The sequence below is a fragment of the Tamandua tetradactyla genome, chromosome 7, assembly GCF_023851605.1.
Source record: "Tamandua tetradactyla isolate mTamTet1 chromosome 7, mTamTet1.pri, whole genome shotgun sequence".
In the NCBI taxonomy this organism is placed as follows: domain Eukaryota; kingdom Metazoa; phylum Chordata; class Mammalia; order Pilosa; family Myrmecophagidae; genus Tamandua; species Tamandua tetradactyla.
In genome coordinates, this window is record NC_135333.1 from 152,652,623 (window position 1) to 152,940,980 (window position 288,358).

At 36.1% G+C, this 288,358-nt stretch overlaps 2 long non-coding RNA genes and 1 pseudogene across 6 annotated transcripts; 1 reads left to right on the forward strand and 2 right to left on the reverse strand.

The window, feature by feature from the left end:
* Positions 1-2,348: 2,348 nt before the first annotated feature.
* On the reverse strand, positions 2,349-2,923 carry LOC143690710 (BCL2/adenovirus E1B 19 kDa protein-interacting protein 3 pseudogene; annotated as a pseudogene).
* A 1,591-nt stretch (positions 2,924-4,514) lies between these two features.
* LOC143690252 (uncharacterized) lies at positions 4,515-215,836 on the reverse strand. Of its 5 annotated transcripts, XR_013179079.1 has the most exons (6): positions 215,733-215,836; positions 137,257-137,375; positions 49,052-49,370; positions 35,979-36,169; positions 5,499-5,626; positions 4,515-4,585 (listed from the first exon to the last, which is right to left on the reverse strand). It is a non-coding gene; the product is annotated as an uncharacterized LOC143690252 (long non-coding RNA). The 5 variants fall into 5 exon arrangements; XR_013179078.1 differs by lacking the exon at positions 35,979-36,169 and having other exon boundaries at positions 4,516-4,585; XR_013179080.1 differs by lacking the exons at positions 4,515-4,585; positions 5,499-5,626 and adding an exon at positions 22,616-22,728.
* Positions 215,837-231,170: 15,334 nt separating this feature from the next.
* LOC143690248 (uncharacterized) lies at positions 231,171-261,688 on the forward strand. Its single transcript, XR_013179060.1, has 4 exons — positions 231,171-231,265; positions 248,969-249,038; positions 253,721-253,815; positions 261,219-261,688. It is a non-coding gene; the product is annotated as an uncharacterized LOC143690248 (long non-coding RNA).
* The last annotated feature ends 26,670 nt before the right edge of the window (positions 261,689-288,358 follow it).

Here is a 288,358-nt window from a genome sequence, read left to right on the forward strand (position 1 = left end):
GTAGTGGACATAAATGAGATAATTAAGCCTAGTGTCTACCACGTTGTGAGTGCTAAATTAGCTAAGCATTGCATTGGAGCTTCTCTCATGTAGTGTAAGATAATGGATATTCTCCACTGCCTCTCTTTTTTTCTCCTAGTATCTGGAATAGGTAGTGCCTGATCGGGTCAATAGTTCCCCCTGGGCTGAGCAGCTGTGCCTAAGGGTAACTGGCACCCAATGGAGCTTGCTTTGATTGCCACTGGTCTTGAGGTCATACCAAAGAAATAATAGTGGTGCCCAGTGGCGGTGGCAGTGCACGGTGAAAACAGCACAATCTGAAGTATTTACAGTAATGAGAGAGGAAAGCTGGGTGTAGAAATTTCCTGGATCTGTTTGAGAGATCATATTAGCCACCTCTTGCAGTCTGCATTAATTTCACGTGGAAAGCATAGGCCTGAAGGAACTGAATGTCCTGGCTTTCCTATAGAAGAAGGCAGACAATGAACAGAGCTTATTATTGATAGCGAATCCCCATTCTGAACTTTGGGCTTGTATGTCTTGGGGCAAATGTTACTTAAGTCATTGATGCATCATTGGTCATTATGCACTTCCAAAAAAATTATCTTTCCAATTAAACTTCAAAAACAGTTATCCCAAAAGGGAAAGTTAGGTAAATTGAAGAAATTCAGTACTAAAGAGAGCAAGTCTGAAAATAGAGACTTAGTTTTATAAACATTGAAGCATTACAAGTTTGCACTCATATAATTACGATGCACAGAGACCTTCTATTCAGTAATATTGAACCATGAAAGGTTTTATTGACTTAAAGCCAAAGGTTCTTCACCTTTACTGAACTCAGCTAAAGCAGAAAAGCACTATATCGCTAGAGTTATTATTTCAAGTACAATTATTTCTCCTAGGTGACCGTCTCTGGGAGAGACATAACGAAAGTAAATTTATTCTAAAAGCACCCTTCCTAAATGTAAACCTTGGCAGAAGAAATACATATCAGTGGTAAAATGTAGCATGGTTTTCTGGTGATTTAATTGTTTTTTATTGTTGGGTTGTACACTTGGGTTATCTTTGTCATACATGTATTCATTTAAGTCTTTATATATTGGCATTCTACAGATACATTTATCAATATAATCTAGAATGACAAAATAATTAGGGGCATTATTATTAACAAAAATAAATTTAACCCAGAGAAATCATATATATTTTTTTTTTTTTTTTTTTTTTTTTTTTTTAAGGAAAGACAGAGAGAAGGAAGGAAGGATAGAAGGAAGGAAGGAAGGAAGAAAGGGAAACATTTTTAAACATTTTCTTGTTTTATTGTATTCTGTTTCTCCGTTTTTTGTTACATGGGCTGGGGCCGGGAATCGAACCGAGGTCCTCCGGCATAGCAGGCAAGCACTTTGCCCGCTGAGCCACCGCGGCCCGCCCAGAAATCATATATTTTTTTGAAACTAAGATTTTAGCAGAATACTTTTAAGGTGAATGCTGGTTATGAGCATTTAAATTTTGACCAGTAGTAATACATTACGTGTCATGATTATCACCTCCAGGCAAGGGCTTGCCACTTAAAAGGTATTTTTATTTTTAGCTTTTGGCAAAGATTTATTTTGTTTCTACTTCCAGTCTTTTAAGAGCACACAGAATTTCAGGTTAAATTCAGCACTCTACACTGATGAAGAGCAAAGCAGGAGCAGGTGCTTTCCACAGCAAAGGGATCGCCAGAGGTGACTTTACAGCTGGAGGCTGAAGTCCCTGCACTGCAGAAGCAAACGCTGCACTTTAACTGTATCACAGTTGGTGTTTGTGCCTCGGTTTTCTATTTCTTACTTAAAGAGCAATTACCACAGTGAAGTACAGCCCCGTTCATTTATATTGAGCTCGTAAGTGTTTTCTACAATAGTGTGAGAATATAAGGGCACAGAATTCATTTTGGAAAAGTCCCTTAATGTAATAACATCATTTTAATATTAGCATTAGTTCTTTTGAAATATAAAATGCCTAACTGAAGTAAGTTTACAGATGATTTTTTTGTATAATTGCTACATATATCATGACCCAAGTTATTTTATACGTAGATATTTGTCATTTCCAAAGAAAAGGGACTCTCCAATATCAGTCACATCAGTGTTAAAATTCTTTCTGATCTGCTTACTATCTGTCAATCTCAGAGGTATGCTCACAGGTTAGCATGGGTGTAGTGTCTATCCTTTCATTTCACTAAATTAGGTATACAACATTTACACAACAAGTAAACACCCGTCCTGCAGTCACCCAAGGGTTAAGACCTCTGTCCAGTTAGCTGGTTGCAAGCTCAGATATAAATCCCCACTGTGTGAACAAAGTCTTCATCAAAATGTGTCGGTGGAGATGGTCAGGCACCTTGTGATACAGATCCCAACCCAATGGCCAGCAGAGAGGGAAGGAAATCTTGAAGCATTTTGCTGAGAAAATGCCCCCTTTCTTTATCACACTTGTGTTTCTCTTATAGAGAATGGCTGCATGCCTTGGATGTTTAAAGAGGTAAATTTCTTGGGGGAAGGGGGGAATATTTTATGACTGACTAGACCAATCCCATATCCAAGCTGAAATTTTCTTCAAGATGCTTTGAACTTCTTTCCTTCTCTCAATATAAATCTTTCTCAGACTGAGAGCTGTTTTGTCTCCCAATGCAATGGGTGTCTGCTTCAGAAGCTCCATGAGCAACTTGGGGTATCTGTGGGTGAGGTGGGCTCACACACTGAGAGCTCTTGCAGCTGCTCTGGCCAGATCCTTGCTGGGCATCCAGAAGTATTATTTTTCTTGGCACCATTGTACGCACTAAGACTAGAACTCTGCCCCCGTTCCCATTGTTACCAAAGTGCAGCTCCATCCCCAAGCCCCGTAGGTTCTCCTCCTGCAGCCCAGGGTCCCCACTCTGCCACATGGCTCGGAAGGAGGCTGCGGCACTAGTGCCTCCCCTCCCAGAGCTGGGAGAGAGCTGGGAGGCAGGAGACAGCATGTCAGCCCAACCCTGCTGAACAAGTCACCAATTGTAGTAATTTTAATTTTAATCTCAAAATAATCTTTAAGAAAATTATGAATGCAATTTTACAGGTAAAAAACCTAGAGACTCAGAGAAATGAAATAACTTCCCTAATTTCACTTGGTACTAGAGCGAACATTTATATCTACGCCTACATTTTCATTTGTAAATATGTAATTTTACTTTTCATTATTTACAGTTAATGTAAATAAACCTGGTCTTTTCTATTGTAAATGCTTTATTTTTATTTTCAGCATATTTACTTTTTTTGGGCAAACTAACTTTAGCTTGTGGTCCAAATGGGAACTGACGTCTTCTCGGTGGCACTGCCTCCATGGCCCCAAGATTGGATTGAGAAGTGGCCATTGACCCAAGTGCAGCCAGCCATAGCCCTTCCCTAGGCGATTTCAAACTATTGGTGGAAAAACCGTGTCTTCAGCTCTGTCACCGATGTGTGAAGATAGATTTGAGAACAGGTGATGGCCAGGCCCCGACAGGCAAGATATTTCTTGTCAGTAAGAGAGAATTAAGCTAATATGCAAAAAAATGCCGAGATGAGAATGAAAGAGAAGCTCCTGACAGTTCCATTCCTGGTAGTCTACTCATTTGTTCTGGACCCTGCCTTTTCTACAACCCTATATTCTTGACATCACAACCAAATCATGATATACAGATATCATTTTACTTTGGCATATGGTACTATGAAAAAATTTAAAATATCTAATTGTTTCAAATTCTCCTCAATTTTTCCAGCATTGTTTAAGGAAGGCTGATCTTCATGAAAAATGATTTGTAGTATTCCCTTTGTCATCTGTTTAGTTTGTATATAAACTTAAGACTTAAGATTTAGGACATTTTTAAATCTAGTTTATGCCAAAAAAGGAAGATAAGTGATAAAGGGTCATCTCACAGCAAAGGATGAATCACATCATTCTCTTCCCCTGGAGAGTAATTATAATGGAAATAGCCTCTACACAAGGTGTATAGGGATGTTAAAATATTAAATCTGGAAGAAAATATCAGGATCAAGTATTAGATATTTAGAGAAGTTGATTCATGGAGATAAATACAAGCTTACGTACTATGTGTAGATCTCAGACTTTGAAAATTTGAGCAAAACATATCTTGTTTGCTGACCCTGGGTTTAACTGTATTTTTCAAAGACAGTCTGCTAACATTTTGTTTGATCTTCTTTGATAGAAGAAACTCTGATTGGCTTAATGTTGCCAGTAGATTTGCTTCTCTTTTGTATTTTTTCCAAATGGTTAAATCCAATTTTTTATAAAATATAAAATCAATATTTAAACATTACCATATAATCTGTCATTTCACAAGAGTATTGGTGCTTTTGAGCATAGATAAATTACTTGCATTGGACAGTATTCCTTTTTTTACATGGGCAGGCACTGGGAATTGAACCTGGGTCTCTGGGATGGCAGGTGAGAATTCTGCCACTGAGCCACTGTCACACCGCCCTGCACAGTATTTTTTTATTACATGATTATCTACTTAGTTGATAAAATCCTTTCTGTGAGCCAAATACTTCTTTCCTCTCCAATTTCCCTGTAATAAAAATGATCATATTGATTCATTAGTGTCCTTTTCGGGATTTAGTTAAGAACATCTGAAAGAAGTTGACAGGGTCAACATTCATTTACATGGTTATACAGATACTTTTGAAGCTATTGTTTCAGATTGGTAAGAAAATTAAATGATTAGAAATAACATGTTAGAACCTTGGTTAATTTAGATGTGAAGGGCAAATCATATATGACAAAGAATCTCATTTTATAACCTGATGTTCTTTTCTCGAACATTTATATCATCCTCATTGTTTTATAGCCATATGTAAAAGGCATAAAAAAAAAGCTCTATGTAGGTGTCTCGTCATCTTCCCTAGTAAATTTTATAATTTCAGAGTTCAGAATTTGTCCCTCTAAAAATCTCTTATTCATCCATTTGAGATTTATTCATCCATGCTTGCATTTATTCCTTTCTTTGAGAGAAATTTATTAGGTTCCTTAATGCATCAACTATGGTGCTAGGCTTTGAGTCAATGTGTCGCATTTCACATTTGAATAAAATAACAATTTTGCTGTATGGTGCTAAGGTAAATTTAAAAAAAAACATACTATGGAACTTTTAAATCATCCTAATCTTTTTAGCATTTAGATGATAAATAACTCAGGCAAAATCCATTATCACAGAAACTTTTTCCTGCCTTAAAAATATAAAACCTCAAATTGTTTCAGCATGGAAACATTTTTGTGAAATCTAAGGTTGAGGGCAGGTAGAAAAGTCCTATAGGAAGACATGGAGTCAGTCCATTTAAAATTGAACATATCATTAACTTAAAATTAATTGTCCTTGCCAATAAATGTTCTAAATGTCTTTAGCAAGACATCATTTTGTGGGTCTTTATACATGATATGTACAAAAGATTCTGGATCTGAATAGGCAGAAAATGGCACTTAACAGTTCTCCAGTCCACAGGGTTACTTGTGTCAGCCAAATGCAAGTTGAGGTTGACCAGAAGTTTTGGGAACTCAGAATTATGATCACATGGACTTGGGTTGTACCAGATGTCCAGGTATGCAAAGGGTTCTAATTAAAAAAAAAAAGATAATGAAATGATTATTAGCACATGTACCTCAAAGACCCTCCTAACTTTTAAAGTTTTTAAGGTTAACCTTTATTGGATGATCAAATGCTAAAGGAAATCATGTTAACAGCAAAGTGATGCAGTTTTACCTAAATATGGTAAATCAACATTTTAACAATTGTTCTTGATTTTTATACTAAATCATAATAATAGTTTATAAATGGAGTCATTTACTTGTCTAAATGGCAAAGTCCATCAACCAGCGTAGATGGAGAATAGCTTCCTGTGGTATTTAGTTTTCATGGTTCAACTTCCATATCAATATAACAAATTGAACTGACTCTGTTGACAGGTTAAGAAGAATGATGGCTTTGGGGAATGTCAGATTTGTTTTGGAACAGAATACCCTTGTGGATTTTCTCTGCCTTAAGGGGCTTTAGTGAACCAGAATAAAAATCCTAAGAACCAAAATATAGACTAGGCAACCAAATTCACTAAATTAAAACACAACCAAATACATTGACATATATTGAGATGTAAAAAGTTACTGATGTATTATTGTATTAGATTGATAATGGAAAACTGGACACACAATGTTTTTCATTTGTTTAAAATATTTGTAGGGAAAATGTGGATTTAGCTGTGTCTGTTATTCACCCATTTTCTTTCAACATAAATATCTTAGTAAATCTTTCCCTTTGTTTAAAGTATAATTCAACTGAATATTTAAATTTTAAAGAATGGTTTCAGTAAATATTCCTGAAAAACTTATGTGTGGTACACAATGTTAAATTTTGTGGGAGATATATAGGCTTCTTAAGTCTGGCCTTTGCCTTAAGGGAACTCGATTTCCCTGGTAAATTAACTAACATCATTTAGTCTTTCTGAAAATATACTGATTTATGTCTGGGATGCACTAATTATTCATGGCAGCTCTTGAGTATCCATGACTTTTGCGCCCACTAATTGAGTTGTCTGCTTACTAAAGTCAGTTATGTGTGCTCCAAAATTAATTATATTTACTTTAGTAATAAGGTAATGAAATTTAGCGTTATATTGTGCTAGCAGTTCCCGAGACTATTCCCAGGTCCAGTGACTTATTAGGGCTCACCCAATAGTTTTATTCCTCATTAAGATTTATTATTGGGAAAACCTACAAAGGAAAACAAAACAATTAAAGGAAAAAGTCCTCACTGATGTTTAGAGAAAACCAGGCACAAATTTCCAGGAGTCTCTTCCCAGTGGAGCCACACAGGATGCACTTAATACTTCCAGCATCTGGTTGTGACAATATATATGAAGTGTTATCTATCAGAGAAGCTTTCCTGAAACTAGGATTCTGGGCTTTTATTGGCGGTCAGTCATGGTACCGTCTGCCTAGTATACAAAATTTCTAGACTCCAAGCAAGAAAGCAGGCAATCAGCATAAACCATATTTTTGTACAAACATTTTAGGCACAGCGAACTTTCATCATTAGGTATAATTTTATATCAGTGTAGGAAACTGTTTACTAGTTAAGTTCCCTGGCACCAGGCAAAGGACAACCATGCCAAAAGGTGCTTTTAGGGACAGCAATTCTCAGGCCTGCTGTATGAACTCCTTTCTGAACTTAATGAAATGTGAGTACCTTGCCCACCTCCCTCTCCACCCCAAAAAAAGAGAAAGGGAGAGGAAGTTGTTGCTTCTATGAAAACTAAGTTTAATATTTTTGGAGGGACTTGAAAAAGGCAAGTTTTTTTTTAATTTTTATTTTTTAAATTGCATGTGAGGGGGTGCAAGGGTAGTTAAATAGTAGAAGTCTCACCAGCCATGCAGAAGATACTGGTTTGATAGTCAGTTCATGCACTTCCCAAAAAACAAACAAGCCAAACAAAAAAATTCGAAAGAAAATTCAACAAATGGTGCTACAATAACAGGATATTCACATGGAAAAATAATGAAATGTGACCCTACCGCACAGCATACAAAAAAAATTGCACTTGAATTAAATGTGTATGAGACTATTATCCAACTTTCATACTTATGAGAATCATTTCAGGATTTTGTTAAAGTGTGGATTCAGATCAAATGTGCTTTGGTTTTAGAGCCTGTGATTCTGTATTTCTCATTAGAACTGTATGATGACGCTAGTCCATGGACTTTATTTTGAGTAGCAAGGTGCTAAAGGGCTGGAAAAGATAGAAAGATTCAAAATTCAAGGAGTCTACCCTCAGATTTATATAGACATTTCTTTAAGTTGTTGCTCCGTATTAAGGAATCAAAATTAAGTTAAGTAGGTGAGACAATATGAATGTGGTTTAGGAGGGACTATCAACAGAATTCTAATCAACAGACCCTCAGGCAAAGAAAAGGTCTTGGTCTTTCAGTAAAATATTCCTGAATAAAGGTATAACTACATATTTTAAGTTAATATGAATGTCACATGTTTAATGTTTCTTTATTTTAATGGAACTTTTCCAATTATCTAAACAATTATTGACCAGCTAGGTTGAATAGCAGGGTTTCTGAGGAATAATAGAAGTAATGTCTCATGGAGAGAACAAAAGGATATAGATTTGAGGTTGAAGAAATTACTTCGATTGGAAATGGTCCTTTGTAAAAGAGATGGCATTTGAACCTTGGAGGCCTTGAAAGATGAATAGATTTTGATAAGCAGTACCAGAGGTAATGGAAAATGATGATAGGATCGTTTCCTAGAGCTTTAGGATTTATGGAAGAATGCATTTGGGTTACGTTCTGGAAAGTAGATTGATTGGTTCCAGATTATAGAGCTTTGACTTACAGAGTAAAAACATGCATTAATTACAGAAATAATGGACTCACTATCCTCCTCCACTTCCCTGTTCAAAATCCTTCAATGGCTTCCCAAAACCCATTCAAAGAAATCCCCAACCCTGAAAATGTTCTCTAGTGAATGCCCTATCCGATCTGAATGTAGAATTTCATTCTTGCCATTCTCCTCCTTATTCCATTTTAGCACTCTGGTCTTTTCTGTATCCTTATGTCAAGCATATCGTTACTTCAAGACTTTTACATCTGCTCTTATCTCTGTCTGGAAAGGTCTCCCCTACCCCTAGATATTCTCTTGGCATTCTCCTTCTGTTCAGTTTCATCTTTGCTCAAGTATCCCGAGCTCAAAGAGGCCTTCCTGGACAACCCTATCTGAAGTACCATCATTCTCTATCTTTTTACTCTACTTTAATACTCGGCATAGCATCTACCCTAACTTGCATTTTCCTTTATATTTATCTGTGCAATTGCTTATTGTCTGCAATTATTACACAAATGTAAGTTGAGTTCATTATAGTATCCCCAGGGCCTAGAGGAGTAAATGCCACATAGCAAATACTAGATGAATAAACAAAGTATCATAACTTATTATGCATTGATTTTCTAAATGGCTGAGCTGATTTAATGTAATATGATAAGAAAATCTATGAGGTGGATGGGGTTTGTGATTTCAGGTTTCTTCCCTGAGTTAGGACAATTCTTGACACCCAGCAGGTGTTCAATAAATATTAGGTGAATGAACAGGTATCCTAATTCATTATGCATTGAATTTTTCCTATTTCTATGTCATAGTTAATTTCATGCAATAAAATAAGAATATTGATGAAATGGATGTTACTAATGATATAAGCCTGGATCCTATTAGATGATAGTTGGTTTGGGGAACGAATGACTGTATAGCTACTCCTCCTCAATAATGAAATGTTCATAATAAAATGCTAAGATTATATATGGTACAATGACAAAAGAGGCAAGCTATGAATGATGTGGGCTCAAGACATAAACAGGGCCTTTCATTTTCCCTAAGTAAAAATACCACACACAACCAGTCAGGGCTGGTTTCTTAGGCATCTGACCTGGGCAACTGCACAGGGTGCTGCCCAAAGAAGAACCCAGCTTGGTTTAATGACTTTTAGTTGCCTTCTGGAAATTCTTAACTTTGTCCTTGAACTTGTGTTCTGTAAGAGAGGACTGATGGGACAATAGACATGCATGTGAGCAGAGGCGATATCCACAGTCTTCTCTTCTACCACTGTTCCTCGTTACCCCATTAGGTGTTCACGATGCCCCATGAGCACAGAATTCTGGTGGACACAAAATGCATGGGAATTCAGTAAAACTCAATGCAAGTACAGGGTAAGCCTGTTAAGTTTATGATGGAAGGGAGGGTTATGACAGCCGGGAAAGACCATGCTTTCTGTCACAATCAGATCTTACATCAAATGCAGACAAAAGGTAATGGTATTCTAAGAAAATGAGCAACTGAGGAACCCTAATTAACCCCTCTTTCTTGTATTGTTTCCCTGCATTAGCCAATCCTTTATACTGAAGAAGAGGATATAAGAAGGGAAGGGAAAGTTAGGGCAGTTTATAGTTCCTTTTCATTGCAGTCTTCCTTATGCATCAGTTAGCTGGAGGTAGAGTGTTAGAATCTGCAGGTTTTAAGATGTCAAATAAAAACAGTGGAGTTAAAAAAAAAAAAGAATACAAAGACAATTGAGCTTGTCTTGTACAATGTATCCATACACATATGAAGCATAATATATGAATTATATAAGTTTGGTTCTGTGTGCAAGCTAAATGCTCTTATATTTGTTATGTGAAATTTACATTTTATAATATAATGATAAACAGTAAAATTTATGCAATTTTAATTTTTATTTACTTAGAATAACAAATAGAGAATAACAAAAAACCATGTGAAGTTGAGAGAGCGACTGTGGAAGAAAGGAAAAGAGCTTTATATTTTAGTATACATTTAACGACTTTTTTTTTTTTTAAACAAGGGGCTCTGCATTTTCATTTTGCACTGGGTCCTGCAAATTACTTAGCTGGCCTGCCAATAAGTTTACAAATAAAGAGATAAACATACCTAAGCATATGTGAAAGGGATGAAAGGGGAAATAGGATGGCCAGGCCTACCCTTAGGCCAGACCCTGCTTGTTTACATATTTGGAGGGTAGGATGGTTGCACATATTTGCTTATATATTTAGGATTTACAAAATATGTTTATGTGTTTAAAACATTTAAAAACCCAGATATATATGCCCAGCAGTTTTTACTTCAGAGAGAAGAAAGCTGTGTGGTTGAGCAATAATTTTCTTCTTTTCCTTATTCACTCACCTCTCCTCCTTCCTCTTTTGGGAGTAGTAAAAGGAGTGATTCTTTGAGATTTTATTGCAGTCTTTAGAAATTTTATAGTGATGATTACTTATAGTATTGGAAAGCTAAACTTTTGTAATTTGCTATTGACAGTGAAATTCTATCTAAAGGAGCGTACCAATGATGACAGTGGGTAGATTATACAAGACAGAAGATAATTCTCTTTTTCTCTTTTTCTATTCTCTTCAATATGATTATTGGCTTGTTTCAGGGATTTCTAGGTAACAATAGTTACTTCAAGAAATTGCTGTACTATTCAATAGCTTTCTATCTATAGCGACTACCCAGAGTTTAGTCAATTATGTCCTTCTTTGTTCATCATGTCTCCATTGTTTAACATTTAAGCTAGTTTCTATTTGTTTTGACACATTCTATTTCCTGTACTTAGAAAGGGTGGAAATAAATATTTACAACTTGGAACAACCTTTAAATCCTATCAGTTAAGGAAATAACCTAGAGCACTGTCATTTCTATTACATTTAGAAATAGGAGTAAAGTATTCATTTTTTCTGTTCAAATTTAGTGATTCCTTGACGCAATTATCCATTTTTCCCTCTCAAAATAAGGTAATTATTATAGGAACTGATTAACTTTTGCAGTATTGCATCCTCTAAAATTCCTCTTGCCGTTTCTCACACACATATTGGGGTGGTCCTCAGTAATTGTGCACTTACTGAAACCTTCAAATACTGTTTTATCTCAATATGTTCCTCTTTGTGTTGATGGTATTGGATCCTAGCTCCCCTGTCTAAGAGTGTTTGCCTCTGCACTTATAGGTTCTCTTTATAACAATGTCAATGTGTTTCTTTTTTTCACAAAGAAATACTGAGTTTGTTTATGCTTTTATGTATTATTAAGACTTTGCTTTTCCTGGAAATCATTGGCTTCATAAAAAAGCACTTATTAATAGATAGTGGCCAGGTAGGGGAGAGTAGGAGAAACATCGACTCATTCAATTTGCACACTCTGTACTTAGTGTGCTATTTTATACAGTAGGATCTCAATAAATGTTTGTGGAATACATGACATGACAGCATTTTAATCTAAATTTCCCCAGAATATATATTCACAGTCATAATTCACTTGTCACTGGTTTGCTATATTTACTTGCATGTTGCTGGATTTCCAGCTCTCTGTTTTGTGTGTCATTGTATGTGTGGGTGACTCATATAAATATATAGACTGTTGTGCTATTGTTCCTTTCTATAAAACTATTTGAGATGGCAGTCATACACTATTGGTATGCTATGGGTGCCATCAACATGCACACAGTCTTGTGTAGGGCATTAGCTTTCCTAAACTAAACCTTAGGCTGCCAAACCAGTATCAGGTTCCCTTCAGTAAAAACTATCCAGGTGCTATACTGTTTTCTATGCAGAAAACATAGAAGCTATGCACTTTTCTCCAAATCTGTGGCACTGTCACCATTAATGCATATATTCAGTTAACAAATATGCATTGAGTATCTTCTATGTGCCAAGCACTGTTCAAGGTACTGAAGAAGAAACACTGAACAAACTAGCAAAGGTCCCTATGATCATGTCATTTATTTCTAAGTGAGAGGAAAGATAATAAATAGATGGTAAATATATAATTTTAGAAAGTGATATAGTACAGCCTGTGCCCCATAACTCAAATTCCTCATTCAATCTAAGCTCCAAGTTTCTTTCATATTTATGGTTTCTGAAATCAGGATATATATTACATTGATATATAAGTTTAACATAATGTATCCTTTTATATTGTTTTCTGTGAAAACTTGTTAATGATGGTACGTGCTTGAGTGTGTTTGTGATGAAGGATGGCTCCTTTCAATGAAGGAAATTCAGCCTTACCTCCGAAAGATATCTATTTTAAGTTCTCCTTGCTCCATCTCTCATAGAACATTAAAAACCAATTCATCTGATTGATCTGTCCACCAACTATCTTTCTCTAAGAAACTATATTCAGATATTTCCCATGAAGGCCTTCTCCATCATTTTTCATCAGCTCATGCAATATATGCTTGATGGGTCTGTATGACCTTCGTTAGATATACTCAGACATGCCTCCAACTTAACCAAAGCCTTCACCTAGACTCTAGCTATAACATTTATAGCTGGAAATTATCTAGTTCAGTTCTCTCCTTTTACAAATAAGAAAATTGAAACCCTCACAGGTTAAGTGAGATGTTCAGTCACCAGAGCCCATGGGTTCCTAATTCAGAATTTATTTATTTATTTAGATGCAAGACATTGAAATAAGCCTTAAAAAGATATATTGGGTATGACATGGGGAGTTGATGCTTAATTGGTACATACTTTATGTTTAGGATGATGGGAATTTTTGGTAATGGATGGTGCTAATGGTAACACAATGCTGTAAGTGTCATTAATACCATCAAATCACATACCTGAAAGTAGTTAGAATGGGAAATTTTATGTTACAGAATGTTACAACAATAAAATTTTTTAAAAGATAGTTTAGATGCCTCCTCAGTAGGGCTACAGGATATATGGGTAATATAAGAAGCTGTCTAACCCTTGAAAATCAGTCTCATGGACAATTGAATATGAAACATTAGAATTTACAATCATCCCCAAACACTTTGTTCCAGAAGGAGGTATTGGAGTTATGCCATTTCTGTTTAAAAAGACACTTAAAACTTCCAATAGCTAATTATACCTAGATTGGATCCTATTAAACAGAAAGTATAAATAATGAGTCATCTATTAATGTAGGCTTCATGCTTGATGATAAAGACAATAATTAACAGTCATATAAAATCTCACTCTTCCTCTGAGGTTCATTTTCAGCTAATCAGTGATAAAGGTAAGAAAATTCTCCACTTATGGAAAGGTCAAGAGTGACATTTATTTTTTTCTCCCCTAATGGGCTATGTATACCAAGGCATCAATGGGAAACGATGGTGAGAAATTTTAGTCAGATAATTTTTTTTTTGAGAGTGCCATGAGAGACAAGTTTCATGGAAGAATTAGGCCTTCATGAGTTATGTTTTTGAGGCCTTGAATAAGAATAATGACATGTTGTTATAAAAGGTGGAAGGATGACATACTCAGTATTGAGAGTTTTGAGGAATGCTTCACTTTTATGTCTTGATTTTAGAATGAGGAGTTTTGTTAAATAGCACCCCTAAATTACATCACATGGAAATATATATGCCATAAGCAAATATTTAATAGGAAGCCTTGGAAAAGAGAACTGTTTCTAGACCATCTTTTCTCAATTTAGAATTCTTCCTAATACTATCTTGAAGAGAATGTAACATGTGAAGAGAACAGAACCTGATCAAATGAGCTTGGGGGAAATTCAATACTTCTTCCCTAAAGTTTAATGTACATATTATCATGTTAAAATATTTTCGAATACCACTAAAGAACACCATTTAATTTTGGTTTTATCTATGAATTTCTTCTTTTTTTTTTGGAGCATAGAATACTTTATTTCTATATTCTTATCATCTTTTAAAACACTGTAAGAAAGAGACAAGAAGATAATTAAGGCATGCTGTGTAGAAAATGCCTAAATGTAAAGTGGTGTTGTTGTGAATGAAAAGTGTAAGAAAGAGGTTATTTAAACAATTACTGAAGATAAAGATGGAAAAAGAGAAAGTTCAAGAAGAAGAATATTCAGTGGTATTCTTCTGAGATCAGCTGGCTTTGGTTGCATAACATCACCTCAAACCTTAATGACTTAAAACAGTAAACATGATTTTTTTGTGTCTGTGGCATTCACTGCTGGCTCACTCATGTGGTAATGGGTTGATTTTGCTCCATGTGTCTCTCATACATTGTCCTATTGGGACCAGCAACTATGCTTAGCATGTTCTCATGGCAATGGCAGAGGTATAAGAGGGCAAGTGGAAATATCTAAGGCCTCCTGAGGTCTGGGTTTGGAACTACAAAACTTTTCTTCTGGATCATTTTATTGGCCAAAGCACATCACCTATAGACCCAGAATCAAATCAGATGAAGGACATTTTTCTTCACATCTTGTCTAATTGTCTACTTCCCATCCCACCTTCAAGTTGAAACCAAAGGAAGTGTGTTAGTTCTGTCCCACCACCCGCAGACACATCAACTGCAGGATTTTTACAAAGCTGTTCGTTTACCTCCTAATAACAATCAAGAGTGCCTCTTTCCGATAGCGATTATGGGCTTTAGTTATGCTACCTAAATCCAATGTCTAAGGAAGCTTAAGGCTGCCTAAGAAATCATCTGAAACACATGTTCACAGTTTAATAGTGACACACACAATGTGTTTGATGAACTGCAGATATATTCCAGGTATATATATATATATATATATATATACATACACAGACGCAGACATGCACATACAGTGTGAACACTGGTAGACAAAACCTTTGGCCACTTCAATGTAACAGATTTCCTATCTCTTTATTCTCTGAATCTCCTTTCTAAGTGCAAGCCTTTCCTGGTGGGCTGTATTTTCTGATACCCTGTACTCTAAGAAGGAGTTAGTAGCCATGATGTGAAACCTGAAAATATCACTAAAGAGATATACAAGTCTTGTGAACACCACGGCCATCTCCAATATGTTCACTAGCACATAAAGATCAGAGTCATGATCCTAAGAAACCACAGGCCACATGAGGAATGTTCAGGTATAAGCCACAGCTTTCCAGCAAGTAAATTCAGGAATGCAAAAAGGAGACCATCAGAGCCCCTAGGATCTATTCAATACTTGTCCATTTAAACACACAGCTTTTTCAAATATCCAGCCATAGGGTTCAATTGAATGTCCCTGGCTTTGGATTCACCAAATTTCTCTCCTGCTTGTTTTACTGTTCCTAAATTATGTTGTTCCGACTTGTTTCTATCCTAGTATTGTTATTCTTTTGCCGATTGCCTGGTCCCTACCTGCTGAGGTTTTGTATGTCCCCTTTATGTGTTTTGGCTGATCCTCAAAACTAATATGGTAACAATTTAGATTGAAATGTATGTGCACCATAGAGAGGTTGAGCAAATAAAGAATTGGGTAGTTGTCTAGGGTAATACAGGTCAAGGGACGAGAGATCATGAGGAGTATGGTGATCAGATTCCTTCATCTGAAGAACTGGTAAAGATATAAGTCAGGAGACAGTACTTAAGGGAAAAATCAGAGTCTGAGAACTCAGGAGTTCATAATGAAGCTGAGATTTAACATGCAGTAACATGGGAGATGGACTGTCCTGCATTGAAGTGTTGAAGGTGACTGGGACAAAAAACTCTCCTTTTCTTCGATTATCAAAGAATAGAGAAAGCTGTACAGAGGTTTTAATAATCACGGTAGGCTTCTTAAATTTTGAGATGTTTTTTCTTCAAGCATTCAGAAGGTAATTTCATGCTTAAAAGCTGCCCCATTAAGGAAGCTATTATCTTACCTTCTCAATGCCCTAATCACCCATAAATTGAATTAAAAGCACTGGTTGCCAGATTTTCTTTTGGATTAATCATAATTATCCAGCAAATAGTTTTCAAAAACCATTAGGTTGCAAAAATAGTATTTGGTTTGTACAGTTTGCTTGAATCCCATCCATATTTATCAGTCAGCCTTATCCCCTGCTGACCCCTTTTGTATTTTAGAGCAACTTTGTATAATTAGATGTTCTAAGCAAGAACATCTTATAGCATCCAATGTGCCCATGTCCATGTGACACCACAATTATTTGAAAAGTATAAAAAATTAATCCAACTCCTATTTGAACTTTAAGATTTTAAACAATCAATTTTTTTTATTGTTCTAATCAATTGCTTTAGGTGTGGGATTCTCTAGAAATAATTTCTACAAAGCAAAAGATAAAGTAGGATATTTCTCTTGCTGGGTTGATTTAATGCTTTTTTCATGGGGAAATACAAATTTGTACAATGCATTTGGGACTTTTTTTTCTTCCTGAAGAACAAATTCAGGAAAAGTAAACATGTTTCCCAGACATTTTCTAAAAGTTAGCATTAAAACTTTAGAGAGTCTCATGGAAAATGTATATTCTACAAGATAGATTCATTATTTATTGAATAGAGGAATGTCATTTTGAAAAATAGCACTGTAATTGAGCCATTAAGCTTTTTAATATCTGGGTATATTTAAGAAGTAACATTAAGGTTGTTTCTAATTTTTCATCCCCTACATTTAATAGAACTTTAAAATTAAAAAAAAGTCCCATTAAGGTATTTCATTTTAACTTCGCAACCCTAAAATCTGCATATTATTTTCATTCCTATATTATAGGTGAATGAACTATTTAGATGTAGCAAAATAACCCTGCAAGTCACATGGTAAATTAGCTATAGTAGGGCATAAAATGGTTTATTTCATGAAATGCTGCTTTTCCTGAAAATCTTCTGTGTGCCAAATACTTGAACTGCAAAAATAAGTACCATGATAAGCTAAAGATAAGTACTCCACTCCACTCTTTTTTCATAGGTTAAAGGAATTGTCTCTCTTTTTGGATTGGTCAGTCCAGGACAATAATGCAACATAAGCATAATTCATGATGCTAATTTCCAGGAAGGGCTAGCCACCTGGGCACTCTTCTCTGCATAATGATCTGCTCAGCTCCCACCATTCTGACATCAGGCTGCTGTAGGACTCTTAACAGGCACTAACTAGCAAGGGTGAGATGCTCTCTTACACATGAGCAGAACTTTATCCCTTAATTTTTCTGCTGTTACATAACTGGATAGTCTGGGTTTCCATAGGTAAACGGCTCATAACATAGTATGTTCACTTCAAACAAGATTTATTATACATGGATGCATGGATGGAGTCTGCTTTTTAAAATGCCATTATCCACCATAACCACACCAAGGTAGTTTGGTTACTATACATGAATGGAAGGGCAAGTATATCCCATCATTAACTTATAAATTCAATAAACATATATTACGTGGTCACTATGTGCCAAAAGATTAGGCACTAGGATTCACTGGTGAATATAAAGAAATTGCTGACTGCAAGAAGAAAGGGAGAGTGTACGTGTGCGTAAGTGACAATAATCCAATAAACAGTACATGATACTGTGGAGAAAATGAAACAGAAAAGGAGGATAGGGACAGCTGAGATGGTGGTGAGTTAAGTGCACTCAAAAAGGACCTCTCTGAGAAAGTGGCATTTAAATATCTCCCTGAAGGAAAGGAAGGGGTAAGCCGTGTAGATATCTAAGGGAAAAGCCTTCTAGGAAAAAGACTGAGTACAAAGGCTATTCGTCAGGATTAGGATAGGAAAGTTCAAGAACAGCAAGGAGTGCAGTGTGAGTAAAGCAGAGTGCTGGGAACAAGAGCAAGAGTACGGGGCCAGTGAGGCAGAAGGCACCCAGATCACAGATGACCTCTTACGCCATTAGGACTTGGGACTTCTCTGAATATACTGATGGCTTACATCAGAGAAATTACATGACATACTTGAAAAAGATAACTTTGCTCCTTTTTTGAGAATAGTTCGTAGGGGAACAGGACTAGAATTAGGAAGGTCAGTAAGGAAAATATTGCAGGAAGTAATACTGGACTAGAGCTAGGTAGTAACACTTGAGGTAGAGAGAAGTGGTTGAAATCTGGATGTGTTTTGAAAGTAGAGCTAACAAGAATTGCTAATGAAATATATATAGGAAAGAAGAGAAAGAGAAAAAATGACTCCAATTTTGATCTGAGCAACTGGAAGAATGGATTTACTATTTACAAGATAGGGAAGATTATGGGAAGAAGTTTTGGATTAAAATCAAGGGATCTGATTTAAACAGCTTGTTACTGAAGGTGAGGGATATTGGGCTATAGATGTAGACTTAGGAGTTAGGGTATAGATGATATAAAATCATGAGACAAAATGGAATCCTACACAGAGCAAGAAAAAACAAGGAAAAGAAGCAACCGAAAAAATACAACTAAGGGCACTCCAAAATTAAGTTTGAGAAGTTAAGGAAAATCCAGCAGAGTAGCTTAAGTTCTGACCAATGAAATAAGAGTTGTGCCAAGAGTTAATGATGACATGGGGGATTAAATAAGGAAAGTGTTATGAGGAGAGTCTGATCAACTCTGTCAAATGCTGCTGATAAAATAAATATTATGATGACCATAAAAGCATTCATAGGGATTGGCAACAATGGATATAATTGCCAAGGTTGTCAACTTTTCACTGAAATATCAAAAATGAAAGTAAAGTCTGCTTGGATGCAAGAGAGAATGGGATGAGAAGGATAACAGATTTTCAACATTTTATATATATATGTATGTGCTAAAAGAGGAGCAGCAATATTGGACATCAGTTGAAAGAGGACATGAACAACATAGGAATGTTTGTTTTGTTTGAGATGGGAAATATTTCAGAATGTTTGTGACTGAATGGGACCATTCCAGAGGGAGGAATATATGACTAAGAAGGAGTGAAGAAGGGTAGACTGCAGGAAGATCTGGAGGTATAATCTAGCATCATGGTCTGTCATGGACACTCAGATGTTTGGAGGAATTGTATTCTTTTCAGGAGACATAATGGAAATGATGGCATGTGGGAAAGTGTCACATAGTAATCAGGAGCAATGCAATACCCTGCAGATTATATTCAATGTTTTGAATAGATCACAATGAGATCCTGGGGTGAGATATTTGCAACAGTTAAGTATGTAGCAGCAGCATTCAGCTGTAATTTTCCTTCTGGACTTTCCTAGTGACATAAGAGTTGTTTTCTGTCCATGTCAAATCTTCATGAGTAAACATAGCTAGTGCTCCATTGCATTAAGACACTTTGACCAGAGTGTTTTCCAAACTTCTCTATTTTGGGGGATAGACCATCTTTCTACTCAGTGCTTCATACCCACCACTCTTCACAAATAAAGTACTTTTCTGAGGGCAGTTGATGATTGGGAAAATCAAAATAGATAAATATGGAATGAGTTATTACCGAGTAATACTAGAAAATGAGGATTTTTATATATGGGGACTTTCTCCTCAGAATTGCTCTTCATTGAGCATTACCTTGAAGACTGTATAACCTCAGAATCCTCAGATTCACATTTCCTCTGTGTTGGTTTAGAGGTAGAGCCGTAGCTGGTAATCAAGGACGGCCATGCTCAGTGATGGCACTGCTCAAGTAAGATTCTCCTTGATGCATAAATTTAGGATTATCTGAAATAACACCATTCACCCACTTCAGAACTAACTGAAAAGAAGAGTGAAGAGCGCAGGGAGAGAGGACAGGAGAATGGGGGAGGAGAGGGGAGGAAGAAAAGGAAGGGAAACAAAACAAAACTTGTACTCCAGGGAGCTTGTGGTAGGAAATCAAAGGGAACAGATATGTATACATGTTGAGACTTGAATATTTATAGCAAAAGAGAAACTCTTTTTCCCTGGTCATGTCTTCTTTACAATGAGCTGCTGATTGATGAACCTCTGGTGAAAGATACTGACAGAGGTTAAATGCTTTAGGTCAGAGAGAGTGATCTTATTCAGAAGGAGCAAGATGCTGGCTCAGGGAGATTAGGTAGTAATTGTAAGCTTCCCCATCTGAAAATATTTTAGACTGGACAGCCTATTGGCTTGTGATTACATGCAGCTGGGCTGTTCCATATGGCTAGATTTTACAGGAGTAAGGAAGAGACAGGTTGTACTTACAACAAAACTCTGAAGTCCAAGAGAGGAAATTTTTGTCCATACTTGAGGAGAGGAGAACATGGACCTTGTTCAAGAAAGGTAGAGCAAGCAGTAGAGAATGGCAAGGAGGGCATGGAAGTTAGGGACATTTGGAAATGGATGCTATCTGCATTGTATAGAGAACAGAGGCTGAGTTTGCTCAACGTTAAATAACTGGTGATTGAGCTGCCTTAGGATCCAAACCTATGAACTTGACTGCTGTTTTCAGCATTGAAATCCAGGAGTATAGTGATATCATTATGAGAAACAGGAAAATGAGTAACTTACTATATGTGGGGAGGGAAGAGGAGAGGATGACAAAGGGGGCTGAGGTTGATTGTTTTTGTTCTTGCCAGAGTGATGCATGCATTTTTAAAGATCATTACTACCTAATCTTACAAACAAGATTACTGTGAATATGCATTTGCAAGTATTCTTTATGCATAAAATAGGAAGCAATCCTTCCAAATAAGCTTTAAACACCAAACCTAAAAATTCTTCAAATAAAAACATCCATCCATATTTATTTCTCCAAATATAAACTAGTGGCCTGCCACAGTTGACATCTGTAGAAAATCACCATGAAGAAACATTTCTTCCTCAGTGTGATTTAGTGGTATTTGCTGCTTTTCAGAACACAATGGGGAAAGATGTTTTTCCACATAGGCTTATTTTCACTTTTTCCATGATGCCTGTTTTTCTAGTAGATTGTTTTGTTCTATACCTAACCATTGTTCTTTTTGTTCATGTTTTTTTTTCCTGAATCAAAAATATTGCTTTTCTGAAATATTATTTTCAAATCCAAAATTCAGCTCCCTTGTGCCTTCAGGATACCTTTTAAAAGTATGGCTCCTGTGAGATTGTCAGTGGCTGCTTACTTGGCTGTCTAGTTCTTTATCTTCTGACTCACTGAAATGGACAGGAAGACCTGTCCATTTCATAGGAATAGGTTTGGGAAATTTAAAGGGGGAAATAAAAGCCAAACAGCACAAAAACATTTGGAAAAGTTCGAGTGGCTAATTAGAATAGCCTGAGTGAACTATTGCGATTATAAGGCCTACATTTCTCTTAGGAAAATTTCTGTGCCACTGCATAGAATGAGAAAATAACAGAACCACCTGGTTTAAAATAATTTTAAACAATTATATTCAAAATATTCATTTAGTCCTGTATATTGTTTTTTAACAGTACCATATCTATTCTGTCATTTTAAGAATATACCAAAACTGTTGCGGTGACAAAATTTCTAATTGTGCACAAAAATACTAAGCGATCATTTACATTTCCTCACTCCCCCTAGTTCTATGCATTTCTTCTTGAAGTTCTTGTCTGTTTTCTAACATTTTATGACATCTATCATACTTGTAATGAATTCTTCAGAGCTCCCATACTTGTGATTATTTGTTCAGTGCTTCCTTAGAGAAGTTAGTATTTATTCTAGTTCACCACATCTACAATTGTCTGAAATTTAAGTAGGTATTCTGAATATGTAATGAATGAATGGATGAATAAGCCATTGCTTGAGATTGTATACATAAGCACAGTAGCTCTGAGTAAAGATAAATATAAGAAATTCTCTGAATCATTCAAGCTGTGGGCTTGAAATGTATAATTGTGCTCTTCATTGTGTTTATAGCTTAGCAGAAATGAAGTTTCACCCAGAATTTCCTTGTGTTTATTTTATGATACAAAGTCTTACTAAATCTTTTGAAAGATATATTTTTTAAAATTTGATTTTTGACCAATATTTTATAATTTTATGAAGATAGTATATGAAGTTGAACTTGTGATTTTAAAATTTGAAGCCACATTTCTGGAAATGGGTCTTTAATTTGTCAAAATTCTACCGTGTCTGCTTCTGGTTCTTTCTGCTCAGGAAATTATTAGTTATGGAAAGTATTAAATTTTATCGACATATTCTTATGATTTTATTACAGCCAGAAAACACTGTCTTTAAGAGTTTAAAGATCTCTCATCAACAGGGAAACAAGTCTTTTTGTGTCGGTGAGAAGCTGAGTTTTATTCGGTTGCACATGTAAGGAACTGGAGGAAACATTTTCCAAGACCAGTTCAGAGTGAGAAGAGTGATTTTGGCTTTTATAACCCCAAACAGACAAAGAAATGGTCAGGATTCAGAAGAAAGCAGAACTTAAAAAAAACAAAACAAAACAAAAAAAACAGCAGAGGAAATGCTTTTTGGTCAGAATATCCTGTTATCTTAGAAGTCCTTTCCTCACTCAAGCTTTGATCTTATTTTTCAGGGGGAGAAAGGTGTTGATATCAAACCATATGGTGTTTCTTGGAAGGTCTCTAGAAACAGAGAGTAAAAAGAAATTTGAAATTAGGTCAACAGTAAGCTATTTCAACAAGGGCTTTTAAGCTTAAAATAACTCAAGGCTGCTTGAGTAAAATGATAGTAAGCATTATTCTAGCTATTGAAGACTATACTAGGCATCTACTAGCTAAGGGACCATATTGAGTATTTTTCCTACCTATCTAGCAAACAATTTGTTCATGATAGGGTTGTAATTTATTTGTGTGTCAGATGGTGTGGGGTCCATGGCAGAGTTCTCCCTGCAGCATGAAGGGTTGGGTTCACCTACAGTCCCATGCAGGGCAGACCTGGATACCTGACACTCCCAAGAGGTTGGTCTCTCTCTTTCTTTTACCAACCTGCACTTTAGCATCTGTAGACATAGAAGACAATATGTTGTTCCCTGAATGTGTGAAGAGGAGCAAGAAGTTAATGAAAAGATTAACTCAAATGGGGAATGGAGGTATTCTGCTTTAAACACACCACCATGACTTTTTTCAAATGGGTGATGTTTTAATAAACAACCAATAACTGAGAGTCCATAACCAAATTGACTTGCATCCTGATGATTGTTGTGCTGTGTCCTAACCATCCTCATTGCTGTCTGCTTTTTGTAGTAAAAATGTGAATTTCTGGGTTCTGGACTTTGGGTTTGTCAAGAAGTGACTGCTGCTGCTTTTTATAATTTGGGTTTCCCATCCACTCCAATTAAAATGTTCCTTTATGCATTTGTTCCATATAAATTACTGTTAGAGAACAGTTCCATTACAGAAAAAGTATCAGTAAACATTTTAAAATTGTGTAGCTATATGGAATATGATTTCTTACTTTTTAAAAATTATGTGCATATAATATATTTACAATATTCAAAAAGTACTTGGAGATACAGACTGAAATATTTCTCAATGTAATGTTGACACTGACTTGTACAATCATATTGGGTGTGTATATTTGTACAGTGAAATTTCCGCATGTGGATTTTGATGAATCACATGCCTACGAAAGGGAAAAAAAAACATAAACCAGTATGCCTAATAAGCACAACTATGATCCAGTAGAGACACAATTATTTCTGATTTCCACCATCCCTGTAAACTTTATCCCATGCACTAATTTTCCCTTCTCCTGGATGAAACCCCCAGTAAATTCATAAATTTTCTGCTCACACCTTAGTCCTTTCAAGTTGCATATAATGTCAACTCAGAAATCAGAATGTTTGGTCCCTGTAATTAAACTCATAACTGTCATGCATTTTATCTTTTCTTCTTCTACTCTTGCTCACTTCCACTTGTGAGCACCTATTTGACACTGGAAATTTACCAGGGAAATGTAGCAAGGGATGGACACTGAGGTTGAATTATCCTCCTCCCCTCCCTTAACTGCTATTTTGCACTCCAAAGGTAGAGGTGGTGTTGTTCAGGGTCTAGGAAAACAGAATCCTTAATTTGGTGTGGTCAGGAAATAAATTGTCTCCTGCACTCTGGCCTGGAAGACAGGCACACTCTGAGCTCTTCCCAGGTTTTCTCCTGGTCCCTCCCTTCTGGCTATAATACATAACTATTGAGAGAGGTCCCTAGATAAAACTGCTTGAGCCCCTAAGCATCTACTACCATAACTCTACTCTCTTATTTGGCTGTCTGCTGGACCCTCCAAGCAGCAGGACCCATCTTGGGCAGAACCCAAGATGTCCACTAGCATGTTTCACTTGTGGTATGGCATTCACTATTGCATTCCTTGGTCCACGGGTGCATCTGATCCATCCACAGTAGAGATCTCCTGCCTTCATCATTTAAGCAGAAATTCTGAGCCCATTCCTAACAGACAGGAGTCAGACTCCCATCCATAGACTCATTTAGAATTTTGAATTTGAGCCAGGCACTAGTCCCTTTCAGCAAACATGTTTCATAAGCAGATCTCTGAAAGTAAGTGGGTTAAACCTTCTTATTCCTTGTTACTAAGCTTGAAGTTACAAGTAAGGTTTCTTAGAAGGGCAACAGTTCTTCCAAATAAATCTCTTCACTTATCCTCCCTTCTCTCTGCCTTGAATCTCTATTAATATCATTCATCTGGGCCAGGAAACTAAGAACATGGAAAAGGTTCCCTTTGTAAATTTCACTTGGGTTGGGTAGGGAGATTCTTACTCATACCCATTATTGGATTCTCAGGATCCAGGAACATTCTAACATCTTGTTATGAAAATTATTTGTATGAAGACTGAGGTACTAGATAAACTGTATAAAACTGCTGATATTTGATCACTTTTGAAGTACACAAATGGCAACCTAATCCAATTTTATGTTTCTTTTAAATACACTATTGTATAATTTACTAAATAGCATGGGGCCACCCACTCCTTTTCTGAAGGCTTTGGGCCTAAATATGTCTCAGAATTCATAAGATTTTTAGGTTGATTTCGATTATTCATGTAATTTAGTGCATTTTTCTATATATCACATTTTCCTCCATTTATCTGTATTATGAGCTCTCTGACATATTGGATTTGGTTATGGAAAAAATCTATTTATAATGAAAACTGTGATGTATAACAGAATTTGCATTATGAAGAATTTCAGTCATCTGGAGAGACTTCTAGGCAATACGTGACAATAGTTAGAGGATACATCATATTCTGTCCAGGTGTCTAAATAATGAAAGAATGTGATTACATCATAAGAGCACCAAAATAAGTTTATTTCAGCTCAGACTGTCTTTAAAAACTCCAAGTTGTAAACATACTATTTCATGACATCTTCACCACAAATAAACTTAATGTTAAATTTTAGAATTTTAAAATTAAAAGTGAAATGAAGCAAACAGGAATATTTTAGAGTTCAGCTGGTTCCTTGCTGTTAAGAATTTGTGCTGGTTTGAATCTGTGATGGACCCCAGAAAAAACATGTCTTTTAATTCTCACTCAATATTGCTGGCTGGGAGCTTTTTGATTGTTCCCATGAGATGTGGCCCACCCATTGTGGGTATTAACTTTTTTTTTTTTTTTTTTTTTTTGAAGGAAGGAAGGATAGAAGGAAGGAAGAGAGGAAGAAAGGGAAACATCTTTTAAACATTTTCTTGTTTTATTGTATTTTGTTTCTCCGTTTTCGTTACATGGGCTGGGGCCGGGAATCGAACCGAGGTCCTCCGGCATAGCAGGCAAGCACTTTGCCCGCTGAGCCACCACGGCCCGCCCTTAACTTTTGATTAAAGAGAGATGTGACTCTACCCATTCCAAGGGGATCCTGACTGGAATCCTTTAAAAGAGGAAACATTTTGGAGAGAGTCCCTTTTTAGAGCCTCGAAAATGAGGACAGCCAGAGACCTTTGGAGATAAAGAAGGAAAATGCCCCCTTGGGGGAACTCCATGAAACAAGAAGCCTGGAGAGAAAGCTAGCTGATGTCGCCATGTTCACCAATGTGACTTTCCAGTTGAGAGAGAAACCCTGAACTTCATCGGCCTTTCTTGAGTGAAGGTAACCTCTTGTTGGTGGCTTAAATTGAATATTTTTATGGACTTGCTTTAATTTGGACATTTCCACGGCCTTAGAATGGTAAACTAGCAACTTATTAAATTCCCCCTATTTTAAAAAGCTATTCCATTTCTGGTATATTGCATTCTGGCAGCTAGCAAACTAGAACAGGATTCGATCATTACACTGAAGTCAAATTGGTTAATCCTTCCAGCTTCTACACATAGATTTTCCTCTGCTTTCTTATTTTTTTTAATACTTGTTCAGCCTTTCTCAAATTTTAGTGTGCAGGAGAATTACTTTATAGGAGTATACACAGAAATTATATATATTATATGGCATAGGTGATATAGGCAACCATTCAGGGTAATTTTTTTACATACATGAGCTTTTCAGTTAAGGATTTACCTTTACTGGTTGACTCTTACTTTTGACTGACAGTAGAGGTCACAGTAACAGAGCTTTGAAATCCAGTGTAATCTAGGATTGGTTAATGTAGAATTGAGCAACAATTCATTTTTGCTAAATGTACATACGATACTACTATTCATAGGCATATTAAACTCTCTTCTTTAGGTGTGCTCTAAGCAAGAGTCATCTGTTGTGCTGTAGCTCATTACACTTGGCATTGTAGGATTGCACTTGCCCTACTTTATTCTGTGTGATTTTTGTAAACAGGAACTGTATAAACTACGTGAACTGCTTAATACGGGAGCAAGTGCGGTATGGACCGATGAACACTGTCCTAAGGCATATTTAGAAAGTCAATGCCATGGGCCCGTCACTATTAGAAGTGTGATCTTAGGTAAATCACTTGAGTTTTCTGTGTCTTTGGAAATGGAGCTAATAAAGATCAATAATGGGGTGCAAGTGTAATTCAGTGGTAGAATTCTCACCTGCTATGCAGGAGACTCAGGTTTGATTCCCAGCCCTTGCACTTCCCCAAACAAGCAAGCAAACAAACTAAACAAAAACAAACAAAAATTCAACAAATAGTACAATAGTAGGATACTTACATGAAAAAAGAATGAAATGTGACCCACCATACAGCATGCAAAAAAAAAAAAGATCAAAAGCTGTCATTTAGAAATGTATGGTGTTTTGTTGTCTAAGGGTACATTCATTGAATATCATTTGCCAAAAAATTCCATAAATAACTTGGATATAATTATTCACATTAAAGTGGTTAAAAACCTTTAGGTTCAAAGAGATGATATCACCTGCCCAAAGCCACAGAGCTGGTGTGGAGCATCCTCACAATAAATTCTATAGATGCATCTTGAATTTAGATTTTAGACTTCAAATCTGGTTGGGTTTTTTTCTCACTATCTTAGTGTTTCCAAACTTCAGTCATTTGCATTGCACATTGCAATTCTTTTGGCTGGCTGTGTTCCACATATTATCTTCAGTCCTTAATATATTTTAATTGAAACTTTGTACCCTTAATACATTTATATAAAGTGAAATTATATATCTTTATTACAAATGGATAATCAGTAACACCTACCATAAATGGGAAGTGTCTTTAAAACATATACACACATGTACCAAAATAAAAGCAAAGCCATTGAATTCTAACTTGACATTTCCTCATTAGCTAAGTTTCTGAGCCTCAACTCTGCTCCTTCTTTGTTAGAAAGAGAGATTAGCAAGCCATAGAGAGGAGGTAAAGACAAGCTGGCAAGAAACAGAGAACTTTTCTTAATGTAATTCAAAGCACTGAAATAGGACAATTTTCTCACTGTGTGATTCAATGTTATTTCAGGTCATGCCTGCATACCACCTGAATTCAATTTGTGTGTCACAAGTGGGTATTTGTCCCAGTTGTACTCCACTTCACCTAGCATTACCACCTATGCCTTAAGGTTATAGTGAGTTTCAGAAAACGCATATGAAAGCACTTCAACAATATTAGCAGTAATTGCCACTGTGTCAGTACTCTTGCTAAGTAATTTACATATTTTGTGGTATAATATCTACAATCTTTTTATATAGGTATTAGTTTCCCCATTCTACCAATGGGGAAACTAAAGCTTATGGAAATTAATTTAGATAATTAGAAAATGGCCATGCTAGAATTTAATGCTGTGTATAGGATTCACATTTAACATTGAAATTGAAACAAATTCAAAAATATTGTGCTACTTCAATTTTATTTTTTGGCCACTCCTGCATTAGTAGTGCTATAAGAATGCTTTTAGTCCTTTCTAATTTTGTTCTATAATTTATGCCAACATATTTCCTTTTTTTTTTTTTTAATTTTTATTTTTTTTTACATGGGCAGGGAATCAAACCCGGGTCCTCTGGCATGGCAGGCAAGCGTTCTTGCCGCTGAGCCACCATGGCCCGCCCCCAACATATTTCCTTTACAAATTTTTTTTTTTTGCATATATGCAGTGATATGTTAAGTGAGGAACGGAGGACTTAAGTGGAAAAAAGGATCTTTTGAAGACTGAATGGTGAGAAAAGGCACCCAAAAGATCCTGTCCTAATTTGCTAGCTGCCGGAATGCAATATACCAGAAGCAGAATGGCTTTTAAAGGGGGGAATTTAATAAGTTGCTAGTTTACAGTTCTAAGGCCAAGAAAATGTCCCAATTACAAGTCTCTAGAAATGTCCAATCAAAGGCATCCAGGGAATGATACCTTGATTCAAGAAGGCCAATGAAGTTCAAGGTCTCTCACAAGTGATAAGGCACATGGCGAACACAGAGTTTCTCTCTCACCTGGAAAGGCACATGGTGAACACAGTCAGGGTTCCTCTCTCAGCTGGAAGGGCACATGGAGAACATGGCATCATCTGCTAGCTTCTTCTCCTGGCTTCTGGTTTCATGAAGCTCCCTGGGAGATATTTTCCTTCTGTATCGCCAAGGGCCACTGGCTGGTAGACTCTGCTTCTCGTGGCTATGTCATTCTGCTCTGCTCTCTCTGAATCTCTCTCATTCTCTAAAATTTTTCCTCTTTTATAGGACTCCAGAAACTTATCAAGATCCACCCAAATGGGTGGAGACATATTGTCACCTAATCCACTTTAACAACCACTCTTGATTAAATTAGATCTCCAGGGAGATGATCTGATTGCAGTTTCAAACATACAATACTGAATAGGAATTATTCTGCCTTTACGAAATGGGATTTAGATTAAAATATGGCTTTTCTAGGGGACATACATCCTTCAAACCAGCACAGAGCCAAAGGGATTTACTGGCCAGTAGAGGAAAATTCAACAAGGGAAAGGAGAAGCTGGGGAAGGAGAGAAAGAAAATAAAAGAAGGTTTATAATGGCAGATTTTTCTTTGAAATTTTGTTCTTTAACACCCGTGCATGTGCACACACACACACACACACACACACACAAATGCTCAAATCAAAAAGGGGCAGAGACAGATACATTTTTACTAACTATACGCAGCCATGAAATAGCAATTAAATCAAGAAACAAACCTTCAGTAGCAACCTGAAAATTCCCTCCTGCCCTCTTCCAGTTCATATTTCCCAAGGATAACTCCTGTGCTGACTTATAACATCATAGGCTTGTTTGGTTGGTTTTAAAATTTCATAACCAGAATCATGCATAAGGTACTTTTTATGGACTTTTCTTCCACTCATTTTATTTGATATATAAATTTTATGGCATATAGTGTTCATCCATTTCTAATTGCAATGAGCTTAGGTGAACCACAAATTTAGAGGGATTGCAGTCCTTACAGGACGACCCTCATTTCTGATATTAAAAATTTGAAGGTCTCCCGGGCCCTCCTTATTTACTGATAGCAATTGCAGGCTTCCCCCAAACTACTCTCATTTTCAGTGATTCACTAGAAGTTCTCATAAAACTCACTCAAAGCCACTATATTCATCTTTATGATTTCTTATGGAGAAAAGATATAGGTTAAAATCAACTAAAGGAAGAAGTGCATAGAGCAGAGTCTGAGGAAGTACCAAATGCAATAAGGATGTGTTTCTTTCCTGGCATCAATGCATGATAATATACACAGAGTATGTATGTACCTAGGCATTAATGTTGAGAGCTTTTATTGGGGCCCCGTTACATGTGCATGCTTGATTGATTGCCCATGTGATTGATCTCAGCCTCCAGACTGATATCTGTCACCCAGAGCCCATACCTTATCTCATGTTGTTGGTCTTCCTGGTATGGCCAATGACCATCCTACATCACAGTGTTAGGCCATTCAGTGGGATGCAAAGTTCCCAGGCAAACAAAGTCACTTCTAGCAGGCATGATATTCTAAGGATTTAATAATTACCTTCAAGAAGATAGACCTCTTTTTGGGTATGGTTAAATTTTTCACTACATACTGGGTAACTTCCAGTTTTGCCTACAACCAAGGCTATTGCTGTGAATGTTCTTAACATATCTTTTGGGAATGTGTGTATACATTTCTCTTTGAGTAACAAGTGATGGATTTATAGAGTTCAGTGTGAAAAATTTTTGTTGATTTTCCTTCTATTCTGCTACATTGATTCATCTTTTTAAACTGCAACCTGATTAACTTTTGTGGAAAGAGTCATCATCGATATGCAGTCTTTTTCGTTGAATAAATAAAGTTTTCCTACTCCAGAAAATGGTGTCCTTGGAAGTTGCTCTTACTAGAATTTTCCTCTCATTTCTCTAGGAAAAATAAAGGGGCCTATGGCTTAAGCTTGTTCAATCAAATTCTCATTCTTGAGCAAAGTGATTTAAACAGAAGAAATTGTTGGCATTAAATCCTAGTTGTAGTAGCGATTTGGAAAGACTGGTGAGCTTTGCAGTTGTTTACTTCTGGTGAGTTTAAGGCCTGGTTCTTGGCCTCGCCCTTGGTTTTGTGATTTTTTTCTATCCCCTTCCAAAATATTCCCTTTGTACTTAAAATATCCATATAGCTTTCTGTTGCTTTCAACCAGAAAATATATATCATATGAAAGTATATAGCATACAAGTAGCAATTTTTCTCTTGCTATGCTACAAATAATTTTTTTGCTGTACTCTGATTAATATGGATTTAAAAATAACTCGATACTACACATAGATGAGGACTGTCATATAAAGCCTGTACTTATGTATGGTTTTTGAATGGAGTGGAAATTCTTCCTATACATGAAGTCTGGGAAAAAATGGTCAAGGGTATGTACTACTTCATTAGCCACATGGGACAGGTAGACATTTGAAGGGAGTGATTTGGTGATAGGGGACATTTTCTCTTCCATAGTTTATGTTTGATGAAATATAAATGTTATTTTGTACTTCAGATTAAGTGACTTAAGTCATAGTCTTCACAATTTCACTTTATCAGGAGTAATAAAGAGAAGAGCTAAATAAGTATCATTTGCCAGCGTGCGAAGAATTTCTGTTAACAATTGAATCATATGTTGAATTTTTTATATCATTTTCTCACCTGGAAAACGCTAATAATCATTAACCCTGGAACTAAAGGATTAGTATTCTAAATTCTACTCTTCTTCTTCTGAGTCTCATGACCATGATATTTCTGGGCTGGGATATTGTATTTTAAATTTTGGCCATTGTTAATAAGTATGTTAAATTCTTTATATTTCTTAAGCAGCTTTTGAAAGCACACTCAGAAAATATTGAGGCATTATTTGTGATTTCAATGGAAGAGTTCATGTCCTTTCTTATATGCTTGGCATACAGACTGGTAGATTGCTTTCATTTATTTTATTTATTTTCAGTTAATGGCAAAGGCCATCGCTTCTTGGACATATGTCTCTTTCCTTAACATGACTGTCCATTTCTGGGTTCTTTTTTCATGCTAAGAATCAGCCTCATTTCTTCATTCTTTGGCTACTGTGAGTGAGAGGAGAGATTGGTTCAGTTGGAATCCAGAATCAAGTTCTCTGATTCTAAATTCCAGGTTTTATTTTTTTTGGAAATCCAAACTATATTTAAGCTCACTAAAAGTAGTCAAATGCAACTGGCAGTGTGTACCATGCAAAAGAGTTCTTATTAAGTGCAAAGTAAGGCGCCTGGTTTGTCTTTCAATAATCATGTGTTTGGAAGATATCTAGAGCAATCTGGAATTGCTTGGAAAATTTTTAATTTTCCAATTTTTTAAAGGACTTTTTTTTTAAAGTACTTTGCTTTGACTGTGTCATCAAGTGAATTCGTATTTTACATTTAAAAAATTGTGCTGCTCCTTAATTCTATATCTTGTTCAAGCTTCTATATGTGGGAAGTAATCGTGCATAATTCTTTGATGTTTTACTCAAAATGTCTAATGCCCCAACCTCTTATCATAAATTGTTCTTTTGAGTTCATGTTTTTTTCTTTATTAGAGAAGTTGGGGGTTTATAGAACAATTGTGCATAAAATACTTTTCCTACATACCACCCTATTATCAACACTGTGCATTTACTAGTGTAGAATATCTGTTATAATTGATAATAGCACATTTTATAATTGTACTGTTACCTATAGCCCATGATTTAATGTAGGATTCATTGTTTGTATAGAGTAGTTCCATGGATTTTTAAAAATTATTTTGTTACCATATATACAGTCTGTTCCCCCTTTTAATCATATTCAGATATATATTTCAGTGCTGTTAATTGCATTCACAATACTGTGCTGTCATCTACACTATCCATAACCAAAATATTTCCACCATTCCAAATAGGAAGCCTGTACATGATAAGCCTTAACTTTTCATTCCCTATTCCCATCCCATCCCTAGGTACCTTATATTTTAGTATCTGACCTTTGAGTTGTTCCTAAACCTAGTGTGTTCTTATTTCCTTAGGTAATTTAGACAAGCTTATTCCCCATCTGTGCTGCTATTCTACTATAAAAGCACATCAGTGATTCATTAAGTTTAATAGCACACCACCACCACTGATTTATATTTAGTTAGCCTGTTAATCAGCATGACCTCCAGGACTTCAGTTTTGTGTTGGGAGACTTACAGTGGAGTGCTCTCAATTATTTGCTTAAATGTCATATTTCTTATTCATTCAGTTTAATTTCTGCTGCCTTTTTGTATCTTGTTTTTAATTCAGTTAAGTTACAAAATGCTGGCAATTTCCATCCTATAATTTAACACTTATGAAGGTACTAAAAAGTTTAGTATAAGATCTATGGTGGATTTTAGACTTAATCTTTCATTCTTCATGATTATACCATCTTTTTGTGACCTTCAAATTTATAAATATGTAAACAAGATTATAAATTTGGAGCCAGGCATCAGTGGGCAGTATGTAGATTAAAGTGATTATGCTAAAGTAAGGTTACTTTTTAAAAATTATTAAGCAACGTACTCATTAAACATGAAAAAAGTTGAAACTATAACATATTTATTTCCTATTTATTGCCCCTCTTCTAACAGAATGTTTCCAATCAAGCCAATAAAATAGAATTGTTGAGCTTCAGGAGTAACAATAGACTTTTATTTCAGAAGATTGCATTTTTAATTTAGTAAATACACTACAGTTATTTTACTTGTTCCTTTTCTCGCTCCAATTTTAAAGTAAACAATATAGTACAAAATAATGTTCCTTCCACATTTTTGCATGACCTTGTTAGTTTTTGAGAATAACTGTCCTTATAAAATATTTTTGAAAACCTAAATAAAACCACTTTTTTTACAAAAATCTCTTGATTTAATCATGTAAATTATTCACTGTTTCATAAAGAACATTTATTTTAGAAACTCAAGAAAATAAAGTTGAAGAAAATTACAATAAATATGTGTTGATATGAATTTGAATTTAGTTATGTTATCTCTGACTAATCCCCCAAAGAGCATAGTAGAAAAGTAATCTAAAAAGTATGACATATAAACCTACAAGAATAAATATGTAAACCTGAAATTGCAAATAGTTAGGAATGGGTCAGAATCAGATAATTTTGAACAGAAATGTGGTTTTATTTGCAAAGTGTAACAGAGAGATAAAGGCACTAGATTTAAGAAATTGAATGACGTGGCAAATATCAGGTAGCATTGTTAGACCATCAGGTAAGTGGTGGGGGATAGAGGAAAATAGACAAGTTCTGGCAGGTACCTAAATAAAGGTGGACATAACCCTGCAGTCTAGTAAGGTAAGCATATTTCAAAGTCTGAGAATCAGATTCAGAAGGAATAGCATTACTGTGATGGTTAGGCTCATGTGTCAACTTGGCCAGGTGGTGGTGCCTGGTTGTCTAATTGGGAAAGTGCTGGACTATCTGTTGCTGTGAGGACAGTTCATGGACTTAAATCATGATTACACCAGCTGCATCCACAGCTGGTTGTGATCAGCTAAGGGGAGTACCTTCTGCCATGAGTAAAATTTAATCTAATCACAGGAAGGCTTTTGAGGAAGGTTCAGCAGAGACAATCACCCTTCCTGTTTCAGCCAGCCGGCCTCTCCTGAGAGTTCACTGAGGACCTGCATTGGAGCTGCTAGCTCATGACCTGCCCTATAGATCTTGGGCTCTACATCCCCACAGTTACATGAGATATTTTCATAAATTTTATATTTACAGATATCTCCTGCTTATTCTGTTTTTCTAGAGAATCCTAGCCAATACAATTACCAAACAGATTTGGCAAGGAGTGATAACAGAGCTCTTGATTTCTTTACTTTTAAACCTTGGCTCCAAGTATGCTCACAGAGTAATTTATGCTGAGAAAGGAGTCAGTTTCCCTAGGAAATTTTATCTTTTATTAAATCAGACACAAAGAAGTTAGGAAAGACTTTCTGAAAACTATGTATATATATTAACTAACATTATTTTTACTGCAAGTTGGAGACCAGGTACTATAAAAGTTCTTTATATGGATTATTTCTCTTAATCCTTAAATATTTTATGGGTATTGTCTCACACAGTTGAAGAAATACACAGAGAAGTTAACTTACTTGTTCAAGGTCACACAACTAGTAAGGAGTGGACCTCAGAGAATCTAAGTACAGATTTACAGTGATAAAACTATTGTGGAACAGGGGCTGGTAGAAATCTTCAGGTGAATGTGATTCAATTTGAGTAGAATTCATCTTTGAAAATCATGCCTAAGTAGTGTGGACTAAAGTAACTATATGGAACTCCTCTATTTGAATTTCACAGTTAATGGAAACAACAAGCACAACTTGGAGCTATTGTGGGTTCAGTTCCACACCGCTGCAATAAAGTGAATATTGCAATCAAGTCAGCCACAGGATTTTTTTTGTTTCCTAGTGCATATCAATTATACCATATTGTAGTCTATTAAGTGCACAATGACATCATGTCTAAAAAGAAATGTACATCCTTAATTAAAAAAAAAATTATCGTTAAAAATGCTAACCATCATGTAAGCCTTCAGTGAGTCATCTTTTTGCTGGTGGAGGGGTTTGTCTTGATGTTGATGGCCACTGAAGATCAGAACAGTGGTTGCTGAAGGTTGGGGTGGCTTTGGCATTTTCTTAGAATGAATCAACAATGGAGTTTGCTGCATTAATTATCTTTGCCTTTCATAAAAGATTCTCTGTAGTATGCAATGTTGTTTGATAGAACTTTACCCACAGCAGTTCTTTCAAAATTGGAGTCAATTCTCTCAAATTTTGCTGCTGCTTTATCAACTAAATGTATGTACTATCCCAAATTATTTGTTGCCATTTCAACAATGTTCACAGTACCTTTAGCAGGTGTAGATTCCAGCTCCAGAAACTTTTTTCCTTTACTCATTGTTTCAGTTTGCTGAAGCTGTTGAAATGCAATAAACTAGAAATGGGCTTGCTTTTTAACAATGGGGATTTACTAACTCACAATTTGCAGGTTTTAGGCCACTTTAGGCGTCAATAGGATAATACCTGGACTCTGAAGGTAGGCTGCTGGCATCTGGGACACCTCTGTCACATAGGAAGGCACAGGACAGACACCTGCTGGTTCTTCACTACTGGGTTTCATTGCTTTCAGTTTCTGGTTCTAGTGGCTTCCTCTGTACATCCCCTCTTAGCTTCTCTCAGTATTTTTCTGTCTTTTATCTTCTTATAAAGGACTCCTGTAAAAGGATTAAGACCCACCTTAACTGGTGTAGGTCGCATCTCAATTGTAATAACCTAACCAAATGGTCCAACCCACAATATGTCTACCACCATAGGAGTGGGTATACATAACACGGTCTATTCTGGGGTACATATCTGCTTCAAACCACCATACTCATCCATAAGAAGCAGTGCCTCATCCATTGAGATTTTATCATGAGATTGCAACAAGTCAGTCACATCGTCAGGCTCTTCTTGCCATTCTAGTTATCTTGCTACTTTCTCCCATGCGGACTTGCACATGAAAGTCATCCACGAGGTTTGGAATCAACTTTCCCAAAACTCCTGTTGATACTGAGATTTTGACCTCCTCCCATGAATCATGAAGACTCTTAATGGTATCTAGAATGGGGGAGCCTCTCCAGTAGGCTTTCAATTTATTTTGCCCAGTTTTACCAGAGGAGTCACTATTCATGGCAGCCATAGCTTTACAAAATGTGTTTCTTCAATAAGACTTAAAAGTTGAAATGTCTCCTTGATTTCTGGGTTTCAGAATGGATGTTGTGTTAGCAGGCATGAATAAACATTCATTTCATTACACATCTCCACTACAGCTGTTAGATGATCAGGTGCATTGTCAATGAGCAGCAATATTTTTAAAGGAATCCTTTTTATTTTTGAGCAATAAATCTCAAAAATGGGCTTAAAATATTCAGTAAACCATGTTGTGTATAGGTAAATTGTTATCCACACTTTGTTGTTCCATTTATATAGCTCAGGCAGAGTACATTTAGGGTAATTCTTAAGGGCCATAAGATTTCCTGAATGGTAAAAGAGCACTGGCTTCAACTGAGGCACCACCTACATTAGCCCAAAATAAGAGCCATGTTTTTCTTTGAAGCTTTGAAATCAGGCATTGATTTTTCCTCTCTAGGTATGAAAGTCCTACGTGACATCTTCTTTCAATAGAAGGCTGTTTCAGCTATATTGAAAATTTGTTGTTTAGTGTAGCCAACTTCGTGAATTATCTTAGCTAGATTTTCTGGATAACCTACTTCATCTCCACTTTGATGTTATGGAATGCAAAACCTCAAGAACCAACCTCTGCTCTCATCAAACTTTTCTTCTATAGCTTTCTTCACTTCTCTCAGCTTTTGAGTTAAAGTGAGAGATGTATGGCTCTGCCTTTCACTTCAACACTTAGAGGCCATTGTAGGGTTATTAGTCTAATCTCAATATCATCCTGAACAGGGAATAGGGAGACCCAAGGAGAAGGAGAAAGGTGGGGAGCAGTCAGAACCTATACAACATTTGTCGATTGAACTTGCTGTCTTATATGAGCGTGGTTTATGGCACCCCTCCCAAACAATTGCAATAATAACATCAAAGATCGCTGATCTCAGATCACCCCACAGATATTATAATAAAACATCTGAAATATTGTGAAAATAACCAAAATGTAACACAGAGACATGAAGTTACACAAACTGTTGGGAAAATTACTCTGATTAACATGCTCAATACGGGGTTGCTGCAAACCTTCAATTTGTAAAGAAGGCAGTATCTGTGCTGTGCAATAAAACAAGATATGCCTGTGTAGAAAGACAGGAGGTAAAAGTAACATTTCTGTAATTTTAAGACCTTGATTTAGTCAATAACTTAGTGCAAAATAATTCTTGGAAATGATTTAGTTTCTCCTTGCTGATCTTTATAGTTACTCCTTTGGATATAATTTTTATGCAAGCATAGTCTTAGAAACTAATTCATTTAAAAAATCTTTGCTATAACTCTTTTTTATTATTTATTGATATCCTACCATTTTTATTAGAGAAGTTATGGGTTTACAGAAAAAAAAATCATGTATAAAATACAGGATTCCCATACAGCACACTAACACCAACATCTTGCATTAGTGTGGAACACTTCTTACCATTTACTTTTAGCTATAGACCATTGCTTAAAGTAGGAGCCACTCTTTATGTATTGTAGTTTCCATGGATTTAAAAAAAGATTGTTACCATATATGCAATATAACATTCCCCCTTTTAATCACATTCAGATATTTATTTTAGTCCTGTTACGTTCACAATGTTGTACTACCAACATCACCATCCATTCTTGTGCTAAAATGCACTGTTGGCATAGGGAAATATTAAATCATTGATGAATCTTTAAAAAGTTACTGGAGTTTGATGAAAATAATATGGTATTTCACTTATTTCATCTTTGTGTACGTGTATATGGGTGTATAAATGATTCATTTTGCAAAAAAATGGCAAATTCATTGCTTAGATTGAAAACAGGTTTGTATGAGTACTTTCCTTTGATACTAAACAAAATAGCTTAGTTTTAATGCAGATTTTAAAGACACACACTCAATTTATATGTGCACCCACTGTAATTTCCTACAAGGAATGCATTTTAATCAAAATATTTTTAAATATTTAGGAATTATAACAAGTTCTTGGCATAGGTTCATTCTTGTGGCTTAAGGCATATTTTTAGACAAAAGCATATCTGATTCTTTTATATTTCTCTCCTAGCAATCGTATAGTTGGATATAGTTTTTCAAAGAAGCAAATCTTAGCATGGCTAATTTGTACCTTGTGATGTCTTATGAATTCAGCGAATTGTTAGATGGTCTCTGGACTCTTTCGTAACTGTAATCCAGTATGTATACATACATAAAAACACCCACATTTATAATACACACTTTATATACGTGTTTATGTATATATACTAAGTCTTTTCTTTCTGACATCAGTGATGCAGGATGTTGTCTCACTCACCTTAGAACTTGAATCCTAAGTAGAAAACCTGGGGAGAGCTGGTGGGAAAATATTGGTGTAGAAGCCTGGGTTCATGATTTATGAATATTTTAATGTCTTTTCTGACCTTAATTTGATTGTTTAATCTCTTATTGCTTCAACTATTTGGCATGCTGTTTAGTGTTAAGGGGCTATTTGAATCACAGAATTTTAAAGGTGGAAGGAATGGAGGGGTTCTTAGAATCCCCCTATTTTCCAGAGGAGAAATTTATAATCTGCATGGATCAAGGCTTGCTCAAGATGTAACTAGCAAAGGACAGGTTCTGAACTCAAGTTCAAATCCTCTTACTTTAAACCCTGCTCTTTCCAAGTTGTGGGTTTGGAGATGGAGTCTGAGTTTGAGGAAGTTCAGCGGGGAGAGAAAGAGAGCATTTTGACACGCTGTTAGGAAGAAAGCAAAATAAAATGCAGTGTTACCTGAAGTTTAGTAAAGAAAAGAGTGAATGAAATATGGATAACTTTAAAAGAACATCATACAAGGCAACTAACACATCAATCCATAGGGTTTATTTTGAGCAAGTTGGTGACATTTAGAGAGAACTGAGGGTTTCAGCTGTTTTCAGTAGGTGGTCAGCTTGACATTTCTGTATAATGTCTCTTTGGGCTAAAAAAAAAATTGTATTTCTGCTGGTTCCATTTTCATTTTATATTTTCTGTTCATTTAAAGTAACAATTTAGTAACTCACAGTATATGGCAAATCCTGGACGTCAAGTGTTTACACATACTATAATTTAGCCTGAAATTTTGTATAACAGATGGGAGAAGTGTGAATAATTTCACTGGAATTCTCCAGCTTTATTATTTTTTTTTGAAATTTTTCATTTAGCAACATTCAAATATTCAGTTTACGCCCAATAAAACAAGTTATATTTTAAAATAAGACCTACAATTATCAAAACAGATTCATGTGGCTTGGCAACTAGCAAATAACATGGACATCTGTTGGTGAGAGAGGAAATTACCAAAATAAGTTGAATCATAGTGAATGTTGATATAATTTGGTAACTGATATTTTAAACTACAAATTTGTATCACCTAACATCAGCTGGATCCTTGTAATCATGTCCTGTTTACAGTATGTGATATCTGATATCACCTGCAGATCTGTTTCAGTGATTCTCCAACTTTCTCAACCTTCAAAATACAGACCCACTTCTCAATCCAACCCTATCTTTTGCAAAAGTTACCTAGTTTCCTATATATATATATATATATATATATATATATATATATATATATATGAAATTCATATATGTATGAATAGTGTTGTGCTGGTTTGAATCTGTGTTGGACCCCAGAGAAATCATGTCCTTTAATGCTCATTCAGTATTGCTGGTTGGGAGCTTTTTGATTATCCATGGAGATGTGACCCGCCCAGTGGTGGACGGTAGCTTTTGATTAGATGGTTTCCATGGAGATATGTCTCCACCCATTCAAGGTGGGGTTGCTTACTGAAGCCCTTTAAAAGACAACAATTTTGGAAAAAGCTGCAGAGCCACAAGAGCCCACACAGTCAAAGACCTTTGGAGATGTAGAAGGAAAAATGCCCCTGGGGGAATTTTATGAAACAAGAGGTCTGGAGAGAAAGTTAGCAGACATCGGCATGTTTGCCACATGCCTTTTCAGCTGAGAGAGAACCCGGAATGTCATTGACCTTCTTGAACCAAGGTATCTTTTCCTAGATGTCTCAGACATTTCTATAGAGTAGCTTTACTTTTGGAATTTTCATAGCCTTAGAACAGTACATGTGCAGCTCAATAAATCCCCCCTTGTTAAAAGCCGTTCTGTTTCTGGTATGTTGCATTCCGGCAGCTTGCAATCTAGAACAATTGTCATAGTCCAGTAGCTCCCTCGCTTGTCTTATTTCTCCCTCTGTTCTTGTTCTAGTTTACTAGCTGCCAGAATGCAATATACCAAAACTAGAATGGCTTTTAACAAGGGGGGATTTATTGAGTTGCATGTTTACAGTTCTAAGGCCATGAAAGTGTCCCAATTAAAGCAAGTCTATAAAAATATACAAATTAAGGTACCAACAAGAGGTTACCTTCACTCAAGAAAGTCGATGAAGTTCAGTGTTTCTCTCTCGAGTGGAAAGGTACATGGTGAATATGGTGATGTCTGCTACCTTTCCCTCCAGGCTTCTTGTTTCATGAATCTTTCTCACAGGCATATTCTTTCTTCATCTCCAAAGGTCTCTGGCTGCGTGGATTCTCTCCTTTTCATGGCTCTGCTCCTCTCTCCAAAAGGCTTCCTCTTTTAAAGGATTCCAGTAAGCTAATTCCACCTGGAATGGGTAGAATTACATCTTCATCTAATCAAAAAATGAATACCCACAATTGGGTGTATAACATCTCCTGAAGATAATCTTATCAAAAGATTCCAACCTATAGCACTGAATAGGGATTAAAAGAAATGGCTGCCTCCACATGATGGATTAAGATTAAAACATGGCTTTTCCAGGGCACATGATCCTTTCACACCAGCACAATACTTTAATTCTTCTAAATTCCTTCCCACCTATAAGGAAGTATTCCTACTTCTTGCATATATAACTGGGCATATATCTTTGGTCTTGATTACATTGCTCCTCCCAGGATCTTTCACATCAGATGTCTTGTCTTTCAAAGTGAATTGGATTGGTCCTTGGCCCCTGACCATTTGGGGGATGGAAAAGATAGTGGGACTAGTTCTGCTTATTCCCATCTAAGTCCAGGTACTTATAGAGCTTTCACCTTCCCTTCACCTTCAGGAGTCCCATCTGCTTCTCAGGGCCTTATCCTTTTTGGAAAGTTCTGTATCTTGGGAGACTGGAAAATTCCTCATAATTATGATGGTAATTTCTCCTGCTGATGTTTGGCAGGCATCTGTAGAGGGCATCTTGACCTTACTAATCAGCAATGAGGACCGCTTATGTACCTTCTCAGTATTGGCAATTATACATTTGTGTCTTGGCTATGGAGAGAGGATGGTATAGGACATGGGAGCTAACACTTCACTTGCATAGGCAATATTTCAGTATCCATAGCTAGAACACTAACAAGAATACTGGATAATATTCTCTTATTGAATATCTCTTAAAACTACATTTATGCATAAACTAATTACTATACTCCTTCCAGGCTTTGAGTTTTGATCGTTGGTCCTTCTGTTTTTCCTTCTTGACAAACTGCTCTTATGTATCAACATTTTTGTTGTTGTTATTACATGGTTATCAATGAAATGGGCTCAACAAACCTATCTAGAAGGCAAAACTGAATGCTTTCTTTTCCTTCATTTTCATTCCAGTTAAGATTGCCAATATTCTTGATATGTGTTTGCTCTGGATTAAAGGTCAGGAGGACCTATAATTATGGTAGAACTAGAGCTCCTCCCAAACTTCAGTGGGCTGTTCTTGTTAGGAATGAAAACATCAGTGACATTTCCCAGCTTCTTCCAAGAGCAAATACTATCTACATCAAGACCTATATGAGGGAGACATTGCTTGTGCTTAGCATGGACATAAGCAAGGTCATGAATATTTGTGATTAAATAGGGGAAGTCATGCACAAGCTTTCGTGAACCAGAAAAGCATGTTGATCTAATTAAAAATATTTTGTATCTAAAATTGCACCTCTATTCTTTCTATTGAATTCATCAGCTTTTCACCCTCCAAACTTTTCTTCTGAAATGCTCCCAAGAACAACTACCATCACCACCACAATAACAACAAAGACAAATACTTTTTCATCTTAGCCAGCAAAGACATCAACCTATTTCCTTTCTTTCATATATTCCAAACATCTTGAAAAGAGAAGCCTATTAGTTACAGACTTCAGTTCTCTTTTAATCTTTGGCATGTATCTAGCAAACTCTCTATTTTCACCATAGAAATTTTAAGCCAACACCAATCTGAAAATGTGCATGAATCTTCTCTGAATTTTTCTACCATTATTCCTACCAGCAATCAACCCTATCCACATCTATTCATGCTAAAATATTTCCTGTGCAAGTGAGTCGTTTCTTTCTACTCAAGCTTCATTTCTTCACTTATCCTCCAGCTTCCATGACCAATACACTCCCCTTTCCATTGCCAAGATACACCTGTATCCATTGATTCCTTTTTTTTCCCCTATGTCTTCCATCTCTCTGGCTCTTTAGCTTTTCATATAATTAGATGATTGTTCTTACAAGAACAATTTCACTCAATCCATGATTTTTCTCTAGCTGTTACCTTAGTGTTTTCTCATTTGCAGTCAATTTTTAAAATTCATTCTTTCTGTAAATATTTGAGTTTCTACTGTGTGGCAAACACTGTTTAAGCATCATGGATACACAATGAACAAAATAGAAAATCTGCTTCTTCAAGTTGCTGATATTCTTACAGGAGAAAATAGACAATGTATTGAACATATGTCAAAGGGTAATAAGTACCACACAGGAAAATAAAAGCAGAGAAAGAGATTAAGTTCTGCTCTGGGGTCATTTAAATGGAGCTCTCAGGAAATTACTCCTCTAGAGTCCTCCTGAGTGATATGTCCGTTGAGTCTAGGTCTCTACACCCACTCACTCCTTGGCTCAATGCATCCTTCAGTTCTAATAAAACCACCCCTCATCCAAGTCACCAACAAATTCCTGTTAGTAACTCCTTCTTTACTTAATCACACTAAAACATCTGAAACTGAAACCACTTACACCTTCACTCTCTGTTTCCCTTGGATTCTGTTCCGCCTTTATCCCTGATATTTGTCTATCAGGTTTCTTTTACTGTCTGTTGTTTGGCTTGAGTTCTCAATGGTACTGTTTCCCGGTCAGTCTGTCTAGGGGTTTACATTCACTTTCAAAGTTTTAATGATCACATCCTAAGTGGGAAATCCTAAATCTAAATTATGAACCAATACTTATTAGTTTAAAAAAGTTGAATAATAAGAAATCATAAGGAACTCACACAAAAGCCCATATGTATTGGTAAACTTTATTTTCTCCCTACTGGAACAACCCCGTTGCTAACTGAAGCATTCAGCAATAATATTTTTAATTTTGCACTTATGTTTTTATATTTTCTAGTTTGAAAGAGCCCACATTAACTCTGGAAATCAGTCTAACTTATTGCAGTACTATTTTATATCAAATGTTTTTGAATTGTTCTAGGACACACCATGGAACTTTGTCTTTGACTAAGGCCTTTCTGAATTATTAAAGTTTCAGTGATTTCTTCAAGGCACCATTTTAGAATGTCTCTTGAATTTGGGCTGCATTATAACCTCTTTCTTTTTGCAAAATGTTAAATATCTTGTTAGGTTATAGGAGTTTTCTAACTTGTGGAACTACTTAAAGGAATCTCATTAACATCTTTTATTCAGGCATTGGAATATGAAAATTGAGTTACATATCTTTACTTATATAAAAGAAAAAAAAATTACTGTTCTTCCTGTTGAGTAAGTGTTAAGTATTTTCCAGGGAATAAGTAAAGCAGACATATTTCTGATTTCTGTGTTATCCAGGGTCCCAATTAAGTATGATTTTAACAATATCAAAACTACTATGTTAATTCTTTCACTAGGTGAAAATAGTGAAATTAATGGAAGTACCCATTAATAGATGTGAACTGACCCATCTTAATATGAGTGTAATTTGAGGCCTTAATTCTTATATATATAAGAATGAGTAAGAATGTAAAATAAGGAGATAAAAGAATGTGAGTTAATACTTGGCTTTGAAAAGCCTACCAATTTGCCCAAAGTTCCATCTTCAAATTTCTCCATTTTCTTCCCTGAAAAAAATTACAGTACTTTGGCAACTATTTCAAGAAGGAGTGACTGATGTGCAAAAAGAAGTCGATAAGAAGGTGATATAGAACATTTAATCTGTAGACCAGACTTGATTCTTTGTTAAATTTCCTGGAGGGGAAAGATAATGTACTCAAGGTCATATGTGTCATCATAGTTATGTAAGGAATTAAGGTAAGGCGTAAACTACAAAAAAGACAACAATTTTCTCAATAGAATTACCCATTACAATGTACGTTCATCAAACTACGAGGGGCGGTAAGAATTAAAATGTTTAAGAATTTTTTATTTCTCAGCATTTACATTTCTAGCAACATTTAACTTAGTTTAACAGTCTATATGTTTTAAAACCAGGTGGGCCATGGTGGCTCAGCAGATAGAGTTCTTTCCTGCCATGCTGGAGACCCAAGTACAGTTTCCGGTGCCTGCCCATGCAAAAAAAAAAAAAGTCTATATGTTTTAAAATCATTTTTAGAAGGAACAAACTAAACCATAAAACTATGTTGGATTTTGGAGGAATTAGAGAGGTAAAATAAAAAGAACGAAATTAAAACACTGGCTTCCTAGTGGTACTCTTAGGGGAGATAGCATTCATCTGTCAAGGAGTAGACAAAAATATTTGAAGGCAGGACTTGAGTGAAACGTACTTTCAAACAGAGTTGGTAAACAGAATACAATGTTTGCAAGTACATATTTGAAGCTATGGTATTTTTTTTTTAATGGGAAGCATTCAAACTTCCTTTTAAAATAAACTATTGAAACCAAACAACAACAACAAAAAAGGATTTTAAAAGTAAAATCCAGCTATTGTTTCATAGCTTAGAAATGTACTAATCAAACTGAGGAAAGAAATAGGTTTTCAAATTTCAATAATGACCTATGATGCTGTATTATGATTTCCACAAACTAAGTGAGGATACCAGGAAGTGCCCAAAACTTGGACTGCATAATTTGGTCTTCAACTACTTAAATGCTTGCAGGTCCTGTGTCCTATCAATGATCATTTTAATATTATTTTTCTATAAAAACTACAAAATAATTTTCACATAAAGTGAGTAATTTTATGTGCCAAGTATTTAGGATTTTACATGTAAACCTCATATTCTCAGGCTTTTATCCCATGTCAAAGCTGAGCACTTCTAACCCTCAATCTCTTCTCCTATTTCTCTGCCATCCTATCCCCTGCCCATCTCTTTGTCTCTCCTTTAACATAACTACAGGTTTTTCAATCTGTCATCCGATAATTTGAGAAATTATTTAGAACTTAATCCCATTAATTGAAGTTTCTGATCCCTTTTTCAAGAATTAAGCATTCATTTATATTTTAGTTCAGGATTTGCAACTTTCACAACACATTAAAAATCAACTGGGGAGATTTATAAATGTTCAATACTCAGGCAGCACCCCAGGCCAGTTATATCAGAATCTCAGATGGTAGAACCAAAGCATCATTTTTTTGTTGTTGTTGCTGGGTGTTTTTGTTGCTGTTGTTAAGAGTGAATCTTAATGTGCAGCTGGATTTGAGAACAAATGATTTAGCAGAAAGAGCTATGTTTTTGATGACATTTTGGTGTAAATAGAGAATGGTTCCCTGAAAGAGAGGAAGGAAGGGGAAGAGAAAGTACTGAGGAGGAAAGAAGTGTGCAGAGTACAGCAGCTAGCAATGTCCAAGAAAGGACCTCTCCTTTGTAATGGCTAGTGGAGAAAATAAGGGCAGAAATGTGAATCCAAGGCTCTGTCACTTTACCTGTTGCATGAGCTCAGAGAAGCCATTTAAAACTGCAATCTCAGGATCTTCATTTGAAATATTGGCATAATAAGCACATTATGGTTTATTTTGAAAATTAGAGGTAATTTATTACCAACTGGTGATAAAAATTGGCACTTATTATTGCTGTTATTAATTATAAAGGTTTATATAACACATGGTAATTGCTGCTAGGGACTTATATTGTTAATTGCATACAATTGTATAATACTCTTTAATGGCAAAACCCTCTGAGCTCTGGAGAACTAGGCAATTTCTGCCTGGTTCATTACCATAATCACAGATCCTAACAAGAGCCTAATATAGATGAGAACTTAAAAATACCATTGAATTGGTGAGTAAATGAATGTATCATATAGCTTAAGCTTGTTGGTTCAAAATAGAAGGGTGACACCAGGTTATATATTTCTTTTATATAACTGCAATCCTTTTTCCTTTACTTGATTTATGGCAAATTAATCCTGGTAATAGTTTACCATGTGTGAGGTACTGTTATAAGAGTTTTACAAACTTAGTACTTAATTCCATGAATTATAGATATTCCCATTTTACAGATAAAAAAGTAGAAATATAGAAAAGCTAACACACGTGTCTAAGACACATAGCTAGGTATCTGTTGAGTTGGTATTTGAATTTCTCCATCGCTATATTTATAATCAGTTTTAGATAAGTCAGTTTTTAGGACTAGCTCTCTTAATCATTAAGATTGCAGTTGCCATCATAATTTCACCCTTGCACAAGCAGTCATTGCCTGATCTACTTAAAGTGCTGGAACCAATTGTTAATTTCTTATCTCCAAGTTATAAAGAAGATTCATCCTCTCGGTTTCTTGGGGTATACATAACCTTGGGGAGACAATAATTGCATTGCACAAAGATATATTTATTTTGCTTGGTAAAACAAATTTTACTTTGAAAAATAGATGTTATTAATTTTTACTTGGCTTAGACAAAAACATGGATGTAAATCAATAGAGCTGTCATTTCTGCTTTGTGCAGATATTCTGCTGCTGGAAGCGATGATAAATTTAGATTTCTGTTCTCTTCAGTATTATGTCACAGTTTACTACAGAGCCAACAATCATATTTAAGAGTCCTTACTTTGGAAACACTAGGTTTTACTCATTTAAAAATGGTCATTTCTTCTAAGGTATTTACTGTATAAGAGCTCACATAGTTTAACTTTCTCCTAAAAAGTAGTGATGGGAACGTATATGTCATAGCTTATGCAATTTAGTTTCCTTTAAAACTCTTTGGACAATAAAAATGAGATAATAAGATTTCTCTGTACAATCAAAGAAATATAAAAAAAAGAAAACACCAGATATTATTTCTAAAGTTTAATTCATAATGAGAAATGTCTCTTCCAATTCTGAACTTACTTTCTGCTAGATATGTAAAAAGACAGATTGCCTTTAAAAATGTAAGTATTCTTTCTCCATTACTATATTTATAATCAATTTTAACTGAGTTATAAGTCTTCTCTCTCATCTTGGTTCGTTTTGGGTTGTATGTTTACAGGCATTTAAGAGTAATATAGGATTGAAAAACGTTTTCATGTGGCTGGGCAAGACACAGTTGGATTTTCAGGGAATGTTAATGAAATGAACGATTGCCCATTTCTAATAATTTAAATAGAGTTGGTGCCCAAGATGGATGGGAGATGGTTTTGGTCATGAACTAGTGGCCTATGTAAGAAGTAATATAGCCAATCTCTCTCCTTACAATAGCAGATGTTTCTCTGCTAATGTTCAAATAAACAATTCCCTTGGAAACATCTGTCAGAGAAACATGTCTATAATTGAAATGAACATTGGGTATATTAGAGTGTGCCAATAAAGAAACCTGACTCATATACTGAAAAAAAAAAAAACCCAATATTTTTTGAAAAATACTTTGAGTTATAACTGCAATTATAAAACTTGGTTAACAGTATTTACTGTGAATTGTCATATGTAGTGTACTGCACCACATGTTGTGTGCAGCCAGCTACTTTTTTCTCAAGATATTTAATTTGAACTGATGACTTTATCTATTTATGGATTCCATTCTAACAATGTGGCTAGATTCTTCTTTGGCATATGTTTTCATTTAACCCAACAAACTAAAATAGTATCTATGAAGAATACATAGAAGAGGTATTTAGTATTACAGAAAGTAAAATTAAAATGAATAATCCCTTTGTGAACTTATAACATGGAGCTTCATCTCCACAGAGGCCCAAACTAGAAGAAATAAAGTTAATTTACAAAACGCATGGATGTGTACTTTAGAAGTGGAAATGTCATTGGATAAGATTAAGAAGAAAAAGAACTTGGGATCCCTCAACCAGTTCAATGTGTTGATCTCATTTTCCTAACAGCAAAACATACATTCATATTTACCAAGAGTAATTTAATAGGAATACACTTTAAAATATAATGTTCTATCTTGCCATATAAATTCCACAGCCTTATAAGATGCAGTTTTAAACTTGGCCTTTTGCACGTTCACCCACTTTTCTAAAATACCCACCCATTAGCAAGATTCAGCACTTACTTCTCTGCTGCTGTCCTTGTTCATATCACAATTTGTCATCTCTCATCCAAGCAAAATATGACAGAGACTGCTGTGTCTTCACTATTTACTCCTGGGTATGCAAATTTACAGTATTTCCTAGCCTCTTTACAGTTTTGTGCAATGGAATGTGGGCAAGAGTGACTAACGTTATGTCTGTCCAAGGTCACGCCTCCAGAAATCTTGACCTCTCTTTGTCCTTATTCACCTGCTGAACAGAGATGCTGGACAAGGTCAGTGCCACAAAATGTGAACAGCCTCTTTCTTGAATCATATGTGAAGGGCTTGTCAACTGGAACATCTGCATTGGAATAAAGAACATACTTTTTATTTGTACGAAGCTGCTCAGATTTTCAGATTTGTTACTGTAGCAGCTTGCATTACCCACTGTGTTTCAGACACACCGGTAATAAATTTACACATTATCACCTAATCTTCATCCATGTAATTCAATGTCATTTTAAATTCTAAAGTCTCAAAACAAAGTTTTAATATTCTCTACCCTTGAGTTCTCTTTTACAACATTCCAGTTGTAAAGAACATCTAGAATTGAGTTGCCCAAAAAAGAAAATATATATTAACTTTCTAATATAGCATTTGGTTAGACTGGAAATAGGGGCATTTCAACATCTGATCATAGGAGAATTAACTCTTCTATAGGCATTTGTTACATTCAGTTGTTAGCAGATTTGACTTGGCAGCAAAATCAAATTCCTTATTATACTGAGCCATATTACCATGATAATATATCTTGCATTAGAACTTGGAAAGGCAGATAGCTAAGAAATAGCAAGTCTATATTGCACCACAACACAATCGAAAGTCTTTGGGGCTGTTGTATTAGTGCATCATCACCAAAATGCATGAGAATAATTTAATAGGATCTTCATGGGAACTATCCTCACACTCATTTCCTGAGTTCATGGCAGCAATACCATTGGGAATAAGAGATCTAAGAAAAGCCTCTAATCACACAGAAGTGTATCAGTCATGCCATCTCTGCAAATGTAGACGATGTAATTCTTTATTCTGTCGTGAAAATAATCAAAGGAATAGCTTGAGATATGCTTATTGCAAAGGACTTGTAAGTGTCTACCACTGTAGCAGGGCTGGTGGCTGGCAGTAGGGCTGGTAGAATGCCAAATTCCAGACATGGCGTGATTAAACCCAGTGTCTAATCATTTGGTTATAGTAAATTCACAAGGCAGGCTGATTACCGCATGCCCTGTCTTCATGGTGGTACATGTGTTATACATTTCCTATGAAATTACTAGTGTGAATTTGTAACTAAAATATAGTGTTTACAAAAGAATTTTTCCCTTACATTTTTTTTAAAGCTGATTTGTGTATTCCACCAGTGTTGTAAATAAAAGCCACGATGTTAATTGGTATTCTCACTATTTTACTATGAGACATTTGCTTTCCTGTTTAACTATATTTTTTTCTGGGTTTTGCCTTGTATTTGCTGTAAGATTTTATATATGAGATGCAAAAGTCAGCTGCTTAAAATTAGAATGTTCAAATCACATAAGAGAAATATTCATTAATTTTTCTGAAATACAAATACCCACATATTAACAAGTCTACAAAAATAGAATGCATGGCTTTGGGCTATAACAGAAGAAATATTTAAAGTTACAAGTTATTTTAACATTTTGGGTGAAAAAGATATATAGAAACATTTTAAGAAAATACATCAAATCAAGCCATGCTATTTGTTTCTGCTTACCATATTAATGGCAATAGAACACATTTATTAAACTCTCTTGACTATGCATAATTCATTAAATAAATCATTAAAGGTTGCCTATAGATCTATTGCTATAGTGCTTTTTATTATGAATACTACTACATTTGCTATAAATATTCCTTCTGCCCATTCCTATATAAGAAAAAAAAAACATCTAAAATGTAACTACTATTTTTCCTTTAAGACATTTTTCTTTCTCTATTTTGCCTTTGTATTAAAATGTCAACTCTGATTAGATGAACATCAGTGAAGACTTTTGTAGCTCAATGGAATGTAACCATTGAAAGAAAATGTGGGGTTCGATTGAACTGGTAATCTACCAAAACAGCCAGATACTTAAACATTTGTGAACAGAGTCTGTTTTAAACTGTCAACAAATAATATTGGATGCTCACTCTAAATCCTGACATTGGAAAGACGTAAGTTTCTACATAAACATTTTTTTTTTCATAATATGACCGTTCAGTACCTCCCCCTCATTTGCAAACCTGTCCCTTCCCCTCACTCATATGAATTGTCTTGAAAATTCTTCCACCTTTATGGATTCCTTCTGGCTTTTCCCCCAATCTTGCATTTCCTCCCTCAGCCCCAGCCTGATACATCAACTCTTTACTAGTATCTCTACCTGAAAGGAAACACTTAACATGCCAAAACTGAACTCTTGTTATCTCCCACCAAGCCTGCCCCTCTCCCACTGATCACATCTCAATAAGAGATGCTGTCAGGTACTCAGTTTTTCAGCCCCGCTTAGAAGTCATTGGTCATGTCCTTGCTGTATTGTAGTTTACATCTAATCCATTAGAAATTTCTATAAGCTGCAACTTTAAAATATTTCTCAAATCTGACCATTCCTTTTACCTCCTCTGCTGTTACTCTAGTCCAAATTTTATCTTCTCTTGTTTGGACCTAAGATTCCTAAATGGTCTGACCTGTTTCTACCCTTGATCCATGATTAGCCTCGTCACCCAGTAGCACAGAAGATCATGTCAGTCTTCCCAATGAAAATTTTCCTGTGGGTTCACATGATATGTAGAATAAAATCTGACATCTTGCACTTGTCTTCAGGACCCACTTTGCCTTCCCTTCTGAATCCTTCTTACTCTTCTCCCCTTCTGCTAACCTGCTGTAGCCACAGTAGCCTTCTTGCTGTCCTTTGAAATGTTCAACCTCACTCCATCCCAGAATATTTACATGTTTCTGTTCTGTCTGAACAGAATATGTTATTCCAAATTGGGAGCTTCCTCTCAAACTTCATCCTTCTGTTTAAATATTACTCCCTTCTAATAGTTGTTTCTGTTCATCTTATCACACACCTCTAGCCATCACCTAATCCTTTACAAAGATTGTCTTTTCTTAATTGCTCTCAGAGCAATAATAAAATGCCCACTCTTCATTGTCTGTCTTCACTACTTATCTTTGCTACTAAAACGAAAGTCTAAGGAGGCAGACTGTCTGACTTGCCGGCTGCATATATTCATCATCTAGAAAAAGTTTCAATAAATATTTGCAGAATAAGTCAAACTATAAGCCTATCTTCATTATAACTAGTTGACAGTGATCGTTTTTTTCTTATCCTGATTAGAGTACAAGCCCATCTACACCCCTAAATGCTTTGAATAAACATCAGGAAAGGAACTATAATAAACAGCTCTAGGTTTTTTCAATTTCCCTTTTAATTGACCATGTTGACCTTTTACCTCATTCCTCTGACTCTGCTATTAACTAGCTTTTCTACATGGGAGAATTACTCTGCTGAGCATCATCTATAGCAGTGATTCTTATACATTAACGTGCATCAGAATCACCTGGAGCCTTATTAAAAAAAATGCTTGGACCCCTTCCCAGAGTTCTGATTGCATAGGTCTGGGGGGTACTGCAGAATCTGTGTTCTCCCCTACTCACCATGTGTTGCTGATGCAGCTAGTCTGGAGAGTACAGTTTGAGAAAACCATATAAATGGAATGTCTGGATCATTTTCATCTGTTCCTATCACAACTTTTCAGAAAGGTGAAAGTTTTCTATAGACCTAGGCAAGGTGTGGGGTCTGGAGCCTGACCAACTGTGAATTTCCATTCAGAACCAAGTACTTATCAGATGAAGTGTCCTGATGTCACACTTCATATCAGGACACATTTTCAGGACACTGCTTCAAACTAAAATTTGACAAAATGATAAAGAGGACATGATGAAAGAGATGGAAACAGAGATAAAGAGAGAGAGGAAGAGAAGTAGAGAAACAGGAGGAGGTGGAGGAGGGTGGCCGAATTTGGAACAATGAAGAAGCTGAAAGAATAGGCAATACCTGAAGGAATCAGCTGACGCTGACACAGCGAGCTGGTGTTCACAGATTTTTAAAATGTCATTTATGAATTCAGATTAGAAAGGATTATTTATGGGTGTGAGAAAGCCATTTCAAAACTAACACAAAGCAGAAATCATCCATCTCCATTAGACATCTGTGTAGATGCCTATAAGTTTCATTCTTTGTGTTTGTTCATTTCTGTGTGTTCTCTGGGCATTATTACAAAAGCACAAAAATAAATCTGTTTTGGTAAAAAATATTTTAAGTAGAAAAATACCTAACCAGGTCTTTGTTTCCTTTTGGCTATGATTCCCAATAGTCTTGTTCTTTGTAAATGATCATAGGCAGTCTGTTGTCAACAGCCTCATATTGTTTCATCTCTCTGCCCTACCCTTATCAATCTAAACTCAAGAATCTCCAATTCTTTATCATACTTCCTCATTTAGGCCTCAAAACCCAACCATCAAAACTAACGCATATACATTAATGGGAATAGAGAAACTCCTCAAATCCCAGGGGTTAAAAATAATAACCAAAGGCTGGCATGTATTTAATGCTTTCTAGGTATTTGTTACAGTTGTCTTTTATATGTTAAATTGAATTGATTTCTTAGCTTTTTTGAAATAATGCCCCTTCCCCTCAGCTTAATAGATATATTGGCTTTATTATATGTATATTGAAGAATGAGAGTATAAATTCTTTAGGCAATAAATGGAATGCCTGGGTATAATTCTGAGTCTGAGAAGGTGTTTGGCATTCTTCAGACAGCACTGCATAGGTACTTGTCTGCTCTTTATTGCCTGCCTTGTTTATCAATTCTATTTTTATCCTACAATCTAATTCATATGAAACATTGAATTAAGAAGAGATTATTTAAGAACATAATTATTGTTTTGCTAATGTAAAATTTAAATTTAAATGATTTAATTTTAGAAATTTGGGATATATGTCTCTGTGTATATAAAGAACGGCATGTCTGTTTACAGAAATTCCTGTGTTTAATGAAATTTATATAGAACAAAAAGAATGACTTTTAATATTAGACTTCTATGGTATGGCAATAAAGTCAGTTTTAGTATAAGCCATTTCAAATGACTCCTGGTTTCCATCAAATGTTATTGATTTTCTTGATGAACATGTTTTAAACTTTGCATGAAGTTTTTCCAAACAAAGCCATTTGAACTCCACAGCCTGCCTCTCATATGTCAAAAGTTCTTTATAGCTATATATAGTGTAACAGGTTTATTGGAAAGTATGAGCTTTGTGGAGTACAAACTTGAAGATTTATTTTCTCTAACCAGTGCCCCCAACTGTGCCATGTCAAATCTTCTTTGCCTGCTGGGTAGTAGATCTCTTAATGACATCTTGGGCAAATTCCATAACTTCTCTCTAGTTTAAGATATTACAAAGTCTAGTCTGGTTTACAGTTCATCTCAGATCTTCTCTTTACCACAGTGTAGGCCTGGTTGGGGCCAGGGGACTTGGAGTGGGGAAAAAGTGTGGTCTGGTTTCTAATTTCTCCACTATCACTGGGAATCAATTAGGAAGATTAAGCATGTCTCTCTGGGGGCATCTCTCCTACTTATTATTACTGTTCCTCTTACTGTCAGCTGTCATACTGTTCTGGATAATGCTGAGAGATCATTAATGCCCAGGGAGACAATGGCTACCTTGTGATTTTCTAAGGAAACATGAGTAAGTTCTTTAGAGGTTCGCTTGGGAACATCCCCACTGTAAAGTTTCCTAAATCATTATTTTTTTATATTTAGCATGTATGCAGCTCTTACTCTGTGCTAGGCGCTGTTTCATGTGTTTTACACATACTAAATTATTTAGTTATCTAAAAATCATATGAGATAGGTACTTCTGTTATTTAGATGGTGTGGTGGTTTGAAGCTATACATATCTCAGAAAAACATGTTCTTAAATCTAATCCGTTCCTGTGGGTGTCCATCCATTGGAAATAGGACCTTTTGATGAGAGTACTTCAGTTAAGGTGTGGCCCACCTCAGTCAGGATGGGTTTTAATCTTCTTACTGGCATCCTTTATAAACAGGATGAATACAGAGAGAAGTCACGGAAGCAAGAAGCTGAAATCAACAAAGCAGAGAAGAGAAGGGAAAGACCAGCAGATGCTGCCATATGCCTTGACACGTTACAGAGGAATCCAAGATCCATAAGTAAGCAGCTGACATGGGATTTAAACCCGGATAGTCTGTCGCCAGTATCTATGCTCTTAATTACAATTTAGGTTGCTCTGATATGGCTGTTTCTAGCTTGAGGGGCCAGTTACCCATGGTCTTGAGTCATCAATAAAATAGCAATTTTTGAATAAGACTGGAGGAAATCTCTTAAGGAGAACCCAGTTGAAGAAAACAATAACATTAAAGAAAATCTAAGTCCTAAGGGAAGACAACTGAAGAGGACCAGAAGAGTTAGCATCTGGAACACAGACAGACATGGGCATACCTGCACAGGACAATAATTAGAGTGTCCATTCAAACGTAAATGGCTACAAGGTTTCAAAGAAGAGGCTAAATACTTGCCTGGGGGAATGTTGACAAAAGATACTGCCTCGGTTTGCCTGACCCTCAGCAAAACAAAAACCTTCGACTTTTTAAGAAGCCCTGCCTCCACAGAAGGCTGTTTGTCAACATTATTGTCATTGAAGAGTAAGTCTAGATAGTGTTTCCCTGAGATTCAAGTAGCTTATTCAAGAATTATTTCTAACTACATATAATAATGCCCCTGGGAAAAGTCTTAGAAATTCATTTTTCTCCTTCTCATTACATGTTGAGTGATATTTTAATGTTCTTTATATATTGGCATCCTGAAGAACAAATTGACTGCTTGGCCTGAGCCTCAGTTGAACCCTGAAGTCACTGGTGTCAAAGACTGGGGAGTTTTAAATGGAAATGAACAGCTGCAAAATGTTGAAACATGTCCAGCAGATTAAGAATAAGGAAATTAGATTCTGTAATTACAAGGTCATTCTAGTTTTGCAAGAAGGAATTAGGGTCATTCATTTCCCAGCTGCAAAGCGTGCATTGTTCAAATTTCCCATTTGAATATTTGATTTAGAATTTTTCACGGTGTATGATGTGAGACTTGAGAAACGAGTACTCAGTTTTCCCAACAACACAACAACACTGCTAGAATGCACCATCTTTCTGTACTGATTTGAGATTCAAACCTTACCATATATTAAAGTAACATAATTATCAATAATCATTCTATTCCCATGGCTTATCTGCATATTAATATACTATCTTGTTTAATTGTGGAATATTTATAGTATATTTTAATATCAAGAGAGCTATTCTCCCCCATTGCCTTTTTTTTTTAATTTTTTTATTAATCAAAATAAAGAAAAGAAATTAACACAACATTTAGAAATCATTCCATTCTACAAATGCACTCAGTAATTCTTAGTATCATCACATAGATGTATGATCATCATTTCTTAGTACATTTGCATCGATTTAGGAAAAGAACTAGCAAAACAGCAGAAAAAGATATAGAATGTTAATATAGAGAAGAGAATTAAAATAATAATACTAATAATATATATATATATATAAAGGAAAAAGAAAAAAAAACAAAAACAAAAGATACAAACACACAAACACACAAACAAAAAACCATATTTCAGGTGCAGCTTCATTCAGTGTTCCAACCTACTTACATTACACTTAGGTATTATTGTGCTGTCCATTTTTGAGTTTTTGTATCTAGTCCTGTTGCACAGTCTGTATCCCTTCAGCTCCAATTACCCATTATCTTACCCTGTTTCTAACTCCTGCTGGTCTCTGTTACCAATGATATATTCCAAGCTGATTCTCGAATGTCGGTTCACATCAGTGGGACCTTACAGTATTTGTCCTTTAGTTTTGGGCTAGACTCACTCAGCATAATGTTCTCTAGGTCCATCCATGTTATTACATGCTTCATAAGTTTAGTCTGTCTTAAAGCTGCATAATATTCCATCGTAGGTATACGCCACAGTTTGTTTAGCCACTCCTCTGTTGATGAACATTTTGGCTGTTTCCATCTCTTTGCAATTGTAGATAATGCTGCTATAAACACTGGTGTGCAAATGTCCGTCTGTGTCTTTGCCCTTAAGTCCTTTGAGTAGATACCTAGCAGTGGTATTGCTGGGTTGTAATCCATTCTGCCATTCTATGTCTTTTGATTGGGAAATTCAGTCCATTAACTTTTAGTATTATTACTGTTTGGATAATATTTTCCTCTACCATTTTGGCTTTTGTATTATATATATCATATCTGATTTTCCTTCTTTCTACACTTTACTCCATACCTCTCTCTTCTGTCTTTTCGTATCTGACTCTAGTGCTCCCTTTAGTATTTCTTGCAGAGTTGGTCTCTTGGTCACAAATTCTCTCAGTGACTTTTTGTCTATAAATGTTTTAATTTCTCCTTCATTTTTGAAGGACAATTTTGCTGGATATAGGAGTCTTGGTTGGCAGTTTTTCTCTTTTAGTAATTTAAATATATCATCCCACTGTCTTCTAGCTTCCATGGTTTCTGCTGAGAAATTTACACATAGTCTTATTGGGTTTCCCTTGTATGTGACAGATTGTTTTTCTCTTGCTGCTTTCAAGATCCTCTCTTTCTCTTTGACCTCTGACATTCTAACTAGTAAGTGTCTTGGAGAACGCCTATTTGGGTCTATTCTCTTTGGGGTGCGCTGCACTTCTTGGATCTGCAAATTTAGGTCTTTCATAAGAGTTGGGAAATTTTCAGTGATAATTTCTTCCATTAGTTTTTCTCCTCCTTTTCCCTTCTCTTCTCCTTCTGGGACACCCACAACACGTATATTTGTGCGCTTCATATTGTCATTCAGTTCCCTGATCCCCTGCTCAAGTTTTTCCATTCTTTTCCCTATAGTTTCTGTTTCTTTTTGGAATTCAGATGTTCCATCCTCCAGTTCACTAATTGTAGCTTCTGTCTCTTTAGATCTACCATTGTAGGTATCCATTGTTTTTTCCATTTTTTCTTCTTTGTCCTTCACTCCCATAAGTTCTGTGATTTGTTTTTTCAGATTTTCTATTTCTTCTTTTTGTTCAGCCCATGTCTTCTTCATGTCCTCCCTCAATTTATTGATTTGGTTTTTGAAGAGTTTTTCTATTTCTGTTCGTATATTCAGCATTAGTTGTCTCAGCTCCTGTATCTCATTTGAACTATTGGTTTGTTCCTTTGACTGGGCCATATCTTCAATTTTCCGAGCGTCATCCATTATTTTCTGCTGGTATCTGGGCATTTGATCAGATTTCCCTGGGTGTGGGACCCAGCTGGTTGAAAGCTTTTTCTGTGAAATCTCTGGGCTCTGTTTTTCTTTTCCTGCCCAGTAGGTGGCGCTCGTCTGTCTGCACGACAGTCGGCCCGGGAAACCGCGCGTGGAGGCGGGGGTCGCTGGCCGCCGCGGCTTGGGAGAGTGCCGGTCCTAATTGCCCAGCTGGCCCGAAACGCCAAGCGTGACGGGAGGGCCCCGCTATCCAACGTTCCCAGTCAGACCGGGGAGCCACTGCGTGGAGGGGACCCCAGTCGCCAGCCGCCCCGGCCGGGAAAACATGCGCCCCTCGGGTATCTCACCGCAGCAGATTCTCCCTGCCCATTCAGCTGTTCCAGAATGGGGTACGCTGTCTTTTTGGTCTCTGTAGTGACTCTGGGAGCTGTTTCGTATTGTTTCTGTTTCTTTAGTTGCTTTTCTGGAGGAGGAACTAAGACCCGCGCGTCTTACTAAGCCGCCATCTTCTCCGGAAGTCACCAGGGAGTCCGCAGACGCTTCCCTACAGCCTCGGACCGCCAATACCTCCGGGTTACACAGCACAACTCCATGGTAACCGCTTTCGCCACCACGTCCCGGCTGTCCCCATTGCCTTTTTAAAAAGAATTTTCCTATTAATTTTGCTTCTTTTTCCATAGGAGTTTTAGAATCATCTTGTCTAATACAAAAATAGTTTTAGTATTTTTAACTGCCATTGCATTACATTTTAAATTATGGACATTTTGAAGTTTCTAGTAAGAAACCTTAGTCATTCTTGGTTAAGTTTATTTCCAGGTACTGTACCTTTTGGGTGTATGTGTGTGTGTACATTCTTGTAAATGGGATCTTTTCTTTCATTACATTTTTTTTGGATGGGCAGGTCTGGACATCCAACCTGGTTCTTTGGCATGGCAGACGAAAATTCTGTCACTGAGCTACCATTGTACCACCCTCCATTATGTGTTTTTAATGGTTACTGCTGGTGGTAGTAAACTGAATTACCTGATATGTTTACTGATTTTGACCTACAAAAATAACCCTTCAATGTGGTTCAAACTGTTTTATTTGAAGCTGTTTATTTATCCATATTAATGTTTTACCCTGTAGTATGCTGACATTTTACTTCTTATAGAATAATTTTGTTTGATTCTCTTCTGTTTTATAGATAATCACATCATCTCAACTAGCGAGGTCCCCCTCCTTCTAAATTTTACACCGCTGTGTTTGGTATCAAATTATATTGGCTAATAGCTCAAGTTTAGTGTTAAATACTCAGTGATGACTGAGGGATACCTTATCTTGCCCCTTCACTTTCTTAGGAATATTTTTTTAGTGCTTTGTGGTTAAATCTTCTGAGCTGAGATAAATATATTTTATCATGTTTAAGAAGTATCAATTCCTATGTTAATGAGTATTTTTATATGGAGAAAGAATATTCCACTAATATCTATGGATTTTATCACATGGCATTTCTCTTAGGCCTATTAATGCAAATTATATTAATAGCATGTCTAATTAATACTACTTATACTTCTAGAACATCTCTTGAAAACTTTATATGACCCTTGTAATGATCTGCTGAATTCTGTTTGCAAATATTTTACATTGGATTTTCTCATCATTACTTATAAATGACACTGATCTGTAGCATTTAATGCAGTAATTGACAGGTTTTAGTAGAGGTGTTATGCTTGCTTTGAAAAATAGAACTTGAGCTTTTTGTTATTTTATCCATTCTCTAGAAGAGTTTTGTACTCTTGAAATGACCTATTTGTAAAAGATTTAATAAAGTTATATTGTAAAGCCATCTAGGTCTAACACTTTTGGGAGGACACCTCATTTTGGCAACATTAATTTGTCTGTGAATTTGGCTTACTTAGGAGTTTATTGTGAAGGGGGACAACTTTCATTTTTTGAAAACTGTACATTTTATCCACATTTTCAAATATATCTAGATTATTATTGAGCCAAGTCGTATTATGAGTCTTTGAGATTCTTTAACTTTTATCATTTATTCAATAGTTTTAAAATTTTGTGTTATTTTTTCTTTTTCTGTTTTTCATGACCAACATGGTTTGCAGTTGGATGATATGATTATTTTGCATCTGAACTTTTAATTTCATTGATTATACTTTATCAGCATTATAATTTCTGCTTTTATCATTATTTCCTATGTTTTACTTTGAGTTAACTTTTGGTATATATTTTAACATTTTGAATCAGTCAGTTCATTATTTGCTTTATTTTTCTTTTATCTTGACATACAATTTATAGCTCTGAAGTATAGTTTGAATATTACCTTAGCTGTGATCTTCAAGTTTGCATGGGTAATGTTTCCATTTTAACTGCTTTTTTTTTTTAACCTCATCAAACATTTTGGTTCGATTTTCTTCTTTGGTTCAAGATTATTTAAGGAAAGACTTATTAGTTTCTATTTGGTAGGCCCTCTTGGTCTTGCTACTTCAATTTTTATTTTTTTGCATGGGCAGGCACCGGAAATTGAACCTGGGTCTCCACATGGCAGGTGAGAATTCTGCCACTGAGCCACTGTTGCACTGCCCTGTTTTACTATTTTTTTGCAAAAATATTCTCTTCCTTGAATCAAATGCTGGCATCTGTACAATATTTATATTTTGGAATTTGTGGAGCCTTTACTTCGTGGTGGAAATTTTGGTAGTGTTTGTATGAACAAACAGTTTTCTTTTCCCATGTAGAGTCCAATATATTTCAAAGAGACCTATGCCATTCATTATGATTGCTAAATCTTCTATCTTTATGTTTGATTATCATTTCAATTAATTTTTGTCCATTTAACTATTTGAACTAAAGAGATGAATTACATTTCCTCACACTAGGGTTTTTCTAATATTCTTTTACTTCTAAAGTTTTGCTTTATAAATATTGATTTCATCATATTTTTGTTCATAGATATTCCAAACTGTTATAGCTTCATTGTTAATAACACTCTTGAGCATCATAATTTCTGATCGTTTTCAATGCCCTCTTATTAATTCTACCTTGCTTTATAACTCCCTATTTCCTTTCATTAGTTTGTCTTAAATCACATTGTGAAATTTTGTACTTTTTAAAATCTCTCTGGAGAATGCCATCAACATGGCAATTTAAGACATCCCCTGAAAAACCTGCCCCAGAGAGTCAGTGAAAATAAGGGAAAATCTTGTTTAGCACTCTAGAGGAAGGTAAAGACTGGAGAAGGATTCCACAAATGCTGAATTGAAGAGAGAGAAATATATCAGGTAGGAAAATTCCATTCTGTACAGGGCAGTTCTTTCCTCTCCCTCACTTGGTCCCATGAAGCTTGGTAAGTGGGCAGAGGCCACGGCCAGGATCCCTCTCACCTCCCACCAGGGACAGAGATTATAAAAACAGTCACAGCAGGAAGTTAGATTCCCAAGCACATCCAGTCACAGACACCCAAGTCCAGAGAACCCCAGGATAGAACACAAGTCTCTGAGGAGAACTGGATATGAAATGGCCCCAAGAAGAAGCTTCCAAAATGAAGGATAAAAGTGGTAAAACCTACTTCTCTCCCAAAAGTAGTATGTAGCCAAGAAGAAACAGTCTGAACTACCTGTTTGGGGCTCCAGGGAAGGAAGTGTTGTTACAACACCCAGGGAAGTATGGGACAAAATACTGAGAAGTCATAGTCAGAGACTCTAATTCCCTCTGTGGCTCCTGGTGCTTGTTCCCCCATACTGAAGGGAAGCAGCAGCCGATGGCCTGACCCTTGCCTGGGGAGCAGTTGTGACTGGAATGGCTTCAAGATCACTCTGCCTCAAGAACAGAGGGGTCACAGCCCAACCATGCTGACCAGAAAAATGAGCACCCAGGGTCCCTGCAGTTTTAGCCCCTCCTGGTCAGAAATCTCTATGTACCTCTTTTCAACAGCTTCAGAGGTGATCTACAGAAGAACAGCTAGCCCGAACTGCCATCTGCTGAGCAGGCTAAAAAGTACAACAGAAAAAAATCCAGGGTCCATTGGATCTGGTTATGCCCTCTGCAGAGATACCCAGCCCTGTTTTGGCTGGGAAATACAAATCCACTTAATACAAATCCGAGTAAGTTTTTTCCATTTAATACAAATCCAAGCAACGGAATCCTAGACAAGAGAGTGAAACCCGCCTTCACAATAAACCCATCAAGGTACTCAGATCACAAGCTATCAGCAAAAAGTCACAAGGCATGCTAAAATACAGAAAGATTTGATCCAATCAAAGGAACAAAAGTCAGAGGAGACACAAAATGCAACAATTAATGAAAAATTTTCAAACAAATCTCCTAAACAAATTCAATGAGATTGCTAAAGAGATAAAGGATGTTAAGGTGACACCATGTGAGAAGCGATTTTTTTTTAATGAATACATAGAAAAATAACAGATCTTCTGGAAATGAAAGACACTATGGATAAAATTAAAAGTATACTGGAGGGCCGAGCAAAGGTGGCTCAGTGGAGAGTTCTTGCCTGCCATGCCAGAGACCCAGGTTTGATTCCCAGTTGCCTGACCATGTTAAAAAAAAAAAAAAAAAAAAAAAAGGTAGTATATGAGAGACACACAGCAGTAGATTGGAGAGGCAGAAGAAAGGATCAGCAAGCTAGAAAACAGGGCAACTGAATTCATACAGATGAAAGAACCAGTGGAGGGAAAAAATAAAGGGAGAAATTTGAGTAAGGTCTCCAGGAAATGATTGAAAACAGGAAGCATGTAAACATACATATCATGAGCATCACAGAAGGAGAAGAGAAGGGAAAAGGGCCAGGAAGAATATCTGAGGAAATAGTGGCCAAAATGTCCCAAACCTTATAAAAGACATAAATACGCAAATCAAAGAAATCCAACAAACTCCAAACAAAATGAATCCAAATAGACACATACTAATCAGACTGCCAAGTGCCAAAAAGAAAGAGAATCTTGAAAGCAGCAAGCAAAAAAAAGCGATTATAAAACTAAGTGCTGATTTCATATCAGGAACCATGATGTGAGATAGCATTGGTATGATAAGTTAAAGATACTGAAAAAGAAAGATTGCCAGTCAAGAATTCTTCATCAAGCAAAGCTGTCCTTCAGATATTAGGAGGAGTTTAAAATATTCACCAATAAACAGAAGATGAGAGAATTCAATTACAAGAGAAACACTACAAGAAACACCAAACAGAGTTCTACCAGCCGAAAAGGAAAGACAGGAGAGAGTGTCTTGGAAAGGAGTATAGAAATGAGGATTATCAGTAAGGGTAACTAAAAGGATAAAACAAGAGAAAAATAACAGATCTGACAACTAAAAGTCAAAGGATAAAAATGTTGAAGGATGTACTGTTTTTACTATAATAGCATTGAATGTTAATGGATTAAACAAATAGGACCCATCTATATGCTATTTACAAGAGACACATTTTAGACCCAAAGATAAAATATATTGAAAATGAATGGATGGAAAAAGATACTCCATACAAACAGTAACCAAAATAACAAAGCTGGAGTAGCTATTCTAATATCAATCAAAATATACTTTATATGAAAAAAAATTTATGAGATGAATTGTTAATAAAAGGGGCATTTCATCAAGAAGAAATAACAACCATAAATATCTATGCACCTAACCATGTTATTCCACAATACATGAGGCAAACACTGGCAACACCAAAGAGAATAATAGACATCTCTACAATAATAGGGTAGACTTCAACACACTACTTTCTTCAATAGATAAAACATCTAAATGTAATGCAATGTCAGTTAAAAATACTAAAAATATTTTGTATTAGGCAAGATAATTCTAAAGATCCTATGGAAAAAGAAGCAAAATAAGTAGGAAAATACTTTTAAAAAAGGCAATGGGGGAGAATAGCTCTCTTGATATTAAAATATACTATAAATATTCCATAATTAAACAAGATAGTATATTAATATGCAGATAAGCCATGGGAATAGAATGATGATTGATAATTATGTTACTTTAATATATGGTAAGGTTTGAGTCTCCAGTCAATACAGAAAAGATGGTCCATTCTATCAGTGTTGTTGTGTTGTTGGGAAAACTGAGTACTTGTCTCTAAAGTCTCACATCATACACCGTGAAAAATTCTAAATCAAATATTCAAATGGGAAATTTGAACAATGCATGCTTTGCAGCTGGGAAATGAATGACCCTAATTCCTTCTTGAAAACCAGAATGACTTTGTAATTACAGAATCTAATATTCTTATTCTTAATATGCTGTACATGTTTCAACATTTGGAGATACTATAGTGCCATGTACCAACATAAACTTTGATTGGCAAATCCCAAGGAGTGGGGGTCCAGCTCTGAAAAGATGTTCTGCCTTTTTTTTTTTTTTTTTTTATTTCTAAAGTTCTCATTCGATAGAACTGCAAGCACACTTAGGTTCCAGCACTGCCTCAGGCAAGGATGGAACTAAGACATATGTGAGAGTCAAAGTAGTCAGGTGAAAGGGGTTAATTCAATAAGTCAAAGGGGGGGAAGGGAACCACATAATCATCTCAATTGGTACAGAAAAGACATTTGACAAAATTCAACATATTTTCCTGATGAAAACACTTCAAAGGATAGGAATAAAAGGGGACTTCCTCAACATGATAAAGGGAATATATGAAAAACCCACAGCTGACATCATCCTCAGTGGGGAAAGATTAAAAACTTTCCCTCCAAGATCTGGGGAGAAAAATACAAGGATGCCCACTGTAACTATTGTTATTCAACATTGTGCTGGAAGTTCTATCCAGAGCAATTAGACAAGAATAAAAGGCATGCAAATTGGAAAGGAAGAAGTAAAACTCTCATTATTTGTAGATGACATGATACTATATTTCAAAAATCCAGAAATCTAAGCAAAGCTACTTAAAGCTAATAAATGAATACAACAAAGTAGCAGGGTACAAGATCAACACCCAAAAACCAGTACTGTTTCTATACACTAGGGATGAGTAATCTGAGGAGGAAATCAAGAAAAACATTCCATTTACAATAACAACCAAAATAATCAAATATATAGGAATAAATTTAACTAAGGATACAGAAGACCTATACACAGAAAACTATAAGAAATTGCTAAAATAAATCATGGAAGACCTAAGTAAAGGGAAGGGCATATTATGTTCATGGATTGGAAGACTAAATATAGTTAAGACATCAATTCTTAAATATAGTTAAGATGTCAATTCTACCAAAACTGAATTGCAATGCAATACCAACTAAAATTGCAACAATTTACTTTGCAGAAATAGAAAAACCAATAACAAAATTTATCTGGAATAGCAGGGTGCCCCAAATAGCTAAAAATACCTTAAGAAGGAGAAATGAAATTGGAGATCTCACACTACCTGACTTTAAAGCATATTATGAAGCTACAGTGTTCAAAACAGCCTAATACTGGCATAAAGATAGATATACTGACCAATGGGATCAAATTGAGTGTTCAGAAATAGACTTTCTCATCTATGGAAATTAATCTTTGATAAAGCAGTCAAGCCAACCCACCTGGAACAAAGCAACCTCTTCAATAAATGGTGCTTGGAGACTGGGATATCCATATGCAAAAGAATGAAAGAGAATCCATATCTCACACCCATACAAAAGTAAATAAAAATGGATCAAAGACCTAAATATTGGAGCTAAGACCATAAAACTTTTAGAAGATAATAGAAGGAAATATCTTATAAATCTTATAATAGGAGGTGGTTTCCCAGACCTTACACCCAAAGCATTAGCATTGAAAAAAGCAGATATGTGATCTCCTCAAATTTAAACACATTTGTGCATCAAAGACCTTTGTCAGCAAAATAAAAAGACAGCCTACATATGCAATGGTAGGCAATATTTAGAAACCACATATCAGATAAGGGTTTAGTATCCAGAATATATAAAGATTCTGGGACTCAACAATAAAAAGACAAACAACCCAATTTAAAAATGGGCAAGAGACATGAGCAGACACTTTTCAGAAGAGGAAACTCAAATGGCTCAATTACATATAAAAGATGTCCAACTTCACTGGTTATTAGGGAAATGCAAATCAAAACTGCAATAAGATATCATCTTACCCATGAGATTGCCCATTACACCAAAAAAAAAAAAGAAAAGAAAAGAAACAGAAAACAAGTGCTAGAGTGGAGAAAGAGGCACACTTATCCAGTGTTGGTGGGAATGTAAAATGGTACAACTGCTCTGGAAGGCAGTTTGGCAGTTCCCCAGGAAACTAAGTATAGAATTGCTTTATGATCCAGCAATCCCATTACTAAGTACATATTTAGAGCCCAGAAGGCAAGGACATAAACAGACATTTGCACACTGATGTTTATAGCAGCATTATTTATGATTGCCAAGAGGTGGAAATAACCCCCAATGTCCATCAATGGATAAGTGGCTAAACAAGCTGTGGTATATACATACAGTGTAATATTATGCAACTTTAAGACAGAATAAAGCTATGAAGCATGTAACAACATGGATGGGCCTTGAGGACATTATGCTGAAACAAAATGGCTTTTGTTTAGCCAGAAACAAAAGGACAAATACTGTATGGTCTCACTAATATGAATTAACATTGATGAGTGAACTTAGAGAGATAAAGTTAAGAACAGATTATTAGAAGATAGAAATAGGGTAGGTAGAGATTGGACATTTGGTGCTGAAGGAATACAGTTTGTGCAACAGGACTGATTGTAAAAATTCAGAAATGGATAGCACAATACTACCTGATGGTAGCACAGTAATATAAGTACACTGAGTATAGCTGAATGCGAGTATGGTTGAGGGAAGAAAGCTGAAGGCATGTATGAAACCAGAAGAAAAAAATAGAGGATAAAGACTGAGATGGTATATCTTAGGAATGCCTAGAGTGGACAATGATGGTGACTAAATGTACAAATATAAAAAGGTTTTTGCCTGAGGGAGAACAAATGAACGTCAACATCGCAAGTTGTTGAAAATAGTTGGTATACAGGAAAAAGTACAATCAAAGCAAGCTAGGGTCTATAGTCAACAGTAACACTGTGATATACTTCCACTAGAGGTAGCAAAGGTATTATGTCAAAACTAACTGTCAACAAATGGGGGTATGGGGTAGGGGAATGCAAAAAAGGAAATGTCTTCATATAAACCATGGTGGTGAAGGCATAGCCATTTACTTAGGTTACATTGTAAGATGTGCAAATCAAACTGTTTAAAAATGAACAGAAAGAAACAAGTACTAGGGAAAATGTGGAGAGAGGGCTGTACCTATTTACTCTTGGTAGGGAAGCTGAGAGAGGCAGCCCCTCTCGAGGACAGTGTGGTGGTTTTCCCTAGGGGTCTGGTTGCCAAATGATCCTGCTCTATGTACCTGGAGGAATGTATGGCAGGGACACAGATGGACATTTGCACACTGGCATTTATGGTGGTCATGTTCACAGTTCACAATGGATGGAGGTGGCTTAAGGGTACAACTAAAGAATGGAAGGGGGAACTGTGTGCATACATACGATGGACTACTGTGCAGCCACAAGAATAAATGAAGTTGTGAGGCATGTAACTAGGTGAATGAACCTTAAGGACTGTGTGTTAAATGAAATGGCAGAAACAAAAAGACAAATATTATTATGCCTTGCTCTTATTGACTAACTATAGTAGACAAACTCATAGAATTGAAGTCAAGAGCATGGGTTACCCTATTGTAAAGTCCTAGATTGCAGGCTCTTACACATCATATCTAGTCCAGAGTTGTAACTGATATTTCTAAATTCTGAGAAACTGAACCATTTGTATATGACCTGGTTGTTCCCAGAAACTTTGGGTATTTTTGTGACACCTGAGACTCAGAAATAGAGCTCTGAAGCTATGAAAGTCACCATTACCCTGTACAACAACTGTTAAAAATGTTGAAAAAGTGATCAGATTTCAACTAGAGATATGAATGAAGTTATCTAGATAGGACTAAGGTAACTCAGAATACAGGGTGAAAAATGATATGGTTCATATTTTAAAACTTCAACTTCTGTGTGAGATTAAAGAGAGATGTTTTATTTGCTGCAAAAATTTATATTTTGGGTAGCACATTACCTAATTTAACTTGTATGGTCAGTTTAGTTGAACACCATATCTACATGGACTCTTGAATAAGGCATGAGATCTTGTTGGTTTTTACAGGTTAGAACAATGCCCCAGTATATCCCAGAGTAATTTGAGCAGAGAGTAAAATGTATTTGCAAAATCCCCTTGGGGGACTGGGAGAAAGGAAGAAATATTCAACCTCTCCATTTGAGGAATTCCTGACATTCTCATAATCTGTGGGGACAACCAATTCAACTAAGCCCTTAATATCGGGGTGCACCCCATGAATTTATTCCTGCAAAAGTAAACCTGAGCCTACTATAACTGTGCCTAAGAGTCACCCCCAGAAAACCTCTTTTGTTGCTCAGATGTGCCCTCTCTCTCTGTATGCCAACTCGGCATTTGAGCTCACTCTCTTCCCCTCCCCCCATGTGGGACATGATTTCCAAGGGTGTAAATCTCCTGGACACATGGGCTAGAACTCCCAGGATGAGCCAGGACCCAGCATATGGAATTGAGAAAGACTATTTGACCAAAAGGGGGAAGAGAGAAATGAGACAAAATAAAGTTTCAAAAGCTTTGAGATTTCAAACAGAGTCAAGAGGTTATCCTGGAGGTTATTTTTATTCATTATAACCCCTTTTTCATTTCAGGTGTATTAGAGTAGCTGAGGAAATACCTGAAACTGCTGAACTGTATTCCATTAGCCTTGATTTTTGAAGATGATTGTATAATGATATAGCTTTTACAATATGACGATGTGATTGTGAAAAACCTTGTATCCGAAATTCCTTTTATCCAGGGTATGGACAGATGAGTAAAAATAATAAGGATAATAAATAAATAAATAATGGGGAGGGGGTTAAAGGATAAAAAATTGTGTAGATTGAAATACTGGTAGTCAAAGAGAGGGAGGAGTAAGGAATATGGGATATATGAGCATTTTTTATTTTCTTTTTTTATTTCTTTTTCTGGAGTTATACAAATATTCTAAAAATGATCATGGTGATGAATACACAACTATGTGATGATATTGTGAGCCACTGATTGTACATCATGTATGGACTATATGTGTGTGAAGAGTTCTCAATAAAAATACTTTTTAAACAAAGAAACCAATAACCAGTAAGGAGATTGAATCAGTCCTCAAAAATCTCACAAGAAAGAAAAGCCAAGGGCAAGATGGCTTCACAAGTGAATTTTACCAATCATTCCAAGAAGAATTAATACCAGTCCTGCTCAAACTCTTCCAAAAAATTGAAGAGGAAGAAACACTAACGAATTTTATGAAGCCAACACCACTGTAATATCAAAGCCTGATAAAGAAAGATACTACAAGTAAAGGAAACTATACTCCCATCTCTCTAATGAATTTTGATGCAAAAATCCTGAACAAAATACTTGCAAATTAAATCCAACAGCACAATAAAAGAATTACACACCATAACCACGTGGGCTTTATTCCAGTTATGTAAGGGTGGGTCAACACAAGAAAATCAATTAATATAACATACCACTTTAACAAATCAAAAGGAAAACCACATGATCATCTCAATTGTTGCACAAAAGTTATTTCACAAGATCCAGCATCCTTTCTTGGTAAACAACTGCAAAAAGTCAGAATTGAAGGAAATTCCCTCAACATGATAAAGGGAATATATGAAAAGCCCACTGATGGCATCCTACTTAATGATGAGAAAATGCAAACTTTCCCCCTAAGATAAGGAACAAAACAAAGATGTCTACTGTCACCTCTGTTATCCAACATTATTCTAGAAGTTCTTGTGGGAGCAATTAAGTAAGGAACTGAAATAAAAGGCATTCAGGGCAGTGGCTCAGTGGTTCAGAAGCAGATTTGTCACCTGCCGTGGCAGAAACCTGGGTTAGATTCTGGTTGCCTGTCCATGTTACCAAAAAATAGCATTCAAATTGGAAAGTAAGAAGCAAGACTTCCCCAATTTACAGCTGATATGATTCTATATATTGAAAATTCCACAACAAATCTGCTAAAGCTAAATTAATTCAGCAACATTGCAGGAAAGAAATCAATACTCCCAAATCAGTAATGTTTCTATACACAATAGCAACTACAAGAAAGAAATGTCTAAGAATAAATTTAAGCAAGAATGTAAAGGAACTGAACACAAAAAACTACCAAGCATTGCTAAAAGAAACCAAAGAAGACCTAAATAAATGGAAAGCCATTCCATGTTCATGGTCTGGGAAGCTAAATGTCATTAAGATGTCAATTCTACCCAAATTGATCTACAGATTCAATGAAATACCAATAAAAATAACAATCTGTTTTGTAGAAATAGAAAAGCCAATTATCAAATTTATTGGGAAGGGAAAAGGGCCAGGAATAGCTAAAAACTTAATGAAAAAGAGGAGTGAAGTGGGAGGATTCACACTTTCTGACTTTTATAAAGTGTATTATATAACCACAGTGGTCAAAACAGCATGTTACTGGCATAAAGATGGACACATTGATCAATGTAATCAAATTGAGTTCAGAAATAGACCCTCAGGTCTGTAGTCAATTGATTTTTTGACAAGGCTTTTAAGTCCACTCAATTGGGACAGAATAGTCTCTTCAATAAATGCTATTGGGAGAGCTGGGTATCCATATTCAAGAGTGAAAGAGGATCTCTACCTCACACCTTATGCCAAACTTAACTGAAAATGGATCAAACACTAAATATAAGAGCCAGTATCATAAAACTCCTAGAAGAAAATCTAGTGAAACAGCACAAGATCTAGTGACAGGCCAGACCTTCACCAAAGTACAAGCAATGAAAGTAAAAATAGATAAATCTGACCTCCTCAAAATTGAAACTGTGTTTCAAATGACTTTATTAAAAGGGTGGGAAGGCAGCCAACTCAATGGAGAAAAATATTTAGAAACCACATATCTGATCAGGATTTTATGTCTAGAATATACGAAGAAATCTAATAACTCAAAAAGACAACCCAATTAAGAAATGGACAAAAAAACATAGATAGACACTTTTCCAAAGAGGAAATACAAATGGCTCAAAAACATGAAAAATACTCATCTTCACTAGTAGGAAAATGCAAATCAAAATAAGATAGTATTTCACACCTACTAGAAGGGCCTTTATTAAACAGGAAACTACAAGTGTTATAGAGGGGATGTGGAGAGATAGGAACACTTATTCACTGCTGGTAGATTGTAAAATGCTCTAGCTGCTGTGGAAGATGGTTGGGCAGTTCCTCAGAAGGCTAAATACTGAGTTGCCTTTCCATCTGGCATCAGGCTGCTGGAATATGCCCAGGAGAACTGAAAGCAGGGCTGCAAACAGACACTTGCACACTAATGTTCATAGTGGCATTATTCACAATTGCCAAAAGATGGAAACAATCGAAATGCCCATCAAGTGATAAATGGATAAACAAAATGTGGTATACACAAACAGTAGGATATTATTTAGCAGTAGGATGGTATGACATCCTGAAGCATGAGACAACTCAGATGAATCTTAAAGACATTATGTTGAGTGAATTAAGCCAGCCACAAAAGGACAGATATTGTATGATCTCACCAATATGAACTAATTATATGTAAACTCATGGACATATAGTCTAGAATATAGGTTACTGGGAGATAGAATGAGGCTAGAAAATAGGGAGTGGTTGCTTAATATGTGCAGAAATTTTAACTAGGTTGAATTGAAGTGTTTGGAACTGGATAGAGGTGGTGGTAGCATGTTATTGTGAATGTAATTAAGGCATCAAAATATGTGTGTGATTATGTTTGAAAGTAGAGGTTTATGGTAGAGCACATCACTAGAAGGAAAGCTAGAGTATAAAACAGGACTGTATAACACAGTGAATCCTGTGATGGACAATGACTGTCATTAACAGACAAATATAAGACATTCTTTCATGAATGAGAACAAATGTATGGCACTATTACAAGGAATCATACTTGGAAAAAAAATGCACTTATCCAACTGTGGACTATTGTGAGAAATACTTACTATTCTTTCATGAAAAGTAAGAGAGACCACACCAATATTACAGGTCAGTAATAAGTAGGGGGAATTTGAAGTACAGGATGTTTTAGGTTTTATTTTTTATTGTTATTTTTTGAGTAATGAAAATGTTTTAAAATTGTATACTTTGGATGGATTGTATAGTATGTGAATACACCTCAATGAAATTGTATTAAAAAAAGACATGATCAAATCTTGTGAATGTGAATTTATCAGTGAATAGGGTCTTTAAAGATGTTAAGATGAGGCCAAACTGGGTTATAGCTGGGCCCTCATCTGCTATTTCTAGTGTCTTTATAAAAAGTAGGAAAAGTAGGACACTGAGACAGACAGAGAGAGAGATGGCTAAGTGATGGAAACAGACATTTCATTATGCTACAGAATTGCTGGCAAGCTACCACCACCAGAACCCTACAGGTTTCAGAGGAAGCATGGCCCTTCAGACACTTTGATTTTGGATACTAACCTTCAGAACAGAGACACTCAATTGTGCTTTAAGCCAAAAAAAATAAAAAATAAAAAAATTCTCTGAATCATTTTGCTCTATATGTTTTCTTGGTACAATTCAGAGTTAGATGGTGCTTTTTATCCTAGCTGGAATCTCTTTCACATTTTAAAGACTTCAAATGAGCTCTTATATATTTTTGGTAAGACTTACATTTTGTCCAACCTTTACATTTTGTTTTGTTTTTCATATGGGTTTTAAGAAATATAATTTCTATATTTGGGTATTTGAAAAATAAAAAAGTATACGATTTTTTTTACCTTGAATTTTAGTTTAAGATTCATAAAAAGATTGGCAGGAAACTTAAGAGGAAGTCTGCCATTCATTTATCCATGGATATTTATTTACTTATTAAATAGGTGGTCAATCTTTGTGTTAGCATACAGCTCATTTTCTCTCAGCAGGAGACTGACGTTATACAAATGAATAAGTAAATCGCAGAATGTGTGGACAATATGTAGTATGGAACAAATATAGAGTAGAATACGAGGAAATCATGAAGTCTAAATGGGGTAAATATTTCAGTTTTATACAGAGGAATCAGGGTAGAACTTTTGAAAAGGTGATATTTGAGCAAGTATTTGAACGAGTTGAGGGCATTAGCTGTATGAACATAAGGCAAAAAGTACCCCAGCTAGGGGAAATCCAGTAGAATCAATTACTGATACTTCAGAAAGAGGAAAAGCATGGCTAAAAATACAAATAGGATGGCAAACTTTCTCTCCTGCCCTCCCTTGGTAACTTCTAAATAGATGGGACTTTGAGTAAATGCATCTAGTTTTGTTTGTTTTTAAAGATAAATAAGAAAATACATTATCTGAGGATTGGTTGAACAGATATATGGGAGTTAGTAAAACTCTGAAGAATAGTTGTGGGAAAAGAAAAGGGAGTCACCTAGGCATGAATAAGACTTGTGCCAAGCAAGGCGCCCAGAAGGGAATAGAGGTCAGTAATTTTTATCAGCACAATTAAGCAGTTTACTATATAATACTCTTTGCACAAGACATGAATGAGAACAGTCTGATATTTGTTCAGTGCACATCACATTCTTCACAAGACACATTCAAATCTTAATCTGTATTCATGTGGGTATGGACCCATTCATAAGTAAGACCAGTTGAAGCTGTTATTAGCAGGGTAAGTCTTATTCTGTATGATTGGGGGCCTTAGAAAGAAGAAACTTGTAAATAAAGAGAACCACTGTTAGAAGCTAGATGCCAGATGAAGCCAGAGAGGAGAGAAGGAGAGGGAGAGAGGGAGAGAGGGAGAGAGGGAGAGAGGGAGAGAGGGAGAGAGGGAGAGAGGGAGAGAGGGAGAGAGAGAGAGAGAGAGAGAGAGAGAGAGAGGGAGGGAGGGAGGGAGGGAGGGAGGGAGAGAGGGGGGGAGGGGGAGGGGGAGGGGGAGGGGGAGAGAGTGTGTCAGGAAGAGGTGGACCTATGGGGAAGAGGAGGCCCAAGAATGCCATTTGGTGGGAAGAAAAGTAAGGTGCAGTCTGGTAAACCATCTGTCTAGCTTCAAACAGATCCTCAAGTATCCCCTAGTCGAGGTTCTGGCCTCAGTTTGGTGGGGAATTACTGACAAAACAAGTGCAAAAGGAGGTTTTTCAACATAAACCTAAGAAAATCCAAAACTTTAAATGACTGAGGGAAATCAACTTTCAAAATATCCCTATCAAGATAATCAAATGCCTTGAAGCCAACAGAAAATCACAAGACATGTGAATATGCAAGCAGGTATGGCTCAGCCAAATCACCAAATCAAAACACTGGAGGAGACACAGCCTTTGGAACAACTAATCAAAGAACATCATACAACTCTCCTAATTAAACCCAGTTGGTTGGCTAATGACATAAAGGATATCAAGAATACACTGGAAAAGCTTGAAGAAGAATTTGAAAGAATAAGTTGTAAAATAGCAGAGATCACAGAGATGAAAGATACTGTAGACCAAATCAAAAATATACTAGAAACACACAACAACAGACTTGAAGAGGCAGAAGAAAAATAAGTGAACTAGAGGACAGGACAATTGAATTCAAATGCACAAAAGAACAAATGTCAGAAAAGATGGAAAAATTTGAATTGGATCTCAGGGAAATTATGGACAAAACGAAGTGTACAAATATAAGAATCTTTGATGTCCCAGAAAGAAAAGACACGAGTGAAGAGCTAGGAGGACTAGTTGAGGAGATAATGGGGGAAAACTTCCCAGTCCTTATAAAAGACGTGAATATGAAAATCAAAGAAACCCAACAAACCTCAAATAGAAAAAAATCCAAATAGGTCTACTCCAAGACACATGTCAATCAATCTGTCAGATGTTAAAGAGAAGCAGAAAGTCCTGGAAGCGGCAAGAGAATAACAACTCGCCCCATACAACAGAAACACATAAGATTGAGTTTGAGCTACTCAACAGGCACCATGGAGGTGAGAAGGCAGTGGTATGATATATTTAAGATCCTGAAAGAGAAAGATATTTCCAACCAAGAATTCTTTACCCAGCCAAGTTGTCCTTCAAAAGTGAGGGAAAGATTAAAATTTTTGCAAAGGCTGAGAGAATTTGTCAATGAGAAACTGTCCCTACAAGAAATACTAAAGGAAATTCTGTTGACTGGAAAAAAAAAAAGGACAGGAGAGGGATGTCTTAAGGAGGGCACAGAATTGATAAGTATCAGTAAGGTTAGCCTAAGGGATAAAAAGAGAAAGAAGGAAATAATATATAGATTTGACAAATAAAAAAAAAGAGGAAAAGATGGTGGATTCAAGAAATGTCTTTACAGTAATAACTTTTAATGTTAATGGTCTAAACTCACCAATTAAAAGATACAGATTGGAAGAATGGATTAGGAAATATGATCTACCCATATGTTGCTTACAAAAGACTCATCTTTGACCCAAGGATGCAAATAGATTGAAAGTGAAAGGATGGAGAAAAAGCTGTTCCATGTAAGCTCTAATCCAAAGAAAGCAGGAGTAGCTGTACTAATGTGAGACAAAATAGACTTTTTAATGTAAAGGCATCATAAGTGACAAGGGAGGACGCTATCTATTTAAAAAAGGGACAGTTCTCCAAGAAGAAATAAGTTATATAAATGTTTATGTTCCCAGTTGAGAAGCTCCCCAGTTTATGAGGGAAGATCATGGCCTTGACAACATCCTGGTTTTGGACTTTTAGGCTTAAAACCATGAGCCAAATTCTTGTTGCTTAAGCCAACACACTGTATGATATTCGTCAGGGTATTCCTGGGAAAATAAGAGAATGTACCAGCCATTTTGTACACTGCCTTATGATATTATTTCAGGCACTGGTGTGCAAATTACTACTGTTAAGCATGAGGAAATTTAGGCATTTAGGCTCAAAGAAGAAAAGCTATCTGATGTCAAATAGTAGTAAACATCTGTACCATTGTTAGACCACAGTAATTTCTTTTTTGTTTTTTCTTTTGTTGTTAGACCATAGTATTTTTCTCAAGAATAAAAACAAAATATAAATATACCATCTGATCTTAGTGATAGGTTATTAAAGTACAAATGCCAGAGAACCATGTTGATGAACAAACAGTGGAAAAAATTGATGATGATGTACAGGTTAGGCTCAGAGGAAATTGCCAACTGGTGTGATAGGAAAAATGTGGAAGATCATGATGAGAAGGCAAGGCAAGTTACTTTTTACCCCAACAAAACTTTGGTTCTTTCTATTTGCGTTTTAATTTTTATTATTGGTGAACAAGACAAACTTTTTTGAAATGAAACAAAGTATTCATAAATATTTCAGTTATTTAATGTAAATATTATTCAGTCATTTTTTCAATTTTAGTATGAAAATGTTATAGTTATGTGAAGCATATTTATGTGTAGTTATTTTTACATACTTTATTCATATTTTTTCACTTAGTTACTGGATTAATGTGAAAATCTAGGAGACTTCTATTTGCACCTATTTTGTAAAGCTTTTACAACATTTGCAGAGAAATGCCTTCAAAATTATTTATAACAAACATTATCTCTGCACTGCTTTCTCATGTATTTCTATGTTGTAAATGAAATTATGGATAGCTTGCCATGGCTATAAAACACTCTGAATGACACTTTTAAAGTTATGTCAAACACAAGTGATATGATTGCATAGAATTCAATGTTGTAGGAGTTCAGTATTTTCCAGTAGGAGTATGATAATACATTAATCATTCACTCTTCTGCTGAAAACAATTTTGATTGAGAACACAAATCAGTTGTCATTTGGTACACAATATTAATGAATTTTTATAGCACCCTTGATTTTTTTAAATATAATTATCAATAGCCATACATGCCATTTTATGTGGTAGTGTTGTTTCGGTTTTCACAGCAAAACCTTTATTCTTTGTATTCCCGTACAGTTCCATATTCCATAGAGATGCTTTACCAACTAATATGCTATGTAAGGTTGATAAAGATGAGTTTTTAAAATTCATTCACAAGGAAACTGAACAACTGACCTAAGGCCTCAAGTTAAGAAAGGCAAGAAAATGTATGACATTTTAAAATTTCCTTTAGGTTTGGTTTTTCTCTGTGATTAGTAATGAAATAGATTAATGGATTCAATTCTATTACTGATTAAATGGATTTGACTTGATCTTTAAGAGGAAAATCACAATAGCAGTCAGCTTCAGATTGAAGCTTTAAAATAAAAATGAAGGACTATCTCAGGGACAAGAGGAACTAGATATTGATATAGGAGTCTTATTTAAATTCACCTGGATCATCTGATTAAATCCAACTTTAGGATCCTCTGTATGTCAGTGATAAACTGGCATGCACAAAGTAGGTACTGTTAAATCATGGAAAGACCTCATGTGTAAACCAATTCTGTTTTTCTATTCTTCAAATATCTTGAATACCTATTGTGCGTCAAGCTCTATTAGTTGTTATGTATTATGATAGGCTCAGAAAAAAAAGCAGTAAATGGTTTGACCAATTTTTGAAGTAAACTAACAGTATCTCAGTCAGAATCATGCATTCATTTATTTGAGTATTTACTAAGGATGAGACACTTTGCTAATCACTAGTGATATGTAAGGAATTCAAGACACAGTAAATGCCATTACGGAAACTTAAAATAGTAGTAAGAAAAATAAGGCAAATAAAATAAAGAAGAATAAGGCACATATCTGAATATTCAATATAATCAAGAATTATACTAGTCTAGTGCTATAGGTAGCAGTGTCATAGTAATTTCTAGAAAGGAAGAGACCATCTCTGACTAGAAAAGCTTCAATGAAGGGGAAGCTCCTGAGCTGAACCTAGAAGGTGTTTGGATTTGAAAGATGCAAAGTTGGAGAAAAGAACTTGAAGAGGGATCACTGTGGATAAAACCACAGAGGCAGAAAACACATGTGAGTAGGGTATTAAATTCATCTTCTGTTGAGTTTTTCTTAACATTTCTCTAGCAGTGGCAAGTACTGGGAAATATGTTGACATTTAAACCATGAGGTTTAGCATGGCACTCCCATGGCTCAGTCTCTGAAGCAAAAAGGAGGTATTTCTATATGCAGTAGACCCAGGGAAGAGATGATAAAGAAAGAGAAAACATGGTCTCAAATCGTCCACTTTTGAATTTCTATAATTGTATGATGAAGACAATGTTTTGGAAAGACAGTACTTTCAGTTGCAAGAACTGTCAGTTTAAGAATGAAACATTATGTTTCTTTTTCCTTTTTCCCTGCAACTATCAGAGCTTATTAAAATTTGAGCCAAGAATTGATATCGTTGAATAGGAAAGTAAGGCTAGATTAATTAGCATAGGGGACAAGAAATCACAAAAGGATGTGACTAGACCCTCTAGAAGCAGTCGCCTCTGATAAGTGCTCAGGCCCATGCCCTTTGAGCTGGCCACAAACAGTGGATTTCATGAAGCAATCCCCTTGATGAGAAGAAACTTTTGCTCAGCTCCTCACAGCATAATTTAGGAGTTGGCAATCCTTATGGGAAACCACTGCCCAAAATTTTATCAGGGATTAGAGTAGCAATGGCTAGGAAGAGTCTTAGTTGATGGGCATGACAGATACTTCTCAAATCCATTAACTCCCCAGAACAGTGTGGGAAAATAACCAAGATTCCTCAGCACCCAACTCCCCAGTGAAGATTCAAAATTGTTGAAAGAACAAAGGTACCAGATGATAGCTTATATTTGGAAGAAAGAGGATGCATATTATATAGTTCTGACAACTAAAACCTGGCATGAGGCAATGTCTTTTCTGGGCCAGAAAAGACAATGAGAGCAAAATGGTCCAAACTCAGTGCAGACCAGAGAAGCCAGAAGGTAACAGGAGGACCAGATACTCCTAACTCCACACCTCACCTTAGGATAGATATGACCCTGAGAGAAATTAAGATAGAAAATCACACTAGGATTGGTGTGTGTATATACCTGTATGGCAATGGTGTTGGGGTGTGTGTGTGTGTGTGTGTGTATGTGTATGAAGTCCTAAGAGATTTAACTTTTTATAATAGAGCTAAATTAATTACCATGAATTAGTAGAATTAAGTATTGTTGACAGTCATAGAATCGGTCTCTCAAGAACAAAGGTAGTTGCAGTCATAAACAAAGTTACATTTTTACACATCTAATTTTGTGCCCTATTTGGTGTCTACTACCAAAGGGTTGACATGTAAGGTATAATAAATGATCATTTGCCCAAGGTCTTATATTTAAACCCCACGTGACCACTGATTAGTAGTCATAGTTATGAAATATCTTTCTGTCAGGTATTATGCTGGATACTTTCATATTAATCTGTTCCTATAATTTTTTTTTTTTTTTTTTACATGGGCAGGCACCGGGAACCGAACCCAGGTCCTCTGGCATCGCAGGCAAGCATTCCTGCCTGCTGAGCCACCATCCCCGCCCTGCTCCTATAATCTTCATGCAGATTTATGCTTGTCAGATGAGAGAATTAAAATTCAGTAAGGTTTAATAATTTGTCACAGATAATAGAGTTGGGATCAGAACTTCCGTTCTTCAGAGAACTGTTTTATCCTAGTGAGGGTATGTTCCATATTGCCCAAACTAAGTGCTGGTTACCATGTATGAAAACAGCTACAGTTGGAAGTGAGTTATTTCATTTTGAGTTTCTTCCTCTGTGTTCTCCACTGTTTTTCAATTATTTTGATATTCTATATGTATATATTTATCTTAGCTCTTTTTCTGCTTGTGCTTGGCCTTCCTCTGTTTGCCTATGAATTGATCTAAAGGATTTTGTTCAAAGACAGTGGAAAGTTATGGTGACCTCTGCTTATGGATTTCCCACCAATATTTTCCTCATTCAACTGCATAAACAAGGAGTTTCTCCTTGATAAAAATTACAACATGTGTAGTTGCTTATAACAATTTACAGAAGCAATTTATATAATATATATATATATTATATATATATAACCCATATCCAAATTCAAAAGAACATATTGTTCATCCCTGAAACTGAATCTGGTCCTGCCCATTAAAAAGAAACAGCAGGTTGTCAATCCATTTAGGCTGTTGGGGTCTTGTTTACTACTACTGATGTCAAAATTTAGCTAATTCAGGGAAAAGGTCCCAAGTTTGTGGTGAGTCAATCAGAATCAAAGATAATTCTGAGTTAGAACTAATGAATATGATTAATACTGAAAATCACATGATTTGCTCAGAGACATCAGTTAAATATTAAAATATATCACTCTTTCAGTATTAACACGTAAATCTGTATACTTCAAAAACTGGAAGAAAAATAATTTAATGGACATATTACATATCTAGAAATGTATGCAGACAGAAAACTCTATTTCGATTCTTAGAAAATTATCTGGTCTTTGTTTTGAGGGCTAAAGATCTGCGAGGCCTCTGTGATAGGCGAGTGGCCAAGTAGCAGGCATTGTCCAAGGCAGCAGGTGGGTCAGATTTGAGAAGGGAGAAGTAGGTCAGCCACACTCAGTACATGAAACAAGTGATAAGGAATCAAGTTGATTAGAAAGCTCAAGAGCTCAAAGGAAAAGTGAAAGGAACACACCAGGACTTAGCCATGTGCACATGCTAAGTAGTGTGAATCCACTCTTGAGGGATTCTGATTTTGAGGCATAGGTCCATGTCAATCAGATTATAGACAGGCTTGAGTTTGAAAAAAAATCTGAAAAATAATTTTCAAAAGGCTATATTTGACCTCAATTTTTATACTTGTAACTCACTTCTCTTTAAAATTACTTATTTGTCCATCTTAGCTTTGAGGATCACACTTGCATTTCTCTTTTTCCCAAATTACTAATGTTTAGGAACTTCATTTTTTCCCCTTTGCATTTTGCTTGAATGACAAAATAAATAATGTAGGAATTCAGAAGCAACTATTATAGCTTACAGAGGTAAGTTATAGACAGTTGGCCTTATTCCTTTATGCCCAACAGTCTGAAGCTACTTGAGTCAGTAAGTAAAAGCATGAACATTAATCACTTTATTTTGTTTGTTTGGAGAGTAAATTTTCTAAAATGGCCACTTTTACAAGTGATGAAAACAATTTATTGAATAAGTAATTCTTAGATTCTTAAGAATTTATCCTACTTTGCAAAATGACATTCAGAAAAGTTGATTAATTAGGGAATACTTTCTCAACTGCTGCAACAGTTGAGATTATGTAAAAAAACACAAACCAATGTCTTGTTTACTCTAAATATTCTTAATTCAGTAAGCATGCTGATATTTTTCATTTCCACAAAATACTCATTATTTGGGTTATTCATGGTATGTTTAAGTAACCATTTAAATATTTCATAATTTTTTCCTAAATTTTAATAAGCACAGCTGGAAAATTTAATAAGATGTCATTTAAAAGTAGGAACTAGATTTTTGTTATGGAAATATATTTCAAATTTATGTATTTACTCTGTTAAAGTGAGTTTTCTGATGATATTCAAATTCCTATAAAATATAATTTGCATCTTTCAAAAGGACTGTTCAATTAATAGTATTTACAATTCCTTTTTCTATAAAATGGCATACAATGGTAAGTTTTTCCATATAGCCACCACAAAAAGATACTTTTACTTAATTTATTATGATGCATGAAGACATTTTTTTTCAGTGTCCAAACTCCCCCTTGTTTCATATTGGCACTTTCAGATCTCAGATACAGTATAATTAAATGTGTTCCTAGTATATCCTTTTACTTCATTGTTCATTATCTTTTCAGCAGCTGTAGGTATTGGAGTAATAGTTAGACTATTGAGGTTATAAGAAGAAATATTAGAAGGCCATTGGTTCCAAGAAGTTTAGAGTATAGTGTAGTGGACTATCATTATTGCTCTGTGAACAACTGACTCATATTTTAAAACCTTAACTTATGTGTGAGACTAAAGCAAAAAATGTTTATTTGGTACAAAACTTACATTTTGAAAAAAAAAACACTAATCAGTGTCACACTACCCCTTTATTAATGGCTAATATTTATTGATTATTAAATACTTTACATATTTTAACTCCTTCATTCCTTATAATGATTTAATAGAGTGAGCCATTTTATTGTCATCCCATTCTACAGATGATAGAAATGAAACATAGAGAAACTAAAGTAATCAGTTTAAGGACACACAACTAATAAGGATCAAAGCCAGTATTTGAACCTAGGTAGTCTACCTCTACTCTATGTTGTTATCCCCATCACACAAGAAAGAAAGATGCTGTGGCGCACAAACAAACTTCATGTTGGTCAGATGTGGCTTTAAGAAAATCCTCCAAGAAGAAGGTATTTCATTTTGAAGAATGGAGATGAGGACAAGTTCTCCAGGCAGTAGAAATGGCCTGCATGAGACTATGAGTACATCTGATACAAGAAGTCTTGTGGGGTTGGTTAGGAGTGTCCATGTGGCCCAAAAATGGCAAGAACTGGAGCTAGAGTTTTAGAGAAGATGTCAGGACATGATGGATCTCAGGTGCCAAAACTTCAACTTTATCCTAGATGCTACAGGATTCCATTGAAATGTTTTAAGGATTTTAAGCAAGACAGCAATATGATCAGTCTTGTCTTTTAGTAAGACCATACTAGCAGCTGACTGGAAGATGACTTGAAGAGTTAGGAGACAATTGAAGTAAAATAGGCAAGAGTTGATGAGAACCTAAACTGAAATATAAATTGATGGTGGGAAGGAAAAGGAAAGGGTGAAGAATGTTTACTTTAGTATTTAAAAGGCTATCACTTAATAAGTATTTTCCATATGCTAGGCATTTTACATATATAATCTCACTTAATCCTCAAGCAGTTCTGCAAGAGAGATTTCATTATTGATATTTTATAATGAAGCAATAAGGATTTAAGGAAGGTATGTAGCTTACCCAAAGTTATACAGCTAGTCAGTGGTAGATTTGGGATTCAAATCCATGGCTTATATTCTTTCTACTCTGTAATGTTTCTTGTCATGAGAAACTTTAGAATAACAAGTTTGCAAATTTCAAAGCAAATTGCAGTCTTCTACTTGTAGTAGAACGCCAAGTTAGAAGGGTGGGCTAATTTAGTAGAAAGAAAGGGCCAATGATGTTCAAGTTTTCTCTCTCAGCTGGGAGGGCACTTGGTGACGTCTGCTAGCTTTCTCTCCTTTCATAAAGGCTTCCCTGGGGGCATTTTCCTTCTGCTCCAAAGATCTCTGACATCGTTGGTTCTGGTGGCTCTAAACTTTTTCCCAAATGGTTCCCTCTTAAAAGGCTCCAGTAAGCAATCCCACCTTGAATGGATGGATACACATCTCCATGGAAACCATCTAATCAAAAGTTGCCACCCACAATTGGATGGGTTACATCTCCATGGAAATAAAAAAAAATTCCCACCCAACAATATAGAATGAGGATTAAATGACATGGCTTTCTGGTGTACATAATAGCTTCAAACTGACACAGTAAGTATCCAATTAACTCATTGAATCCTTGTAACAATCCATTATAATCCTTACACTAAGCATGTGATGAATGAATGGATGAGAACATTATTACTTTAGTGTACAAATCATACCGTTTCCCTCCTTTCAAGGGTAAATACCTGTTTTATAGTGTAGTCAGTCCCTTTATGTTCAAACTTCCCAATAACTTGTAGAAATTGCAATGCCTTAGGATTGCAGCGTCCAAATATGTTAGTCAGTCACACGTGGCTATGTAAATTATATAACTATACATTGATTTTAGTAGAATAAAATTTCAAATGCAGGTCCTCATTAGCACTAGACCACTTTTCAAATGACCACTAGCCATATGTGGCTAATAGCTACCATATTTAACAGGATAGAAACAGAATATTTCCATCAAGAAAGTCATACTGGATAGTATTCTTTAAGGAACTGTCAAGAAGACTTCTTCATCTGTTGAAATTTTAAAATTCCTACAGATGCACTTAATTCAAAGTGGCAATGGATTAGATTTACAAATCAAAACAGTACCTTTCTTAAACTCTTGAGCATACTATTTTTTAAAGCTAAAAAGCAAAAAGTTCATGTTTTACAAAGTCTCCCTCTTCTTTTTGGGTAGAATTTTTATTTTACTGTATTATTTTAAAAGTTAAGTCAGTAGCAGCTAAGTAAGTACTAGAAAGTAGGCAGAGGAAATAGATCTGAGTGGGAGGATAAGTTAATGTACAAGGGACTTGTAAAAGACCATTCAGGAGGGGAAAAAAACAACAAAGCAAAGAGAAATGACATTGGAATAATAATAAGGACAGTAACTCCAACCCCAGACAATTTGAAATAAAATATGTTCAGCGTACTGGACTAGATACATGACTTTTTATAAAGCATATTTAGACCTGGACCATGGTTCTTTGATGCCCTGCCTTAGGTTTTTGAATTGCCAGGCTAGCTTCAAAGGAATGGCCTAAACTTGCTCTCACTCTCTCTTTATTAATTTAAGTTTTCCAATATGGTTTTTATAAGCAAAAATGCCTTCCTTTGTTCTGCCAGAAATTTTAGAAATAATAAACACAACTAGACATTGCCCTCAAAACTGAGACAGAAATAAAATAAACTCATTTTTAGCTGAGTTTTTTTTCTCCCAGTCAGGATGAGAAGAGATTTTTTTAAAAGAGTATAAAAGGGATAAAAGGCACTTACGCAGAATCTCCAGAAAGAGCCCAATTATATCCCAGATACGCTGTTTCATTCGAGCTTTACTGTTTTAAAAATTCATGTGATCTAGACAGTGTTGACAATTTTCAGAAGAACCTTTGACATGCTTCCTAATTAAAATTATACTATAACCCATACTCTAATGACAACAGTGGACTTTTGATCCCTCCAGATAAGCGCATTTGAATTATAATCAAAGTTAGTACCTTCAATTTAGCAAGACAATTTGACTGTCACTACAACCGGGCTTCCTTCCAATTCTGGCAAATGTAGTCCTTGGATAAAGAGGGAACGTGCAAAGGACGTGAAGTGCCAAAAGTGAAGCATAACGCATCTTGCTGGAGATCCCTGTTTATTTATGGAAAATAAAATTCTAAATTTATAGAAACATAGCTATATTCTGGAATCAATTGAAAGGCCACATGTATTTTTACAAAACCTGTACTGGAAAAACATTAAATGCTTGGTGTGGGCCTTAAGTTAACCTGACTGTTGTTTGACATCTTAATGAGAAAATGTGAGAAGCTGCCGTTAAGCGACCAAGTTTCTTTAAAGTTAATATAAAATTCATCAAAATATTTTAATAGGAGACAAAGGTAAGTGTCAACATGGTTGTGGTAACACACACTTTTTTAATTCACAAAGCCTTCCCAATTCAAATCATCTGAATGCCATCTCTTCTTCTTGGAAAGGCACAGATTATATTCTGATTAAAAAGGAATATGACATAGTAACAGCATGGACTGAGGTTCATAGATTGGGGTTTGAATAGTCATAACATTAGTTAAGATCTTGGCTAGTTACTTAATTTCTGGGCCTTTTCTTTGTCAATTAAATGAAGATAAAAATCCTATATTTCAGGGCTTTTTTAAGAATGGGAACAAAATATGTTCATTGTAAAGCAAATGACTGGTGCTAACACATGATGGACTTCTCACCCTGTCATCATGATATAGTCATGACATCACATCGCTGTCATCAATACACATTATGCCTTAAGTACAATGGAATTCCATTGATAACAAATTACACGTTATTCATCTTGGTATTCTTGAAATGTAATAAAAGTATTTGCAATTTGTGTGTTCAACACAGTCCTTGAATTTAATCATCTCTATTAATAGCCGTATATTTTAGTTCACCTTGTACTGAAAGGCGTTTATGTAGTAAATTCAAACCCTCAGTGTTACCTTCATGAAAGGAAAAGTTGTGCTTTGTCTTTATATGTCCTCACACTTAGCATTCTGATTTGTACATCCTAGGTATCTGCTGATTATTTGTTGAATTGCCTTCTTAAAATAGCTCCACATCCAATTTTTCTGTTTTTGTTAATGATATAATGATTTGTCACAAAACATTCACAGCCATTTCTTTTTTTCTCACTTCTATTGATCTAAGATCCAACTAGAATTTGAGTTGCATCCGTTTTCTTCTCACATCTTTTTGAGTGCACTTAGTTTTACCCTTCTCTGACCACTTGCTACCTGAAAATAGGAATTTTGTGATTATATTTTATTCCATTTTAACTCCTCATTCTTTTTCCATTACTCTCTTTTGCATACCACTAACATATCAATCTTTACTTGCCTTTCAGGGCAAGACTATTAGTTCTCTTTTTTATTTGACCTTCTGAATCTTCTCAGTTGGTTCTTCTCATTTCCTAGACCTATGTACATGCTGGGAGTCCAAGTATCAATCTTCAGAAGTCCAGAAATAATTAATTACTCTCTAGGCAATGTCAATCTTTTTGGTTTTAAATACCATCTGAACACAGGTGACTTCCAAATGCTTATTTTCAATCTAGAAGTCATTCCAAGCTTTAGATTTGTATGTCAGCTGTCTATACAACTTTTATACTTAGGCATCCAATAGGCATTCCAAAAACGGCAATGACATCTATCTTCTAAAACATTTATCTACCATTTACAATCTAGACAGATAATACAATTATATTTTCTTTACCTATCTGTATAATCTGCAATGTAAACACCGTGAGGTAGGAATGTTCTGTTATTTGCTTAATTCCAACAAGAGAACAGGGCCTGGCAGTTAGTAGTGCTAGAAAGGAAGAAATTGAGGGAGAAGAGGAAAGACATGGAGTAGAGGGGAATGGAGGGGAGGGAAGGAAGGAAGGATCTTTGAAATAGAGATTAGTGGTTAGGAAGTTCATTGGAGAGAACTCTCATGATAAACTCCTGTAGGGCAAGTGCAAAAAAAGAAAAATTAGGTTGAGGAAGAAATTGATCTGTGATCCCAAGTGGAGTTCTGGAGCTGGAATTGTATTGTAGAATTGTCCAGAATTGGGGCCAGGGTTAAAGGATATTGATAATCTGCACCGAACAATATTGAAAAAAAATTCCTATGTAGGGACACCTTTCAGCTAAAGATAATCTCTGCATGGGTCTCAGGTATAGCCTGTTAGTCTCCTACATGTTCAGCACCTAAAAAATGTGCTTTAGTACCCGAGGACCCAAGGGGTCCAATACTCCATTATGTACAATGTCAGATGAATCAAAAAACTATCATAAAGGATTGTTATTGCAGAAATTTCATCCCTGCGGTTTGAACCACAAGGCACTTGGCTTTATCCTCTTGAAAAGCCCCTGATGATCTTCACTGGTGGGATCTGGGTTCTTTCTGAGGCCCATGGTGAGCTGCCTGGATGGTCTAACATACCTTGGGGAGAGAGGGTATTCTGCAAGCTCCTCTCCCCATGCTGCAGATGGAACACTCCATACTCTGCATCCCAGCTGAGATGATCAAGTTGTGGCTGGAGATAGGTTCACTGGGGCAGATGCTGTGGTTGCTTGTCTAACACCCATTGGCTCCTTCCTCTTTACCAAAAAGACCCTAGTCTTGTTTGGATGGCAAGATGCCTGGTAGCTGGTTTGCTTGTTTTTTTCCACCTACTTTTCCCAGCTTCCTAGCGATGGCAATGTAACCCAGTTATGGTGGATTAGATGAAGGGAAAGCTCATAGTTTGTAATTCCAAGAAAAACCTTTAAAAGGGAACAGAATTGAAGACACTGTCCTTTGCCCTTCCCTTTCCTGCCTGGAATGTGTGTGCTGTACTGGTGGTAGAACAGCCATCTTGTGGCAAGCATACATTAAAGATGGCAGACCAAAAAAACATAAGGATTCTGGTTCCTGAAAACACCTTGTGGCCACTGTCCCAGCCCTGAAGTGCTCCTCTAGATTTCTTGTTAGGAGAGAAGACAGTAAATCCTAACTTGCTTGTTGCTGTTATTTGGGTTCCCTTTTATGTCCAGCCAATGCAAGTACAAACAGATACACCTCTGTATCTGCTTTAATCAGATGTGGGATTAAGCTCTGAGGAGGTTTGGGTGTATGAGTCTCTAAGCCCACCTGACTAGGCTGGCAGATGATAGCTGTCTGGTTTGTCTGTCCCAAGAGCTTAGTACAGCTTTTACATTTTTAAATGGTTGAAAAAAAAGTTAAAAGAAGAATACTATTTCATGATATGTGAAAACAATATGAAATTCAAATTTCAGTGTCTATAAATAAAGTTTTATTAGAACACGGCCACACTCATTCATTCCTGTATCCTCTGTGGCTGTTCTCATGCTACCACTGCAGAGTGGAGTTGCTCTGACAGACACCATGTGCCCAAAAGTTTAAAATATTTACCATCTGGCACTTTACAGAAAAGCTTTCCAAACCCTAGATCAGACAAGGACCACATCCATGTGATGCCTGAACATCGAGACCTGAGGAAGTCCTCCTTTCAGTTTGATGGTGCCAACCTTTTGAAAACATTACTGCAGAATGTGACAATATAGATCTTTGGTTCTCCAGTCAAAGGTATTTGGAAATGTGTGCCCACTGTCACAATTACAGGGGCCACCATGCATGGATAAGAAACTAAGGATGTTAGACACCAGCAACACATGAGACTATCCGGCACAACAGAGAATCGTTCTGGCCTAAAACACCCATGGTCCGCCCATTGAGAAGCAGTGATCCAGACAATTGCCCAAATGTTTCCGTTTGTGGTCTGAAATTGGCTCTCAGTCTACCTATTCCTGTGCTTTGCAAATTTCACCTCCTTGTGATCTCCACAAATGATAACAAAGCTTTTACATTCCTTCACCTAGGAGTTTAACTCAACAAATGTAGAGTCTGAGTCGATGAATATGCACTGGACTCCAGTTAACACATTTAGTAGACATGGTTGAGGAGCAGTGCAAGGATAAGACGTGATCTCTGTTCTGAGAAACTCAAAACTTAGAGGAGGAGGCTGACAGTGACACAATTCATGTGAATACTAGGTCAATGCTAATAAGACCGTCTAGAGAGATACAAATCAGGACATGCTTCTCATAGAAGAAAATGAGAACTCTAATCAACAGCTCAGGGACTGACAAAACCTATTTTTCTTCTTCCTTTCCAGGTTATCTCCTAATCAGTATCAGTACAAACCTTCAACTTCTCTGTTTTCCCACCCAGGTCCAGTAGGAGGCAAGTCCTGGGTTCAGCTTCTGAGCTCTCAAATCCCAACCTTCACTCCATAAGAAGCTCACCCAGTTCAGCTGCTGAACTTTCTTGTATTATTTTTTAGTAATAGAGTAACAGCATCATCACATTCTCATTGACAATGAGGTAAGGTATAGACCAGAAGTAGAGAAGAAGTCTCCTGACATATCCGTTCTCACTTCCTCATCTCATTCCTCATAACAACAAAAGCCTTTTATACAGTTGAATCCTATCTCTTGCCTCCAAGGAGGGGAACCTGTTGATGTCAGTGCAATTTACCAAAACAACGTCTCCACTATTTTTAACCACTCAGTTCAGTTCTTACCTGAGTAGAGTCGTGGACCTCAGAGAGGGCCACTCCATACTTCTAAATAATCCACCAGAGCCACATGACCCAAGGAAAACCTAATTTCTTCCTAAATCCTATCCAGCTCCACCCTCCGTCCATATGTGTACACCCAATCCCATCACAGAGAAGCTCCCCAAGGTGCCTGGGCAGAGATGAAAGACAAGCCCAGGAAGTCAGCCACTGAGCAAGTCAGCATGCTCTGGCCACGATGTTCTCCTTTCAGCTTTCCCTGTGGAATGGGTTCCTGCTTTACAGGGTGAGTCTTGCAGGGATATTCAAGAAGGTAGCACGATGAAGCCTGCACAGCTGCTCTCTTCAATTTGTGAGCTGTGCTGAGCAGATGCTTGAAATGGCAGTAGCTTGGGGGAAAGTCAGATTTTCTTGAAAAGCCATCATTTCACAAAGGAAGAAAATCCCTTATTTATTTATTTATTTTTTTGTTAAGCATTGAATATCAAAGATTTTAAACCTTGGCTATGATCACAAAATGTTTGAAAGTGCAAAATGTCTGAATAGCTTCTTAAACCCTTGGGACTCCCAGCGGGCTCCCGGCCATGTCTGGTTACCCACATTGAAGTTTGCCTGGTCCCATTTCTGGCATCACATAGCTCACTCTGGTGTTCATTTGCAGAGGAATGGAAAGGGGGAAGGGAACAAAGGTACACATTGCCTAGGAACATCTCATGAAGGTGGTTCCCATCCTTTCCTGGGCTCACCGATGCACAGGAAAGGAGAGTGAAGTGAAGAGCTGAATATCCATTTAGTACCGAAATACTGCTCTAGACGTACCATCTTGCAGCTGGAGCCATGCAAACCTCTATTGCTGAATGTTCCCATGGTGAAAACACACATTTTCATAACATCCCAAGAAAATCCTGAAATTGAGTCCTGCAGACGGACTTGGATTTTTTTTTTTTAGCCAAGGAAATAATATTATAGGTATCAGAGGGGCATCTGTGTGGGTGGGTGTCTTCAGGCAAAGCTGGTGGTCAACTGCCGGGAGTGGGGCTTGGCATACATTCAGGAGGGGTCACAGCAGCCCTGATGCAGAGACAGTGCTGGCCTGGGGGTCCCTGATGCTAGCAATGGGACAACGGTGGGGTGAGGGCCTGCTCCCTGCCCCTCATCCCTCAAAGAGGTTGACTTCTCAACTGAAATCCTATTAGGAGAATATTTTAGTGCATTACTGAAATGACCAGAGGCAATATAGTGCTCATAGGTTTTAGAAGTTTCTACCAATAGTAAAATGCGAGCTAAAAAATTCCTAGCAAGTTATTATGTGAAGTTTCCTAATGCTTTAACTTTAAAATCTTGTACTTCCAAGCCAAAAGTTTGTGACTTCTCTATGTATTAAACTGATTCCCAAACTGAGATAATAGAGGGCTCCCAGGCACCTGGGATAATGATAAAATCCATATGCTACTCAGGTCCAGTATGATCATGGCAGCAGCACCCCTTTCCACCTTAGCCTCCTAGCCTTTCTCTTCCCAATTCCACACCCCACTCTTTACAAGAACACAAATAATTACCCATAGCGGGCTCAGGGCCTGCCCTGAAATGAAGTGCATCAGAACCATACAGGAGTGACTCAGCCCCGGTTGGGAGTTCTAATTTGGCGTGCATAGTATTCTCTCTTGTCCTCACCTATGAAACTTGGGAGACACTGAAAGCTCCCTGGGGGGGGGGGGGTATGGGTGGTGGTTACGGATTGGCCACCTTTCCTGCCCACAGCCCAGCAAATGCTGCTGTCTCCAAGTCGGAGCACAGAGCTGCTTCGAATCCCCTCCAGAGCCCCCCCTGCCCCCTTTGGAGAGGGGGAGTGCAACCAGCTACCTGTCCTGCTGCCCTCATTGTAACACATTCCCCAGGACCGTCTTTGGAGGGACCTCGGATGTATGGTGTCCTCCCGGAAACAGGTGGTGGATGCTCGGGGGAGGTAGCTATGAACATTGAAAGAAAATGTTTCTGTCTCTGGAAGTTCCACATATAAATTAAAAGCCACAATTTGCATTTCAAGGAGAGTATCCACAGTTCTTTCTTTCTCAAACGTTGGCCTTCTCAACTCAAGTTTCAGAGGAGTTGCAGCTTTTACCCCAAGATGACTTCTTCCATTAAAGGAAAAAAAACACTATCATAGAATTTCTAAACTGTAAGGCTATATTATGGGGACCCACATGGTTAAATACATTTATTTACCAAGAGATCAGAGAAATACAAAGCATCATAAGTGAGAAGGAAGTAAAGCAGAACCTGAAAAACATTCAGTATTTCAATAGAAAAAAAAAAAAAAACTTTTTCCGAGTGAGAAGAGTTCATGTGCCAATGAAATAGGCAAGTAGGAAGATATGCTACTCTTTTTTTTTGAGTTTTTCACATACATTTCTATTAGTTCTTTTGTATATGAAATCTCTATATATTTGCTGCTATTGTTCACTATACCTCTTAGTCTGAATTATGTGTTCTCTTAAAGTCAAATCCTTCAGCACTTGTCTCAAAGTTCCTCTCTTTCTTTGGGAGACTCTGCCAGTTGCCTTTCACTGCAGATTCAAAGTTTAGACCCAGAAGGTAAGTTTAGGACCCAACCCTTGGTGTGGTGGTGTGGGCCCCAGTATAAATAGGTTCTCTTGGAGAGCTGGAGAGAGACAGAGAGAGAACATGAACAGGGAGCAGCCAGAACCTGGAAGTCAATAGAACCCAGAAGAGGGAAGAGATGGCACCATCCTGTGCTTTGCCACAGGACAGAAAAGCCAAGGACCCCCCAAAGATTGCCAGCCAGCCAGAAGAGACAGACCTGGGATGAAATATGACTTCTAGTCTTCTAAAACCATAAATCCATTATATAGGGTACCACATTGTATAGTAATTGTTAAGCAGCTGAGAAATTTAACGCCTACCTATTATGCACTTCCATTCTTTCCCTTGCTAACAGAATTTTTCTTATTTAGGGCAGCAATGAACTGAAATATATTTGCTTTTTCTGATTCTGTTTCAGTTAGGTATAATTGTGGGACTGTTTTGGTCAATGAGGTATAGGGAAAAAAAAGTTTTGCCTTACTTATGATGAAAATCCCTCCTGTTACTTTGTTCTTCTTCCAGTCTAGAATGTGGTTATGAGGTGGGGATGAGGCAACCACCTTGTAAAAATGTGGCAAGTGAGATGAAAGTTAACACACTAGGAGATTCAGGGTAGAAATATAGGAACAACCCAGGACTCTGAAGACATTGTGGAACAGTTGCAAAACACCTGGAGTGATTACATAGGTTTTTTTTTCTTTTTTTTTTTTTGAACAGGCCTTGCTTTTTGCTAACCTCATTCTTAAATTATACCTTTCATGTTTGCTTAGTTTACTTCACTTCTCATTCTATATGTTCTCTCAGAATTATCTCCAAATAAATCTCATGTGCTGATAACTCGAAAATCTTTATTTCCTCTTGGGATCCATCTCCTATGATACAAAATGATATATCCAAACCTATACAGATTACCTTTTCCTGCATTTTTTAACACTTAGAATTCACTAGCTTTATTCATAAACTCATGTTTTTTTCTAAATTTGTCTTTCTCATATTATGTTTATAGATAATGCCATCCAATTACTGGTCCTTTGCCCCCTCCTTATCTTATTCACATGGCTATTTTAAATCTTATTTCAATTCCTAAACATATCTCAAACTTAAGTCCTTACCTACAGCCTCTCTGACTTGTTAAAGGCCCTTATCACCTCTCATTTAGGTGGGAGTAATGGTTTTCTAACTTTGATTACTATACTGCCATTCTCCAAGCCCACCTGTGCCTTATTCATAATGGTTGAAACAGCATTTCCAAAGCGAAACCTCAATGAATCCAACTTAAAAGCCATAATCATTCCCTGTAGTCTTTGAAATAATGCTGAAGCTGCTTAGCTGACATGCAAAGTCTTTAGCGATCTAGTCTCCTCCTACATTCCTTACTACATTTCTGTTAGATATTCTTCTATCTCTGAATTTAAGTCACCAGTTATTCTGTGGTGCTTTGGAGCTGTATATACCACAGAAAAACTATCTTAAAGGTAATCCATTCATATGGGTGTGAATCCATTGTAAATAGGACCTTCTGATGAGGTTACTTCAATTAAGATGAGGCCCACCTCAGTCAGGATGGGTCTTAATCCTATGACTAGAGTCCTTTATAAGTGGAATGAAATTCAGACAGAGTGAGAAAGAGAAAGCCACAGTGAGCAGCCAGAAGCTCATATGTTAATGGAACCTGGGGGTCACCAAAGATTACCACGTGCATTGTCATGTGACAAGAGAAGCTAAGAACCAAGGAGCCAACCCCAAAATGCCAAAATCTTTGGGATAAAGCATTGCCTTGATGATGCCTTTATTTGGACACATACCTGGCCTCAAAACCATGAACTAATAAATTCCTCCTGCATAATCCAACCTATTTCATGGTATTTGCTAAAGCAACCAAGGAAACTAAATCATGTGCAATACTATTTACAGTGCCAATTTATGCTTCCATGCTTTGCACATGCCAATTTCTTTTCATGGAGGCCTCTTTCTTCCCTTGTCTACCTGATATCCATCTGCCACCTGATATCCTGCTGCCACCTTAGGATTCTAAGGCATGCTTTCCTTACAGAAGACTTGATTGTTTGCAACTTTATCTTACAACTTGGTGACATACATTGATCTTGTATAGCTTTTAAGATGTGAATTGTTATCCATTGATGACATGTAAAGGGCTCCTCACAGAGTAACAATCCTGACAACATACCCTACTCTTCACTCCTCCTGGGGGAAGAGTGACTTTCCTAGTTGTTGTAGTATAACCATTGGTCCAAATTTTTAATTAATTAGAAATAATCTTTAAGAAAGCTATAAACACTGTGTATTTGGTCTCATTTCCCCTTCATTCTCTGATCAGTCACTCTGGGTAGGTATGTTTGCTTTACAGTAAAATTTCTTCCAGGTGTGCTATTTTACAGTGGGATGGGGGACATGAGGGCAAGAAGAGTCAGTAAACACATTTACGTCTCACACTGTTAATATTCAACAACTGTATAATGAAAAAAGGAAAGTTGATTTGTTGTATTTCTGTCTCTCATTTGGTTCTGAAAAGTATTATTTACTGTTTTGAAAACTGGTGCATTAGCTATAATATTTGAACACTCGACAAAAGACTAGACCTTGGGGACCAAATAACACTTGGAGATTGATGCTTTGGATGGAGACAGAGCAGGTGAATTTGGATATGTTTGGATATGTTTTATTGTCTTTGACAGTTCAACTGTTAAGTTCCATTTAACACTAGCTTCTGAGCATAAAGTAGCTTGGAACTGTGTGGTAGAATTTTTTTTTTCCTGGTTGTTTTTAGCAGTCTCTAGGAATTTACAAGATTTTTGTTGTTAAGTTGTGATTGTGTTGGACTGATAGACAATATAGGTATTCCAGCCTAGATCAGCTAGACTCTCTGAGGTTTTATACTTCATTGTTTACAAATATTGGTTGTAAAAGTTGGAGACAGGATCATGGATTTGCCAATATAAAAACATTAATACATACAAACATTTATTAACAACAAATAAAACCACATTTGGAACCCTATACCTTGAGGATATTTTCTTATTAGACAGAAAGCAGAAGCATCACAAACAAAAATGTGAAACAGATACCTAAAATGTTTTTGTATCTAGGATCTCTCACTTTGGGGATTTAAGATTTTGTCACTAATCAATAAAAAGATGAAGAAACTGACTACTCCTTAGATGAGTGTTTTTCCATGTACGAACTATTGGCATTTAAGGCAGGACAATTTTTCCATGTCAGAGACAATCTTATTCCTGACAGTACATTTGTCATCACTCCCTCTACCCACAATGCCAATAATATGCCCGCTAATTGTGATAACCAAAAGAACATCTCCACATTCCTATGTATACATCTGCTTACACAGTCCCAGGTTGAAAACTGTCCCTTTTTAATGAAAAGAGGTTAGTCTTTAAGGAAATTAAAAAAAAAAAGCCTTTATTCTGGAAATAGTAGGGAATATAGAGAAAAATGAATGAGCTTTTTAAGAGAAATCAGGTTTTAAAGCCAATGAAGAACAGTTGCTTGGAAAGAGATCCAAGACTCCTTCCTTCCACCAGAACTACTACCTAACATACAGGAATTGTCTGAAACAACTGTTTTGAAACTGCATTGATCAGAAGAACACTGTAAAGCATTCAGGAAGAGTAGAAGGAAGAGGCTGATAAATTACTGTAAAGAACAATAAATTGCTGTCTCTCATAGTATGGTGGGCACCAGCACTCACACCCCAGTAACCAGGCAGGGTCCAGCCCCTGGCTATCTTGCTGGTGACAGAAAGGTACATAAAAATCCTCTACCCTGGGCAGGCTACCGTGGCTCAACAGGCAGAGTTCTCCCCTGCTATGCCGGAGACCTGGGTTCGACCCAGTGCCTGCCCATGTAAGTAAGTAAGTAAGTAACTAAGTAAAGTAAGTAAGTAAGTAAATAAGTAAATAGGTAGGTAAGTAATTAAGTAAATAAATAAATAAATAAAATAAATGAAATAAATGAAATAATCCTCTACCCCAAGATCAAGGTGGGAATGACGCTGATAACAGCTTTTGATTAGGAATGTTGGCTCACCGGAGGCCCAGCTCTGAGGTAGTCATGCATCCTCGGGGCTATGGGGAACAGTTTGTTGAAAGGCTGCATTTGCTGGGCAGGCCAAAATGCTAAGCTTTGGGGAGCCATGGAAGAAGCTCTTGGTAAGTTTCCTGTCCCTTGCTGGGGGCACTTTTGAATTGCTGAGTGCCTCCTTCCTGGGTCCCTCACCCTGATTCAGCTGGGGAAGACTGGCTTTGGGAAAGTCCTCCCTGGGGTGACTCTCCTCCAAGGATAAACAGACCCTGAAACAACAAGAGGAGTTAAGAAAATCCTGAGGTGGACAGTCTTGAGGGCAAAGGCCTGCCAGCTTCAAACACCCAGGAGAAGGAGTCCTGTCCCCTGGAAAACAGAGGAGGCAAGCAAACTCCTGTAAAGAGGGGAACTAAAAAGCGAAAGTCCAGGACGAGACACAGGCCCAGAAAAACAGGGAAAGCACTGCACACTGCGTTCACCTTAGGCAGTTATGTGTAATAGGAGGGCTGAAGCTCAAGAGTATCTAGGCCTTATCACCAGTTGGTCAAAAAGTTAAGAAACAGACGTCTCAGGGAGTAACATTTTAAGATATTAAAATGTACAGTGAGTGATAAAAGCACGAGACAAAGAAATAGGAAATGATAGCTCATTAAAGGAGAAGTATAAAAGTCCAGAAAACACCAATGAAGAAGACTAGAATGCGGTCATACCCAACCAAAGCCTTTTAAAAATGATCTTAAAACTGCTCAAAGAGATAAAGGAAAATACAGAGAAAGAACTAAAAGGTATGAGGAAAACAATGAACGAACAATATAAGAATCTTAGTAAAGAGAAATTTTTAAATAAGTGGAGGAGGGTTTCAAGAACATATAGTGGAGCTGTCAGTAGAAAGAATCAGTAAATTCGAAGACAAGACACCAGAAATGAGGCTGCAGAGCAAAAGAGAAAAGAATTATCAGAAGCAAAAGTAGATACCTCTAGGACACCATTAGGCATACCGACATATGTATTACGGTAGTCCCAAAAGGAGAAGAAAAAGAGAAAGGGCAGAAGAAACATTCAAAAAGCAGAGAGTTTCCCAGACTTAGCAAAAGTTGTGAATACCCACAACCAAAAGGTCCAGAGAACCCCAAACAGATAAACATGAAGAAAATTCACCCCAGCATATGTTGATCATGGTATTGAATGCAAAGGAAAGGGTGAGAGTTCTGAAAACCAGAAGTAACAAGCAACCTGTTATGTACAAGGGAGCGCCAATTAGATTGAGTGATTTGTCATCAGAAACTATGGAGGAAAGAAGGCATTTATTATACTTAAAGTGCTAAAAGAAAAACTGCCAACCAAGAATTTTATATCCTGAGAGACCTTCTTATAAAAACAAGGGGGACATTAAGATATCCCAAACACATGCAAAGGGAATTCATCTTCACTAGACCTGCCCTACAAGCAATGCTAAAGGGAGCTACTGAGAACGAAAGGAAAGGATTTAGATAGTGGTTCAAAGCGACATAAAGAAATAAAGACCTGCAGTAAAGGAATATTTTCATTAATTATAAATGCCAGTATTATTGTATTGCATTGTTTGATATGTAACTCCACAGCTTACTTTCTCAAGGTGTTAAAATGCAGCTGCATAAAAACTAATAAAAATCTATGGTTTTGGATTTACATGTATATAAAGATATAAATGATAAAAAGTAAAACAAAAAAGGTGGGAAAAGGGCAAAAGGATATAGGAAAATTGTGTCTATATGCTATGAAGCAAAGTTGGTATGAAACGAGATATGATGGTTAGATATTTTAGATATTAAATTTTAACCCTGTGGTAACCACAAGGAAAACATGAAAAATCTGAACACACACACACAAACACACACACACACACACACACACACACACACAATCAAATACATATAAAAATAAGCATTAAAAGAAGACATGATGGGTGGGCAATAGTGGCTCAGCGGCAGAGTTCTCACCTTCCATGCCAGAGACCCAGGTTTGGTTCCCAGTGCCTACCCACACAAAAAAAGAAGATATGGGAGTCAAAAAATATATACATGAGAGAAACAGATGCTAAATAGTACAATGGCAGAAAAAGTCCTACATTATGAGCAGCGGCTTTAAATGTAAATGGGTTAAACTCTCCAGGCAAAAGGCACAGTTTGGTAGGATGAGTATAAAATCATGATACAAATATGCCATCTGCAAAAGACTCACCTTAAATTCAAAGATACAAGGAGGCTGAAAGTGAAAGGATAGAAAATATATACCATGCAAGTAGTAACTAACAGATATTTGGGGTTGCTGTACTTATATACAATAGAATTGACTTTTTGAAGTAAAAAACTATTAGGAGGGACAATGATACTCATTATTATTGATAAAAGGGCCAATTAAACAGAAAACTATAACAATTATAAATATACATACATGTAATAGCAAAGCCCGGAAATATATGAATATTTGAAGAAATTGAAAGTTATACATTAATAAGAGGAGACTTTAAGATACCACTTTCAAAGATAATTGCTGGATCATCTAGTCAGAAGAGCAATAAGAAAATAGAAGACTTGAATGATAATCTAAAACAACTAGACCTAATAGACATACATAGAGCACTCCACTTTACAAAAAAATACACATAATTCTTGAGTGCACATGGAATATTCTCCAGGATAAACCATAAGTCAGGTCAAAAGACAAGTCTCAGTAAACTACAAAATTTTGAAATCACATAATGTATATTCCCTGACCAGAAATAAATGAAGCTTGAAATCAATGAAATCAATAACAGAGAAAGGAGAATTCACATGTGGAAATTAAACAACAAATTCTTAAATAACCAATGGGTTAAAGAGAAAATCATAAAATTAGGAAATATCAGGCAATTGAAGATGAAAACACAAAAGGATATAGGATGTAACAAAAGTACCACTGTGAGTGAAATTGATAGCTCTAAATGCTCACATTAAGAAAGGTTTCAAATCAAGACCTAACCTCAAAAGTGGAAGGACAAGTAAAAAAAAGAGTAAACTAAACACAAAATAAGTGGAAGGAAATAAAGATAAGAGGGGAAATAAATGAAATAGAAAACATAAAAAAAAAAGAATCAACAAAACTAAAGCTTGGTTCTTTGAAAAGATCAATAAAATTGACAAATCTTAAGCTAGATTGGCAATGAAAAAGAGAGAGAGGATATAAAAACTAAAATCAGAAATGAAAAAGGGGCATTATTACTTACTCCAATAAGTGAATACTATGATCAATTATACAAACGCATTAGATAACCTAGAGGAAATAGAAAAATTCTAAGACACAACTACCTACCTTGAATTAAGAAGAAATAGAGATTCTAACAAACCAAGCACTAACAAAGATATTTAATCAGTTATTAAAATACTACTTGCAAAGAAAATCCAAGGATCAGGTAGGGTAATGGGAATTCTACCAAATCTTCCAAGAAGACTTACTTCAATCTTCACAAAAACTCTTTCAAAAATTTGAAGACTAAAATAATAAAAAAAAATTGAAGACAACACACCACAGTTCATTCTGTGAGGCCAACATACCTTTAAAACAAAACTGTAGAAAATAAACTACAGACCAATATCTCTTATGAATATAGATGGCAAAATCCTCAAAAAAAATTACCAACTGAATTCAACAAAACATTAAATGAATTATACACAATGATTAAGTTGAAATTATCCCTTGTATGAAAGGATGGTTCAACATAAGAAAATCAATGAATGTAATATACCACGTTAAAACAATTAAGGAAAAAAAAAATCACATGATCATCTCAACTGTTACTGAAAGGCATTTAACAAAATCCAATACCCGTTCTTTGTCCGCCGGCCTGGCGTGCGGCGCCCACGCCCCGCAGCAGCCTGCCCGCCCGCCCTCCTCTCCCCTCTTCCCCCTCCTGCTCCGGCGGCTCTCCAACCACCACGGTGCCCTCTTCTGCCTTCACCAGCTCCTCCGCCACTGGCCTCCACAGCCTTGCCACCCTCACCTTTCCTCCTCCAGAACAGCTACTGGGGAGTAGAGACAATACAGAGCAGCTCCCGGAGCCACGATGGAGATCAAAGGGACAGCGTATCCCATCCTGGAATGGCTGACTGTCTGGGAGAACCAGCTCCGGTGAGATCACTGAGGGGCGTGGGCTTTCCCGGGCGGGACGGCAAGCGGCCGGAGTCCCTCCCTTCCTCCTTCCCAGGACAGCAGGCAGAATTGGGCAGGCAGTCCCCTTGGGCCGCGGCGGCTGGTGCCCCCACCACGCGAGCCCCCCGGACCAACTGAGAGAGTTGGGTTGGAAATCCCCAGACTGCAGAGAACAGTGACTGGGGGGTCCCCTCCAAACAGGTGACTCCCCGGTCCGGCTGGGAACAGTGCACTCTCCCAGGCTGCGACAACTGGAGCCCTCCCACCACGCTTGGTGCCCCAGGCCGACTCAGAAATTCAGTCGGGCGCTCTGTCATGCTGCAGCAGCCGGCGACCCTCCCCGTTCGGAACCCCGGGCCAGCTGGCACTCTTCCAAGACGCTTCGGCTGCCAAACCTTCCCTACGGCAAGAGTTTTCCAGAATTAAAGGACCCACAGCAACTTTCACTGGTGGAACCCGTAGACAAACGTGTACCATGAGCGCCACCTACTGGGCAGGATAAGAAAAACAGAACCCAGAGATTTCACAGAAAAATCTTTCAACTTGTGGGGTCCAACACCCAGGGAAATCTGACTAAATGCCCAGATGCCAGCAGAAGATAACGGATCATGCTCAGAAAATTGAACATATGGCCCAGTCAAAGGAACAAACCAATAGTTCAAATGAGATACAGGAGTTGAAACAACTAATGCTGAATATACGAACAGAAATGGAAAACCTCTTCAAAAACGAAATAGATAAATCGAGGGAGGACATGAAGAAGACATGGGCTGATCAAAAAGAAGAAATAGAAAAACTGAAAAAACAAATCACAGAGCTTATGGAAGTGAAGGATAAAGTAGAAAAGATGGAAAAAACAATGGATACCTACAATGATAGATTTAAAGAGACAGAAGATAGAATTAGTGATTTGGAGGATGGAATGTCTGAATTCCAAAAAGAAACAGAAACTATCTGGAAAAGAATGGAAAAATTTGAACAGGGTATCAGGGAACTCAAGGAAAATGTGAACCACACAAATATATGTGTTGTGGGTGTCCCAGAAGGAGAAGAGAAGAGAAAAGGAGGAGAAAAACTAATGGAAGAAATTTTCACTGAAAATTTCCCAACTCTTATGAAAGACCTAAAATTACAGATCCAAGAAGTGCACCACACCCCAAAGAGATTAGACTCAAATAGGTGTTCCCCAAGATACTTACTAGCTAGAATGTCAGAGGTCAAAGAGAAAGAGAGGATCTTGAAAGCAGCGAGAGAGAAACAATCCATCACATACAAGGGAAACCCAATAAGACTGTGTGTAGTTTCTCAGCAGAAACCATGGAAGCTAGAAGACAGTGGGATGATATATTTAAGTTACTAAAAGAGAAAAACTGCCAACCGAGACTCCTATATCCAGCAAAATTATCCTTAAAAATGAGGGAGAAATTAAAACATTCTCAGACAAAAAGTCACTGAGACAATTTGTGACCAAGAGACCAGCTCTGCAGGAAATACTAAAGGGAGCACTAGAGTCAGATACAAAAAGACAGAAGAGAGAGGCATGGAGAAGAGTATAGAAAGAAGGAAAGTCAGATATGATATATATAATACAAAAGGCAAAATTGTAGAGGAATATATTATCCAAACAGTAATAACTGTAAATGTTAATGGACTGAATTCCCCAATCAAAAGACATAGACTGGCAGAATGGATTAAAAAACAGGATCCTTCTATATGCTGTCTACAGGAAACACATCTTAGACCCAAAGATAAATATAGGTTGAAAGTGAAAGGTTGGGAAAAGATATTTCATGCAAATAACAACCAGAAAAGAGCAGGAGTGGCTATACTAATATCCAACAAATTAGACTTCAAATGTAAAACAGTTAAAAGAGACAAAGAAGGACACTATATACTAATAAAAGGAACAATTAAACAAGAAGACATAACAACCATAAATATTTACGCACAGAACCAGAATGCCCCAAAATACGTGAGGAATACACTGCAAACACTGAAAAGGGAAATAGACACATATACCATAATAGTTGGAGATTTCAATTCACCACTCTCATCAATGGACAGAACATCTAGAGAGGGGATCAATAAAGAAATAGAGAATCTGAATATTACTATAAATGAGCTAGACTTAACAGACATTTATAGGACATTACATCCCACAACACCAGGATACACCTTTTCTCAAGTGCTCATGTTTCATTCTCAAAGATAGACCATATGCTGGGTCACAAAGCAAGTCTTAACAAATTTAAAAAGATTGAAATCATACACAACACTTTCTCGGATCATAAAGGAATGAAGTTGGAAATCAATAATAGGCAGAGTGCCAGAAAATTCACAAATACATGGAGGCTCAACAACACACTCTTAAACAACGAGTGGGTCAAAGAAGAAATTGCAAGAGAAATTAGTAAATACCTAGAGGCGAATGAAAATGAAAACACAACATATCAAAACTTATGGGACGCAGCAAAGGTAGTGCTAAGAGGGAAATTTATTGCCCTAAATGCCTTTATCAGAAAAGAAGAAAAGGCAAAAATGCAGGAATTAACTGTCCACTTGGAAGAACTGGAGAAAGAACAGCAAACTAATCCCAAAGCAAGCAAAAGGAAAGAAATAACAAAGATTAGAGCAGAAATAAATGAAATTGAAAACATGAAAACAATAGAGAAAATCAATAAGGCCAGAAGTTGGTTCTATGAGAAAATCAATAAGATTGATGGGCCCTTAGCAAGATTGACAAAAAGAAGAAGAGAGAGGATGCAAATAAATAAGATCAGAAATGGAAGAGGAGACATAACTACTGACCTCACAGAAATAAAGGAGGTAATAACAGGATACTATGAACAACTTTACGCTAATAAATACAACAATTTAGAGGAAATGGACGGGTTCCTGGAAAGACATGAACAACCAACTTTGACTCAAGAAGAAATAGATGACCTCAACAAACCAATCACAAGTAAAGAGATTGAATTAGTCATTCAAAAGCTCCCTAAAAAGAAAAATCCAGGACCAGACGGCTTCACATGTGAATTCTATCAAACATTTCAGAAAGAATTAGTACCAACTCTCCTCAAACTCTTCAAAATAATCGAAGTGGAGGGAAAACTACCTAATTCATTCTATGAAGCCAACATCACCCTCATACCAAAACCAGGCAAAGATATTACAAAAAAAGAAAACTACAGGCCAATCTCTCTAATGAATATAGATGCAAAAATCCTCAATAAAATTCTAGCAAATCGTATCCAACAACACATTAAAAGAATTATACATCATGACCAAGTAGGATTCATCCCAGGTATGCAAGGGTGGTTCAACATAAGAAAATCAATTAATGTAATACACCGTATCAACAAATCAAAGCAGAAAAACCACATGATCATCTCAATTGATGCAGAGAAGGCATTTGACAAGATTCAACATCCTTTCCTGTTGAAAACACTTCAAAGGATAGGAATACAAGGGAACTTCCTTAAAATGATAGAGGGAATATATGAAAAACCCACAGCTAATATCATCCTCAATAGGGAAAAATTGAAAACTTTCCCCCTAAGATCAGGAACAAGACAAGGATGTCCACTATCACCACTATTATTCAACATTGTGTTGGAAGGTCTAGCCAAAGCAATTAGACAAGAAAAAGAAATACAAGGCATCAAAATTGGAAAGGAAGAAGTAAAACTATCACTGTTTACAGATGATATGATACTATACGTAGAAAACCCAGAAAAATCCACAACAAAACTACTAGAGCTAATAAATGAGTACAGCAAAGTAGCAGGCTACAAGATCAGCATTCAATAATCTGTAGCTTTTCTATACACTAGTAATGAACAAGCTGAGGGGGAAATCAAGAAACGAATCCCATTTACAATCGCAACTAAAATAATAAAATACCTAGGAATAAATTTAACCAAAGAGACAAAAAAAACCTATATAAAGAAAACTACAAAAAAGTGCTAAAAGAAATCACAGAAGACCTAAATAGATGGAAGGGCATACCGTGTACATGGATTGGAAGACTAAATATAATTAAGATGTCAATTCTACCTAAACTGATCTACAGATTCAATGCAATACCAATCAAAATCCCAACAACTTATTTTTCAGAAATAGAAAAACCAATAAGCAAATTTATCTGGAAGGGCAGTTTGCCCCGAATTGCTAAAAACATCTTGAGGAAAAAAAATGAAGCTGGAGGTCTAGCGATGCTGGACTTTAAGGCATATTATGAAGCCACAGTGGTCAAAACAGCATGGTATTGGCATAAAGATAGATATATCGACCAATGGAATTGAATAGAGTGCTCAGATATAGACCCTCTCATCTATGGACATTTGATCTTTGATAAGGCAGTCAAGCCAACTCACCTGGGACAGAACAGTCTCTTCAATAAATGGTCCTAGAGAACTGGATATCCATATGTAAAAGAATGAAAGAAGACCCGTATCTCACACCTTATACAAAAGTTAACTCAAAATGGATCAAAGATCTAAACATTAGGTCTAAGACCATAAAACAGTTAGAGGAAAATGTAGGGAGATATCTTATGAATCCTACAACTGGAGGCGGTTTTATGGACCTTAAACCTAAAGCAAGAGCACTGAAGAAAGAAATAAATAAATGGGAGCTCCTCAAAAATAAACACTTTTGTGCAACAAAGTACTTCATCAAGAAAGTAGAAAGACAGCCTACACAATGGGAGATAATATTTGGAAATGACATATCAGATAAAGGTCTAGTATCCAGAATTTATAAAGAGATTGTTCAACTCAACAACAAAAAGACAGCCAACCCAATTACAAAATGTGAAAAAGACTTGAACAGACACCTCTCAGAAGATAAATACGGATGGCCAAGAGGCACATGAAGAGATGCTCAATGTCCCTGGCCATTAGAGAAATGCAAATCAAAACCACAATGAGATATCATCTCACACCTACCAGAATGGCCATTATCAACAAAACAGAAAATGACAAGTGCTGGAGAGGATGCAGAGAAAGAGGCATACTTATCCACTGTTGGTGGGAATGTCAAATGGTGCAACCACTGTGGAAGGCAGTTTGGCGGTTCCTCAAAAAGCTGAATATAGAATTGCCATACAACCCAGCAATACCATTGCTGGGAATATACTCAAAGGACTTAAGGGCAAAGACACAAACGGACATTTGCACACCAATGTTTATAGCAGCGTGATTTACAATTGCAAAGAGATGGAAACAGCCAAAATGTCCATCAACAGAAGAATGGCTAAACAAACTGTGGTATATACATACGATGGAATATTATGTAGCTTTAAGACAAGATAAACTTTTGAAGCATGTAATAACATGGATTGACCTAGAGAATATTATGTTGAGTGAGTCCAGCCAAAAACTAAAGGATAAATACTGTATGGTCCAACTGATGTGAACGGACATTCGAAAATAAACTTGAAATATGTCATTGGTAACAGTCCAGCAGGAGTTAGAAACAGGGTAAGACAATGGGTAATTGAAGCTGAAGGGATACAGACTGTGCAACAGGACTAGATACAAAAACTCAAAAAAGGACAGCACAATAATACCTAATTGTAAAGTAATCATGTTAAAACACTGAATGAAGCTGCATCTGAGCTATAGGGTTTTTTTTTTTTTTTTACTATTATTACTACTTTTATTTCTTTTCTCTATATTAACATTTTATATCTTTTTCTGTTGTGTTGCTAGTTCCTCTAAACCGATGCAATTGTACTAAAAAACGATGATCATGCCTCTATGTGATGATGTTAAGAATTACTGAGTGCATATGTAGAATGGTATGATTTCTAAATGTTGTGTTAATTTCTTTTTTTTTTCTTTCCATTAATAAAAAAAAATCCAATACCCATTTTTGATAAAAGTACTTAGAATACTAGGGATAGAAGGAATTTTATTCAACATGATCAAGTGCATATATGAAACGCTCGCAGGTAATATTCTACTTAATTGTGAAAGACTGAAAGCTTTCCCCTCAAGATCAGGAAGAGATGATGCCAGTTTTTGTCAGAGCAATTAAACAAGAAAAAGAAACAAAAGGCATTTCAATTGGAAAGGAAAAAGCAAAATGTTCTCAATTTGCAGATGACATATTTTATATGTATAAAATCCTGAAAAACTACAAAAAAACTTCTAGAGCTAATAAGTGAATTCAGCAAAGTGGCAGGGTACAAGATTAACACCCCCCAAATTGGTAATGTTTCTATACACAAGCAATGAACAATCATAAGAAGAACATTCCATTAAACAATAGCAACTAAAAGAACCAAATATCTAGGAATAAATCGAATCAACTTTGTAAACAATCTATGCACAGAAAACTATAAAACATTGCTAAAGAGTAATCAAAGAAGAGCTAAATAAACAAAGGACATTCCACGATAATGGAATGGTAAACTACATATCATTAAGATGTCAATCCTACCCAAAGAAACTTAAAGATTCAATGCAATCCCAATCAAGATTCCAAAAGCCACCTTTGCAGAATTGGAAAAGCCAATTATCAAATTTATATGGAAGGATATGGGGACTTGAAAGCTTAATTCAGAAGAATGAAGTTGGAGGACTCACATTTCCCAATCTTAAAATTTATTATAAAACCACAGTAATCAAACAGTATGGTACTTGGGACACCCAGGTTCAATTCCCAGACCATGCACCCACCCCCGCCAAAAAACAAAGCAAAACAAAAAACCCAATATGGTACTGACACAAGGACAGACATATAGACCAATGGAATAGAATTGAGAGCACAGAAGTCAATCATCTCATTTATAGCCAACTGATGAACAAGATGGCAGACACCACTCAGTTGGAAATAATAGCCCTTTGCACAAATAGTGATGGGAAAATGGGGTCTCAATTTGCAAAATCTAGGAGGGCCCCTTTCTAACACCATATACTAAAATCAACTCAAGAGGGAACAAAGACCTAAATATAAGAGTGAGGGAAGCATCTTCAGGACTTTGTGTTAGGCAATAGTTTCTTAAGACTTTACACCCAAAGCACAGAAACAAAGGGGAAAATAGAAAGATGGGACAGCATCAAAATTAGAAACTATGTCTCTCAAAGGACTATCATGAAAGTAAAATGACAGCCTAAAAAATGGGAGAAAATTATTGGAATCTGCACACCTGATAAATGTTTAATATCCAGAATATATGAAGCAATCCTTCAATTTAACAAAAAGAGAAACAACCCAATTAAAAATGGGCAAAAGACATCTCTCCAAAATAATACAAATGGCCAGAAAGCATATGAAAAAATGCTCAACATCGTTAGCCATTGGGGAAATTCAAATAAAAAATCACAGAGATATCATTTCATATCCATTAGAATTGCTGCTAGAAAAAAATATGGAAATAATGAATGCTGAGAAGACATGGAGAAATAGGAATGCTCAGCTATTGCTGGTGGCAATACAAAATGGTGCAGCTGCTGTGGAAGATAGTTTGGTGGATCCTCAGAAAACTAAATACTGAACCACCATATAACCTAGTAATCCCACTACTAAGTTTATACCCACAAGGCCTTAAAGCAATGTTTGAACAGATATTTGCACTCCAATGATTATAGTGGAATTATTCACAATTTCCAAGAAATGGAGGTAATCCAAGTATCCATCAACTGATGAATATATTAAATAAAATATATTAAATACATGCATTCAGTGGAATATTGTTCAGCTGTAAAAAGATTGATGTCCTGATACATATGACAACATGGATAAACCTTGAAGACATTATGTTGAGTAAAATAAAAAAGGCAAATATTGTATTATATCCCTGATTTTAAATAATTAGAATAAGCAAACTGACACTATAGAATCTAGATTCTAGGTGATGGGATTTGATTAGGAAATGGTAAGATATGGTTTAAAATGTACAGGATTCCTATTTGGAATGATGGAAATGTTTTGGTAATGGATGGTGGTGAGTTTAGTACAACTTTGTGAACATAACAGCACTGAAATCTATATCTGAATGTGGTTAAAAGGGGAATGTTAGGTTGTATATATGGTAACAATAAAAACTTTAAAAATCCATGGACTTCACTACGCAGTAACCCCAATTTATACCTTGGACTGCAGATAATAGTGCTAGTATAGAAATGGGCTATCATCAATGGTAAAAAGTGTAAGGTGTTAATAATGTGACATATGGAATCCTGTGTTTTATGCATAACTGAACCCATGATTTCTTTAATAAAGAAAAAAAATTAAAGCCAATGAATCCCATGATATAAAAATGAAGTACATTCTTTTAAAAAATATACCCAGATGTAATTGCTTTTAAAATAACACTAGAAAGAAAAGAGATTTTCATGGTTACCAGGTTAGGGAAGTCACTGTCAATTCAAAAAGACCCAAAAAAATAGAGGTGGGGGGGGGAAATAAGAGAGATCACATGGTAACCCTAATAAATAACCTAGAGAAAACCAAGTTCCAAAAAAAATGTTGGCATCCACCCTATTAAAATTGCAAATAGAGGATTCAAAAGAAGAGTGATTAGGGTACCACTATTTGAAAATTAGTGCAGCTCTATATTATTTTTACATAAAATTTGGACAGCCTAAAATACAGAAAGCATTACTGAGTGACTGTCAATGTGACTCCATTATTGAGATGCAGTGTTGCTTTTGCACAGCGGGGAAATGCTCAAGAAATTTATAGAATTAGAAATCTAAGAGAAGATAGAAGATTGATATAAAACTAAAAGGATATCAGACAAGGGCACAGTAAGTAGTAATAAAGCCTATACTAGGTAATAAACTGAGGGAATTTTCTCTAGATGGAATAACGAGCATGGAGAGCAAAGAAGACTTTGAACAACAAATGGAAGGTCACGGACAGGCCATGTAGGCTTTATTATACATATGAAATACAACGTTATAATTTGTATGTTAACTGGGTGCTAAAAAGGAATTGCATTATTTGAAGAAGACACCTAAATGCTGAAATGACCTCTCACCCAATTTAATGCTTAAAAACTACTGTCTTATGTTTTTTCAAAGACTGTCCTGGCAGTTTAGTCACCTAAAGGAGCTTACATTTACTAATGAACTTTGAGCATATCTTTATAAGGAACTAGGGAAATGTTAGAGAACTATGTTCATACTTTACACCTGCTGCTATTAGTTGGTAATTCCTCAATAATTAACCAAAGTGAAAGGAATGTAGGCCAATTCTCTGTTGTCAGTCTTTCCAATTTTGCTCAAAATGAATGCTCACAGATAGCACAGAGTTGATAAATTTTAAGTTACTTTAGTCAACTTCGTATTGGTAAATTTGAAGACATATTAGAATAATATATATACGGGTTCATAAACAGGAAATTAACAATACTGGCATGCCCAAGTTTCTAAACTTGCGAGTTTAGAAACTCTCTAGTTTCTCTAGAGAGATCTATAGATCAGAGAGATACCAAAGGTGAGCACTCTTTTGAAGGGGAAGGAATAAACAGAATAAAATCAACCATTAATACAATCATGTCGCACTCTTACATGGGACACTCGTTGGAAGACACATCATATAGTCATCATCCAATTACAGAGAACTTAAAGTATCAAACCCAATTGCTCTCATGGTGGCCACAGAGCTTTTTAGAAAGGGTAGGGCCTTGGGAGAAAGATTGACAAATAAATATCAGTCTATAGCCCCGAAAGCAACATGGTAATACAGAAGTACATTTGCAGAAAGGTTATGCAATGGGTAAGATTGCTGTTTCACACATTTGGTTGTACCTCCTATTCTTAAGGTGTTCTCTTGTTTCACAGAGGTTGCAAATACTTTAACAAATGTAAAGTACTTAAAATTGTGCCTGCCCTATTGTAAATACCCAATGGTGTAGCACTTACCAGAATTTGCTTTTATAGCACTTTTCTACTTCTTCTCCTCTCATCTTCCTCATTGTTAAAGCAAATTGATGGAATAGAATGTCATTTTTGTATAGCTTTTAAGCCATATGAAAAGGATGAGAAAGCCCAATAATATAATTTATTCTTTTATTAACCTTATTTGCTATTAAGGTAGAAGCTAAAATTCTTGCCCTTGAAGGGCTTGCAATTACCTGAATCAGTAATGACATCAATATACTTCTATGGATATATATTTTTGAAAATATTCTTGATTTCCATATATTAAATAATTTTCAAGAGAGATTTTCTTTTTCACTTTACTATAAAGTCAAATCAAATACAGATTCAATTGAAGTTTGGAAGTTTTAAAATGAAATATATTTTCTACTATTAGAATATAAAGTTTAATATTTATTTCTTGATTTATGGAGGGTTTTAGAAGTGATGGCAATGTTTTGGTTTTTGGGACATGAAAGTTTTTAGTGATAGTACTCTAATGCTCTTTCAGCCTTTCCATATATACATTCTGTTTGATATAAGAATTAAATTGTTTTTATATTTGTTAAGCCAAAGTTTTAGAAAGCATGCTAAAAGCTTAAAATTTCAATTTTTAAATTTTCTCTTATTATTTCAAATATATTTCAGTGGTGATGTTTTGAAGCTATTTCATTTCACAAAAGACAAATAGTCATGGTAGTCTTTTAGCAATAAAAGTGACTATGTGTTTTCTTTGGGAATCTATTTTAGACAAAATATTTTTGTATTTCATTCTTCTAAAGACACACAACTATTTCAGATATATTTTTAGGGACTTACTTTGAAATAGAACATGTGGATGAAGTTTGTGCATTCTCACTGTTTTATACTGTCCATTGTGTGATTGCCATCATTCATTTATCCATTCTATTGTTTATGAACATTTGGATAGTCTCCAATCTGAAGATATATTATTAGATACACACATATGTAGCATTGTGGCATCTCCCTTAAAGAAAATAAAATCCACTATCTTTATGAAATGTGGTCCTATCTTCAGGTAAACCTATCTGGAATGGCAGTAGCTGTGCACAAAGTTTCGTTGTGTCTTCTAATCCGTTATCATGAACCTGCAGTAGAGACACCAGAGCTAAGGTCTCATCAGTGGATCAACGGGGGAAAATTCAACTTCCAAGCAAATTCAAATTCAATATGTTGTTGGAAGAATTCATTTTCTTGTTGTTGCAGGACCGAGTTTTTGGCTGGAGAATGCCCTTGCTCAAAAAAGCTATTAACAGTCCCCTGCCACAAGGTCTCTCTCACTTCACGGAAACTTGCTTCTTCAAGACTAGTGAGCGGGAGTCTCTCTAACGTAAAGGCTAACAAGATGGAGTGCATATATGGCTGACATATTATAGAGTGATATCTCAGTATTTTAGCTATATTCCATTGGACAGAAGCAGCCATACAGGATCCTCCACTAGAAGGGGATGGATTATACAAGGAGTGAATAGCAGAAGATGGTGCTCCCTGGAGGTTACCTTAGAGTCTGTCCACCACAGTGGCTGCTCTTAGACATGACAAGGCACATGGCAGCATCTCCTTGTCTCTTTATTCTGCCCTGGGTTCTATTTCCGCTTCTTGCATATTTTTCCCCCTCTGTCTGATTTTCATTCCCTTAAAAAGGACTATAGTTAAATGAGTAAGACCCTTTCTGATTGAGGTGGGCATACCTTAACTGAAGTCACCTCATTAAAAGGTCCTACTCCAATGGGTTTACACCCACAAGAATGGGTTAGACTTAAGAAAATGTTTCCCTGGGGTACGGGCAACTTCAAACCACCAGAAGAGCATGGTACTGGCACAAGGACAGACATATAAACCACAGAAATCAAACAGAGTTCAGAAACCAACCCTCATGTTTATGGCCAACTGATCTTTAAGAAGGGTGCCAAGTCTACTCAGTGGAGAAAAAATAGTCCTTTCAAGAAATGGTAATGGAAAACTTGATGTTCACATGCAAGAAAATGAACAACCTCACAACAAACAAAAATCAACTTAAAATGGGCCATAAACCTGAAACTCCTAGAAAAAAAACATAGGGAAGCATTTCTAAGATCATTTGTCAGGCAATACTTAAGACGTTACACTCAGAGCACAAACAACAACAACAAAAGCAGATAAAGGGCCTCATCAAAATTAAAAACATTTATGCAAAGGGCTTTATCATTAAAGTAAAAAGACTACCTACTAAACAGGAAAAAATATTTGGAAACCACATATCTGACAAGGGTTTAATATCTAGAATATATAAAGAAATCCTACAACTCACAAGAAAAAGCCAACCCCATAAAAAATGTAAAAAAGAGTTAACTTTTTCCCAGAGAAGTTATCCAAAGTGCCAAAAAACACAGGAAACGATATTCAACATCACTGGCTACAAGGGAAATGCACACAGATCCACAAAAAGATACCATCTCATACCCACGAGAATGGCTACTACTAAAAAAAAAAAAAAGATCAGAAAATTATACCTGTTGGAGAAGATGTGGAGAAATAAGAACATGCGTTTATTTCTGTGGCTTTGACTTACAAGGGCTTGAAGGAGGGACTCAAATAGATATTTGCACACCAGTGTTCAAGGTGCCTTGCCAGAAGATGGAAGAAACTCAGGTGTCCTTTAACTGAAGAATAACTAAAATGTGATATATACGTACAATGGAATATTATTCAACTACACAGAAAACGCATGATACATGCAATCTGGATGGACCTTGAAGATATCATGTTGAATGGAACAAGCTAGACACAAAAGGGCAAATGTTCTGTAAACTTCCTGATATACAATAATTTGAATAAGCAAACTCAAATTCTGAATGTTGAATATAGGTGACCATAGGACAGGATGGGGATAAGGATTAGGGCGTTAATGCACAAATTGTGTGGTGTTCCTATTTTGGTTCACTGTAAAGTTTTGGTGATGGCTGGTGCTGATGTTAGCAAAACCTTTTGTAATTAATAGTACCGAATTATATAGTTGAATTTGGTTGAAAGACGAAATTGTAGGTTTTATATATATTGCTAGAATAGAAATTTGACAACATAGGAGTGTACAACACAATGAACCCTATTGTAAATGATGGACTATATTTAATAGCACAATTATAATAATATTTGCTCATAAAACCACACTAATGCAGTTTTTTTTTTGTTTGTTTTTTGTTTTTTAACATGGGCAGGCACCAGAAATTGAACCCGGGTCTCTGGCATGGCAGGCGAGAATTTTGCCACTGAGTCATCGTCACACTGCCCAATGCAGGTTTTTAAGAATAAGGTAGTACATGGAAACTCTGTACTTTCTGTATGATTCTGTAAACCTACAACTTCTCTAATAAAAAGAAATAGAAAAAATCTGGGGGACGAGTTTATAATTTTCTATTGAATTGGCAGATATCATTTCTTAGTTCCCGCATTCTTGATTTTTTTGGTAATTTTTAAACTGTGATATACTTTTTTTTTTAGGTGCATGGTCTGGAAATCACACCTGGGTCTCCTGCATGGAAGGCGAGCATTCTACCACTGAACTACCCATGCATCCTGTACTTTTAAACTTAGAAAAAGTTGTAGGGAGAGTGTAAGGAAAACCTATACGCTCTTCACTCACCAATTTTTATTTTTTATCCAGATTGCTTTTTTTCTTCATCTTCCTGTTCTCCATATGTGTTTGCATAGATATCCTTTTTATTCTGAATCATTTGAGAGTGAATTGAAGACAACATGCCCCTTTAATCCTAAACAGTTTAATGTGTTTTTTTTCTAATAACTAAGGACATTCTCTTAACCAAATTTTAATTGTCAAAATAAATAAAACATTGATGTATTCATGTTACTTAGTCAAGAGTTTATATTAACACTTTGTCAGTGGTCCAAGTAATGCTCCTCATACCTGTGATGTTTTCCAGTCTAGGCTCCAATCCAGCGACACGTACTGCATTTAAGTTTCATGTCTCTTTAGTTTCCATTACTCTGAAAGTGTTCCAGAGACTTTTACTGTCTTTCATAATCATGGAAATTTGGAAGAGTAGAAGGCAATTAATTGGTAGAATACCCCTCAATTTGAGTTTGTCTGATGTTCCCTTTTAATTAAATTTAGGTAGCTACTTTTGGCATGAGTACCCCAGAAGGGAGTTGGGGTCCTTCTCAGGGCATTGTATCAGGGCACATGTGATGTCCATTTGTCCCGACGTTGGCTATGGTAAGTTTGCTCATGTTGTTGAGGTGCTGTTTGTCTGTGGCCGTTTCTCAACATGGAATTCCATTACTTTCTTTTTTCTTAATGTGAAGAGAGATATTTTGACACTATGCAAATATATTGTTGACTATTTAGATTTCACCCTCATTTTAACATCCATTGATGACTTTCTACTGAGTTTCGTCTTTTCTCTAATTTTAGTTGACATTCTACTGCCAGGAAGAATATGTCCATGCATGCATAGATATGACAATGAATTCATGAACATTTATGAAATGAGTTAGAATAAATTAGTATTATTTTGATGTTCAAAAATTATCCTAAATTAACCAGTGTGCACACTTCAATATGATTACTATGCCCCTTTAATATGTCCCCATCCTCCTTTGAACATTTTCCCACTTTCTGGCATAAGAAGATGTTCCAAGATCATCTGCTTTCCCTTCCCCAGTCCTAAAGTCAAGCCATTTCTTGAAGGAGTCTTGTTTTATTTTTTTGTTTTTAGCAGAAATGGACTTAGAAACAAAGATTTGGCCTCTAGATATTCTCAGTATTACTGGTATATAGTTGTTTACAGATCCTCTCAACAGAGCAAGGAAAAATTATCACACTCATGCAAACAAAGGGATGATACTTTTAGATTAGGCTAAAACTTGTCCTCATTTATTTATCTAGGAGGGTGGTGAGAAGGACAGGCATCTTATTTGAGGACGTTGATAAAGAATTTAAACAAATCCATTTATTTGCTACAACATGCTAAGGAAAAACAGTTTTTTATTTAAATATAAATAATGACATAGCTGTGACATCACAAATATGTAATGAGCTTAACAATAGACTATAATTTTCCACATGTATTTTGTATCAGAATTTTAATGTTGTTAGGAATTATGGAAACTATCTTGAAAATTCTATTATTTTACAAGCAAGGAAATCAAGAAGAAGAAATGATTTGTTTATGTTCTTAAAATAATGAATGGCAGAGTCTGAAGTGGAACATAGATCACTTGGCTCAGTGGCTATTTAATTTTATACTCCAGAATATTTTTTCTTCATAGCAACCATTATATCTTGAATGATTGCATGACTGTTTCAAAATACATTATTTTGACAGATACCATCTGGTAACAAAAGAAAAATGTAGTTGGCATGTTTGTTGTTGGTCGATGCTGGTATAGATGTTTTACCAACGTTTTGAATAGAGTGAGATTTCATTTTTGGGTCATTTTGATCTCCTACATGTTCTCCGCTTTCAATTTCAACTCATTTTAATGCCATCATGCAATTTTCTGCCATCTCTTCAGAAAAACTGATGGCAATATATTTGTAGTGAAACCTCGTGAGACAATTTTGTTATTCACACCCACATATTCTCTTTCCACAGTAACTCTATAAATCTTTGTTTTTCCTGTCTATCTAGAGTTTCCTGGCACTACACTCCAGTGACTCCTTAAGCTTTCCTCCTGCTTGGCAATACTTTTTGCTAGTGTCTCTCCAAGGACCATAAGAGTATCTAGGAAATTCAACTGTTCTGCAGAGCCATACAGCATTAGAATAAATGTGCTTTCTGAAAAAAAAAATGCCCTTCTGAATAAAGTTCTCTAGCAGGAAATCATTTGGCACAGGATATCAGACCTGAACTAAATATTGAATAACCTAGGTACCTTCTGGTGGAGGTTAAATCATGTTGATGTGATTGAATGTTTTTATATTTATTGAATTTTGATGCCTTGACAAATTTCTACTCCAAGGATACCTCTACAATCATCCACATTTAGAAGGGTGGAATGACATCAAGGTAAGTCAGTGTATACAGTGAATCTAAGGTTGTAAAAACTTTGTATCTTTTTAAACACTCTATAAGGATATTATAAGTTCACCTAGATCTTTGAACATTAGAGATGAACACTAATGTTTGTTTCAGAATGCTAAATGGGATTTTTTGCTTCTTCTTAATAGATGAATAGGGCCCCAGATTTAAACAGAGGCATTCAAAGAGATCATCCAACAATTGGAGACAAATATTTTCAGGGTTTGTTAGGAGGCTATGCAAGCATACCTGCCACATTCAACTATTAACCAAGAACCCTTGCATCCCTCAATCCAACCATTCTGGTCCATTGCCAGAGGAAAGGAAGAATGAAATTGCAGTTGTATGTTCCTGTTTCCACTTAAAGGCACCTTAAGTCTTGAATCTGGCCTGAGATGGAGGAGGTAGTAAATTATGTGTAACTCATATATATAACTGTGTATGTCTGCATATGTGAGTGTGTGAAAATGCAAGTATTTGTATGTGTAAGCTGGACACAATGCTCCTTTACCACTAAATACATCAGTATGAATCTCCCAAGAACAAAAACATTCTCTTAGGTAACACCATCAAATTATCAAAATCAGGAAATCTAATACTGGCACAAAGTTATTATCCAATCCATAGTCCACATGAAAATTTTTAGTTGCCCCAATTACGTTTCAAATGCAGGATCATGCATAAGATTTATTTCCTTTAAATCTTTGTAATCTGTAAGTTCTACACCTCTTTTTTTTTTTTATCTTGCTATACAAAACAGTATAGGTCCATTTTTTCACCTGAATAGCTTTCAGTATGGGTCTGCCTAGTTTGTAACTAGTTACTGTTTTTGGAAGGAACAACACAGAAAAGATATATCCTACTTAAGACATCATATAAGAGGCAAATGAAGTTAGTTACAATATTGATGACATTAATTGATCTCATGATCTTGTACTATCAATAGGGTTAGAAGGTCATGTTTTCCACACACAATTATGATTTCAAGCAGAGATCTAGGTCAATTCCAGTTTAAAACCAGTATGTGGTTTATCAGGCTCAAATTTATGGCTGTCTGACAAAATCCAACAGTCTCATTCAATTTCTCATTAATACCTCATCAGAGGCACTGAAAATATTATTTAAAAAGTTCAGCTTGACAGAAAATTTCATTGAAGGATCAGGAAACAGATTCTTCCTTGGTACATGTGATTATTACCAATTCTTCACTCCTTTTCTATAATAAAAGTAACTTTCCCTTTCCCACTTGACTTAGAAGTTCTGCTCAATAGAATGGGCAGAGTATATTTTCCTGCCCCACTGATTTTGCACTTGGCCATGTAGCTTGCTTTGGTCAAAGAAATGTGAGCAGACGTGTCAGTATACCACTTCCAAGTCAAGACCTGGAGAACATAGTGTGATTTCCCTTTCCCTCTTGAACTCCTGCCAGTCTCCATGAGTAGGACATGTTCCAGGAAGCCACTCATTCAAGAAGGGTGAGAGATGAATGAAACAGACCTGACACAGAGCCACTCCAGCTGACCAACAAACAAAGGAGCAAAGGGAAAAAAAGTTATTTTAAGTCACTGAAATACCAAGGTTGTATGTTTCGCAGCAAAAACTGACCACTGCACAGAAACTGCCTGGAAGTAAATATACACTAGGCTGGTGTTAGAAGTTGAATCATGTTGCCCAAGAGATATGTTGAAGTCCTAACCCCTAGCATCTCAAAGTATGCCCTTATTTGGAAATAGGACTGTTGCTGATGTAATCAATTAAGAAGAGGTGATACACTGGGAGGTTCCAAGATGGCAGCTTAGTAAGGTACAAGCATCTTAGTTCCTCCTCCTCCAAAGCAACTACTAGGTGAACTGAAACAGTGCAGAACAGCTCCCGGGGCTACGGCAGGGAATGGACACACAGCGTAACCCAGTCTGGACTGGCTAGGTGACTGCGAGACTCGGCTGCGGTGAGATTCCCAAGCGGTGCGCGATTTCCCGAGCAGCGGCAGCTGCGGCGGTCGGAGCTACTCCCTCCCTCCTTCCCAGGCCGGCTGAGAGTCTTGGAGAGGCAAGTTTCCCAAGCCGAGGTGGCCGGCGCCCCTCTTTTGCGGGCAGCTTTGAGTCTCAGCTTCGAGTCCACGGCTACGAGTCTCGGATCAGAGGGCTATCCAAGGCGCGGTGGCCCCCCTCCCGCGGGCGGCTTCCTGGTCCGGTGGGGAACTCCCCAGGCCGTGGCGGCCAGCGACTGACGCCCCTCCCCCGCGGGCAAATTCCTGGTCCTGTGGCGAATTCCCCGGGCCCGCTGGGGCCGGCGACCACCCACAGGGTCCCCTCAAGCTGCGGCCCCTGAACCAACGGAGAGAATTGGATGAGAAATCCCCAGGCCACGGGGATCGGTGACCGGGGGAGATCCATTCCAAACACTTGAGACAAACGTGTGCCACGAGCGCCACCTACTTGGCAGGATAAGAAAAACAGAACCCAGAGATTTCACAGAAAAATCTTACAACCTTGTTGGGCCCGACACCCAGGGAAATCTGACTAAATGCCCAGATGCCAGCAGCAGAAGATAACTGTCCACATTCAGAAAATTGAGAATATGGCCCAGTCAAAGGAACAAACCAATAGTTCAAATGAGATACAAGAGCTGAGACAACTAATGCTGAATATACGAACAGAAATGGAAAACCTCTTCAAAAATGAAATCAATAAATTGAGGGAGGACATGAAGAGGACATGGGCTGAACATAAAGAAGAAATAGAAAAACTGAAAAAAACAAATCACAGAACTTATGGAAGTGAAGGATAAAGTAGAAAAGATGGAAAAAACAATGGATACCTACAATGATAGATTGAAAGAGACAGAAGATAGAATTAGTGATTTGGAGGATGGAACATCTGAATTCCAAAAAGAAACAGAAACTATCGGGAAAAGAATGGAAAAATTTGAACAGGGTATCAGGGAACTCAAGGACAATATAAACCGCACAAATATCCATGTTATGGGTGTCCCAGAAGGAGAAGAGAAGGGAAAAGGAGGAGAAAAACTAATGGAAGAAATTATCACTGAAAATTTCCCAACTCTTATGAAAGACCTAAAATTACAGATCCAAGAAGTGCAGTGCACCCCAAAGAGATTAGACTCAAATAGGCGTTCTCCAAGACACTTACTAGTTAGAATGTCAGAGGTCAAAGAGAAAGAGAGGATCTTGAAAGCAGCGAGAGAGAAACAATCCATCACATACAAGGGAAACCCAATAAGACTATGTGTAGATTTCTCAGCAGAAACCATGGAAGCTAGAAGACAGTGGGATGATATATTTAAATTACTAAAAGAGAAAAACTGCCAACCAAAGCTTCTATATCCAGCAAAATTATCCTTCAAAAATGAGGGAGAAATTAAAACATTCTCAGACAAAAAGTCACTGAGACAATTTGTGACCAAGGGACCAGCTCTGCAGGAAATACTAAAGGGAGCACTAGAATCAGAAACAAAAAGACAGAAGAGAGAGGTATGGAGAAGAGTGTAGAAAGAAGGAAAATCAGATATGATATATATAATACAAAAGGCAAAATGTTAGAGGAAAATATTATCCAAACAGTAATAACACTAAATGTCAATGGACTGAATTCCCCAATCAAAAGACATAGATTGGCAGAATGGATTAAAAAACAGGATCCTTCTATATGCTGTCTACAGGAAACACATCTTAGACCCAAAGATAAACATAGGTTGAAAGTGAAAGGTTGGGAAAAGATATTTCATGCAAATAACAACCAGAAAAGAGCAGGAGTGGCTATGCTAATATCCAACAAGTTAGACTTCAAATGTAAAACAGTTAAAAGAGACAAAGAAGGACACTATATACTAATAAAAGGAACAATTAAACAAGAAGACACAACAATCATAAATATTTAGGCACTGAACCAGAATGCCCCAAAATACGTGAGGAATACACTGTAAACACTGAAAAGGGAAATAGACACATATACCATAATAGTTGGAGACTTCAATTCACCACTCTCATCAATGGACAGAACATCTAGACAGAGGATCAATAGAGAAATAGAGAATCTGAATATTACTATAAATGACCTAGACTTAACAGACATTTATAGGACATTACATCCCACAACAGCAGGATACACATTTTTTTCAAGTACTCATGGATCATTCTCAAAGATAGACCACATGCTGGGTCACAAAGCAAGTCTTAACAAATTTAAAAAGATTGAAATCATACACAACACTTTCTCGGATCATAAAGGAATGAAGTTGGAAATCAATAATAGGCGGAGTGCCAGAAAATTCACAAATACGTGGAGGCTCAACAACACACTCCTAAACAACGAGTGGGTCAAAGAAGAAATTGCTAGAGAAATTAGCAAATACCTCGAGGCGAATGAAAATGAAAACACAACATATCAAAACTTATGGGACGCAGCAAAGGCAGTGCTAAGAGGGAAATTTATTGCCCTAAATGCCTATATCAGAAAAGAAGAAAAGGCAAAAATGCAGGAATTAACTGTCCACTTGGAAGAACTGGAGAAAGAACAGCAAACTAATCCCAAAGCAAGCAAAAGGAAAGAAATAACAAAGATTAGAGCAGAAATAAATGAAATTGAAAACATGAAAACAATAGAGAAAATCAATAAGGCCAGAAGTTGGTTCTATGAGAAAATCAATAAGATTGATGGGCCCTTAGCAAGATTGACAAAAAGAAAAAGAGAGAGGATGCAAATAAATAAGATCAGAAATGGAAGAGGAGACATAACTACTGACCTCACAGAAATAAAGGAGGTAATAACAGGATACTATGAACAACTTTACGCTAATAAATACAACAATTTAGAGGAAATGGATGGGTTCCTGGAAAGACATGAACAACCAACTTTGACTCAAGAAACATAGATGACCTCAACAAACCAATCACAAGTAAAGAAATTGAATCAGTCATTCAAAAGCTTCCTGAAAAGAAAAGTCCAGGACCAGTCAGCTTCACATCTGAATTCTATCAAACATTCCAGAAAGAATTAGTACCAACTCCCCTCAAACTCTTCAAAAAAATCGAAGTGGAGGGAAAACTACCTAATTCATTCTATGAAGTCAACATCACCCTCATACCAAAACCAGGCAAAGATATTACAAAAAAAGAAAACTACAGGCCAATCTCTCTAATGAAATTTAACCAAAGAGACAAAAAACCTATATAAAGAAAACTACAAAAAACTGCTAAAAGAAATCACAAAAGACCTAAATAGATGGAAGGGCATACCGTGTTCATGGATTGGAAGACTAAATATAGTTAAGATGTCAATCCTACCTAAATTGATTTACAGAGTCAATGCAATACCAATCAAAATCCCAACAACTTATTTTTCAGAAATAGAAAAACCAATAAGCAAATTTATCTGGAAGGGCAGGGTGCCCCGACTTGCTATAAACATCTTGAGGAAAAAAAACGAAGCTGGAAGTCTTGCACTGCCTGACTTTAAGGCATATTATGAAGCCACAGTGGTCAAAACAGCATGGTATTGGTATAAAGATAGATATATCGACCAATGGAATCGAATAGAGTGCCCAGATATCACCCTCTCATCTATGGACATTTGATCTTTGATAAGACAGTCAAGCCAACTCACCTGGGACAGAACAGTCTCTTCAACAAATGGTGCCTAGAGAACTGGATATCCAAATGCAAAAGAATGAAAGAAGACCCATATCTCACACCCTACACAAAAGTTAACTCAAAATGGATCAAAGATCTAAACATTAGGTCTAATACCATAAAACAGTTAGAGGAAAATGTAGGGAGATATCTTATGAATCTTACAATTGGAGGCAGTTTTATGGACCTTAAACCTAAAGCAAGAGCACTGAAGAAGGAAATAAATAAATGGGAGCTCCTCAAAATTAAACACTTTTGTGCATCAAAGAACTTCATCAAGAAAGTAGAAAGACAGCCTACACAATGGGAATCAATATTTGGAAACGACATATCAGATAAAGGTCTAGTATCCAGAATTTATAATGAGATTGTTCAACTCAACAACAAAAAGGCAGCCAACCCAATTACAAAATGGGAAAAAGACTTGAATAGACACCTCTCAGAGGAGGAAATACAAATGGCCAAAAGGCACATGAAGAGATGCTCAATGTCCCTGGCCATTAGAGAAATGCAAATCAAAACCACAATGAGATATCATCTCACACCCACCAGAATGGCCATTATCAACAAAACAGAAAATGACAAGTGCTGGAGAGGATGCGGTGAAAGAGGCACACTTATCCACTGTTGGTGGGAATGTCAAATGGTGCAACCACTGTGGAAGGCAGTTTGGTGGTTCCTCAAAAAGCTGAATATAGAATTGCCATACGACCCAGCAATACCATTGCTGGGAATCTACTCAAAGGAATTAAGGGCAAAAACTCAAACGGACATTTGCACACCAATGTTTATAGCAGCGTTATTTACAATTGCAAAGAGATGGAAACAGCCAAAATGTCCATCAACAGACGAGTGGCTAAACAAACTGTGGTATATACATACGATGGAATATTATGCAGCTTTAAGGCAGGATAAACTTATGAAGCATGTAATAACATGGATGGACCTAGAGAACATTATGCTGAGTGAGTCTAGCCAAAAACTAAAAGACAAATACTGTATGGTCCTAATGATGTGAATCGACACTCGAGAATAAACTTGGAATATGTCATTGGTAACAGAGTTCAGCAGGAGTTAGAAACAGGATAAGATAATGGGTAATTGGAGCTGATGGGATACAGACTGTGCAATAGGACTAGATACAAAAACTCAAAAATGGACAGCACAATAATACCTAATTGTAAAGTAATCATGTTAAAACACTGAATGAAGCTGCATCCGAGCTATAGGTTTTTGTTTTGTTTTGTTTTGTTCTTACTATTATTACTTTTATTTTTTTTTTCTCTATATTAACATTCTATATCTTTTTCGGTTGTATTGCTAGTTCTTCTAAACCGATGCAAATGTACTAAGAAACGATGATCATGCATCTATGTGATGGTGTTAAGAATTACTGATTGCATATGTAGAATGGTATGATTTCTAAAAAAAAAAAAAAAAAAATGGACAGCACAATACTACCTAATTGTAATGTAATCATGTTAAAACACTGAATGAAGCTGTATCTGAGCTATAGTTTTTTTTTATTCTTATATATTTTTGTATTTTTTATTTTTATTTTTATCTTTTCTCTATATTATCATTTTATTTCTTTTTCTGTTGTCTTGCTATTTCTTTTTCTAAATCGATGCATATGTACTAAGAAATGATGATCATACATCTATGTGATGATATTAAGAATTACTGATTGCATATGTAGAATGGAATGATTTCTAAATGTTGTGTTAGTTAATTTTTTTTAATTAATAAAAAAATATAAAAAAAAAAAAAAGAACACCTAGGGTAATATATAAGATTCCACAAGGGTTCCAGGCACTAGAGTAACTTTCCAGAAACCTGAAACCTCCAGATGGCTCCCTGGTCCAGATAAGTCCTGAAACCTAGCCCAGCCTCTCCAGGACATCAGATAGTTCCATCTCCCTACCCCTTATTAGTGACAGATCCTTCAATAAGAAAAATTTAGAGTTGCCATAGCCCAAACACCCCTAAAGAGAGGGATGAAAAAAAAAAAAGAGGTCATACTGGAGTAGGGTGGTCCCTTGAGTCAGTATTTCTGGTATCTTTAAAAGAAAAGGAGACAGAGACACACAAAGGAGAAGACCACATGTAAATGGAGGTAGAGACTGTAGTTATGCAGCTAGAAGCCATGGAATACCAAGGATTGCTGGCTATGGCCTGAAATTAGGAAGAAGCAAGGAAGGAATCTTCCCTAGAACCATCTGAGAAAACATGGCCTTACTGACACCTTGCTTTTGGCCTTCTAGCCTCATGAATGGGAAGAGAGTAATTTTCTACAGTTTTAAGTAACCCAATTTGTGGTAACTACTCAAGCAGCTTTAGGAAACGAGTACAACTGGGCAGCAACTTCTGACTTAGGGCCACAAAGCACTTCTTTCTACTCTTAGATAACTTTTTGGTGAAGTTGGTGGTGTATTTTTTGCAACCCTCATAGCAATGATTGTTGCATACTGGAAGAAACATCAAATTAAAAAATAAACCAAAAAAACTAGAAAACTTTGGGTGGTTATAAAATGGTAGGCAGGACTTTTGGGTAGTTCAGGATATTCTAGGTCAGGTAGGCACTGGGGGAGACGACTATAGAGAAGTCTGCCCCACAGGCAGACTTTGTAGGTGGTGTGCTAGGAATGGTAGTTTGCCAAATGTAGTGTCTGTTTATAACAGGAGAAAATCATAAGATGGGTAAAATGCAACATCAGTACAAGCAAAGCTGATGAACTCCAGTTAAAGATGAGGAATTGGACTGGGGTTGATGAAGACAATTTGTGTTCCAAACAGATTTGAAAAAGACAGAGATTGAGATAAAAAAGAAAAGAAACACAACATATTCACTCTTTCTGTTGGTAAACAGTCAATATAGACAATTATTCTCTTGACTGATAAGGAGGAAAAGCAACAGAAAATAACTATTGAGATATGAGGAAATGTCAGGAAAAAACAGTAAACTCAGAGGAAGACATACCTTTGAATATGATGTATTGCTTAACTAGAAGAATATGTAGGAGCATTTGATGAACTCAATAAAACATAAGAATACAGAAAGATAGCAGGAAAAGATGAGAGAAATTTAAGCAACGGGGAGAAGATATTGAAAATAAACACCACCGAGTTTGATCAAAAGACAAGACAAGATACATAGGGAGATTGCAAAATAAAAACTTGGGGAACTATTTAAGAATATGTTAACTGTTTTAGAAAGAGTGTGCCACAATTTAAAATGTTCATATTGTGTACTTTTTAGGTGTTTCCAAGTTTTAAAAATATAATATTTCAATGACATTTTTGATGAATAAAATTTTTCCAATTATTCTAATTATTTCTACAGGTTAAATTCCATGAATTAGATATTACAGCCAAAGTTACAGTTTTGAGACATGCAGACTTCCAAAGCTTCATTCGTATTGCTCCTAATTTATACCTTTCTCTCATTAGATATGGACAAGTTGCTCTCTAAAATGGTTCTAATTTGCACTCCCATATACAATGCAATTTATCAAGCCTTAGCCAGCATTTTAATTGTTTAAACTCTAGTAGTTTGATAGAATTATGGTAATAATACAGGGACCTTTTCTGGAATGATTTGGGAAGAGCAGCTGTCTTTTACTATGGAGCCAGGAGACTATAAACCTGCAGTTGCCAGGGGCCCTTCAGAGGGTCAGAATGCAGCTGTCTTAGTTTTACAGGCTGCTATGACAAATTCCACATAATGGGTTGGTTTAGACAAAGGGACTTGATTGGCTCATAGTTTTAGAGACTAGAAGGTTTGCTTCATCTTAAATAGGAAGCATTCTGATGCTGACTGCTCCAATCCTTGGGGTTCCTTGGCTTACATTTCTGTCTTCCACCACATGGTGATATGCTCTTATATCTCCCACCTGTAACTTCCCAAATGTCTTTATAAACTCTCCAACAACCCTGATTAAATCCAGCCCTCATTTAATTTGGCCATGCTTTAACATCTTTAGGGTTGCTGATTAAGATTAAGCACATGTATTTGTCGAGGTACGTAATTCCACCTAGTAAGCAACTGACACAGAAAAAAAGGGAAGACAAGTTTGGAGAACACCTAAATCCTGATGACATCATCTGAAATTTAGGAACCCTTTTACCTAAAACAGTGTCCCAGATCATTTTATTTACATTAGTCAGGATTTTCAAGGTTTTTTTTTTTTCTTTTTGCTTTAAGATGGTTTGATTTGGGCTTATGTAACTCACAAAACCTATTATTAGAATACATTCTTAATGATTGTTTTCATCACTCTGATTATCAGTGACATTGAATATATTTTCATAGACTTAATTTAATATTTATCCTAACTGAAGCTTGGAAAAATGCTATAGTTAATTATATTAAATATGCCCAAATATACAGTAGCAAGCCAAACTTTTCAGAGTTTTAATTTCATATCCATATAAAAGCTATCCAAGGAATATGAGGTTGCTTTCCTTTTTCAAAATTAGAAGCATAATTTTTATACCTGTTTGGGATTTTCTTGACATTTTGTTATTTTGTTCTTGTAATCTATGCATGCAGTACTTGGTTTTGTAATAAAGAATAGTTTTACTTTTTTTTTCCATGAATGAAAATAAACTATAAACTTAGTCTCTGCAGACAGCAGAAATAAATGTTTTGTTTCCTTAAACAGCAAGCTTGTCATTTCTACTGCTTAATTTTTTTATTCTGGTAAACAAATACATCATTTATTTTAGGAAAATAAGTATATTCCATCAGAATTGAGATTTACTTTTATTTATTAAAAAAATTGGGAACTTGAGGAAAATTTCAGATACACATTGTATTTTGAGATATCTTTTATTTAGCTATCTCCTTTTTGTATAAAGAATAATTTTATGATTGATGTTTTAGGACTCATCATTTTAACCCAGATAACTTTGCATATTTCAGTTACACTGTTTTTTTTTTTGTTTTTTGTATAAGTCTTTTCAAATATGATGCCAATATGAACATGCTTCTATCCAGGATGCTTACAATCTTTGGTTAAAGTGTTCTATTTTAAAAAAGGAACAAACAATATTTTCCTGCAGATCTGGAGGTCTTCTCTCTCATAGATATAAGGATTTTTAGAGCTCAGTAGAATAATAAAAGAGTTCCTTTTCTTGTTTCATTTTACCTTATTCTCATAGGTCACAGATTAGCAAACATTTTCTGTAAAGACCAGGCAGTAAATATTGGACACCTGTCAGTCATATGGTTTCTGCCACAATTAGTCATCTCTGCTGTCATAGATTGAAATTTGCCATAGATGATACATAAATAAATGGGTGTGGATATATTTTGATAAATTTACTTATATAAACTGCCAGTGGCTCAGACTGGCCCCCAGGCTATAGTTTGCCAGTCCCTGTTGCTGATAGCTAATTCTCTTCATTGGCAATGCACTTATAGATACATATTACAGGAAGATGCTATGCTTTAAAAATTACAGTATTTACAGACTTCTAATCAAGCGCCAACATCCTTGCCCTCAAGATGAATGCATTATTGTCAGATGGTTTTTACAAAGACAAAATCAAATTGACAGTTCATTCAATTAATCTGATTAAGGCAAAATGTTAAACGGGATGATTCAACAGCATATTCGCTTATGCTTTTCCAGTACTTTGTGTAATAGATGGTAAAAAGAATGTAGACATATTCCATTTCCCTCCCTCAAATTCACTGAAAACAAGAACACCACCAAAATCAAAGTACTGGCAAAGCCATGTTTCTCACTAAAGTCTGTAGCATCCTGGTGATGTCCTGTAGCAATCCTTGAGTTCTTTGGCTTACATCTCAGCCTACCCTCACATGGTGACATCATTGAGCTCCTAGTGATGGTTATGATTTCTGCTGACTTGTGTCTAAATTTCTTCTGCCTTATAGAGGCCTCCCCTAATATGAATTAAGACCTACAATAATTCAGTTGGGTTATACTTGAGCTGAAAATAACATCTCAGGTTATACCCATAGGTATATGAATTAAGATTAAGAATGTCTTTGTCATGAAACATAATTCAATTTACCACAGTGCTTAAGGTAAAAGGTACAGGTAAGAAGGAGACTTGCAGTCAGCCTTGAAGCTAAAACATGAACATTAAATCACCAACGAGAATTTTAAGGCAATGTAAAATGACTTCCTGCTTGGGAAATGAGGCACTCTAAAGTATGAACCTAAAAATCTGAATGGCATATCCTCTCTAAGGTTCATAAGACAAAAGAACATATAACACTGGAATATAACACTTAAAGTGAAGCTGACACAGCTCACATTTTCACAACAAGGCAGTTTAAAACTGCTTCTACTTGTATACATGTAACAAGGATAAGAGATGCAGCATAAGCCTGCCCATGAAACACAAAAAATGGGGAAAGACATGTCTCTATATTCTCAAAGTTACTGAACAGATAATTCTTAATTCAAAAAGGATATTCAGAGAAGAATTAGATAACATAATGACATGAAGAGGCAGGGCTCATACAAGAAATTATAGATTACAACAGAGTCATTACCAGTACCAAAATGAAATACACATTATAAACAAGAAGTGTTAGTGTCAAAGCCAATGACAGATGCCTGATCTGATGAGAAAAATCACCAAACAAAATGTCAGAGATCAATAGATAACCATGATCAAAATGGGAATAGCTATGAAAAATGGAGAAATACAACATATATATATATATATTTTTTTTTCCTAAGAAGGAGAGTACAAATGGAATGGCGATACTATTTAAAGGACGATAAGAGAATAATTGCCTGTAATGAAAGGTCTTTAATTGTAACCTACAGGAGCATAGCCTGATCAATAATCTGGTAAAGAACAAAAAATAGCATTATATATCCTGTTGAAGTTACTAAAATATAGGCCTTTAGCTAGGAAAAAAATAATAAATTGAACTACAGGAAAAAAGTCTTCACCCTCTTCTTCACAACAGTGAATAGTACCAGAAGAGAATATAAAATGTCTTCTACAGAAGCAGTTCTCAAATCCTGGTCTGTATCTCTTAAGCATTGCTAAGATAGTTCATGTGGTTCAAAATGTCAAAACAAATTTTACAGAAAACTAAAACATTATATTCCTTTTTCTATTATGAATGCACAGTAGGGTCTTCTAGAGACTACATGATGTGTGATGCCAACTACATTAATCCCATAAGTAGTTGCTTTCAGCATTGCCCAATGCAAAAACAGCAACAAAAGATATATTTGAGAGACATCTGTTAGGCACATACCACTAAAAGGGATGTCTGAATGCATAATGAATAGAATTTTAAATTAACACAAACAGTAGAGCAGATGAACTGCAGCATATACTTTTCAATGGGTTAAAAATCCATAAAAGTACTTTTTATAGGAGGAACTAAAATAAGATGCCTGTGTGTTTAACTGCCTCAATCATTAGGGTATTACCTGGGTCTCCATTAGGGTCTTCTGTGTTTGTCATTTTAAATAGAACATGTTTGTTCACTTCTAAAGGCAATTAGAACAACTTTAAGACAGTAAAATTTCCACCAAATTTCAAAGCAATATGGCCATTGTTATTACAATAGATCTGTCTTTAGTGATTCTATCATGTGGGAGCAACTACTTTAATAATCTGAATTGATCAATCTCTCATTAATCTTCATTTCCCTCATCCATTACAATACCTCAATGTTCTCAACCTTAAGTCCTAGCAATATGTGTTACCATTATTTTAGGATAAAATGTTTTTAAATAATTTTATTGTTCATTTCCTGATTCACATCTATATTCACCTCATTTCTGATAGCCCATTATTTTATGCCTATTTGTTCATTTGATTGTTTGAGCTCCTCTGTTGTACTGCCTTATTTTTAACTTATGTGTGTACAGTAAATCTCCAGACCATTTTGAGTAAGTTTCTATGAGCCATCTGTGCTGTAAAGTACATGTGCCATATGGCATTGCATTGTACTTATATTTTATCCAAAATTTGCTCTGGCTATTGAACATTTGTTAACATTGATTGTAAATTATATAGACCAAACATTTATTTTTTTGTTTTGTTTTATAGCTTTATTAACCTAGTAAGATGCAATAAAATTGGATGTTTGAGGATTCTTTAGGAATAGGAATATACACAACCTTACTGTCTTGCTTACTGAGATATTTTATTCCCTCCAAATCACAGTGATTTTTTTAATGACAATTCTGATGTGGATTGAGAAGTATAGTGAAACATTTAAAATAGGTAAAAGTCATAATTGCTACTTATGTCTATATAAATCTCATCTACATACACATTGACAATAGGCTTTTATAGACATAAAAATACATACAAATACACCCAACTAATTTGGACATTTGTCTACCCTTTCTCCATATGGTTAGCCATTTAATTTAGTGATGGATTAAAATTATGGGTGCCAAAGTCAAATGAAAACTTTGAAAGAAGACCTCTGCGGTCTATCACACTCTCTCAAGGAGACATGAGAGAATTCCATAAGGAACATAACAGCCATATTGTACCTGCTGAATTGAAATGATCATTACTAGTGTTATTTATACCAATTTTATACTGATTTTTGGTCATATTTAATTGTCTTTTACTGAACAAATTGTACTCATAAGCTCCCAGGCACTATAATTATTTCTCAATAGCTATAATCACAATTTTGGATAAAAAGCCTATATCAAATGGATTATCAGCACAAAATTATACAGTAGATGGTCTGCTGTACAGTAGTCTACTGCTCACCTATGGCCCTGTGATGAACTGTTTGACCTTGGATTAACCATTTACTCTGGCACAAATTATCTTTTCTATCCTTCACAAGCCTCTACCTATATATCCTTTTCCCTGAGACTTCACTTCTGCTGTCACATAATTCTTTCCATGGCAAATAATCAAATAGAGCCATTCTCATCTCAGACACTTTAGGAAGTTCTTTCTAGGCAATGATAGAAGATAGAGAGAAAAATTGAATCATTCACCTGTCTGTTTCACCTTTTACCAAGAACCAAGCACTTATTTCAATTTGTCTCAAAAGAAGTAGCTATTTAAAGTAAAAAATAAGGAATTTAATATACTTATTTAATTTGAAAATTTCAGTAAATGAGATACAATTGTAAAAGTTCATGGAAAAAATATTTAATCCTGTTGAGGAGACCTCTAGCTATCATCTTTTTCATATTTCTCTTGTATACTGCTGCCTAAATAAACATTTTCTAATCAAATTTGCATTGGAATCTTAGCGCTTACCATGTACTTGCATGACACTTGCTAAAATGATTCTAACAATTTATATTCATTTATGAATAACGTTTGAATATTTTATTTTAATATTTACTGTAAAGACTTAGAAACAGAAAAATAGAATAAAGTAGAAAACCAAATTGAGATAAATCCTCTTAGTCAAAGCCAACCACTGTTACCATTTTATCCAATTTCTTCAGTCATTTTCTATCATTTTAATATATTAAATGTACAGGTTAAATAAAATTATGATTTTCCACTGAAAATGTTTATTTTCCCATGTCCTTAAAACTTAAGTACAAATTCTAGTAGCTACATAGAAATCTATTAAATTAATGTAATAGTTTACCTAAATAATTTGTGTATAAACTTGTTTTTTCAGTATTTTGCCATCACAAATTACATAATAATTTTGCACATTTTTACTACTAATTCATACTGTTTTGTTAGGATTTATAAATGAAAGTAGAATTACTGGGATAGTATGATATGGATGATTATGTGGGTTCTTGATAGTTTATCATCATGGTTCTGTGGAGGATTTCACAAAATGAATATGGTCAAAATTATTGATAATTTTCCCCACATATTAATTTAGAAAGTCTTTACATCTTTAAAGGTCATATACCCCTTGACCTCAGCTTTGATCTAACATTTCACAGACATTTATTTGTATTTATGAATGTGAACAAATTCAGAATAACTTTTACTTCAAGTAATAAAATCAATTATCATCAACAATGCGATCTATACCAATTGACTCTGTTTAGATATTTCATTTTTCAAATATTGGAATCTTTTTGCTAGCAACTTTGAGATATAGTTCATATAGCACACAACTCACTCAATTAACTTGTACAATTCAATGTTTCTTGCAACCAACATCAGATTCAATCAGTTTAAAACATTTTCATTAACCCAAAGCAACCTCAGCAGCCACTTAGCATTTTCTCCATACCTTTTTGTAGCCATTGATAATCAGTAATCTACTTTATCTCTATAGATTCACTTATTCTGGAACCTTTTATATAAATGGAAGAATAATACAATATGTTTCCTTTTGTGACTGGCTTCTTTTACTTATGCTTTTTAAGGATTGTTCAATTTGTGGCATATCCATATTTCATTCTTTTTCATTGTCAAAAAATATTCCATTGTAAGTATACACTATAATTTATCTATCCTTTAATTGATTGACATCAGGGTTCTTTCCACTTTTTTGGCTTTTAAAGTTACTATGAACGTAAGTCCTGTACAAATATTTGTGAGAACATATGTTTCCATTTCTCTTTAGTAGCTATCTAGGAGTGGAATCACTGAGTCAAATGGTAGTGCTACATTTAATCTTTTAAGGAAATGCCAACAGTTTTCCAAAGTGGCTGCATCCTGGTGTTTATTAAGTGGGACCTCAATGTAGTTTTGACCTTCATTTGTCTGATAGCTAATAAAGTTATTTTAAGCTTACATTCTATTTCTAGGTTATGTATTTTTCTACATTTATGTATCTAGTCTTATACATCATACATTAATTTTTGTTTGGTTATTATAGTTCAATATCATATTTTAATATTCGCCTTCTCTAGCTTCCAGTATAACTCTCCTTTTTCAACCTTTTTTGTGTGTGTACATTATTTTTCTTAACTATTCCAGATAAAGTTTAGAACTGTTTCTTATGGTTAAAAACAATGGAAAATTTCAATAAACTTAAATGAAAACAATTAGAGAAAAAAGTTCATATCTTGTAAATTTGTTTTTCACTCAGGAAAATTTGGCAGTGACTAAGAAAATTTACCTTCATATTTTTTTCAATGTGTCTCAAGTTTATTCTGATATTTCTTATATGAAATGTAATCTATCACATACGTTTTTTGAATGTTGCTGCTGAAAACCATCCAAACATGATGACAAGTCTCCTAAATTCAGGATTATCAACCTTATTATCCAGGAATCCTACATTTTCTTATACATTCAATCTAGCACTTTCCCAAATAACTACTTCTCTCTCTTCCAAAAGCTTTCATTTCTCCAATCTGTGCTTAAAAATGACTACTGTTATTCTCTCTTTCATTGAAAAAATAAAGCATAAGAGAAATTCTAAGCATTGTCATTACCATATCTACCAATTTCTTTCCCACAGAACCCATGCCTTCATTTTCCCTCTTATTCCTATGTAATGGCTGATCTCTCCATTCCCGTCTAAACACAAACCCTCCACACATGACTCATATCTCTATTGTCTATTCAAATACATTTCTCTAGTAATTTTCCTTTCTCTCACCCATATCCACTTTTCCATTTGCATTGTATCATTCCTGTGCACATATGAACCATTTGATGTTTCTCTGCTCCCATTTACAGAAAACAAACAAGCAACATAAACCTTGAATGAGTTTACTGAACAAGTTTCCAATACGGGATCACCTATTGCATGCTTTTCCCCCATAAATTCCTTTCAATTAGTATGTTCTGCACTCCCCCACCCCCCATTTTAAAACTGTAGATGAATTTTCTGAAGACACAAGGCCAAATTATCTGCAAAATATACATCTTTTTACTCTTCGAAAATTTGGTAATGGAAAGGCTTAAGCATATATATAAATAGCATCTTAGCACAAGCCTTTTTTTCACTATATTGTCTAAATTAAGTAAATTCTACTTGAATTGTTAAAATTCTTTTGGCAAACGTGGGTCTTTTTTTCTTTTTTCATTCTGCTTTGCATCTTTCCCTGGTTAAATAGGACATTTTCTGAGTTGACAGATAGGTTCCTTCAAGTAGGGGAGAATAATGATATGACATTGAAAACTTTTCAAAGCATATGTCAACAGATTAACAAAAATGTCAGCTGCCTAGATATTTACAAGGCATTGTTTGCAATCTGAATGAAAATTAAAGGTCTCTTTTTCCAAAATAATATTCAGGGACAATTCTTTTGCTAATTCTGTGGTTTTGACCTCTTAACATAGTCAGTATATAGGAAAAAAAAAAGATAATAGCATGCAGACCTATGAGACTAAAGGCCAAAAGACACATCTGGTCATCAGAAGGGAATATGGAGTGTGCCAATAGAAAATAGTCACACTTACAGGATACCATCTGCTATAGCAGAACTAATGGAGGAAAGAAAAGAGCTAATTTGAAGTAAATGACATATAAGCAGGTTGCTGATCCAAATAAAATGGGGCAAGGGCTGTCACTCTCTCACATTAGGCTCAGTTTAGTATGTGGGCAGTAACACTGACAATCTCAGTGATGTGTGCCACCTTTCAAGTCAGAAATAATTCCAAATGATAAACACCTCAGGAAAAATGAAACCTTTAGAGGAACAACTATGCCAATTAATGTGCACCAAGAAGCTTGCGGTTTTAGAACAACAAACTTAGCAAGACTTTGCATCAATCATCTGGTTTAGCAATGCTTAATACATGTGGAGAAAACAATTAGTATTTGTTTCAATATGATGATGCCCATGGCCATCATATATGCTATCCCTGTTCTCTGGAAAGGCTTCAGAAATTTTTCTGGCAATGACAAAATTTCTGGCAGGATTTTTCGTCACCGCTGTTTAATTTTCTGGGTGGTGACCCAGCCTCCTCTTGCCTTAGTGTAGCAGATTCAATGTCTTAAAAGTGAAATGACAGACGTGAAAGTCGAGGTAGGTTAGCAGAATCTTCTACGTGACACAAAACAGAAACAGATAGAATATTTTGGAAGGAAATTAGCTGCACCTACTTCTTGTACATTCTATTCACAGCTTCTCTGTAGACAGTTTTACTTTGAAAAACCCAAAAAGTAGAGAAAACTATTTCGTTCTGCAGCATTGTTAGACATCAATATTCTTAGAGCTATATTGTTAACACAGGTGTGCAAGCATCACACTGAGTTTTGAATACAGCAAAAGAAATTACAGTAGAGAATCTCTGGCATTGTAATGGAAGCATCTGACAATGATTTAGCACTGACTTAAGTTTTTTTACATTTATATAATCATACATTAACAACTCACAAAACTTCACTCGAGCCCTAGCATGAGGGCAGTGATAATCAGATTAGGATTGCTTCACTTTTTCTTCTCCTATTAGCCATTAACTACCCTTACCTTGATTCATATCATGAAATTGATACTGGGCACAATTTCATTAATCAGTAGTGAAATATAATAACCATCGCAATTGGAAAGCTGTGCTAAGTACATGCTTTGTGTCATGATTCACGTGCAACAGCAATAAAACAGCCTTACATATATGCTGTAACCAATTTACCCTTAAGATGTTTTAAGCCTCACCTTACCAAGGATAATACTAATTTATGTAAGCAGCACTTGAGCACTTAGCCATGATTTAATCTTTCTTATGCATTTCTCGAAAGAATCAAGTGCAGTGTCTAGTCCAGGGCTGGAGGGTTTTGAATCTATATAGACTAGTCTTTCTTTACTTTATAATTAATATAATTTCTTTTAAGAATGTTATGCTCCTGGACTTTCTTGTGCTAGCATTTTCTACATATCTATTTAAGATACGGTTTTATTATTCACAGATGAGAAAATATGTTTGAGACAAATGTTTTGCTTAATAGATGCAAAATAGTGTAAAGGCAGTTTACATCTCTCTTTTGAGGTTTATATTTCATGAACATGTGTAAAAAAGCACATGAATCACTGTAATAACATATGGGCAGATGCTAGAAAACCCACACACTCTTGTGGAGGCCAGGATGTATTGATGTGTATAATTTTTTTAATATAGAACACTTTTAGAGTCAGGTCTCCTGTTTAAACTTGTATATATGTGACTATCAATGACATCTATTTAAGGTTGCAATTTTGTCTTTTACTCTCTATTTATGTGTCTGGCAACAATTTTTCCTGAACTTTTTGTCGTTTCTAAAAATATCTCTTGAGATCCTCAAAACATATGAAAGCAAATTCCCAGCCAGTTCTTTGCCTGAACATTTTTGCAATGCTGTTATGATCCTAAAAATAATATTTATGTTTAATGTATCCTGCTTTGAGATTTGTACAAGAGATTTTATAGCTTTGTGAGTTGTTAGCATATATGATTATATAAATTTAAAAAGCTGAAACCGATGCTAAATAAATGTCAGTGTGGTTGTGAAGGAAAATGTAATCATTTATATTGGCTACCAAGTCTAAACATTGCAGAAATATGGTAAAACTTTTAAGCACTGCTTCTGATAAAGAAGATTGGATTTTGAAGCTAAAAATCCTGCTGAGGGTCAAAAAAGGGCCCTAACATTCCCAGATTTGTGAAGCTTTGGCGATCTCAAGATATCAACATATAAATATAGGGAAAATCAAATTCAAACCAACGCTGAAAAATAACACTACAGTTTCTTATATTTTGCAAATAATAAAGTGCATTGCAGGTTCTTTTGATGCTCCATATTTCCATTTTTAGCACTGCCTTGGTCATTTCTCATTCTCTCATATCTGCACATTACTTTTCATGATAAAAGTTTCCCCTGACAATCCTTAATCCTTGATCTAAGAAGGAAATAGGACTCATTGCTGTCCCTAAAGAAAAGGGGTAAAATAGTTTTTGTTTAAATTGAAAATTAACCTGTCTTATTTCATTCTCTTTGCCGTGTAAAATAATTAAATTTTTTTTATTGTTGTTCTGTTTCATTTTTATTTATTCAACTTTCAGTAGAGTCTCTCGAACTTAGTACTAAGGTATTCAGGGCCAAATACGTACATGTTTTGTGGAAGGCGGTCCTATCCATTTAGGAAGTTCAGCAGTTTCACTGGTCTTTACCCACTAAATGCCAGTAGCCAGTTGTGACAAAGTGTCTCTAGACATTGCCAAATGTTTTCCTAGGAGACAAAATAGACTGCAGTTCAGAACCAATGATGTACACAGTGGTTTTGGAAGTTTTGACTTGAAATATTAGAGGAAAAACAAAAAGGTAATAAGAAATGGTATTTTACAGTGGAAGGCACAATCCTAAAAAAGAAAAATCAGTATGACTGTTATCATATATATATGACATACATGTGTTCCAAACAAATTTATCACAGGTAACTATATAAAGAAATACTTGCAGAGACAATGAGAAAGATAATCGAAATTCAGGTTTTCCCAGCATGGCAACTATAATTTGTTCTCTTTCTCTTGTGGAGAAAAATGGTAGGATAATTTACCTTACGAGACTGGAAACTCATAGTATATATTTTGGGTTCATTTATGGTTTGCTGCTGCTTCCCTTGGTTACTTAAGATTTATTATGTTTTCATACTATATGGGCAATGTAGTATGGCATTTTAATTGGATATTGATATACTAATATCAGAAAATTGATTCATCACTGCATATTAAGCTCAATTATTAGCTTTGGGCATTTTATTCTATAAAATAGTTCATACTCTGTTAATATTGTAAACTATTCAACAATGTAAGAGTATCTACATTTCTATGTTAACAATTAGAGAATTAGATGCTTTCATCTGTTGAAAGATGTGAATTAATAAAACCATGCTTCCATAACACTAAGTCTTTTTTCCCTTATAGCTGCAGTTTTAATTATAGCTTACATTCTTGTAGTAATAATTATTCACTGTTTATGATTTTTTATACTGAATGTCTTTTCTTAATGTCTGAACCATAAAGGCTCCAACCTACAAAAACTGAAAGCCAGATTATTAAACATTGAAGCTGAATTTTATCCCTTAGATGTTATACCTTGACAATTAACACCAGAAAAGGTGACATTAAATCAAACCACATGGATGATTTCTAATATGGAATTCTCTATATGTATGACACTATTATTGAGATTTGGTTGTTTCTTTGTTGCTTCCATTGAGCAGTATTACAATTAAATTAAATGAGTTGTACAATTTTTTTTTTTTTTTTTTTTTGCTGGGGGTAGGGATTGGTGCATGGTCTGGGAATTGAACCCAGGACTCCTGCATGGAAGGCATGCATTCTACCACTGAAACACCCGTGCACCCAATGATTTTTTGTTTTTGTTTTTGCTTTGTTTTGGTTTAACGGGCAGGCCCTGGAAATCAAACCCAGGTCTCTGGCATGGCAGGTGAGAATTCTGCCATTGAGCCACTGTTGCACTGCCTACCACCCAGTGATTTAATACTGTATATTTCAGACTATCAATAAAGGCTTTAAAACAACATTTAAAGAAATTTTTGTTTTAAATTTAAGAAGGTGTGCTTGGATTAGAATATATCTTTTGGATAACTCCTAGTTTATGTCCCTTATTTTGGTAGTATGTTTTCTTTTTTAAAACCTGCTATCAGTCACACCTGTACAGACATCTGTAATATTGTCGCTACAGATATTATGCTGTTCCCCAACATCATGAAGGTCATCTGCGCTCTCATTCATTTATCCCCTATCATCAGTGCCTCTTTATTGGAATGAGAATAATTCTATATTCAAGATTCAACAACTTCTCTTAGGAGTTTTTCCAGGTCACCTCATCTAATCCTCCCATCAGCCCCAGGTGGAGTTAGTGCTACTTTCAATTTGAAGGTGAGGAAACTGAGACACAGTGTTTTGAGTCACTTTGATCAAGGGCACACAGCCATTTCCTCTGTGCTTTTCAACGTTTGACTCTCCCATCTGATAAACTCATCTCTCTTACTGATGGCCCACCATTCCCCTTTTGGGAGGCACATTTTAAGAATCTCATTTAAAACACCGAGACCTAGTTCTTACTTAACAAAAAGGGCAAAAGAATGGTGCTAACCTCTGACAAAATGAGAGCAGACTCAGCTATGAGAGGTCAAAGGAAAGATATTTTAAGTCCCAGATTAAAAAAAAGACAAAAAAAAAAAAAACTTCTCTGGCTTTTGATAAAAGATACATTTATATAGCATAATGATCATGGCAATTTGATGCATAAAGATGGTCTCATGCTTTAAAATAAAGTTCACAGAATTACAATTCAACTAAAATGGCATGAACTTGCAAAGAAAACCAAAAAGCGCTTGCAATGCTTTGAGTCCTTGGTAGGCCAGTTTAGCTCTATGAACTTTAAGTGAGGCATAATAATTAAGGGTCTGTTATGTCCTTGACTTTTTTTACTTGCAGAACTCAGCCCTTAGAGATACATCATATAGTATGAATCAATATGAGAAATAATATTTTAAATTAGAAATGAAGTAAGGGCTTGGCCTCCTAGGTTACTTGCCTAGGTTGTAGGTTACTTGCCTAGGTTTATTACTCAGATAGTAAGAAAGCATTCTGAGAATACCATCACTGCCCCTCCCCCCACACAAAGAAAGCCTGTTTAGTACTTCTTGTAGAAATGAAGAAAGTATTGAGACCCCTACAAGAGAAATGTAGAAGAATGGTTCATCTGACATGGTGTCAATTTTATGAAATTGATGTAGTTATTTGGGGATTTATAGTTTAAGATACTATTCATTAGTAGGATTACAAAGCTTATGAAATCACAATGTCAGTTATGGAATTAAGAGTCTTGTTGAACATAAATCCTATTCCTTTTTAGTCAATGAAAATCTAATGCATGTGGATGCAAAAAAATTTAAAAAAAAGAACTATTATCCAAGGGCTTAACAATCATGTGGCAAGTATATGATTACTTGGTGTTAAATAGGTTTCTTTTTTTAAGATGTCTGAATGGACTTGTAAGATGTCTTGAATGGATTGTTTTTCATCTAGATATAATAGCAGTCTTAACATATTACTGAAATGGAGAGTTGCACGTACTTTAAGGGGAATATATATTATAAACTAATGTTAGAAAATGAAGTGTTGCTAGAAAGAGCATCAGTTGCCTAATTCTTATACTTTCCAACTAAACTATTATAACTTGCAATTTCTCTGAACTCCTTACAGAAGGGCTGAAAAATGAGAATAGTAAATTTTACTTTACATTGATAGTGTGCAGGGTAAATTCTAAAATGGTTATGAAAATAACTAAAACAACTACACAATGAAATCTGGTGAATCCCATTCTGGGGAGGAGTTTGAGCATCAAGTACAAAATGTTATCAACTAATTCAAGAGCATCTGCAAGATGGCATGACAGATCACATTCTAACTGAATTACTGGCAATTGCTCTCAGTCTACAAATTGTTTTTGTACTGTCAAAACAAAATTAAGCACTATACTATTCAGAACACAGGGGTAAGGAAGACAATGTCTATGTTTTAGAATCATACCTATTCTTTGAGACCAAAGGAAGAAAGAAATATTTTGTCTGGAACCTAAATTTTCCATAGCACATAATCTAACTCAACCTGTCTGGGTAGCTCATTTGAATGATTGAAACACAGGGAGTCCAGAATATGATTGAGGGCCTTTAAACCTGTATATCTTAATGTAATGCCTGGATATGTCCTAGAATGTCTTGGCAAAGTCCCTTGAGGGATGGGAGAAAAAATATGAAACTATTAAACTTTACCACCAGGAAACCCCTGATACTGTGTCAAAACTTAGGGACACCAAAATCAACAGGCCAAGCCCCTGATCTTGAGGCTTGCTCTTGTGAATCTTATGTATGTAGTGGAGAAGCTTAGCCTACTCATAGGTATGCTCAAGAGTTACCTCTAGAGGACTTCTTTTGTGCTCAGATGTGGCCCCACTCTCTCTAAGCCCAACTTTACAAGTGAAATCATTGTCTCCCAGCACGCCCCCCCATGGGATATGGCATCCAGGGGTGAAAGTCTTCCTGATGGAATGAGAGATGACTCCCAAGGATGATTCTGGCACTGGCACCATGGGATCAACAATTCCATCCTGATCAAAAGAGGAAAAAGAAGTGTAACTAATAAAGGATCAGTGGCTGCGAGAGTTCAAATAGAGTTGAGAGGCTACTTTTAAGTAAGCTTTAGTTAGACACTGCTACCTATCATAACTTGCCAACCCAACTAAAACCATTTTAGCCAATCCTAAATAACACCTGCAGCAATATATAAAATTCTACAAAGGGTCCAGGCACTAGGGTAACTTTTCAAAATCTAAAACCTCCAGATAGATCCCTGGTCCAAATAAGTCCTGAAACCTAGAGGGCCCAGCCTCTCCAGAACATCAGCTACCCCATATTACTGACAGCCCCTTCCAACATGAAAAAGCTAGAATGGCCATAGCCCAAATACCTCTAAAGAGTGGGATAGAAAGATCAAAGGTGATGGTGGAGTTATATAGAGAAATTAGGGTTTAACAAACAAATATGATTGCTGAATCATTTAATTGATATTTCTTTTAGTCTCCAGTACCTTAGAGCAGCTATAAGTAAAAATATGAAATTGTGGCATTGTAACCCATACCGAACTCTTTTCTATAACTAATTGTTGTGCTGTGCTTTTTAAATTTATTACTTTTTGTATGTCATTTTTCACAAAAAAGAAAAAAAAAGTAAAAACAAATTCGAAAAATAAAAGAATCTAAACCCCTAAGTTACAAATAAATAAAAATAATCAGTAAAAAAAGGAAAGAAAAAAAAGAGAAGGGACAATCGAATAAATAGGCTGAGCCCTCGATCTTGGGGGTTGCCCCTATGAAACTTACTCCTGCAAAACCTACCTAAAATTAGGCCAAAGAGTCACTCCCAGAGACCTCTTTTGTTGCTCAGATGTGGCACCTCTCTTTCTCTCTCTAGGCCAACACAGCAAGTGAATTCACTGCCCTTCCCCTGTATGTGGGACATGACTCCCAGGAATGTAAATCTCCTCTGGCAATGTGGGACAGAAATCCCGGGATGAGATGGGACCTAGCATCAAGAGATTGAGAAAACCTTTTTGACCAAAAGGGGGAAGAGAGAAATGAGACAAAATAAAGTGTCAGTGGCTGAGAGATTTCAGAGTTGAAAGGTTATCCTGGAGGTTATTCTTATGTATTATATAGATATCGATATCTGTTTTTTTTGTTTTTTTTTTGCATGGGGAATTGAACCTGGATCTCCAGTATGGCAGGCAAGAATTGTGCCTGCTGAGCCACCATGGCCCACCCTAAATATACCTTTTTAATTTATGGTGTATTGGAGTGGCTGAAAGGAAGTATCTGAACTGTAGAGCTGTGTGGTTGTAGCCTTGTTTCTCGAAGATGATTATATAACCATATAGCTTTTACAGTGTGACTGCGATTGTGAAAACCTTGTATCTGATGCTCCTTTTAACTAAGGTATGGATAGATGAGTAAAAAATATGGATAAAAAATAATCAAATAATAGGGGGAACAAAGATTAAAATAAATTGGGTAGATGGAAATACTTGTGGTCAATGAGAGGGAAAGGTGAGGGGTATAGTATGTACGAGTATAGTATGTTTATGTATAGCGTGTATGAGGGGTATAGTATGTGTGTGTATAGTATGTACGAGATTTTTCTTTTTTCTTTTTCTGGATTGATGCAAATATTCAAAAAAATGATCATAGTGATGAATACTGAAATATGTGACGATATTGTGAGCCATTGAGTGTATGCCATGTGTAGAATGTTTGTATGTAAAGAATGTTTGTATGTTGTTTTATTAATAAAAATATTTTTGAAAGATAGGCACTATACAACTTTACTTCCTATAAAGTGAGGTCAAAGAAATGCAGAACCGAGCATTGGAAAGGCATGTGAAGTAGAGAGCTGTAGTCTAGAAGTGCAAAGACCATTTTTTGTGTATTTGTGATAATGAGAAGATGCACAGGAATTTTCAGACATATTTGAAGCTGAGTTTATATCCCCATATTATATGACCCTGTGGATAAGTTCCAGACAGTGAAATGGTTGTCAAGGCTCTATTTGAAATCCAAAATTGAAAAACTTACAGTGAAACTAAGAAAAATGTACAATTGGTTTTAGATATCAAGCTACAGTTCTCTCCCTCCTGCCTTTCCCTCCCTGCCTTCTTCTCCCCAGTTAACCTTTGATCTGCTTTCTGTGACTACTAGTTTGGTGTACATTTTCTAGAATTTAATATAAATGGAATCATGTGGTTAATTGTCTCAAAAAAAAAAAACCCAAACATTTTGATTTAGGTAAGAGAGAGCTGTAAACAACACGGTCAAAGGTCTGTCTATGGGGCCAGGCTAACAAAAGAAGGACCTGACTGGGATGTCCTTCTTTTGAGGAAAGGATGTAGAACTGTCACCTGGCTAAAAACATCCTACAGCTCTTTGGAAAGGAGAAATAAGAATTCAATGTTGGAATATTGCTCATTGTTTTTACTTTGTTCATAAGTATTATGGATCATACAGTTGCAGTTATTTTACTATTTGTAGTGTATGTTAAGAGTTTCTCAAGTAATACTTTTATCTTTGTAATATCCTAAAATAAAGAAACATATGCCTAGACCATAACTAGAAAATTCAGCTGAAAATCTTACAAAATTGGGTGAGAGGTGTATGTTATGAGTGCTTCCTGGTATACTCAAAACTGCAAGGTTCTATCTATGTGTTATTTCCATTTAATAGTTTAAGTTCAACTTAAACTCTTCTATGATCCAATAAGTGATATGCAGAACTCATTGTTTTATTTTGTTCTGTGGACTATATATTTACAGACTTAGTAGAGAGAGCATGGTTTTACTATGAATTTTGCAAATTTTCATTATTGTATTTCAAATTTTCCTTCATATTCTTAAACTAAGATTTTTCTATCTTTTTTATTCAAATAACCATAAATACTTATTCTTTTCCTACTTGGGGAATAGTCTTTTCAAAAAGTTTATCAAAATTGGAATCAAATGTTTACATCAGTTTTTTTAAACTTAAATTTCAAGAAACAAACATAAAACTATGATCTTTAGGCAAGATTTATATTTCACTTATTGAAATATTGCAACTTGCCTTTTAAAGAAAGGGATAATACCCAAGATTAAAAAATTATGTAAAACTTTGAACATAAAGTCCTTTATAATGTATGGTAAATATTGTTTCCTATAGAACATAATCCTAAATGGGTAAATATAGCACTTTCCTTCATGTCTCCTCTAGAATATTTTACATGTTGTCATCTGATGCACAATTTCTTAGATGTCATCCTTTTATCACATGTATTGTGATTTATAATTCTTTATATTAGTTTTGTATATCACATGTACATGTAAGTATATATATATATATATAGCTCTTAAACTAAGATGTCAAACAAATTTAAGCAGATTGCAAGTTTTAGAAGCCCATTATTGGGCTCTGTGAACAGAATGGTTACCAGTCACTAAGATACCAATAAATATAAGCAATTACTAATCAAGCTCGTCTGCAAAACTTGAGAAACCCGTGTAAAGTAATGAAATGATTAGTGTTCAACAACCCCATGAATTGTAGCAACAGTGCACTCACTTTGTGGTGGATTTCATAGATTTCCAGAAAAAGACACCGGGTCTTAAAAATCATACCTTCTCCATAGTCCATTTTAATTTCAACTTAAATATCTATGGTGAGTTCTTATATAATCTTTCAGGTTCAAGGCATACAGTTGTGTAAGTCAAACATGCTCCTTGCTTTCAATCAGGTATTATTAGGACAAGATTTAAGAGCTAAGGTAAATGATGCACCATAGCTATACTATTTTTAAATTCTGCTAAGGGGTATGGGGATTTTCTTTTTGGAGTAATGAAAATGTTTTCAAATTGATTGTGATGGTGAATGCATCATTCTGAACATACCAAAAGCCACTGATAGTACACTTTGGATGGATAAATGTATGATATATATTTCAAAACTGTTTTGGAAAAGAAAAAAATATCAACATGATCATTGACATTCAATAACAGCTTTCTGTAGCAATGGATACACATGCAAATTGATTTGGCAAATTCAGTAAGAGAATCATTTCGGCTCACTAAACATTGTTTTTAGGTTGCTATTATCTTTTCTTTGGGGGGGATGTATTTTTAATTTATTTTTTATTAGATAAGTTGTATGTTTACAGAAAAATTACGCATAAAATACAGTTCCTACAGCCGCTCCAAAGTTTTTACTGTTAATACTTTGCATTAATATGTTGCTATTATAGTAACATTATAATAGTGTTAACTATAGTCCATAGTACATTAGGCTTTACTGTTTGTATCATACATTCCTATGAGTTTTTAAAATTTCATTCTAACACATGTACAAATCTGAAGTTTCCTCCTCTAAATACATGCTAATATATAATTCAGAGAGTAATTACAGTCACAATGTTGGCTACCATCATCACCACCCATCACCAAAACTAAATAACACCTTTTTAGGTGATAATTGTATAAACCAGTCTTTCCTTACTAAGGATGGAAGGACTGCACTTTGCTAGTGAGTAGAGCTGGTTGGAGAATCTGCTGACGACTTGATGACTTCCTTCTCTCTGCCTCCTCAATTCTGAGCCCTTCCCAAGGGTAGAGCCACTCTCTGCTCTGGACGGTTGGCAGAAGGACTGCTTACTTGCACAAAAGGAACTGCACGTTTCAAAAGTCAGTACAAGGGGTGCAAGGGTAGTTCAGTGGTAGAATTCTCACCTGCCATGTGGGAGACCCAGGTTTGATTTCCAGCTCATGCACTTCCCAAGCAAACAAACCAAAGAAAAACCAAATAAACAAAAATTCAGCAAATTGCGCTGCAATGAAGGGATACTCATGTGGAAAAAGAATGAAATGTGACCCTTGCCATACAGCATACCAAAAAAAAAAAAAATGTTAGTGCAGATATCTTACACCAACTGACCTTCTACTTGTTCTGGGCAAAACTTGACATCCATTCCTTACAAGACACTGTCACTTATTCATTGTCGTGAACATTAGAAAATCAGCTGAATTATTCGTGGACTGCTTCATCGGCTTGAATGTGTGTGATGTGTACCTGATCATTTATAATGACGACTGCTTGTTAAATCCAGTTCTTACTAAATACCTTCATGAATACGAACGCTGACAATTTTATTTTCAAGTTTCTGTCTGGAAAAATTAGAAATTCAACTTAGAATTAACATAAAGCTTCCCCTTAAAGTTCTTTTTTGCCTGTGAGTTTAGATTATACAAAGCGCTAGCAAAGCTTGGAACAATCTTTTAGGAAAGTGCTACAAAATGCACATATACCTTTTGATCTGTAGTAAATACTATATATTTCTTAAGTGACTTCACTTTCAGAGAATTCTATTTTCTTTTGTAATTTGTTTTGTTGATACTGATTCGCACAGACTGCCATAGGTAAATTTGTTCTAAACTAACTAAACTAGTAACTAAACTAGTTACTAGGACAGTAACTAAACAAATAGTGTCTTACCTTAATATTTGCATGCCCAAAAATACATCATGATATAATTACAATTTTTGAATTTTTTGTTTTCTTCTAAGGCTGGTATACATATATATATATATTTGTATGCTGTGTGGCAGGATCACATTTCATTATTTTTCCATGCGAGTATCCCATTATTGAAGCACCGTCTGTTGAATTTTTGTTTGTTTGGTTTTCTGGCTTGTTTGCTTGTTTGTTTAGGGAAGTATATGGACCAAGAATCGAACCCAGGCCTCCCACGTGGAGGGAGAGAATTCTACCACTGAACTAAGGGCTGATTTTCTTAACAGCACTAGTGACGTTTAATTAATTAATTTTTTTTTGTTTGTTTGTTAGAGAAGTTGCAGTTTTACAGAAAAGTCGTGTATGAAATGCGGAGTTCTCACATCACCCTATTTTTAACACCTTGCATTTGTGTGGTACATTTGTACCACACATTCATTAAAAAATATTATAGTTCTATATTAGCTATAGTCCATCCCTTCAATAGTTTTACTGTTGTACAGTCTTGTTTTTTTTTAATTTTATTCTAGTAATATATATATATACACACATACACAGACAACCAAAAATTTTCTCTTTTAACCACATTCAAATATGTGGTTAAAAAATATATGTAATCCAATGTCGTTGATTAGTTCACAAGGTTGTGTTATAATCATCACCATCCATTATATAAACTTTATTCAGGCTGACCGTAAGGTGCTACTGACATTTTGACTCCGATGATTTTTTTGTTGTACCGAGCTCTTCTGTGCGCTATAAGACACTTAGAACACCACTGGGCTCTACTTGGTAGATGTTATCTATTCACCCCTCTCCCCCAACACAACCCAAACTATCTCCAGACATTGCTGAATGCCCCCATGGGGGCAAACGCGCCCCAGCTGAGGTTCAACACTTAAAGAGTTTCTTGAAACATCATGGAATACTAGAACACTAGAGTTTTTAGTTTGTTTACCAGAATTTAAGACCTAATTTTGCCACTTAGCTATGATTTTTAGTATGTGACTTTCTCTGAGATTGTGTTTCCGCTTTTGCAAACTGAATGTAATCTTTATTCTCTGCTTAAAACCATTTTCATTGTATTTTGAATCAAATGCCAATTCCCTACCTGGTTCTGAAGGAAAAGTACAAATCGTGATTAGAGAAAATAACCCGGGAAACTCCTTTGGTCAGAAGGCTCTCAAAAGTGACGTGTAAACTGAAGTCTGAAGAAATAGAAATACCAGACCTGTGATGAGGAGGGGGAAAAGCATTCTGCGTAGGAGGAAAAGAAAAGTCCAAAATCTCTAAGGTCTTTCTATAACAGGAAATCATGTTTGCTTTCAAGATAATTTTTGATAATTTGGAATTTACATATTATCTTCTTGTTGAGAATGTTTTTCTCCCACTGGAAAGTGATTTCGTCTATCTCTATGCCTCCTTACAACTGGAAATTTAGGCATATTTTAAGATCCCACTAATTTGAATAAATAAATAAGAATGGTTCTAATAATTATTCCATAAGCGTGTTTTCAAAGTAGACATTCTTTAAAAGTGAAAATGTATAAATTATTTAATGTGATACGCAGCTTGTGGTTATTACCAATTTTATTTTCAGAGTTATATTGATATTATATGTTTGCATAGTATACATGATGAAAAAACTTAATTTCATAGGGTTTGGATTGGCATAAATTTGAATTTATGATTACAGAGAGAATCTTCAATATGTAAAGAGCTCTATATCCCCTGCCTTTTCACATAACTTGTTTCTGGGCATATTCCTATCATACATCCCTCTTGATCTCTAAATGAATAACTCATCAAAGTTTATGCTTTTTATGCGATTTCCATATTCTAGAATAGGCATGTAATAGTTCCTTTAATTTTAAGGACTGTAAACACACCATAATCCCTAAAGAATATGAACTGAGTCATATCCCAATTTCAGTTATTAAAGAAAATTAACTCTTATGAGCTACGTGGCATTTACCATCCATTGAACTGCAAATACAACTCTACGAAACAGTCATTTTTCATATTAAGTTGGTTTTGGCCCTCTCTGTTGATAATGCCTGGTTGAAGTTTTATTTTTGTTCCAAACTCCTTGATGTTGCCTGTCTCTTTTCTCCTTGAGCTTATTACTCCTATGACCCTTTTTAGCTGATAATTTCATGCAAGCCTTCGAATAAAATATGTCAGTTTATAATCCTCAATAACAGCAATTAATTTCCCAGAGGCTTGTTACTCTATATGGTGAGATACAACCATTATGTAATATTTCTAAGCACAATCTTACAAAAAGAAAGATAAAACATGTTCACTAACCCATTCAATGATAAGAAAATATACTTATACTTTTCGTCACCATGATTATCTGACAGCTCTGCTATATGGACACTGGCAAACTAAAGCTAATTTATCCTTGAATCTAGATAATGACTTTCTCTTTTATCTATACCCAGAATTAATTAAGGGAATGGACCCCAATTACTACTACTGCATAGAGACTTCAGATAAGTTAAATTAGTAAGCAAACTAAATGTCATGCTTTGCAAAGACATTTATTGAATGGTATATGTATTTTATATTATCTCCTAGACCCAATGAGAAATTTCAAAAGGTGATATACTGTACTAGTCAAAAATTAAGCAACAAGAAATTCAAAATGGTATGTATCTATGGCCAGAAAAGCAGAATAAGAGGGTAAGATGTTTTCTGAGGCTTGATCTCTTTAATCTTTAAGCTAAGTGCCTATTTTTCAGCAGAGGATTTAAATATTCAATCTTTGACTTTAATCAAAGACTAACATCTCTGTAAAAGAGAATAGAATTGTTGTGACAATGCTAAACATAGAAACCACTTGAATACCCCATTGGTTTTCCCATAAGTTTTCACTCCATAAACACTGCTCATCAAAGTGCATTACAGGGAACACTGGGAATCACTAAGTTATAGGAAGTGGCAAAAAAAAAAAAAGTTTTTCTATCTTTAAAGTTTTTCTGGAGAACTTGAAATCTGGGATCTTTAATTTACCCATACTCTTCCCAAGCATTTTTTTCTGTTTTCTCTTCCAACAAGAACTCATCTATTTCTCCAAATTTGGTTTCTATGTATCTTTTCATAAGATAAGTTGTCATAGCTTATTACTTTCTAGTTCTACACTACATCTTGGATATGGGTTTGACCATATATCTTACTGAATCCTGTATTCACATGAGGAAAATAGTCATTTGAGAACTTATTATTGTCATGGTCACACAAAAAGGTTTTTGTGCCTAAAACTGTCTGCAACTCATAACTTTTGCCCTTCTAAATTGGCAAAGTTAAAGTGATTCTGGAATAATCATTTTCTTTTTTGCCCTCAATGGTAGGCTGAATTCTAAGATGGACATCAAGATCCCTGCCCATTCTCTTTAGTGTGTATAAAGTTAAACATCATGGTAAATCACCATCATGGCTACATTAGGTTATATAACAGGAGGGATTTTAGGAATGTAATTAAAGTTCTTAATCAATTGACTTTGAGGTTATCCTGGGTGGGCCTGACCTAATTAGATGACTCCTTAAAATTGTCCAAGAGATTCTAAGTGAGATTTTCTTTGTGGCCTTACAGAGGCAAACTGCCACATTGTGGAAAGTGTGATAGGGCAAGGAGCAATGGGGTACCTCCAGGATCTAGCATGGACTAGTTGGCTCCAACAAGAAAGCAGACACCTCAGTCCTACAACCAGAACCGGAAGAATTGACTTCTGCCAGTGACCAGTGAGCCAATAAGACGACCCCCAACTTCAGATGAGAATGTAGCTAAAACACACCTTGGTTTCAGCCTTGTAAGTCCCTAGAAAGAGACTCCAGATACATGGTGCCAAGACTTCTGACCCTACAAAAAATATGAAATAAATGGGTGTTGTCCTAAGCCACTAAGTTTGTGGCAATTTGTTACAAAAAAATTAGAAAACTGGTATGGCATCTTTTCTAATAATGTTCATTTCTGATGTAACTTACTCAATGCAGTATGACATTTCAAGGAGTCATTATCCTTGTCAAATTCCAGTTTTATATTCACTCATATATACATTTATATAGAGAAAAGGAGATAAAAACTTCCAAGGGCCCATACTCCTTGGAAGTAAGTAGTATACTAGAAATTTCAGAAAGGGGCCCATGGTGACTACTGGGTCAAACACTCATTCTCCAAAGGAAAAACTGAAGGAATTGAATTTATTTTCATCAGTACCATTTCAAAAACTGGAGTACCAGTTTAGGGTAAAATAAAAATTAATGCAAATGGCTGGGTAGTTTATTTACATTTTTTCAAAGACATTTGAGTTCTCTTATGGCTTATTGGTAAGTGGATTACTCAGATTCCTTCATTTTATATCTTTTCACTAGTTCTTTCCTCCTTATTTTTGACTATATTTCATTGCCTATGAGCAGAGGATGAGCAAAACCAGAGAACATTCCTAATGAATATCTTTTGAAATTTATTAGCTTCTGTGATCAAGAGTTTAGTGAAGAAGAACAAAGTTAATGTTTAAAAATTAAGTTGGATTACTTTGAGTAGCATTGCTAGCTAAAAACAAAACAAATCATAAAAACCTTAACTTTGAAACACAGTACTGTGAAGCCAAAATTCTTTTCATAAAAGCTGCAAAATGAGAATTTTTAACTAATGAGTGAGACTTGGCAGGACATAAATGGAAATATGTTTCATTGGCCAATTTGTTTTGGAGGCATCTGAGTGTCTAAATAGACGATGCTCAAAAGAGTATTTTTGGCATGAAAGTGCCTCCAAACATTTTGATCAGGAATTTGATTGCCATATGTCCATATCCTCCAACTTAAATGAGGAACATTCTTCAGGTCTCTTAGGATTTCTTACTTCCCAGCAGTACTGACACACATAATGTTAAGCATTGTGGCTTGCAAAATGAGTTGTTTTCTTTTATAATTATCCCTGTATCTTGAGCATTGCAGTATAAACTGTCTGGGTTGTGAGTAAGGCAATGATTTGTTGAAGCTCATTATTGAGCAAAACAGCTATGTTTAGTGTTTGGTTTTGAACAGCACTTACAGATCCCCCTGTCACAACACAGTCACTAAACCTTCCACATGCATATCTGCTTTTAGGCATAGATATTTGCTATTCATCTAAACTCCTAGATTACAAACTTCTAAAGTGTATTATATCAATTTCATATTTGTTTTCTCCATACAACTAGGGGATACAACCTTTCAAATAGAAGGTATTAAAGAAAAAAAAAGTGCCAAATATATAGCTAAATGACATGCTAGATATTTCCATTGCTTTAATCAAAGCACTCTATTTTAATAACACTTGTAGATGTCACCAAAGGGGAGAAGGCTATTGGGCTTGAACGCCTTCTAATGCTTCAGATGCCTTCAGATCCCTTAATTGAGGGGGAGCACTTCATTAATATTTTTTCCAATTCACTTCACCCTGTACTTCAATTTTATTTTCTGATACTGTGAATATGTTTAATGTCTGTAAGTGTATGCATATATAATCTTACAATATGGAGGTCTTAAGAGTAGCCATTTTTTTCTCATTTGAGAAAACTTTCTACGTGTGATATTCTTAGATATACAGTGTAGGAATGTAATGGTGGTATTTTAATTATAAGTGCTTATTTCTGCAGTTTGGTCTCATGCACCTGATTTCGGCAATTTCTAACCTCCTTTCAATGTGCACATTCTATTTTCATCATTTAAATGAAAATTTTCAGTTTGCCGTATTTTCTTTTTTAATGATATTCTTTGAATGCCTGAGCTTTTGATGGAAATGCCTTGGTTAAGGCACCCTGAGAACAGTAAACTGAAAAGCTTCATCAAAATGGATTATAACTGACTGAAACTGCAGGTGGGCTGGGATACCTCCCAGGCAACAGCAATAGAAAAGGTTCAATCAGGAGCTCATGTCATCATTGAAAATAAAGCTTTTCATGTTTGATATCTCACCTGTTGAAAATGGGGAATTTCTCTCCTTGCATTACATAGCTTGAGGCCTCAATTTCCTATCTGATGGTGTTTGGGGCCATTTAAGTTATATATCAAGTTAAACAGCTCCCTGGTTGTCAGACATTTATGAATAGAATGGTGAATAATTTCTATCGTTCAATTTAGTAAAGGAGATAGTGTATCTTAATAGTATCTGTATATTCAAAGGACTTTATAGAGTTCAGCAATGATTGAATTCCAAGCACTTGAAAGAAAAGATGAACAACTGGTAGAATCAGAGAATCATTAAGTTATCTGCTCACAATATTGCAGCACAGTACTGATAATGGTGCATGGAAGGACCTTGCTTCTCTCTGTGGCACCCTGCTATGTCTGATATCTGGGGAGCTGCTACCGCCTGAATCCCTGAGGCAGGGTTCTGCATCTTCCATCCCTTCCTGTGATTTCTTTCCCTGAATCTGGCACGGGGGCTACAGTACAGAGGAACAGTAATTTGGGGAATGAGGTCTAACCTGTACAAACCACTACTGTGCATACAAACTGAATTTACAAGACAGGGTTACTGTATTACCAAAGTGAGAAAGAAGTAGTAGCAATAGCTATCTACTTATACTCCCGGCAATAGCTATCTACTGACACTCGAAGATGCATATGTAAATATAGAGCCTTAGCTGCTTCTGAGAGTCTAACTCTAGATTCTAACCAAATGACTGCAATCTAGACTCTGACATGCTGATAATTAGGCAAAATATTCTCTCAAATAAGAGGGTCTAAAGATAATACATTGTATTCATCTGTATCTATCACTTATCTATCACTTAATATCATCTATTTAACCTATCGAATACCTCTTTTTCCCTTAGAAGTACCTTTTTTAAACCTTCCTGTTCCTCTATTTGTCTTTATTAGCTACATATTTATCTTAAGACATTTATTAAAGTGTTTTATTTTTTAATTTTCTGTGCATAACTCTGTTTGAAATGATATTTCCTCAAAAAAAAGTTACCATTTTCTCAAGTAAGATTTCATCTTCTCCATAGCTTTCCTACATTCCTCCATTATATCATGTATTACCCTACTTTCTAGAGCCCAATGCCTAATTGTCTGATTCCTCAAATCGATTTTAAGAGTCTTCGCATCTGAGATATTTTACTCATCTCTAAATCCTTCATTCTTTCTAAGTTAGTGCCTTGAAAATAGTCATGCATGAATAATGTATTTATAATTTCCCATTACAAGTTATAAAAAATATAATTTGTAAATAAATGTGTTGAATTCATGATAAACCATATACTTTTATACAAGTCTACTTATTTTAAGATAGTAATATTTTTATGCACCTATTTTAAACACTGCTAATAAATTGTGGGTTCATATTACATGTCAGACACTATGCAACATACTTTATAGACATACTTCTATTGATTCCTGACACTAGACTTGGAGGTTCAATGGTATAAGGAAATTGAAGCTTTTGGATGGTTTAAGTGCAGAGTCAAGGGAGAACCAGATATAACACTTGAGCTATCAGACTTCCAGCCTGGAGTTGGTAAACACTACCTTATGATTCGACTGTTTGACTTTAGTATATGATATAGTCATCAAGGTGCTCACCCTTTGGACTGTGTCTCTTGTGAATTGTCCTTCCCCCTTTAGTTTTACCATGGCTGTGATTTTTTATGATGTAACTTTCTGACAGGAGCATTCAGAGTCAACGTTCTCTTCCATCTGAGGTGGAGATTCTGAAAACTTCCGTCAGTTTGAGCAACTACTTATGCTGATCAGTGTTGTGCCACCATCATGAATGAGAACCGTCTTTTAGCCATTGATATATTGAGGTTGTGCATTACTCAAAGTAATCCACTCCAACAAGAATTTGTTCTTCTTGCAAAATATCTTCCATGCCTTTTCTTCAATTATGTGGGTTTCTAATTAAGCAGCAATCTGTTTATGCCCAGATACATGATTAATATGTTATTTTTGCTTATATGCCATAGTAGTTGGAGGCTTAATTCTTACAGAGAAAATTTTCAATTATATAGTTGAGGACCTTTTAATCAGAATCACCTATAGAATTTTTAAAAGATAAAAAATAAAGCAGAGTCTTGCCCCTACCCTCAATCTACTAAAAAAAATCTCTGCCAGTAAGCCCAAGGAATCTAGACTTTAACTAACAGCTTATTGGATTCTCATGTACAGTAAAGTTTGAGAATTAAAGCTATGGGTATTAGAAGGCAATATTTTTTCCCAAAGTTGAATCCTGGGCACAGTTTCCAATATGCAGTATGGCAGTAGCTATTTCTAGGTGTTACCTTAATATCTTTTTGGTAAGTGATGATCATAAGCAGAAGAAAAAAAATCAATGTTTCAATTTCCTGGGTAAAATGAGTAGGCTATAATGAAAAAGTTTATCTTGAAAAGTGAAATTAAGAATCAGAATGTGGTTTGCTACTAATTATGTTCCTCTTATAAATATACAAGTGATGTATCTTCAGTAAGGAAAATACAGACACAAAATATAGATGAGGAAAAAAATGAAAGTAAGAATCAACTGCAATTCCACTGCTAACATTTTGGCATAGCTTTCCAGACTCTTTTTCTTCTCTCGCTTTGTATCTCCACTAGATTTATATTAGCACACATATAGCAAACAGATACCATGCATCAAATACTGTCAATAATAAAAGAAGACTGCTCTCCCAAATTCTTTTTTTCTCAAACAATTCCATGACTGTGGTAGTGAATAATATCCAAGTTGTTTATATACTAATCAAATTTATCATTTACTATTAGCCTCCATAGTTTCTCATTTTGAAGACTTCTGGAAGATATAGATTTGAAGGCAGCTTTCTGTTTATTCATGTGGCCCTGAGTTAACCTAATTTCTTAGGTTTTTCTTTTTTTTTAAATCTGTAGATTCTGGTAATGCAAAATCCTTAATTATTCTCTTAAATTCTTTTTGCACCCTTTTAAGATAAACATCAACAGCTTCTCAGAGATGAGGAAGCAGTAGCCTAGGGTGTCATATGACCAGTAATTAAAACCAGTGTGGTCTGACCCTGAAATCTTCAGACTTTCTCCCACATCTTCTGCCACAGAGCTAATTGTCTTGATTGTTCAAAACAACACAACAATAAACTGTCCTTTGCCTTCAGTTATAAGAAATTATTCCAAAGTCTAAAATGTTTATTATTTTCTCTCTAGATGGTTTAATCAAAATGGCACCTGTTTGAAATAAACTCCCAGGCCTCAAATATTCCTTCTAATACTCAGGATGCTCTGCGGTCTTTATAATGTGCCTTTTCCTATAGAAAGGGGCTGTCAAAAATATTTGAATTTTTTTTTTTTTTAAGTTTGTAGATAAGGAATCTTATGTGCTAAGCACAGTGCTTTATATGTAGTAAATGTTCAATGGATTTTTAGGTTGAGTTGAATTTCATCAGAAGCTACGAGAAATCCATGGACTTGACTAATCCATATTTTTTAAGTAAGGACATTTTTATAACTATGACATCTGGGTAACATTGCTTTCTCCTCCCTCTATCATTTTTATGGAATATTCTAATCATATTTAAAAAGAGCCTGATAAGTTTACCTACAACTTATGAGCAGGTATCCTGTGCTTACTGCAATCATTTTAATTTAAATGGCATCCAGGGATTCAAATATGGGGGCTTATGCAAGACAATTAGAGATAACTGATCATTAAGTCTAACAGCTTTACTTTATTAATAGAGGACATGAATAACTACAAATAATCCAAAACTTTCTTCTATGAATACCATAGGTCATACAGATTTCTTATTGGAAGGTAGAGCCAGTTTGAAATATGGAAGACTGGCTTGATTACAGAGAAGAAGCATGCTCTTTGCATTGAAAGGTATACGGCCAAGCAAGCTATGTACATTTGACTTTCCAGACAGCCAGAGTTGGATCCAGCAGCAGCTAATTGCCTTGGGGACCTTCTTTGGCATCTTGCCCAATTGTACTCTTCGTGGGAGGAGCTGCTTCACACGCAGAGCTTAAAAGCATCTGGGCTGCTCTTGTTCTGAATGCTACTGCTGACAGATTTACCATCTGCCTTTGAGAAATACAACAGTCTGGAGAACTTTGATACTAAACATCCACGTGATAGGCTCTGACAGTCAAAAGCCCTCATTAAGTGAGTGGAAAACTAATATACCCTATCTAAATGAAGCTAAACAAGAAATAAAGAACTGGGTTTATTTTTCATTCTCTACCTATGTAAAATGGAAATAATACATTGATGGTAGACCATTTATTGAGCACTCACTGTATGCCTGTGCTAAGTGCTTCATATTTCTATGTGTAATCTGAAACAGTCATCTAGTTTAGGTAAGTACAATTTTTATCTTTATTTTTAAAAGAAGGATCTAATGCTTAAACAATGAAAAAATTTGCATACCTTACTTGAGATAGTGTCAGAGCAGAAATTTGAATAAAAAAATCAGACTCAGTTTATCATATACTTTATCTCTGGAAATACTATGTTTTCATTCCTTTTCTCTTAGAAACTGATGTCATGGAATGCCTTAGCATAAGATTATTTAATAAATGATAAAGGTAAATAGCATATATCTATTACAATAGATTATATAGTCAGGGATAGATTGCTCAGAATATGGTTATATTGAAATTAAGGTTGCAAGTTTGACTTTCTTTGCCTCATTTCAGTCTTCAGATACGTGAGTGCAGGAGATATTGTACTCTTCATACTTAAAAATGTGTGTCATTGGTATGACCAAGAATTATAAATGACATAAATACATGCTTCACCTTTAAAACAACTAAAGTACTTGTCACAGTGATGTGAAAAATTCTTCGGGAAATTAAAACCTCTGTAGAATTTTAAAGTTTATTCTAACTGAAGGATGGTGGCAATTGTTTAGCATAATGTTTATCAACACAATTTTTATAATAGTTTACCATTATGTCTTGCATTCATAGGGGTGCATAAAATACATACCCTCAGTATATGAGATGTGATAGGCATATATAATCATATTCATACACACTACAATTATGCACACTGCTCCTTTGCTTAAATACTCTTGAACTGATCTTTAAACATTCAAATGCTGATGATCTCATGCCATTAATAAGATATCTATGTTAGCTTCAAATGGTAATTTAATTTAAAGTCTCTAAACAGAAATGCATGAACACATTTAAAATTGAATTGCATCTTTTAAAATAGCTCTCTGTGGACATTTCCTTCTGTTCCTTGAAAGGCAGGCACATTCCAACTGCAAGCACTTGCAGTTGGAATGCACACTGTGACCGATACTTGCCCTGCTTTCCTTTCCCTTGGGGAAATCTACCAACCTGGTTGTAGACTGTCAGTAGGAAGATAGGTAGAATGATTTATAACCAGCCTGAGTCTGTTTATACTAATGTGCATAAAGCCAAAATCACACTGGAGGGGAAAATGGAGTGGAAGATACTGACTCATATTTTTTAGGAACAGTCCTAAAACCTACAAGCATAATCAATAGTGAGTCCATTACTCAAAATACACTAAAGAAGGGTAGAAAAACTAAAAGCAGTAAGATAACCTCAATGCAACATACAGAGATGACTTGCATGAATCTGAAATTTGCAATTAAAGATTATTCATTATAAATACTTTCTTAGATATATTTGAAAACTCCAGATCCCCTACTGATGAGGTAAAGAAACAAGATAATTATTGTTTGGATATATAAGGTCTATTTAGTCAAGTCAGTTAGAGGAAAAGAGAAAAAATGTGGTTCAATTAAACAAAGGTAAGGCAGACGCATAGGCATGGATCCCTGAGAGTATCATATAGTAGAAAGAATTGGGCCATATAAGTCTAGTTTTACCAATGTGGGAAGAATTCTGGAATTTGAAGACACACTGCCTTCAGGACAAATCTTTGCTCAGCTACCTGCTAGTTATACAGCTCTAGATAAGTTACTTAACTTTTCTTTGTCTCTGATTTCTTGGCTATGAAATGGGATAATAATACCAGTGTTTCTGTTTGCCAAAGCTGCCAGAATGCAATATACCAGAAATGGATTGGCTTTTACAAAGGGGATTTACTAGGTTACAAATTTGCAGTTCTAAGACCATGAAAATGTCCAACTCAAGTCCTCCACAGGATGACACCTAGACTCTGAAGACAGCCTGCTGCCTGCCATACAGAGTACTTCAGTCACATGAGAAGGTACACGGCAGGCCGAGGACTGCTGGTCCTTCTCTCTGGGGTTTTGCTGCTTTCAGCTTTTGGCTTCCAGAGTGATAGCTGGAAAATATGCTCACCATAACTAAATGCAGCTTATTCTTTGCATTTAGTTCCCAGAAGGACATTACCCAGATCTTCTTGTTTCTGCTTATAGGAATAAGCTAATGGAGCAGCACCAACAACACCCTGTGGCTCCGTGATTCAGTGACTTCCTCCTCAAAACACAAAAGTTTGAGATTACTGAGCAGCCAGCTAAGAGAAGAGACATAAAGACCCTGCACATAAGTGCTTGCACATCACCATCTAAATCTGATCACTGAAGTTAGAACAACAAGACATGCTTCAGGATGAGAAATTTGCCTGTACCCTCCTCATAAAGATCCAACGTCACTGCTAACTGACAGGGATAAACCATGCAGCCAAGGAAATTTGCCTGTACCCTCCTCATAAAGATCCAACATCACTGCTAACTGACAGGGATAAACCATGCAGCCATCACTTAGTTTTTGGTCCTACCCCCCTTTCCTTTACCTATAAAAACGCTAACTCACATTCTCTGTCTTCGAACTGGTTTTGGGAAAATTCCTCCAGTTCCTTGCCAGCACACTTGTGTTCTACTTTGCTAGCTGCCAGAATGCAACACACCAGAGATGGATTGGCTTTTAATAAAAGGGGATTTATTTTGTTAGTTCTTCAGAGGAAAGGCAGCTAACTTTCATCTGAGGTTCTTTCTTACGTGGGAAGTCTCAGGGTAATTTCTGCTGGCCTTCTCCTCAGGCCTCTGGGTTCCAACAACTGTCCCCGGGGTGATTCCTTTCTGCCTCTCCAAAGGCCTGGGCTGAGCTCTGAGTGCTGAGATGACATATGCCGAGCTGCTTAGTCTGTGCTATGTGGTGCTTTCTCATTTAAGCACCAGCCAATTAAGTCAAACATCATTCATTGCAGCACGCCCCCTAGCCGACTGTAGATGTAATCAGCAACAGATGAGGTTCATGTCCCATTGGCTCATGGCCACAGCAACAGAACTAGGTGCCTTCACCTGGCCAAGTTGACAACTGAATCTAACTACCACAACTTGCAATAAAATATCTCACACCGAGAGGCATTTTCTTCTTTATAGTGCCAGAATGGGTGGGTCCTTCTATGGGAAAAAGCCATGTTTGCAGTATCAAGTGTCTCCTCTCTCAGGTTCTCTGGTGTTTTTCTCTGTGAGCTTCTCTTGATTTTATCTCTTAGCTTCTGTATGGCTTTTATCCTCTTATAAAGGACTCTAGCAAGAGGATCAAGCCCTGCCATGAATGAGACAACTCACATCTCAGTTGAAATAACCTAATCAAGAGGTCCCACCCATAACACGCCTATGCCCTTAGGAATGGATTAAAAGAACATGGCCTTTTCTGGAGTACATAACAGCTTCAAACTAACACAACCCATTTCATATTTTTCTTGTGAAGTTTAAATATGTGGAATGGGAAGTGGCTGCCACAGTGGAAGTGTTGCATCAACACTAGCGTCCCACTTTCCTCTACTTTTTCTTGCTTACTGAAAATGTCAATACAGTCAAAGCCTCTCCTAAACTGCCCCCATCCCATTCTTTCAGCTTTGATATCCTAGGATGTCCCATTCAAAGTAATATTTAACTGAAATTGGTTAAGCAGTTTCTGACTTTCATATGTTGACTTTTGTACAATTACTACTTCTTCATATTAAAAGTGTATTTAGCCCTAAAACCTCTCTCAAATTAAAATCAGTTTTCTTGCTAGTCATTAAAATCAGGCACTATCTGTCAGTGCCTGTTGGTCAGAAGGCCTGTGTTTCTCAGTTTGTTTCCCCACTTCCCCTTACCCCCTTATTTTTAATTCTAAAGGGTCCTTTAAAGTGGATCTACAAAATATTCGCAAGGGCACAAAAGCAAAGTGACTTCTCTCCTGCAAACTGCACTACCCTAATTATGTGGTAGCATATTTGTAGGGAGTATGTATTAAGCTTCTATAGGATTTCCTTTTCAAAGAAAATTTTTAAAAAAAAAGAAAAAATAAGAACAAATTAGAAAATTTATGGTTTAGAGAAGTTGCATCTAGTGGTCAAGAAGTTCAGACAAATCAACTGGTTGGATAAGTTCACAAATGAGGTTTGGGGCCTAACATTAAACCATTTCCATCCATGTTCGCTAGGGTAAGAAAAGTAACATAAAGTACTGCAGTGGACCCATACGATAGAACAGTGAGTACTGGCACAAGGCATACTGGAGAGTGCCCATCATTAATATCTATCTATCTACCCATCTAATTGTTCATACAATTCCAAACCCATCAGCAAGCCAAATTCATCAAGAATCTGGCCATTTTTTTTTTTTTTTTTTTTACTTTTGGACTAGTGCAAATGAAGATACTATTCTGTAACACACACATGCACATACAAATACTCATAGTGCAAATGAAGATGCTATGCTATAACACACATGCTTACACTTATTGAATGTTGAAGGGAAATTTATTTTGTCTTGAACATGATTGGAAAGATTGAATCAGAATCTGAAGTTATTTCATTTCTTGTAACTCTCCTATCTTCCTTCTCATCATACACGTTTCCATGATACTCTGTTCTCCCATCTTCTAGCAACATTCAGGCTAGACTCCTCACTAGGAAGGCATATCCCATTACCACCGGCAGGAAGGAAAGGGTGCAAAAAGAACTCTCCCTAAGGAAGAGGGTTCAATCAGGATGCTCAGGCAATGTGGACATCCCACCACATGGGTAGGGGGTATGCTTTCTTACCACTGTCCCTATTGCTTAAGCTTGGCCAAGCTACTTTAAATGTTGCTAAGAATCATTTTGTAAAAATGTGATGCTAAATATAGTATATGCCATATTATAGTATCTCTGGTAACAGTCCTTCTGTATTATATGTAGGTCTTGTTTACATACATCTAGCTCTCAGAGAGGTTTTCAGGAATATATTGCATATAAAGTAGAGTACTTCCTAACTTGTTGTTCTTTTAAAAATGCCTATTTTTCTTTTTCACAATACTGTGTCTGCCACTCAAATCTTACATACATCTCACAGCCCAGCTCATTTGTCATCTGACTGCACAGGTTTGTCCCAGCTAATCCCAGCACATGTTCACTTGCTCTTTTGTACCTGTAAAACACTAAATTTTTAAAATGCTTTCTTATGGCACTTTATAGTTTGTATCCTAATTATTTGTGACTATGTGTGATCTTCTCTACTGTAGTGCTACCTTTTCAGATCTTAGACATCTTTCTTTGCCCAGATGCTCTGAGCAAAAGCAAACATGTAAAACAGTAATTGGCTGTTAATAGTCTTTTTTGAAATTGAATAGAATTGGTGGAACTAGATTATCTAATAGGTTCTTTTTCATAACAGCATAATGGTTAATTAATTACCCATCAATGCAAAGAGCCAATAAATGCATGTAAGTCAAATATGAAGGTCATGAAATAAAAAAAGAGAAAAACTTATACATTCATTGGGCCTTTAACTTTAGGCTCCAAGGATACATTTCCTAGTATGTGAGGATACTCAGTGCAGCACAGCTTCTTCTTCTAGGACAGTTAGCCTTTGATTCAAATTTATAAGCATGTTTTTCTCTTATATTCACTCCTTAGCACACGTTAACAAAGAAGCATCACCAAATGTACTCCTTCTATTTTTATTCTAACTCAAATGATAACCTACATGCTACAGTCCCTTTCCCTGCCTCCTCTTATGCATGTACAAGTAGAACATATTCAAGCCTTAGTGTTGTCTTCAGATTTACAATATATTACTACACTTTGGATTAACTTCTGAAGCTATTAAGTGAGGTGTACATGTATTTGAGGCAAAAAATGTATAGTCTCCAAAAGATACTTTCTAACATTTTTTTGGTATTCAAAATCTTCACAAAGGTTAATGAAGTATCAGTTTCAAAAAAGTAATTAAGATTTAAGGAAATGGCTTTAATTATAATTTCTTCAGGATGACTTCAATGTAAATTCAGCCAAGCATTTTTCACATCTTGTGATTTACGTTAGAAACAATGCTTCTATTTAACAAAATACATCAATAATGGAATAGGAAAGTGAACCAATTTAATCTGCCCCATAGGAAGCCTCATCTCATTCGTTTTTCCCAAGACTAATAGACTTGGAAGGGAGGTCCTTGTGAGAAGCCTCACTTACATTATTAAAATGCACATCTAAAACTGAAAATAAAGATATTTTTAGCAATATTATTGTGCTAATGACTTTGCAATTTTAGAAAACAATGCAAAATCTCTTCTTATAGCTCCTATGCCACTGTGCTTTTTTGTATCACCTTTTTAAAAATGCCACAGTGCATTTCAAAAATACACAAAGCAAAAATAGCATTAAGAGATGGAGAAGTAAATTGGAGAAAATGGAAAAGGGACATCAGCTATGTGATTGGAATATCTCGTGACTATTTGCAATAGTGTGAAGGACAAAAAAGTTTGCTGTTATTTATTGAGGACATTCTCAGCCATACTTTTCATTGCATTTTTACCCATCCTGACAATAAATTGCTAAGCTAAGTACTATCCCATTTTACAAAGGAGAAAAATGGAGGCCAGGAGATTTTGGTTGATCATTTGTACAAGGTCACTCAGCTAATAAGTTGCAGATCAGAACCTGCTCCCTGGATCTTCTCCCAGGGATCTTCTTTCACCATTTCTAAGTCAAAGAGTTTTTTATTTTTATGAGTACCAGTGCACATAAATCTTTGTCAAGATCGTTAAAGGGCAGTGAATGTGAAAGGAATTAGTGAGCACAATGATGTGGTTTCAAAACAATCTTTAAAAGATATTCATGTGTATGTTACAGGTAGGCAACAAAGTTAATAAGTAGCTATTTTTTCAAATACAGCTTTGCCTATTTTCTATCCCTATGATTTAAATGTATACTATTACAGTAAATAGGACAGGATTTTAAAAATATTGTTTAGAAAATGAAACTATCATCTTAACTGGACTCCAGAAGTTGCTTAAAGGATTTTCTTGGGATGATTATTTTCATTTCAATTTGCAATAATAAAGAATGGTTATGTTCAAATGGGACAGGACTTGACACCACAGAGACTCTTTCAGCTTCATGATTCTATGGTATTTCATTAAAAATTACACAATTTATAATTTTTTAAAAATCAGAAACTTAAACATTTCATTTAATGGATTATCACTATAAGGAGAAGTTTTCATCATGCTATTGTTTTTCGTACCTTTACCTTTGAAAATGATAAAAGTTTTAATCCTATCCATAGAATTTTTTGTTTTGTGTATTTTTTTACAGTGTCTTCCATAGTTATTCCATTAGGCCTAACATAAATAAAGCAGAATAATTCATTAAAATATATATTAAGCATGACACATGCAATTGTTTGAAGTCTGGGGGTATTCACAAAGCATAAGACTACGAGTTCTGTGCTCAGGGTATACACATGAAATGAGGGAGACAAGCAATAAAAGAAAATGAACTACTATACAAATAGATAAATGATACAACTTATTTAGTGAAGAGTACTATTACTCAAGAGTTCTATTAGATGCAGGCATAGAGAGTGATGGGGATAAGTAATGATGATTATTTTAGTTTAGAAGAACATGGACAGCTTTGCAGAGCTGACACCACATGTTTTGAGGCCTGAATGCCATGGTGCAAGCCACATGTGGGGACATACTAGCAAACAAACGGCAGGTGACTCAAAGGAATGAGAGCGAATCATTCCTTAAAGGCTAAAAGAATACACTGAGGACAGATAAACATCAAAACCTTCATAAGAAGGAAAGGGGGACAAATTACATTAAAAACTGACATTGCTTTTTTTTTTTCCATTGAGTACCTGCTGTATTTAGGCCTTTACCCAAATTCTGAACTAATGAAGATAGGGGGAAAAAACAAAAATCTTCATAAGAAAACTAACATGACAAGGTAGAGAGAGTAACGAAAGAAATTAACTGCAGATTGTGTGAAAGTTGGTTGAATATCCTTCTGTGCACACAAAGTAATTTGCCTAATGTCTTTGCAACCAGGCAGATGTGGCCACAGTGTTTGATTTTGAACAATGGAACTGAGGTAGAAATGGTGTATGACCCTCCCAAGGCTTGTCCAGTAGACTCCTGTATTGGATCTTCCATGTTTTTTTTTTTAAGGAATTTTTGGATAGGAAGTGATTTCAGGACAACCTCAGAAGCTGTATATTTAGGATGATAAAGCTAGAAGATAGAATATGCTTTGCATCACCATTAGGAGGTGACCTGTCCAACTAGGATAACCCACATTGGCTTGTTAACATTAAGAAATGATCTTTTACTGTGCCACGCGATTTGGAGGTTTATCTCTTAAAAGCAGGTAGTGCTATTAGAAGTAGCCAAATTGCTAGAATCAATAACAGTACCAAAAATAAAAGAGACAGAGAGAGAAACAACTGCCACAAAGGGAAATTTGTCATTGTGGAATATATAGTACACAAAGAATTGAATATAAAATATTATGTGTACTTTGTGTCACTAGTGGGTTAAGTGCCAATGACACGAACGTGATTGAGAACATGATCCCTGCTTTCGTTGCGTTTATAGATTAAAAATAAAGACTCAGTGTCACTTTTTTTATGCAGATGAACTCCTGTAAAACTCCTAGCTTGTGCATATCTCAAGTACAGCGCTATGAACAAGGTGAGTATACCTAATTCCTGTTACTGTCATCGATCCTTGAATATTCTAACTATTTCCTTTGCTCAGATTCCAGGAATCTGGAGCTTTGCCTTTACAAATATGAAATTACCAGAACGCATGCCTGGGAAAGCAATTATAAATAACTTAGCCACTGGAAAGGAACACTCAAAGTGGAAATGACCAGATTCAGATTCTGTTTTATGTTTATTCATTTGTTTGGGTGGGTTTGCTACAGTTCTTGGGTTGTGTTCTCATTGAGCTGGGTTTCTTGGACTGGCTTGGTGAGAAGATCTGTAGCTGATGATTTCATTGAGGTGATGCTGCCCCATCAAACCACCTGGGTGATGGCCAGTCTTTCTTAATGATACAATTCCCTCCCCATCCTGGCCTTCAAACTGCAACATTAATTATACTCTACAAATTTTACCATGTGCTTTTGAATATTTTAAATAAGTGGGGTATCAAGTGGTTTTCAGATTGGATGCTTCTAAAAGTACAGAGAGAATTGCATATGCAGTTATTACTTTTACATATCTGATATGCAATAGCATTGTTAAAATGATAATTACTCCAAATTTTTGGTTTCAAACTAATTATTCTGATTTTTTAGGGAATTTAAATGTACATTTAGGGGAGTATTATGACAAAATATGGTATGCATCATAGCATCGTATTTTAATAAACTCATTGTTTCTATAAAGCTATTTTATATCTGGATGCTGATGGCAAATGTTATAGGATTGGTTCCTTTTGGAAATGTTTAAGGGTAAGCTAAAGAACTCATCAAGAAGCCAATTCCTTTTCAAAAGCTTCTAGACTGTGGACCTTAAGGACTTTTGATGATCATTCTAATGTCAACGTAAATTTCCAAAAAGAGCAGCAGTAGAGTCTAATGTCGATCTCTAAGTTCTTTGTTGTTTACTCCAAAGTGTCACTATGAAGTAATTTTAAAATTGATTTCTAAAACTCTGATATGGATGGAATACAGTAAAAATAATTATTTTGGCTTTATTTCACATTATAATTTATGCATTATTTAAAAATGAGACAGTCTACATACGCCAAATTATTCCACATTCGCAACTTACATGCAAAGAACTAATAATTCCATTTAATGTCAAGGATCAGCTAGTAAAGTAATGCTGGTTATCAAAGAGTTAAATTAACCTCTCCCAAATTATAGAGCAAATGTTAAAATTACAATCAAATCCAAGTCTGTTACATCTCTCCTGTTTTTCATTAAATTACTCGATTACTTGGAATAGAAAGATTCAGAAGGTGAAATATAGGCTAAATTCTAAGGAGCCATTTTTGTTCATTTAAGAAAGTTGGCCTTTATTTGGGAAGCAAAGGGAAATCCTGAAGCAGACATTCCTCCCTTCCTCTCAGTTTTATCACACCTCATTCTCCCTTTTGCTATTTACACATATCTGTCATGCCAAATTTTGCAGTTACTCTAAATTTTCCCAAGTCTTGGGTTCATTGACGATACTTTTCTTTCTCTACTTATTTCTTACTCTTTCTTCAAATATCAGCTCTGATGTTATTTCTAACACAAGACCTTTCCTGACCACCCAGTCTTTTATGACCTATCCTTTTAATTTTTTATGAGGAAAAATAAAAGCAGTCAAATAAAAATAAAATAAAAACAAAAAATAAAAGCCGTCAAATATATTTGTTGAATGAATAGATGATTGAGAATTTACGTGTGCAAAGTAGACTGTCAGGAAGGAGTGGGATACACATATTTATTATATAGGGGCAGAGAGTTTATCAAAAGATGAAGGCTTGACTCCAATTGTAGGAGGAATTGAAAGGGGGAAAATGGAAGTGAAGGATGCTATAAAGGATCTTATGGCAAGATTTTAGCACTTAGGAGAATAGAAAAAGATGAAACTTACTGGCAGATAGAGAGGTCTCCCTAAAGTGTTACTGATTTGGAAGTGAAAACAAAACGACTTTGGTCTTAGACGCATTGGCTTTGAGGTTAAATGAGTGGAATTCAAGAATCTCAATATACAAGTTGGCTGTTCAGTAAGGAATTGGAATTAATGGGCAAAAAAAAAAAAACACAAATTTTATAAACATGTCTTTTCGCTTCTTAGAATCAAAGAAATGCAATTCAAATAATGTCAAACCACCTGTGCTGCTTCGAAAGGATGTATGTCCCCTAGAAAAGCCATGTTTTAATCTAAATCCCATTTCATAAAGGCAGAGTAATCCCTATTCAATACTGTATGTTTGAAACTGTAATCACATCATCTCCCTGGATGATGTGATTTAGTCAAGAGTGGTTGTTCAGCTGGAGTAGGTGACAGCATGTCACCACCCATTTGGGTGGGTCTTGATAAATTTCTGGAGTCCTATAAAAGAGGAAACATTTTGGAGAATGAAGGAGATTCAGAGAAAGCAGAGAATGCTGCAGCACCACAAAGCAGAGAGTCCATGAACCAGCGACCTTTGGAGATGAAGAAGGAAAACACCTCCCCGGGAGCTTCATGAAACAGGAAGCCAGGAGAGAAAGTTGGCAGATGACGTCGTGTTCATCATGTGCCCTTCCAGCTGAGAGAGAAGCCCTGACTGTGTTCACCAAGTGCCTTCTCACTTGAGAGAGTGACCCTGAAATTCATCGGTCTTCTTGAACCAAGGTATCTTTCCCTGGATGGATACCTTTGATTGAACATTTCTATAGACTTGTTTTAATTGGGACATTTTCTCGGCCTTAGAACTATAAATGAGCGACTTATTAAATTCCCCTTTATAAAAGTCATTCCGTTTCTGGTATGTTGCATTCTGGCAACTAGCAAACTAGAACACCACCCAACTGAGTGCTATCATGCATATGACTCAGTGCCATGTACTTGTTAGATCTGATGATAGAGTAAGAAGTCTCTGTTCTAAAGAGGTTTATGAATGAATACTAGATAAATGAAATAGGCTGACAGAATCAATATTTGGCCTGAAATAACATATGTTCCATTTTTGTTGGTGGCAATTTAAATACGCTTAAAAATAAATGCATTTGTGTGTGGTTGCCATGTTCAAATTTGAGGTAATGTAAAAATATTTGAGTCAATCAGTATATATATAATGATCTTTTGGTGTATATGTACCTAGTAATGTAGTGTTTGCCTTACATAATATGGACTTTACATAGTCAACAAAGCAATCTATGGATATTTGTTCAGCTCTCACTAGGAACATAGTATACTATATTGTATTTATTGATGCCAAAAAAGATGCTACTTGGTTCATCCAAAAACATAAGGAACTTTAAAAAAAATTACATAGCTGATGTGGAAATGGTAACCTAGATTTACTTAATCTATTTTCTCATTCAGGCTTTTTATACTGTATATGAAATTCTAATGTGTTATTTGGAGGGAGAAGTGTAGAGATAAGAATAAGTTCATGATATGTTATCAAGTCAATTGCATTGCCAGTCAAGCTACTCTTTTTTTCAGAAAAAGATCAAACTTATATTGATGTACTATCCTCCATCTTCTCTCTATAACCTCACTTTATTATAGGCTATATTTATATTCAGAAGATCCCATCAAAGTTACTTATTAGAGATAACTCAGGGGAACTTTAATCATCAACCTTGAAAGGTCAAGCTCCTTTTAGATTTTCTTCTCTGGATATATTGCTAGAATAATGGGAAAGCATTCTTATTATGTTGGCATTATGGTTGGCATTATGACTCAGTTCTAAATATTTAGGAAACTAGACATTGGAACTAACAATCAAAAGGGCCTCATGAACACACTACTGTATTATGTTCCATTGCAATCACCAATTATTCTTTACCCATGAAATTAATATATCTACTATATATATATATTAACATTTTCAGCTTCAATAACATGTTGAGGATCATGTAAAGTCTGTTTTCTGGGGGAAAAAAAACAGTTCCTGAAATTTTATTCATTTTATTCATGGACTTTATATTTTATATTCAATTTTAGAGCTGGTTGATATGAAGAACAGAAACACTAAGAGTGGTATATCATACACCTATGATATTTACGAGGATTATAATTTAACATCTATAGGTAAATGGGAAATATTTTTAAACCTGTGCTACATAATAGAGGATATTTTCTCCACCAATTTCCTATTTTCTTCCTCTCTAGTCCTTATTTACTTGTCCTCTTTAGACCTATTCTTCCCAGTTATTGTATAGGAAAATGGTCAGGGTTTGAGAGTAGGAAATAACTTTCCTTATCTCCCATAAGCCTAATGGTGACTGTGATAACTTAAGTATTATTAGTCTCCCATTATTTAAGAAATCTTTTAAACTGAGTTAATTTTCAAAGTTGACAATATACTTCTACTGCATTCAACTCCTGAGAGTGTGCTACTGAATATTCTATTGTGGTATAATTCCATGAAATAGCTAGAAATACAATATGAAAAAAAAGGATGTTATACTTTATAATGCTTCAGAGCAAAATCAGTTGCAGATTTATTAAAGCAAAAATGAATTTTTATATAGACCATATAGTGTGCATTTCAGTTTGTAAACCAAGCACCTAGTCTCCTTCCCTTTATCCTAACAGAACCTAGACTTTATTCAGATTTTCATGCCTTATGCAGAACCCATTTAACTGAAAGGGCACTGACCCCAGTTGTGGACTTTAGATGGCGTCTGCCAATTGCCAAAGTCATTAGTTCAAGAATAGCCTGTGATCCCATCAACCTAATCAGGTTAACTCTCAGGATGCGTGATTAGAATGCTGGGATTGAAGGATTCTCTCTCCCCCACTGCCCCAAAGTATAGACATAAATAGCCCTGCATGGAAGTGAGGCCCCAGATGGTTGCAGCTATTTTCCACCACAGGAGGAGGAAGCCAGAGCACAGAGGAAAGCAGAGACAATGCAATCACAGAAAGCAGAATCAGAATTTGAAATCTTTCTACTCGTAAAGCGTATTTGAGTTATTATTACTTACACACAAAGACATCCTATGTGTTAAAGGATAGGTTTTGGGGATATTAATGTTTGGGGGATGTTAATATGGGGATGTTAAGTCAAATAGATTGACTTTTAGAGAATTAGAACCTTTCCTCAGATCTCCACACTTCTATTTGTATCCTCTTTCTTTACAGTAAGTGCCTTGCAGTAACACTCGTAAAAGTCAGCTATTTACAACAGGATTCCATATAGTTTTACCATGCTAAGGAACATGTGAAAATCCTTAGTCTGTCACAGGGGCCAGTCTTTCCTGTTCTCATTCCCCCATGGCTTTAATTACATGCTTAGAACTTCAGGATTTTTATCTCAAGTCCAAATGTTTCCAAGTACTCTCTGCCAACATAGTCATACACATTGCTTAATTCAGAAGTAAAATTACTGGAATTAGGAAGGTCAATTGAATCGCCATTATAATAAAAGTATGGGGATAGGAGGTATGTGAGCTTAATAATACCATAGACTCTTTGGAGACTTATTCCTGGCAGGATATATATAGACAATTGCTCTCCAATTCTTTTTAAATACCCCAATACCAAGGCAAGTGTCTAGGGAGATTCTTTGACTCATGATTCTCAAGTCTGTTAGTCTAGTAGGGCATCGTGGCGCTTCCAACAGCTTTCCTAACTATATCAGCTATTTATGGCTGTGTAATATGCCATCCAAATTTACTGGCTTAAAAAAGCAGCTAATCAAAAAAGAAAAAGAAAACAAAAATACAAGTAATAAGAAAAAATATAAATGAAAACCTAAAGAGAAACAAAAAGGAAAAAATATAATATTAATTTCTTCTGCTGGTCTGGACTGGCTCACCTATCACTGTTTGGACCTCTCTCATACACCTGTCGAGAGTTTCAACTGGGATGATTCATCTCTGATCAGTTCTCTTCATCTTCTAGAAGGACAGTTCAGGCTGGTTGTCTGGGAAGAGACTGTGAACCAAGAGAGCAAAGATGTGCACCAGAACTCTTAAGGCCTAGTCTCAGAACAGGCATATTAATGGTTCATAGTCACCAATTTTTCAATTTTACATCTTTTATGTAATGAGTCTTTCTTAAGATAAATAGGTAGGGCACAATAGGAGAACCTGCCAAAAAAAAAAAAAAAAAAGAACAAAAAATTCTCCAACAACAAAGCAACAATCAATCACCACTATGAAGAGAGCAAAAATATTTGAAAATCTGGGGTACTTATTCTAAAGTAGGAATAAGTAGGAAAAGAGCCAACATTTTAGCAAATAGTTCCTTCCCTTGGACTTATGATATTATGAAAAATAACAGGAGGAATGAAATGAAAATGGTTGGGAAGTGAAAATTATACTGTGACAGAGCCCCATGGCCTGCCACGGGTCTGGTGCTTTGTAGGACTCAGTATATAGTGATACGTCATAGGTAAGATTGCAGTGGCATGGCTGGGATATACACCCAGATCAGCAAGTGACAGAGACACATCAGAATTTGAAGGAATCCACATGCACAGTCCCCATGCTTCATTGTAAGGGACCAAGCAAGCAAGCTTTTCCCATATCAGTAGTATACGTGGGCATTGGCACAGTGTTTCTGCCTAAGGAAGTCTGTTTGAGACTCAGGGTCCAGGAATTTTATTGGAGACTTATCACATAGCCACAATGACCAGTCATAACACCCTAAATCTTTTAGTACCCTGTGTGGGCAAAAATGGTTTTATCAATGCAAGGAACTCTTTTTTCTCTCTCTCTCTCTTTTTTTTTTTTTTTTTTAAGTTTTCCAGAGCCAGGCCAAGAGTTAATCTTCCAGACCAGCCTTTCCAAAGATAACAGCAATAGGCCTGCTGTGTTAACTCTTTCCTGCACACATATCTAAATTTAAAAGACAGAAGCCAAAACACAATCATTAATCCCCAGATACCTACAATACACAAAGGGTAAAAACATAAGAATGTGACAAGCATAAACATTTAAAAAGACAGAAAGATTAGAAAGTAGAAACCAAAATGCAGAAAAAAGATGCTTCATTAGGGAATAAAAAAAATAGAAACAGTGGTCTAAATTATAATGGGGGGAGAAAAAGCATTTCTAAAATAATAAAGGCCATTAATTTTAAGTGCACCACTGTTAAGTCAATTTTAATGGAATAACTATATATTGATGAAAATTATAAGCCCCAAGAAAAATATTGGGTCTTCCAAGAATATGATGGCATTTATGTTGCTTTTCTCCCTAAATAAAATATTTTTTTTTTTTTTTTTTTTTTTTTAAAGGAAAGACAGAGAGAAGGAAGGAAGGATAGAAGGAAGGAAGGAAGGAAGAAAGGGAAACATCTTTAAACATTTTCTTGTTTTTATTGTATTCTGTTTCTCCGTATTTGTTACATGGGCTGGGGCCGGGAATCGAACCGAGGTCCTCCGGCATAGCAGGCAAGCACTTTGCCCGCTGAGCCACCGCGGCCCGCCCAATAAAATATTTTTAAAAGAAAATTGTGGAAATTGCGAGTTTGTATATAACAAGTGCCAGATAAATTGAAATTTGTACCTAAAAGAAAGATGGTGTTCATTTCTTATTTTGAGCAGAATGCATCTTTGGAAATGTGGTTGAAAGGGTACAAAAAGATCTCGTTTTTAGAGAGACAAGATGATTAAACCTTATGCCATCAAAGTGACAAATGAGAATAAATGAGGATGAAGGACTCTTTGTACTCTTCGAATCAACTACCTTACCAGGATACACTACCAACAGTACTTTTCTCCTAAACGTAAGGTATAGCTGAACTCCAAGATGATTCTATGATAGCATCAAAAGGGCCAACTACAGAGTATTTGAGAAATTTTATAGAAACAGTCATTTAGTGAATATCAAGTCCTCTGATGTACTTTCCTCTTCTCCTTAACTCCGTCGATCCTTTTCTTACCAGCTCCAATCCTGAAGCATAAGATAACCAATTTCTCACATTGCAGCTCAAGCTTAAAGGATAAAATTAAGAGTATCTCTGCAAATGTGGATGAGTATTAAAGAGAACATAGTCATATTATTCCAGAGAAAATGGCATGTCCAGATATACCCACCTCCATTAAAAGAGAAAGGATGTTCAGAAATAAATCCAAGGTGGGAGCTATATATAAACAACGTTTTAGAAAATACGTGGGAAACATAAGACACCAAGAGTCTATGAAGAATATGCTTTATAATAATTTTCACAAATTAAAGACAATTTTAGATCAAATTCCTTCTACTTCTAAAATAAGTTTAAAGAGAATAAGACTTTATAAAGTCAAAGAAAACAAAATACTAGAAGTAGAAAATACAGAGTCACAACATGAAAATATTGTTAGTGTCCTAGAAGACATACTGGAGAAAAATGGAAAAGGATCAGAAGACTTTCAGATTCAGTGAAAAAGTAGAAAAGCTGTCAGAGTAGAGAAAATGATAAATGAAAGACATGCAAAAAATTTTAATTCATTCAAAATGTGTTTTTCAAAAAATATGAAAATATGAAAAATACAGAAAAATATAGTGGAAGAAAATTTTCTCACAATTGTAGAGAGAAGGAATATAGAGGAGTAGATTGATAGGGCTCACAGTATATCCAAAATAAAAAAAAGAAACTCATCAACACAAACATAATGACAGGTCCTACGTTACTGAAAATTAAAAGCTAAAACAAAAACCAAAAACAAAATACCATGAACATCCAGATGGAAAAATACAGATCATTTGACAAATATGAAAGTATCAGGAGATTTTATATTTGTATATACCCCCCACAGGGAAAGCACAATATAATGTTGCAGATTCTCTGTAGTTTAAAATTTTCTTATAAAACAGAACACGAAAAATTTCCATCCTTATAATTTTAATTCCAAACATTAATCACAAATACCATTTCATTGTAGAAATTAAATTTACCAACAATGTAAAATCCCATTTTCTCTCACACTACAAGCCAGGCATCAATTGCTCTTCTTCCCAGAGGAAACAACTGTCATGGTGTGATTATATCCTTCCAGACATGTCCTTTGTTGCAATTTTGCGACATATGTATCAAACTTTTATTCTGTTCTAGGAAGTATTTTAGGAACTGGAGATGGAGTTATGAATAGTGAAGATGTCATCTCGGCTCTCATGGCATTTGTTATAGTGGAATAAGAAGATTAAACATGGGGATGAAAGGGAAACTAGAATTAACATCATCAGTTCATCTTTTATAGAAGGCAGTTGTGCCAGTTTAAGTCTGTGGTGTACCCCAGAAAAGCCATGTACTTTAATCCCTATTCAGGGCTGTAGATTGCTTGATTAGATTATATCCACAGAGACGTGACATGCCCAGTTGTGGGTATTAACCTTTGCTTAGAGGGATTAGTTTACTAGCATCCTTTAAGAAAGAACCACCTTGGAAAATACTTCAGAGCGATGAGACCCATGAGAGACCATGCAGCCAGAGACCTTTGGAGACGAAGAAGGAAAACGCCCCTGTGGGAACTTTATGAAACAAGAAACCTGGAGAGAAAGGTAGCAGGCATCTTCATGCACGCCATGTGCCCTTTCAGTTGAGAGAGAAACCCTGAACTTCATAGGGCTTCTTGAACAAAGATATCATTCCCTGGATGCCTTAGATTGGACATTTATATAGCCTTGCTTTAATTTTTTTCACAACTTTAGAACTGTAAATTTGCAACTTAATAAGTTCCTCCTTTTAAAATCATTCCATTTCTGGTATATCATATTCTGGCAGCTTGCAAACTAGAACAGGAGTACAGAAACTAGCTTATTTCTGAAGTTGATAAATTGAGAAACATAAATACAATCATATTATTTAAAGAGAAACGTATCCACACTAACAGCTAGAAGTCTATACTGCATATTTTGCTGAAGAGAAAGGAAGAGAAGAAAAATTAGACAATATATTGTAAAGAAAAAAAGTAAAACAGCAAAAAAGGTAAAGTTTAAGAGTATTATATATTAAAGTATAAGACAGAATAAAGGTCAATATATACCCTTAGATGAAAACTTGAGCACAATGAAGTCATCTTTCAAAAGAGAGAGAAGAAAAACACTTTTGCAATTGGGTTACTGCTACACAAATGGGTGCAAGATGGTCTGTATGAATTGCTCCTAAGTATGTTTTTACTCACAACAGGCTATGACCCTTAAAGACTGATTCAGTTTACTAAACTTGCTGGAATGCAATTTACCCAGAAATGGATTAGCTTTTACAAAGGGGATTTATTAATTTGCAACTTTACAATCCTAAAGCTATGAAAATGTCCACATTAAGGCCTCCAGAGTAAGATCCTAAATTGTGAAGAAAGGCCGGTGGTGGCTGGGGTTTCTCTATCACATAGGAAGGCACATGGCAATGTATTTTCTCCTTCTCTCCCGGCTTCTAGTTTCAGTTTTCTCAGTTCCTGTTGCCAGTGGCTTTCACCCTAAGCATCTGTAGATTCTCATTTAGCTTCTCCAGGGAAGACTCTGGGTTTCACGTCTCAGCTTAGTATCTCGACATCTGTGTCATGGTTTCATCTCTCTGCTCTCTGTGTCGTCTCTGAGCTCTCTCTATGCTTTCTTCCTTTTATTCTCTTCGTAGAGGACTACATAAAAGGACTAACACATACCTTGAATAGGTGGAGTCACATCTCCGTAGAAACAACCCAATTAAAAGATCCCACCCATAGTAAGTCTGCATCCACAAGACTGGATTAAAAGAGCAAGGCTTTTCTGGGGTACAGAACAGTTTCAAATGAGCACAGGGACCATTAGCCCAAAAGTCCACCAGTGCCATCCTCAAATTAATATATGTTCATTTTTTCTAAATATAGTCCCGTTATATGTTTTTAGCTACTTAGCGCCTGCCTGCTTGGCATATCCTACAAAACTGTATACAACATCTGCTAGCTATATAGATAAGACAAATCCCAGAGCTATAAAAGACCCAAAACTGCTCCTCTGGAGCACAGTGGACTTTGTTATGGATGATGACTCTAGTTAATAGCATAAATAAAAGAACATCCTTCCATGAACTGTAACAAATGCACTTCACTATTATAAGATGTTAGTAATATGGTGGTATCTGGGAAAAAAACACCTAATGGGAACTATGGGCTGCAGTTAACAGCAGCATTTTAGTATTCTTTTATCAATTGTAACAACAGTACCACACCAATGCCAAGTATCAACAATAGGGATGTATACGGGAATATTGTATTTTTTACAGGACTTTTATGTAAACCTACCATTTCTTCAATTAAAATAACAATTAAAACACATTATGTAAAGTGAAAGAAACCAGATACAAGGTATTACATATTGTATGATTCCATTTGTATAAAATGTAAACATAAGAAAATCCATAGAGAAAGAATTAAATCAGTGGTTATGAAGGGCTGGGGACAGATGGAAGAATTGAGAAGTGAGTGCCCAAGGGGGAGGGGTTTTTCTTTTTGGAGTAACGAAAATGTTCTAAAATTAATTGTGGTGATGAGTGTATAACTCTGATAATACTAAAAGCCATTGATTGCATACTTTGGATGGATTATATGATATGTGAATGTATGTCAATAAAACTGCTTTAAAAAAGAAAATTGAAGGGAAATGAGTGAAATATATGTCAGGGTTTCTGGACTGTCCAGCAAGCTCTCGCACTGTTCTTCTACCATGAAACCCAACTGCTCAAGCCTGAGGGGGTGGGGGGACATATGACATAGGCAGGAGGAAGACTGGTTTTTTTCATCATTATCAGTCTACACGTTGAGGCTTTGTCTCTGAGGTCAGTGATACAGGGATATGGTCTTGGGTCTCCTAGACTACTTGTCACATGTGGGAAACACTACTGACATAAGGAGAAATAAAGGCAAAAGGGGCAGAGTGAATGATGTGAAATAGAAGGAAACATAGCCTCAGATGAATCTTAGTTTATTACAAAGGATTTTTATAAAATCCTTATAAATCCTTAATTCCGAGAGCTATACTATCTTATTTGGGCAACCAATTTCTTTGTTACCTTAAGCTGGTTAAACTTTTGTTTCTGAGACTTGCAAATATAGCAACATTGATTAATATACTAAACAAGTGTTTTAATACTTTAAAGTAGTAGTCATGATATACATACCAAAACAGTTGTTGACAAGGCACAAAACATTCAATGAGGGGAAGAGGGTGACTTTATCATGACAAGAGAGAAATATACAATGATATGGCTGCCAAGAAACTTTTGGCAAGAGTAATGCCATAGCAGAATATATAAACAAAACACAAAATAATGCATAAAAGAGCAACCAAACTATTTAGAGAGATTTTGTAGGAAATTTTAACTGTCGTCTCAGCACTTGATCAGATCAAGTAATTTAATAAAATGGTAAAGACTTACAGTTATATAGTTAATAAAGATTATTTCATAGATATATACCAATATAGTAAACTTTATTGACTTGCCCTCAGAAAATTTAAGCTGAAACTATGCTTCAGTAAAAAGTTTTGACCTTACATGCATTATTAGAAAAGATGACTCAAAATTAATGATCTAAGCACCCACCTCAAGTTAAGGAAAAAAAAATAATGAACAGAGAGCATCAATCAATAAAACAGAATTAGAGACACAAAATCGAGGATGGACCAATAAAATGTTAAAGTCCTGTCAAGACGGATCAATGATATATTCCTTTAGAGAAGATTGACTTTTGCTTATGGATGAAGCTCTCCTGGTGGCACATGAGCTTTAGTCCAAAAACCAACTGACATTGTTAGACGCCGATTCTTTCTTTGCGATGTTGAGTCAATTTCTGTTTTACCTTCATTCTTGGGCTGCAATCCTTTGGTGTTTCCAACAAAAGCCCACAGTTCTTAACAGAGGCCCTCCTTTTCAGAACCACCACCGCCACCTTCTCTCCCCATTCCTATGAGATCACCAAAAGCTCAACCTAGATTCTTTTTCTTCCATCAATTTCATTTTTGGAAACAACAATTGCTGTAAACAGCAAAATTTGAATTACCCTTTCTCATCTATTCTCAGCCCAACATAGTCTCAACACTGTTAACCTCCCAAAGCTTATCAAAAAGAATTTTAACATTTATTTTATCTGGTCTGTTGACTTGGATTTAGAATCTTTTGGTCTCCAACAACCAAACCAGTCAATGCTGAATGTGAGACTCCTTCCCAAGTAAATTTTGGGTCAAATGAAATGAAAAAAGTTACCACTCAGAAAACAATGCTAATCAACAAAATAAGCATCCAAGCCCATGGATCATGAAATCTATACTCAGAGAAAAAGTCTTAGCTTTAAAAATAGGTTTTGAGGGCGGGCGATGGTGGCTCAGTGGTAGAGTTTGCACCTGCCATGCCAGAGACACAGGTTCAATTCCAGGTGCCTGCCCATGTGAACAAAAAAAAAATGAACATGTTTCAGTAAGTAAAGATTTAATTTTTTTAAACTAGATTGATTAAGATTTATGCTAAGAAGTTGAAAGAACAAAATCAACATAAAGAAAGCCAATGGAAATTTATGATAAATATAAAACAGAATTCTACAAATTTAAAAAAAAGCAAGATGTACACTTTTTCACTTCCGAAAGCTATTAATTTAAAATTTAAAATCTCAAGCCAAAACTCTAGGGAACCAAATGTGAAAAAAAGAGCAAAAGGAAAAGAATATATATAGGTAAGACATAAAAGACTGATGCAAGGGATTTTTATAAAAGACTATGCATGCAAAATTGTCTTTCACATTCCTATTCTTTAAAATTGAAAATCTAGTGAATTGTTCTATTTTATATAGCAAAAATAAATTTAAAATTTGACTCAAAGATATCCAAACAGATGAATAAGTATTAAAAAAAAAGGAAAAAATGCCAATAAAATATCCCTTCATAGGTGACAGGCTCAGAAGTTTCTGCAGATTAATTTTCAAAGCTTTCAAGGAACAGAGTACCAACTTGTTACTAACATATTTTAAATCATAGAATAATACTAGCTAACACATACACAGTACTGACAATGATCACTTTAAGGATTCATATACATTACCTCAAATGTCCTATGAAGTTGTTACTATAATTATTTTCCTTTTTTGGAAAAGGAAAATGAGACCCAGACATGGTAAATAACTTGAACAAGGTCACAGCTAGTGATTTGTTGAGTCAAGGTTTTAAAGCCAATTCTGTCTGATCATGTGAACCATGATATTTAGAGCTATCATTAGGGGTCTCTCTGTGTCTTGACAACTGAAGGGATTTTCAAGGCCATTACATATATTTGTGCAGTTCGTGTGATGTTCACGAAGGAATCAGCCTGGTGGGGCAGGTGGAGGCTTTTGCTGTACTTACCAAGCCATGCCCCCTAGAGCAAGTGTTTGTTCACACCTGGGATAGGTAACTTTATGTTTGCTCTTAATCACTTATGTGCAGAAATCTGTTCACCCAGAACTGGGACCTTTCTCCAAACAGCAGGGCGTATTCAAAAAGCCTGGAGCTCCTCCTACCCAACTGTATATATCCCTTGTCACACGGGCAGATCCTTGATTTCTTATTTATTTGTGTTAAGTTCTGCAAGAGGTGTTCTGGAAGTTCTTGGCCTTTCAATGGAGTTATGCTCAGCGAATTCAGTTTAGAGTTTAAACAGATTTTTCAGACAAAAGAATTTCCTTGTGCTTATCTGTCTTGAATTTGGTTGATTTTGGTTTTATATAATTTGATTAATTCATTAATCTGAGTCTTCAGGGAATGATGCAAAACCCAAATCAATATTGAAAAAAAATCATACATCAATATGCTTTCTGGGAAATATATTCATATAATTTAAATGTAGTAAATATTCATTATGCAGACCTTGTCCTATTTGACTGCCAGATCCTTTATACTAAAAATTGTTTTCTCTCCAGAAATTGCTTAGTGCTGTGACTATCTTTTTAATCAAAGAAATACATAGAGCTAAGGAGAAAGGATGGCTATCCTGGGTGTTTTGGCTTGTTAAAGCTGTTGGCAAGCAATACAGCAGAAATGGATTAGCTTTTACAAAGGGAGTTGATTAAGTTACAAGCAACAATTCTAAGGCATGGAAATGTTTAAATTAAGGCATCAACAAGAGGCTGGCTTCACTGAAGAAAGGCCAATTGCTTCCAAGTTTCTCTGTCACATGGAAAGGTACATGGTGACGTCTGCTGGCCTTTCTCTTCTGCGGTTGATTTCAAAATGGCTCACTCAGCTCCTGTGGGTCCATCTGGTTTCTTTGGGTGCATTTTCTTTCTCCAAGCATCTGTGCTTTCTCCAAAATGTCTCCCTCTAAAAGACTTAAGTGGATTAAGACCCACCTTGAATGGGTGGGGTCACATCTCCATGGAAACAGCCTAATCAAAAGGTTGTACCCTACAAGAGGTCTGCCCCCACATGATTGGATTAAACGAATTTAGACTTCTAGAGTACATAAATGATTCAAACTAACACACTGAGAGCCTTGCATTATATTTAATCATATGTGATTTCTTTGAAAACCAGTTACCGCTCACTGCATACTCCTCAATATTTGACTAAAACTGTCATACCAAAAAGAGTGAATCATTTATCTGTTGACTTAGAAAACTTATCTTGGATGTATCTCAGGGCAACTGTTCTCTTTGAACAGTCAAAGAGAGCTCAGAAACACAAGCTCTAATTAACCAATCACTCTTGTGTGACTACATATAAATACAAATTAATTCAAGCCTTATTAAAAAGCATTTTACAATGAACAGAGGCATACATAATGAGGAACGAGGCACAAAGAGGTTTACTAAGCTCACCAACATAGTTAATGGCAAAGCCAGAAATCCTGGGGACATTCTGTCTCCATATCTCTTGCTCTGAACTTTTACGCTGTGTTATAATAATTCTGTGAGTGGTCCTTTTACTTTGCTGTCTTGTATCCTGTCCTTCTGGATACTTTTCATTGCTATTTAGAATAATCCAACTCACTGCAATTGATTATCCTTTAAATTTTTAACAGTACATATTCTGATTTTATGAATTCATACTCATTTATGGATTATTTGTTAAAACTTATACTGGATCACTCTCTTGCATACCATTGCACTCTATATACTTCTATCATGGCACCTAGGGCATTGTGATTTTTAATATACTTTGGTGTTATACCACTAGACTCTAAGATTTTTGATTTCCTAGAACCATGTCTAATTTAATCCTGTCCCCCACACTCTGCTGCTTTGCATCTGATACCTTCAAGGTGCTTAACCCATGCTCACAGGATTAGGTAACTCAAATGTGCTTTGCCCGTAACTATACTTTTGTTTCTTCTATTTTTATCTTCTATGGCGCTGCATTATCATCTTTGTGTTTTAGTACATTAGACTACATCAATCTTTACAGCTATACCTTGTTTTATTATGCTTTGCTTTATTCTTCACAGATATTGTGATTTTTACAAACTGAAGGTTTATGGCAACCCTTCATGGAGCAACTCTATAGACACTATTTTTTCCAGCAGCATGTGTTTGCTTCATCTCTTTCACATTTTGGTAATTGTCACAACATTTCAGACTTTTCCTTTATATTTGTTATGTGATCTGTGATCTTTGATGTCACTATTGTAACCGTTTGGAGTGCCATGATGTTGTACAACAAACTTAAATGCTGTGTATGCTCTAAGTATTCCACTAATTGGTCGGTCTTCCATCTCTTCCCCGTCTCTTTGGTACTCCCTATTTCCTAAAATGCAATGATATTGAAATTAGGCCAATTAATAACCCTAAAATGATTTCTAAGCATACAAGTGACAGGATGACTCACACATATCTTACTTTAAATCAGCAGCTAGAAATGAACTAGAAAAATTTAGTGAGGAAGGCACTTGGAAAGCCAAGACAGGCCTCTTGTGCCCAACTGTTAGCCATGTTAGGAATGCAAAGGAAAAGGTCTTGAAAGAAATTAAGTACTGAAGTACTACTCCAGTGAACACACAAATGAAAATAAAGTGAAACAGCCTTATTGCTGGCATTTAGGAAGATCAAACCAGCCACAATATTCTCTTAAGCCAAAACCTAATCCAAAGCAAGGCCCTAACATGTTCAATTTTATGAAGGCTAAGAGAGATATGGAAGATTCAAAAGAAAAGTTTAAAGCTAGCAAAAGTTGATTTAAGAGGTTTAAGGAAAGAAGCCATCTTGTAACGTAAAAGTAGGAAGTGAAACAGCAAATGCTTATATAGAAGTTGTAGCTACTTATCCAGAAGATCCAGCTAAGATAATTGATGAAGATGGCTACACACTAAACAGCAGATTTTCAATGCAGACAAAACAGACTTCTATTGAAAGAAGATATCATCTAAGACTTTTATAGTTAGAGAGAAGTCAATGCCTGGCTTCAAAACTTCAAAGGACAGGCTGACTTCTCTTGTTAGGGGTGAAGGCAGCTGGTGGCTTTATGTTAAAGCCAATGCTCATTTACCATTCCAAAAATCCTAGGATCCTTAAGAATTATGCTAAATATACTCTGTCTGTGTTATATAAATGGAACAACAAAGCCTGGATGATAGAACATCTGTTTACAACATGGTTTACTGAATATTTTTAGCCCTTTGCTAAGACCTGCTGTTTAGAAAAAAAAGGATTCCTTTAAAAGTATTACTGTCCCCTACCCATGTACTTTGTCACCCGAGAGTTCTGATGGAGATATACAATAAGATGAATGTTGTTTTCATGTCTGCAGATGACATTCATTCTGTAAGCTCATGGATCAAGAAGTCATTTCACCTTTCAAATCTTATTTAAGAATTACATTTTGTAAAGCTATAGCTGCCATAGATAGTGATAGGTCTGGGCAAAGAAATTGAAAACTTTCTGGAAGTGATTCCCCATTTTAGATACCAAGGAGAACATCCGTGATTCATGGGAGTTGATCAGAACATCAACAAGAGTTTGGAAGAAGTTGAATCTAACCCTCATGGATGACATTGAGAGTTTTAAGACCTCACTGGAGGAAATAATAGTGGTTGTGGTAGAAAGAGCAAAAGAACTGAAATTAGAAGTGATTAAAGATATGACTGAATTGCTTCAATCTCATAAAACTTTAATAGATGAGGAGTTCCTTTTTATGGATGAGCAAAGAAAGTGGTTTCTTGAGATGGAATCTGTTCCTGGTGAAGATACTGTGATATGTTAAAATGACAACAAAGGATTTGGAATATTGCCTCAATTAGTTGAGAAGGCACAGATGAGATTTCCCTGTAGCATGGGATGCTATTTGATAGAATTTTACCCATAGTAGAACTTCTTTCAAAATTGGAGTCAATGGAGAGCTAACATCATTTTTCTCTTATTTTAAGAAATTGCCTTAGCCACCCCAACTTTCAGTGACCACCACCCTAATCAGTCAACAGCCGTCAATATCAAGAGAAAAGCATCCACCAGCAAAATGATTACAACTTGATGAAGGCTTGGGTGATGGTTAGCATTTTTTAGCAATAAAGTATTTTAATTAAGATATGCACATTTTAATTAAGATAATGCTATTGCATACTTAATAGACTAAAACATAGGATAAATGTAACTGGCATATTTACTGGGAGGCCACAACAAAAATTTGCGTGCCTGTTTTTTTTTTTTTTTTTACAATATTCATCTTATTGCAGTAGTTTGGAACTCAACTCACTATCTCCAAAGTATGCTAGCAGCTCTATCCAATTAATCTAGCACAAGCAGGAAAGAAACAGATATCTGCGTTGAACTAGGACTGCAAGTGATAGGTTCAAGGACATTGAGAATGAATGTAGGGGAACTTGATGATCAAAATAACTGCCAGTGGGGACGGGCCACAGTGGCTCAGTAGGCAGAGTTCTCGCCTGTCATGCCAGAGACCCAGGTTCGATTCTTGGTGCCTGCCCATGCAAAAAAAAAAAAAAAAATGCCAGTGGCAATCTGGAAAGGAGGGTGACATAATTCATAAGATTAGCGGATTTCAGTTCTTGACAGAGTTGAAGAATTGTTCAAATTGTGGTACTATAGAGAGTGAACGAGAATAGCGGAAATAGGTTTGATATTTCAATGGTTTAAACTGAAAAAAATACATACCGCCAAACCAAGTTAAGTTTTTGTACATAATATGAGTTTTTAAAAGACACCAGTGTAGATAACAGCACAATTTACCATTTTTATTGAAACACATGTCGAGGCATGTTCTAGTCACAGAGAGCCAAGGGCATAAAGAACAGCTTCTATATGTCTCAACAAAGGTGCTGAAAGGGCTTTGATTTCTCACCAGTAGACTCTAGAGCAGCAGAGATGCTGCTAATAATAACCAACTCTTTAAATAAACTTTCCTTGTTAAGAAATTCTTGGCAACAAGGCAATGATCATTTTTTGTATGTAATGAAATAAAAATTCAGGTCAAAGTTACATTTTCTATGCAGAATGTTTTACTTTTAATGAGGATCTCACATTATATAGTAAACATATATTATTCAACTTTTACATTCAGTTAGGGTAAAAAATAAGAGTCCCTACACCTCTATCCCTATCATATATCCTAATATAGTTGCTAAGGGTATCCTATAGATACTTAATGAAATAGTCATTTAATTCAGCATAGTGATATTTGAAATTCTTAAAATGATTACAGTTAATAAAAATTATCTGGCCTCTTTTAGAGACGTTAGACTTTGACAGTCACTGAACATGAAAATAATTTCACATCAAATAAAAACAACCTTGAATAATATTTTATGTCAAGGTTTAAAGATCCATCTTTCTATTCCATTATATTGACATCTTGTCCAGTGCTTAAGGGGGAGAAAAATTGACTCCGAGAGCATTTCCTTCTTAAAAGATTTTCCTGCACAAATAGTTATTTTAAGAAGGGTCTATCTGAAGGACAGATTTTTCACAAATGGGGGAAGTTTTGTTCAAAGACAGAAATAAAATGATTAGTCTGTATTAAACATCTTGGATATTCTATCAGCCTTTCAAATAAACCAAATTTCAACCCTAAAACTATTTATAGTTGTTTTACATATATACCCTAAGTAGGTAAAGATAGAAGAGGTGACCACACACTCCAAACATACCCTTTGATATGAATTATTGATTTTTCTTACACAAACAGCTTTAACTGTTTAGAAGCTTTAACTTAATAGAAGCTTTAACTTCTATTTCAAACCTGATTGATAACTCAAGCTCCTACTATATTTTATCTATCTAGAGTATTATTGCACTAAAGGAGTTATAGAAAAGAACCCCAGTAGAACTAAATGAGCACACAGGCAGACAAACTATTCTGTTTGTGTCACCATTACTCAATTACTAAAAGAAAAGTGAATTAAAGAAACACCCAGAAAGAAAAGGACCCAATGATATTCCAATCCAACCACCAAGCTGATTGCGCTACTGCTTATACAACTTTCCATCGTCATTAGCAAGTTAAAAGGAAAGTTCAGAGCAAAATGCCCTGTGACTTAACATCTCATCACATCTGTTCCAGTACCATTAAATATAATGGCCATTTAAAAGACCCTTTTCATGATTTGAGTCTTAGAGATATTGGAGTATAATGCTACACAGTCACTAGATACAAAGTAGTAAAGAGCTTGCTTTCAGATTTTACAGATCAGAAAATCTCTGACCTTGGGTGACCTTCTGAAACTTCCTCAGCCTCCTCTACTCATCTGTAAAACAGACATGACATTTGTTTATGTCATGATTGTTTTAGGGATTTTTAGAAAAATAATTAATGGAACTTAGCACACTATCTATGTAATGAGCACGTAACAGATGTCACCTTATGATTCATGTTGGTATATTCTTACAGTACATCTTCACAGTTACCTTTATCTCCAATGCTCATACCAAACCTGGGGTCCCTGTTATGACTAGACTAGCAATTGTGTTCGACCTGATCCAAAACACTCCCATGGTACCATGGAAATTATCGCAGCAATCGATGAAAGGTGTCATATTATAAAATTTGTTTAATTCCTACCATGATATTTACCTTACCCTCTACCCCACCATTTACTACTTATTCTTTAGTCTCAGCACATCTCATTTCTAATGCAGCAATTTTCTTTTTTCTGCTTATTGATTCTCACGTGCCATACCTATTAGATTAGGAATTGTGTGAGATCTGAAATCCTCCTTTTGTTCTTGTGTTCACTGATTTTCCTCTTATGGACTGAAGTATCACAACAGATACTCAGTATTTGTAAATAAACTAGTGAATCCCAAGGAAGTTAATTACTCAAGCCCAACCATGAAAAGGAGTACAATTCAAAAAATGGAATTGCAGGATTTCCCATTTACTATTTCCATCTCAATCTTCCTTTCTGAACATCACATGTAAAATTATGAACTTAAAATTGTCTGTAAACATTTTTACTTACAGCCACTCTATTCCTCAAATAAATCATAAAGTTGAATACAGCAAGATATAGAAATGAAAAATAGGCAGGTTGTGGACAAGGCCTCTCACTGATGCTATACAAAGTGCCCTGCACATCCTGGACAACCATATCTTGAAGCAATAAAAGGTAACTTACAAGTTAGAATAGAAAGTTAGTGGAAGGTAGGTTAAAATGCAATGAGTTAGAAATTCACTTCTGTAACACATCAAGTCTTTTGTATGTGCCAGCTTCCACACTAAGTTATAAAATGTTTAAATATACCTTATGCTTTTGTTGTTTTTATGGTGCTTTCTGATAAGGAATTAATAGAGCATGTTAGAAATAACTTGCATTATTAATCAGAAGTTCTAGCAAGCTCTGTCAGTTATCTGCTATATGAGTTATTTCAAATCAGGAACAAAGAGGCTTAAGCTGCCTCTAGTGAAATACAGGAGAGAATTGGAATAGTTAAGAACTGGAACTCTGAAACTAAACAGAGCTGAGTTCACATCCCAGTTATGGAATTTACTTCAGGAGTCAGCTTCAGACAGTTGATTCATCCACTGTCAGGCATCATTTCTTCAGGACCAGGTGTTATTGAGACTGCCTACCCTCATGGGACTGTTGTGAAGACTAGATGAAACAATGGGTGTCCTACTAGGCACAGTGACAGGGTCTTAATGTACACACATTTGTACTTTCAGTATTAATTTACAAACTCACAGATTTGTGAGAATTAAGTTGAATAAGATACCATGTCCATCACCAGCAGATAGGAAGTATTTAACACATGATAATATGAAACTGCTGTGAAATAAGGCTAAAATAATATCTAAAATAAAGAGCAGGGAGAGAAAGAAGGAAGGGTGGAAAGGTATGGGGAAACAGAAGAAGAGAGAGAAGAAGAAAGAGGTTTATCAACATTTCAGAGATACAAAAACTCTAAAGTTATCACTGAAACCCTATTTTACTTTCCTTTGGTTGACTTAATTTCCTTTCCCTGATCACCCTTTGCACAGTTGGTCAATGTAGTTCAATTAAGGGTATTCCTCTGCCATTGTGGCCCACAAGGAACCAACATTTTCATAAAAGGTCAACACTGAATAAGAAATCTGAAAGTCACAATCAAAGGGCATAATTAAACATGGAGTTGCATTCTGGGTAGCAGTTGAAAGAGCATTTCAAATTATGCTGAGGATACCTGATTCATTGGAATCAATATGCTTGTTGCAAGAAGATACACTCCTGAGTCAGATACTTGGGTTTGACCAAGAGATAATATTTAAAATTTAAGTTAGCTCAGGACAGTTATTCCTTAAATGTTCATTGTAAAATGAGACTAAGGGATATAGCAATACTATATAACTCTTGGGTATTTTGAGGACTAATGAGATCATCCATTTAAGGTATTGTTTGCCCGAGCCATTTCCTCTCACAGCAGGCAGCCCCTTTACTCAGGCCATTTCCCTTTTGAGAAGTCTCCCTCACCCCAGGAATGTTTAAAACTGCAGGTAGGCAGGATAAGAAAAATTCCTCTAGAGACCCACACATTGGCACATAGCCAAGTGCTTCTCTTAAAACCCTGCAACAACCCCTGTTCGGGGCGCAGACTTTCAGAGGCTACTTGGCTGAGTCCTATGGCCACAGATGAATAAACACCTACTTTGTGAAATTTCGGAGCCTCGACCCTGGTTTGTTCTGTTTCCATGTAACGTTGCTGGAGGTTTGCAGCCTTGTGCCTGGTTTCACGCAACAGTATGTGCTATAAGGTTTGGTATATAAGGATATTATCTATATTTGTTATTCACTGAGTAATACATAATAGGTAGAAAAGCATAGTTCAAAATGGTTATTTTGGAAACTCAGTCATACCAACAGTAATAGAAATCCTTGGAGCTTAGGTTCAGTCTTGAAGTAGTTTGAATATGCAAATTCAAATGCCTACTGTGTGGTAAGTAGTATAGTGCTAGTTTAAGAGGTAGATGTCGTTTCTAGATCTCAGCTTTCCCTTTACTTAATTTGATAACCTTGGGCTAGACACTTTGACTTTCTAGACTCTGGTTATTTCATGTGTAAATTGAGAGACACACTGTGTTTTTATAATTTCCACACCACCCTTTTAGTGGCTCTAAATGGGACTCCTTCCCTTACCATGATATTCTTCTCCTTCTATTCTTTTACATTCATTTCTTGCAGTTTTTCAAATGATAATAACAACAAACTAATGTGTTTCATATTCTAGTTCTAATTGTGCATCAAATCAGGAGTGTTGTAAATATCTGTGCCTCTGTAAGCTCCCTACTCCCTCTCAGGACAAAAAATACATAAAACGGTGACTAAAAAGCAAAGCAAAACAAAACAAAAACCCACACAAAACTAGAGAACATATTCTGGAAATTTAAGCATCTGCTATAGGGCAAGTATTCTGCTAGATGTTGGGAATATAAAGAAGATAGAAAAAGTACAGTCCGGAAGAAGTGAAAGGCACATACACAGAATAGGCTGAGATAAATGTTATTAGAAGCACATACAGAAATAAGTGAAGCTCATCACCAAATATCTGCAACATTTCCCTGAGGACCAAACCACTAAAGGACATGCCCTTGATTTCTAATGCTAATTATATATTACCATGAGGCAGGTAAACCTTAGAACTCCTTTTCCAGTTATCTTGTTAGGCTGAACAAAGTTGTAGCTCTATATACCTAGTAACCCAACCAAATACTTATAGCCCGGTGATTCATTCTACCAGCACAGTAAATACCAAAGGGTACCAGACAAAACTTGATGAAAACACTTGCCTCCAAGAAGATTTCAATCTTCACTCTTTCTCCAAGCCAACTTCCTATCACAGATCTAACATTTCCTTTAATGAGTCACCAGGCCTGACATTCAGCTCTCTCAGCTTGAATTTTCTTGTCCCCCAACCTTCTTAAACACACTACAAATGGAATCATTTCCAAACTCTCATAAATAGCTGTTCATTGTCAGACGTTGTCCTGCCCTTATTTTCTTATTTTAAACCAGAAATGCTAGGTTTAAATCCAGGTTTATCACTCGCATGCCAGGAAAACAGGGGCCAAGTGCTTAGTTACTCAGAGCCTCTATTGTTTTAAAGATCAGCAATAATACAGGTACAAATTTAGCATAATGTGCAATGCATAGTAGGCATGACTGATTAGGTCATTTACAGATATGTAGTGAGAAATTTTGTCTGCCCTTCTATACCAATGCTGGATGAGAATACTCTTTGCCTTCACACCTAGTTCAGTCATTTATAAACTATTCTTCCTTCTAAAGTGGTGTTGAAGGAAACAACTGCCAGTCTGTCACTGTTCCAAACAGAGAAACAGGAGGAATGTGAAATCTGAATCATCCCAATCAGACATTTTTCCCAAGTTTTCTATATTACACTAGAGCTCAGCCTTTTAAAGTTACAAGTCACAAATTTATTGCCATCAACATATTCTCCAGTTTTGCCATTGGAAATGCCTTTTCAGTGTTTCCTGTATAAAATGAGGAAGGCTAGAATATTCAAAGTTGTAAGGTCCAGGTATCAGACAAAGCTTCACAATATCATCTCTCCCCCTAAAGGATATGGGTAATCTTTTTGGACCTTTCAGATTTCTCTTATTCTCCCACATTAAACAAAATTTCTATCTTAGAGTGACCTTCACATAGATCTTTTCAGCACCTTCAAACTCCAGAAAAAAAAAAAAAAAAAAAAGGAAACTAAAGTTTGTGAGTAATGCATGCTGGCATTTGGTAGTTCATTTAAAATATCAATGTGATCTGTGGGACTTTTTCATTTGTAGAGGAACCTTCAAGTCCAGCAAATAAAAGTTAAAAGTCATTTTCAGCAAATGGATTTTGCTACATAAAATGAGAATGAAACCATCAGAGGGTTTATTAATTAATCATGCCTAGAATGGAACATGCCTCCCTAGGCCTGAAGTGAAGTCAGAATATTTTCCCTAAGACATGATGATTAAGTAACTTTCTGAATAAAGTTAAATTATTTTTCTATCACCCCCATTTTATAATTCTAGTAAAAGACTATCAGGTTTTACCCATGATATTTTTAAACCAACTTAAAAGTCCCATTACTATTCGGAGCAAATGCCATAGTTTTACTAGGATTGAAGTTGGACTCAGAGGAGTATAATTTCCAGGAGCACATTTCATGGTACTTCGTATATTATTTTATCCTTTCAGCCTCATTTTTACTGGCCTTTTAAATATATTGGTTGTATTATATTGTAAGGCTCAAAGTAAAACCTAAGTGTTCTCACAAAGACCTTGTGTGTTTATTTACCATGCTGTAATTCAAGGTGCTACAAACTTTCAGGGATCCTGGTGATTCAAATGAAAATTCCAAAACTATTTTAGAAGACAATGTTCTTGTAGTAGAGAACAGCAGTTGTAAAATGACATTGTATATTTCTTTTAAAATGATTTCATACCAGGTCCATGTTATCTAATCTCCATTTCCCAAATCCATCAAGTTCTGAGAACTGAAGGATTTCCTTTTAATTTAAGTTCAGTTTTCTTTTTTGTTAAGTCAAAGGCCAAAGCTCATTTTAACATTTAACACATAATTTTAAATTATAGTTCAGTGGAACTGACTTCAATGGAAGTGAGACCATTCATTCTCTTTTCCCAGGTAGCGTAAATACTCCTGTGTACCATAAGTATATCCAATGTGTTACCCTAGAGCTTCCTGGGTATTATATAGCAACTGGTATACATGTCATAACTTTTAAAAGTTAAATGTAAAAATACACATACAGTTTGAACTTTCATACATACACACAACACACACACACACACACTCACCAGCACCACAGAGAAGTGTTCTCTCTAGTCACCAGGAGAGAAGGCAACACACCAGTGTTGATCTATGCTGATTAGATTTTTTGTTTGTATTTTATATGAGTGGAATCATTCTATGTGCCTCTTTTAGTGTTTGGCTCCTTGAGCGAGATTCATCAATATTAATATTTGTAGTTACTGATCATTCACTCTAATGGCTGTATAATATTACACAAAGTCAATATACCTCAGTTTGCCTATCAGTTTTATCACTAACAGGTATTTGAGTAGTTTCCAGACTTGAGCTATTACAAATAGTGTTGCTATGAAGTTTCTTTTACATGTCTTTTAAGAAGCATTGGCAAGGAATGAAATTATTGGTCATACGTACACATATTCAACTTCAGCAAATTTGCTAGACTATGTCCATTATTTCTTTTATAATGGACATAACGACATATCCTACCTGTTGGATAGCTGTCAGAGCGCACCTTCAAGACATGCCCATTTTTCTGTTGGTTTGTCTTCTTTTTTCCACTAACAGAAATTTTGTCATTTACTTAAAGACTGTATGCAGGATGAGATGAAGGGGATTGACCACTTAGAAGTCAGGGTCCATCAAACCTCAATTCTTAACCACCAACTTTATAGGTTTTTTCAATACATGTGTATAATCAAAGATATCTCAATTTAATTTGCTTTTTAGAACAAGTTTAGGTTTACAGAAATTTGAGATGACAGCACAGAATTCTCCAAACAGTTCTCTCCTCTCTCCACAGTTTCTTCTATTAACATCTTGCATTAGCATGGTAGTTTTTTTTTTAAACTGATGAAACAATATTGATATTAGTAACTAAACTCTATAATTTACATTAGGGCTCACTCTGTGTTGTAGAGTTATACAGATTTTGGCAAATGTGTAATGTCATGTACCCACTACTACAGTATCATTCACAGTAGTTCCCTGGCCCTGTAAATTGCACTCCACCCAGACAACCTTCCCCTTCTCTCCTATCTGTGGCTACTGCTAGTTTTCTTCATTGATTGCTAGGAGTTGTTTTTACATTCTGGATACAAGGCCTTTGTCAGGCCTTGTTGTTTTGGTTTGCTAAAACTGACGAAATGCAATATACAAGAAATGGTCTGGCTTTTAAGGATGGGCATGAACTTACAAATTTACAGTTAGGGCTCTCAAAATGTCCTAATCAAGGCATCAACAAGATGATATCCTTAGCATCTGTGCTGGTTTGAAAGGAAGTATGCCCCCTAGAAAAGCCATGTTTTAATCAAAATCCCATTTCATAAAGGTAGAATAATCCCTATTCAATACTATATGTTTGAAACTGTAATCCCTGAATGATATGATTTAGTCAAGAGTGGTTGTTTAGCTGGATTAGGTGATGACCTGTCTCCACCCATTTGGGTGGGTCTTGATTGGTTTATTGGAGTCCTATAAAAGAGGAAACATTTTGAAAAATGGGAGATTCAGAAAGAACAGAGCAGAACGACATAGCCATGAGAACAGAGAGCCTACAAGCCAGTGACCTTTGGAGATGATGAAGGAAAATGCCTCCTGGGGAGCTTCATGAAACAGGAAGCCAGGAGAAGAATCTAGCAGATGATGCTGTGTTTGCATGCGCCCTTTCAGATGAGAGAGGACCCCTGACCATGTTCACTATATGCCTTTCCAGATGAGAGAGAAACTCTGTGTTTACCATGTGCCCTTTTGCTTGAGAGAGAAACCATGAACTTCAGCAGCCTTCTTGAACTAAGGTATCATTCCCTGGATGCCTTTGGTTAGACATTTCTATAGACTTGTTTTAATTGGGACATTTTATCGGCCTTAGAACTTCAAACTAGCAATTTACTAAATTTCCCCTTTTAAATGCCATTCTGTTTCTGGTATTTTGCATTCTGGCAGCTAGCAAACTAGAACAGCATCCATATATCTATCAGGAGTCTCTTCAGAGCACTCCAGGCCTTTTCTATCAGGTTTTGATGCTTCAGCTTCTGGCTTCCTCTCAGATTGTTTTTTGGTGTGTCCTTATTTCTCAGCTGCTCTGGGGTTTTTTCCATGAGTTTCTCTCAATTTCATCTCCTACCTTCTGCGTCTCTTAGCTTCTGTCTTTTATCTTCTTATGAAAGACTCCAGTAAGGGGATTATGACCCACCTTGAATGGGGGAAGCTGTCACAGCTCAACTGAAAAACCTAATCAAAAGGTCCCACCTATGGAAGGTCTGCACAGGACCTGAATTAAAAGAACATGGCCTTTTCTGGGGTACATAACACCTTTAAACTCTCACAGATGGGTATTACAAATATCTTTTATCCCTCTGTGGAAAGTCATTTCTTATGCATTATTTAAATTAATTTGTATTTGTAATAGTCATCACAATTTATATTACGTTTTGAAAATTACTAAGAAAAGATATCTCAAATCTGTGGGATCAGAAAAAATTAAGATGACAACATTTCCCAAATTGATCTGCTAATTCAACATAATTCCTATCAAAATCCCTGCTGGCTTTTTTTGTTGCAGAAATTGACAAGCTGATGGTAAAATTCATATGCACATGAAAGGGAAGAAGAATAGTTAAGACAATTTTGGAACAGGACAAAGCATAAATGATGAAACTGGTGAATGAAAAGACAGACTTCAAATTTAACAACTTTCATGCTGCACAGAATACCAACAAGAAAGTAAAAAGACAACCCACAGAATGGGAGAAAATATTGGCAAGGTTTTGCAGTCTGAATACATAAAGGACTTATGAGGAAAACAACTTTAAAAATGGGGAAAGGATTTGAATAGCCACTTTTTCCAAAGAACATATAAATATCTAAAGAGTATGTGAAAAGATTCTCAGTTATTAGTCATTAGAAGAATGTAAATCAAAACAACAATGACATACCACTTCACTCCCACTAGGCTGGTTATAATCACAAAGACACACAATAACAATACAGAAAAATTGGAGCACTCATACATTGCAGGTGAGGGTGTAAAATGGTCCATCAACTTTGGGAAAATAGTTTGGCTGTTTTTCAAATAGTTCACCATATAGTTTTTATGTGACTCAGCAATTCTACTCCTAGGAGAGAAATGAAAACATGTTTATGCAAAGGCTTTTACATGAATGATGATAAAAGCATTATTCTTAATAGATAAAAGGTAGAGTCAACCTAAATACCCATCAGATGATGAGTGGAGAAGCAAAATATGGTATTTTCATACAATGGAATTTTATTTGGCAATAAAAAGGAAGCAAGTACTGACATGCTACAACATGGACAGTCCTCAAAAAGATTAAACTAAGAAAAAGAGGCCTGGTATAAATACCATATATTGTATGATTCCATTTAAATGAAGTGTCCATGTTAGGCAACTATGTAGTGACAGAAATTAGATTAGTGGTTTCCTAGGGATGAGGGTAGTGGATGAGGTAGCAGGGATGGGGTGGGGAATGACTCCTAATGGGTACAAGCTTTCCTTTCAAGATTATGAAAAATGTCCTAAAGTTAGATTATGGTGTTGGCTTACAACTCTGTCCATATACTAAAGCTCATCTGGTTGTATACCTTAAATGGGGAAATTATGATAGGTAAATTATATCCCAAGAAGGTTGTTAAAATTTGTTGTCTATTAGTTTGCTATAAAAATGTTCTGTCAGTTCTGAAACACATGATTCCTTAGATTTTCAAAAAGGGATTGTGGAGAAAGTAAATATTCATAACATTTTACTATTTTCTGTGGTAATATAATGAGGCAAAAAGAATTAAAATCAGCAAGAAAAAAGGAACTAGGGGGTATATCTCCAGAAACCTTATAACCTTATGAGTTTCTCCCACTTTAATTCTTCATACCCTGACTAGATTTAGACTTCCTAATCAATCCTTTCATCTGGTCATATGTTCCTTCCCTTAAAAAAAACAGTGAAACTATTTCCATAAGATGTCAAAAGTCTACCACCCAATAAACACTCAGTGCTGGATTGGGAGTTCATTTCCCTTCTTAAGGAACACGTTGAATCAGTATATGCCCAATTTCTTTAACAGAGTGAAGAGATTTTGGATGACAGCCTGACACGATTCAAACAACTAATTATCATGATTCACACATTTCATTTGTCAAATATTATATGCCACGCAGCATAAGATTACCTATCTATATATGCATATGTATATACATATTAAGATTTACACGTCACAAAATCAGAACATAGTTATTTTTCATCTTCATTTTTCCATCAGATATTAAATTACTTTCCAAGATTAGCCAATGGATTATAGAGCAAGTATTCAAACCAATGCCATCTGGTTCTAGTGGAGCCTATGATTTTGTTCACGTTGCTACATCATCTCCTGCCTTTGGTTTTGGTATTGTAAAACCAATACAGTCCTGCATGTGTTCATCATTTTCATTGGACAATATGGGAAATGAACCTTCAGAATATGCACATCTGTTCTATTGAACCCATTCATCGAATGACTGGAGTATGGGACAGAGATAGGAAGGCCCAGAAGCCTTTTGTTTTCTGATTTCTTTCTTTTTCTAAAAGTGCTATAATTCCTTGAAATTTTTGCTATGAATAGAGCCATTCTAATAAGGTTAATTTGTCATAGAGTGAGTTCAATTCTTTATCCATGTGCTGTCTGTTTCACAAAGATAGTTACTGTGATTTGGAGTCAATAGAGGAAATCAAAGAAGAGGGAGGGAAGCCATTAGAGAGGAAATAGAAGCCTCCAGAAAATGTGTTAACAATATTAAGATGTTACACATAGGTCAGATAAGAATACAAAGTTCCATTGTGCTAAAAACAAGAAGTCAAAGATTAAAAATGACATGGTTGTGTCTTATAACTGTTTTTTGAACTGCCAGGAGGAATAGAAATTGGTTTTAAATTACCACATCAAAAATAAAAGCACTTCCTCACTCAAGGAATCATGAATAGACTATAAAACGGATGACCAAGGAAAGTTATGAGAGCATCTTTCTTCTAGGATCAACAGGTTTTTAAAAGGCTCTGGTGACTTCTCAAGAACCTTAATACCATCTATAGTTTAGGGTGATCCTAATGAGTGTGCTTGTCAATTCCCTATTTGCTCTCCATTCATTTCTTAAATTTCCCACTTAGTCTATATGAGAGGTGACTGAATCTTACAAATTTTATCTCCAAATGGTCTTGGCCAACAGAACTCTAATTCGGATAAACCAATGGAAATAGTCAGGGGTTTGGAGGGTTTGAGGGAGAAAAGTTATCAACACCTGGGTTCTCCTCTAGTTGCTCAGCTTTTGTCAAGCAGTCACCACCACAGTACCAATTTCCATCGATTGGCCCTCACTCTGGTTGCATCTCCCTCTATGATTACTCCAAATTTAAAGGTGATTGTAGTCTTCTACAGTTGCTAATTGTAGCACTGACTCACCATCTTTTGTTTGACTTTTTACCTCTTCCAACACCTTTATAATTAATCCACTCTATTGAACCATCTAAAATGAACTGTTTATTGCTAATCAAACCCTTATTAATATAGTCTCAATACTAAAAGTGTTTTCAAATTAGAAGACATTCAATAGGGAATTCTAGGGTTGGATTGCTCTCCTCTTTGAGCTTTATCACATAAATGGCTTCTTTGATGAAAGAAAATGTGATGCTAATAACGTATCCCATGCAGGTGCATCAAGATTGCTCATATTATCACCTTTGGATGAATTGCCAGTTTAGGGAAGAACATTGAGGGTTCAAATACCTACTAAGGGCTTCTGAGAATTCTGGAGAGCTTGAAGAAAGAATCAGAGGCTCAGACTTTCCAACTTTCATTTCAAGAATTTAAAGACTCAGGATTTTCCATTGATGGTCTTTAACAAAATTAATATGGAGCTATATGACAGGCTTGACTAAAAAACTGACTCATTCTAACTGTGTGTATTGTAGAATTAAAATGCAAACTGAGTTTGCAACATCACCTGTTTTTTTTATGTTAAGATTTGGGCACTGTCTTGAAAGCAGTGGCATACTAATACTGGTATAGGAAACAGCAAAAGGAATCAAATGTCAGTAAAATTTGAACCTTCAAATCCTGCTGAACTTTCATCAGAAGCACCTCTACTCTACTGAGAGACCAGCCTTCAATTTCTTTAAGAATCTTTAGTAACATCCTCTGAGGTATGTGTTTGCAGAAATTACCGATTATACCCAAGATCCACTTTTACCACTCTTCCTTGTCTCCAGGCTGGTAATTACAGAAACATTAAAGCAGGAAACCAACTCACCTACTTCCTAATTATTTCCTTTGGAATGGAATAGAGGACTCTCTTTACTAATCAATAAAAAATTTGCTGGTGAATATAGCAAAAGCATCCTCAAAATGCTGTGTAGCAGAGACAAGATAGATCAAGTCAAAATGATGGGCAAAAGCAAGGAAGAGGCAATCAGAGTAACTTGACCCTCACAGATCTGTGGTAGTGGACAAATGACCACATTCTAAAGAATAAAAGGACACCTACTGAAGTATGAGTTGAACACTAGCATTCTTTTAGTCACAGTGACAGAAAGTCAGTCAAAGCCTCTCATTCCATCCCAAAATGAGTCCAGTTGAGCCATTCAATTGAAAGAAAGGCAAGTTTCTCTTGATAAAATATCCTGTATCACTGTAATAATATTATGCAAACTGTCCCCAAAGGGATATGCAAGCATTTCCCAAGGTATTTATTCACTGAAGAAGGGAACTATTCAGGTAGTTTGGGTTGATACCTGTTATTATTGACCTCGATCAGAATTAGCATTAGTCCATGGAAACACAAAATTCCACTTTGGGGAAGTCAGAAGGGATGCTTGCTAAAGATAAAACTAATAAGTGTAATTTTGACCCAAGTTCTGAGCATAGTGGGCCAGTGGATCTTCAGACCTGTTTTATGCTATATACCTAGATTCTAAATACATGGATTAATAGATATATTCAGAAATTAAAACAAAAAATATTTTGACTTCCTGACCTCCAAACTGTGTGTTATTTTGACAGGAAGAGCCAAAGGGGAGTCACCAGAAGAGTGCTCTTAATTCCCAATATCACATAACAGAAGCAATGCTGCATATCTCAAGGAGCTGAGGTGATTTGTGCCACTATCAAAACATTAAAAGTGACTGACATGAATTCAACGGTAAGAAGGAATGAAGTCCTGAAGCATGTGACAACATGGATAAACCTTGAGGATATCGGTAAGTGAAATAAGTCAGACACAAAAGGACAGATATGTTATGCGCTCACTGACATGAATTAATTATTATATGCAAACTCACAGACACTAAATATGGAACGTAGCTTACCAGGTTATAGAATGAGGCTGAAGAATGGGGAACAGTTGTCTAATATGTGCAGAATGTTTCACTGGGGTGAACTTAAATGTTTGGAAATTGACAGATGCAATGGTAGGAAGTTATTATAGGAATAATTAACAGTGATGACTGGTGTGTGAGTGCTGTGGAAGGGGAAGCTTAGAGTCATGCATGTCAGCAGAAGGAAAGTGGGTAAAACATGGGAATATGAAATAGAGTGGATCTTGCGGTAGGCAATGTGATTAATGTGATTAACTGTACAAGTGTAAAAAAAGTTCTTTCATGAACTAGACCAGATGGACAACATTATTATAAGAAGTTAATAGGAGAGGGGCACATGGGGAAAATGTACCTATTACAAACTATGGACTACAGTAAACAGCAAGAGTTTAACACTCTCTCATCAGCAGTAACAAATGTGCCACAACTGCACTGGGTTAATAACATGGGGATAAGGAATATGGATGGATTATGTTTTTTTATTTTTATTTCTTTTCTGCAATAATGAAGCTGTTCTAAATTTGATCATGGGGCCGTTTGCCAAAGATGAGATGATACAGTGAACCAGTGCTTGGACACTTTGGATGGTTTCTATGCTGTGGGAATGTATTTCAAAAATTGCATTAAAAAATGATAACATAAGCGAAAACCACATAGTTCCTGGAGAATGACTTAATTTTCTTAAACTTAATGAGGTGATTTCATCTGTAGCTGCTCTTCCAGATGGGGTTTCTTTGTTAGGAAAAGGCAACGAGGCCCTATTCATCTGGTATGAATCTATTGATCTATAAGATTTGTTTTGCTATTTGCTGTTCTATACCAATTAGCATGGACAATCAGTTTTCTTTCATCTGCTAGGGGTACCAGTAAGTCTCTAAACCTCAAGCCTGTGACAAATGTTCTTACCACATCACATAGTTCACAAGTCTTGGAATCATCTTAACATGCTACAAAAAGAAAAAGCCACTTATTATATCGCATTGATTCAAACCAGTGAGCAGGAAATACTAAGTACTTCACATATTTAGAAAGAGTCATGCACATGTGCAGATGAAAATCCAGGGACCTAGTCTGTGGTATAACAGGATATCTCCCTAAAAGGAAGAGACAATATGTTCCACCATACTTTGATGAACATGAAGGAGGAAATACAATCCTTGATGGGCCTCTTGGTTTGGACTAACATATTTAGTGTTCTGATTTCATTCCCACAACCCACTTGCTAGTTTTAAGTGGGCTAACAGCACTAGAAGGTTCGGAAACAGGATCAGGCGACAGTTCCAGCAGTTCTATGACTCATATTTTGTGTCTCAGCAGAGCCACCCTGGACAAGTATGGATACTGGATGGAGCTTCTGGCAAGCCACGCTGGAATGAAATGAGATTTTTTTAAGCTTGTGGAGCAAAACCTTCTTACTGTGATCACTGTTTTGTTTTTGTGAAATACTTTTTTTGCTTCATTAATCATGAGCATTCTGGGTGCTACTTGATATACCAAGCTGTAAGGCTGGGCATGCACAACAAATCCATCTTTAAGTAGGATTGCTTTTTTTCGAGATTCAGTTTGAGCTGATTCATAAAGCACAAGTTACAGGAGCACATGGCACAGACTTGTGTGGCACCTACTCCTACCATTCTACTGTTTTTGCAATCTATGAATCTGGCCATATTGAAAGACATCTATGACCAGCTATCAGAAGAAAATACTTGGTCCTGTTTTAAAGATAGATATTTGATGCATATTGACAGTCAGAAATATATTGCATCCCATTATAACCGCACCAAAGGGAAGACCTGAAAGAGTTGCAGGGAAATCTGCTTAGTGAACAGAATTTTTAATAATGCATATGACTGTCTAATTTGCCTGAAAGAAGAGACAACCTGCTGTGTATAGATATACACTGATTCATGAATAGTAGCCAATAACTGGGCTACGTGATCAGAGACTAGGGAGGAAAAAAATTGGAAATATTTAACAGCAAGGAGATCCAGAAATAGGTGGATAGCCCCCTCAAATGTGTACAAATTATGAAGATACTTGTGTCCCACTTAAGTGTTTACCAAAAAGTACCTCAGCTGAGAAGGCTCTCAACCTGTTGCAAAATATAACCTGCATGTGTCAGTCAGACAATTTCCCAGGCATCCTTATCGTTACATAATGGAGTCATGATCAAAGTGGTCAAGATGACAGGTAAGAAGGTTATGCATTGAACCAACAATATAAACTTCATCTACGAGGGATGGTCTAGCTACAGTCATCACTGTGTAGCTACTCTGTCAATAATGGAAGTCAACACTGAGCTTCAGATTCTTCACTATTTCAAAGAGGACTAACTCGTCACCTAGAGAGTACATGAATTACACTGAAATTCTTTCATAAAAGGGGCAACAAGTTGTTCTCAAGTGAATAGATTTTTTTTCCTAAATATAGATTTATCTTTCCTAACCACAATACCTCTGCCAGCATCTCCATCCATGTCCATAATCCATGACATTATGGAAAGTATTATTCACCACTATGGCAACATGCACAATGTCCCCCATTAAAGAATGTACATCATGGCAATCAGTTTGCACCAATGTAATTCTTTGTTCTTACCATGTATTCCATAGCCCTGAAGCAAGTCAAGTCATATAATGTGGAATAACCTATTGAAACTCAAGTATGGCATTGGTTGTGACCAAACCCTGCAAGATTAAAATCCAGTTCCCTGGGGTATAAGGGTAGTTCAGTGATAGAATTCTCACTTGCCATGCAGGAGACCTTGGTTTGATTCCTAGTCCATGCACTTTCCAGAAAAAAAACAAGCAAACAAGCAAAACAAACAAAGAAAATACACCAAAAAAACAAAAAAATTCAACAAATGGTGCCACAATAATGGGATACTCACATGGAAAAATAATGAAATGTGACCCTGCCATCCAGCATACAAAAAAAAATCCAGTTCCATAGAAAGTAATATATGCCTTTAGCCAGCAATCAATGTATCAGGGGTCAACAAACTATGTCCCATGAACCAATGGTCCAACCACCTGTTTTTAAGTAAAGTCTTATTGAAACTCACTCATGCACATTTATTTCCATATTTCTATGGAGCTTTTCTCTCTACAATTGCAGAGGTAAGTAGTTGTAATACAGAGCACATGGTCCACAAAGCATAAAGGCTTTTACAGAAAAAGTTTTCTAACCCTTGCAAAATACAGTGCTGGTTCTACCACAGCCAGAAAACATGAGCCAGGAATCAAAGGACAAAGGGAGAAGGGGACACAGTTACAACTAATGAAAGGCAGAATTTACACTTTCTATCCCTATAGTATTTGGTTCTGCTAGTCCAGTAGTCCATGTTCTAAATGGAGAACTGTTTCCGTCAGAAGACAGAATACTGTTTCTATTGAAGTCACATAGAAATTGGCTCAACTGTTTCTGGCCCCTTGCAAACTGAACTGAAGAGGAGGGTTACAGTCTGCTGGGGTCCCAATCCCATCTACAGAAAGGAAATTGAATTTCTGCTACGTAAGGAAGAATATGTCTACAATTTAGGGCATTCACTGGATTCCTCCTAATACTCCATGTTCAATAGTGAATGTTTACACAATAGTTTAGTAATCCCCCCCATAATACACCACCAACAAAAAACAGGAGCATTATAGAGTCACATCTTGTAGAAACAGTTTGGTTCACTCAACTGGGTAATTATTTTGGGTCATCCAGCCAGCTAAAAAACTCAGATGCTGAAAGCAATTATGATGAATGTGAGAAACAAGAGGAACAAGGAACTGGCGGTGAAAGAATAGCCACCAGTCATGGTCTCACATTTTATTGATGTTTATGGAAACTAGGACTATAACAGCTAGTTAGATGGATAGATTTTTTTTTTTTCTATCTTTCTCATCCCTTCTTCTACTATTTGATGTGAGTAGTAACCAAGAACATTAAGGAAAGTCACATCGGGGCCCGAAAGGGGGTACTGTGTTGAATTCATAGATCCTGCACTTAAGATACGTACAGGGGCTGCTGGGAATTTATAGGAAGAACAATTTCATTATGGTAGGCCAAAGAATTACATATCTGCCATGACAGTTCAATATGGAGAGAAAGTAAATGGATACGGAGCAGTAAAAACGTGGCCTGTACTACTCATTTTCCTTTACGGGAAGATGCATTCCCTGCCTTTTTCCTGCTCTATTATGTATTTCAGAAGACTGTTTCCTGAAGACCTCATTTCACATCTCCTGAGAATTGGCTAGGAATTGTCAATGGGAGGTATCAGAGACACGCAGAAGAGAATTTCCAAGATATTTCTCCCCACCGCACCACACTGCAGGCTGCAACCTTGTCCACTGTCTCAACTACAATGTACAGTTCTAGTAACAAGTGGGTGGCCCAGCGCTTGGCTGGTATCGCCATTCCTCTGGTTGCTTCACATTGCTGAGTGTACTAGAAGCCTCCCTCCAGTCATAAAATTCGAGTTTGTCTCACCGGCTCCTGTTTGCCTTTTCAATTTTTCCAACATTAGTTATAACTAGTTCCCCACACTAAATTTCCTCCATTTAACACCTGGCATGGAAACAAGTTTTCTGAATCCTGAGCGATGTAACGCATGCAAAACAACATTGTGACTGAAATAGAATTTGTTGACAGAAGGATCTGCTCGTACATTCCTGTAGCTTCCAATGTTATCAATGCAGAAATCTCTAATTTTTCTATTCAGATTCCTGAATTTTAAATTAGTTCTTTATCTGGGTTTGGCAAACCATAGTGACACAAATGTTTCTCAAGTTAGCTACAACTTTAATTCTTGTTGGATCAAGAGTCAGTGATTTCATTAGATTTCATTCTTATTTACTGAGCGAAACCTCTGTGCTTATGCCCATGACCTCGATCCCAACAGTCTGTGACACTCACTAGCTTAGACAGGCCACCTGAATCAGACTGTCCCTATCTTCACATCCTCTGTTAAAGACCAAATATATCTCCTACAAAATAATTTATCTCACTCCCTATCCTTCCTTTCTTGTTCACATCACTTTATACATTAAGCAGAAATGTGGAGTTGTTCATTCAATTGGGTAAACCTAAAAGCATTTAATACAGCTTTTGTAACTATTGTAATACGGTCATATATTTTGACAATATCTCACATCTGACTTCCCTAAGGGTATTGTGAGCCCTGTGGAAATACTGGTCTATTCACCTCTGTTGTCCCTGTGCCTTCGACAGTGCTTGACAGTAGTCAATGGGTATTTAAAATGATAAATGACTCTGACAATTCTTCTTGGATATCAATCTACTCATCTGGTTCAGATCTGTGGTATTGATAAACTAATAAAATGATGCACTGGTCACAGACTTGATGGACATATGTTAAATTAGAAGCACAAATTACTTTCTGGCTAAAAAATTGGTCATCTAAAAACGTGGCTACTTTTAATCTAATTAAGTACTAGTTTAAGAAAATCGTTTTTTGAGTTGTATCATGTATATTGAGGAGTTTTTTTTTTTTTTTAGAAAAAACAGTATTTTCTTTCCCTGGAAGAGAGAATCATTGTCATAAGCATATTCATATTTGTCGTAGTAAGTTTAATTAGCATGTATAACATGGAGATTGAAAACCAGAGAAGTTGAAGGATTTGACAATGGCACATGTGATCAATTGCCTTGAAAGTTATTTCCAGTAATGCTTCATTCTGTTTTCTGGCACATTCTTTTACACATTCACAGTATGACGAAGATGCACAGGATTCATTTATCATTCTTCTTTCATCAGAACCTGTTTATGCCTAAGATTCACAAGGTTACAGATTGTTTCAACATTCATATTTTCTGTTTTATTTCACATAATCTCTTACACAAAGGTAGCTCTTGCAGTGGTTGTTACTCCTGGTTTCTGATATTTCAGTTTCCCTCTACCATGGCACATAGTAGGAATATACTTCCCCATCTCTTGAAATTAGGCCTGGCTATGAGATTTTCTTGGGCAATGAATTGTAAGACGTACCTTGTGTCACTCCTGGGAAGAAGACTGGGAAGTAACAGTCAGTGGCTTGCATTATTTTCTCTTTCTGATTAATCAGAGATGCTATAGATGGCCTTGGAATGCAGAAAAGAACGAGCAGAGGCTTCTGGTGAATATGCTAACAGTTCTAAGCCCTGGGTGTTTTTTGAAGTTGTCTTATTAACTAACAATTATTTTTATTGATCTGAATCCTGATGATAGTTTTTATTGTCTATTACTTAATTGGTTTGCAGCCCCATTTTAATCACAGCATCTTTTTCTTAAGATTTTAATGCAGATTACAGCAGATGACACTGCTATTTTGATGAAGGGACTTGAGTATTTACTGTCCACTCATCCTCCCACCACAAGCTGAGCTGAGCTTTCAGAGGCATCTCTTTGGCTCCACCAAGCCTCAGTTGAGCACAGTTAAAAGGTTTAAATACCCTGAATTGGATATCAGGATAATTTCGTTTAATTCCAGCTAGTAATTTCTAATGCATACACTTTCTCTAAGTCTGGCATACATTTCTGTTTTCCTATAAACAGGATATATATATATGGTCTCAGAGGTGACGAAAGGATTTTGTTATAAAAAATAATTGATTTGGCTTTATGTATATATGGGTCTGTGTGTTTAAGGAATGCTATAGAGCAGTACAAATTTATAATGAATTGATGCCTTAATGGCTTGTGATCGAACCGATTTTCTGAATCACAGCACTTCATATTCTTAGTGCTTTATTTCAATTAGGGTGAATAAATTTTATCATTAATTTTGAGGATGATGGATTCGAACTCAAAGTTCCAATCCAGGAAGAAGAAACAATGGTTTTGGCTTTTTCTCCCCTTAATGCGCACAAAAAGACTGAAACTAGTAGGCAGTAGTAGGATGGTCAGGAAATGAATGCTAAACGTCAGCTTATTCGACTGTGAAATTGTGAGGCCCCATCTGCAATGCGTTGTGGTGTGATTGCTAGTGAAATTAAAGGTACAATATATATGGGAAAGTCTCAGGAAAGTGTCATTTTAATGGCCACAATTATGGAATGACTCCATGAAAAAGCCATAAGATTAAGACTCCTCAGTCTGAGAATATTAATAAGGAAAAAGTAATCATTAAAATTCTTAAACTGGGGCGGGCCACGGTGGCTCAGCAGGCAAGAACACTTGCCTGCCATGCCAGAGGACCTGGGTTCATTTCCCGGTGCCTACCCATGTATAAAATTCTTAAACTATTCTCTACATCCTCTTCTAGCTTAAGAAAAACTTGAAGGACATGGCTAATGGTGACTAACATTTTTTTAAACAGTGGTACCATTGTTTTCTCCACTTTTGGATGAAAAAAAGGATAGCTAATTACTTACCTAAGAGTCAGAATAAAAATAATTGAACTATCTCAGTGGCTGAGAGAGCTCAAATAGAGTTTAGGGGCTATTCTGAAGGCTACTCTCTTGCAAGCTTCAGCTAGGTATGGCTATTAGCCATGGTTTGTCAAACCCAAACAGTATCATTCCTGTTAACACTACAAGCACCCAGGGCTCAGAGACCCTGCAGAGGTTGCATGTGCTGCTTCCTTTTCAGTAATCTAAAACCTCCAGATGGCTCTTAGGCCAGTTAAGTCCCAAAACCCAGAGGTTCCAGTCTCTCCGAGAACATCACTCGGTTCCATCCCCCTATCCCATATTGTCAACACCCCATTTCAACATGGAAAGTTAGAATGGGCATAACCCAAGTATCTCTAAAGCTTGGGAGAAAGATCAAAGGAGGAGGAGTAGTTATAATCGAGAAGTTAGGGTTTAACAAACGAGATGACTGCTGAATCATTATATTGATATTTTAGTCTCCAGTGTCTTAGAGCAGCCTGAAGGAAAAAAACAGAAATTGTGCAACTGTACCCCATACCAGACTTGGAACTCTGTTCTATAATTACTTATTAAATTGTACTTTGAAACATATTTTTTGTATATATGTTATATTTCACAATAAAATAATTCATTAAAAAAAACATTGGGCTAGCATCAGAATTCTGATGTTATGATGAAATGTTTTTTTCAAATTGTGATGGATTCTTTTTTAAAATACTGTTTCCTGGGTCCAGCACAAACCGCTCTGATGCTGTGTTTCTCAAGAGAAACACAAAAATACGTATATTAAGAATGCCACAGGTACTGATGCAAATGTATCCATGACCGAAGCTTCAAGAAATATTGTTTGGTAGATAAATCTTTGGGAATCCATTCAGTATATATGACCTAGGGCAAATTATTAAACCTCTTTAAATCTCACTATCCTAGTCTATGAAGGATATGTAATAGGAGTATTAATGTAATTTACTTTTCTTATTTCATTAATTAAATTTATCTTATTTTATTTTTTTGCACAGGCAGGCACCGGGAATTGAACCCAGGTCTCCAGCATGGCAGGTGGGAACTCTGCCTGCTGAGCCACCATGCCCACCCTATTTTTTCTTTTTTAATTTTTGGTATGGGCAGGCTCCAGGAATGGAACCCGGGTTTTCAGCGTGGCAGGCTAGAGAGTTCTGCCATTGAGCCACCGTTGCACCACCCTGTAATTTTTTTTTTTCCATGAGCAGACATCGGGAATCGAACCTGAGTCTTCGGCATGACAGGTGAGAATTCTGCCTGCTGAGCCACCATCACAATGCCCTGTAATTGACTTTTAAAGGGATTAAATACATTGCCAATAAAAAGTCGTAATCACAGAATAGTTAATACATATTTTTAAGCAAAGTTAGTGATGGCTGTACAGTCATAATTATTTTACCATGTAAAATTGTTACAGCTTTCTACATGAATTTTGAAACAACGTATTCTAATTTCATACAAACTTACAAAATTCATTATTTTTCCCCATTCTCAAATTGAGTGTATATATACATATATACACTCAAATTGAGTGTATATATACATATATACACTCAAATTGAGTGTATATATACATATATACACTCAAATTGAGTGTGTATACATATTCATATATATGTATGTATTTGTGTATATATATATATGCACTCATATATATATGTATGTACAGTCAAATTGAGTGTGTGTATATATATTCTCAAATTGAGTTTATATATGTACACTCATATATATATATATGTATTTATTTTCTTTAGCTCACCTTTTTTCTCCCGAGCTAGAAGAAAACCCTTATTGTTTCAATTAGCTAGATAACATTTATGGAATCCCTGCTATATGCCTGACCCAATGTTAGTTTCTATGTCCTCACTCTGTATAAGATATAACTGTTTGAGGTTTACAGGAAAATCAAGAGCCAGAAAAATAACAAAGTTGTATCCACAACGCTGGAGTTCAATTCGCTGCTCTGTCTCTGTGACCCGCTAAGCACCTCACTGTCTCTAAAACTCATCAGGGCTTGCAAGTTTCCCAATACTGCTAACAACTTTTATATGACTTATCAGTTGTAAGTATGGTTAACTTTTTATAAGTAACTACTAAGGAACCTACATTTCATATAAATTGTTTTCAATTTTCATAGCTTCTATGTAAAGTTGCATGCACTTATTCTCCAAAGTCCCAAAAGTTGGTTTTAGAGGAAATGATTTGACCCCAAATGGATCCTGTGTCAAATATAGTTCATTTTTTCCTCCACACTCAGTCATTTACTCAACATTTGTTTAGTGCTTATTAAAAGGTAGGCTTTATAAATAGCTTGGAATACACCCATGGGCAGAGCAGAAAATTCCCTGCCTTTAATAGTTAAAATTCTTTTGGAATGTTGCCTCTCATTTCTTTGACTTAATTGTGATCTCCTTGTTGGGGCAAGAGGCCAAATCATAAAAAACAGGGCCAGTATCAAGTCATGCAAGGGAAGTAAGTGCCTTAAAGCATATTTACCAACTGACGGTATATTCATCGATGGAATCACTTTATAGTTGATTAGCTCAAAGAATTAGAACACACCATTTATTGGTTAGTAGATTAAGAGCAAATTCATTTTACTACATCCTAGGGCTTCAAAATAGCATCTCCTTCTAGACTTCTCCACAGAAAGCTGCAAGGCAGAATGCCACCCCAGCACCCTGCAATCCGCAGTGTCCCATAGCAGTTTGTTTCCCCTACCAGGAAGGTACTTATACCACTGCATTATAACTGTTTGGATTTTGTCTATCTTTTATCAGGCTTTGAGTCTTTGAAGGTTAGATCCAATTTTTTTTTTAATATCTATAGTAATTTATCTGATAGGAGGAAAACAAGTTTCCACTGAAATGAGGGAGGAAACTCGGCAATCTCAGAGATCCTTGGCATTCTTAAAAGGAGGAAATATACCAAAAAAAGTAATGCATATTGGTGTAAGTTGAACAGCTCACACAAACCGAATATTAACCTATCAGAAGGTACTGGTATAGTCAGAGAGCCTAGGCTTAATTCTCAACTCTACCACTTAACTGTTTGATTTGAAATGTAAATAGCTTTTTTAAGCCTCGGTTGTTTATCTATAAAGCTCAAATAATACTAGATCTCCTCAAGTTGTTTTGAAACTAAAGTGAAACAAGATATATAATTTCAGAGATTTGTTACTGTAGTGAAAGTTACAAGATACAATAGTATCTCCTCCTAGTTTATCAATATATTCTTTATATGAAAGAGCCGTATACTTTAGCGTCTTAGAAAATGAACGCAAAAGGCCAAAGACAGATCAAATGCCAACTCTGCCAATCTATAGGGTGATCTTAGACTTTTATCTAAATATCTTTAAAGCTTCAATTTCCTCAACAGGAAAAAGGAAATATTACGATTTCTATGACAGCACTGCATAATGAAGCTATGAGAATCAAATGAGGAAATGTATATAAAGTTATTAGCATAGCGCTTGGCATTTAGGAAGCTATATAATTTTTTTTTCCTGCAATGATATACAAGTAAACACTGTTTAACATGTTTAGACTCCATGCTAAAAGAACATGAAAAAAATTCTAAAGAAAATTCCCTGCATTTCCTCTGTTTCTTCCTGTTTGATTTGCCTATCATATTTTCTTTGTGGATATTAATGATCATAAGGTTTTACATTTCCAACTTATAGCAATAATGTGATTATTATATGATTATAGCTGTTGTTCCAGAAGAACTTAAATATTATCAAATTTTTATTACAAATAGTCTAAATGATTCTTTTCTTGCATCATGAAAGTTACAGAAAACAAATACAAACTATTGCTTTAACTTTCATGCATATTTAGAATTTGATCAAGAAAAGTGTGATGAATCTTTGAATCCAATGCTTTTTTCACTCCTTCTAAATAATACCAGGCCATGTAAAATCTGCATTTGATTTCCCTTACACATCTTGAAAGTATTTAATGTATTTTTTTAATGTTGTCTTATGATCTCTTTTCTCACCAACTGCCATATGCTTGATGGAAGATGTAAAAAAGCTACTCCATATGTTTTTGTAAAATATGTGGAGAAAATTGGGCACAAAACTGTCCACATAGGAAAAAAATTAGAACAATTGCATGGCCTTTACGTCTGATGAGGCAAATTATTTTTTATTGGTACTTTATAGTTTAAGTTTCCAGATTCCAAGTTCAGGTTGTTTGCAATTTAATAAACAATTGCACAATTTGCATAATGGACCTTTTACTATTGCAATATAAAGATAATCACATGTTACCTCTAGTAACTTAAAAAGTGCCCTTTTTAAGGTCGTGGATAACAGTTATGGCAAATTGTTAGCAACCATATGAAAGACAGGAACAAGATGTCAGCTAAGTCATTCATAATTCATGTCTTAACTAGTTCCCATAAAGAATTTAAAGAACCTTAATAAAAGGAACATGTTAAGTTTTTAAAAGCATATATTAATAAAGCAAACCAATACACAAACTACTTTTGTTAATGGAATTAAGACTATTTAGCATTAAATTAGGTCCTAATCTCTCTGGTATAGTACAATTTAAAGAAAATTGAAATAAAATTTGAAACATTGTTTCACTGCTGTTCACCATGCTCTAGGCATCATAGAAGTGCTTCCTGAATTGTATCCTAGTTGGAATTCCTCATAACCTAAGAGATGGTACTCATTATTGTTCTTTTGTAGGTGAAGATACACTGAGGTGGGAAGCAATTAACCAACCAATGCAAGGTTGTACAAAAGTAAGAGGCAGGGACTATTCTTAGGCAAGTCTCAGCTCGATAATGCTAATTACCAGGGTTTGCTAAAAGCCCAACCAAAATCATCCTTGTTAACCCTAAAGAATACCTAGGGCTGCATCTGAGATTCTACAGAAGTTTTACATGCTAAGATTACTTTCCAGAAACCTACAACTTCCAGATGGTTCCTAGGTCAGGTAAGTCCTAAAACCCAAAGGAGCCAGCCTCTCCAAGAACATCCACTAGTTCCATCCTCCTATCCCATATTATCAACAGACCTTTCCAACAAGAAAAATTTCAAATGGGCATAGCCCAAGTACCCCCAAAGATTAGGGGACGGGGCAAAGGAAGAGGAGGAGTTATAACAAAGAAGAAAGGCTATAACAAATGAGTATGACTGCTGAATGATTATATCAATATTTCTTTTTTTCTCCAGCGTCTTAGAGCAGCTAGAAAGAAAAACCTCAATTGTGGAATTGTAACCCAAAACAAGCTCTGAAACCTGTTCTATTGCTACTTGTTACAATGTACTTTGAAATTTATTTTTTTGTATATATGTTATATTTCATAATAAAAAGTGTTTTTAAGAAAAGGCGGGGGCAAATTTAGGATTTAAATGCTGACCTCATTCAGATGCCAAGCACTCTCCCCCTAATTTATGTCTCTTTATGACTTCTCTTAGGACACACTGTTCACAATTCACCAAGCCTTCCAAAGAACGTCAGATACACAGAGCAGAAAGTATAAGAATAAAATGTTCTACTAAAGGCTTTACATATTATATTTATTATGTCTTCAAATAATAGAAAATCTTCGTCTTGGTAAAAGTACATGATTTTGGCATAAGCAATATCCAAAAGAATAAGTTATTTCTGTTTTACAGACAGTCATAAGATAATCTTTAATGGACACTAATATATCCAGCGTTAACAAGGGCTTAATGCACTCAACAGTTTCCTGACTAAAACCCTGTTACTTATATAACATTCCACAGCCACAGGGCCAAATTACCCAAGTCCTGGCAACTTTCTCCTCACATTTTGCCGCAAATATGTAAGTATGTTAATGGAAGATTACACCCATGTTAAATCACCCTTGGTAATAGACAAAATGATCATTGCAGTAGGCTGGTGACAGTGTAAAAGCAAATGTATTAAAGATGTATAAAAGACATTTGATTAGGCCTGAGAAAGGACCCGATATACAACAGGAGGAACAAGGACTTGTCAAGGAGCCTTCCTTGATTTTTGACATGTGAAGCTGGAGGACCAGTGGGGATTCTGAAAGGAAAGCTGAAAGAGGATGAGATGTCAAGTGCGTTTAGGAAAAAAAAAAAAAAACCAAAAAAAAACTGGGTAATAACGTCAAGTAGGAGAATATTTCAGTCCTTGCTGAGAGGAAAGATTAGCGCTAGAAATACAAATGCAAACTCCCTCCACTAGAGAAGATGATGAAGGATGCACGTATATATGTATGTGAAGCAAAGTTATTGACCTAGGAGATGTGAGATATACAAGGAAAACCTGTACATTTTCACCAATGTAGACAGAAAAGGAATCTAAAACAAGAGAAATCGAACACTGTTGAAAATAAAATAAGTTGAAGACTGAAATTATCATTTTATTATGTGGATATTTCCAGATTTGTTTCCAATTTAGCTGAATAAATGTATGTTCTTGCCATCATTTTAATGCAAAAGTATTCTGCTGGACTATTAATAAATCCCATCTACTTTACAGCTTCTAAATATTAACAAGCTGAACTCAGTGAGAAAAGTGGTATAGAGATATCAAGACAAGTCTTTTAAAACTCTGCTTTATATAAAGATCCAGATCTTTCTTAAATATTTGTGAATTAATTTGAACAGGTTTATTGTAAGGAGATTTCCTGAAAATTAAGACTAGATATAAAATAACTGAAATTAATTAAAATAAGTTGTCAGAGACAAAGACTATAGTGCAGAATTAGCTCTCTGATGTTCTTGATATATTTTTGGTTATGTTTCTTCTTGATCAAAGTGCAACAAATACACAGACCTTTTACTAAGAAAGTGTTCCAAAAATGTTGCTGGGAAAATATAGAATATTCAATCACATTTAAATCATATATAACTGGAATCTATGAATATCATACTTCAATCAGAGCCGAAGTCTGTAATTTTCCAACTGAGTTGACTTATCAGATATGGAAAAAAGATTACTTCACACAAAGTTTATGTGGATTCCTCAGCGTATACATATGTATGTATGCACACTATTATGCATTTCAGTGTTTCCACATGTGGATTAAATACGTAAAATGTGTACTGTATTAATTTAAATGGGAAAAAAAAAACCCTCAAATCTGTTCCTGTGTTGGTGTTTTGAGTTCTAATAATTAAATCCCTTTCTTCCCCTTTTGTATCTGGGACTAAAATATAAGGCACAAGATACATAAAAACTGATATTAAAATATCAGCATTAATACTGAAGAGGTGTTTAGAGAATTTGCTGTAATTCTCTACATCTAGAAGACTTGCTAACACTTTGAACTAAAATTAAGCATACTTGCACACATTGAAAAAAAATCAAGGCCACCCCCAGCAAGATTTGAAGTGAAGTTGCCAAATATTTGTGATTTGAGGCTGGCATCAACGTGGAGAGGGAATACAAATACAATACATCAATTTTAAAGTGTACTCCATTGATGTATGTGGTCTATCAGTTATACTATATATTCCCATTTCATTTTTTTATGCTATTGAAAAAATAGTTAAGTCTTCCATTCTTGGAAAAAAGAGTTTAGACTAGTAAGAAAGAATAACAAACAAGATTTTTGATACAATTAACTTGCTGAAATTTCATGTGGCTGATGAACTTAATTTCCAAAAAATAGGTGCCAAACAAAACAAAACACCAACATTTGCAAAATTCAGGATGATTCTATGTCTATAAAGATACACAAATGTGTAATTTTTAACACTCAACTCACACCACAAAAGACTGCATAGAAATCCACCTTTAGTTTTCGATTATTTTTCATTACACAAGCACTGTTCCACAGCTTGTCTTCTGTGTCCTTGCCAACACAACAATGGTAGATTATCTTAATCTTGCACACCAGAGTCAATATTTTTCTATGATACAAGGCTCACATATTCACTGTAACCACATATCTACATCTCAGACTTGTTTTTTTTTCCATCCCAGTGGCTGGTACCACCGTCTCCCCACATACCCAAGTCAAAAGCCTGCGGTCAATTCTCTAGGATCCCATTCCCTCACTCGCCACATCCAATCAGGGATCATTTTCCCTATTGACTCTACTTCAAACTTCTGGAAACTGTTTCCTCTTTCTCACTGCTCCTCACCTTCGATCCACCCCTCAACATCCTCCTGGGCTACTACCCACTACAGACACCACCTAACTGGTTGCAGGTTTCTGATCTACAGGCCTTAATCTGTCTTTTTAACTTTTTATTGTGGTAACATAATAGAACAAAATTTCCCCATTTTAACCATTTTCAAGTATACAATTCAGTGGTATTAATTACAGTCACAATGTTGTGCTACCATCAGCACCATTCATTACCAGAACTATCATCATCCCTAACAGAAAACTTTGCCTGGGAAAAGAGCTGATTATAAGTCAGAAGAAATATATAACTAATGGTTTCAAAAGTAAACCAACGGGGGGTCAAGGGTAGTTGAATGGTAGAATTCTCTCCTGCCATGTGAGAGACCCGGGTTCAATTCTGAGTCCATACACTTCCCCAAAAAAACATACAAGTAAAACAAACAAAAATTCAGCAAATGGTGCTGCAATAATGGGATACTCATATGGATAAAGAAAGAAATGTGACCCTGCCAGCAGCATACTAAAAAAAAGTAAACCAACATTCAGAAAAATTTCTATAAGGCAGTCATGCATACACACACCACACACTTCCACCAACAGTCCTGCCAGCCCCTAGCTCCTCAGCTGCATAGAAGGCTTGAGATGCTTGCTTAACTACAGAGTCTCAGGCCTTTAAGTATAGGAGCCTCTGCCTCAATCTGCTGCTTCTCTCCAGGCATTAGGTGGTCAAGTCTGTCAGTCTGATAATAAACAGTTTATTGGGATATCCCCTGGCCTACTTGAAACTTCTTCCAGAAGATAGATTTCTTTCATACTCATATCCTGAGTTATGAACAAGAATATGGTGTTATGCCACTGACTCAGTTAATCTAAAGTTAATCTGTTAATTTCCCACTTAGCAGGGGCACCAAAACTTGAGATGCATTCTCTTGCTAGATACAATAACTGTGGCATTTATGAGCCTGCTCATCCTTCTGCCTTCAAGCATCTTATTCAAAGGTATTCATTCAATGCCAAGCATAGTTCTAGGAACTGAAGAGCCAACAGAAAACTTGATAAATATCACCCTTCTTCATAGTGCCTTTTAAATATAGATATATTTAAAAATCTAATAAGTTTTATAAAGGAGAGAAAGAGGATAAAAGAGTAAGAGACCATTGAAGACATACCTTAAATAGAGCAGTTTCAACTGCTTCACTGGGAATGTAACATTTAACCTGAGACGTAAAAGAAGAATGAACACACTGGCTAAGAGCACAGCTGGAAGCAGAATATTCTAGAATGTAGAAGATGGAATGAACCATGCCTCATAGAGAGTCAAGAGACACCCAGAGGCCCTTGTCATAGATTTCTGACCAAAAGAGCTAAGTTAGATTTTACATGTTATAGACCATTTTAAAAACCATGGAGTTTTTTGATATCCCAGCTACATTTTTTTTTTCACCTGACAGTAGGCTAAAGCCCACAAGCATGGTTCCTTACCAACAATAGTTTTCATACTTTTCTTGCTAAGGAATCAGGTATTAATGATCTAACACTCCAAAGTATTTGTTTTATTAAGGTAATGGAGGAAGATCCTTAATCTGTTAAGAGGCAAAGGAGTGAGGCTCTAAGGTGTCGAAGGACAGAAAGAGTAAATTTTTGTAGATCATGCCAATCCTTTTTTGATCAGGATTCTTATAAACTTAAGTTTATATCACTATGAAGGAAATAGAGAACTGATAGTTTTTCCACACACAAAAAGAGTTTGGCTCTAATTTAAGTGAAAAAGTACATAAATACACACATATCTTGTTCTCCTGTGCTAAGATCACAGGAGATCATTCAAACTTTTTACAAACTTTTCATAGTTACGTTATTAAGTTCGAAAACAACGTTTTTGTTTCCTAAAATCTTTCACTATGCCAATTTTCTAATTCCATGACTACATTATTCTTTGGTTATTAGTAGAGTAGAAGACACTGTTTAGGCCTATCAGTCTTTGACTGCTAAGTTAAGGGTTTGTTCTAATACACTGAATAGTTTGACACATTGTCCCATAATCACTGAGTGTGTACTTGCAATGGTTATGTTCTGGTGTCAACTTGGCCAAATGATGATGCCCAGTTGTCTGGTTAGGAAAGCACTGGCCTGACCATTGCTGCAAGGACATTTCATGGCTGGTTGATAAACCCAATGCTGGTGTACTATCTCATCAGTCAGTTGATTGCATCTGTGGCTGACATCTACCATCAACTAAGGTGTGTCTCCCACAACAAGATAATCTGATCAGTTGAAGGTTTTTAAGGAAGAAAGAGACTCTTTCACTGCTTCTTCAGCCAGTGAGCCTCTCCTGTGGAGTTCCTTGAGACCCTTCATTGGAGCCACCAGCTACACATCCTGCTCTACAGGTTTAGGACTCTTCCAGTCCTAGGATTGTGAGACTCCTTTATAAATCTCTTATCTACAGATCTCTCCTGATGGTTCCATTTCTCTAGAGAACCCTGACTAATGCAGATTTTGTATCAAAGAAGTGGGGATCTGCTGTAATTTGCAAATACCAAACATGTTGGAACAGCATTTTAAATGGATAAGGGGAACACTCTAGAAGAATTGTGGGGAGCTTGATAGAGAAACCCTAGAATGTTTTGGAGAGGCTATTGGTAGACTCTAGAAGTACCTCTGAGGAGGCTTAGACAGAAATGAGGAATGTGTCATTGTAGGCTGGAAGAAACATGACCCTTGTTTTATTTAATTTTATTTTATTTTGCATGGGTAGGCTCTGGGAATCAAATCCAGTCTCTGGCATGGCAGGTGAGAACTCTGCCACTGAGCCACCATTGCCTGCCCAATTCTTGTTTTTAAATGGCAAATAATTTGGCTGAATCAAGTACTGCTGTTGGGTGGAAGTTAGAATTTAAAGGTAATGACCCAGGATACTTAGCTGATGAAATTTCCAAATAAAATGTGGAAAAGGTAACCTGGCTTCTCCTTTCAGCTTATAGTTAAATGTGACAGGAAAGAGATAAGCTGAGAACTTAACTCTTGGGTATAAAGAAATCAGAAATTGATGGTCTAAAAAACTCTGGGCTTCTACAAAGGGAGACCCCAGAGAAAAGTCCCCCACATGATGATTTAAGAAAACATGGAAGTAGTCAGCCATTTCAGAAAAGGCCAGGATTAGAGATGGAGTTATCCAGGAAGAATTTGTAGAAAAATCCTTTTGTCTGATGGGCATGATCCCAGTGTACTGCATAGAAAACCAGCAAGAGTATAGTGGGATCTGTATAAATGGAACCACTGCCAATCTGGAATAAAATGGACAGAAAAGGAACGAAGTGAAGGAGAAATGTCTTCAGAGGCAGAACCATGGAAGTCTGGAGCCAGGAAACCTCAGGCCAGGAGGGCAGACTGACCTAGACATGTGCAGATGCTGAGTTTGCCTAAGAAGCAGAGGGTGGGGCCTTTCACTTTGCTGCTCAGGAAGAATTGTGCCACCTCAGACCTTGGAGAGAGTAGAGCACATAAACTGAGGATTAGAGAGAGCCTGACTGCCACCCCATTGCTCTGGACGGGTTGAGCATGTGCCCCAGAAATGGCAGAGATCCCAGGTGCTGCCACAATGTATACAGAAGGTGGCACTGAGAAAAAGATAACCCCCCACCCCAAGGAAACCCAGTGTTGCAACACACCCCAGCATTTGGAGAGAGAGCAAGGCTACTGCCTAAGCCCTTGGAAAAGGTGGTATTATCACTTTCTAAAATCCAGAGGATAAATGACTCTCAGAATTAACACATCCAGTGGAGTTTGCCCTGTAGGTTTTCAGGACTGTATGGGTCTAGTAACCCCTGTTTACCTTTCTATTTTTCCCTATAGCAATGGAAACATGTATCCTATGACTGCCCCTCTGTATATTAGAAGCAGATAACTTGCACTGAGTTTCACAGGTTCATAGCCAGAGGAGAATTTCTGCCTTAAGACAGACCATACCTGTAGCTAAATTTGATGAGATTTTTAAATTCTTTTTGACTGTGTATTATATTTTTATTGTTACATTGTTTTTGAAATTGTTTTAGATATTGGGATGGAGTGACCATTTTATATATGGAAAAACTATGACTTTTTGAAGGTTCAGAGGGTAGAATGAAAATAATGTTTATCTAGAAAAGCCAGTTTCAATCCTGATTCAGTCTTGTGGAGGCAGCCATTTCTTTTAATCCTGGATTAATAATGCATATTGGACTCTTTTGATGAGATTACCTCCATGGAGATGTGATACACCCAATTGTGGGTATTAACCTTTGATTAGATGGAGATGTGACTCCACCCATTCCAGGTTGGTCAGTTTACTGGAATCCTTTAAAAGAGGAAACATTTTGGAGAGAGTTAGGAATGATAGAGAGAGCCAACAGAAACTTCCCAGCACAGCTGAGAAAATATGGACAGGTAGAGAACAGAGACATGGATGTTTGGAGATGCTTGGAGCCCAGCAGACATCACCATAAGATGTTAAGCGAGCTAGAACCTGGAGAAAGCCAAAGGAAGTCAAGAGATGGAAGCCCCAGAGAAGCAAAGTAAGGAATGTCCACATGGACAGAGATCAAACACAACAAAATCCAGGAGCAAGGGACCAGCAGATGCCAGCCACATGACTTTCCAGCTGACAGAGCTGTTCCAGACCGATTGGCCTTTTTTTTTTTTTTTTTTTTTTTTTAAAGAGGGAGGAAGGGAAGGAAAGACAGAGAGAAGGAAGGAAGGATGGGAGGAAGAAAGGGAAACATCTTTAAACATTTTCTTGTTTTATTATATTTTGTTTGTTTGTTTGTTTCTTACATGGGCTGGGGCCGGGAATCGAACCGGGGTCCTCCGGCATAGCAGGCAAGCACTCTTGCCCGCTGAGCCACCGCGGCCCGCCCCGATTGGCCTTTTTTGAGTGAAGGTAACCTCTTGTTGGGACCTTAATTTGGACATTTCCATAGGCTTGGAACCATAAACTTGTAACCTATTAAACTCCCCTTTTTAAACGTTGTTCCAGTTCTGATATATTGCATCCCGGCAGTTTGCAAGCAATCATAGTACTAATACAATATGGCTTGAAATTCAACAGACACACTTTAAAAAAATAAAAAAGCATGCACTTGGTAGAATTTAGATTCAATAAAATGATTTAAAGCTATTTTTTTCCCAAGTATTTGGAGTTTAGGCAAACAAAATGCTCTGGCCAAACACTCTACATTCAAGGGAAATGTAATTCATGTATTCCTGATATATTTGCACCTAATTTTTTTTTTTGCACTTAATTTAACTGGTGTTTTGTAAGATCTCTGTGAGGTTCAATAAGTCAATAAACGTTTTATTAAGTGTTTTAGGTTTCTTTTATATTGAACCAGGTAAGCAAATCTTAAAATATACAAATAAAAATTTATGAATTTACCTCAAAATGTAGTACTCTGTAATACCCATTGTATTTAAAGTACATACAAGTTACATATTATTCTTAAAACAGTTTCAATAATCTGGCCTTAGCTGCCTCCCAAGTACCCCTTGTATAGGGCTGGGCTGAAAGAGAGCCAAAGAGGCCTGTTGAGATCAATTCACAGTGTGAAACATCTGGCCTGTGACTTGATGAGAACTAACTAACTATACAAAGGAAAATTCTCAAACTCATTTCAAAGTAGCTGGCTTTATAAACCATACTTTGGTAATCCCCATCTAGTAACTGTGCTTGTGGACAAGTTACTTAATTTATTCTGTCCCATTTTATGTTATTTTACTGGTGGTGCATGGTCCAGGAATCGGACTCAGGTCTCCTGCATGGCAGGTGTTCTAGTTTGCTAGCTGCCAGAATGCAATATACCAGAAATGGAATGGCTTTTAAAAAGGGGAGTTTAATAAATTTCTAGTATACAGTTCTAAGGCCGAGATAATGTCCCAATTAAAACAAGTCTATAGAAATGTCCAATCAAAGGCATCCAGGGAAAGATACCCTGGTTCAAGAGGCCGACAAACTTCAGGATTTCTCTCTCAAGTGGAAGGGCACATGGTGAACACAGAGTTTCTCTCTCATCTGGAAAGGCACATAGTAAACATGGTCAGGGTTCCTCTCTCATCCATAAGGGCACATGGCGAACATGGTGTCATCTGCTAGCTTCTTCTCCTGGTTTCCTGTTTCATGAAGTTCCCTGGGAGGCATTTTCCTTCTTCATCTCCAAAGATTGCTGGCTTGTGGGCTCTGTTTCTCGTGGCTATGTCATTCTTCTCTGCTCTCTCTGAATCTCCTTCATTCTCCAAAATGTTTCCTCTTTTATAGGACTCTAGAAACTTATCAGGACCCACCCAAATGGGTGGAGACATGTCGTCACCTAATCCAGCTTAACAACCACTCATGATTAAATCACATCTCCAGGGAGATGATCTGATTACAATTTCAAACATACAGTATTGAATAGGGATTATTCTGCCTTTATGAAATGGTATTTAGATTAAAACATGGCTTTTCTAGGGACATACATCCTTTCAAACCAGCACAGCAGGTGAGAATTCTACCACTGAACTACCCTTGCACCACCTTGTCCCATTTGTTTTTTTTATTTTTTTTTTTATTTTTTTTTTTTTATTTTTAAAGAGAGAGGGAGGAAGGGAAGGAAAGACAGAGAGAAGGAAGGAAGGATGGAAGGAAGGAAGGGAGGAAGAAAGGGAAACATCTTTAAACATTTTCTTGTTTTATTATATTTTGTTTGTTTGTTTGTTTTTTTACATGGGCTGGGGCCGGGAATCGAACCGGGGTCCTCCGGCATGGCAGGCAAGCACTCTTGCCCGCTGAGCCACCGCGGCCCGCCCCCATTTGTTTTTAACCTGAAAAAAGGTTATACAGAACTAACCTTAGAGGGTTATAGGGAGGCTTAAAAATTAAGATAACTGTGGAAGGCACTCAGGGGGATTAGCATATTATAAGTGCTCAATAAAATAGTTATGTGCATTTGAACATAAGTTTATCTGCAATGATTACTTCAGCTAAGCTGCTTTTATTTACATGCCCATTTGTCAATTTATTTTTTTTAATATAAGTAGTTTTGGCATAAATAGACAAATGATTAGGGTAATACAAAACGAGCTAGAGATTCAAAGCACAAGAAAAGGACTATTTCCTCCCCCCTAACCCTTGCGTCGATGGTTTGTGAAAAGAACACTGGACCATGAAAGAAGGGCTTTCATTCTATGCTGCCATTATCTGTGTGACCACAGGAAAATTACTTAATGCTGGGCTCCAACTGCAGAGTAATTTGCTAGACTAATGTTCTCAGGCCCCTCCAAATGTTCAGAAAGAGTGGCTCTGTCAGCTTTATCTCAACATTAAAATAAGCTGAAAATCCATTGTGAAAATTAATGGTAAGGAGACACTTTTTAAAATATATAGGGATAAGAAGTAGAGGAAAAGAATTGCATCTAAACTATTCAATAAATGGAAATGCAGAAAGATAATCAAATAAAATATTAAATTTCCAAGTATCTTACAAGGAACAGCTGAGAGGAATGTGTCATATTAATACATTTAGCTTTTTCAAACTTTAAATTCATAGAAACTTCAAAGGAAAAGCGTCCCATAGTAAATACATTTTTATTATCCAGAAGAAACATTTTGAGTTATATCTATATCCACTGCTTCCTCATTTTTTATCATATTACTTTTTCATCACTTCCTTCAGATATAATTTGGCCACTCGGCAACTGGAAAACAGAAGAGGCATTTTCTGCATTAGTCCAGTATCAGGCAGAAAGTTCAGGCCACAGTAAAATGAGAACCCTGAAGCCCCCTCTAAACCACTAAACCACAGTCCGAGCATCTCTACTTATTATTCAAAATGGGAAAGAGCTGTACATGCAAATTAAGAAAAACCTCCATGAAGAGAAGAGCAAATTGTCAAGGATCTAAGAACAGTCTGAACAGAAGTAAAGCTGTGACTAAATATCTTGCCTAACTTAGAAACGACCCCATCTCTATCTAAAACATCTGTCGTTACAGGGTCTTTATTCTCATACTTCTGCCAAGATAAATTCAGAAGCATACATTCTCAGCCAGACTGAGCCAGGCATGTATTATTTTAGACTTGAGATAGAGGCCCAAATGTCATTCTCCTCACAGACACCTTCCTACATTCCCCTTCTTGAACTTTCTCCTCAGGTTGATAAAGTAACCCTAACCTAGTGCAAATAGTACAGCCTTGCCCGCCCACTATCTCGCTTTTTCTGGTGAAAATAGGTCCTCATTGTTGGCATCTTAAAAGACATCAATAATTATACATCAGCCTTATAATTTTTGCCTCGTCTTCCCGTAGGGACTAGGGAACACTGATGCGTAGGGAATTAATCTGCTTCCCAAATGCTAGCATTCTTGTTGAACGGAGGATGTTAGCATGCATGACGTGCTGAAAGGCTGGTGTCTGACCATGCACGCGATCAGGACTCAGAACAAAGAGATTCCTCTGGATTTGAGGAATGGAATTCCTTTTGAAAGCCCCCAAAGGATGCCACCCAGATGCATCTGCAAGCCTCCCTGACACCAAATGCCACAACTCAGATTTTGACTGATGTGCTTAATCCTTTTCTGGTCTCATTTATTCATATCTCCTTGCAAAAGCTGTGCTATCAACATGGCCCATCAGGAGACTTCCAGTGTCTATGTTATGGCTGCTGGGCTTCCTATGGTCCCCTAACTTCTAACCTTCCAGGTACCAGAATCGTGAATGTTTGCATGCAATGTACAAGATGAAGGGCTTCTTTTGTGTCTATTATCGCCATTAGCCTCCAAGCTCCACTGTGACCAGATCTAACAAATTTTTTTTTTAATGTTCTATTGGCTTCTGTCTTGAAATGTACCATTTTTTCCAGATAAAACACATGCATATGTGCATATATATATATATAAAATAATAATGTTTGGATATGTTATCAATTCATTACAAAGCTCATTTTGGAAAAAATATTCATGCAAGTAAATAAAATATTTTGGACAGAAAAATATACTCTGTCTTTTGCAGAAAATTTACCTCTAAATGTGGAAATCTACTTATTCTTTCAATTATTTGATCTTAGAAATCTGACAAGCTTTCTAAAGCTAATCTGATCCAAAAGTATATTGTATTAATTCCATAAAATGTCAATCACCAGAATGAAATGGAATGCAACATTATTTGATTTTATATCACAAAATTTGCTACTAATGTTATAAAATATTTATCTTTTGATATATTTTGAGATGGAATGCGACATTATTTGATTTTTATATCACAAAATTTGCTACTAATGTTATAAAATGTTTGCCTTTTGATCTATTTTAGTCCACTAAGGAAAGGTTAACTGCAGCTATATTTTAAGTGTTGCTAAAATATGCTCAGGATAAAAAAGTGATAGCAAACACATAGGTCTCTTCACTGGTCACTCAAACTTTAAAGCTGCACTGCAAGCACAGTATTTCTTTTAAACCTCATGCAGCAATATGCTACATGCTGTGTTTAAAAGCAAAAGCAGAACAAAGAACTTAACTTCATGACTTGGTCATAGTTGTGGTTTTATTTTTAGGAATTTTAAATGCACCCACACTGAAGTTTCTCTTAGATTTTCTTTTAATGTTATCAGTAACTATTCCTTCTTCCTACCTCAGTTATATTTCACCTGTGAAAAAGATTAGCACAATGCATCTGACGTTCTTTTGTGTGTTGACCTTTTTAGATGTGATGCCTTTATTCAACAAATTTCCAAAAACTGTTCGCAATACATTTAGAGAGATCCAGGTGAGAAATTTTAGGCTGTCAGTGGCCTTCTGCCCAGAAATAGAAATCACTGTGACTCATTTCAGAAAGCAATTTCCACTACCTCAGAAAGCTCGGTTATGAAAGATAATCTGGATATTTGTGGTTTTAGCCATTTTCAGCATTGAGAGATGCTTTATCAGTTGTGGAAGTTTTTCATTTGTCAACTTCGGGATTAAATTTTGTTGCTCCACATTAAACTAATGTCAATAGCCAGCCACTTATGGAATCCTATAGTATGTCAGAAGGCACTGTGGATATATAACTAAAAATACAGAATCTGATTGTAAAGTATTGGAAATTCAGCAGAAGAAACACACCCTCCATGTGGCTTCATTTTCTTCTCTGGACAGTAAGATGTAACATTACAGCCACTCTGGTAACATTCCACATTCTGGTCTTATTGTCTCTTGGGTCCCACAAGACTCTACTTTTCCTAACCTGGATTCTCCTATCGCCTGTGCTTCTAAATATGGGCTGTTAAATGAAGTTATATAATTGCACACAATCCTGGAGATTGATAGCGCCACAAAATTCTCAATTCTGGTTTTTGCTAAATATTGGGGCCCCTGAATCATTTGCTTTCACATGTGGTTGGCCAGTTGGCACTCATGTTAAGGAAAAAAAATCTATTCCTCCAAAACTTGTCTACTCTCCCCAAATTCCCTGTGCTCCTTTCATCAATAACTAACCACCTTCTACATCGCTGAGACAATCAGGGCTGCCAAAGTTGAACTCATTCAGATTTCTTTCCTCCACAATTGTACCTACCTCTTTAACTAACCCTGGCCTCCTTTTCTCCAACTCTGGAAAATATCTGAGATATTATCTCTACCTTTACTCATTGTGACATGCTCTCAATACTTTTCAAAACTCTCTTTTACCAATACCTAAAGGTATTTGAAGGATGAACCATGTCAACATCGTAAGTATTTAAAAGAGTGTGTAAAAATATTGCAGAGGAAGTCATTTATTTGTTTAACACATATGAAGCACACGCTAAATATATATGGAGTCTCAAAATGGGTTGTACTTCAAAAATTGCATGTGAGAATGGGTCCAATTTCCTGGCAGGATTATATAGTGAATTACAGAAATTATCTACTCTAGACACATAGCAATGAAGAAAGTTATAAAAATGTAAAACCAGAAGTATATATCTGGGCTTAAAAATAAAATTATCCTTTCCTTGCTGGAACACAAACCACAAATACAAAGTTAAGAGCAGGGCTGATGCTTCCACTCTGCTGGGCTCAGGTTCTGGAAGCACACTGTGATCATCATCAGCATAAGCCATCCCTTGGGGAAAAGGGACTAAGAGAGCTTCTCGCTCAGACGAGATATCACAGCCAGGCTCAACCACTGAAGACGGTTTGTTCTCACCCCTTGACTTTTAATGAAGGAAAGTTAAGAATGAACTTTTAGTAATAAGACTAGGGTTTTGTCAACTAAGAACAGCAATTCAGTCATGACATTCCCTGTCCCAAAGACTGGATCTCCATGGCCTTTAATGCCTAGATATTATGACATAATTTATTAAAATAAAAATGTGAAGTATTAGAAAGCATACCTTATAAAACCCCATGGATTAGAGAAGATTAAAATTGATAGACTAAATACTTAATATGAAGATTTGTGAGATTATTCTCACAAGATTATTCTCTAAATTCTCCATAATTCCCACAACATTCCCAGTATTTTTTGTATAAACTTCAAGTATCAAAGTCACTTTAATACTATGATAGTTAAAGTACAATTAAGAAAGTGTCAAGAACAGACTGATGAATCAGAATTGAGGACACAAAAACAGGTTAATTTTATACATATATAGATACATAGATGAGAGATTATCAATATAGACAGTTGATTTTCACAACAATGAAAAAGGGATTGGTTATATAAATAGTGGTAGAATAATTGTACATGCAAATAGGATGAAATGAAATTGAGTTCTTATCCCAGATTATATAAAAAATTACAAGTAGTTGAGAGACTTATAGGTATAAAACAGAAGAATTTTGAGGAAAAGAATTTATTGTTTTAGGGTGAATAAGAATTTTTGACAAAACTTAAAAGACACTAACCATAAAACAAAAAAAAGACAAATTAAAATGAAAATATATATATTACCAGAAGGAAATTAAAAAGCCGAGCCACAGAATGGGGGGTTATTTGCAAGATTAATGTTTAAAGTACACAAAGAACTCTCTCAACTATGAGCTATAAGCTATATAATGAAATACACAAATAATTTAAACAAATGGTTCATAGAAGAGAAAACCCAACATGCCAATAAATATACTGAAAGATGCTGCGGTGACTATATTTACACGTCAATTTAAGTAGCTTATGGTTGTCCAGTTGTTTAGGCAAACATTAGCCTAGTGGTCAGTAGAGGCATATCTGTCAGTGTCTTGTGTTCCTGTACCTCCCTATGAAAACATCCCTCACATGGGTGTACTTAGGCATTCCGATCCTGGAAAGAAAAGACACAAGGAAGTACACCTACATCTGATATTGAGCTTGGAGATGGATTAGAGTTACAGTTCCAAAGTCATCAATATAGAGATGTGTGAGAAATTAATCTATGGTTATGTAAGCCACAGAAAGTTAGAAGTGAATTGTTACAGAGATTTGCAGCAAAGGCTGCCAATAGAGTAGGAGCTGGCTAGCCTTGTTATAGAATATTGATGCAAAAATATAAGATCTAATGTTAGTTTAGCAAACCATACCATTTATTGTGTAGCAGAGATATCCATAAAATATAATAGAATGATCTAGATTTTAACTTGGTTCAAATTCGCTACACCCAATCCAAATTACAACATGGGTACATGTACCACCCAAGCTTCTATAATTAGCAATCAGCAAAATTAATACTACGGTAATTCTACAGCAACATGTGCAATTCCTTTTAAGAAAAGAATGATGGCTTAGACCCTGCTAAACATTAGTGTCTAAAATCTAAAAAAATATCAAAGGAACATGTAATTTTGAATTTTGTTAATACTATAAAGATTATTCTCATTTTGTGAACAAACTGACCTGAGAGTTCATCTGTTAAATACCTCCCATATCATTTCACATATTCTTTGTAGAGAAAACAGCCTGAGGTGTGGGAATTCCTAAGTGACTATGGAAATCTATGTTATCAAGGAGAAGTGTCAAAGATTTTGCCTGTTACATCTAGAGCAAGGGGAGACACTACCTCGGAAATTCTAAAAGTTTTCTTTAAGACGGATAAATCAGTGGAACAAAGATTAAGACGCAGCAAGGGTTTGGATCATACTAAATCACGGAGTCACCAAGTTACAGGTTGTCAGGTTCATGTGTCAACTTGCCCAGGTGGTGGTGCCCAGTTGTTTGGTTGGGCAAGTGCTGGCCTATCTGTTGCTATGAGGACATTCCATGGACTTAAATCATGATTATGTTAGCTGTATCCACAACTGACTGCAGTTATAATTAGCGAGAGGGGGTGTCTTCTGCAATGAATAATATAATCACTGGAAAGCTTTTAAGGAGGATTCAGAAGAAATAGTCACTTTTTCTGCTTTAGCCAGACAGCCTCTCCTGAGAATCTGTTGAGGATCTTCACGGGAGCTGCCAGCTTGTGTCCTAGCTTGTCGACTCTGAACTCTTACATCCCCACAGTTATATGAGACACTGTTATAAATTTTATCTTAGCAGGTATCTCCTGCTGATTCTGTTTCTCCAAAGAACCTTAGCTAATACACTAAGGAAAAAATATTTGTGTTTTTTTTTTAAACATCAGTATATATGCTGTTTTGCATTTAAAAAAATAAATATGAAAGTAAACAGATGGAAAGAGATGAACCAAGAGAATTCTAGCCAAATGAAATTGGGTGTTGCAATATAAGTTATTGAGAAAATAGATTTTAAGGAAAAGTGTTACTAAGGACAAAGACATAATTTATGATAAATAAAAATTCAGCATGAAGATATTACATGACCTTTCTATATAAATAAGTTGCATTGATCAACACTAATGAAACTTACAGTGTTAAGAGCAAAATAAGTCATAGGGGTAGATTTACAGTAGGATCCCCTTTATATAAAATTCAAAAACAGGAAAAGATAAAGTGACATTTTTTTTAGGAATAAGTATACATATGGTTAAAATGCAAAGACAATAAGAATAAATAATGCAAAACTTAGGGTGGTGTTTATTCTAGGAGAAAAGGGAAGGAGTGCAACAAGAAAGGAGCATCTAATCATACAGAGTGCGTCATTATTTTTCTTTAAAGTTTATGTATCTTGTATATTCTAATCTAGAATTCATGATTTAAACATGAAGTCTGATATCTAAAAAGGACAAGTGACAGATAAGTTAACACAGCTAGCAGTGATAGCTATTGGCTCAGACTATGTTTTTCTTTCTATTATAATATGAATTACTTGTTTAGTAATACCTTCTATTCTTTATATTCCTCAGTGTCCCATTGTATGAAGATATATTTCTATATCCTCAGATATTTTGGGGAAATATGTGAACGTTTTTATTCTAGAAAATTTAATGACTTAAGTATGCGTGCCTGAATAACTACACAATTCCCATGTGTTATAACTTAATTTTTAACTGTCTTGGACAACTATAATTCTGCCCTCCCCAAATCTCTCTTCTTCCATTAACAGAATTCTTCTCTCATGGTCATATTACCCCTTCGATATCAAATTGGTGTAGCTTTTCTTGCTCCTGACACAGGGACAAGCAGATAACCCAGGCCTGGTCAACAAGAACATCATGTTCCCATGGCCATAGTGATAGGTTTGGATGGGCAAGTGGCCTGAGAAAGGCCAATGAAAGCCCTCTAAAGCATTATCTTGGAGTTGATGGGAAAGAGCCTCTGTTTTTCTAGAATTACAGGTATCAACCTGGAGGGAACAGTAGCCTGTCATTCCATGACTAGAATCTGCCTGAGAGCATGGGTAAACAGGATGAGGGGGTTAAGAGATGGGGAAAAGACGTATTACTTATATCATCATTTTGTATCCCTGCACCCAAATAATGTGAATCAAAATGTACTCTCTTTGCTTGTTTAAGAAAGCTCAAGCTGCTTCTACCACATGTCATGTAAAAGTGCTGAACAGCACAATCTTTTGAAAACCTTGTATTAAGAGTTGAATCTGAAAGGCCAAGAGGGACCAGGCAAACAAATGGATTAAGCAAACTTATAAGATGTTGTCAGCCCCTTACGCTCTTGTCTGAAAGTCCCCAGAACACTCTAATTTCCCTTGACAAAAGAATAAAATGTGTTGTTTTTAAAGAGAAATGTTTTAAATTTCATTTTGACTTAGTCAAATCCTAAAAGCAGTGTAACGCTTGGCATTGCTGGATCGGAAGAGTTCATTCTCCATCCAAAGGGAGTAGCTGCTATTTGGCTATTGTGGCCTGTCATTCAAGCATGTGGGCCCAGTGTGTATGTGTTTTCTGCTTTTTCAAGCAAAGATGAAGAAAATCCCCAATTTTTCAAATTTGTTTTAAATGATGTGTGTGCCAAACAAAACACATCTGGGGTACCAGCAGCTTCAAACATTTCCATCCTATAATTCCTTCAGAATTTGAATCATTCTTGATATACCCCCCCACACACACACACCAAAACATTGTTTCTACCCTTCTTGCATTCAATTGGGTTTGTCTATTTTATAGTTAGAAAAATTGACTTGGTTAGTCAGGCCAAATAGAAACTTGTAAAATAAATTTTGCAGGATATATAAGGCAAAGACATTCATGGTTTATCCCGGTTGATGACTTCCATCTTTTTGAAGAAAGAAAAACAGGAAGTAGAAGGACAGTACTAATCAGGTTTTTTTTTTTAAGAGATAAATTGTATATATAATACACTGTATCAGAGAAAATCTAAGTAAAAGATTATCGTTATATGTTCAGGCATATTTTGGTATATACATGCATATCATACCTTTTGTACTAAAAATGCATTGAATTAAAATTAATTAAGCTTAATTCAGTCAACTGAAGGAATTGCCTTGCTCAGCAAGATAGTAGTTTCCAATAAAACATGGGGATTTTTATGTCCTATAACTGACATTCTGAAGATCACACAACAGAGGGAAACTGGGGTAGAATTTGAAAATAGTTTGTTCAGAGAAGGATGTCTCATTGCATTTGGTTGATGAATATTAAGTAAAGGGTAAAAAGGGATCCATGAACTTGTTACCCAAAGTATATCCTGACCACAGTGCATCCTTATTTTCTTGATGGCATAGATGTGAAGATCATAATAGATAAAGTTTAAATACATTTAAATACACCATTAGTGGTGAAGGCAAAGAACATTATCATGGTGGCATTTATAAAACAGCTTTCATTGCAAGCTGCTATAACAACCCACCAGCTAAAAAATGTGAGTCCATTATGAGAGGCATGTTGATGGCCTACCAAATAAGCCAAACAGTTTAATAGATGAAATCTGGCATACTGTTCAGAATAAAATCAACCTATAAAGCCATGGTAACTTTGTTATCTACCTTTGCAATCTAAAAGTATGCTGCATAAAGAAGTTCATGTTTGTCCTTGCTGCATCAGTAGTGGCAAATCAACTCCTTTCCGTGCATTCTCTCATTTGCTAATGGATTAGCCCTTATCTTGTTCTCATAGATAAGGGATAAGAACAAAAGGAAGAATAAAGGGGCACAAGACTTTTAAGCCTCAGACTCAGAATTGGCACAGTCACTTATGTCACATTCTACTGTCCAAGGCCAGTCACGAGGCCATGTCAGATGCAAGGAGTAGGGAAGTATGTTCCATCTCATAATGGGAGGAATTGAGGTCACAATGCAAAGGATGCAGCTAAATGGAGGATTGGGAAATCTGTACCATTCCTGTAATCATTCTACCAATGGACATCCAGCAGAGATCATGGAAATGGAAGGTCTGTGAATTTTCTTTAAGGGGAAATAATTTGAACTTGCCTTACATAATATATCACCCATGCATTCACAACCATTCCTTCTAAAACTGTTGCAATTTTTCATAGCTCCAAAAATGAAATGAAAGCAGCTTTAACTAAAATTCATTTTTAATGCAACAGAGAAAGAGAGCAGAGGTGGACTGTGAAACCCTATGTGCTTAGACTGCAAATGTGGAACATTGCTTATGACAGATGGGCATACCTTGGCAGAGAGAATGTCACAACATGGCCTTGGGGAAAACTGAAAGCTTTTGCAGAGTTCTCAGTACTCTTCAAATCTAAGGCTGCATCTATAGCCAGACTGGCCTCAACTACCTGGAAGTGATGTGTCATTTTTAGGGCTCATAATCTTATAGCATGTGGTTTTTTATTGAACAATGCCCAGATGCTCAGGGAAACAAATACCAAGTTTCAGAGATGCAGACTTCAGATTTCATACAAGCTTTGCTTGGTTATACTACTTCAGCAAATTTAAACTTGAGAGATCCTTAGGATCATAACTATTTTACCATGTGTGAATAGTTGAGTTGGGGTATAGCTTATTTATTAAGAGTACTTGCAAGATTACATAGAAGTTTATATATATATATATATATATATATATATATATATATATATATATATATATATATATATATATATATATATAAGTGTTGTGAATTTTAAGTTACTTAAAATGAAAGGGAATGCCCTCATATAACCATTATCTCTATCCCCACCCCCAGACTTGGAAACTGCCATGGTTAATTTTACATGTCAGAGCTTGGCTAAGTTACGATATCCAATTATTTGCCTAAATGCTGACCTAGTTGTTACTGTGAAGGTACTTTGTAAATGGGATTAGCACCTATAGTCAGTTGACTTAAGGAGATTACTCTCAACAATGTAGGTAGACCCCATCCAATCACTTGGAAACTTGAGGGTTTCATGAAGAAAGTATTCTGCCTGTAGATTATACCCTCTACTCCTTGGCCTCACCTACAGACTGCACTGAAGATGTCAACATCACTCTGTTTGGAATTTCTAGCCTACAACTTGCCCTATAAATTCAGGCTAGCTCGCCCCACAATCATAGAAGCCAATGACATAATAAATCTCTTTATCCACAGATAAGCCTCTCTCTATATATATATACATACACACACACACACACACACACATACATATACACACACACACACACACACACACGCACATATGCATAAATATATCCATCTATGTGTATATTATTGGTTGTTTTTTTCTGGTGAACCCAAATACAGATTTTGGTACCAGGAACAGTTCTGGGGTACCAGAATCTTAAGGATGAGTTTTCTGAAATATTTCTGATGGTTTGGAATTTTTTCTTTAGTCTGATTAGATTTAAAGACACTAATGGCTATTTTCAATGGTAAGGAGGGCACTGCTGGTCCATAGCATGATGGGACAACAGAGATATGCAAGTTATCACCACTGAAAGCTTTGACTCCATGTCTGTAAGAGGTAAGGTTCTGAGTGACCCTGTATTTGTTGCCTCAGAACATTCGTCATGCTAACAATTCTAATGACATCAGCTGGTTGTTACTAAAATATACTGGATAAAATGAAGAAGCGTTAAAAATTGAATCATAATTTTAATCCATATAAGTCATATAAGTCATCACAATGACTTCCCAAGTCATAGACTAAGGACACATGATAGTCTTTCAAGTTTTAGTTACTTCAGAAAGCTGTAGACATAGATGTTATTAAGATATAAAATAGTAGCTATGCAATTACTTTTTAGAAGTCATTAAACAAACTACTGTTCACAATCCTGGGAGATACTCAATAGAATTTAATCTATGGTGATTCGAGAGGTAAGTAATAAAATAGAGCTTGGGTTTCTTACTTTTTTTTTTTTCCTCAATGCAAATTTTGTAATTTCTAATAGTTTAAAATTTTTTTGGATGATGATATTTACATATTCACACACATATGGACAAATCATTAGTGGCGGTTCAGAGGTATTCATTGCCTTTCTCTCCTCCTTTAACTACATGCCCAGCCCACCCATAGAACATTATGGCATTGCCTTCTAGAGTCTTTTATTGAAAAAAAAGACATGACAGGAAAAGGCTACATGGAAGAATTGATATATTACCTAAATAAAAGTAGTCTCAAAAGGCACAATCACCCACATTTGCAAAAGAACTGCATGTAGTAAGGGAAAATTTTTGCTGCACATTTTGCAAGAGAGATAGAGATGGCTGATGAAAAATGGCAGGATAGTCGTCAGAGGCAAAGTACACCTCTTATAACAAATCTCTCTATCTACAGATAAGTCTCTTTTTATATATATATATATATATACACACACACACACACACACACACACATATGCCACACATACACACACACACACAGACATGAATGCATCTATCTCATCCGTCTACGTGTACCTTATTGGTTGTATTTTTCTGGCAAAACCAAATACAGATTTGGTTACACACACCATGTTCATATGATCTTTATACACAGCTAGTAAATTTTGGAATATTCTTCTAGAGCATCTGAACAATCCTACTTGAGACACTCCGGGTTTACAGCTACAGCTTAGACTGGCTTCAGTTGCTGGTAACAAAATTCCATGTAAAATAGTCTAAAAAGAAAATGTATAAATTTAAATATCAAAATTATCACAGTTCCAAGGTGCTCTAGGTAGGGTAGGTCGAGATGCCATTTCCATTTTTCAGTGCTCCTTTTGGTCCTGCAATTTGGATTATCATTGTCATGAGAATGCTGGTGAGATAGCCCTGGAAATCCAAGCCTCATGACTGTATTTTTCATTGTCCATATGAAGAATAATTAAAATCATTTTAATCTCTTTTTCAAGAAGATGAGTTTCCATGCTTTTGTGTTTACATCACCTAGACTTATGCTTTTTCTTTCTAAATGAGGAAGAGAATGAATAGTGTGGTGGTTTAAAGCTTTACGTTCCAATCAAAATCATGTTCTTAAATCTAATCCATTCTGTGGGTATAGAAGCATTGTAAGTAGGACCTCTTGATTATGCTACTTCAGTTAAGGTGTGACCAACCTCATTCAGGATGGATTTTAATCCTCTTACTAGTGTCCTTTAAAAACAGAATGAGAGCCGAGCCGCCCGACCTCCCTACCCCCTCTCTTTCTCCGCCGGACCGCCGCGCGGCGCACGCGCCCCGCAGCAGCCGAGCCGCCCGACCTCCCTACCCCCTCTCTTTCTCCGCCGGACCGCCGCGCGGCGCACGCGCCCCGCAGCAGCCGAGCCGCCCGACCTCCCTACCCCCTCTCTTTCTCCGCCGGACCGCCGCGCGGCGCACGCGCCCCGCAGCAGCCGAGCCGCCCGACCTCCCTACCCCCTCTCTTTCTCTGCCGGACCGCCGAGCCGCCCGACCTCCCTACCCCCCTCCTCCCCCTCCTGCTCCGGCTGCTCTCCAACCAACACGGTGCCCTCTTCCCCCGCCTTCACCGTGCTCCTCCGCCACCAGCCTCGACAGCCTTGCTGCCCTCACCTTTCCTCCTCCAGAACAACTACTGGGGGAGTGGAGATAATACAGAGCAGCTCCCGGAGCCACGAGGGAGATCAAAGGGACAGCGTACCCCATCCTGGAACGGCTGACTATCTGGGAGAACCAGCTCCGGTGAGATCACCAAGGGGCACGGGCTTTCCTGGGTGGGACAGCAAGCGACCGGAGTCCCTCCCTTCCACCTTCCCAGGCCAGCTGGTAGAATTGGACAGGCGGTCCCCTTAGGCCGCGGCGGCTGGTGCCCCCACCACATGAGGCCCCCCGGAACAACTGAGATAGTTGGGTCGGAAATCCCCAGACTGCGGAGAACAGTGACCGGGGGATCCCTTCCAAACACGTGACTCCCCCGTCGGCTGGGAGCAGTGCACTCTCCTGGGCTGCGACAGCTGGCGCCCTCCCGCCACGCTTGGTGCCCCGGGCCGACTAGCTAATTTGGCCGGACGCTCTCCTGTGCTGTGACAGCCGGCGACCCGCCCCGCGTTTGGAACCCCGGGCCGGCTGGCATTCTTCCAAGACGCTTCAGTTGCCGAACCTCCCCTACGGCGAGAGTTTTCCAGAGTTGAGGGACCCACAGCAACTTTCGCTGGTGGAACCCACAGACAGGCGTGTGCCACGTGCGCCACCTACTGGGCAGGATAGGAAGAACAGAACCCAGAGACTGCGCAGAAAAATCTTTCAACCGGCGGGGTCGAACACCCGGGGAAATCTGACTAAATGCCCAGACGCCAGCAGAAGATAACGGATCACGCTCAGAAAATTGAACATATGGCCCAGTCAAACGAAGAAACCAATAGTTCAAATGAGATACAGGAGCTGAAACAACTAATGCTGAATATACGAACAGAAATGGAAAACCTCTTCAAAAACGAAATCGATAAATTGAGGGAGGACATGAAGAAGACATGGGCTGAACATAAAGAAGAAATAGAAAAACTGAAAAAACAAATCACAGAACTTATGGAAGTGAAAGATAAAGTAGAAAAGATGGAAAAAACAATGGATACCTACAATGACAGATTTAAAGAAACAGAAGATAGAATTAGTGATTTGGAGGATGAAACATCTGAACTCCAAAAAGAAACAGAAACTATCCGGAAAAGAATGGAAAAATTTGAACAAGGTATCAGGGAACTCAAGGACAATGTGAACCGTACAAATATACGTGTAGTGGGTATCCCAGAAGGAGAAGAGAAGGGAAAAGGAGGAGAAAAACTAATGGAAGAAATTATCACTGAAAATTTCCCAACTCTTATGAAAGACCTAAAATTACAGATCCAAGAAGTGCAGTGCACCCCAAAGAGATTAGACACAAATAGGCGTTCCCCAAGACACTTACTAGTTAGAATGTCAGAGGTCAAAGAGAAAGAGAGGATCTTGAAGGCAGCGAGAGAAAAACAATCCGTCACATACAAGGGAAACCCAATAAGACTATGTGTAGATTTCTCAGCAGAAACCATGGAAGCTAGAAGACAGTGGGATGATATATTTAAGTTACTAAAAGAGAAAAACTGCCAGCCAAGACTCCTATATCCAGCAAAATTGTCCTTCAAAAATGAGGGAGAATTTAAAACATTCTCAGACAAAAAGTCACTAAGAGAATTTGTGACCAAGAGACCAGCTTTGCAAGAAATACTAAAGGAAGCACTAGAGTCAGATACAAAAAGACAGAAGAGAGAGACATGGAGAAAAGTGTAGAAAGAAGGAAAGACAGATATGATATATATAATACAAAAGGCAAAATGGTAGAGGAAAATATTATCCAAACAGTAATAACTCTAAATGTCAATGGACTGAATTCCCCAATTAAAAGACATAGACTGGCAGAATGGATTAAAAAACAGGATCCTTCTATATGCTGTCTACAGGAAACACATCTTAGACCCAAAGATAAATATAGGTTGAAAGTGAAAGGTTGGGAAAAGATATTTCATGCAAACAACAACCAGAAAAGAGCAGGAGTGGCTATACTAATATCCAACAAATTAGACTTCAAATGTAAAACAGTTAAAAGAGACAAAGAAGGACACTATATACTAATAAAAGGAACAATTAAACAAGAAGACATAACAATCATAAATATTTACGCACCGAACCAGAATGCCCCAAAATACGTGAGGAATACACTGCAAACACTGAAAAGGGAAATAGACACATATACCATAATAGTTGGAGACTTCAATTCACCACTCTCATCAATGGACAGAACATCTACACAGAGGATCAATAAAGAAATAGAGAATCTGAATATTACTATAAATGAACTTGACTTAACAGACATTTATAGGACATTACATCCCACAACAGCAGGATACACCTTTTTTTCAAGTGCTCATGGATCATTCTCAAAGATAGACCATATGCTGGGTCACAAAGCAAGTCTTAACAAATTTAAAAAGATTGAAATCATACACAACACTTTCTCGGATCATAAAGGAATGAAGTTGGAAATCAATAATAGGCGGAGTGCCAGAAAATTCATAAATACATGGAGGCTCAACAACACACTCTTAAACAACAAGTGGGTCAAAGAAGAAATTGCAAGAGAAATTAGTAAATACCTAGAGGCAAATGAAAATGAAGACACAACATATCAAAACTTATGGGACGCAGCAAAGGCAGTGCTAAGAGGGAAATTTATTGCTCTAAATGCCTTTATCAGAAAAGAAGAAAAGGCAAAAATGCAGGAATTAACTGTCCACTTGGAAGAACTGGAGAAAGAACAGCAAACTAATCCCAAAGCAAGCAAAAGGAAAGAAATAACAAAGATTAGAGCAGAAATAAATGAAATTGAAAACATGAAAACAATAGAGAAAATCAATAAGACCAGAAGTTGGTTCTATGAGAAAATCAACAAGATTGATGGGCCCTTAGCAAGATTGACAAAAAGAAGAAGAGAGAGGATGCAAATAAATAAGATCAGAAATGAAAGAGGAGACATAACTACTGACCTCACAGAAATAAAGGAGGTAATAACAGGATACTACGAACAACTTTACGCTAATAAATACAACAATTTAGAAGAAATGGACAGGTTCCTGGAAAGACAGGAACAACCAACTTTGACTCAAGAAGAAATAGACGACCTCAACAAACCAATCACAAGTAAAGAGATTGAATTAGTTATTCAAAACCTCCCTAAAAAGAAAAGTCCAGGACCAGACGGCTTCACATGTGAATTCTATCAAACATTCCAGAAAGAATTAGTACCTACTCTCCTCAAACTCTTCAACATAATCGAAGTGGAGGGAAAACTACCTAATTCATTCTATGAAGCCAACATCACCCTCATACCAAAACCAGGCAAAGATATTACAAAAAAAGAAAACTACAGACCAATCTCTCTAATGAATACAGATGCAAAAATCCTCAATAAAATTCTAGCAAATCGTATCCAACAACACATTAAAAGAATTATACATCATGACCAAGTAGGATTCATCCCAGGTATGCAAGGATGGTTCAACATAAGAAAATCAATTAATGTAATACACTATATCAACAAATCAAAGCAGAAAAATCACATGATCATCTCAATTGATGCAGAGAAGGCATTTGACAAGATTCAACATCCTTTCCTGCTGAAAACACTTCAAAAGATAGGAATACAAGGGAACTTCCTTAAAATGATAGAGGGAATATATGAAAAACCCACAGCTAATATCATCCTCAATGGGGAAAAATTGAAAACTTTCCCCCTAAGATCAGGAACAAGACAAGGATGTCCACTATCACCACTATTATTCAACATTGTGTTGGAAGTTCTAGCCAGAGCAATTAGGCAAGAAAAAGAAATACAAGGCATCAAAATTGGAAAGGAAGAAGTAAAACTATCACTGTTTGCAGACGATATGATACTATATGTAGAAAACCCAGAAAAATCCACAACAAAATTACTAGAGCTAATAAATGAGTACAGCAAAGTAGCAGGCTACAAGATCAACATTCAAAAATCTGTAGCATTTCTATACACTAGTAATGAACAAGCTGAGGTAGAAATCAAGAAACGAATCCCATTTACAATCGCAACTAAAAGAATAAAATACCTAGGAATAAATTTAACCAAAGAGACAAAAAACCTATATAAAGAAAACTACAAAAAACTGTTAAAAGAAATCACAGAAGACCTAAATAGATGGAAGGGCGTACCGTGTTCATGGATTGGAAGACTAAATATAGTTAAGATGTCAATCCTACCTAAATTGATTTACAGATTCAATGCAATACCAATCAAAATCCCAACAACATATTTTTCAGAAATAGAAAAACCAATAAGCAAATTTATCTGGAAGGGCAGGGTACCCCGAATTGCTAAAAACATCTTGAGGAAAAAAAACGAAGCTGGAGGTCTCGCGCTGCCTGACTTTAAGGCATATTATGAAGCCACAGTGGTCAAAACAGCATGGTATTGGCATAAAGATAGATATATCGACCAATGGAATCGAATAGAGTGCTCAGATATAGACCCTCTCATCTATGGACATTTGATCTTTGATAAGGCAGTCAAGCCAACTCACCTGGGACAGAACAGTCTCTTCAATAAATGGTGCCTAGAGAACTGGATATCCATATGCAAAAGAATGAAAGAAGACCCATCTCTCACACCCTATACAAAAGTTAACTCAAAATGGATCAAAGATCTAAACATTAGGTCTAAGACCATAAAACAGTTAGAGGAAAATGTTGGGAGATATCTTATGGATCTTACAACTGGAGGTGGTTTTATGGACCTTAAACCTAAAGCAAGAACACTGAAGAAGGAAATAAATAAATGGGAGCTTCTCAAAATTAAACACTTTTGTGCATCAGAGAACTTCATCAAGAAAGTAGAAAGACAGCCTACACAATGGGAGACAATATTTGGAAATGACATATCAGATAAGGGTCTAGTATCCAGAATTTATAAAGAGATTATTCAACTCAACAACAAAAAGACAGCCAACCCAATTACAAAATGGGAAAAAGACTTAAACAGACACCTACCAGAAGAAGAAATACGGATGGCCAAGAGGCACATGAAGAGATGCTCAATGTCCCTGGCCATTAGAGAAATGCAAATCAAAACCACAATGAGATATCATCTCACACCCACCAGAATGGCCATTATCAACAAAACAGAAAATGACAAGTGCTGGAGAGGATGCGGAGAAAGAGGCACACTTATTCACTGTTGGTGGGAATGTCAAAGGGTGCAACCACTGTGGAAGGCAGTTTGGCGGTTCCTCAAAAAGCTGAATATAGAATTGCCATACGACCCAGCAATACCATTGCTAGGTATCTACTCAAAGGACTTAAGGGCAAAGACACAAACGGACATTTGCACACCAATGTTTATAGCAGCGTTATTTACAATTGCAAAGAGATGGAAACAGCCAAAATCTCCATCAACAGAGGAGTGGCTAAACAAACTGTGGTATATACATACGATGGAATATTATGCAGCTTTAAGACAAGATAAACTTGTGAACCATGTAATAACATGGATGGACCTAGAGAATATTATGCTGAGTGAATCCAGCCAAAAACTAAAGGACAAATACTGTATGGTCCCACTGTTGTGAACGGACATTCGAGAATAAACTTGAAATATGTCATTGGTAACAGAGTTCAGCAGGAGTTAGAAACAGGGTAAGACAATGGGTAATTGAAGCTGAAGGGATACAGATTGTGCAACAGGACTAGATACAAAAACTCAAAAATGGACAGCACAATAATACCTAATTGTAAAGTAATCATGTTAAAATACTGAATGAAGCTGCATCTGAGCTATAGGGTTTTTTTTTGTTTTTGTTTGCTTGTTGGTTTGTTTGTTGTTGTTGTTTTTTACTATTACTACTACTTTTATTTCTTTTCTTTATATTAACATTTTATATCTTTTTCTGTTGTGTTGCTAGTTCCTCTAAACTGATGCAAATGTACTAAGAAACAATGATCATGCATCTATGTGATGATGTTAAGAATTACTGAGTGCATATGTAGAATGGTATGATTTCTAAATGTTGTGTTAATTTCTTTTTTTTCTTTCCGTTAATAAAAAAAAAAAAAAAAAAAAAAAAAAACAGAATGAATATACAGAAAGAATATATCTCAGAAGCCAAGGAAAGGAAATGAAGGAAACCAGGAAGAGAGGGAGAGACCAGCAGATACCACAATGTGCCTTGTCATGCGACAGAGAAGGCAAGGATTGCCAGCAGCCTGACCGCAGAAGAAAAGTATCACCTTAATGATTCATTGATCTGAACATTCACTGCCTCAAAACTATAAACTTGTAAGCTAATAAATTCCCATTGTTTAAGCTGAACCATTTCATGATATTTGCTTTAAGCAGCCCTAGAAACAGAAAAAGATAGTATAAAATAAAATCACATTTTTCTTCATTTTCTGTAAGTAGGTAACTCAGGAAGGAAAGCACAGCAGTTTCTCACATTTAGTATCTGAGACTCATTTTTTTTTCAGATGGTTTCCCTTAAGCTATCATTGCCTCTGGAAAACACAGAGCTTTTTAAGAAGATCTGTGGTAAGGAAATGCAAAGTGTATCTACAGCTAGGGGTACCTGTCTTTTATGTTCCTGTTGACAAAAACAAGTAGAAGAGATGGTTAGGGTTCAGAGTTGTGAATATATGAGGCAAAAAACAGATGGCCTCAATGATGTTAGTAATTCTTTAAATTTCTTCAAAACCCAGGACATTTCAGGCAGTCTTAATTTTTTGGTTATGAGCATCTGTTGGGAAGCCCACACCTTCTTTGCAACCTCAACTTCATACTTTCAAGTATATAGACTTCTTGATTTTAGTCTAAATTTCCTACTGGTAAAGGAGCCCATCTTCAAACCTTTTCTGGTTTCCTGAGGAGTAATGTCTCTACCGCTGGAGACTGCAATTTGTTCTTCCGCTACTGAAATCTTTTCTGATATAACGATGGCAGTTCCCACAATGGCCACTGCCTTGCCAGCCGTTCCTCTTCTGCATATGTTTACGACTCTCCACGCACACCGATTCTCTACCCCACCATCAGCATCAAGATCTGTATCAGCTCCTTCTTTGCATCTGTCGGAAATCTTGTTAAATTGCCTGCCCAGCTATTCACTTCATTATATATTATACATAGAAAGAGATCATTACTAAAGGAAAAACAAAACCGTATTATACACATTAGTGTTTTATCTGGCTGTGGAGTCAAGCAGAGGCAGAGTCACATTCTAAATGCACAAGTTCAGTCCGTGTGGCTGTAAACAAGTTAACCTCCTCAAACCTCTTCAAACAGAATGCGTACAATGATACCTAATAATAGGATTATTTGCAGATCAAATTAGATAATAAATGCAACGACTTTGTAAAGTGCCTGATTAAAGGAGAAACAGTAGCAAGTGTTTGATATGTAAATTATAGAAAAGATATTAAAATATGATTGAAAAATAACTGCTGTTAAATATGAACAACTCATTTCTCTTAAGACGCGTGTTTCTTAGTTAGATAGGGGTACAAGTTCCAAGCACCCATTCTTAATTGACGGCAGCTGAGTATCTCGCCCTTTCAGACCCACTCTCCACCCTCTAAACCATCCTCTCTGTTCTGGAGTTCTGATCTGAAGGGCTCACACATCTTCTGGCTTCAGACTGGGCTGGCCAATGGAAAGCCTGATTAGAAGAACAAAAGAAGGCAGGAATGGAGCTAATTTATTTATCTCTGGATCATTTCCTTCAATAACTGGCTCTTTTCCTTGACCGAATAGCACTTTTCCTCCCAAGACAGCTCTCTAGAGAGCTCCTCCTCAACTATCTGGTCACCCAACCCCTACCCTTATCCCATTGGGACTAGGAATGGCAAGAGCCCTGTCGCTACTTAGCCCAGCCCCATCCCTCATGGCTCTACTACCTACGAACATTTTGTAAATAGTTCCTTTGAAAATAAACCTTCCAATTATCCTATCCTGAGTATACCAACTATCTCTTCCTGATACATGATTGATAAAGTAATTGGTACCTAAACTGACTCTAGGAAGCAAAAACTTATGTTATTCCTGTATTGGTTTGGCTAAAAGGTAGATAAGAATAGGGGTAAATTATTTGTTGGTAGAGGGTGGGGTGAGTAAAAAGGTCAAGGGTAACCTAGGACAAGCAGTATATTTCAATCATTCCTTGTGGTGGCACTGACTGAAGTATAGGTGAAAAAAGGAGGCTGAGAGAACAAGTCCCCATTACTACCAACAGTACTGACTAAAGATTGTGAAGTCAGCTGGATTCTTCATATGACCCTGAAGAGTTATATGGAGTGGGTGGTATGGGGGGAGAATCCGCAAACCTGAAATCAAGAAGATATTTGGAGAATCAGGGAATCTGCATGGCACCTTTGGAGGAGCACATCATCTCCAGTAACAGCAGAGCTATTATAGCTGAGGACAAAGCCTAGGTTAGATTGTAGGTGTCACAGATGTGCATCACTAAGTATGTTATAAAAAGCCAGGTAGGGGAACTAGTGGGAAAGTTGTGGAGCCTGAGATCTATTGGTTAGGAGTGTTCAGGAAGACATGGTAGAAGTTGAGAATTTTAAACTTCCAAATTCCCTGATCCCTTACTGGGCAAGGCTGTCCTTTCCCTCCCTCAGGTAACCAGCTCTCCTTTGTATAAAAATCCTTCCATAGCATGCTCTGAAATGCTGCCTCAGATTAATGCCACTTCTTCTTGGATAATTTATCTCCAGTGTTCATACCTAGACTTAGAACCCTACATAATCCAAACAGGTATTTTGTAAAGAGATATCTTTTCACACTATCAAAAGGATCCTGGGGAGCATATGTGGAATGTATTCCAAAAGGCATTGAACTATAGGTAAAGAGATACATGACTTGATTGGACTGAATTACAGGGTTGCATTCACTACAAATTTGGATTCCAACATCTTAGATAATCGTTCCTATTAATAATCTGTTAAATGACTGATCAAAATCTGAACTCAGCAATTACTTACGATCAACCAGATTGAAATGCATCAACTTCAAAAGCACGAGGTTGAAATATGAGCTGGAGTGGACCTAGAAGAGCTGTGTGTTCAAACAACCTTAACAGGGTCTAGAAGACACTTCATGGTCTTGTGGAGGGAACACCAGAACATTTGATGTGTGGTGGTTCTCTTGTGTAGGCTTTCATGACAGTGAGAGATGTTTAAATGAAATGTGTTCACCCTGATCTCAGGGAGATCCCAGAGGGGTAGCACACAGGTGGACAGGTAGCATCACTCAGCTGTAAGAGACATGATGGATACATGTGCACAATAAGTCACAGAGTCAAGAGGGTAATCTCCGGTGGTTTCTACACTATGCTTCACATTACAATCAATTGGAAACTTCAAAAGATTTCTGATGCCCAGCTCATATTCCAAACTAATTGAATTATAGAAACTGGAGATGGGAGCCAGGAATTAATATTTTTTCAAAGAGTCCCCAATGAATATCATGTGGAACAGTTTGAAAAATACTGACTTACAGAGTTTGACTCCAGGGACCTGTGCCAATGGCCAATTTATTGGTTTCCCTTGGGATTTGATAGATAGGCAGCACATTTGATAGATTTAGATGAAAAAGTTCCAAGTCTTCTTAGCAGAAATCTACCAAGTTATCTTTATAATGAGAATTTACAAATATAAATGGGAAAGATGCCTGGCAAGTCTCACAAAAGGGAAGAAAATACCAAATATGAGGGAAAGATGCAGAACTGAGAACAGAACTTTAAATTCTATGTTCAGAGGGATTAAATTCTGAGTTAGGGGGAGGATGCTGGTTTATACCCCATGTATTTTCAGTGAGGTCCAGTTGTCTTTCATTTTCATGCCTTTGTCTATAGTTGATTACTTCAAGGAACTCACATTATGATTAGAAATTCAAGTAATTAGATTAGCTTGATAATACCTTGTATTGCAACATAAGTATCAAAGTGTCCAATAGCCAACATTGTAGTTTAGATCCTGGAGAAACCACTGGGAACTGAAAAGAGTCCCAGAAACTTCCTGAAGGGTGTGATACACAAATAATAAGCTCCCTGAATACAGTTTGAACAGCCCTGCTTCTCATTCTGCGAGCTACCTCACTAACCATATTCAGTTTCCCATTTATCTTGGAGTTCTGCAGAAGAATAAATAATTGGGTGGACTCAGTCTAGACCCCAAATTTAAGGTAAATTTCACAAAAATTGAACTGATGAAATAGAAATATTAGACCTATGTTTCAAATTTTTTGTTTCCATTTTTCAAGAACTCCACCCACTAACATGCACAGTTGCTCTCCTTTTTCCCCTCCATTAAAAGGCCACTCTGCTGGGTTGCATGAGTACATCTATGGGATTCCATGTTTCCTCCATCTTGAATCTGACTCTCATCTCTCATATGTTGTCTGAAGCTTCCTACTTGAAAATCAGCTAGGAAATCTTTGTCTAGCCCAATAGTTTTTCCAGTTGCCAAGTCTTTCCAGTTGTCCAAACCCTGCTGCTTTTGTTTTCTTCTCTCCCTAGTTAAATTTTCTACCTCTGCTTTCCTCACTAGGGATATCCTTCAGATGTCATTCTCAAACTTTTGCTATTCACTGTTATTTTATCCCTCAGAGAGTTCATTCTTGCTTGAAGCATCAACATTACAGTTGATTCTAACAGAACTAAATTCACCGTTACCTATTCACAACAGCAACACCAAGTCTTTTATGATACCACAAATAACCCCTACAATGTTAAATTGCAGGGGGCTGCCCTAACTTCAAATTTCCTGTTCAAAATCAACATAGTATTTTCTTCTTCTCTGATCAGAATCACTCAGTTATGTGACTTTGTTTACAATGTTTCTTTTAATTTCCCTTTTTCCATTCCTTGTGTCACCACTTCTTTCATCTCTTGCTTGGATTGATATAGAAAAACACTTTACTGGTCTGTCTTTAGTCTCTACTTACTTCATTCCACCCAACATATGGCCACTTGATTAATGTTATAAAAACATTGTATTAAAGCATGCCTCCATGGACAAACATGCCCTCTGGATAAAATGTGAACTCTTAAGTGTGGCTTTCAAGGTTCTGCATTACTCAACTCTCCCCAACCCATCTCCCAACCTTCCACCAGGCTTATCTAATCACTACTGCATAAAAACAGTCTATGATCATTTTATTCTTATTTTGGTTTTAGTATCTTTGTTCAGTTATGGAGACATTTCCTTTGATAACTTCTCAAGATATTACTATATCATTGCCTGCCATCTAGTAATTATAAGTTATACTTTCTCAAGATTAAAAAGTAAATTATGGTATTCCCATAAAATTAAATTTTATGCATATATTTAATGTATTATTTAGTAACATGAAAATACTCATAGTTCATTGGCAGTTTTAAAATTATACAATACTGTATATATTCATGCATTCATAAGCGTCACTATGCATTTTATAAGGTATTGCCGTACACTTACATTTCTATGTTTATAGGTTGCATTTTTAAAATTGGAATTATGAGTAACTAATTTTCACTATGCTTTTCTATAGTTAAGGAGTTTCTGCAAAAGTATTGATTATTTCTACAATGATAAAAGAAATGTTGAGTTTATAAATATGTGATACTCAAATTTAAGTATTTCTATCTTACATAAAATTACTTTTCAAAGTTTACAGGTTCATGTTTATTGTTCCTGGTGTTTATTTTATATACTCTATAACTATTCTTAGTAAGGTACCCTAACTTTACGGCTTTCACTCTAAGGTTTGGTTCTGGTATTATAATCAAAACCTTGCTTCAGGGTAAGTAGTATTTGTAATATTAGAAGGAGTTTTCTGTCCTTTGCTGTAAACACTCCAGGCTATTCTGTCAAAATTCTTGAAGAAGCACTGCTTAAGAGTTCTCTGCAAAATATTTTTGTATCTCTTATTACTAACCACTGAATTGATCATTAAATGTTTAGATTAAAAAGGAAGAATCAAAAGTTAATTATTTCCTTTAGCAATAACTTTGATAATTGGAATGAAATCCTGCTATAGCTTCATTGGCTCTTTAAAAACTTACCTCCTTCTTAATTAAAGAATAGCCCCACAAGAAACACAACTGAAAGACTGTACAATTTAGCCATATAAGCAAGTTTTCATTATTCACACTGACTCAGTGTATGTGATTTAGCATAAAAGGAGGCAGCAGCATCCTGACCAAAATGGGGAAAAGAAGTGTAATAATGTATCAGAGGCTGAGAGAGTTGAAATAGAGTTGAGGCTATGTTGAATTGCTACCTATTACAGTTTACCAAACCAACCTAAACCATTCCTGCTAATCATAAAGAACACCCAGGGCATTATATGAGATTCTACAAAGGTTCTGTGTACTAGGGCTACTTTTCAGAAACCTACAGCCTCCAGATGGGTCCCTAGATCAGATAAGTCCGAAATGCAGAGGGCCCAGTCTCTCCAGAACATCAACTAGTTCCATCCACTATCCCATATTAACAACAGCCCCTTCCAACATGCAAAAGTTAGAATGGGCATAGCCCAAATACCCCTAAAGAGTGGGAGAAAGATCAAAGGACGTGGTGGAATTATACAGAGAAGGTAGGGTTTAACAAATGAATATGATTGCTGAATCATTATATTGACAATTCTTTTAGTTTTCATTGTCTTGGAGTAGCTGGTAATAATAACCTAAAATTGTGGAACTATAACCCATCCCAATATCTGAAATCTGTTCTACAACAAATTGTTGCACTGTTCTTTGAAATTTGCTTTTTTGTATATGTTATTTTTCACAAAAAAGAAAAGGTTGGTTATGGTGATGAATCCATAGCTATATGATGAAACTGTGCACTATTGATTTTACACTTTGGATGGTTACATGGTATGTGAATTTATAATAAATATCAATAAAATTGCATTAAAATAAAAAAGAGAGGCAGCAGGAAGAAAGAAGATAGTCTACGAATCCACTGAACTAAAAGACAGTTGACTGTATTATGTATTCAGGCTGGAATATTTTATCCTTACTTATTTTAAAAGAAGCATTTCTCATGCTATTTTGTTTCCCTGATAATAAAGTTACACCAATTTACACTTCTACAACAGTAACAGCTCTGGTTTCATTTTGATTAATGCTGTTTTCCAAAGTACATTCTTGATGACTTCAAAATCATCATCTCCCTTTCCCCTTCGTTTCATACTGACAGCCATATTTCGAAGTACCGAGAGGTGCAAAGCCTCCTCAGATTCACTATAAACCAAACTGAACTCATTATCTGCCCCAGAAAGTTTTTATGCTCTTTCTTCATCTCCATTGAATTACGCCAGAACTGTCCAATTCACCAAGCTTGAAGCTTCAAACTCATCCTCTGTTAAAAGTTCACCCCTTTCTACCCAAGACAATCAATGGAGTCCTGTCAATTTTATCTTTCAAGTCTGTTTTCTTCTCCAGTCTTGTTTTATATTAATCTTTCATCAACTCCCATTCAACGCATGGCAACGGCATCCTCAGCGTCCCCTTTGTACACTTAGGCACCCCTTACCCCAATCTCTAAAGTTGTCATCACCTACAAACTTTAGGTCAATCACTTGCTTAATTTCATTCATCATCCTCCAATGAGAAGTTCCTGACCATAATGTCCAAATTCTTTACTACCAGATTCAGACTAGATCTCTTACCTGCCTATCTTAATGGTAATTTCAAATCAAGGTCCTCAAAGAAACACTTCCTCAGCCCCAGTCAAAAGCCAACAGCAGCTATGATAATGTTCAAGGGAGCCACCATCAATGTTTCAATCCTGGTTAAGTCTCTAGTTGACAGAGTCCAGCCAATGCTGAGGAGAACAGATCAGTCCAGTCGGGCACAGTCAGCCCAGGGAATTGTGAACAATGATGAACAGAGACTGCTGCATTGCTGTTTGAAGTTACTGACTTTTTCCCACAAAAGGAATTAAATTTAGGAGGCATAAACATGCTATAGTAAGAAATGACTTTGAAGTGCCTGTGGGTTCCTAGGTATAGATTTTAAGTAATATAAATACTATTCTTCTTGATTTTTCTAACTCCTTTCTATTTCATTTTCATCACTAAAAATAGGTATTAATATTTATGATGTGCTAGATAAATTGTTAGCTTTGCCTGTGTTAAGATGATTAATTATATACTTTTTGCCTCCAGAAACTTTGCTCCTAGCATTTCATCCACTGCCAAAATTTGAAGCTATTGGAAGAAGCTTCATTAGTGAGAGGTAGATTTTGCTTTGCCTTTTCTTTCAGTGTGATTGATCAATAAAAGGAACATAATCAGTTATTTCAGAGTTGCATCTGAATGCCTGCATCAGTTGAATGCATGCAATTTGAGGCACATATTCAGTAGTATGTATTAGGAGGCAGGTAGGAGGGGCATTTCTGCCCTCATAGGTAGAAAAATTCTATCCAAAATTCTGTCACTTTCCCTATTTGGAGGAAGTTTCTGAAAGAACTTTCTTTATCTATCCCTTCATTTACTGCCCTGAACCATCTCTTTCATCCAGGGGATAAATTGATAAATTTTCCTGAATATCAGGACCAAGTTTTTCATCCCACATTTTACTGATCATCCAGATGACTCTAATCAAAGCCAATATTCATACTCTCTCTGCTCTCACTTTTTCTTTTTTAATCCCCTGTGCTAGGCTCACATGTCATCACCCCTAGTGGATTCTATTCACGTAGCTGCTCGGAAAAAATGAACTCAGCTCTTTTTCTCGAAGCATATATTCTCATTTAAAAATAGAAGAATTGGGAAACCCTGTCTAGGTCTCTAGATCAGAATTGCGTTTTCCCATCCATCAGGTATCAGAAAGTCTCTGAACCTGGAATATTGGGCAGTTCCTTGATTTAAAACAAAAACAAAATAAACAAAAAAAACAACAAAACCCAAGCTGTCCTCTGCTTTATTTTGTTTGCTTTCTGATTCAGGGAAATGGGAAGAAGAGGTATCAGAAGTAAGACCTGAATTTCATAAACTTTTGGACCCTGGAAACTCAGAGATGCTTAAATTGAGCTTTTACTAACATGGCAGTTTGTTTAGTATAGCCAATTACCACTTTGCTTTCTTCACTCCCCAGCAGATTGCCACTTTATTGTTTATCGAAACTGAGACTTTTAAGTTGTTATACAATATGGTCTCTAAAAGTAGGCTCTAAAACCAGAGCTTATTAAGCTAGAATTCCATAGATTAATTCATTTGTTAGTTTGAATCATATGCTCAATATAGTATATTTTTCTGATTAGGGAAGTAGGCCAGAAGGAACTCATTACACTTAAGAACAAACTCTACATATAGTAAAATGAGCAACAAGAAATTTGACATTATCAAGTCCTAGAGTTCCTAAATGTAGTGTTATTGTTATCATTCAATGAACCTTTAGGGAAAAGAAAGCAAACTAAAATAAGATAGAGTACCTGAAATATGGTAAGTTAAAAACTTCTACCTCACATACAGGACTTTGCTAGTACAATGAGGAAAATAAATATTCCATCTGAAAAAGAGCATTACATTTGAAAATGATCCCTGAAATTTCAAGATAAAAAAGGCAATGAAAATGTACTTAAATATAAACTGTCTTAAGAACTTCTAAAGATAGGTTATCATACATATATCTTTAACTCCATCTCTTGCTAAATGTCAGAGAGTAAGATTTTTTTTAATTTATTAACCAATGAGGACTGATAGAACACAAGATGACATAAATCAGAAATAAGACCAATATGATGGGGGAAGTCCAGAAACAGTTATATTGCACAGCAGAGTATACCCACTGGATTAAATGAAAACCTTCAAAAAGTTTTTGGCTAAGGTAGGGAGAAACTGGAATTCATACCTAGCTGGCCAATGTATACATTTATGCAACCATTTCAGAAAGCTTTTTGACCCCTCTATCTATGAATTTATTCATATCCTAAGACCCAGAAATCTTACTTCTATGTATATATTCAATACAAATGTGTACATGTGTGCACTTAAGATATGATCAAGAATGTACTATTCATTATTGTTTACAAGTTGAAATAACCCGGAGTTTCTATCAATAGTAGAATATATAAGCAAATCATGTTCTTTTACAACATGGAATAGTATACAGTGGAAATGAGTGACCCATCACTTGCTATGATATGAATTAATCTTAAGTAGCAGGTAAGAAGCCAGATAAGAAAATACTCACTGTTTAACAGGTATATAAAGTTAAAACAGACAAAATTACTCTGGGCTTTTAGAAGATGAACTAGTGATGACTTAGAAGAAAGGACTATTAAGAGGTGGCACAAGAGGAACTCTGAATTGCTAGTTATATCCTATTTTTTTTTTACTTGGATGAAGACAAGGGATATTCATTTTATTATGTATGATTATAATTTTGTAGATTTAATAGAATTCTCTGAAATTCTGATTATGCTTATTAAATATAGTAAAATACAAAAACAGCCAAATGTTGGCTTTGCGCAGCCATGTCAAATAATGGAAATCAAGACAAGGAAAATGATAGATTATTATTTGCAACAATCTATGTTGGCAACAAAGATTAATGGTGACCATGACAAGAACAGTTGCTTGGTATGGTGAGACAAAACTCTATCCGGAGCTAGACTAAAGAGATTACAAAGTATTACTGTGAAGGGGAGAATCTGGACACTAACTAGAGGTCAAGGAAGGGTTAGTATGAGAAGTTTTAGAGCATTTTCATAAAGTTGGTAGAAATAAAATAGTGAAGAAGAAATCTATGAATCAAGGAGATAGCACAGTTTTGAGAATGAGGGAGAAGGCGAGAGGCAGAAGAAAGGATATTATCTCAGTAGGATAGTAGGCAGGGAGTGGGAGTACAGACGCTGGCATGAGGGTAGATTCAGTATAATGAACATCAGCGAGTCCCTGTCTGCTTGTTTCCTACCTGCGAGTTAAAGTAGTGGGCATAAAGGAAGCATGAGGAGAGAAGAGAGTGTTTGTAAAGGTCATTTGGGAAAAAGAAAATATAAAGGAAGCAGTAATGCAGAGTAAAATGTATTTCTCTACCACTGGCGTGTAAATCCAGGCATTGTTCAGTGATTTGAGGGAGATTTAAAGGAACAGGAGACAGTGTACTTACGAAAAGCTACTGATTTAGTTAGAAGTTTAATTCATAACATTAGTAGCTGGTTAGGAAAGGAAGCTAGAGAGAGCCTTAGAGCTATTCCTTAAACCAAAACAGAAAGATAAAGGGAGTACTTGGATTGTGCTATCATCTAAGGTGATAACTGCAAAATCATTTTATGAGTTATAGATATGATGCTAAAATTAAATGGAATTGGTGTCACTTCAGTTACATATATGAAATATCTGTTGATCATCCAAAGCCAATTATTAGGCTAGGGTTAGAAATTTTATAATCATGTTAAGAAGAAACAGATGAACATTGTATCCTTAGGAATGACAATTAGGGGAAAATCATAGCATTCAGTGCAAAGAACATGAAATAGATATCATATACAATGACTAGTGATAGCGGACAGAACAGTTTTTAATCTGGTTTGGAACAGCTGCATATCTCAGAGCCTTAACAGAAAGAAGGCTATAGAAATCTTCAGTTAATTCTGACTAATTCATCATTTAACAAATAACTTGGAGTATCCACTATACCAGGAACTGTTTTAAGTCTTGGGGTTAGAACAATAAGCAAAACAAAGTCCCCCTCATCAGGGAGCTTACATTCTAGTGGAGAGAAAATGGAAAGACAAGTATTAATGTCAAGTACTATAAAAGTTATCAAGTAAAGGGGTGTAAGGGTAATTCAGTGGTAGAATTCTCGCCTGCCATGCAAGAGACCTAGTTCGATTCCCAGTCCATGCACTCCCCAAAACAAGCAAACAAGCAAACAAAGAAAAGCAAACAAACAAAGAGTCAACAAATTCTACTGCAATAACAGGATACTCACATGGAAAAAAATGAAATGTGACCTTCCCATAAAGCATACCAAAAAAAAAATATATCAAATAGAATGCAAGTTTGGAAAAACAAAAGAGTTGTAAAAAAAAGTCTGTTGCAAATTGCAAGGAAAAAAAATTAGATAAGCGACAAGTAGGGTGAGGCCTGTTAACTGTTTACGAGTGCCTACTAAAGTAGATTTTATGCTGAAGGCATTACAAGACTGCCAAAGTTGTCAGGCAAGAGAATGACGTAGCTAAATGTGTATTTTAAAATGGTTTTCTTAGACAGTGGTATAGTGTTTGAATCGTAGTAAAGATAGCCTAAAACCTGGTAGATAATGTTTTGTTTCCTCAGGCTGCCGTAACAAAATACCACACAGTGGGTTTTGCTTGAAACAAATTAGTTCTCTCAGTTCCAGTGTCTGAGAATCCAAAAAAAATTCATCTGGCAGGTTCCTTTCTTGCCTCTTCCTAGCTTCTGGTTGTTGTTGGCAATCCTTGGCCAGTAACCATATCACACCAACCTCTGCCTCCTTCTTCCGTGGTCTCCCTGTGTCTGTGTGACTTCACATGGCTATATCTTTTCATATATGCATACCTGTGTGTCCAGATTTTCCTCCTCTTATAAGGACATGGGTCACTGGACGAGGGTTCACTTTGTTCTAGCATGACCTCATCTTAACTTATTCATATATGCCAAAATCTTACTTCCAAAAAGGTCAACTTCACAAGTATCTGAGATTAGAACTCGAACATATTTTTGGAGGACTCAATTCAGCCCACAATGGGTGATAAAAATTAAAGAGGACCTGAAAAGCAAGCGAGTGCATTGTGAAAGAAGTAGAGAAGGAGATTTCAGACAGCAGTGTAGCACATGATTTAAGATCATCGGTTCGGCAAGCAACGCCCCCACCCCACTCCCACCCCATCTTGTCTTTTCATTCCTATGTGATCACAGACAATTTTACTTCACTATTTTTTGTTACAGGTGGTTCTGTAGAGTGAGGATAATAGACCATAACCCGAGATTTTATTAGGATGAACACATGCACTGTGCTTTGAACAGAACCTGGCATATGAAAAGTAAGTATTCGGAAAGAAAATTAAGCATCAGGAAGTATTGGTTGGGAAATATAAAGAAAAAAAAAAACAACAGAAGAATATTAAAGATGACCTCATATTTCTTTTTGGTTAATTGGACTGATGGTTTACTGTTTAATATGTTGCTTTTTAATTACCTCGGGAATGCCTTAAGTATGTTTACTAGGCAATAGGATCTTAAGTCAGAGGCCCAAATTGATAAATATTTTGAATCACTTCTGCTTAGGAATAGATGAAGTCTTTCATTGCAGATGCTATTATTAAAGAAAACTATAGATTTACAAAAGATAATGGTGCCCACAATATATTTACAATTGAACAAAAAGAGAAGTGAGAAGGCAGAGTCGGATTTGAAGAAATTTGAAACATATAAAGATATTAAGGGATTAAAGATTTTCAGGAAGTATTTAATGTTACCAAATTTTACTGTAGAAGACAGGTAAAAAATACTAGGTCTCCTCCATTCCTCTGTGTCCTCACTAGCAAAGTCATAAATAGCCATATTTCTACTGATAGTCTGTTCTAAACAACCTTGGCTTTTTCTATGATACTCCTCAAAATTCTTTCAGCCTTTGACTATTGCTAATCCCAAAGTCATGTCCACATTTTTAGGCATCTGTTACAGCAGCATCTGACCATGAAGTACAAAGATTTGTATCATCCTACAGCTGTAAGTTTCAACAAATTTAGTGGTTTAAAGACAATTTATGGTCTTAGAATTCTGGAAGCCAGAACTTTGAAACTAGTCTTACTGGGCCAAAGTCAGGCTACTGGTAGGGTTGAGTTCCTTTCTAGATGCTCTAAGAAGGGATATATATGCTTGTCCTTTTCCAGTTTCTAGAGGCTCCTGCATTCCTTGGCTGATGGGTTCCTTTCATCTTCAAAGCTAGCAATGGATGATTGATGGCTTTTCTCTGACTCTTCTCACCCGTTCTTCCATTTTTGTAAACCCTGTGATTGTACTGGGCCCACACAGATCATCTAGGATAGTCTCACTTTCAAATCAAATGAATAGAAATTCCATTTGAAACCTTCAGTGACCCTACCACATAAAATAACACTCACGGTTTGTGGGGATTAGGATGTAGACATCTTTCAGGGACGATTACCCCATTGATCCATAACATTCAAGACATAACTGAACGTAGAGGAATGTGATAGTCACATAAACCAGGCTGCATTATGTTGAGGAATGGATAGTTAGGAAAGATTAGCTCATTTGTAAGAAACATGGTGAATAGGAAATATGTGAAAATATGGGAGATAAAGATTCTCTTCCTTTTTTGTTGTTTAAGATGAAGCCTGAACATATCCATGGGATAGTGGGTGATGGGAATCTTGCAAATAAGTGGCTTCTAACATTTCAACTGAGAGGCTAGATTTTTAGAGAATTATAGTTAAAATTCTAATCACATTATCACATACCAGCCAGCTTCCCTGCCATGGTTTTAACAGGATTCCTCACTTTTTGTGGATGAGAAAGGAAAGTGGTAAAGATACTAGATCTTGATCCATCTTGGGCTCAAGAAAATTAGTTACTAAAGCATTGCAATTTGAGAACAAGATCTGTAATAAGGTTCTTTCCAAATGGAAATCACAACACATTGGTCAGAAAGAATATTTAAATTATTGATATTATGTGATGTATATGTACAGCCACTGGAACTCACACTGCGAATGTGAGGGTAAATTGATAAGCTATATTTGAAAGCAGGTTGGAATCTGTGTTTCTCGGTTTTGAATCTTAGCTTCTATGGTTTTGCCTCTGAAGTAGCTTGTTCTTTCAATTTGTCCCTTTTAGTCCAGACTGGCAGTGGTTCCACTTATACAGATCCCACAACACTCTTGTTAATTCTCTATGCAGTACACCGGACTCATGTCCATCAGACAAAAGGACTTTCCACAAATACTTTCTGGATAACTCCATCTCAAATCCTAGTTGCTCTGTAGTGGCTGACTGCTTCTGTGTTTTATTAAATCCTTATGTGGGGCCCTATTCACTGAGATCTCACTTTCTGGGAGTCTAGAATCTTCCAGGCTACCAATTTCTACTTGTACTCCAGAGTTCAGTTCTCATCTCTTTCCTCTTGCATTTTAATATAAGCTGTAAGGAGTAGCCAGCCTGCATTTTCCACATCTATCTGGAAATTTCTTCTGTTAGATTTCCAAGTTCATCACTCTCAAATTCTGCCTTCCATCCATAAAGAACACCTTCAACTTCCAGTTTGCAGAGACACGGTCATCATTTCTGTCTAAGGCCTCGGCAAATGTATCGTTAGAGGCCACGTTTCTACCAACAGCTTCTTCAAAGCATACTCAGCCTTCTCTATCAAATTGTTCATAATTATTCTAGAATCTTCCACTTATCCATTTAAAAAGCTGTTCCAATGTGCTTGGTATTTGTAAAGCACAGCAGCCCACTTCTCTGGTACCAAAATTGGTGTCAGTTTGCAAGCTGCTGGAATGCAATACACCAGAACTGAACAGCTAACTCAAGGAAGGGTGATGGGTCAGGAACACCTATCTCAGCTGTGCAGTCATGTAGCTGACATCTGCTGATCCTTTGTTCCTGGGCTCTACTGCTGTCAGCCTCTTTTCCTGTAAGGGTCCCTCACTTTGCTTCTCTGAAGGTGACTTTCATCTCTTGGCTTCCCTTGGCTCTCTTCAGGTTCTGGCTTGCTTAACAGCTCATGGTGATATCTGTTGGTCTCAAAGCATCTCCAAACATCCATGTATCTGTTCTCTGAAACAGTTGTTCTCCATGCATCTTTATCTGCTCTCTCTGTCAGCTCTGAGGCTTCTGCCATTTCTGCAGGCTTTACTCTGTCTGCTCTCTCCAAAGTGTTTCCTCTTTTAAAGGATCCCAGTAATCTAGACAAGCCCCACCTGGAATAGGTAGAGTTACATATCCATCTAATCAAAGGTCATACTCATAACTGTATATGTCAGATCTCCATGGAGATAATATAATCAAAAGTTTCAAACATGTGCTATTGAATAAGGATGAAAAGAAATAGCCATCTTCATAAGTTGAATCAGTATTAAAACACAGTTTTTCTGGGGTCCGTAATATTTTCAGACTGACACAGAGCTATTACGAACTGTTAAAGTGGTTTGCTGAACAAATGTGTAACCTATGAAAGATTACACTCCTAGGTATACACTAACAGAAATGCATGTATATCAATCAAAAACATGGATAGTCTTGACAATCTAAATTTAATAACCCAGGCTAGGAGCAAAATTCTCATCAAAATAAGATAACTCAAATAAATTTTTATATATTCATGCAATGACCATATAGAATGAATTATTGCTATATACAATATGAACATGCTCACAAATATTGAGTGAAAATAGTCAGATTCAAAATAATGTCTATCATGCAATCCCATTTGTTTAGCTCTCTAAACTAAACAAGCCAGTCAATGATTTTAGAAGTCCAGAGAGTATTGAATTTTAGGAAGGGGAGGGGTAGTGACCCAGTAAGAACATGAAAAAGGACTTCTATGACGCCACTAAAGTTGTCTTTATTGAAATGATGATTATACCACTGCATTGCTTTCACAATGTGGAAGGTTGGCAAGTTATGATTGTCTACATTTCTATATGCTTACACAAATGAATCAGAAAAAGTGATGTGAAATATTTAAAACTGATAAACTCAGAATCAATGAGGAAGAAAGGCTATGCCAATACGTGAAATTATTCAGGATATTTGGTAATAGATGAGGGGAGGCAGTCCTCAAGAAAAACAATATGATTCCCAATTTCACGATTGAGAATATTGAGAATATTCAAAGAATTTTCAAAGTCAAGCACAGTTGATTGCTCTTTATTTAAATGGCAGAATACAGATAAGAAGACCAATTATCTTGGAAAATAAATGTCATTTTAGCCTGGAAAGTAGTAAGATTTTAAATGGTCATTAGAATTCCAAAGAAGTTTTGATGTAACTAAATATAAGTTGTCATGTGCACAGATGTTACTGTAGTTTACTCTGTATTAAGTATAATTTTAGTTTGTGATATTTCTCCTCCTCAAGTAAAGGCTACAATCCATATGAAATTCCAGATGGCAGAATGTCCAAATCCAATAGCTTTGAGGGCCGTGTTCAATGGACCATTGTTATATTTGGCCCAGATTATTTAAATATTGAACAGGATATAAAGCCCAGACAAGAACTTCTTTAAAAAACCATTTTTATATAATTTCTATATATACAATTTCTTACTATCCAAGACACTTTTTTAATTAACTGTGATTGCCAAATAACCACCTATTTCAACCCTTTCCACAGACCTAAGTGCTGAAATATTATTGAGCTAAGCTTTGTATCATTTCATATTGTCTACATTTTTATTTCAACAGCCTCTAGTAAGTATTTGGTTTTAAGTATATTTTGTTAAGGAATTTAGCAGCTGAAAAATATCAAAATTTTACTGGATTCTCTATATAAAGCCAGATTTTAGCTCTGCCAAATAAAAATGATGAATTTTGAAGTTTAAATGTCTCCAATTTAAAATAATAAATCCCTCTATTTCCTAGAAGGAGGGAACTGACCATTTAGAAAGACTCTTTATAACTGAGAATGCTTCCAAATGTAATATATTCCCTACAAGACTGAGGTATATATTTTTATTGAAGGTGTGTCACAGAAAACCATCCCAACACATTTTCTGCCGAGGTTAAAATAAAACTTAAACAACAACAACAACAACTCAGTAACAAGTTCTTTACATATAACTTTTATGGAAGCAAACAGAGAAAAAAATTATAGTGACTATTGGTTCATTATAGAGGAAACTACGATTCCAATAGACTCATAAATATGAGTCATTCAGATGAAAAGAACCTTTCTTAAAAGGAAGCATTGCTGAGTTTGTGAAAAATCATCTTCCAAAATTTTAAGTCTTAAGCCTTATTTTATTGTTTACTTGTTCTGTGACCTTAAGATAATTACATTTTCTCCTCTCCTCTTTCCTCTGGCAGGCATCTGGATTTGATATAAATAACCCTAATATCTATTTATCTCCAAAAGTATCTAAGTTCACAAGTTCTGCAAAAGTATGTTTTTGTACATTGTTTAAGCCATCCTTTAGTACTTATATTGCAAATAATGGATCATTGGTTTCAAGTATTTTAGCAGCTGATGCCATCTTTCATATAAAATTTTAGTGCAGACACAAAGATAAAAGTTGAACTACTTCTGTAAAAAGAGTGTTTGGGAGCTACAGGTCTCAATGTTTTTTGACCTTTCTCCCTTGACCTCATGGAACTTTCCAGAATCTCTAAGACTCTGGAATTCAGTTTAAAGACTGCTATACTGGTCAACTTCAAACAGTAAGCGTATTAAGATAATTGAGATTACTTATGTGCTAATACCTGTCTCATACTTAATGATTTCTACAAAACCTATGCCTTATTTATCGCCAACCACAATTATTAGCCCTCACAGAGGAGGCCTCTAATAGTTTCACAAAGATGCCTAAATTGGTTGAGTTTAACAGAACTATAACAAATTTCATTATCAAATTTAATATTATACTTTGATTTCAAATGTGGTATCAGACTACTGGAACTGATAAATTATCACAGAATATAATTAGTATAGTTAGAGGAGGATGGAAGTATTTTGGTATTGACTTAGCATTCAAAGCATACATCTCTGTCCCAATGAGATGATCCTTTATATCAAATTTCCCTGATTAACCATCATTGATTAGTACTTGGTCAGAATATATATGGTTCATATAAAAGAATGATAAAGGCTGCAGCAAAAATTGTAATAAAGCAACACAACATGTTTAGGAACAAGTGAATGCTCCTTGCAATATGACCAACTGCTTCATTCTGTAAGGTAAAAATCAGTCATACAGACAGATATATAGATTACGTGGAGAGATATGTAAATGAGATCTGAAAGAATTGCACAAGAGGCACTGAAATTATAAAGTAATATAGTAAGAAATTTACAATTGTGTACTTTTTTCTAGTCTGTTCAGTATGTTTTTTTCTTTAAAGTTTCATGCAATTTTTAAAAACACAATTGGATTACATTTAGAGAAATGAGCTGATAAAAAATATAATACAATTTATGAATATTAGATAAATTCTTAAGTAGTTATGGAACAAAACTATAGTCTAATATCCTGCAAAGTAAAATACAAATATCTCAAGACCTATGATATAACAGAATGTGAAATTCTGAAGAGCACAGATTGTTTGTGTTTCTGTATCTTTCCTAAAATGGGCTAACAATTTATTCAAATAATTGATAAAGCACTGTGAGGATTTCTTATTTAGCGTCATGACAGAATTTTGTTATTTATATTGATGCAAAAAAACTAGGTAGGATATTGTTAAAGTGGGTGAGGCTTTTTTCCTAGGCATCAAGAGGCGTATATGAGTGTGAGGTTGAGTTTCAGCCAGATGTAGCAATGGAAGAATGAGAGACGGAAGCAGAAGCAGAATTAATGGAAGGAAGAATGAGAAAAGCAGACAAAACTCATGAATATTAGAAGAAAAAAATGTCTTCAGAGGCACTTATCTTCCTCCTTGCGATTGTAAATCACAAAGAATCACAAGGAAAATAATATACTGGAGAAAATACAGTGTAGTGAGATAGCGACCAGAAAGAAAGACTAAGAAGAAGGAGAAGACGCGTAGAAAGGTATCCAGCTCCCTGTGAGACCAGGTAGTACTGTCTATCCTAGAACAGAGTGAAAGGGAACAGGACAATATATTCAATTTAACTATATCATTTAATAAGACCACAGCAGAAGGTATGAGCCATAAAGCTACTACCTCTTGTCTGTGTAACCACAATAGAACTATCCAGAAGACACAGTAACCTGAGACTTCAGGGAAACACATTGTCAAAGAAGCGCTTAAACTTGAGCATACACATCCAACCACTCAAAAAATGAAACCAGGGGAAACATGACCCATAATGTATTCAATGAGAAAGATTTTTAAGAGAAGGTGATTCAAGTGAAATTGAGAATCTTTTATAGTAAGCATAGAAAAATATTGCACTTTAATATCTGGACCCTATCAAAATATATAAAAGATGAGTGTATCATAGCAACCTGGAAAAGTGAGAATACATAAAAATGGTCTACAATCAGAATTGAAAAATAATAGCCAGAAAAAGTTACAAACCTATTTATGTCTTATGATGAGCTCAGTGATATATTCACACAGTTTAGTTGGAATTATGTATTTAGTACATCTTACATTAACTGGTTATACCTACCTATCTTTTCTTTGTATTTGAGTCACTATTAATGTATTCAGTTTCTCAAAATGAAAAGCTGATTACAGGTCAATTGCTGTGATAAGTGCTGGAATAAGATGAATAATGCAAAATCCCTGTCTTCCAGATGCTGTGTGCTAGAAAAGAGTTTGAAATGAGGGACCAAGCGCTGAAAACAAAGAGTGAAGACAAGAAATAGTATCCAAAAGGGGCCTCACTTTCATGTCCTCCTGAGGAAGATATAAAGATTTTCAGAGAAGAAACAGACTCCTTTAGTTCTGGAAACTAAATATTACACACATGATCTACCTGTTCTAGAAGACGAAATCAGTAACAAACTAAGATGGCTATGTAGACACATCTCATGAAACCTGACAGTTAAGCAGACAATTTACAAAGCATTTAAAACTTGTATACAGTGTCTTTCAGATAAGGAACCAATTTCATTTGTCACTTACATAGCCAATGACCATTTCTCTGGGTAAATTCATTGAAAAAATTAGTTTAGTAACCCTCCAGGTAAGAAAACAAAAAGTGAAAACAAAGCCATCAAACCTGTACTGCAGACTAAAGGAGAAAACATGTGACATTGCTAAATTAAATAAGCTAAATGTGTAATGACAAATTCCTTAAAATTCTGTACTTCCCTTTACAATGGAGTTTTAAGACAGGTTATTCCGTTCATATTATCAGTAGATCAAAGTGTCATCAAAGTGCAGTTGTGAGATCTTCAAGACACAAAGTGTTCAAACAGCTAATCAGACTGATTTCTCAACCTAAGAGTATTCCTATTTCTTCATCTATAAAATGGTAACAACAACAAAGCATCATTTGGAAGACTAAATGAAACATACATAAAGCACTTAGAATAGCGCCTGGCACAAAGGAGGCCCTCCTGTAGAAGATTAGCTCTTATTATCATTATTTAAATTATTTTAAGTAAATCATACCCTATAATAAAGGTCAAAGGCCATAGTATGATTGCACATGATTAACTTCTAAAAGATCATACTAGAAGTTATAACCACTGTAGCGAAGCAAAACATGGGCACTGAAGATTTGCTTTATTGATTCAGCTACCTAATTCATGCCTCTATGTGCACTTCATTTTGGCCCCCTGGTCATTTGTACATACAAGACTGGATATTTAAATACTGTTTAAATATCAATAGCAAGTATATTCTTAGATTCATGACCCAACATGGAAAAAAAAAGTTAATTACATTTAGTAAGACCAACAGTAATTTAAAAGGCAAGCATATGGCTATAAATTTTAACCTAATGGTAGGCCATTGACTTTCTTAAGCCATTGGTGCCTCAATTTCCTCATCTGTGAGATAAATAGTATCTTTCTACAAGGTGTGCCTGGAGGGAAGGTTAAAATGAATTAAAAGTTAGTTTATCAAATACATATTTAAAACCAAGGAGGTGGGTAGATGTAGTACACTGTTAAGGGTATGAGATCTATTGTCAAAGAGATGTGATTTAATGTTTGGCTCCCATTCCCTTTGTTTTTTTGGTCTTTTAACATTGGCATATATTACTTTATTTCCTGAAAGTCAACTTTTTGCAATAAAAAAATCTGAATGCAAGAGAAATAACAGTACCTTGTTTATAGTATTGCAGGAATTAGTATGGAACTCAAATTAAATGTTTAGCTTAGTGCCAAATATATATCCCTATTACTTTTTTCCATTGTTATTAAAAGGAAGTGACAAATAATCATGATTCTCATGGAGTTTATAAAAGCTTACGAAGAGTAACTTCCCCACCCATAAATAAAATAGTTAAACTACATTTAAGGCAGAGCACATAGATGTTTTAATAGGATAGCGAGATCCAAATTTTTCTTAGTTATGAAATACAGGAGAGGTGAACTTGTACAAGTGCATATATACCTCAAAACATAATATCTTCTGTTTGTCTCTTCTAAAACTTCATTTTTGGTTCCTATTACGTTTGAAAGAAGAAAAAAGACAAGTATTATAAGAGAGGGAAATCATACATGGGAAAACTAGTATACTGAAGTTATTTTTATGAAAATCTGAGTTATTGCCACAAGTCTGTAGGATCTTTGTTTTACATACCATTTAAAGACAAATTACAGAATTAATTCCCTCTCCTAAATGTGATTAGTAAAATTGTTCATACTTCAAATCCAAAGAAAATTCATTCTAAAAAATGAAGTATATAGCTTTATATCCAATCTCCAAGATAACTAAGTGACTATCACAACTGCTATGTTTTTTTTAAAATGAGGTAGCTCAGTAGGAATAAAATTTTATTGTAAAAGTCTTCTTGCAGTATGGTTATTTCATTTCATAACCTATCTTTTGAAATTTCAGACTTCTCATTGGTTTTCAAAATTCTTGTATGTTGTAGTATGTTAAAACATCAGTCAATTAAGGGCTATTCGGTACTCGCAGTGTTTTGGCCTCTGCCTCATGTGTGCCAAGGGAATGACATGGGAGAGTATTTGCTTGAACTTATGATTGCTTTAACTTAATGAACTCCATCTGGAGGAATATAAACGTGAACATTTGCATACATCTGGATGCAAATAACACATTGCTACAAAGCTGATTAATAGATGCATTTAGGAGGCCACAATTGGCTGTATATATATCTTGGTGCCAGTAGGAAAAGGAGAAAATGGATAGTTATTCCTCTATTGCTTTAATATAAAAAGACTGTAAACCAATGTTGTAATCTATGTGAGCAGTATTTCTTAAAAGTTTAATGTAAAAAATGAATGCTTTCCATTTTTTATTCTCTATGGCAGAGTGTATACAAGCATACGAGACAATGTTTTTAAATGGTTTAATTCTAGTTTGTATATGATAAAACACTTTCCAGTAAATGGAATCAGCAGGTTTCCTATTAAGATCTATACAGCTTTGCTACTATTTTCAATTTCAAGTAATCTTTCAGCAATAAAATTCTATGTTGTTTTCTGTAATTCCTTCCAAGTCTAGACAAAGTATGAGCACTTTGCTTTAAGTAATTCACCCACACCTGAGACATTAGGCAGAAACTTTCAATTCCATATACCACAAACTAGAGATAAGAGGATTCCTTTTACAAATGATATTTTTGAGGGCAATTTAAGACACTTTCTCTCACTATACCCCTTTCTAAAGGAAATGATTGAAATCAAGACAATCCCTTTGTCCCTTATAACTGTGAAGTCTTTTATTTCCCTTTTTTTTCTCATATGCAGACACACAACCCAAATCCTAAGCTTATAATTTTAATGTAGATAATGAGGTATCAGATGCAAATATAGTTGTGAACAAATTCAGTTAATATTACCATATATTTATACCCATATTTTTAGCATAATTAGCAGGAATAACACTTAGTGAGGTTGTGTAATATGTAGATACTGTTGAATCTTACATGCACTATCAGTACTTCAAATTATTGTGCATACAGATCATTGGGGAAGCTAACTGAAATACAGATTCTGATTCAGAAGGTCAGGAAGGAACTCAGGACCCTGCATTTCTAACAAGCTTCCAGTCTGTTATGCTGTAGTCTGAGGAGCATACTTCCAGTGAACCACATCGTTTACTCCTCTCATCATGCCATGAGGTAGGTGCTAGTGACATTACCATCTTACAAGGACCTAATACATGGAGAGCAAGCAATTAGCACAAGGGAAAAAAGTAAAAATGAAGTAAAATCAAAGATAAATTAGCAAAGTGGTAGAATACATATTTATTTTCAGTGAGTTTGTCTCCAGGCTTCACGTACTTCATTCCAACCTTATCCTTACAGGTAATTGAGGACACATTTCAGAATATTTTGACACATAGGGAAAGCAAAGGGGAGTCATAGAGAGGTGGTGATAGGGGATTGAAGGGGAGGAAGGAGAGGAGCTAGGGAGGAGGAGGAGTGGGGAAAGGGAGGAAAGGAAAATAAGGCGATTGGGGAAAGTATAAAGCAAATGTATACACAGATGGGCACCAAGATAGAACATTGTATGCTAATGAGGTTCTGCTTTAAGAAACTGAAGCATGTACTTGTAGTTAGTTATATCCAGAAACAATTGTTTGAATCTGAAAGACTACTAGTAAAACAAATTTATCTTTTAATTTGGTTTGTCCTATTTCTACTCCCTGAGTGTGACTATTCCAGGATCTTCTTTGAATGAGACTTTTTTTTCTAGAGACTTGGAAAAAGTATAGGAATGTTATTCTGGCTAGACCGTTAGGATTAGAACAAAAGTTAGAGAAACAACTGGAATAAAGATAGCATTGAGGGGCATTTTCAAAGTCTACAGTAAGGTTGATTCATGTCCTTCTCTCCAAAAATAATTTGACAGAAAACACCTTATTTTAATCATTTCCATTTCATTGATGATAGACTCAATTTGCTTTTTATGTTTTATATCATAAAAACTTAGTTACATTAAATTTCTATTGAAGATGGGACTAATGAAGTATTAGAATTAATATTTTCATGTACTCAGCCATCATTGGTTATCTTCTATCATTCAGGTTTAATATTGTAAGGCTGATTATCCAGTGGAGAAAGAAAATAAAAATCACACTCTTGCAAAGGGTGTTTATACTACAGGAGGACAAATGACATAAAGGTAATGGAGTGTTAGGAAGGCAAAAAACAAATAGAGCTAAAATGCTGAAAAGTGAGGATGATGGGGAGAGGACACATTTTAGACAGAGTGATTAGGGAAGGCTCTTCAAGAAAGGGGCATCTTAGCAGAGGTCTGAGTGAAGAGAGGAAACAATCTCTACGGAGAGCTATTGTATTCGTTTGCTAACGCTGCCAGAAAACAATATACCGGAAGTGGAATGACTTTTGAAAAGGGCATTTAATGAGTTGCAAGTTTACAGTTCTGTTGCCAAGAAAATGTCCAAACTACAGAACCAACAAGAACCAACCTTCACTCAAAAAAGGCAAATGCCATCTGGAACACCTCCGTTATCTGGGCAGGCATACACCTGGGGTCCACTGCTTTCAGTCTCTGTTTTCTGTGGGAATTCTTACTTGGCATCTGTGGGCCTTCTCTTAGCTTCCAGAAATAACTCTGGGTTCTGGTTTGTTTAGCATCTCATGGGAAGTTACATGGTGATGTCTGCTGAGCCCTGCATCTCCAAACATCTGAGTCTCATCTTGGCTGCTGTCGGCTCTGAAGCAACTGTGCTCCAAGCTTCTGCAACTGCTCTCCCTGCCAGATCTGAATTTTCCCCAAACCATTTCCTCTTTTAAAGGATTCTAGTAAGCTAGTCAAGACCCACCTTGAGTTGGTAGAGTCATATCTCATCTAATTAAAAGGTCACACCCACAATTGGGCAGGTCACATCTACTTGGAGATAATTTAATCAAAGCATCCACCCTACAGCATTGAATCAAATTTAAACAAATGGCTGGGGCAGGCGATGGTGGCTCAGCAGGCAGTATTCTCACCTGCCATGCCAGAACCTGGGTTCAATTCCTGATGCCTGCCCAAGCAAGAAAAAAAAAAAAAAGAAATGGCTGGACCACAAGATTGAATCAAGATAAACACATGGCTTATCTGGGATACATAATACTTTCAAACCAGCACAGTTGGAGCAAAAGTATTTTGGGTCTGGTGAGGGAAGTAGAAGGTATCACCACAGGAATTCTGTTTCAGAACATCAGTGTGGCAAGTACAGCTAGGGAAGAGTGTAAGATCAAAGTGGTGAGGAAATGGTAAATAAAGGCAGCTACAATAGTTTGTGTTTTTCTAACTGTGTTGGAAAGTCATTGGAGGAAATGTAGCTACATCACTTTCAAAGTTTCTTAGACTGCTTTTGGGCAGCACATGCAAAGCCTTTCTTCAACCATATGCAGCTGCATAGGTCTGTGAACAGAATAAGCAGAGAGGATTAGGTATTTTAAAAAAAAATCTTATAAGACATATGTTCATACGTAAGTACTATATACACCAACTGTGTTGAGTGGCATATATATATATGTAAGTGTATATGCATATATAAACTTAGCCTACATAACTGATTACTAAAGAAATGCCAAGATAAAATATGGGTACTATAATTTTCCCCAAAAGCAAGTTGAGATTTAGAAAATCATTTGTTTAAAAAATAATTGTCTATGTGCCAGAAATCATTCTAGGTTCTCAGAATACCATAGTACACAAATATTTGCCTTCATTTAAATTTATATTTTCAGCAACTAAGTTATAAACATGATGACTTAATAAAGGAATGCTGTGAAGCAAAGAGGATATATGTTATGTGTTAATGAACATAAGTATTTAAAGTAAGATGTTACCTAGGAAAATAAGTGGAGGGGGGAAGAGGGAGGAAATTTATATTGATGAAAACTTAAGAATTACTATATTAAAAATAGAAAAATGGTCAAACAAGACATTAAAAAACACTTGGTAAAAGAAAGTTAGGATTAAAGGAAAGAATGTGAAAGAAGAGTCAAGGAAATCAACCCTATCCATCACTAACACATCTCAAATATTCACATACTTACTACTTTTTGTACCTCACATTTTCTTTTGCTAATCCCCAAATCCTATCTTGAGCCCCATTACCTACTGGGGCCAAATTACTCTCCAAAAATGTCCCACTATTGGGGATTCTTTGGCTAAGTAACAATGTCTTGAAAGCAGTAAGATCGTTGACAGATATGAAGTTCCCAAAATTCATGTATAAAGTTCAAAATAAAAATGGAATAAGAGATGTATTAAAAAATATTTGTCTTTACAGTTACTTGGATGCCTATACTAAAGAATAGAGAGGATGCACTGGGGATGTAAATGTTGACTAGAGATAGGAACGGATATTGTCTTCCCTTTAGGGTAGCCATAAATGGGTTTAAAACTCAAAACTTTATAAGAAAATGTATGTTGTGATTAGATATCCACAAGGCTACTTCAGCTCAGAATTTAACTATTTAAAATTATACTGCTATCCTCTGACCTTTGCAGGTACAAAAATTAATAAAATGGTGCACCAGTTTGAAAGGATTTATGTACCCTAGAAAAGCCATGTTTTATTCCTAATTCCATTTTGTAAATAGGTTGGAAACTTAATTAGGTTCACTCCATGGAGCTGTGACTCAATCAATTGTGGGTATTAAACTTGATTAGATGGAGATGTATCTATTCTACACAGGTCTTGATTAGTTTACTGGAATCCTATAAAAGGGGAGACAATTTGGAGAGAACTCCTTTTTGAGAATGAGGAGAGAACCCCAGGACCATGGCAGAATGATGAGGGAACCAGAGTCCACCAGCCAGCGACCTTTGGAGATGAAAGAGAACACTGCCCGGGAACTTCTGGAAGAAAGAGGCCTGAAGAGGAAGCTAGTAGATGTCACTATGTTCACCACGTGCCTTTTCAGCAGAGAGAAAACTTTATTGGCCTTATTGAACCAAGGTATTTTTCCCTGGTTGCCTTAGACTGGATATTTTTATAGACTCGCTTTAACTTGGACATTTTCTCGGCCATAGAACTATAAACTAACAACTTATGAACAACTTATTAAATCCCCCCCCATTTTTTTTTTTTTTTTAACATGGCAGGCACCAGGAAGCGAACCCGAGTTTCTAGCATGGCAGGCTAGAACTCTGTCACTGAGCCACCACGGCCCATCCTTAAATTCCCCTTCTTAAAAGCCATTCTATTCCTGGAATATTGCATTCTGGCAGCTAGCAAACTAGAACAAGTGGTAATGAGGGAGGACAATAGGAGGATGTCTAAAGAAACTCATACATAGTACAGATTAGAACCCCTGCAGTCATCTTTATCATGTCTGAATTTTCTATTCCAGACTATTTTAATAAATCCATTAATTTAAAGTGCCAATTAAAATCACACATTTGATTTTAGACATGTTGTATTAAAGTATCAATTTGATTGACAACACTAAATAAAAATAAGTTTAAATTTGTTTCTCAAAGAGATGATGGTTGTACTTTATATGACAGAGACTTGTTGGTAGTTACTACCCAGTCTTAACATATTTAATTCCAAGGTAAATCTATTAACTAGAAAATGGAGAGACCAAGTATGGGCCCACCATTGTTGAAGGATTAGAGGATAATCAGATTGTTAAAATTTTAAGTCTAGGAAAGTGGCCAAAATGTTAATGTTAAAAAGAACTCATTGTGGTCAATGGAAGAGAGGTCATCCTTTCAGAACTTGGCACAAAAGCCACCCTAAATGTTATAGTGTAACACCATTCAAAAAAAAAAAGTTATATATAGTGAGACTGGCACTTAACTTTGGAAATGTATAACACAGTCTAATTCAATAGAAATATAAACTTCTTAAAATCTTTCACATTATAGGAAATACTAACTTAAAACACAACCTCTTAAAATAATGCTTGCATGTATTTTTTCTCTTTAAGTGAACAGGCTTGGCAATAGTTTCATCAAGAATACTTGGAAATCTTTCAATTATTTGGAAACATTGATGGTACTTCACTTTCTTTGTTCTTGATAATGATGGAATTTTGGCATCGAGTATTACATTTTATGGATCATTTATTTGCTGGTATATTTCTAGATATGGTTTAAGAACCCCATAAATATTGCAGCTTATAGATATGGCCAACACAAATTATTGCTAAATTAAAGCGAATACTAAATAGCCTCAATGTATTTTTTATAAAGTAGTGAATAAACAGTTGAGATATAAAGTTGAGATTATTTGAAAATTACTTACTGAAATATTCCAAGTTCTTGGAGAATCATGACAGGAATTTCATTCCAAGCTCTAATTTCAGATATCAAATATAGAAGTTAGATTTTCAAGTTTAAAGAATATAGCTCAAAATTTCTAAAGCAGCATGCTATGCAACTTTCCAAAGGTATTTACTATTACCCAAATTAAATAATTGGACTCAAAGATATCACAATTTTCCTTCCATGCATTTAATCTTTGAAACTAAATCTAATGGACATTACATAGATAAGCTCAATAGAAGAAACAATTGCAAAAAGAGTTAAATAAGGATAGACAGCTGCTCTATGCAGTAGTGGTTTCTATATCTAGAGATATTCAAGTAAAGTTTATTACTTCTCTGTGATATAATAGAAGAGATTCCTGTGTTGTGGGAGACAGGAGGAGATGATCTGTGAGTAGGATGGCCACATAATTATTCAAACTGGGAGAATGAAAGAGTAAATGGGGGCACATTATGATGGTCAATTATAAACATGGACTGCCCGAGGTAAAAAAAAAAAAAAAAAAAAAAGTGACAGATAGTGACTAAAACTGAAGTGCTTCTCAATCCTATGATCTACATAGAAGTGCATAGCGATATTCTTTTCAAAGTTTTAAAGAGCTCTCAGGGAGACCAATCTATCATGAATCCTTTGTCCAATGGAGACAAAGGCCATGGCTCTGGCAGCAACACATAACTCATTGACCAAGTCAGATGAGCAGGGCTCCATTATTACATAAGAGTAAGAGTTGATATCGGTAAAATTAAGTTAACAATATAGCAACATTGGAAAAACAAGAGTAGGGTTTAGCTCCAAATGCCATATCCTAAAAAAGTCCAAGCCATCTCATGAATTAAATTACCAGACTAGTGTAGCTATAGGTGATTCTTCTAAATATACAGGGAAAATCAAATTTGGGTAACTAAGAGACTAGTATAATTTCTATACTGACAATAGAACTCAGGGAAGAGAAAGTGAATCATGCCAATCAGAAGATTCTAACTACATAAATTTGTGCTTTCAACTAAAAAGAGAACTGTAGATAATGCAATTTTTTTCTTGCTTAATTGGCTTCATTTGATAATCACTCTCTCATCACTTTGTAGGAGCACATAGGCCTAGGAAACAGAGATCCTTCTGGTCCAGTTCCAGAATCGTACTGCATTTAAGGAAATACACAATAGGAACTCATAACTATCTCAGAGGCTTATGTAAAGCTAAGGACAGAGCAGAAACACTGATGGAAGGAGATCAAAAACAAACAATGTGTGAAAAGGTGATCTTCTGCAAGCTATCCTTTTAATCCCCTCTGCCTCCCCATGAGCAGACACCAGGAATCAAACCCGGGTTGCCGGCATGGCAGACAGGAACTCTGCCAGTGAGCCACCACAGCCCGCCCTATCCTTTTAATTTTAATCATAGAAAGATGGGGTCAAAAATCAAGGCCTTGGTCTCTAGTATTTTAGTCTCGAGTAGCAGGCGTAAAAGAAAGATTGACTTTGCTTAGATGTTTTAAATTTAAGCCTTTTCAAAAAAAAAAAAAAACTCTTGTTTTGGAAAGTATTTCTATGAAAAGTGTGGCAATAAGTGTGATAATGAGACCAACAAAAGTATAAAGTAAAGATGATTTTAAAAATACTTACGGAATATCACATACCTAAAATTCATCATATGCATTTGTCACAAATTATAGTGGCTATAAAAGTTGCTGGCCACATTCCAAAGTATGTTCTATTAATTTTTTTTTTTTTAAATCGATTACTAATGCACCTGTTGCCTTTAAAAAGCTAAAGTAGACCAAGCTAATCTAAGAAAATCTTAATGCTTTAAAGCAAAGGAGAATTCTATCCCCAGATTTCTTGTCCAAGGAATTGTCAATTTTCAAAACCCCAAAATTGACTTTTACATCTCTGACATTTCTCCTGGCTGCTGGATTCTTCACACCTTCAGCTGTAGTTGAGGACCTTGGCTTTTACTTACGAGGCCAAATGCAAACTCCAACTGTGTGCTTCTCAGGGCAATGTTCTGAACCAGTGCCACTCCTCACCATGGAAGTAACCAGTACCAGTGTCGTCACATTCCTTTCTTCCCAGCACTTTCACTAACCTTAAAATTCCAATCATTTAGCCTTTCTGTGAAATGGCAAAGCTACCCAACATTTGTCTTACCCAAGAGTAAAAAATCATGGTCAGGTACCTTTCTAAAGCTCGTCAGTTGTGTCTCCTTCTTACTTCAGAAAACTGAAGACAAAAAACAAAATGAAACAAAAAACCCCAACAGATTCCTTAAGACACCTATTCCAAAGGGTCAAATACTGTCCCCTCACTAGACAGGGAAGTGGGGCAGTGCAATTGTATTAGATGAGCTCTATACTCCTGATTCATCACTGGCTCATTAAGAGTAAGAATCTTTCCCCAGTAACAGAGGCCTCCATGTATCATATTTATGATGCCCCAACTATGTACTAGACATTAAACTAGGTCTTGGGAAAAGAGTGAACATTACATTTACTACCCTCAGGAAAATTGCCATCTGGTGGGTACAAGGCATTCAATTGTAATTGACTTGTAATATCCTTTGAATGCAGAGAAAAGGATGCGTATGCAAAGTTAAGAAAGGCTTTCCCCAAGGAAGTGACTTTAGAAACTACAATCTGTATAAATAGATATTAGCCAAATAAAGGGAGGAGAATAGAGAGAAAATGAGTAAAGGTTAAGTAAGGTGGTAGAGAGTAAGTCCACGGATCACGTCAAAAGTGAGAGTGGCTGAGGAAGGGGTGTAAATAATGACCAAATGGAACAATGAAATTATCTAAAATTGAGAGTATTGATGGACTGTTAACGTTGAGCATTATACATGATGCCCAATGAATGGAGGGGGCTGAAGGATGCACTGACTGAAAAGTAGTCTGGTGAACGATGGTATATACATATAATCGAATATTGTGCTGCTATAAGAAGGAACTAAGCTGTGAGACAAGCAACATTGTAAACAAACTTGTGGGACATTTTGTGAGGCAAAATAACCCAGAAACAAAAGGGCAAATATCGTATAGTCTCATTTAGAAGATACGTATAAGAAAACAGGGACCTAGATGGTAAACTCTTATATAGAAGTTACATTTAGTACGAAGTGGTAATTGTGATTTCTGGATTTTGAGAGGGTATTTTATATATGCATAATCTGGTATATAGGGATAAGAGTGAAGCCTATCAGGTCGGGATTAAGGCAATTCAAATAGGGGGGTAAAGAAAATGTCTATATTTTAGAACCTCATCTATTCTTTGAGACCAAAGGAGGAAAGGTTTATTTTGTCCAGAACCTAAATTTTCTATAGATATAATCTAACTCAACCTGCCTGGATAGATCGTTTAAACAAAACAAACACAGGAAGCCCAGAATACGAATGAGAGACTTTAATCCTGTATCACTTAATATAATGCCTGGACATATCCCAGAATATATTAAATAGATAATCAAAAAGTATTGGCAAAGTCCTTTGAGGAATGAGAGAAAAGTTATAGAACTGTTAAACTTTACCACCAGGGAAACCCCTCACACTGTGTCAAACATTAGGGACACCCAAATCAATAGATCAAGCCCTTGATCTTGAGGCTCACTTTTATGAAGCTTATTTATGTAGCAGAGAAGCTTAGCCTACCTATGTCAATTCCAGAGGACCTCTTTTTTTGCTCAGTTGTTACCTCTCTCTCTCAGCCCAACTTTGGAAGTGAAACCATTGCCCTCCCCCCTATGTGGGACATGACATCCAGGGGTGAAAGTCTCCCTGGTGGCATGGGAGATGACTCCCAGGGATGAGTCTGGCCCTGGCACCATGGGATCAACAATGCCATTCTGACCAAAAGGGGGAAAAGAAGTATAAGAAATAAGGTATTAGTGGCTGAGAGAGTTCAAATAGATTTGAGAGGCTATTCTGGAGGTTACTCTTACACACATTTCAGTTAGACATTGCTACCAATCATAACCTGCCCAACTCCAACCAAAAGAAACCCTAAAGAAAATCTAGGGTGTTATAGGAGATTCTCCAAAGGTTCCATAAACTAGGGTAACTTTCCAAAACCTACAACATCCAGATGGGTCTCTGGACCAGATAAGTCTTGAAATACAGAGGGACCAGCCTCCCTTAGAACAATGACTAATTCCATCCCCCCATCCCATATTATTGACAACCCCTGTCAACATGCAAAAGTTAGAATGGGCATAGCCCAAATACCCCTAAAGAGTGAATGAAAGATGATGGTGGAGTTATATAGAGAAGGTCAAGTTTAACAAATAAGTATAAGTGCTAAATCATTATATTGATATTTCTTTTAGCCTCCAGTATCTTAGAGTAGGTAGTAATAAAAACATAAAATTGCGGAGTTGTAATCCATACCAATCTCTGAAATCTGTTCTACAAATTATCACCAGGTGCTTTGAAATTTTGTATGCATGTTATTTTTCACAACAATGAAAAAAAGTCAACTGTGATGATAAATGTACAGCTATATATATTGTGAACCATTGATTGTATACTTTGGATGGCGACATGGTATGTGAATGTTATATGTATCAATAGATACTTAAGCTCAAAGGAGAAGGTAGGGTTATAAAGGAGAAGATAGGATTTAACAAATAAGTATGATTCCTGAATCATTATAGTGATATTTCTTTTAGTCTCTAGAATTTTAGAGCAGCCAGAAAGCAAAACCTAAAATAGTGGACCTGAACTGCAACCCATACTAACTCTGAAAGCTGTTCTTCAATTAATTGTTGTGGTGTGCTTTGGGATTTATTGTTTTGCTTATGTTGTTCCTCATAATAATATCAGTGCCCAAACAAAGCTGAAAGGTAGGTTTAGACAAAGTCATAAGATGACATTGCATGAGTTATTGATGTCATTCTAAGAGTAAAGATGAGCAATGTGTTTTAAACAGGGGAGCAACAATCAAATTTGAATTTCTGAAGTATTTTTTCCAGAAGGGCTGGTTTCTTGGACTCACAACAGGGTTTGCTGTTACGAGGGGCCCCATACTTGGTTTAGTATTCTACTGTCCCCATCTGGAAATTCTTAATTTTATCTTTGAACTTGTTTCATAAACAAAGTCAGATGAGACAATGGAGCACGCATGCTAGGAGAAGCAACGATTTGAAGGGATCTCTGTAAGGACAGCTCTGTGCAGCAACGCGAGAGGACACCAGAGATGTATCAAAGTGAAGTTCTAGTACTCATAGTTTCTAGAACATGGTGACACAGGGAAATGTCAAGATGGTAGGTGAAACAAAGCAAGCAGGAAAAAAGGCTACAGTGGACTAGTGGATTTTCCTTCATAATATTACATGCGTGATAGCGTTTGCTCAAACCAGAGTAGGGATTAGGGAGCTTTTTGCTGACTTTAGGAGGTGTGAACCCAGTCAGGATACAGGAAAGAAAGAAAGAGGCCATTCTTTTGTAAGCCAAGTATACGGGTAGTTCTTGAGGGACTTGAGGACAGGACCTGTACTTGCTGAGGCATCATGATATAGCAGCTCTATTTCCCACCTTCAGTTCATTACAATATGCTAGGCAGCAGCACACATGTGGGTTTGGGCCCACAGCACAGAGGGCAGTAGATGGCATGTGCACCAAGCACTTGATCTCGCTGACTGGCATACACATACCCAGGGGCAGTCTGAGGTGCCATGGGAATCCAGCCCAGGTCCAGTTCCGCATGCTCACCATGAGGATAGCTGTAGGAGGCAGCAGACTTGCTGAACTTCCAACAGCTGACAGCATCTGCATCAATAACAATTCTCCTTGGTGTCAAGGGAGAAAGTGCTTACACTCAGGCAGTAAATGTCATAAGATTATTGAAAAAAAAAAAAAGAGACATTGCAAAAAAGTATTTCAGAATAACATCTCAAAGCAAATATTCACAGGCTTAGAAATAGAAGTCAAGTCGAAACATGCCGCATTTAGCAAAAGAACACTTATTTTCACATGAAGCTTTGAATGAACTAATTTTAAAGTAAACTACTTTTTGTAATTGAATTTAAGTTGATACATAATTGTTGAGTTATTCAAATTATAAATCCACTTTAGGTTTCTTGTATAATGTATTTATATGTTTGAGTTTCTGTAGTTGTTACAGGAAATAGAGGAACTACTACTATGCCATCATATTTACACTAAATTACATTGATGTATACCAAACTGATTTGTATGAAGAGTTAAGAATTTTTAGCAGGATTGTTCTGTAATTTTTAGAACATTTAGAGCTATTTCAAAATAGTTTATCAGAAATGTATCCCAGTGTTGTCAGACTAATATTTTTATCCAAGAAGTGTTGTATCAGCAAAGATCTTTCTCAAAATTACAAGTTAAAACATAATCCTGTATTTGCCCAGAATTACTGACATTTTGAATTATATTGATTGAAAGTGAATTTTCTAGAAGTATAAATCTTAACCTAATAGATGAATTTGCAGAAGATTAACAGAAAAGTTAATTTATTGTACTCCATAAAGTTATAACAGGTTTTTGCAATTTAAGTTCATTGTTATACATGTACCATCCTGATCCCAGTTATGTTTTTAAGTGATAACATTTTAAAAAGCAAGAGCTTTCTTTCTGAGAAATATAATACAAAGCATGTTTCTGCTTTTTTTAAAAATTTTTTTATTAATCAAAAAAAAGAAAAGAAATTAACACAACATTTAGAAATCATTCCATTCTACACATGCACTCAGTAATTCTTAGTATCATCACATAGATGTATGATCATCATTTCTTAGTACATTTGCATCGATTTAGGAAAAGAACTAGCAAAACAGCAGAAAAAGATATAGAATGTTAATATAGAGAAGAGAATTAAAATAATAATACTAATAAAAAATATATATATATTAAAGGAAAAAGAAAAAAGAAAAACAAAAGATACAAACAAACAAACAAAAAACTATATTTCAGGTGCAGCTTCATTCAGTGTTCCAACCTAGTTACATTACACTTAGGTATTATTGTGCTGTCCATTTTTGAGTTTTTGTATCTAGTCCTGTTGCACAAGTCTGTATCCCTTCAGCTCCAATTACCCATTATCTTACCCTGTTTCTAACTCCTGCTGGTCTCTGTTACCAATGATATATTCCAAGCTGATTCTCGAAAGTCGGTTCACATCAGTGGGACCATACAGTATTTGTCCTTTAGTTTTTGGCTAGACTCACTCAGCATAATGTTCTTTAGGTCCATCCATGTTATTACATGCTTCATAAGTTTAGTCTGTCTTAAAGCTGCATAATATTCCATCGTAGGTATACGCCACAGTTTGTTTAGCCACTCGTCTGTTGATGGACATTTTTGGCTGTTTCCATCTCTTTGCAATTGCAGATAATGCTGCTATAAACACTGGTGTGCAAATGTCCATCTGTGTCTTTGCCCTTAAGTCCTTTGAGTAGATACCTAGCAGTGGTATTGCTGGGTCGCAATCCATTCTGCCATTCTATGTCTTTTGATTGGGAAATTCAGTCCATTAACTTTTAGTGTTATTACTGTTTGGATAATATTTTCCTCTACCATTTTGGCTTTTGTATTATATATATCATATCTGACTTTCCTTCTTTCTACACTTTACTCCATACCTCTCTCTTCTGTCTTTTCGTATCTGACTCTAGTGCTCCCTTTAGTATTTCTTGCAGAGCTGGTCTCTTGGTCACAAATTCTCTCAGTGACTTTGTGTCTATAAATGTTTCAATTTCTCCTTCATTTCTGAAGGACAATTTTGCTGGATATAGAAGTCTTGGTTGGCAGTTTTTCTCTTTTAGTAATTTAAATATATCATCCCATTGTCTTCTAGCTTCCATGGTTTCTGCTGAGAAATCTACACATAGTCTTATTGGGTTTCCCTTGTATGTGACAGATTGTTTTTCTCTTGCTGCTTTCAAGATCCTCTCTTTCTCTTTGACCTCTGACATTCTAACTAGTAAGTGTCTTGGAGAACGCCTATTTGGGTCTATTCTCTTTGGGGTGCGCTGCACTTCTTGGATCTGTAAATTTAGGTTTTTCATAAGAGTTGGGAAATTTTCAGTGATAATTTCTTCCATTAGTTTTTCTCCTCCTTTTCCCTTCTCTTCTCCTTCTGGGATACCCACAACATGTATATTTGTGCGCTTCATATTGTCATTCAGTTCCCTGATCCCCTGCTCAAGTTTTTCCATTCTTTTCCCTATAGTTTCTGTTTCTTTTTGGAATTCAGATGTTCCATCCTCCAGTTCACTAATTGTAGCTTCTGCCTCTTTAGATCTACCGTTGTAGGTATCCATTGTTTTTTCCATTTTTTCTTCTTTGTCCTTCACTCCCATAAGTTCTGTGATTTGTTTTTTCAGATTTTCTATTTCTTCTTTTTGTTCAGCCCATGTCTTCTTCATGTCCTCCCTCAATTTATTGATTTGGTTTTTGAAGAGTTTTTCCATTTCTGTTCGTATATTCAGCATTAGTTGTCTCAGCTCCTGTATCTCATTTGAACTATTGGTTTGTTCCTTTGACTGGGCCATATCTTTAATTTTCTGAGTGTCATCCATTATTTTCTGCTGGTGTCTGGGCATTTGATCAGATTTCCCTGGGTGTGGGACCCGGCTGGTTGAAAGGTTTTTCTGTAAAATCTCTGGGCTCTGTTTTTCTTTTCCTGCCCAGTAGGTGGCACTTGTGGCGCTCGTCTGTCTGCGGGGCCCACCAGTAAAAGATGCTGTGGCTCCTTTAACTTGCCAATCCGAATCTTGCAGTCTGCTCGGGAAACCGCGCGTGGAGGGGGGGTTGCCGGCTGCCGCGGCTTGGGGGACTCCCGGTCCAAATTGCCCAGCTGGCCCGAGACGCCAAGTGTGGTGGGAGGGCCCCGCTATCCAACGTTCCCAGTCAGACGGGGGAGTCACGTGCGTGGAGGGGACCCCAGTCGCCAGCCACCCCGGCCGGGAAAATGCGTGCCCCTCAGGTATCTCACCACAGCGGATTCTCCCTGCCCGTTCAGCCGTTCCAGAATGGGGTACGCTGTCTTTTTGGTCTCTGTCATGGCTCCGGGAGCTGTTTTGTATTGTTTCTGTTTCTTTAGTTGCTTTTCTGGAGGAGGAACTAAGACCCGCGCGTCTTACTAAGCTGCCATCTTCTCCGGAAGCTCCATGTTTCTGCTTTCTCAAGAGAGGTCTCAGGTTTTGGGGCTTGGCAAATTACTTAGCCAACCCAACCCCAGAAGCTATATAGAGATATCATTGAATGACAAAGTGTTGAAGCAGAAAGGATGTCCAAACTTCCATATTGCATCTTTTGTAGTAAGAAGGCAAACACCCTTAGTATCCCACCTTTGGATCCTTCCTCCCAGAACATATGCCTATTTACAAGGCCTGTTAGGGAGTCTTTTAAATTCTAGCCCACCAGATTATACATGGAACAAAATTTCAGTACATATGATCACTTTGCCAGTAGTTGTCAGCATTTCAAAATAGTCCTCAAATTTTAAGGTGTTAGGTGGTACCCAAATTTAGAAATTCAGTTCAGTCACATTAAATTAACAGAAAATAGGCAGCATTACTGAGGGAGTTTGTGATGTAGAAACCGATAACCACATATGCAATCTACTTGTGAATTTTACGAACACACGAAGCCAGGAAGGATGAAAACTAAAGTGATGTCACTGTAACTGATGATTCTTCATACTTGATAGACTTTAATGCTTCAAGATCAATCTTTAAAAATCAAACTTAGACACCTTTCTGTGAATCTCATCACTCCACAAGAAAAATTGTGTCTAGGATTCAGAAACAAGATATTTTGGCAGCTATTATAGATTGATATTTGGCATTTTATAAATTGCTTATGAATCTATATGCTAAAGATTACATTTACCATATCTGTATCTATTTTAACTCCTCTAGCCTAAATATTGCAGTTACCTAATAGAACACATTACTCCTCCAAAAAGCACGTCTAAATAAGAGTTGCTCCTTACAGTTTGCAAAGCTCAGCATTAGATGTGTTATAAGTTGATGCTCACAAAAAGTATCATTTTTCTATTCCTATTCTAGAAGCCAAGGTATGGCCTCTGCTTTTCTTATTAAGAACAGGGTGGAATGATTATTCTGTAATTGGGAGATGAAGAATGTTAAAAGGTAAGATTGGATGTAAAAAGAGGGAGGAAAACCAAAGAAGAGAGATCACAACATTGTTTCTTCTTTGCTTATTTAAGTTATCCAGTGCCTATGTTGCCAGATTGGGTCTTAAGCACTTAAGAAAAAAAAAAAATAGCACAAACATATCGATGCTGGCTTTTAGGCTTCCTGTCTAGTCAGAAAATCATGCGATAGATCTTACAGCACATTTGGAAGCCTAGCTGAGCAGATTTCTCAGAAGATTCTCAACCCATTCCAACAATGATTTTTCCATATTAAAGTCACAGCCTCAGTATGATTCCAAAGGAAGTTACAATGGAAAATAATTAAAATGCATTTGTTGAAAACCTGATTAGTTTAATCCAAATACAATCTAGGAGTAAGAATCCCGACTTAGAGTCTTTTAAAACACCTATTAGATTTTAAGTTATGGAAATACCAATATAGAAAAAGCACTTTTAACCCATTTGCTTACTCATTAGACTGAGGCTCTCCATTCCTTCTTCGGGGCACAGCATAGTCAGTGTACCCCGACAGTCGCATGGAGAAGACGGCTCGCTAGGGATTCCCATGCAACTCTGCTCATCATTTGAGTTGAATGCCTACCAGGAGATTGTTGCATGTTCTCCACACCTTAATAAGCTTTTTAATTATATGATGTAATTAAACATGACATAAACTGAAAAGGAAACTTTTCTATGGTAACTTAGTTGAGTTTTTTTGCAAAGGCTTAAAGTTAAGCTACTTTAAAAACTGCTATCTTAGGGTGTGGGGGTATGATCTCATTACTGGGCGGGTGACAGCAAAAGTTTGGGGAAAATGAGAACACAAAATTCTGCATTCAAATGCTTTCACATTGTCAAATTCTTAGTGTAGTATAAAGAAGTCAAAACAGTACACAGTGGGTATATGGTCTATATGCCAGAGTACTTAGAACTGCCTATCAATAGACCTTTTTAAGCTTCCTGGACCTTTCAAACAATTGAAAATATACATTTTAATATTTTACATGAAAATTTGAGCAGTCATGAATCTTTTCATAATCCATTTTAATCTATTTAATTGAATATTTAAATATTCCAATAGCTTCAGAGGAAGATGTTTTTATAGTGTTTTAATACTTGACTTACATACAGGATGAAATATTAGCGAAACATGCTATATTTTAAGGATCTTATCTAAATAGATAATTCAAAATCTTTAAGGCAGTTTTAACCACACTTAAAAGCAATGTCTTATTTGCACAAATGGGGGCAGTTGTGGACCTTCACATAGAGAATCAACTTAAATATTTCCAGATTAGGGAAAATACATGAGACATAATAGACCATCTCAAATCTGTCTTATTGATGACATCAGTGTTATCAGATTTTTCATACTAATGGAGGTTATGTAGAGTATATGAGCCAATAGTCTTGAAAATCTAAGGTTTTCTATCAAAGTGAACCCAGGAGGCTACTCTCTTTTACAATATAAAATGGTTGGTTTAAGACTTACCATAACAAGGTACCCATTGTCTTTTCCAAGAACCAGACAATTCTTGGATAGCTTGACACATCTAGATGCTATCAGTATTTCCTCTCCTACAGCTGCCTTCTCATTGCTCCATTTTATTAGCAGATGCTAAATAAAACAGTTCTCAAATTTTCAGCGTGCATCGTCATCATTGGCAGGCTCCTTAAAACACTGACTGCCCAGTCCCTACCTCTAGAGCTGGATTCAGTAGGTCTGGGCTAGGGCCTGATCATTTGCTGTGACAATTCCCAGGTGACCCTAGTGCTGCTAGTCCAGGCACACATGCTGAGAATCCCTGAAACACAAGCCCTTTTCCCTTGGTTTCCCCCAAATCACACAAAGAACTTGTTTGTCATTCTTTATTAAGATTTGGACTCGTGATATTTACATTGCATGAGCACGGTAAACTAACATGTTCAGCTTCTCAGTTCTAACAGATCCTTCGGCCACACCAATGTGAATTTCTCATTAACCAACATTTCCCATGGTTTCCAGTTCCTACACTGTAGCTTGGTAGCCTCATCTACTGTCTTCCTTTTCCTCTCTTGCTGTTTGACCCAGAACCAAAATCCCTACTCTTTGTAAAGAGCACTTTTTAACATTGCTTAGCAGTCTCTCCAAGAGAGACTGTAGAGATTCAAATTCTCTATCCAAAATGGGCTTCTGGGGGAAAGATGAAAAAAAAAAAAACCCTGAAAATATTGGTGTCAGTTATTTTAATAGTCTTTCATTTTTCTATGCATAGATAATGGAGCCAGGCTTGTTCAATTAGTCTTCTGTTGGAATGCTACCCTTAATTAACAGTTAAAACAGAAAACTAGTACCTGCCTCCTCTTTCTTTGTGAATTCAGGGATAACCCAAAGTAAACAACTCCCAGGCAAATGAAGAATGGAATGTTTTCACAGTTATTAGAATGGCGGTGCAAGCAAGAGGCAGACTTAATTCAGTTGGGTCACTAGGGGTTCATTAGTGCCAATATATTCCTAACAAGGAGAGAGAAATCAGAGACACAAAGTCAGTCCTTCATAGAAGTGAAACATGGGAAAAGTAACCTACAAAATATGATGAACAACTCAACACTAAGCCAGAGGCTGCATAGCTGAGGTCACATCTGCAGATACAATCAGACACGAGAGGAGATCTGCTCCCTCCAACGGACTACTCTATGTTTCTAGAGAAATCGGAATAGTCACATTTGGAAATTCGACGGAAACAAGTCATAATCCCATCTCTCCTGGAAGACAGCATTTTTATTCTGATTTCATTTATGAATGTGTATGTGTATTGGGGGGTTGATATCAGTTATGTTTCCAGCAGTAATTTCACTTCATTGAAAGATGTTATAAGGAATGTGAGGAACTGAAAGATATCGTAAGTGCCAAGTCTCTGGACCATTGCCTCTTACCTGGTTCCACCTGGGTTCCCAGGGGCAGAAGAGAGTGGCCTTAAACAATAAGGAGTCGGAGGGCATAATCAAAGGCAGCTGCAGCAGGAGATTCCTTTAAAATACCATAATAGAGCCTAAGTTTTCATGACAATTTGGCATTCTACTGCAAAACATAGTTGTTTTTTTCTTAGTAGTGATTTAAACAATGAAAGTAAGAATGGGTCTTCTCTCACCTTGATACCAATCGTGAAACAGTTACATTCAAAGAAGTATCTATCATTCAATATAATGGAAAAGTGATCTAATTTTTACCAGTCTCTCTCAAAGAATGCCAAATGGGCATTTTAGTCACATCACATAAATAAACTTCTGAAATGACTTCTTGCTCTCAAATCTTCTCCAGCTGCCCTAAAAATAGTTCTCTTTCTCCTGCTAAGCGCTCCTAAAATCCCAATAAATTCAGTGGGCTCCTTTCTAATAAGCATGGAACGAGTTGCTATATGGCACATCATGCGAGCACATGTTTAGGCATAACAATACTTTCAGCAAATGCCCCCCCCCTTATTTTTTTTTTACTTACATAACACAGAGTCCAAAAGAACAGGCAAAAAGATCCTACAGTGGCTAGTCTCCCAGGAGGCTGTTTGCGTTGGGGGGCCCCACAGACAATAGCTTTGCACACCCCACTTTACATCAGGAAAGCAAGATGAAGCGCTGATGGCTGGGTGAGGTATTTATACAATGGGGGGGGGGGGGGCAGCGTGTCATCCTGATTTAGCAGCTGTAGCTGCTTATTAGCAGTTTTAGGTTTAAAGTGTGGTCAGGCCTAGCCTGGGGCTGAAGAATGGAAATAAACCAAAACATCTGCCCACAATAGAAAAGGAGGCAGGGCAGGCCAGAGTAGGTTTCACAGTATATATTTATTAAACCCTTACTATGCAGCAGATACTATTTTAGAAGCAGGTTCACAGGCACGAACAAAACAAAAATCCCTATCTCCATGGAATGTATATTTTAGTGGAGAAACTAGACAATTAACTAGCAAGGAAACAAATGAATGCACCAACTATGAAATGAAATTTCCTTTTATCCTCTGGCTTGTTGCATCCCACGCACATCTTATAAACCAGAAATGAATATTATGCTGCCATTGGAAAGTACAATATCCAGTACTGTTTCATTCTACAAATTCAGAAATTCACAGGAGTTAATTGTCCAAGATCATTCAGCTGGCTTGAAGCTCGTTGTGAGAGATATAGAGGCAGTAGAGCAAGCAAAGTCCAAGCTGTTCTTTGCCTTATGATAAACTGCTTTTTTTGCCACACCAATTACAGGATTGATACCATTTTGGAGACAGGACTTGTACTTTTATTATTATTTCCTTGCAAGTTCTATATTTTGTATTTGGATTCAAAAATCTTTAATAATAATCCAGACTATCCCACCTAAGAGGTATGCAATTTTAGGTAAATTTCAGCTTCTCTCAACTTCTGATTGCTCTTCTATGAAAGACAGGGCTAATATATTGAGCCATAAACATAAAATGTGTGTAAAGTAAAATACCATACATATTTAAGTTATTATTAGTATTTCTGAATATTATGAAGCACTACAAGGACAATCACATAATACAAGAATATGGAAATATGAATTATCAATGTATTTTCCAGTGTATAATGGAGCTTGGTGGAATTTTAAGAGCACTCTTTATTTTTAGAAAGAACAGAGGAAATCTTGACCAAATACATGGTTAAGCATAATAGCGGTATTTAAGAATGTTGATGATTTCAACCTGAAACAATATGCGATGTTTCCTAGCAACGAAAAAAAAACCATCCATTATCCTGGTAAAATGGAAAAAGATCAATTGAGTATCAAAAGCCAAAATAACTCAAGTTAGGATTATATTTTATAACACATATTGAGATCATGATTTTTTATCAAAACAATTTCTATAAATTCTATTATGTCTGCTGATTCCACTTAACCTGCCAGTTTGTTGATACAGAGCCATTGTTCTCAAACTTGATCATGCATCAGACTCACTTGGAAGGACTGTTGAATGGTACTTTCTGATTCAATAGGTCTGGGTTGCAATGTAGGCATGCTCCCAGGTGATGCTGGGGCTGCTCGATTGGGGACTACACTTTGGGAACCACTGATATGAAGGATACAAAGGCACAAAAATATGGCTATTTAATGCTGCAGACAATCCAATCCTAATATTTAGCTTGAATGCAATATGCTTTCAAACGGAGGTTTATAGCGTGTATTGCTTACGCCTCCCCACAACAGTATATAGACATATGATTATTCTCAAGAAGTACGGTATACTTTGGCTACACAATAATCCCTGAGAAATGAACATCCAGAGTATAGACCACTGAGAAGTTTTCTGAAAAAAATAAACGAAGAGAAAAAAATGCTTTTGTTTTGCATTCTTATTTAGAATAACTTGGTATCACTACGTACACTATAGATTCTATGCATTGATAATTTAGGGCTCAAGAACACTCTTATCCTAAGCTTATACTTTAGCACAGTATAAATTATTGGGTTCTACATTCAGATACTATGAGAAAGAAACCTAAGATTACCGTTGTGATAAACAAACTGGAAGTTTGTTCCTCTAGCACTATAGAATCGAAGTGTAGGCAGGAAGGCTCTGGCTGGTGGGGTCTGCTTGTAGGCCAATCAGCTCTAGATAAAAAGTGGCTTTATCTATAGGACTAAGGCTGCTTCTGCAATCATCGTTCTGCATTCGTGCTTCTCATCCAGTAGAAATGGAAAGTTTGGACGTGCAAACTGTGTTTAATTTGAGAATGACCAAGAAATTGCACACTCCACTTCTACTTATATCTCATTGGCAAGAATTTAGTCATATAGACAAACCTGACTGCAAGAAAGGCGGGAAAATATAGCCTGCTAAAACTCACCAGGGATGGAAGGGGCAGGGATGAGAGGGTCGGAAAGCCACACGGTGAGACTGGATCCTGTGGGAGAGTTTAAAAGTTATCTACTGCAGGTGGGATGATACTAGGTGAAAGAAAGCAGTTCCAAATTTAGTAGAAATAAGAAGCCTTGTGCAAACCTACAAGGTTTCTTTAAAGAATTTTGAAAGGAATTATAATATTTTAAGTTTAACATTCCAGAGATGAGTTTGTGGCCCAAATATTTCTAAATAAATCAGTTTAATTTAAGAAAAGACAGAGTAAGCTTATTTTCTTTTCCTGGGATGGGAAGTTTATGTGATTTTGCCTGTGGGTGTGTGTTTCGGCGGTGAAGGTAGAAAATAGCACTACTACTGAATAGTATTTTCCATTTTATTTATAACATAATTCATCTGTTCAATAATAAAGAGGGAAACTTCTTTTTTACTTTATTTCATCATTGAAAATTAGAAATTGATATCGTAGTAGAATTTTTACAATTATGCTTTTTGCTCACATTTATTATATGTTTAAATGTGTACTGGGAACTTCAGATGAAAGCAAGCATTGTTGTAGGTCTCGTTCCTTCATTTAAAACCGTAGAACCGCTTTTATTTCTACTTAAGTGAATGTCCTGCTCAAAAGTCATTTTAATACTTTTCAGTACTGTTGTTTGCTTCCCCAGTGTTCTTACTCCTGCCTTTCAATCTCGTTATTTTGAAAAGATTAAAATTTTTAAAGAGTGAAACTATAGGCAATATTTTTTTTTCAAACACAAAGGGAGGTGGTATTTACAAGCTAAACTCTTCCATTGAGAATACAGGGAATCATATTAATAGAACAAGTACCTAAAATATACAGTCTATTCTAAAGAGTATTTGATCACAAGAATTGGTCATGAATATCTGAGTGTGCAATTTCTCCTGAGAAAGTCACATGATATTTATGTATCAAAATAATATTTGTCTCTGTGCAACATTTTTTTCCTACCCAATTTTTATGACCTTTGTGCAAGTACAGAACATGGATCTGCTCCTTCCAGGTGTATAAACTTCCTACTGTGAAATCAGACATATTATATAATGCTTTAACACCTATAAATTACAGAGGTAGTGACAGTTTTCTGTACTTATGTACAATATTCCCCTGGCAAGGTCTTGTTCCATATACGTGAAAAACTGAGATGAAAGTTGGAACACCAAGGTGAGATCCAATTTACAATTCTCTGAGTTGTTGTGACAGATTGGAAGCAACGTTGTAATATATATCTTATCACATAAAACCTGGAAAGCTGACGACAGCAACGATGATAACAGTTTCCTGCTCTCCATCACTGACAAAATTCTGGCTGAACTCCTTCTTCGAAACTACAAAACGTATCCTCAATTAATCCACTTCAAATCACAGTAAGAAATTTTAACCTTAACACTGAACAGCAGACATTATCTTTGCAAGAGATTCTGCATTCACTTAAGGGTCCATAGTCAAATAAATGTGTATCACCATTGGAAGTCTTCATTAGTCAAAGATTTATTCTAAATCTAGTTATAGAAATTGGGTGGAAAGTGGTACAGCTAGTCACTCAGAGGTGGGGAATGTTAATTTGGGTAAATTTTATAGCCAATAAAAGATATTTTGTCACCTTAGATCTTACCTTAACCACAAGAGCAAATATGGAATAAACAGCTGGTATTTCTTACTCTATTATTTAAAACAAAAGTACTATCATGGTACAGCAACTTTTGTATGGATCAAGCCAGTTGTCAAATAATCTTGATCAATATCATAACTGACATTGATCCTATACTCACATGTATCTTAAAAGTGGCTGACAATATAACTAAATGAGATAATATTGTTTAACAATTACTCATTTCCATATTTTCAATAACACTTATGTTTCATGTATTCATTTTAAAGTAGACAAATGATAATGATGCAGGAATTATCATGATTGTACGTATCAATACAATCACCTTCAAGCATACGGCATATCTATAATAGTGATCTCTTCTAATTGAAGAGCAAGCCATGAAAGACTGCCTTTTCCTAATTAATCAACAAATCTCAGGTGAAGCCACATTTTCAAGCATAAGAATGAATTATTATTAATCATGATAATTGCATAATCTCATGTCTGACTATAACAAATTTTCTACATTTTAAAGGGCTAAATAGGAAAAACAATAAAATACAACAAAGAACCAAAAGAAATATTTAATCATATTTTATGTAAAAAATGGCATAAATTTTTATGTGTTATGTATTATCTATTTTTATATAATTCATACCCAATCTAGAATTCATTCCTATATCAGAAGGCACTGGGCAATCCTCTCACATGGTTTTTATAACACATGAAGATGAAAAGGAAGGAAGAAATAGAAGAGGAAGAGGAGGAAGAAGGAGAAAACGGAGAAAAGAAGGAAAAACCATTAAACTGAAGAGTATTTAATGGAAACAGACTAGAGAAATATTCAAAGGGCCAGAGTCAAAGAAACAGGAAAAAAGCCAAGTAAAAGTGGGGAGGTGGTGCTTAATTTGTACAAAAATTTCAGTGAGATTGATTGTAAATGTTTTGGAAATGCAGAGAGGTGCTGGTAGC